The following is a 248336-nucleotide window of genomic DNA, read 5'->3' on the forward strand; positions in this document are numbered from 1 at the left end:
CTGCCCTTCTCTTTTCTTATCTTTGTTCCTCCTTTCTTTTATCCTCTAATTTATCCTTTCCCCATTTCCCCCTCCCTTCACTTACTCTAGGATTGCATTTTTTCTCTCTTTCTCTCTCCCCTTTCCCCAGAGCTCCTCCTCCTCCTCTATCTCCTCCTCCTCCTCTATCGATCAGTTTCCCCAGCTCTAGCCAACACGGAGGCCTTGGACGGTGCTCACAGTCTTGCTTTAAATTTATTGCCCAGTGAAGGAGGCAGCAGATGGAAGGCTCCACCACCCCACCCCCACCCTCTGTCTCCTCTTCCCAACAAAAGCCAATCTAGACACGAATGTCGTCCATCAAATGCACCAATATGGGGTTATTTATAGGCTACCCCCTTCCAAGAAAGCAGAGTGTTTTTCCTCTTTTCTTTTCTCCGTGAGCTTTTCGTGTCTCAGGAGCAAGGGGACAGTTGGATTCATTATTTGAAAAGCTGCACACTGAGCTTCCCATCCCTCAGATTCCAGGGTAGGGGGGCATAGAAGTGTCTTGATTGGAAATGAATTAATTAGAAGTGAGGCTCTTCAAGTCTCCGAGTTGGGTTATTTATAGTGTTCGGTTAATTTTGATAATTAACACTGGGGAGGAAAAGCGAGTTCCGGGCAAAGCAGTGCCCGCCAACAGAGACATGCTTCCCGCCCCGTCTGCTCCCCCTCCCCACGCTGCTCCATTTGGACTCTGTCTAAATAGGCTACTCCCTGCTGCAGAGTCTCTGGTTTTTCTAAAAGTAGAACGAAGGAGAGAAGGCCAAAGGCTGGGGGACTGCTTGGGTGAAAAGTTGTTTCGGGGGGGGGGGCTCAGGCCTTCGGGGATCCAGGTGTCAGGTCTCCCCATCCCTCTGGCTTCAGGCCAGTGCCCCTGCTCTCCTGGCCACATGGCCTTCCTGGAGGAGCAGGTGCCAGGCTGAGAGGCTGGGTGGCCTTCTGCAGGGTGACCCGTGGAACTAGGAGAGTCGGGAAGGCTGTACCCAAAGTCAGGGCATGGATGCCCATTCTACCAAAGTAGCCGGGGACAGAGAAGCCAGTGGACGAGGGAGATGGGACCAAAGATAGCCATTCTCCTGCCACCTGGTTTGGAAGGAGAGAAAGGATGGATCAGGAAGAGATTTTTGGAGAAGTGGGAGGTTTGGACTGGGATCCTGCTGGCTGCCATCCGGGGAGCAGGATGGGCACTTGAAGGAGAAAGTGATCTATCACCAACAATGAAAGGGGACTTCAGAGAGCCCCCAAAGATGTGCATGGCTGGCTCCATCTCGGTCCACTTGCTCCCCCCTCCATTGCACCACCCCCATAAGGATTGCTCCCTGTCATGCTCCTACACCTTCTGCTCAGCGTGTCCCCCCACCTTGGCCTGGGAAGATCCTTTCCTTGGGCCAGGCACAGCACACATGTGGCCTCCCCCTGGAGCCGTTGCTGAGTTGGTGGTTCTCTAACTTTGCCAGGTGCAGTTCTCAGTGGTGGCAGGGGGCTGGTGGGAAGGGAGGGGGAGGGGATTGTGAAGGGTCGGGCTGTGACCCCCTCGACCAGAGCTGGGCAGTGGGTTGGGTTCTGAGCTGCCCCCAGACACCAGGCTGATTCACCAGGAAGGGATCACTTTTCTTCCCGGGATAAGGACCGACGGCTGTCCCGGGGGGGGGGGGGGGGGGGGGGGGGGGGGGGCTGTCCCCAGGGCGAGTGGAAGGCAGGTGGGACCACCCAGCGCAGGTACAGGAAGGAAGCGGTGGGAGGCCCGGCTCTGTGGCCAGGCGGCTGCTTCTGCAGCCTGCTCTCTGGGGCGCAGAGGCGGTCTGGAACACGGAGACGAGCTTCAAACGCAACCGTCCTCTCTTACACTCTCCGAGGGAAGCTCGGCTGGCTCGGGGCTTGCCAAGGGCTGGGGCCAGACCGGAAATGGGATCGGTGACCGAGGGCCCTGGGCTCCTGGTGTTCCTGCCGCCTCGGCCAGCTCCCCTGCCCGCCGCCCGCCCTCCCTCCTCCCCTGCGGATGTTCTCAGGTGTCTCCTCCAAATCCCTTCCCCGGCCACTCCTCCCCTTTTCTCCAGCTCCTGATCCCTGATAGGAGGGAGGGAGAGAGAGAAGGGTAGAGTCCTTCTGCTGGCTTTTCCCTGTTCTCCATCTCCCCAGCTTCATAACAAAATGCACTGCGACCTGGTCTCCCTCCGCTTCCCATAGGCTTCCCGCCGCTAGCGCGCTGCCTCCCCTGACCTGTGCGCTTCTCCATCTGACGTCCTCCTGCAGGAAGCCTGCCGAGCCTGCCCCGCCGCCCTCCTGCCTGCACACCATTGCTCCTCTAGGTGTGCTGGGCCACTGCTGTGTTTGCTTCCAGGTTGTTTGGAAGTTACTTATCCGTTTCTCGTTTTCTATCGTGAGTTCTGTGTCAGACCCCACCCCTTCTTGAAAGCAGTGACCTGTTCCCACCCCAAACTGGGGGCTCCCCAACGATGAGGGTCTGTGGAAATGGAACCCCTTCTGCTTCCCAACCCATCCCCACCCTAAGTCTAGGGAGCAGACCCACTTGCTCAGCCACCTGCCACTGCCCATGTCCACCCTGCCCCATACCCACCCACCACCTGCCTCTGTCCCTACTCTGCCCTTGGGCCAAGGGGATTCCAAGTCCTGCAGCCTTCTGAGGGCAGGGCCTGTGAGCACATGGCAGCTGTGGGCCAGGCCCCTGACCCCAGGCCACCACAGGCCAACCTTCAGACACCTCTTAGGGGTTTTCCCTCACTTTTGCAGCCCAGGTGCTGTCAGGGAGCTGCGATGCTGTCTCCAGCTTCCTCTGAACCAAGAGTCCATTTTTAATTAAAGTGGAAAAAGAGCTGAAAATCTGTTCGCATTTAATCATCTTGACGACCTTTTTGCTTAAGAGATTCCAGCTGAGGGGAGATGGTGGGGGGTGGGCCAAGGCATTTCTGGAGACTGGGCCTGGGTCAGGAAGGGGGAGGGAGAGCCTTTTATGGGGATAAATAATGGAACAGCAGCGGAGGTGGCTGGGGCTCTGAGTGCCGACTCAGCACTTTCCTCCACCCTCTGGCTCCTCCTGGAGATGCCCCCTCCTGTACCTGCACCTGCCTCCCCCTGCCTCCCCTCCCCAGGGCAGCTTGTGGCTGGACCAGAACCTAGCCTCAGATTCCCCACTGAGGGGGAGCTGGGGCAGCCGGGGGAAGGACCACTTCCCTCTCAACACAGGTGGAGAAATAAGCCTGGAGGGGCCTTGGGAGTAATCCCAGGTCACACTGAGGAGTAGGGGCAAGCTGATGGGAGAACCCTGACCTCCTTCCTCCGGCTCACTGTGCGGAGACTGCCAAGAGACTGGCAGGTCTCTAATCCCCATCTTTGCAGTAGACCTACCGAGTGACTTAGAATATGCTGGGCACTTCTCTGGGCCTCAGTTTCTCCAATTTTAGATGGCCCCTGGGGGGTGGCTTCCCCTTCTGAGATCTGAGTCCTGGCCTCAAGTGTATAACTAGGAACACTCTTGTGCTCCTGCTCCAGTGTGAAACACTGGGGAACCTCTTAGACTGGGAGATACCTAAGGCCATGAGTTGCCTTCCCCACCCCACCCCCATCGGGTCCAGCGTAGGAGAGAGGAATGGAGCATTGAAGTTCCTCTCCATGTTCAGGACCCACCTCTCTGCTCCCATGTGAGAGCAGACCACAGCCTAGAGACCATGTCTCCCTCCTCAGAGTAGGGGGACTTCAGGGTGAGGGTTCTGTGTCCTGCCTCAGACTAGAGGTGCCCCCAGAGCAGGGCTGTTTCTTCTCTTTCCTCAGATGGGGCACTTATGGCCAGTGGAATTGATGGGATCAAGAGAGTCGGTATAGGGAGAGCTGGCAACCTGGGCCCTTCTAAAATGTTCAGCCCTGTGTCAGGGGTCCCCCAACCTTGGAAGTTTGGGACAGGGAAGGGATGCTCCTCTTTCAGCTCCTCCCCCTTCCTGGTCCCTCTTGGTGTGTGTGTGGGGGGGTCTTCCCTTGACTGAGAGACTTACCAGACTGTGTATCCATCCATTCCCTTTACCCTCCCCTGCTGGAAACCAACCCAGACAATTGCACTTGACCCCACTTCCCAGACGCGCCAGAGAGAAGATAAGCTTGGGCCTGGGATATCTCCTCCCCCAGTAATTCCCGTGGGAATTGTGCAGCGCCCAAGGCCTGTCATGGCTCTGGCTCTTATCTGCAGCAGGAAGGCCCCGGAGCCTGGGTCTCCAGTGCTGAAATGTCATCTCACCCCTCATCCGGTCTCCAGCCTGCAGGGCAGAAGCCACCAAGAGCAGCAGTGTCAAATAGAACAAGAATAATTGACATCTCTTAAGCTCCCTTGACTTTGAGAGCACACTCAATACTGCTTTGACTCCTTGCAGTAGCTCTGGGAGATTAGTATCTCACACCCATTTTACAGATGAGGAGACTGAGGCCAAGGGAAGGGGGCACAGGAGGGCATTGACTCCAGCTCACAAGACTGGTACTTGGGTCTTCCGATGCCCCCTCCTCTTACCTTCCCACCTTGCTGGCTTCACCCGCTCCAGCCATGGTGTAAGCCTCCTCAGTCTTTCTTTAAAATGTCTTGGCTGTCTTTGGATGCAGGATGAGAAATGAGAAATATGACTTAGTCCTTCAGAACTGCAGGGCAGCTCTGCGATCCTGAAGGGCTGTCTAGAAGCAAAGTTGAGAGTCAGGAGGAGCTTTCTGGAGATCGGCCACATGCAGGGGAGTGGGTGATGTGGAGAAGAAGACAGAAACTGGGACCAAAGGCCAGGGAGGTTGGGCCCTGGAGTTAGCAAAAAAGACTTCCTCCCTAAGGTATGGGGTTCCCAGAATCTCCCCCCCTGTGCCCTACCACAAGGCCAGGAACATTCCACACAAGCACTCAGGTATAGCATTGCCCTCTCTGGACACCTTTTCTACAAGACAGAAAGCCTGGGGAAATTAAGTCCCTACCACCTTTTTTTTTTTTTTAAAGTCCCTACCACCTTATGTCTGAATTGATCAGATCTTGTGATCCCTTGACAAGAGATATGGGTGCAGAACAGGGCAGATGGGAAGATAGAAGCCTTGACCAATTCAGAGGGAGAAATTACATCAATGGAAGAGAGAAGACAACTGTCAAGGAACCCATGCAAGGACTGAGGGGTGGGGGTGGGAGCAGCTGACCAACGTGGGTAAGGTGGGGGCCCTCGCAGTGTGGTATGAAGGCAGGAAGGGAGTGTAGGCCTCTGAGGCTGGGGCGGATGGTGAGGGAGGGCACCGTGGACCGGCCCACTTTGATGCTCCAGTTAATCTAACAGGGCTCCAAAATTGGCTAATTTCTCTTACCCCTTGCACCACTGATGCAGCTCCACGGTAAAACTGCACTGACCCAGACCAGTTCCAGGGCCCCACCCTGCCCCCTCATTGGTCAGGACCCCTTGCAGCTCAGGAGGCAGCTCAGAGGTAATCACTGCATCACGCTTCAAAGCCACCGAGCCAGCTCCTAATGGGGGGCAGCGGGTTTCACTTACCTTGCCTGGCCGCCTGCCCAGGGCAGATGGGATACAGCTGGGGGAGGCCCGGGAACCTCCTCCTTCCTCTCCTCCCCCTGAGAAATTGTTGTCTTCTTGCCCATCTCCCTTCACCCCTTCTCTGGTTGGGCTTTGGAACTGGGAGATAGGAGAGGTGATTTCCCCGAAGCAGGAACAGAGTGCTCACTGAGTGAGCTTGAAAATCATGCCTTGGATCAGAAGAAAAAGATCATCCCCTGGCTTGCCTCCACCCAACCTACCTGGAACCCAAGCCCAGATTCTATGAATGCATGTCCGGGGGTGCTTGAATGGGTTCTATCTCCCTAATTCCAGGTGAGAACTGGGATGGAGGGGCAGGGATGGAGGGAGGGAGTGACCCAGACATGAGAGTTAACAATGGGGCGTGGAGGGCCTTGTGCCTTACACTGGTCACTTATCGTACCCCTGCTTCCTTTTAGGAGGTCCTTGGGCCAGTGGCTTAACCTCCTCAAGCCTCAGTCTCTCTCTCTTTTTTTTTTTAAGCCTCAGTCTCTTATTTGTAAAATGGCAATCCCAGCATCTCCTTCATGGGAAGACAGTGAGGATTAAAGGAGATAATGTGTGGACTTCCCCACCCAGAGGACATCTCAATAGATGTAAGTTATTGTCTGGTTGGGGCGGCAGGCTGGCTCCCCAGTGACTGCTGGGGATGGGCACAGGGGGCTGTGAACAATGTTCTGTGGACTTGAGGTGAGGGGTCTCAATGGGATGGGAGGACAGGGGAGGGAGGACAGGGCGTGTGTGTTAGGAGCTTGCCTTCCCGAAGAGGCAAGGTGATGGAGGGGTGGCAGGGTGCAGGGCGGAGGGTCAGACCCCTCTCATTTTGACATCTGAGGATGCAATTTGACCACCACTGCCCCTCCCAGCTCCATGAAGAATTGCATTGCTCCACACTCTCACTTTTTTAGGGTCACTGTTAGGTCCAGGAAGCCTTGGTGTGTGTGTGGTCGGGGCAGGGCCCTCTTTACATGTAGCTATTATGTAACATGGTTCTGGGGGACCCTCCAGTGAAAACAGCTACCTCCTTGGCATTGCCGGTCTGATCTCACTTGCTGGTCAGCTCTTAAGAACCTGCCCCCTGTGCCCCAACCAATAGCTATGGCTGGAAGTGCCGAGGGTTGGAGACAGAGGGCCAGGTCAAGGGAGAAATTTTTGAAAGACATTTGTGTTTGGGGTCAGGAGTCACAACCATTAGGGAGTTAGGCTGAAGCAGACAGTGGTTATATAGAGCCTCTAGTATTGTTCCAAGGCAGAGGGACAGACCCAAGTATGCTGCACTCATTAGGAACGGGAATCCCTGCTGGGTGGTGGCTGCAGATGCAGGATGGCAGGGTGGTGGTGGTGGCTGTAGCCTGGCAGTTGTGGTGATGATGGCGATCGGTGGGGACAATCGTGTGGCGGTCACAGTAGCGATGGGAAGGATTGTGGGTGCGGTAGCGATGGCGGTGGTGGCTGTGGTGGTTCTGGTAGTGATGCCAGTGTCATGGTGATGATGGTCATAGTGGTGATGGCTTTGGTAGAGGTGACTGTGATGGTGACAGTCGTGGTGATGGTGATGGTCCCAGCAAAGGAACATCCTGATCACAGCCACGCTATCTATAGCATGGTCCTGCCAAGGTGTCACGTTACAGAAGAATACTTTGCATCAAATAACTAGCACTCTGGAACATCAGCTCAACGAGGGCCATTCACTGCTGTAGCTAGCACCTCCAACAGGGTATGGCACACAGGAGGTGCTCAATGAAAATGCGCCGAATGAGTACAAAGAGATCAAGTCTCTCCTCGGGATGAACACTATTTTACCCCATTTGTTCTTCACCGTGCTCATTCAAGATCTTTCTAAAGAGATTCCCACGTGAGAGATGAGGACACTTGAGTCTGAGAGCAATGACATAACCCACGTAAAACACGAGGGGGTGAGTGGTGCAGGCAGAGAGAGTGTTATGGGCACTTACAGCCAGGCCTCTTTGACTCTCCGTCCAGTGCTCTCTCCCCCAGCACTTTGCAGTCGCTCTCCCTGCCAGCTCTCAGCATTACATCGTGGTCTTGCGCTCGGGCTTAATCATAGAAATACTTCTAATAATAGTAACAATTGCTGTTTGTAATTGTTCGAGTAAGGCTTAAATGATCAAGACCATGGAAATTATTAATAACCCAGGCCCAGCCATGGTAGTGTGGGTCATATTAAATCGTGTTGAGATGGATAACCTTGGCAATAATAGTAACCGGGATCATAAATTAATAACAGGAGTATTTAAATTAATGTCACACTGTCGATACCCTTGGTAGTAAGCAGCTCAATGCTGCTGCTGCTGTTAGTAGTAACGTTGGTCCTTCTTGCCTTCCATGAATGCAGTGGAGAGGAGGGGCAGGGCTGTAAAAGCTGCTGGAGGAGACAGTTTAGAGATGGGCCCTGTCTGGCAGAGGTATTCCTCAGGGATTTCTGAAGAAGGGCTAGCTGCCTGGCCTTGGAGGTGTGGATCATCCACACTCATGCTCAAGGACAGGGTGATGTGCACCTGCTTTTTCTGAGGCTGTCCTGTGGACTTTGTTGGATACACAGGAAAGACATTCACAGGGCAGATTCCACACACACACACACACACACACACACACACACACAGCCCTCCCCGCTGCCATGAATGAATAAATTCGTTTCAGCTGATCCAGGGGAATCACCTACCAACTGCTTAGATGCCCAGTTCACAAGTGCACTTGATCTTCCCCCTCTTCCTGTAACGTGGGAGGGCAGTATTATTTTTTTCTAAGTCAGAACTGAGGTCCACACAAGGCCAAGATCAGGGTGTGGGAATGGGCTTTGTAGACTTGCCCTTTGTAGACTTGTAGGCTCTCTGTTCCTTGGCCTCCTTGCCGGGGGATCAGGAAAAGATAGGGACAGTCAGGGAGTAGGCATTGAGGTGGGGTGCTTCCCACCAAAAGACTGGTGGTACTCTCCCTGGGTGGCCAAGGGCCTGTGATTGGGACCTGCTATGGTTTCTAGAGCATGGTGCGTGTGGTCCTGGGGGATGCTTACATAGGACACGGTACATGGATGTGAGTCCATCCAACCACGTTTCCTTTTATCCCCTTCTACAGACCTTTATTGAACACCTACTGTGTGCCAGGCATTCAGAGAAGAAATCACAGTCCCTGCCTGCAGGGAGCTCCTAAACCAATGGAAATACTCACAGTCTAGTAAAGGCTATATTGTTGAGGATATACCTGTGTTTGGGTATGGACATGTGTGTTCATGAATGTGTGTGCACTTGTGTGAGAGACTGTACATGTGAGGTGACTGCACATGTGCATGTGAATGTGTGTGTTTGAATGTTATGACCACATGTGCAATGAGTGTGCATATGCGCATGAGTATGTAGGTGATGTGTAGAGCACACAGATTTACATGAGTGCACAAGGGTGGTGTGAACACAGGTAGCACATAAGCACAAATACATGTAAGCTTGAGAGTGTGTGTATTCCTGCTTCTTATGTGCACACCTGTTACCCCCATTCAAACCCATCTTTTGGGAATTCAAATAATATCAGGATGGACTCCACTTTAAAGTCGCTTCTGCAAATTCTCGGGGTCAGGCCACCTGCTACTTCTCCCCTCCTCTTCCCCTGGGCCTTTGCACTGGGAGAGCGAAGAGTCGGGGATGGACCAGGGATGAAGGGCGGGGCGGGCAGTGGACATTCCTGCTGATAACTGCGAAAAAGGTTGAAGCTGGAGGCGGAGGCAGATGGGTAAGTGAGTGAACCCTGCGGGGGGGCTGCAGCCGAGAGGAACGGGAGCCGCAGAGGGGATGCCCTGGTCCCCGAGCCCACAGCATCCGGGAGCGACGCGCACTAGCGCAGCCCGGGCACTGGGTACCGGGGCGGAGTCGGGAGAGGCTCCAAGGGCCGGGGCGCGGAGAAGCGGCGGCGGGGAGCGCGGGCTCGCAGCTCCCCGCAAGCCCTCCCTTCCCCTCCTCTCCCCTCCTGGAGGCTGCGGGGCGGGCGGGCGCGGTTCCGGGGGTGGGCGGACTGGGCGGGGAGGAGGCGGGGCCGCCGCACTGGCTTCTCCCAGCCCCTCCCGCCCTCGGCCAGAGCCAGCGGAGCCTCGGCGAGCTCTGGGGGGCGGGCGCTGGAGCGCAGCGCAGCGCAGCCCTACCCGTCCGCGGAGCGGACTCCACTGGAAGCGGAGCGCTGCCACCGGAGGCGGGCGGTGGGGGCAGGTGCCGCCGGCTGCGCCATGGACGGGCCGCGCCTGCTGCTGCTGCTGCTGCTGCTGCTCCTGGGGGTGAGTGCTGGCCGGAGGGCAGCCCGCGCCCTGTTCCTGGACTGGAACCCCAAAGGGTTCAGGTTTTCCCCGAGGGAAAACAGAGCAGAGCGTCGGGGTCCCAGATGCTGGGGGTGGATGGCGGGAGAGGAGCTCCGCTGCCAGGATCCACGGAGGAGCGTCTAGGGTTCTCGGAGCGCAGGGGCGACCCCGAGACCAAGGGCAGGGACGCGGGAGAGAGGGGTGCACGGATGCGGGTCCTCAGGCACCGCGGAGGGTGCGCATGGAGGAGCTGAGAGGGGGTCTCTCAGATGCCTGGGTCTTCTGAAGAAGGCGTTTGGATGCTGGGCTCTCGAGGCGACTTTTCCCCAAAACATCTTGATCTCTGGAGGGTCGTGGGACGGAACCCAGGCTGAAAGGAAGAGGAATGGGATGGGGATTACAGATAAGAGGGGCGAGTGAGGCTGGGGCGGGGTACCGGGGACCAGGAGATAGAACAATGGGGGAGGTCGGAGGGACCAGAGGCAGAGGGGACCGGGCATCGGACAATGAGGGCCAGCCAGACAATGGGGGGGAGGGGCGCGGGAGGGAGAGCTCCAGGGAGCGGGGGTCGCTGGAGAGAGAAGTGGGTTGGGGAGGGCAGAAAAAGGACGACAGCGAGGGAGAGAGAGAGATGCCAGCAAAATGAAAGAGGACGGAGGAGGGCGCGCGGACCCCGAAGTGCCCGGGGACCCGCCTGCCCGCCGAGGGACAGCGGGACGAGTGGACCGAGCGGAGGCACCGACGCTTCCCGCGCCTGTCGCGCGCCCTTTCTCGCGGCCTCGCCCAGTCTGGGAACTGCAGCTCGGGACCGAGGCCGGGAAGGGAGCGCCCACTTCGCCGGGGCGGACCCGCTGCCCGCTTCCCCCGCCGCCCGCGGGCTCCTCCGGCCGCTGCTGCTCGCTGTGGGAAGCAGCGCCAGGGACCGGAAGGGCTGGAGCGGGCGTCGTGCGACCGCGTCTGGCCGCAGCCGAGTCTCAGGGTGCAGAGCGCCGGGACTCGCGAGGCTGGGAAGGTCCCGGCGGCGCGCGGCCCGGGGTCGCGGCAGCCCAGGCGGCCCGCAGGGGGCGCTGAGAGGCGAGCGTTGTGCCCTCGGCTGCGGCGGGCGCGACCCGGGCTGCGCGTCGCGCGCCGGCCCCGACCCGGCGGTAAGTTCAGCGGCGGGAGCGCCGCGCCCGCAGTTCGCTGGGCTCCAGCGCCGGGGCTGGTGGGGACTGCGTCCGCGCCCCGCCCTGCTCTCGGGGGAGGCCGCTGGGCACCCGCCGGGACGGAGGCGCTCGGACGCCGCGGATTCCGACTGCGCGGAGGACTGCGGGTCCTCTCCAGCATCTAAGTCCGTGCAGTAGTCCCAAGACACTCAGGAGATGTGACCTGTGTGGGCCCAGGCACGGAACGCCCCACGGAGCTTGGCAACGGAAGAGGTGGCCTCACTCTCCCTGCCATCTTCATTTCTCATCTGAGCGTTGCACCCCAAGCCCCCATCTTACAGGAGGGAAGACTGAGGCTCTGAAAGTTTAAACGACTTGGCCAAGATCTCACAAGCAAGTCAAACCAGAGCGCTAGCCAGGCCGTCCCGCACCTGCTTCCCTGCGGGGTACTCCCCACACCTCGCAGGGGGGCGGGGGGCAGCCCGACGCCCCAGCGGGGTGCAAGGGCCGCGTTTCTCCGCGGTGGGGCTTGACACCATCCCCAGAGTCAGGCGGGCGGTGGAATGTGGGGGCTGGGGTGGGCGGAGACCGTCTCCCGGGCGCCGGTCCCGTCCTCGAAGCTTGACCCCCGGGGGGGCTGTCGGTACCTGTGGCTTCTCCGGAGATTTGGGAGAGACTTCAGGCGCGTTTGCTGACTAAGGCGGCGGGGTGGCGGTGCTTCTTAACCGGGCAGGTGGGACTCGTGCGGCGCGGGCGTGGGCTCGGGACCGGGCTGGGGAGAGTGTCCCCCCCCACACCGCGGTAGAGAAGAGGCGGGGAAAGAAGGCAGCCGGGCGCAGAGGTCCTGGGGTCTCGGGGGTGGCCTCGCGCAGGGCCGCGCGCAGCCCCTGCGGCTCTCGCCTCCGCCGCGCGCGGGGCTGCTGTCTGCGGGCTGGCGCTGCGCACCGCGGCGGTCCGAGCTGCTTCCTGCGCCGCGGCGATAGTGCTGAAACCAGAGCGCGTCCCGGCGGCTCCGCTGGCGGGCCGCGCCGGTAATGGAGGCACTTTGTCATTCAGACGTCTGTAACCGGAGCCGCCGGGCTGGCTAATGCGCCTAATAGGGATGCAACGAGGGCAGCAAATGGGAGGACAGGAGCTGTCGGGCGGGGGAGGCGGCTCCGGGATGGAAGGGGTCCCCACCTCCCTGTACCAGCCGGGGCCCATTCACGCGCCTAGATTCTTCCCCCGGGGAGGAGGTGGGGAAGGGGTGCGGAGTGGGGAGGTGGGAATAATAAAATTGGCCGAGTGCCTACTATGTGCCACGCGCTGCCCTGGGTCATTTCTCTTGTGTCATTTAATCCTTATAAGATCCCCGCAGAGTAAATCTAGTTATTCCTATTTTACAGTTGAGGGAGTCCAACCTCCCAGACTTTTCGGGCATGAGCCCCCCAGTCCGTACGTGGTGGGGCCCTTGTTGGAACGCAGAATGCTTGGCTTGGAGTTTACTCTGTCCGCGGTGTGCCAGGCTCAGCAGCACCCCCCCCCCCACTCCTGACCACCCCCAGCCTCCTAAACCGCGGAGGGACACGAGGCCCTTAACCATCACTAGCCCTGACTATTAGATCTGTGTCCTGTGTCACTGGAGCCACAAATTTGGAACTGAGCCCCTTCCCTCCACTTATAGTCCCCAGGCCCTTATCAAAATCTTCATGCAGCCGTCCTTGGGTAATTAACTCATCTCCTACCCCAAATTCAACTGCTATCTAAAGAAGTGGAGCGCATATGCCAGTGTCTCCCCGGATTGGCATTGACCTCAAAAGACCCTCCACAAATTTGAAAACTCTCCCGCCCCATGGTTGTGGCTACTGGCTCCATTCACCTAAGGACCCCCTTTGCTGAAACTGTTGTGAATGATTAGGGCTCATCACACTGAAGCATTCATATGGTTTCAAATTCTCTCAACTATTTTGGTGTGTTTTCCATTTTGTCCAATTTTGAAACAATTTTAAGGTTTTTAAAAGTTCACCTAAAGGTGATTTCATCTTAGTTTTTTGAAAGCCTCAAAGTGGCAAAAAGATTGCAAACATTCTCAAAAACGGGATGAAGTCATTCCATCGAATTGGAAATGAATAGGTTGTAACAAATGTTAATTTCAGGCACATTGGTTTATCACTTGGCAAGCTGATCATTTTGAGGCAATAAGCCTGAATCTGTGTCATCCCTCCTTGCTCCCAAGATTGCCCCCACCCTGGACCAACAGGATGTGACAGAGTCCAGGCTTCGAGCCACTTAGCAGAATTGCTTCTGTGAGCCTCAGTTTCCCAGTTGTCAGAGAGGAGGTGATGGCATCCCTCAGCATCTTGGCTTCTGGAGTAGCTGTGTGGAATGATGTCTCCTCTTCCTTATGGGACTTCCCACGGGGGTCATGGACCATGTCTCATGGAAAACTCTTAGTTCAATCTGGGTAAATAGTTGTTAACTAGTAACTAATTGTTAATTAATTAGTTAACTACAGGGAAAGCAATTTCCATTCTCCTTTGGCCCTCTTCAGAGTCTTTCTGGTGGATCTTTCTTCATGCCTATCCTGCTCCTTCCTCTTACGTGGTTTCCTCTTTGGGCATGACTGCAACTCTCCCCTCACACTGCCTCCCGCCTAGGCTCCGTAGCTCAGCCTGAGACCAAACACTTCTTCGATAACTAACATTTATTGAACTCCTACTATATGCTGGACAGACTTGCATCAATTATTTCATGCAATTTTCAGGGTAACCCTGAGCAGTAAATATTATCAACCCAATGCTTTAGGTGGGAAAAAATGCATGCTTAGAGAGCCTGAGAATTGCCCCAAAGTAGCAGACTGTTAGGTGGCAGATCTGGGGTGTTTAGAAATAGGACACATAAAACAAGCACAGGAAACACATGGTTACTAATTATGTGGCCTGGAGTCCAAATGCAAGACTTGGGAGAAGAGAGAGGACCACGGGGGAAGGGGGTGAGAGGGGGGAGCAGAGCAGGCTTTGAGGGAGAGGGACATGCACAGACCACTCAAGTGCCATGGACAGACCCCCTCAGCTTTCTGCTAACCTCCAGCAACTGGAACCTAGCCAAAAAGCCACAAAAGAGGCAAGAAAGACCTTGGGAAAGAAAAAAGAGGGATCCCGAAGTGTATAAACACCTTCTTTATTTGATGCCTACAGCAATCCCACAGGGCAGGTATTGTCACCATTGCCTAAAGATGAAGAGACTGAGGTGCAGAGAAATTCCAGCCTGTCCCAGATCACCCAGCCCTAAGCTATGAGCCAGGATTCAGAGTAATGGAGGAAGACAGTATAGCTCATGCTTTTTACTCAGAGAATTGCCTCCTCCTGGTTCAGATCCTACCTACAATCACATTTGACATCTTCCCACCCAGGCTAACGACATAGTTTCTGTAGATTAAATTTGATGTAATAATTTAGGATGGGAGGGGAGGGGCTGCTCAGATCACGCCTTGGTAGCAGTGAAAACTGACAACTCATATCTTGACAGGAAGGAGGGAGACAGAAACACTTAAAAAAAAAAAAGGCTGACAGAAGAACTCAGAGACAAAAGTGTGGTAATTTGGGATAAAGAACACAGGGCTTCACTGCACTGCAGCCCAGTATGATCACTGGTGTAAATACTGAGTCCCTGAGTCATGGGGAAACCATGAAGGTATGTTCTGGAATCAGAAGGGTGCAGCCACAGTTAGGTGATCAGAGCAGCAAATCCTCAACTCCTGGGAAATTCAGCTATTCAGAAAGTCTCCCCCTGTCCCCTGTGCCACTCCCCAGCCTGGAGTTCTAGTAAATTGAGGTCATATTGTATTTTCATGTTCTTAAATTTCATAAATATACATGTTGGGTATATATGGGCAGCAGATCTGGGGTGTTTTACATATATATAAATATGTTTATATATATAGCCTCCTGATCTGGGAGGCATGGGGGTCACAGGATCACTTCCTTGAAGAAATGACATTGAAGCATGAGCCCTCAAGGATGAAAAGAAATCGAAACAGACTCTTATGGAATCTCGCTCTCCCTCATAGCAGAAAGCCTGCATCTGGGACCATGCCCCTGCCCCGGCCCCCGTCTTGCCTTCTGGTCTGCAGATGTTCCCAGATCTGTGTTCCTACCACCTGGGAGGAGATGGTGGCAAATACCCAAGGACCCCACTGTTATGCTGCCTGCCCCCTCCCTGCTGGTCTCTTGAGGACCACAAGCTGCCTCCTAGACTGATCCAACCTGTCCATCTCCTTCTTTCCGCCAAACCCTGGTTAGACCTCAGGAGATTTTAAAGGACTAGAGGGAAAGGGAGTATTTTTGGTTATGATTTTACCAACATGGAAGCAGAGTGTCCAAAATGACCTTTAACACTCCCCTTTAGTCCCATGACCCCATACTTCCTCTTGCATCAAATAGGAGCTGCATGGTCTGAAGCCAGGGAAACAAGCTTTGGAGTTTTATTAGAAGATTTTTTTTTTTTTAAGGAATAGAAACATAAAACAAGCGGCCAGAACTCGCCCCCCCCACCTCCCCCCACCTCCACCCCCAGGGAATCTGGTGCTAAATCGTTCCATCCATGAGCAAAGAGCAAAGATGCCTCGGTGGCAGGAATCTGACTCCCCTTTCCCCTGGTTCCAGCATTGTTCCCACTGGCTGCATGGGGGCAGGGAGAGGGGAAGACTGGTGGCTGGAATTCAAGTCCTAGTGGAGCAGGGCTGCTGGGGGTGAGAGCAGCCGCTTTTTCATCATCACTAACAGGCATCCCTTTTCCCTGCTTGGTGCCAGATTCTTGCCAATCGGCTGGTTCTTTGCTCTGGCCCTGAGTGGTCTCTGTGTCCATGGATGAGGAGAGGTGAAGACTCAGAGAGGGAAAGCAGAGCAGGTCAGAGCTCCAGTTCAGAGTCAGGATTCGAACCCAAGACCCCACTCCTCTGCCTTCTGTTTTTGAGTACAGACACCTTCCGTTTTTTTTTTTTTTAAAGATTTTTATTTATTTTAGATAGAGCGAGCGAGAGAGAGCATGAGCAGGGGTGGGGGCAGAGGGAGAGGGAGAAGCAGGCTCCCTCCCAGGATCCTGCAGGGGTGATCCCAAGACCCCGGGACCCTGACCTGAGCTGAAGGCAGATACACAAGCGACCAAGCCACCCAGGCACCCCAAGACACTTCCCATTTAATATTTAATATGTGGAATGGTAGAATTAAGGACCCAGAGGAGGGCCTGCTAGCCTTTGTTAGAAAAAGCTTCCCTCTGTGTAGACAGAGCCCTGCTGGTGTTCAGCTTGGGAAGCAGCATTTGGGCTAGAGTTTAGCTTCCAGTTGCCTCCTTAGCTGGCAGCCCTGTGCGAGCTGGAACCTGTTCTGGCCAAAGGACCCAGCTGGGTCCCAGGCCGTCTTCCCCATGTGGTGTATCCTCAGGATTCCAGGAGTTGCCATAACCCCAAGATGAACTCTGTAGAAAGTCAGCATCCAGGGCTCTGACCTCACACCCAGGCAGCCTGCAGAGGCGCCCTGTTCCCCACTGCCTTTTTTTGCCGCCAACTTTGATGTGCCTAATGCCTCCGTGGTGAGCTCATCCCCACCCAGGTGGTTCCAATAGAAGGCTTTAGGAGGGGGTGTTTGATCTCTTGGAAGATATCCCCTCTCTCTTCTCTTGCCAGTCTGACCTTCTGATCTCCCCTCCGCCCAGGTGTCCCTTGGAGGTGCCAAGGAGGCATGTCCCACTGGCCTGTATACCCACAGCGGCGAGTGCTGCAAAGCCTGCAATCTGGGTGAGGGGGTGGCCCAGGCTTGCGGAGCCAACCAGACCGTGTGTGAGCCCTGCCTGGACAGTGAGTACTGGGTGGTGGTCTGGGGAGGGGTGGGGAGGTGCAAACCCGCTAGAAGCCTGACAAGGGCTCTGCCTCCTGGCAGGGTCTCCAGCTCGCCTCTCTGTGGGCACCCGAATGGGTCCGACCCAGTATAGGAGGTGAGAAGGAAAGCTGAGCATGGCTGAGGGAAGTATGCAGAGGAAGGAGGGGAACCTCACCATGAGGGATCCCCAGGGGGTACCCCTGCCCAGCCCCCAGGTGGAGAGGCCTGGTAGAAGAATGTGGCCTGGAGGGAGGAGGAGCTGATGCTAAGACCAGCTAAAAATATCATCTGCACTATAAAATCAATGACTGCTACTTACCCTCAGTGCGTCTGGGGGGAGGGGAGGAGATTCAAATCCTGGCTGCCCTGGAAACTGACCTTGGGGGATCCTGGGAAGGCGTGGTCAACTGTTCCCCAGCTCTGATCAAGGAAGCAGAGCTTTCCAGAGGTAGCAGGAGTGGGGCTGGAACACTCTGAGGCAGTCCTCACTGTGGGGTGGTGCCAGGTGGGAGGGGAGAGGGCTGCTGTGGCCTGTCTTGCCTGGGATATCTTCAGAAGGGGAGAGAACCCTATCTTCCGGGGCTGTTGCTAAGGGATTCAGAAGAACGGTGGGTCTGGGGTCTGAATTCTTGTGCTTTTAACCCAGCCTGGATGCCTCTAGCCTCAGTACTGGGCAGTGTACTGAGCCCAGTGCTCAGCACCCCCGGGGCTCAGTGCTCTTTTCCTGCCCAGAAACCTTTCCTTCCTGTCTAGAGTTGCATCCTGCCTTCTACCTGGCACTCGCCAGGCACCTGGAGGGCTGGTGGGAACCATACCAGATTCTTCTTTAATCATGACAGGAGCAAGGTATAGGAACTGGGAACTCTTTTGTTTGTTTTTAAGATATATTTATTTATTTGAGAAAGAGAGAGAGGGTGAGAATACAGGGGAGAAGAGTAGAGGGGTGAGGCAGAGAGAGAGAATCCTAAGCAGACTCCTGGCTGAGCACAGAGTCCAATGTGGGGCTCGATCCCATGACTCCAAGATCATTATCTGAGCCAAAACCAAGAATCAGATGCTTTAACTGACTGAGCCACCCAGGGGCCCCAGGAACTGGGATCTCTGAACCCATTTGCCTAGTCTGACCTGTGGATTCCTCTCTATCACCCCCCACACACAGCCTATCTACCAGGCAACCCCAACTCCTTGGTGTCCCCAAACACAGTTTTCCTCTCTCCATGCCTGTGGATCCTGTAACTCCATCCTGTAGCAGAGAAATGCCTGGGCCTAGATGGGAAAGCTAGACATCCTGTAATGCCTTTGCCACCTTGCCATCTGGCCGCCTGCCCTGGCCTAACTGGGTTTCCATCCTAGGGCAGGGTTGGCCAACCATTGGCTATGCTGGAACCTCCCAAGTTTGCCTCTCTTGTTTCCTAGACTCCTCCCCAGGTCCTCTTCGCCCTGGACCCTAAGTCTCCCAGGATGGGAACTTACTTCCTTCTGTCAAAGCAAGAGGTGGGGTAGAGGAGCCTAGGAGAGGCTGGCATCTCTAGCATCTCCAGAGAAAGGGAGACAGGAGCTGGAGACCAGCTAGGAGGTGGTGGCAGGAGTCCTCCCTCCCATTTGCTCCCTCTGTTCCCCTCCCCCTGCCTCCAGCTGCGTTAACAGGCTGCCTTTATAAGCTCACTTTATGGGATGGAGACCCCAGCGGACTTTCCCTCTATCCTCAAAACGTTTCCATAAGGAAACCCATTAAGCTCCTGCCTTCATTCTCTGCCAAAAAAGACCACATTTTTCCCACCTCCTAAAACTGTCTCTGAGGAGATTTCTTACTAATTTTCTATATTTTCCCAGGGGCAGCGCCCCCCTCCCCACTCTCTCCCCCTCTGGTGTGACTAAACCCACCCCCCTGCCACATGCTAACCAGATAGGATCCTCTTGTTTGTATATGCTGGATATCCTGCCTTGGCTGTTTAGGTTTGGAAGTCCTTTCTGCACACCGTATCCCTGCTACCGAAGCTCACCAGACTTGCCATCGTCCACCCCAGAGGCTCAACTTTTGTTAGGAACCCTGCAGGGTGTCTAGTGCTTTATGGGAGAATTTCATTTCTTCCTCGCCACAACCTGTGAATGGAGATATTATTCTCTATTTTACAGAGAAAGAAAAAATCTCAAAGAGGTTAAGTAAAACACTCAAAGTCACACAGTTAAGAAGTTCTAGAAGCGGGTTTTGGGTCCAGGTCAGCCCCATCCCTGGGAGGAGAGACAGAGGGGTTTGTTTTTCCACCAGAACTGACTCGAAACTGATCTCCTTCTAGGCCCTTCCCTGCCTTGTCTTCTCTTCTCTCTTGGTTGCTTCCCCTTTCATTTCTCTCTGCATTTCTTTCTTTACATCTGCTTCCCCCACACACCCCCCACCCCCCAAGATAACGACTTGGTGCTCCATCTGGCCTCTGGATTCCTTTTGAGAGGATCAGAACCCAGGGCAGGCCTCAATTTCCCTCCAGTGGGATCCTAGTCTTTACTTCTGCTCCCTCCTTCCCTGGTCCCTGGTTCCTAAATCCTGCTCTTTCTGCGGTTGGAGCAAGAATTCATCCTCTTGGCTTCAGACGGGCACAGAGTTCTGCACTGGGTGGCTAGGAATGAAGAAGATTTGGCTCTGTGCCTTCCCCCGCCTTGCACATGGAGGAGAGGACCCTGGCATCCCTTGGCTGTTCCTCCCCTTATTAGATTAGACCTCACATCCCTTAAGAGAGCATGAGTCAAGAGTGAGCTCGGAAATCTCCCCTTTGTGCCACTGGGAAGGGCAGAAGACTATACAGGCTCTCCTGCTGTTGCCTCGTGGGAAGTCCATCCCCACCCTCCAGAGCCAAGCCCTTAAGCGGCGTGGGGTAGCGCCATGGGTGGGACATTCTGCGGTCTAGCCTTGGTCAAGGCCACACCTGAGCCCCCACCCGCGGAGAGGATAAGAAGGACAGCAGAGGAGGGAGGAGGCTCCCTGGTGAAGGCCCGCCCTGCCTGGGTTGGGTTCACAGCCCAGCTCTGGCCCGCGGGGAGGGCCGGGTGGGAACCGCGCTCAGATTATTCCTTAATCATGCTGGGAACAAGGGGACAGGGCTGGGAACTCGCTAAGGGACTCTGCTGAGCAATGCACGCGGCTCCAGCTGGGTTAGCCCTGCGCGAAGCCTCACCGTCAGGGCTTCCAGGCCTGGGGCCCCCTTCGTCCTTCCCCCTGGGTTGGAGCCAGGGAGATCCTGGGGATCCCGAGAGAGGAGGCAAGTAGGGTGCCCGACGTCCCGGTACCCAGAGGGCGGGCGAACAGACACCACCCCTCTCCCCGACTGCCCCCGTCCCCCTTGTCCATCTGCCCTCAGGCGTGACCTTCTCGGACGTGGGTGAGCGCCACCGAGCCGTGCAAGCCGTGCACCGAGTGCGTGGGGCTGCAGAGCATGTCGGCGCCGTGCGTGGAGGCGGACGACGCCGTGTGCCGCTGCGCCTACGGCTACTACCAGGACGAGACGACGGGCCGCTGCGAGGCGTGCCGCGTGTGCGAGGCGGGCTCGGGGCTCGTGTTCTCGTGCCAGGACAGGCAAAACACCGTGTGCGAGGAGTGTCCCGACGGCACGTACTCCGACGAGGCCAACCACGTGGACCCGTGCCTGCCCTGCACCGTGTGCGAGGACACCGAGCGCCAGCTGCGCGAGTGCACGCGCTGGGCCGACGCCGAGTGCGAGGGTGAGCGCGCGGGGCGGGGCGGCGGGGGTGCCTCTGAGCCTGCACCCGCCACCCTCCCGGAAACCCCAGGCCCCAGGGACCCCTCTCAGGGTGCCCTCCCGTGGGTGTTTGGAGAGCCCCCATCCTCCTGCGGGGCCGCAGCTACCACGCTCCAACTCCGTTTCCAGACCTTTCTTCGTCTGTGGCTGCCAGCTGGATTGGCTGGGCCGCAGATCAGCACCTCACAGGTGGCCACCACGGACAGGCACAGTGCAGGACATGTCTGATCCTTGAGCGAGCTCCTTGGACTGGAGAAAGGGGCTTGAGGACTCTCAGGAGTTGGGGCCCTTTGGCTCTGAGGCCGTGTCTAGGTCCGCAGTGCCTTGGAGCTCTGGGACCTGGGATGGAACTTGCCCTGTCACTATCTGAGTGATACTGGGGGGGGGGGTCACTCTTGTCTCTGGACCCTCGTTTCCTCGTTGGTCATACAGTTTTCAGGGGTGTCGTGGGTTAGGCAAGGCAGCTGGCCCCCTTGTGATATCAACTTATGATATCTGGGGGAGGGGTCAACAGTTGTGCTTACCGGTTAGCCAAGATGAGGTTGGACTCAGGGAATTCTAAGGAGGTGGTGGGGACAGAGGAAGAAGGGCAGCAGCAGGCCCAGGGCTCAGGAGCCCAAGGATGAGACAGGTGCACATGGAGGGCTGTCAGCCCCAGGTGGGTAGGAACTGGGTGCACTCCCATTAGCCAGGCTTGGGGCCCCTAGGAGTGCACCCAGTTCCTGGGATGGGGGGAGGAAGCCCGATGACCAGCCAGAGCAGAACTGTTTTATTTTCTGGTTGGTGACATCCGTCTGCAGGGAGGCAAGTAGGCTTTTCTATTGCAGGGAGAGGTTGACAGTGCCTTTACTTGGGTCCATCACCTTGGGGCTGGGCACCTAGTTATAGCTACTTGCCTTCAGGACCCATCCCGCAGGGTGCCCTCACTCTGAGGCACCAATACTTCCTTCGGGAGCCCCCTCAGTTTGAAGGAAAGAGACAACCTTTGCCCCGGTCTGATGAAGTAGAAGTTGCCCCAGCATTTGGTTCCCAGGAGCTCCCCCATGCTGGTGGAGGCAGCACAGCCTAGGCCTTCAGTCATTCACCAATCAGATGGGGGAGACAGATCGCTTGCCATGGGGAGCATGCCTTCCTTCCACATCCCATGATCCCTGGCTCAGGGAGCTCAGGGTGGAGGGTGGGTAAACTGGGCTGAGGCCAGGATGTGTGTGTGTGTGTGAAGCTTCCTGGTTGGGGGTCAGGGGAGAGGAGTGGGGCCCAGAGCCTAGTGGTTCCAGTGGCGATTGCCCTAGGCCAGGAGACAGGCAAGTGGCGTCAGGCACAGGGCAGAGCAGGGAGGGAGTTTTAGCAGCTGGCAGGAGGCAGATGGGCAGCACAGTTCATGAGCAAGTCTGGACCAGCCAGTGGGGGGGACTTAGTCTGGGGCGCGGTTAGAGCAAAGAAAGGTGGTGGTGGGGGAGGGGTGGGCCCTGCCTTTTGAGGCGTTCACAGATTCCTCACAGATACCACCCTACTTTCCCAGCCATCCTGAAGGAAGAGGGTACCCCGAGAGCTGTGTTAATCTCCTCTTCTGTTCTCCGCTCTAGCCTCTGAAGGGTTAAATGGCAGCTCTGAATAGAGGGAACACTTCAGGAAATGGACTTGGATGGTGGTTTGGTTGCCCCCCCCTCCTCCTTCCAGGGTATTGTACTTTCTTGCATATACATTTCAGGTGTCAACATGGTGACTCACTCAGCCTTGGGGCAGAAGGATACCCCCCTCCTCCCCTCACCCCAGTGAAATTTGGGTTTAGGAGTAACCTGGTCCCTCTTTCCACACGCAAGTCTGACAGCTCCCATTCCGGAAATGGCTGTCAGGACTCACCAAGGGCTTAGGGGGTTGGAATGCTGGTGGACATGGCCACATCTGGATCTCATCCTGCTGTGCCCCTCCCCTCCTAACCTCACCCCAGGGGGGATTGGAGAGATGAGGAGAAAGTGCCCTAGACAGCCCTGTCTTCAGCCTGGTCTGTCCCTTAACGCCCATTGTCAACCTTTCCCCTTTGAGATTTCTGGAATCTCTGTGGTGGCCTAATTCACCAACTTCCCTAACATACCTTCAGCCTCTGGGGTGGGGGCCGCCCTAGCCAGCTCTATCTCAGCCTCCAGGTGCAGACTGCCCCACCAGCTTGCCCAGACCCCTCACAGGGCAGGAGAAGAAGACCCTTCAAGTCCAACACCCTGCCTGGGGCTGCTAAAAGACAGAGCTGTGTTTCCTCCACTCCTCACCCTACCCCTAGGACTGAGCTGGGGGAGGGGAAGATGGGACAACAGATGGCAGTCCCCTCCCTAGCACCAGCCAGATGGATTCCATATCCACATCTGGGGGCCTAACCCCTCAGAAGGTGCTGAAAATGGGGGCCTTTGAACCATCCTCATCTCAAGCTGAGAAGGCCCAAGAGACCAGTGGGCAGCTTCTACTCCACTTGGGTGGGCAAACTGGAGGTGGGGTGGGGCGGAGCTAGGGAGCAAAGTGCCTCCCCTTCACCCCATTGGCATGTCCTGTCTGCTTTCCTTCCCTGCCCCAGGCGTGGGAAGTGAGGACAGATGGGGTAGGCAACTTCGCCCAGACAGGTACCCCCAGGTCATCTGGAGCCCACAGCCCCTGGCACTGCCCCTGGCTGGGTGGCTGAATGGAAATTCCCACCCACTAGTGCCAGGAGGTGCCAGGTCCCCTGTTAGGGAGGCTGGCAGTGCCCACTGAGATGAAAGGGCCTAGGTGGGTGGCAAGGCACAGTCCCTCCTGCCTCTCCCCAGCCCAGGCAGCGGGCAGTACCTTCTTTGTAGGTCTTCTCCCCACCAGCAGTCTGCTTTCTGCCAGGGAGGGTTTGGGCTACCCAACACTGTCTTCTCTGGGTGGCAAAATCAGATGGTTTGGTTTGGGGGGCCACAGGGGGCAGGAAGCAGAAGCTAACAACTACCTACAGACTGGCTGAGGGAAGCCAGCCAGCTGGGCACCCCCTACTCTGTCCAGGCTGAGAGCTAGGACATCACAAACCAGAAGGGAGGCTGAATGCCACTTCTTGGGGAGATAGTTTGCAGGGAGGTAGCTCTCTGTCTAGACCGGGGTACCCTCATCCTTCCCTAGGACCAGGATGACTGGGGCCATTGGGACAAACTGGGATGAGGGAAGTTATAATATTTCCCCAGAGTGATTCCTGCTAGAGGTCCCCTGGTGCCCACTCTCTCTTCTTTGTGTGTTTACCTCCATGCCAGGCTTCTGGGTACCCAGGGAGGCAGAATAGTTTCCTAGGATCACAGCTGCACCCCAGATCCAAGGGAGCTTAGAGACCATCTCTCTAGCATCCCCATTCTGTAGATGGGGAATTGAGGTCTTGAGAGGCAAAGGGACTGGTCCAGGGTCACATAGTAAGCCAGTGACAGCGCCGAAGAGGACCCAGGCCCTTGTTCTTCTCCACCATCATGATACATACACCCAATCCCAGCCCTCACCCGTGTGTAACGGCTGGGCACTCTCACACCTGGAGCGGGGCAGGGACCGGAGAAGAAGGTGCTGGAGCAGGTCAGAAGTGAAAGGGCAGGGCTGGGGGCTGGAGAGCAGGCCCTCACTCCTATAGCTTCTTCCCACAGAGATCCCTGGCCGTTGGATTACGCGGTCCACACCCTCAGAGGACTCGGACAGCACCGCCCCCAGCACGGAGGAGCCAGAGCTACCTCCAGATCAAGAAATCATAGCCAGCACCATGGCAGATGTGGTGACCACAGTGATGGGCAGCTCTCAGCCTGTAGTGACCCGAGGCACCGCTGACAACCTCATCCCTGTCTACTGCTCCATCCTGGCCGCCGTGGTTGTGGGCTTAGTGGCCTACATTGCCTTCAAGAGGTGAGAGGTGGGGGTGGGGGGCAGGGGACAGAGAGCAGGGTCTTTGTTCCCAAGGAGGGCTTTACTGTGACGGTGACCTGAAAATTCACACTTTAAATTCTGCCCCAAACCACGCTCATCCTCACCACCAGCTGCCCCATGCCAGGGTGTGGCAGGTCAGCAGGAGGCAGGCAAGGGGATGGTCCCTGTCCTACTCTGGCACCAACACCACCCCGCTCCCATGCTGTGCCCCTCCCTAGCTCGCCACCCCCAACTGCACACCAAGCTTTCTTTACCAGCCACCTGTGCCCTCAACCCCTAAATCCCATTTATCCACAGTTACCTATGTATGCATCTGTCTCTTCCTTCCCGTGTTACATGTGGGATGTTGTGGCACTCACATCCAGAAATTCAGGATGTGCAAGAACTTCTAGAAAGTGTTTTATTTTATTTTATTTTTTTTAAAGATTGTACTTCTTTATTTGAAAGAGTTTGTGCAGGCGTGAGCATGAGCATGAGCTGGAGGAAGAGCAGAGGGGGAGGGAGAGAGAGAGAGAATCTCAGGCAGCCTCCCTGATGAGTGTGGAGCCCAATGCGGGGCTCAGTCTCACGACCCTGAGATCATGACCTGAGCCAAAATCAAGAGTCAGACGCTCCACCGACTGCACCACCCAGGCACCCCGGAAAGTGTTTTATTTTTTAAAAGAATTTTTTTTTTGTTTATTCACGAGAGACACACAGAGAGAGGCAGAGACATAGGCAGAGGTTGCCCTGTGGGGAACCTGATGCAGGACTCCATCCCAGGACCCCGGGATCACAACCTGATCTAAAGGCAGACGCTCAATCACTGAGCCACCCAGGCGCCCCCTGGAAAGTGTTTTAAATGTTTAAGTGCATTTTCCATTCTTTAAAAGAATATCATCAAAGTAATATATGCTTGTTTGGGTAAATGCAAACAAGACCAACGTTTTGTAAAGCAAAAAGTAAAAGCTCTCTTTTATCTCCCCAAATCCTACCTCCCTTCTCATCAGAATCTTTTTGGAATGAATCCTTTCCAGCCATTTTCTGTGCATTTCTAAACACATATACATAAAACTTTTTATAGTTATGTGTAAACACACAGGGTATTTTTTTTTAAAGCATCAATGGGATCACACTATCCATACTCTAGAACTTACTTTTTCACTTAATCTCCCTTGGGAGAGCTTTCCTCGGGACATATGGATTATCTGATAGTTTGTAACCGCTCACTCAGCATATGGATGGATGCTAATTTATTTGAACAGTCTTCTATTGAGGCACCTTTGATTTGTTTTCATTTTTTTCTTATTGCCAATAATAGAGGAAATCCTTGTGTATATCCCTGCACACATGTGGGAGTAGTTTAGCAGGGTAGATTGGGAAAAATGGAAATCATTTGACGCACCATTCATTCCGTGAACATACATTGAGCGTGTGCAGCGGTCACGGAGGCCTGAGAGCCCTTCTGCCCTCGAGGTGCTTTCAGTACAGGCCAGCGGCGGGGCCAATACGGAGAGAAAGAAGAACGGTGGGTACCTCGGTAGGGGGCTGTGATGGGGTACCTCCCGTCGCCCCAGCCCCCACACACCAGAGCACAGATCCCATGGGCACCTGGCCAGTAGGGCCCCTCGCGCCCTCTGAGACCCGGCCTGTCCTCTGGCTTCAGGTGGAACAGCTGCAAGCAGAACAAGCAAGGAGCCAACAGCCGGCCCGTGAACCAGACGCCTCCGCCGGAGGGAGAAAAGCTCCACAGTGACAGTGGCATCTCTGTGGACAGCCAGAGCCTGCATGACCAGCAGCCCCACACACAGACGGCCGCAGGCCAGGGTGAGCAGTGAGGCTGGGCCAGGGGACTGAGGTAGGGAGAAAAGGAATGATGAGGGTTAGACTGTAGGGGGGACTGCCAGAGGGGCTGGCTGACAGGGGAGAGGGCCTCTGTCGTGTAGGAGGGGAGAAGCAGGAGGAACGAATGGGTAGAAGAGGGCTTTCCAGCAGGGCATCCAGACTCATCAAGCTAATTGTCCCCCCTAGGGCTAATTACTCCCCAAAGTGGCTGCAATTAGCCTCCCGCCCTGGACTTCTGTGGAACAAGTAGTTAATTACGGACCCTAATTAGTAGCCCAGAGCCCAGCTCCAGGACACTTGCTGTGGTCTGGGCCTAAGTCCTGTGGCTGCTCTCTTGACTGATTGTGGAGAGGCAGGGCTGGGGTTAGGTGGTGGGGATGGGGTTGAAGTTGTGGGTGATAGGGGATGTGAGTCAGCACCCCCAGGCCCCTCCACAGCCCTGCCCCCCATCCAGGACCTCATCTGGGCAATCCCTCTGCCTCTAGGCCCTCAGGGGTTCCCCACACTGGGAGGAGAGATGCTTCAGCCCTCCCTGGGTCCTACCCAGGCCCCCAGGCCCACTGTAGGGCAAAGGGGGTCTGGAGGATCACCCCTGACTCCCCCTGGGTTCTTGGCAGCCCTCAAGGGGGACGGAGGTCTCTACAGCAGCCTGCCACCAGCCAAGCGGGAGGAGGTGGAGAAGCTGCTCAATGGCTCTGCGGGGGACACCTGGCGGCACCTGGCAGGTGAGCTGGGCTACCAGCCTGAGCACATAGACTCCTTCACCCACGAGGCCTGCCCAGCCCGAGCCCTGCTTGCCAGCTGGGCCGCCCAGGACAGCGCGACGCTCGACGCCCTCCTGGCTGCTCTGCGCCGCATCCAGCGAGCCGACATCGTGGAGAGCCTGTGTAGTGAGTCCACGGCCACGTCTCCGGTGTGAGCTGCCCCAGAGCCCCTGCCCTGCCCCCACATTCCGACGACGACTGATGCTCCAGCCAGCCCCCACGGGCCAGCGTCAGAGCTGAGCTTCTCTGGGCAGGGCCACGGAGCCCTGGGCCCCTACACCACAGCCCTGTCCCCGCTCCTGGGTGGCCCCATCGCTTCTGATCACTCTCTCCAGCACCAGAAGTGCCCCTGCCACCTCTCCCACCCTGCCCCCAACCATCACATCTCAAATCTTCTGCTCTCTTCTCCCCACACAGCTGGGTGGGCCAGCCCCTCCCACCTCCACGGGTGTCAGGTCTGGGGGGCTGACACCAAGGCTGGTGTTGGGGGCAAGGACAAAGCCCCAGAGACTCAAAGGGAGAGACGGAGGAAACCAGAGCCACAGGCTCTACACTGTGAACCTGGGGAATGAGGGACCATCACTGTGGCCTACATCCTCCTTCAGCCCCCTCTTCCTCCTCTCTGGCCCAAAATGAAGATGATCAGAGGCTTATCAGAGTTGGAAGGGGATTCTGATCCACCTCCCCCCCCCCTTGTTTTACATATAGACAGGCCCAGAGAGAGGGAGTGACTGGCCCAAAGCCACCCAGCAATGGGGAAGACATATGTGGGCTGGCCCCCCACTCTCTGAATTAGGGGGGGCAGGCCTCAGGTTTGCTTGAGGGCAGGGAGCAGGGGTTGGGGGGGCAGGCAACCCTCTGGGAAATGTCTCAAAGCCAAATCTAGCCTGTCCTCTAGCATCTCCAGGCCCCGTCCAACTCCTATGGAGATGGGGATGCTTCACCCAAGGCCTGGTCCATTGATCCATCATGGTCAGTGATGGATTTGATTGAGCGTGGTTTAGGGTTTGTGGAAAGGGGTCCCTTTGCCAGTTCTGCTCAGGCACATCAGTGTGGCATCCATGGTGTGGCCCAGCCTACAGGTGCCTTCCATCCCGGCACAGACCCAGAGCCAACACAAGACAGTATCTTCTCCTAGAGCCAGCCCGTGGGGTCAGGGAATAAGGACCCCTGATCTGCAACAAACAGACACACACACACACACACACACACACACACACACACGATGAGAAATCTGCTTTTCTACACGAGTTCTTTCTCTTGGGCTGGGACCGGATCCTGCCCAGGGCAGCTGCCAGAGAAGCACTGAAGGGATTTGAACTCAGCTTGCCCTCTTCCCTCGCCCCTGGTTTGGCGGGCCAAGGACGGCTGAGGCTTGAGCTGGCGTCTGGAGTCCAAGGGCCTGCACGTGGAGGAATGCTCCCCCCCCTTCCTTTTCCTGCAAGCGCGGGTTTGGCTGGACTCCGGAGGTTGCAGTGGAGAGAAGCGGACCAGTGTGGGAATGCGGCAAGAAGGACCTGAGGGAGTCTGCGGGCCCGCAGAGGCGCCCCTCCCAACTGTAGCGGACCCCGCGGAGGACTGTTGCTTCCCTAGCTTGGTGCCAGAAAGGGGCCGTGAAGTCTCACGAAGTCCCTCCTGGCCTGTTCTGTTTTGCTTGACGTTGGAATGAGTGTGGCGCCCCTCTATTTAGCATGAACGAACCCAGCCCCAAGCAGGGTGTGTGGTGACAGCCACTGCCTCCCCTTTGCCCAGGGTTCTCCCAACTCCGTGTAAGGAACTGGGAGCCTTGTAAGTAAATGGCATTTCCATGACCTCGATCTAATGGATCTGACAGCGAGGAGGAAACTCACCTGCTGGCCCCTCCCCTGCGCACCTGGAACCTGGAGAGTGGGACAGAATCTGAGTGTATTTATTGTCCTCCGCAGCAGGTGCGGAAGGGGCTGGGGTACCGCAAGTAGGTTTTAGCATGTGTTTGGTTCTGGGGCCCCTCCCGCCTCCCTCTGGGCCAAGATGAAACCCTTTGGCAACCCCCCAGCTGGGGGCTGTGAGCTCCAGACCCCCTGTCACCTCCCCCTTGCATCCTGTGTAATCATTTCTTGGGCCTTCCTAAAACCTACACATAAAACATAAATGATGAGCATTATAATAGCAAAGAAAGAAAAGCAGTGCAAAGAGATTTTTCTGGAAACGTACGTGATTGGAGCCAGTGTGGGGGCAGAGGAGGGTTGTGTGTGGAGGGGACCCAGGTATAATTTCTAACTTGGTGAATTCCTGTCCTATTGTCCCCGCCCCACAAAATGGGGGGTTTTTCACAGAAATCGAGCAAATCCACATGTGTAGCCATGGAGTTAATTGAAGTGGGATAGGGAAAGAGTGGGGGCCTTCTGCCCCCAGATTTTGGAGAGGAAAAGTGAAAATGACCACGCAGGAAGCTGGCCAGCTGTGAACTTGACCAGATGTCAGAAGTGAAACTGACCACAGGGGAGCCAGAGGCTTGCCTCCTTGCCAGGGGAGGGCCGGGTCACAACCCCGCAGCTCGCAGCCACCCACATGGCCTGGGAGACACACACTCACACCCACACACATGCACAGACCCAGGGTCTGGCTCCAGATGGCCTGGCAGGAGCCTGGCTGCTTGGCCTTCAGTGAGGCAGGCCCCTCCCTGGCGGCTCTCTGGGGCAGGTCCCAACCCCGGCTCCTGGCAGCCTGGCTCTGAGCCCTGCCTGGCCCAGGAGCAGCAGGGTTCCCGGCTCCAGGCCTAAGGCCCCCACTCAGCCTCTGCTGATCACTTGGCCAGGTCTTCTGGTGGGGCTGAATCGTAGATGCCGGGGAAGGCCATGGGAGGCTTGCTTTTCCCAGAAAGAACAGCAAACAAATCTTCCTAGTTTCAGAATCATGGCAGGGGCCAGCAGGGTCCCAGCCAAGGGTTAGGCATGGGGTGAAAGCAGAGGGCTGCCTTCTATCCGCAGCCCCCCAACCCCGCCATGTCTGGGAGGGCTATAAGGAGTGTAAGTGGAGGGTTATGATTCAGAGTAGGTAAGAGAAATGATCATGGATAACCCCCAGGGTGATGGGGGAGACAATCTCTGTCCTGAGTGTGCCTCCTGTCTGCTGGAGAAAACACAGCCCCAGACTTTGGGTACCTCTTATCTGATGAGAGAGGCACAATTCCTCCCCTAAGAGAGCCCCCATTCTGATAGGGAAGAGCCAGATGCTGCCTGTGGGAATAAGGGAGACCCACTCCAGCAATCCTGAGGGGGAAACAGCAGACGGGCCGTGTGTGGCATGCAGTGCCATGCTAGGGGTGAGAGGGGCACCCCAGCCCAGGCCCACCCTCACCAGGGGGTAGGGAAGACAGGTCAGAAAAGGGAATCTGAGCCCTTATTGATGAGTCAACAGGCTGAGGGAGGAGAGTATTCCTGGCAGAGGACATAGCTCAGCAAAGGCCCCAAAGAGAGAGACCAGAGTACCCAGGGGTCTGGAGAGGCTCTTGTGCCTGGAGCCCAGGGAGAGCAGAGGGTCAGCGGGGCCAGATGCAGACAGGCTCACAAAGAGACAGGCTAAGGGTCTGGACTATGTTCTGAGAACACTGGGGGGCCATGGAGGGGTTTTAAGCAGGGGAGGTGCATGGACAGACTTCCACTGAAGAAAGCACTTGCTCTGGCTGAAGTCTGGAGGGTGGAAGTCAATGGCAGCCTGAAGCAAAGGAAGCCACAGGGATGGCAAGAAGAGACCACTCTAAAAAGCTCCTCAGGGTGTGCAGAATTGGGAAGGGGGTACAGAAGTAGCTGATACCAACCTAGGGTCCCTGGGGTCCCTTACAGACATTGTACTGCAGATTTGCACCGCCTCCCCCAGCCCTGGTGGAGAAACCCTCTCTGTGTTCCTTCAGCCTGACCTCTCCATCCCTCCTTCTCTACCCACCAACCCCAAGGGCAAAAATGCTTATCAGCTTCCCATCTCTAATGTGGCCCTCAGGGTCTGCACAAGGCCCCTGCCACCTCCTCCAGACTCCCTGCCTTCCTCCAGCCATCCTCGTCCTCTTCTGTGGTCCCCCACACCTGCCCTCTTAAAATTCTTCAAGCTTCAATGTTCCCTTTAGCCACGGGGCCTTTGCACATGCTGTCCTCACTGTCTAGAACACGTTCTCCTTTCCCAAGTGCTTCCTTAAGGAAGCTTTCACATACTGTGGACACAAATCAGGTCTCTTGATTCCAAGTCCAGAGGACATCATATTCCACTCCTTTTCTTCAGAAATCTTTGCATTCTAATTCTTTGATTACTGTAAACTCCAGAAATCCAGAGATGGGGTCTGGTTTTGCTCACCTTCTAATCTTCAGCACCTTGCCAGGCATATAGCTGGCACCCAACAAAAATTTTTGGAATAAATGAATGCATGTGCACTAGAACAGCACAATTCAATGGAAATATTGGATATACAGGACTTGATCCCAGGACTCCAGGATCACACTCTAGGCCGAAGGCAGGTGCTAAAGCACTGAGCCACCCAGAGATCCCCTGATTTTTAGTTTTCTAGTAGCCACATTACAAGGGTAGAAAGGAGCAGGTGAGATGAACTTAATATTTTATTTAGCCCAATATAGCCAAAGTATTATTCGAACATATAATCAATGCTTTTAAATTATTAATGAAATTTGTTAAAATTTTTTTCCTATAAAAATTTCAAAATTCAGTGTGTATTTTATTCTTACAGCACATTTCAGTCTGGACTAGCCCCATTTCAAGTGCTTATAGCTGCATGTGGCTGGCGGTCATCACACCAGGCAGACAATTCTAGAGTCATAAGTCCCAGAGTAGGAACTTGTTTGGAGCCCCTGCCATGCTCTGAGGACTGAAGGATGCCGCCTTGTTTCTTTCCCTGTCATCAGAACCCTTAGGCCTGAGGCTTATAGCTCTCCCCTCCCACCCTCACCCCCCAGCCCCGTGGCTCTCTCTTCTCTGCTCAGGCTGGGAAACCTCCCTTTATCTCTTTCGTTCTCTGGGCTAGAGGATGAGACCCTTCATCTTTGCCTGCCCACCAGGGTCCCTTGTCTTCCCCTAGTGCCTCCTTCCCCTCTTTCATCCAGTTCAGTGAAGCTGAGATAAGATTGGAACCATGTGAAAGGCCTCTTCATCCTGTGAGGAGAGGTGTGGCGGGGCCACTGAACCCAGGGTGCTCCAGGGGGCTGGGCCAGAGCTGGGGTCAGGAGAAGACATTTCCCATGATGCTCCAGGCTGTGTGTGTGGGGGTCTGCTGACCATATGCCTGAGGGTGGCAACTCCTCTGATAATGCAAAGCAGATTCCTCCCCAGCTTTGTGGCAGCTGGTGGGCAGAAGGCCAGGGGACAGAACCGAGCCCCCAGGCTTCTGGGTGCAGAAGAGCAGAGGCGGGGTGGGGGGCACCTGCAGCCCTTTCCTGACTCTTCCAACATTCCTGCCCTCAGGCTGACCCTCCCAGCCACGCCAGGCTCCCTGCAGGGTTCTCCCCCTTTGGGCCCTCCCCCAGGCTCCAGAGCCCTCCCCCACCCCAGCAAAGACCCCCACTTCCCAGCACATGGCTTTGCTGGTCTTTGGGGGTGATGCCCCCATTCATATGGACACCTAGTATTCTCCCCAAAGGAGACACCAAGAGGCCCTCTTCATCCCCATGTGCAGGGGGATCCTTCTCAGGCCCAGCTGAAAGTTAGAGCTCTGCAGGGTGGTCCCCAACTCTACTCTCTCATTCCCCCAACCATGCCAGAGGATGCCAGGAACATTTCCCTAGGGCTCTGTCATGGAGGAATACTCAGGAACATTCCAACTCTCACCCTCCATCCCCTCAGGGCTCTGGGTCCAACCCTCTTCCCACAGCATCCGGGCACTTCCCAATCCCCTGTGCTTCCCTCCCGGCAATCCCTGCTCTGGCTGTTTCCAGCAACATTCCCAAAGGGCTCCTGGGAAAGGTAAGACCGGGTCTCCTCTCTGCTCAGATGCTCTCTCTGGAAAAGTCTGGGAATCCTCCCATCCTCTTCCCATATTTGAGTGACTCATAGAATCTGGTGGTCCTGTGCATCATCCGGTGGGAGCCCAACACCTCCCTGAGAAGCCCTCGATGCTCTCTGGCCTAGGCTCAGGGCTCAGCATCCACATTCCAGGGTCCCAGCCCTACCCTGGGGCCTACGGCTTCAATTAGCAGTCCAGATGGTTCTCATTCTACTCCTACGGACCTTGGGATGCCAGCAGTCGGCGCCGAATGTGCGGGCCAGGGGCACGAAGCAGCCCCGCTTCCATTGGCCAACCTCGGAGCCCAGGGAGGCCATGCCGTCATGACCCCCTGGAAGATGGTGCTGACAGCCGGGAAGCCAGCCACCTGGGAGCTCTCCTCTCCTCACCCTGTGCACCAGGTCAGATTCTTGGTGTTGCAAGAGGGAGAAAACCCAACCCAGGGTGGTTGAAGGGAATGTACTGTCCATCAGAGGGAAAGGTCCAGGGGTAGGGCCGGCTCGAGGCACAGCTTGATTCAGAGATTCCAACAGCATCCCAGGACCTAGCTTCTTGCCTCCATTGCTTTCATTTCCTTCCCTGGATGATTCCCTCATAGTGATAAGATGGCTACAGCTTTGGGTCCTAGCCTTTGGGAATGAGAAGACCTCAGTTCTAGAAGTCCGTGGAAAGTCTCCAGATGCCCTTGGTTCTGACTAGCCCATCCCTGTGGCTGTGGAATGGCAATCAGTAATTGGCTATGGTGGAGGTCACACACCACCCCTGAGGCAGGAGTGTCACCCCTCTTGAAGCATGGGGACCCAAAGTGGGGGGATGGAGGTACAGTTACCAAAACGGGGCTCCCAAATTACAAATGGAGCCCCCATCCTCGCTTAGCATTTGAGTTCCTTCCTCCTTGCCAGGCAACCCCAAAGAGGTGCCACCCCCAGACTCAATCCATCTTTCCAGTAAGAATCGCCATGAAACAACATGGTGGACATTAGGATCAAAGGCCACCAAGGGGCACTGGGGGGCCCGAAGATGGAGAACATCCTCATGGCTCCAGGGACCGGAGGAGGAACTTGAAAGGGAGGCTTTGACCTAAACCTTGGATGATGGTCGAGATTTGGATTGCAGGGGTGGAAAAAAACGTGGGGAGAATGTTTCAGGCAGAGCTGGGACAAAGACAAAGGAACGAGGAGCAGGGAGGCATTAACTTCGACCAGCATAAATAATAATGGGAACAAGGTGAAAATCAGGCCAGATCTGGGCACCAAGTCCCTCAATGCCAGCTTGAGGAATTTGGACTGAACGGGCAGCTACTGGGTTTTATCTAAGCTGGAGAATGTTCTGGAAGGAGAGGAAGGAAGCAGGCAGGAAGCCCAGCTGGGAGGCTCGTGCTTCAGTCACGAGAACTAGCCGCGGGGAGGAAAAGAGGGAAGGAACTCAGGAAATATTAAGAAGAGAGAATGACCTCGCACTGGCACCAAATTGGATGGGAAACAGAACGGGCCGCAGAGGAGTCTCCAGGACTTCTGGTCTCGGGCTTTGGCAGCTGAGGGCCTGCTGCTGCTGTTCAGCCAGTCGGCGGCCCTGGAGGAGCAGACTTTCGTGGAAGATCTCGCATTCCCTGTTAAGTGTCAGAAGCCTGCGGGCCATTCAGGGGAGAAAGGCAGGAGGTATTTGGTTATATGTGTCAGGAGTCGGGAAATTCCAGGCTACAGTGGAATGTTTTTAATCATCTGCCAGCTGCTGGGTGAGGTCCCCACTGGACAGAGGGAGAGAGAGCCCTAAGACAGGCCTGCTTAGGTGACCAAGCAGAAGGAGACAGAGATGATCCAGAAAGGCCAGTGAGTAGAGAGGCCAGGACCTGGCAGCATCGGAGCAGCCTAAGAAAGGAGCAAGTTACCAGGAGGAGGAATAGTGATCCCCAGTGCCAGCACGGTGGGGACACTGTGGGGAGGGGCTGGGATGGCCACCGGGTTGGAAGAGGGGGTGCAGGAGGCAGATGGCAGGTGAGACAGAGGAACCCCTATATAACTCTCCTAGAAGTTTTGCTGAGAGGGGAAGGAGATAGGGCTTGCCTGGAGGAGGGACTTCACTAGATGGAGGAGGAAAAAGGAGGTGACCTCTGTGGTCCAGGGGGGCTGACCTTGAGCCATCCCTCTGCTCTTAGATTCCGAAGCCTGGCTCCATCAGCCCAGCCCCTCTGTGTGATATTCCACAGCTTGAGGGACCAGGCCAGCAAAGGCGAGTGTGCTTTGGTCCTCAGGGCCCTACCCCTCTTTGTTGCCCCAACAGTTTCACCATCTATCCGCCACCCATTCCTTGCTCGCCCTCACATCCATCTCACTGCCTCTGGTGCAGGATTAATTGGCAAGAACCAGTGCCTTGTTCTCAAGGAGCTCAAAGTTCAGTTAAAAGGAAGAGGGAAATTGGCTCAAAATCTAAATCTAAATTCCATCTCTTTGGGGATTTTGCTAAGCAGCCATTAGGCTCCATGAGCCAGTGCCCTGCTCCAGCCCTTCCAGGGCGATGATTGGCTAAAAGCCAGGGCAGGAGTGAAAAAAGTGGCCAGCATCACATTTAGATTCCCACAGAAGCCACCTGGACAGCTCTGGGCACCAAGTCCCACCTCTTCCTGGGGTCACACATGGGCTGGGCACATGCCCAGAGAGTGCCACATGCCTGTCAGGCTGAGGCCTGCCTCTCGCCTCTCCAGGGAAGCTGCCAAAAGCCCCAGAGCAAGGCAAACCAGAACAGTGACTCAGGTGGGGGTGGGGGTTGGGAGGGAGGAGGCTGCCATCTAAGCCAGATCATGCCCGCCCCCCCCCCGCCCCCGCCCCACCACCACAGCACCAGGTGCAGGCTAGTCAAGGGATAGGAGAGGGAGCACGGGGGCCAGGGCTGGGGGCCTGGCTCCCCCATCTGGGAGCATGCTACCCTTAATAGGAAGGAAGTCAGCTTGGCAGACTATGGCATAGAGGCTGTCTCAGGGTGACCCACACTCAAGAGTTGGTGCCCTCTGTCGACAAAGCATCTCCATCAAGGAAAGGCTGGCACAAAGGGCTGGTCTGGGGAGCTAGGGGGCCTGGAGCACGGACTGGAATTCAAGCAGAACGATGGAGGGTGAAAATAAGCTGACCCCATTCGAATATTTCCAAAGGCTTGCTCCCCTTCTAGAATCCCCTGCCCCCTCCCACAGAGTGGCAGGGACAGCTGGAACCCACCCGGGGAAGAAGAAAGGGGATCCCTGGTGTTTTAACCTTGATATGGCCACCAACACCCCCTCCCTTCTGCTCCCAGCCCCCCACCAGGCTGCAGGAGGCTGGCGCCACTGGGAGCCTGGCACAGAGCCACATAGGCTAGTCCTGATGGAGAGGACATAAGACCAGCACAGCCACCCTGCAACCCTGTGCCCGGACCCCTCGTGCATCCCCAGCTGCCCACCACTCTGCCAGTCCATGGAGATTCCTCGGGGTCTGAGACCTCAATTTGGGATTTAGAGAAGTCTGCCCTTTCAAGACACCCCACTCCTCCCTACCCTGGGCCCTGCTGGGTCCCACCAGACAGCCCCACAGGAACCATCCCTGGGCCCCTAAAATGAAGAACACTCCTCCCACCCTTGCTGCTGGTCATTTGGGCTCTATCACTCAAAGGACACAGATGGAAACAATGTGAGTTTCGGAGTCACACAGTCCTGGGTTCAAACCCCAGCCTTGCCGCTTCCTAGCTCTGGGATCTTGGACCTGGTAGTCCGTATCCTGGCAGAGCCTTTGTTTCTCAGCTGTAAAATGGGAAGAGACAGTGTCTACCTGGGAGGTTAGCTGGGAAACTTAATGTACGGGAGGCTAGAGCTAGCACAACCCTGGGGCCCAGTGGGTAGCATCATCATCACCACCTCGGCATCAGAGACCCCATAGGAACCCTACCCTGCCCTTCCAGCCTGTCTCCCACCCTACAGTCAGACAGGTGACATGCATTCCCTGAGGACAGGCCAGATTCCCCTCGTGAGGCCTTTGTTGCTGCACCTGCTGCCTGTGGGGCCCTCACCCCAGCCCTGTCTGTAGCCTCAGCCCTTTCCAGCTCCTCCAGGAAGCCCTCCCAGACCTCCCTCTCACATTGCCTCCAGAATCTCCTCAGTGCTTTGCATAGGAGGGGCTCTACTCCACTTGGGGTTCTTGCTTCATATCTTTTATTAGATTTATATCTTTATAGCTTTAAAATATCTTCTATTAAATTCAAAGCTGATTCCTCTCTGCAACTCTTCCCAACTTACTTCACTGTTCCCCTGTTCCCGGCACCAGGAGCTCCAAAGCCCATGAATACCGATTGCCTTCCCCTTCCCTGGAGCGAGCCCAGCCCATCTCCCTTCCACCTGCCCGGACCCACTTCCACAAGGAGACTTCCCACCATTCAGTGAGGACACTGCCATTCAAGGGGAACCCGGATGGTACTTGGAGAGAAAGAGAAAGAACCGAGAAAGCAGCACATGAAGGCAGGCCAGCACTGTGATTTAATCCAGCTTGACATGGTTTGGCAAAAGTCATTCACGGTTGTCCCTCTGGCTCCAGCCAGGCCAGCAGCTCTCGCCTTCCCCCACTCTTGGCTGATGATGTGGAGATGATGTGGAGAAGGAGAAGCCACCCACAGACACCAGCCTGCAAGACAGAAGGAGCCTGGCCCTACGGGCTGGAGCTGGAGGAAGGCTCTGTGTGTGTGTGTGGTGGGGGCGTACAGTGGCTGAGTCTGGCTGCAGCTGATACAGCACTAGAGACTAATGCACCGGACGCTTGTCTGATTTCTGGGCTGCTCTCCCACATAGAACCCCCTACACAACCCCTTGTAGACTTTTAGTAAGGTCCTTCCTTCATTTCACCCGAACTGTCAGCTCTGTGGGAACAAGGGACTGGCTCTCACTCATCAATCCCTCACACCTTGTCCCTGATGAACAACTATTAGTACAACCACCCCACTGTACAGATGAGCAAATTGAGGCTCAGAGTTTAGTGACTCTCACAAGGTCACACCACAGATGTAGGGCAGAGATGGGAACCCATTTGAGACCTCGGCCTGGAAATACCCTGGACTCTGGTCACCATCCCCTAGGGGCAGGGGTCTGCAAACCAACAGCCAAAGCTCAACAAGTTCTGGAGGATTCCAGGGCAGAAAGCAGGCTCCTCTGGCCTGCCCCCAACCTCACCTGCATGCATCTCAGTTCTCCCAAACCAACCTCCTAGCTTAGAAGGCCTTGAGCAAGGTCACTTGCCACCAACCAGAGGAGCCTCTCTCCTGGTTTTGCAGCAAATCCCAAGCTGTCCAGCTTCCTTTGCTGCCCTGGTTCCGCGGGGGAGGACCCAGGACCCCTGCAGCCAGTGATGCCCATGGAAAGCTGGGCAGGGTTCCAGTCGCTCTCGAGCCATGCCTGGATAAGTGACAAAGCTCAGATCTCCCCCTTCTGCCTTAGACCTAACCTCAGCATCTCCTGCTCTTTAGAGCAGATTTTTTAAATGTCTAGAGCAACTGCTAGGAAGCCCCCGGACTGATGGGAAAGGCACGATTCTGGTCTCTGATCAGCTCCTGGTCTGATGGGAGAAACAGGTCACACGCACAGGACAGCACAAACAGTGGTGGGCACCCGTGCAGGGGGTGGGGGAGGCAGAGGGAAGGCCACACAGACAGACTGGTCAGCAGCAAAGAAAGCTCCGGCTGGGGGGGTAGTGTTTTTGGCTGGAGGAAAGGCCTGAGGGAGATGGGGAGGCTTGCGTGGGTGGGGGCCGGAGACCGCCTGCCAGGACGAGCAGAGAAAGCCGAGGTGGGGGTGTGTGCAGGACCCTGACCCTGGGGGCCCCCAGATCCTGGACTGGGCTCCCGCTGAGAAACCTAAGCTGCGGGCCCTCCCCCTTTCCCAAGGCTCCGGTGCTAAAAAGCCCACGACATTTACGACTTCAGGAGGGTAAAGAGCCTGAGAAACGAATAGCAGACCATATGGATTTGTTTCCTGGGTTTAAAAAAAATCCCTCTAATTAGGCCGGGAAAAGCCATTGGCCTCTGTCTGGAGGCCCCTGGATTCAATTACTGCCCTGCCTCCCCCACTCTCCAGCGACCCTCCCCGCCTCCTCCACGCGCAGGGTCAGGGCTGGGCACTCTGAGCAGGGTGGCCAGAGGGAGGGAGGGGCACAAGGTTTGGATTCATTTCTGATGAGTCCACATTAAATCCCAGCCAGCAACCCCCACACCCCATGCCCTCACCCCTCCCAACACCTAACCCCTCCCAGCCCCCTCTTCCCCCCACTCCCTAGACCCCTACATCTACTAGGCTCTGCAAAGGCCAAGGTCTTGGGACAGGACCTCCTTGGTTCTCTTCCCTTCTGCCAGGAAAAGCTTCTGGACATCAGAAGAAAAAGAAATCTTTGAGCAAGATGAGGGCTGTCATTATGGGTGTTTTCCAAAAAAAATGTTTTAAGAGTTGGTGTCATACCTTTTCCACAGTAAATCTAAATTAGCCATGAAAAAGTCCCTTACTCCTCCACCTGTGCTCTGGATTGTCTCAGAGTCTGTCCTCTTAGTCTATAAACACTCTCTCACTTCCCTTGTCCTATAAACACCTTTTCTGAGCACTGCCACCCTTGGACCTCTGTCCTCTCACCTTCCCTGGCAAACTCCAGATTCTGAGAGAAAGACATTCCCTCCGTCCTCCCTTCTGCCCTTGACCAAAGCACCTGCTCCCCTCCTCCCTAAGTTGGCGCCCCTCCTTGTAGGATCTGGTGGGGCCTCCCGGGACTCACCCCCAGCATCTAAGGGCCTCATCTTCCCTGAGCCACGGCCTTCCCTGTGCAGCCATGACACAGTTACCTGTCCACTGCCCCAAGGCCAGAGCTCCTGGGTTCCCTTCTGGGCCTTTACTCTCTGGGCCCTGCTGTCTTCCCAGCTCATGTGATCCACTGCCATGATGACCCCTATGTCTATAATCTCAGCACCCCCCTCTCTCCTTGGCCCAATTTTCAGGGTACCTATAAATGCAGACATCTCCAACTCCACATGCTCAAAATGCAAGAAGAATTCTGCACTGCCCCTCCAAAAACAAAACAACAGTAACAGAAGTTCCCTCCCTCAGTGCTCTGTTCTTTTTTGTTTAATTAATAAACTTTATCTTTGGGGCACCTGGGTGGCTCAGTGGTTAAGCATCTGCCTTCAGCCCAGGGTGTGATCCTGGAGACCCGGGACCGAGTCCCACATCAGGCTCCCTGCATGGAGCCTGCCTCTCTCTCTGACTGTGTCTCTGCCTCTCTCTCTCTCTCTGTGTCTCTCATGAATAAATAAATAAAATCATTTTTTAAAAATGTTAAAAAAATAAATAAACTTTATCTTCTTTAGAGCAGTTTTAGGTTCACAGCAAAATTGAGTGGAAATACCAGGAGTTCCCACATACTCTGTCCTCACAACACACATCCTTCCTCACTGTCTCCATCCCGTACCACACGTGCATTACAATGGATAAACCTACATTGACATACCATGTCACCTGAAGTCCATACCTACACTAGAGTTCACTTTCCCTGTACATTCTATGGGTTTGGATAAATGCATAATGACATGGATACACCACTGTATCAAGAAACTGCCAAATCATCTTCCAAAGTGGCTGTACCATTTTTGCATTTCCACCAGCCCTGTTGCTCCACGATCTCACCAGCTTTTGGTGCATCAAATCTGGGCCAATGTAATAGGTGTGGGGTGGTGTCTCACTATTGCTTTGATTTGCACTTTCCTAATGGCAGATGATGTGGAACATCATATCTCTTCGTATGCTTGCTTGTCATCTGTGTAGCTTCTCTGGTGAAGTGTCTGTTCAGGTCTTTTGCCTGTTTTGAATTGGGTTGTTCATTTTCTTATTGTGGACTTGTAAGAGTTCTTTGTATATTTGGGGTAACAGTTCTTTATCAGATGTATCTTTTGCAAGTATTTTCTCTCTGCAGCTCATCTTCTTGTTCTCTTTGACATCTCCTTTCCCAGAGCAGAAGTTTTAAATTTTAATCAAATCTAACTCATCGATTATTTCTTTCTCAGGTTGTAATTTTGGTGTTGTATCTCAAAAGCTGTCAGTGGGGTGCGTGGCTGGCTCAGTTGGTGGAACATATGACTCTTGATCTTGGGGTCATTGATATGAGCCCCACATTTGGCATAGAGATTACTTAAAAAGAAAATCTTTTAAAATTTATTTTGAAAAGGGACACTTGTATGGCTTAGCGGTTGAGTGTCTGCCTTCGGCTTGGGTCGTGAACCCACAGTCGTGGGATCAAGCCCCACATCGGGCTCCCTGCATGGAGTCTGCTTCTGTCTCTGTTTACTTATAAATAAGTAAAATCTTTTTTAAAAATTTATTAAAAAAATAAATAGAAGTCATCACCATACTCAAGGTCAACTAGATTTTCTCCTGTACTGTCGTCTAGGTGTTTTATAGTTCTACATTTAACATTTAGATCTACGATGCATTTTGACTTAATTTTTGTGAAGAACATGAAGTCTGTCTAGATTCATGTTTTTGCACATGGATGCCTACATTGTTCCAGCACCATTTGTTGAAAAGACTATCTTTCCTTCATTGTATTGCCTTTGCTCCTTTGTCAAAAGATCAGTTAACTGTATTTGTATGGCTCTGGTTCTGGGCTCTCTATTCTTTTCCTTGATTTATTTCTCTGTTCCTTTGCCAATACTACACTGTTATGATTACCATAACTTTATAGTGAAGTCTTGAAGTCAAGTATTATTAGTCTTCTGGCTTTTTCTCTTAATACTGAGTTGGTTCTTCTGGGTCTTTTGCTTTTCCACATTAAATTTCAGAATCATGTTGTTGATATCCATAAAATAACTTGCTGGTATTTTGATTAGGATTATACTGAATCTGTAGATCAAGTTGGGAAGAATTGAGCTCTTGACAAAATTGAGCTTTTAAATACACGAACATGAAATGTCTCTCCATTTATTTAGTTCTTCTTTGATATCTTTCATCAGTGTTTTGTAGCTTTCCTCCTACAGATCTTATCCATATGTTGTTAGATTTATATCTAAGTATTTCCTTTTGGGGGATGCTAATGTAAATGATGATGTGTTTTTAATTTCATCCATTGCTGGTTTATAGGAAAGTGATTGCCTTTTTATATAGACCTTGTATTCTGTAATTACTTATTAGTTTCAGGAGTTTTATTGCCAATTCTTTTAGATTTTCTATATAGATGATCATTTCATCTACAAACAAAGACAGTCTAGTTTGATTTCTTCCTTCTCAGACCTTTTATTTCTTTCTCTTGTCTTACTGCAGTAGTTAGGACTTCCAGGACAATGTTGAAACACAATGATGAGAAAAGCATCTTTGCCTTGTTTCTGATCTTAATGGGAAAGCTTCCAGTTTCTCACTATTAAGTATGATGTTAGCTATAGGTTTTTGCAGATGTTCTTTCTTCAGTGAAGGAAGTGCCTTTCTATTCCTAATTTACTGAGAGTTTCTGTCATGAATGGGTGTTGAATTTTGTCAAATGCTTTTTCTGTAATGATCAACATGATCATGTAACTTTTCTTTAACCTGTTGATGTGATGGATTATGTTAATCAAAATTTTAAAAGATTTTATTTATATATTCATGTGAGACACACACAGAGAGAGGCACAGACACAGGCAGAGGGAGAAGCAGGCTCCATGCAGGGAGCCCCATGTGGGACTCAATCCCGGTTCTCCAGGATCACACCCTGGGCTGAAGGCGGCGCTAATCCGCTGAGCCACCCAGGCTGCCCATATGAATTGATTTTCAAGTACTAAACCAGACTTGCATATCTCAGATAAATCCTACTTGGTCAAGGTGTGTAATTCTCTTTATACATTGCTATATTTGATTTGCTAATATTTTCTGAGGATTTTCACATCTATGTTCATAAAAGATATTGATCTGTGGTATTTTTTTTTTAAGATTCTGTTTGTTTATTCATGAGAGACACACAGAGAGAGGCAGAGACATAGGCAGAAGGGAGAAGCAGACTCCCTGCAGGGAGTCCAATATGGGACTTGATCCCGGACCCCAGGATCACCCCCTGAGCCAAAGGCAGATGCTCAACTGCTGAGCCACCCAGGTGTCCCTATAATATTCTTTTCTTGTAATTTCTTTTTCTGGTTTATGTATTTGGGTAATGGTGGTCTCAGAGTTTGTTAGAAAATATTCTCCCATCTTCTGTCTTCAGGAAAATTCTGTAGAGAAATGGTAAAATTTCTTCCTTAAAGGTTAAAATTTACCAGTGAACCCATCTGGACCTGGTGGTTTCTGTTTTGAAAGGTTACTGTTGAATCAATCTCTTTCATAGAGACAAGCTCATTCAAACCGTCTATTGGTGCTCTGTTAATTGATGACACTTCTACCCATGAAGGCTTAGGGTCTTGGTTTTCATTGACTCCATTTCACCCCAATTTCTAACTGCAAACTAAGTAGCAACTACCTTGGTTCAGGTTTCCCCCCACTCCAGAGTAACCAAGAGTTTGGAAGCCATGTTCTAGGAGACCAGAAGGGTTGTTCTGATGACACTGAACCTCTCTGATCTCAGTTTCTTCATCCATAAAATGATGAGAGCTGGTTGTCACAGTCATATTGGATCATAGCACACTACCTGGCTCTGCAGTAAGTGATATTTACATGGTCAGATACTGGTTTTGGTTGTTGTTTTTAAACAAAGATCAACTTTTAGACGAATCACAGAGGACTTATCTATGGCTACAGCCTAGGAGGTAAATATTAATGGCTTGATGTCAAAAGTACACCTCAGGGGCTCCTGGGTGGCTCAGTCCATTAAGCATCTGCCTTCGGTTCAGGTCATGATCCCAGTGTCCTGGGATCGTGGTCCACAATCAGTGAGTAGCCTGCATCTCCTCATATAACTCCCCCTGCTTGTGTACTTGTCTCTCTCTCTCTGTCAAATAAATAAACAAAATCTTAAAAAAAAAAGTATAGCTCATAGTGTCTGGGAGGTGGAATGGAGAGAAGATAGGTGGTGACCAATGTGGAGAATCAAGCGATACCATCTACGGTGGGCTGAAAAAGCAATAGAGGTCCTGATGTGTGATGTTTGATGTTGCACAGATGAGGCATGGAGGGTCTGAGAACAGTGAAGTGTGACCACATTTGGGAGGGAAAGAGGGGTAGGGAGGTTGAGAGCCAAATTTTCATCAGTCCAAAAAGGCAAGCAATCAGTAATGCCTAAAGTTGACAAGTCAAAGAAGAGAAAAAAAATGTTTTAAAATAACAGTATAAAAATTAGAGATAAGAAGACAATCACTGTAGAACCTAAAAATAAAAATGATTCAAAAGTTTCCCTGGGGAGCCCAGAGGGGACAGGGAGAAGTTGTTTTTCATTTTAGTCTCTTCAGCATTCTTTAATTTTTCAACCATATGCATATTTTACTTAGTTAAAATAAAGATGTTTAAATAAATTAATTAAAAATTTTGACTGAAGGATATTTTAGTTTTCCTTCAAGATTTTTGTTTGTTTATTGAGGTATAACTGACATATAAGAAGCTGCACAGATTTAAAGTGTATAATCTGATAGTTTTGACATATGTATACAACTGTGAGACTCTCCCCACAATCAAGATAGGGTATATGTCCATCACCCCTAAGAATTTTCTCATACCCCTTTTTTTTTTAAGATTTTATTTATTTATCCATGAGAGACACACACACACAGAGGCAGAGACATAGGCAGAGGGAGAAGCAGGCCCCATGTGGGGAGCCTGATGTGGGACTCGATCCCAGTACTCCAGGATCACGCCCTGAGCTGAAGGCAGGCGCTAACCACTGAGCAACCCAGGCATCCCTCCTCATGTCCTTTGTAATCCCTCCTTCTTCCATACCTTCCCTCAACCCAATGCAACTACCGATCTGCTTTCTGTCACTCAGGTTATTTTCTATTTTTTTAAAAAAGATTTTATTTATTTATTCATAAGAGACACACAGAAAGAGGCAGAGACATAGGCAGAGGGAGAAGCAGATTCCCTACAGGGAGCCTGATGCAGGACTTGGTCCCAAGGACCCTGGGATCATGACCCAAGCCAAAGGCAGATGCTCACCCCTGAGCCACCCAAGTGTCCTAGTTTCTATTTTCTATAGTTTTACATAAATGGAATCATCTTGCATCTAGCATGCAACTTTTTTGTGGGGGAGGCAGATCTGGCTTCTTTCACTCAGTATAATTACTTTGAGATTCATTCATCTTGTTGCCAGAATCAATAGTTTATTCCTTTTTTTTGGAGAATCATATTCCATTGCATGGATGTGCTACAGTTTGTTTATCCATTCCCTTGTTGATGAAGGGAACATTTGTGTTGTTTCTCAATTTTGGCTATTACAAGTAAAGATGCTATGAACCTTCGTGTGTGGATCTTGGTAGGGACATATATGTTACTTTTCTCTTAGAAAAACACTGAGGGGGTGGAATGGCTGCTGGATCGTATGGTAGGTATATATTTTACTTTTAAGAAACTGTTGAGGCACCTGTGTGGCTCAGTCAGTTGAACAACCGACTCTTGGTTTTAGCTCAGGTCATGATCTCATGGGTTGTGGGATGAAGCCTCCCCTCCCCTCCCAATTGGGCTTCACGCTCAGTAGGGAGTCTGCTTGAAGATTCTCTCCCTCTGTGTCCCCCAACTCACTCACATGCTCTCGCTCTCTAAATTAAATAAATAAATCTTGAAAAAAAAAAAAAAGAAACTGTCTGCTTTCCAAAGTAGTTGTACCATTTTGCATTCCCACTAACAGTGAATGAGAATCTCACTTCCTCTGTGACCACATTGATACTTAGCATGATCAGTTTCATTTTTTAAAAAATTTAGCTATTAATTGGTGTGTGTGTAGTAGTAGTATTTCATTGTAGTTTTAATTTGCATTTCCCTAATGACTAATAGCATTGAACACTTCTCATGTACTTATTTGCCATCCATATATCATCTATATTAAAATGTCTCTTTAACTCTTTTGCCTACTGTTTATGGGATTGTATGTTTTCTTATTGAGTTTTGAGAGCTTTTTATGTTTCTGAATATAAATCTTTTATGAGATATATGCCTTATAAATATTTTTCTTATCTTTAAAAAAATAAGCCTTTTATTTTAGAACACTGTTAGATTTACAAAAAAAAACAAACAAACTGTACACAGAGTTCCCATATATCACATACCCAGTTTTCCCTATTATTAAATCTTACACCAATATGGTACATTTGTTACAATTAATAAATCAGTATTGATACATTAATATTAATGAAGGTCCATGCTTTATTCAGATCTCCTTCGTTTTTGCCTAATGTCCTTTTTTTTGTCTTTTTAAAAATTTTTTATTTGGTCGGCAGCCGGGGTGGCTCAGCGGTTTAGCGCCGCCTTCAGCCCAGGGCGTGGTGATCGAGTCCCACATCGGGCTCTCTGCGTGGAGCCTGCTTCTCCCAACGTCTGTGTCTGTGTCTCTGCCTGTGTGTGTGTGTGTGTGTGTGTGTGTGTGTGTGTGATGAATAAATAAATAAAATCTTTTTTAAAAAAAGATTTTATGGGGATCCCTGGGTGGTGCAGTGGTTTGGCCCCTGCCTTTGACCCAGGGCGCGATCCTGGAGACCTGAGATCGAATCCCACGTCGGGCTCCCGGTGCATGGAGCCTGCTTCTCCTTCTGCCTATGTCTCTGCCTCTCTCTCTCTCTCTTTCTCTGTGTGTGACTATCATAAATAAATAAAAAAAATTTAAAAAAAGATTTTATTTATTTATTTGAGAGAGAGAGCATGTGAGTGGGGAGAGGGGGAGAGGGAGAGAGAATCTCAAGGAGACTCCACATTGAGTGTGAAACCTAACTTGGGGCTTGATTTCACAACCCTGAGATCATAACCTGAGCCTAAATCAAGAGTTGGATGCTTAACCAACTAAGCCACCCAGGCACCCTCCTAATGTCCTTTTTCTGTTCCAAGTGCCTATACAGGATACCTCATAGTAGTCATGTTCTCCTTAGGCTGTAGCAATGTCTCGGACTTTCCTTGTGTTGATGACCTTGACTTTTTTTAGGAGTACTGGTTAAGTATTTTGTGGACTGTCTCGCCATTGGGATTTCTCCATTGTTTTTATCATGATTACACTGGAGTTATGGGTTTGGGGAAAGAAGTGCCATTTTTATTGTATCATATCAAGGGTACATACTAATAACATTGCTTGTCACTGTTTCTGTTAACTTTGATCACCCAGGTGAGATAATGCTTGTCAGTTGTTTCTGCTGTAAAATTATTCCTTGTCCCAACCCCCACTTTCCATACTGAACTCTTAGGAAAGAGCTCCATTTCAAGAATGGGAAACTATGCTCCACCTAGAGTGGGGCATATATATAAATTTTTTGGACTTCTGCATGGGAGATTTGTCTCTTTTCCCCCATTTATTTACTTACTCAATAATTTATATCAATATGGACTTAAGGATATTTGTTTTATGCTTTGAGTTATAATTCAATACTACTTTACTTATTTTGTTGCTCAAATTATTTACTTATTTTGTTGCTCAATAGCCACCTTTGGCTATTTCAAGCTTTTTCAGTTAGGTCCTATTTTCCTTTGACATACTATGATTGAGGGGTTTTTTTGTTTGTCTATTTGTTTTGCTTTGTTTTGTTTGAGCACTTTCTTATCTTTGGCACTACAAGATTCTCCAGCCTCATCTGGTGTATTTCCTGCTCAGGTCTAAAATCAGCCATTTTTTTTCCCTCCAAGAACCCGTGGTTTCTTTTGTTGGAGAATGGTATTAGAAATTAAGAAATTAGAAATTTGTAAATGTCTTATCAGACCAAGGGCTAGTATCCAAAATCTATAAAGAACTTACCAAAATCAACACCCCAAAAAACAAAAAACTCCAGTCAAGAAATGGGCAGAAGACATGAACAGACATTTCTCTAAAGAAGACATGCAAATGGCCAACAGACACATGAAAAAATATTCAACATCACTTGGCACTGGGGAAATACAAATCAAAACCACAACGAGATACCACCTCACATCAGTCAGAATGGCTAAAATTAACAGCTCAAGAAACAATAGATGTTGGTGAGGTTGTGGAGAAAGGGGAACCCTCTAATACTGTTGGTGGGATTGCAAACTTGTGCATGGAGTTTCCTCAAAAAGTTAAAAATAGAGCTACCCAGCGAGCTAGCAACGGCACTACTAGGTATTTATCCAAAGGATACAAACATAGTGATTCAAAGGGGCACATGCACCCTACTATTTATCACAGCAATGTCCACAATAGCCAAACTATGGAAAGAAGCCAGATGTTCATTGACAGATGAGTGGATAAAGAAAATGTGGTATATATTACAATGGACTATTACTCAGCCATCAAAAGGAATGAAATCATGCCATCTGCAACAATGTGGATGGAACTAGAGGGTATTAAGTCAGTTAATAAGCAAAATAAGTCAGAGAAAGACAAATACCATATGATTTCACTCATATGTGGAATTTAAGAAACAAAACATGAACATAGGGGAGTGAAGGATAAATAAAATAAGACGAAAACAGAGAGGGAGACAAACTGTGAGAGACTCCTAATCACTGGAAAGAAATTGAGGGTCCTTGGAGGGGAGGGGGGTGAGGGGATGGGGTAACTGGATGATGGGCATTAAAGAGGGTGCGTGATGTAAAGAGCACTGGGTGTTGTATGCAACTGATGAATCACTAAATTCTACTTCTGAAACTAACAATACACTATATGTCAAGTTAAAAAAGGAAGTTAAGATCTGGGCACTAAGTATGCTTATTTCTAATTTGGTGTGGTTACTTCTACGGGCTCTCAGTTGACAGAGCACCAAAATATACGAATCCTAACCCATGTAGATCTTTTCTTTTCTTAAATAATTTATTTATTTAGGGAAGCCTGGGTGGCTTGGCGGTTTAGCGCCTGCCTTCAGCCCAGGGCTTGATCCTGGAGACCTGGGATTGAGTCCCATGTAGGGCTCCCTGCATGGAGCCTGCTTCTCCCTCTGCCTGTTTATTCATGAGAGACACAGAGAGAGAGGCAGAGACACAGGCAGAGGGAGAAGCAGGCTCCCCACAGGGAACCCAATGTGGGGCCTGATCCCAGGACTGCAGGATCATGCCCTGAGCTAAAGGCAGATGCTCAACTGTTGAGCCACCCAGGCGTCCCCCCTTGTAGATCTTGTAGATAGATATGACTACAAATATTTCTACCTATAACCATATAGTAATGCTTCCAACTCTAATCCATAAATCATTCTATCATTCTAATCCCCTTTCCTGCTTACCTACACCACTACCCCGTGAGAAACCTGGGTCTTGCAGCCTACCACTTATTTATCCTGCTCAATTCCAGGATACATCTAGACCAATAGCAGAATTGCTTACCGTACCTATGTGAGTGCAGTGCTAACGTACAGTTTCTGTTGACTTTAGTCTTACAGAGGCTACTCAGTTCCAAGGCGACTTAGAAGAGCACCCTTTCTTCCCCATCTCCTTTTGCAATGTTGTTTCATACATTTTTAGTAGATCGTTTTGTCACATTCTGCATTCTTTCCTGAGGTCTCCCAACCTCTTAAATGATTTTTTAAATTTGCATACATGATTCATCATTCTTTGTAAAGTTCTACGGGTTTGACAAATGCACACTGTCATGTGTCATACAGATTCGTTTTATCACCCTAAAACAGAATGCCCTGCATTTCAACCATTCAACCCTTCCTTCTTCCCCCACAAACTCCTTGCTAACATTGATATTTTTTTCACCATCACTATAATTTTGCCTTCTCCAGAATCCTATAATTGGAATCATATGTAGCCTAAAAGACTGGTCTCTTTGACTTAGAAATATACACTTAAAATTCATCCATATCTTTTCTTTTATCACTGAATAATATTCCTCTGGAGATATATATATATATATATATATATATATATATATATATATATACATATACACAGTTTGTTTATCCCTTCATCCTTTGAAAACATCTTGATCATTTCCAGTTTGGGGCAATTATAAAGCTACTAAAACATGTGTGTGGACATAAAGTTTTCAAGTCAGTTGGGTAAATGCTTCAGAGTGTGATTGCTGGATCATATATTTAGCTTTGTAGGAAACTGCCAAACTATCTTCCAAAGTGGATGTACCATTTTGCATTCCCACCAGCAGTGAATGAGAGCTCCTCTTGCTTCCCGTCCTTGCCAACAATTGGTGTTGTCTGTTTTTAAAACTGGAGCCATTCTAATAGGTGTCTTGTTTTTGCTTTAATTTGCAATTCCCTAATGACATATGATGTTGAGTGTCTTTTCACATGTTTATTTGCCATCTGTGTATTTTCTTTGGGGGAGGTGTCCATCCAGACTTTTTGCCCATTTTTTAATTGGTTTGTTTGTTTTCTTGTTGAGTTTTAAGACTTCTTTGTATATTTTGGATACAAGTCATTTTTCAGAAATATGTTTTGCAAATATTTTTCCCAGTCTGTGGCCTTGTCTTTTCATTCTCTTAACAGTGTCTTTGAAAAGAAGATTTTTATTTTGATGAAGTTCGAGTTAGCAACTTGCTTTTTTATGGATCCTGGTTTTGGGGTGATAGCTAAGAAACCTTTGCCTAACCCAAGATTATAAGATAAACAATATTTTATTAACATTAATCATTAATATTCTATTATTAAAATAAAAATACTTTTTTTATGTTTTCTCCTAAGAGTTATATAATTTTAAGTTTTACCTTTAAGTCTGTCACATTTTGAGTTTGTTTTTGTGTAGGATGTCATATGTGGATCAGTTTTTTTGTTTTTTTGCATAAGGGTATCCACTTGTTCTAGCACCATTTGTTGAAAAGACTGTCCTTTCTCCACTGAATTGCCTTGGTACTTTGTCAAGAATCAGTGGCCCATACATGAGTAGGTTATTTCTGGAATCCATTCTGTTTCATTGGTCTATTTGTCTATCTTTATACCAGTACCACATTGTTTTGATTATTATAGTTCTATAATAAGACTTGAAATCAGGTAGTGAGCTCTCTAACTTTATTCTTTTTTCTTTTTATAAAGTTTTTATTTACTTATTTAAGTAATCTCTACCCCTAACGTAGGGCTCAATCTCACGACCCCAAGATACAGAATAGCACCCTCCACCGACTGAGCCAGCCTGACGATCCCATTCTTCTTGTTCAAAAGCAGGTCCATGGGGCGCCTGGGTGGCTCAGTGGCTGAGCATCTGCCTTCATCTCAGGTCGTGATCCTGGGGTCCTGGGATCGAGTCCCACATCAGGCTCCCCAAGGGAGCCTGCTTCTCCTTCTGCCTATATATCTTTTATGAATAAATAAATAAAATCTTTAAAAAAAAAAAAGGAGGTCCAGAGCAGTACTTAGTCTAGGGCTAATTTCTCCCCGTTCCTGAGTAGTCTACCCAATACTACATGGGTTATGAGCTTTTCTAGTCCAGCTGGTGGGAACAGACACTATTCCCAGATGGACACTGTTCTCTCCTCCTTTCAGAGAAGAGATCATCTTTCCAAGCCTTGGATAGTTTCCTCATCCATGTGTACTGATCAGTACTCAGTCTGACACTTAAGGAGTCCCCTCTGAAGATCTGGTGGTGCTGTCTGTGCAGACCTCTCCTCCTGGGTACTCTCTCCAACCAACTGTAAACACTGTGTGCCTTGGTCTCCCCCTGGCACTCACTCCTACTCCTCCTCTCTGGGAGCCCCCTAGCCCCCTGCCTGGGCCCTGCCTCAGTGTCTCTCCCTGGGCCACAACCTGGAAACCTTCTCGGAGCAGGAAGCTGGGGGATCTGAGAGCCCAGCTTGCCGTTTCCTGGTTCCCTATCCCTCGGGGATTACTGTCCTTCATCGCCTGACCTTGTTTCACAGATCCTGTCTGGTTGTTCGGGTTGGTTTGAGGGGGAGGGCAAACACAATCCGTTCACTCCGTCCAGGGCAGAGCGAAGGGATTGCGAGGTCTCTTCCAGCTTGAAATCTCGCAGTTAATTAAGACTCCTGGCTGAGCCCCCTGTGCCACGCAGGTCTCCTTGCTGAGTCTAAGATGACCCTGCCAGGGCGCAGGAGGGGGAGATGGGTGCAGCATGGTGAAGTGTGCAAGGCGTGGGGGTGCTGGGGGCGGGGCCAGGGGCGGGGCTACGGGCCAGATTCAAATACGAAGCAGGGGAGGGAAAGGCAGGTACCTGGCGGGAGAAAAGAGCAGACGGAAGAGCAGTGGGACCCCAGGAGGCCCAGGGAGTCACCCTGGGGTACTAGCTGGGGCAGGCCCAACCTGCCTTTGTCTGACCCGGGAGCTCAAACTCTGAGCTGCTTGCAACCCTGTCTGCTCTGAGACCCTGGTGAGAAAGATCAAGGAGGAAGGGGCTTGCGTGGACCTGGCCTGAGGCTTGCAGCCCCCTGGAGGAGCAGAAAGGGAGGGCAGACCCAGGTTTTCCTGGGCCCGGGGGTGCTGCTTCCCTCCGGGAGGCTGAGGGGAGTCTGTGCTGTGCCAGAGGCTCTGGCCTGGAGATCTCACAGGAGTCCAGAGCTCCCATCCAGTGCCTCGCAGGGGTGCCGAGGACTAGGCTCAGGGGCAGCTCGTGGCGGATGCTTTATTGCGCCCCTGAAGATTGTGAGGGTGGGGAGTTGTATGGCCCTATCGTGTCAGCCTGGCAACTTGTTGAACATGTACCCCATGGGGATTTGGGTTCTGTGGGGCAGGGTCTCTGAGCTCCAGGTGATTCTGCTGCAGCATGTGGTCTGGGGTTCCATCTGGAGAAGCACCATTCCACACAGTGGGCATCTGTCACCGGCAAAGTTGCTAGGAAGGTGGCCTCAGTGCTCTAGGGATGTCCCAGCCAGAAGTCCCATGGAGATTGAGGTCTGGGGAGAGCAGTGGCCTAGATGGAGGGAAGGAGCCCAGGCAGGCAGAGGGAAGCCTCCAGGAGAGGCTGCTGACACCCTCTTAAAGTCTCCTGTGTCCTGGGCTCCCTCCCATCCCAGATCTTATCTCTGGGTGCCTGTCCCTGGAGGGAGCTTTCTTCGGGGCACCTCAGAATCCCTGGGGCAGGAGAAGGGAGCAGATCAAAGGGCAGGCGCCCTGACAAGGGAATCTGAGATGCCTTCTTTGTCTGCATCCTGGAGAGGCCCTGCCTGAGACAGAATGGATGGGAGCCCTGGGCCAGGGGCTGGGGAGGGGGTGTGAGTTGGAGAAACCCAATCCTGGGGTATTCACTGTGGACAAAAGGAGGGCCTTAGAGAGGGGGTGAGGCTCTTCTCACCAGCTGCTCTGGCTGGAGGCTTCCGGCAAGGTCTTGGGACATCCAGGTCAGGTTCTCTTTGGGGGCAGAGAAGACCCAAAAGGGGGTGGCATTTACACCCCTCTCCGTCAGGGACCTGGGTTACTCATACCCAGGAGGAGGCCTAGGAGCAGAGCTGGGGTGATGCAGTAGGAATAGACCCCTCCCAGAGTGTCCTATCCCAGACACCCCTGACCTCCCTGCCCCTCCTGGGAGGGCAGATCAGCCACTTGGGTGTAACACTATCCCTAGGCTCTGGGTTCCCCCACATCTGGAGCCCCAGCTGCCGACCCACCATGGAGGCTGTGAACTCTTCCCCTGAAGCCGGGCCTGGTCTCAACAACAGGAGAAGAGCCGAGGGGAGTAGCAGCTGTCTGTGCGGGGCTGTCTGGGCCGTGGGCAGGCGCCGAAGCCCAGGAGGGGGGTCGGAAGGGGGAGAATCCATGTTTCACCTGCCTCTATGGTAATTTGGGACCTTACAGTTGGTGTTAGGATTGGGGTGTGTGTTTGGGATACAGTTAATCTTATCGCAACTTTGGTCTGAATTCAAGGAAACTCGGAGATGAGGGCCCCCAAACAATGTACCCCTCAAATCCCCCACTGAGACCTATTGGACTTCATACAGGCTCGCTGGACCACACTCTGATACTGCCAGGCCATGTCTGGAGGTGGAGCTGAGTGGGAGCTGGGGCGGGTATGGGGTTTCCTCATACCCCATGACCCCCCACCCCTACCCCTACATCATTCCCTGGGGTCTGTTGTTCTCAAGCCCCCTGGATGAGTTCCTGAGTAACAAATTATCACAAATTTAGCAGCTTACAAAAACAACATACGTTTATGGTGTCCATGGATCCATGGATCAGAGTCTGGGTCCAGCTTCATTTCAGGGTCTCACAAGGCTGCAGTCAGGGTGCTGGCCAGGCTGCACTCCTTTCTAAGTTCCGGATCCTCTTCTGATCTCTCTCTTTTCTTGGAAGAATTCAATCCTGAGGCTAAGGATTGGCTTCCTCCCAGAGGCTGCCTTCAGCTCCTTGTCATGGGGTCCTCTCACTAAGGACAGGTGACCTCCTCAAGGCTGACAAGAGGATCTCTCTGACTCTTGTTTTAAGAGCTTTCACCTGATTAAGTCAGACCCACCCAGAACCAGCTCCCTTTTGATAACTCCAAACCAACTGATTCAGAACCTTACATCTGCAAAAGCCCTCACCTTTTTCATATTTCATCGACTAGACACGAGTCACAGTTCTGTCCACGCTCAAAGGGAAGGGATTATCTGAAGGCACGATTCACTGGGCATCACCTTCACCTTGCCTCTACCACACCCATCCATGGGGGGCCTCTGTAACATAACCATGTCCCCTTCCTCAGACCTCTGCCATCTCTGGGCTGTGTGACAGTGAGCATGCCCTTAGCCTGAGGAAGGGGGCCAGGTGTGGACCTTTCCTTTTTTTTTGACTTCCATTCAACAAAGGGCAGTTGAACATGCATAAGACATGCAGGTTGGTGAGGCCATGACCCTGGCCGCTGAGATCCCCATCCTTGAGGGCGAGGCCAACTCCACATAAAGAAGTCACTTTATACCTTTAGGGGAGTCCAGGAAAGCTTTAGGGGAGTCCAGGAAAGCTTCTGAAAGGAGGGATGCTCTGAGTTGGCTCCAGTGGGATTTTGAAGGTAGCCAAGGTTGGGGGTGGGCAGGGGAAGGGCTGTTCTGGCAAAGGGACAGCTTGAGGGAAGTGAATTTGGGGAACAATGTGGCTGACCACAGGGCTTCAGATTGAAAGATCAGACTAGAAAGCTGAGAGGGAGAGCTGAGAACTGACCAGCTGGGGAGGCGGCAGGGAGCCACGAACATGAACTTCTGTGAGCGGGGGAAGGACATGATGATATCTTGTCACGGACACCTCTTGAGAGTCCTGTCTCCCTCTCTCCGTGGAGCCCCCACTACGAGACAGACCCTGGGGTTGGCGCTGTAAACACGATATTGAATCAGCAGAGAGGGGACCTCAGGGATCTCAGACGAGTCGGGGCACACACAGTAACCAAATCATCGATCACATCTGGAGTATGCGCTGGGAGTGTGAGCGCGCTATCGGAAGAGCAAGGATCTGGACCCTGACCTAGTCTGCTGAGCCGCTGAGGCTGGGGGTGGGTGACGGTGGCCCATGTGTCACACCCCGGCAGAGAAAAGAACGTGGGGGTGTGCCTGGCCTGCTCGCCCACACGCGGGTTCCGTCTGAAAGCAGACTGTCCCTAACAATCATCCTCTCTCACCAAAGGCCGCCAGTGCTGCTGCGTGCTCAGCCCTGGGCCAGCGGCCCGCTCCCTCCGCCTTCGCAGCTGTGCAGGGAAAGCCCCTGTGCCGAGCCCCCTGCACGACATAGACCACGCCAGCCGGAGGAGCTCAGCGGTGTGTCCCCAGGCCCTGGGAGCCCCTCTGTGCCGCCGTGACACACCGGGGGCCTTGCCCCACTGCCTCCCAGCTCTGCACACCCAGCCCCAGATGTTCTCACGCCCCTCATCCCAGACACGGTCTCAGACAGCTGCACAGTTGGCCGGCTGGCCTGCGGGACAGAGGGCCTGCCAATAGCCCTGGGAAGGAGGGCAAAGAGGGGACACCTCAGGCAGACAGAGCCAAAGCACACACCGGTCAGAGGCCTGAGCAAGCAGGCTGATGGGTGAGGGGTGTTTAACCCTTTCTTTCTCAGCACGGCCCTAAGAAGTCCCCCACCAAGGCTTCTCTGCCATTCCCTACTTCCAGCTGGATGTCCCCACTCCTTAACCGTCCCAGCAGACTCCTTTGGCTGGACAAGGAGAGTCCTTCCTTGCTCTCTAATGAACAAGTTCACTCATTTTTACAAAAACAAAAACACAGGTCTTGTCCCCAAGGAGTCAGGGTCTGGAAGTTTTTTCTGTTGTCTGACCTCGCTCCCACTCTGACTTGGTCACAGCTGTGCCTCTGCCATGGTAGCTGCCGACCACCCCTCCTCTCATCTCTAATTCTCCTCACCCTCCAAGCAGAGAGCCAGGAAATGGGCCCAGGAGCAGTAGGAGCAGAAGCGGCGGTGGCAGGGTCTGGAGGAAGGTGTTGCCTTGCTCTGGAGGCAGCACAGCATAGTGGGTGAAGCCTGGGTTCCCACTGGAGCCCCTGGCCCACCGGCAGCATGTCCCTGGCCAAGCTGCCCAGGTCTCTGCTACCGTGTTTGTAAGGGGACATCCGTGCAGAGCCCCCAGCCCGATGTTGGCACATCGTAACCACTCAGCCAGTGTCCTCAACCATCATTCGGGCCACAGCAGTGCCCAGCTTTAGGCAGACATAAAATCAGAACCGTCTTGAATTCATGCTTTAGTGGCAGAGACAGACACTGACCATGTAAGCAACCAGCAAACAGGATCATCTCAGACTGTGGCAGGTGATAGGAAGGAACTCAGAAGGTGGTGAGCAGAGCTCTGGGTGGGTGGGTGGGTGGGAAGCAGTGTGGGGAGGGCTGGGTGTTTACCGGGGGGCCGTTGGCCTATCTCTCCAACTTCCTCATCCTGGTGTTCGGACAGAGGTTTGCAGGTGAGCAGGCCAAGACTTCTAGGTCCTGAGAGATGCTCAGAGAGACAGATTACAGGAGCACAGAGCCGGCAGGGGGAGGTGAGGCTTGGGGCTTTGAGGCTAGGATGCGGGAAGGAAGTCCTGTGAGGCTGGGTGTGAAAGGCTCTGGGTGCCAGGCAAGGAGTCGGGTTGCTCCTGGGGCAGTGGGGAGCCATGGAAGGTTGGAGGCCTGGAAGTGGCTGTTCAGGTGCGGGTTTTGGCTGCAGTGAGATTGGAAGGGCTGCCCCTACCCAGGGGGGTGGGTAGGGGGAGCCAGGGAGCCCAAGCTGGGACCATGTCTGTGTTTAGGAAGAGAACCAGTAGCTCCTGGAGAGCATCTGGACCTCCCCCCGCCCCCCACCCAACCCCACCGCCGAGGCCCGCTGCCCCAGAAGTCAGCAGACTGGGACTCCGCACACACTGTTCAATTCAACACCTCTCTTTGAGCATCTGCGGGGGGCCAGGTGTTGTGCGGTGCAAGACACAGCCGTGAACAAATCCAATGAGGATCTTGCTGAGATCCCAGCCGGTGGGGGGAGACAGACATTAAACAAACCACTGGGAAGGATGACTTGTGAATTATTAAAGGAAAGTGGGACGGGCTGTCTGCTCTAGACCTGGGCTCCCTGAGGGCAGGGGCTGTGTTTCCCCTTCATACCAGAGATGCCTGAGGTCAGGGCAGTGTTTGCTCCGGAAGAGAGGGTCTGCTTCCTGCCAGTGCTGGGGCTCCCCACTCCTCCCAAGGGGCCAAAAGCAGGGGGGAGCGGGTTGTATCATCCTGAAACACCCGCAGGCTGCCTGTCATTTCCCGAGCCGGTCCACTGCAGCTGGGGTTGCAGGGCCCCCACCGCCACCTACCTCAGGCACACCTCTGGGGTGTGGCCAGGCCTGGGGACAGTCACCTGCCCAGGGAGTCTCCCCTGGGGCTCAGCCCTGCTGCCTGCTGCCCTCCCCTCCACTGTAAGCTCACTCAGCTGCTGACCCCAGGGGTGGGTGCTAATGGGGGCACTGGGCTGAGACCGCAGGTCCCAGCTCACCATCAGAAGGGGCCTGAGGGCAGGACTGGAGTTGGAAGAAGACCCGGGAGAGGTTACTAGAACAAGGAGGTCCTGAGAACAAGCTCTGGGAGGCACGACTCCCAGCCTCTGCCCTCAATTCCTGCAGGCCTTGGGCAATCCCTTTTTACTGGTCCGTTTTCCCATGACACGATGGGTTTAGGCTGGTCACTGAAGTCCCTTCTGGCCTTCAGTTTTCCCCCTTTTTATTACAAAAGGGACAAGACATTGTGGAAAACTGCAAGGTCAGAGACCTCGTGCAAAAGCTCCATGAAGCCAAATGAGAGGAAGTGCTCCAGCATGAGAGATTTGAGGCTGATACTAAGAAGGACTTACTGGAAGGAAGGGGTACAGGTCTCTGGACAGGGCCTGTGTCACTGCTTCCCTGGGCCCCACCTGGCTGAATAGCAGGAGGGACCTGTGGCCAAGGTAGCATCGGGAGGTAGGTGAGGATACCTCTTGGCAGGATTTTGGCTGGGTCAGGCTGGATTTCCCTTCCTGGCACTCTGAGGCTTTACCTTTGACTCACCACCCCCAGGGAGCTCTCACCTGATGGGCCATATGCATCTTCTGCCTTCAGGACCCCCAGGGGAAGGGAAGAGTCATTGCCCCTGCCTCAGGGAAGAGAATTTTCCCAGGGAGAAATGACCTAAGAGCCCGACAAACACCAAAGCTCCCCTTCTGGAGGCAGCTGGACCCCCCAACTGTGTGTGAACCTGAAACTAGATCAGAGAGAGAGAGATGGCAACATGCCCAGCAGTGAGTGCAACACATTGGGGGGCTTATGGGGGCCAGGAAACCATGCACCCCTCTGCCCGCCACCCCCCCCCCGCCTGTCTGGAGACATGTGCAGGGGTGTAGGGGAAGAGGGGTGGGTGAAGGCCCTGCTGGACATCCATGGACCGATGTCTGGGTGCCTGTGCTCAGGCCTGGGGGATGGGAGTGCCCAGGTAAATGGTTCCAGGTGCGGTAACAGGCTCGACGCAGAGACTCTGCAGAGCGTTTGTGGTGCAGTTGTGTGCACTGCACAGGTAGTGCATGCGCATGTGTTTGACCCTTGGTGAAGTGGGGAGCCTGGGCCATTGGATCCCATGAAGTCACACTGGGTGGTCTCTGTGTGGTGTCCCTGGGTCCCGGGTCCCCTGCACACAGAAAGGGGGTCAGAGGGTCGCATGAGGCTTCCCCAGCCTCATCTATCTGTGCTCTGAGCTTCAGAGAAAGCCCCACCGGAAACCCCAGGGGCCCAGTTGCCCACCTCCAAGGCTTCTGTCTGCCCTTGATCCCTGTCCTGGCGCCCAGCAACTGTGTCTGACCATCGAATGCAGGCTGGGCCAGCTGTCACTGTGACATCCATTCTCCTCGGAGGTCTGGGAGCGCCCACCCAGCTCCCAGCCGCCCCCCTCCCACCTTTCTCCCTTCTCACTGCACTCCCACAGCTGGGAATCAGTCTGAGGGCACCTGGCGCCGGCTCCCATAGCCACAGAGCCTCATGGGGTTCAGAGCCTTCATCCGTGACCTGGGAGAGACCTAGGGGACAAAGAGCTCTGTTCCCATCACCCAGGGAGCCTCAATTTCCACTGTCCCTGCCCCTGAGGACTCTCCGTCTCAGCCCCGGCCAGGAAGGAAGAAATCTGCTTATTTGCACATAACTTGCATCTGATTTACATGTGCCTCCAGGTTAGTCATTTCTAAGGGACTCCAGAATTCTGATCTCTGGGGTGCTGAGCTTTCTCTAGAGGCTTGCTTCTCTCTACCGCCTCCCCCCATCAGATGCATACTAAGGGAGAGTCACACACATAAACACACACACACACACACACACACACAAAGAGACCAAGTGCACCCTACACGTGTGAATTGGTGCATGGTACACACGACTCAGCCTTCCCTAGGGCCTCAGGCCCAGTGCTGGGTCCCCCTGCCTTGGCCAGCTGCCAGTAAGTGCTTTAAACAGCGGACTCCCAAATGGGCAAGACTGGCAGGGGTCCTGCACAGGAGACTATTTTTAGTAGCTCTCCCCCCAGTGGGTCCCCAGGACACTGCAGTCAAAGCTACAGTCCTGCAGTTGGAACCTTGTTGCCCCTGCAAGACTCTCCAGCCACATTCTCTGTCTTAACTCTCCTGCTCCCCCTCCCAGACCTTGCCCTATGAATCCTCAACACGGTTCCCTTGGGGGGCTTTGCCTTCGGACTTCATTCACCCTGCTCCCCACCAAGAACACCTCCCTGACCCTCCTCCATGATAAATACACCTCTTTGCCTTTGCTCATGCTTTCCTTCTTCTTGGATGGGCTTCCCTCCGGAGGGCGCACTCCTATACATCCTTCAAATCCCACCTCCAACCTCACCTCCAGGGTAAATCCTCTACTATTACCACTCACTCCGCAAATCCAGAGGCGGAGCAGTGGGCTGAAAAGACAGGACTGGCTCCAGTTATCTGTCTAGGGGCTGGAGAGGGCTTTGAGGCCTGCAATCCTCCATTTGTAAGAAGGGGCTAGCCAATTACACGGAGCGCACTTTGGTCTGAATTATATTTTGTTTATTTTAGGAGGAGACCTTGTGTGCCAGAATCAGACAATGCTGTTTCCACCCTTTCTGCTGTGAACCTTTGGGCAAGTGTCACAGACTCACGGGGCCCTGGTTTGCTTGTCTGTAACGTGGGCTCACCGCAGAGGATTATGAGGACCAAACAAGAGTCTGAACATTTATGGTCTGAATTCTCATTTCATCAAACAGGATAGACTCATTTGGCTCTAAGGATTTCTTTATTTTAAGATTTTATTTATTTATTTGAGAGAGAGGATGGGAGTGTAAGCATGAGCAAGGGGGAGGGGTTAGAGAGACAAACAGACTCCCTGCTGATGCGGGGCTCAATGCCAGGACCCCATGACCTGAGCCAAAGGCAGACGCTTAACTGAGCCACCCAGGCACCCCTACTGTTCACTTTTTACAACAACCTTGTGTTGCTGAAGATATGTTTTTGTTTTCCCTACTATACAGGTGGGAAAGTGAGTCTGTGTTTAGGGCTTGTCCTTGCCCAGATTTGAACCTGGATTTGGCAGAGTCTTAAGCATGGTGCCCTCCTGCACACCACCCCACCCCATCATGGTGACAGTTCCCAGCAAACCGATCAAGTGCCCAGCCCACGCCTTCCTGATACAGCTTATTCACACGTGGTCACCTCCTTCACTGTGTCTCTAAAGTACATAGATGTGAGCTCCATCTGGACTCAGGAACCAATGACAGCATGGGACACTGCCCATTGGTCCGATTCCCAGAGCCAATCGAGGTTCATCAGCATCCTGAGAAGAGGACTCTACATGGGGAAGGGGGGACAGGGGATGGACTTGGGGTGTGGGGTCTTTGTCCACACTGGCCCAGGTTGCTGATTGTTCACTTCCTCCCCACACATTCATTCAGCCTCCCCGCCCTGAGAACCTGGTGGGAGAGACACTGTCCACTCTGCATGTCAAGTGGTGAGGGCCAGGGCTCCTCCTGCGAAGCTTGACCTGGAATGCATTGTCCTGAAGCCCCACCAACCCACTACTGACCCTGGATCAACAGCTTCATGGGGGCCCTTGGTCCTGCTGAGGGTCATCCCGGGGACCACAAATGGCCGGGGAGGCATGGCCAACATAGGTTTCCCCTTTGGCAGCTGGGCAACCACCAAGCCAGAGAGTGATTCCTCTACCTCCCACAGCAAGTCTGGGCCTGCCCAGCTCCTGGAATTGGTGGGAGCCCCCTTTCTCTGGCCCTGCTGGGGGCTTGGCCCACAGGCAACCGGAGTCCTCTGTGTTCTGCTGAGGACCTGGTCCATCTGCGGGCCCAGGCAGCTCCAGGGAGAGTAGCCCGGATAGCCAGAAACCCAGGAGGGTCAAATGAGGCATCGGAGAGGCAGCAGCGCTTCCTCTGATGCCAGGACAACCCACACCTAAGAGCCTGCTGGGTCTGGAATGGCAGAGCCAATGAGGCATGAAATCAGGAAGGAGAAACTTTCTTGGGATGAGATGAAGCAAGACTCCGGAGTGAGAGGCCTGCAGCTCAGGGCTGATCCTGCCCACAGATGTGGGGCCTGGGGGCCCAGCCAGCTCTGGATTTGGGCAGGCCTGGTGGGGTTGGGCGCGGGGGGTGGGTGGGGGGAGGTAACACACGGGGACACTCCAGGGAGGGAGGAGGAGAGGTGGGGGCATGGAAGGAATGACTCTCTGAGCCCTTCAGGCCCCAGATCCAGCCTGCTCCCCTCAGCCCAGGCCCAGAGAACCGGACCCCCGAGTCCTGCGGACACTGGCGCGACCAGGGGAGCAGAGAGAAGGATCCGTGGATGGGGAGGCAGTAGACTCAGGGGGCACCCCAGGCCCTCAGCCCGCAGGTGGCTCTGAACCGCGCGGAACCCGCCAGGCCCGGCGGCGCCGCAGCGCCCTCTGTTGGCCGGAGGCGGAGGCGGCCCGTTCAGGGCTCCGGGAGGGCGGGGCAGGGGGGATCCGGGCTGCGCAGGCTCCGGCCCCGACGCTGGTTCCCCGGGCCCCGGGAGTCAGCGCCCACTGATGCGGCCATCCAAGCTGGGAGAACCTATTGTTGGAAAAACTGAAGCCAGGAGAGGGGATATGAGTAGTCCCCACGGGGGCTTGAGCCAGGGACTGGACCCTGGGACTGGCTATGTCCCAGGGGTGACTCCAAGGGATGGCCAGGATTCCCAAGTTCCCCACCAACCGCCCCAAATCAATGCTAGACAGGCTTCCTATTCCACCTCTGCCTCCCACCCCTTCTACCCAGACCCTTCCTTTTTTTTTTTAAGATTTTATTTATTCATGAGAGACACAGAGAGAGAGAGAGAGAGAGAGAGAGAGGCAGAGATACAGGCAGAGGGAGGAGCAGGCATAGCCCCATGTGGGACTTGATCCGGGGTCTCCAGCCCTCTGAGCCACCCAGGCTGCCCTACCCAGACCCTTCCTATAACAATTCTAGAATCTCTCTGTCTCCCCCCAACCTCTCTTCTGCCACCATACCCTCCATCCTCTTCAGCTCACCCCAATCCCCAGCTTCAGGAGACTCTCTGTGCTCCCGGCCAATTTCCCACACGAAGCCTTCCACTTTTTTCTGATTTTTCTCCAGGAAATGAAAACTTTAATTTATTTCCTTTCTTTTTTTTATTAACTTTATTGGATTTTCTTTTTAATTATAAGCCATAGTACTACATGTTCCTTGTAACAGCTTAAACAAACCAGAGGGATCTAGAGAAAACTTTGATAATCTCCTCTCTCCCTTTCCAGCTCCACACCTTTGAGGTCACTGACATGGTTGAAAGAGTGGTGGCTTTCTTTGTGTCTCTGAAGCCGTTTGTTCGACAAATTGGAGGCAGTGAGACCTGCCACATGTCTGCTGCCTGCCCTGCATGAACCTGGACTTCCTGGGGAAAATCAGACAGCAGCCTTGATGCCCACTGCCCTAAGGGGGCTTACATTCCAATGGGGGAGGGGAGACAATAGGGAGGAAATGAGGACATTTCTTTTTTTAATTTAAGATTTTATTTATTCATGAGACACACAGAGAGAGGCAGAGACACAGGCAGAGGGAGAAGTAGGCGTCCTGTAGAGAGCCTGATGGGGGACTCGATCCCAGGACTCTGGGATCATGACCTGAGCTGAAGGCAGATGTTCAATCACTGACCCACCCAGGTGCCCTGAAATGAGGATATTTCAAATGGTGATGAACTTTCTGGTAGTGATGGTAGGTGATGGGCTGGGACTGATGGGTTCCCCAGGCAGGCATCCCCGCAGAAGGGCTCCAGGAGGAGGGAGATTATAAATTGAGCCCCGCTGGAGGGCGCTGGAGGCCACTGGGATGGGTTTGAATGTTCGAAGGGCTGGAGAAAGCCACTGTCAGGAGGACAGCGTTGTGCAAGGACCAGAAAATGTCGTCCCTGTCTTCTGGGGAGTGAAGGGGAAATAACAAAGTGCAACAGGTGCAACAGTGCAGTGTGGTGGGGACAGGTGACATGGGGGAACAGTGTTGGGAGACATGGCCACTGCATTTCAGGAAAGCTTCAAGAAGGAAATGCTAAAATAAATAAATAAATAAATAAATAAATAAATAAATAAATAAATAAATAAATAAGAAGGAAATGCTGTCTGAGCTGGGGAAGCCACCACAGGTGAGCAGGTGTTTGCCCGGCAGCCAAGGGCCGAAGGTCCGGCGGAGCGGGCAGGGTGCACAAAGGCACCAGGGCCAGACAAAGCCTCGTGTGTCTGGGGAGCCACAGCGGGTGCCAAGGCCCCAGCCAGGGGTGTGAGGGTGGGGAAGGAAAGGGAGAGGGCTGTGGGCCAGGTAAGCAGGGCCGGGGCACTCGCAAGCCTGCTGAACAGACTGCCCTCCTCTGCTCAGCGTGCTTCTGCGAGGACACCTGCACCTTTTCCACTTCCACATTCCACCTGTGCTAGCGGATACGTAGTACTTGTCTTTCAATTAGCTACTTTTTCCCTTCTAAAATTCATTTTCAAGGGACATTTTATATGCCTTCTGTAAATGGGGAAACAGTATCCCTTGCTATATGTAAAGGAAAATAGAAGAAAAGCCGTAAAAAGAAACATTTCTATGAAAATTAACATTGTTCATCTGTGCTATTAAAAAAAGGAACCTCCTCACCACCACTACAATACCTCACTTCAGGACGCCCTGGTGCGGTGGGTGAAAGTATGGGCGCTGGAAGCCAGACCACCTGGGTCCCAATCCCAGCTCTGGAGAGTATTCCCCGTGGATCCTTGGGATCACCTTGTCTGCTGAAGCTTGTTTTCTCTTCTGTAAAATGTGGCAGTGACAGAAACTACCTCATTGGGTTGTGCAAATAAATGAGAAAATTTGGGTAACATTTCAGCAGTGCTCTCAGCCTGGCTTGGCTAGTTTGGGGCTATAGCAAAACTTCCAAGGATCTGAAGCAGGAGAGGGACCTGGAGGGTGGGGCCCTTCGTGGAGTGGGGAGCACAGGAGGCCACACGTCTGTGGGTCAGCCTGTGCGGAGTATGATTTTTGCTTGCCCTGAGTTGACAGTTTGTGAAATCCTGGAGGTGGCTGACTTCAGGCAGGGCATTCAGGAGTGAGTAGGTCATGCCTTCGGGCTGAGGTCAGGCCCCATGAGCCTGCCTGCAAGGGCCAGGAGTAGGCTGGTGCTGAGCTGGCAGGAAGTGGGTGTGGGCAGCCACACTCCCCTGGTGGTCCAGGACAGAACAGGGCTCAGCAAAGCATTTCCAGGTGGCATCCTTCCCGCTGCCCCTCCAGGTCAGCTGCTGGTCTCTAGGCCTCTGTGCCTGCAGACTGAGGCCTCTTGCTGGCTGTGACCATTCTTAGGCTCACTCTCCACCCCACCCCCAGGCACTGCCCTGCACCACTCCCATTGAAATCTTGGGGGCACTGGAGCACCAGAATAATGATGACCCCAAATGGGGTGGAGGGAGAAAACTAGTGAAGTCTTCCTCTGAAGTCCGTGGCTACTACCCCACTCCCCCTCTCCCCTGCCCCATCTCTGATCTGGCTTGGATGGAAGGCCTCAGATTCCATCTCCCTAACAAGGAAGCTGCCCTGGGGAGCTCTTCTACCCCCTGGATCCCTCTGACAGTGCCTGCTCCCCATCCCCCCATCCCCCCACCTCCACCCCCACCCCCCAACTCCTACCTAGCCCTAACCTCGCCCAGCGCTGCCCCTGAGAAGAGCTTCTCAGCAGGGATTCCTTGCTGGGTGGAGGTCGCGGTTGTCCCTCCCTCTGCCGCCAGGCGTCACCACCGGCCTGGAAATGGAAGGCGCAGCCCAGGGCCTCCGGACGCCCCGCCGACTGTCGGCGGGTGAGGGGCAGAAGCGTCCGGCAGCCCTTTGCCCGGGGTGGGGTGGGGGGTGGGTGGTGGCGGGGGGCAGAGACGGCTCCCGACCTCCTCCGGAGGTGGCGGCCACTTGGCGCTCCGGCCCAGTGTCTAGGGCCGGGGGGGGGGGGGGTCCAGAGGGCCGCGCACCCGTATATTCCGGCCGGTGTGGCCCGAACTCAGGAGGCAAACCCGAGGACCAGGGGTGCGGGAGACCGTGCGGATCCTGGGGTGCCCTGCCTCTCCGCCCACCCGTGAAAAGGAGGCGGGAACTTCTCACTACAGATGTTATATTGACCCGTTGCAGAAATAAAAAACCTGAGGTGCTCATTTCTGGGCACCAAGTCATAGGAAGCCCCTGTCCCCGTGGCAGCTGAGGCTACTTCCACCATGGAGCTGCCCCCCCGTCCCCGCGCCGCACCCCAGCTCCTGGGACTTGAAAATCCGAAAATCCGTGGTTGAACAGTAACTGGATGGGAATGTAACAACAGCCAGCATTTACTGAGCACTTACTATGTGCCCGACGCTGTTCTCAACAACCTCGTACATGGATACTGTTATCGTCCCCACCAGGGAACTGGAGCACAGACAGGTGAAGTCGTTTGCCCAGCTATGGCGGTCCCCGGGCCATCTGGCTGCGGAACTGGGGCGCGCAACGACGCCTCTGGGGGGCACACGCTTGTTTTAAAGGGTCTTTCGGAAGCGCCTGCCCGCGGGGCGCGGGGCGAGAGGGGAGGGGGGAGGTCGGCGCTCCGGCGGGCGAGGGGGGCCCGGGGGCGCTGCGGGCGCAGGTCCTCGCTTTCCCGAGGCTCCCCAAGTGCCCACCAGGTGGCGCGCTGACCCCACTCGCCTCCGACACGACACGCCCGCGCAATCTCTCCATCGCCCCCTGCGGGGAGTCGGTGTTGACCACAGCGACCCGGGTCCAGCCGACAGGTGGCGGACTGGTGACCCGGTGCCAGGTGTCGGCTCCTTGCCAGGTGTCCTGCAGTTCAGCAGCGCAGCTCCGGCCTTGTTTTCTCCCCTTTGCTCCTCACCTTTGAAGATACAGAGATGCAGCAGCAGGGAGCATGGCCAGACTCCTTTTGTTCAGTGCTTCTGTTTACAAAGCATTCTCCACTAGCTCAATTCCCACGAAAGATGGGGGGGGGGGTACTCTGTTCCCAGGGGAGAGCCACATACTCTCACACTCATCAGTCCTCACCTCATGAAATGGGCACTAGGATTCCCCTAATCCGGGAGGCTGAGGCCTGAAGAGGAGGAGAGGTTCACCCGAGATCACCCAGACAGCAGATCTCAGAGATGCCCCCTGGTCCGGGCCTGCTGGACCGCATGTGCTCGCCTTCTCCACTCGAGGAGAGCGCATACGCGAACACTGACACCCAAGGTCCTTCTTGGCTGGTGCAATCCTGCCAGAGGCAGGGGCATAGACCACATGACCTCTCAAAACCTCAGCCTCGCAGGCTTGAGATGTGAGGGGGCAGCTTCCCTCGGGGCCCTCAGGGCCACGGGTCTCCCTCCTGCTTCCTCTGCTCCCTTGCCCCTCCCCTGTCCTGGTGCCCCCTCTCTTTCCTCACTCCTGCCTCCACGACTGGCCGTGGCAGCCCCATTTTGCACCCCTGCTATGCTCTGTTCTGTGCAAGCTCCTTACAACCTCATCTCTGAAGATCCTCCAAGCTCCCACAGCTCCCAGTCTCATCCCTCTAGGGGGCCCTGCACTCGGCCCCCAGCTGTTCACTGCACCTGAGCACCCTGTAGCACTTGATACTCCACCTGTCAAGGGCAGGCGCTGCATCTCCCTGAGCAAACCTGCTCTTAGCCTTGTTCTCTGGACCAGAAAGCCAGAGGTTATCTTTGACTCCTCAGCCTCATGTCGTGGAGTCGATCTCCTCTCTGTTGCATCCCTTAAACATCTTTCTTTCTTTCTTTCTTTTTAGATTTTATTTATTTATTCATGAAAGACACAGAGAGAGAGAGGCAGAGACACAGGCAGAGGGAGAAGCAGGCTCCATGCAGGGAGCCGGATGTGGGCCCAACCCCGGGACTCCAGGATCACGCCCTGGGACCAAGGCAGGCGCCAAACCACTGAACCATCCAGGGATTCCCCCTTAAACATCTTTCAAGGCCATTCCATCCTTCCCATCCCCTTGTCTGCCACAAATCAGCCCATCCTCACCTCCCAGCTTCATTTTACCCTCTCTCAAATCAACCCTCCACATGGCTGTCAGAGTGGTCTTTCTAGTGATTGTTCTGAGTGCAGATTTGACCCATGTTTAAAACTTGTAATAAACCCAAACCACCTGAATCCCAGGATGAAACCCGAAACCCTTAACTGGACCCACGAAGCACCAGGCCATCTGGCCCCGCCTGCTAGCCTGGCTCCCAGTCTCATTCCTCCCTCCTGGGCCACACTTCAAAGTGCTGGACTCTTCCGAGTCCCGGGGTCCTCACAGGTACTGTTCCCTCCGCGTGGAAGACCACCCCCCCAGGCTGTGCGGTGGCCCAGGCCTCCTGGCCATTAGGTCTCAACTGCAATGTCACATCTCACAGAGTTTTCCCTGGTCCTCTTTAGCTTCCCTCTCACTCAGAACTTGCTGTCCTGCCCTCACACCGCTTGCCACCATCTTCTAGAGCTCGTGTGTCTGTGGGCTTGGCTGGTTCATCTCTGTCACTGTCAGAGCCTGCGCATAAGGACTGCCAATCACAGCTGTACCCCTACACCCAGCCCAGGGCCCGACATAAAAGTCGAGGCCCAATGACTATTTGTGGAACAAATCATCCTTTCATCTAAGCTTCTCAGAACCCCAATCCCATTGCTCTCATCTCTGGCCTTTGCAGTTGCTTCCCCTTCCGGGAAGGTTCCTTCCTTCCCCTCCCACCTGGGCTGATCCTCTTATCACAGGACCGATTTCTTTGCTGAGTCCTCAGCCTCCTCATTTGAATTAGGATTTCTCTCTGGGCTCCCCTGTCCCCTGTACATAGCACTCCATCATGACATTTTAAACTTGCAAACTGCCAGGTAAACATGAGAGATTGTTAACAATCATGATCTGCTGCGATGTCCCCCGCCCCACCCCAGACTTCTTGGCTCCAGCTGGCTCAGGAGCATCCACTCTCTGCCTTTCAAAGCATCAGGAACCCCATTTCCCATCCATTCGATAAGCACTGGTCAGGCACCTCCTGTGCTGTTGGCTTTCCTGCAGCACTGGGTGGGGGGACGGAGGAGGAGAAGAAGGCAGACAGGCTCCTTCCCCAGGGGAGACAGAAGCAGGTGGAAGAGGAGGTGCTAAGCAAATGCCTACTGTGGCCAGCAGCCAGCGTGCACGGGGAGGCACGGAGGAGGCTGGGGGCTGAGGGGCAGGCCTCGTGCATTGGGTTCTGCCCCTGCACTGAGCAGCTGCCCTCTGCCGGGCATGGAGGGGGGGAGCCTTGGGGACGATGATGACGAGGAAAGGTTTGCCTGAATGGCAGATGTGCAGGAGTGGGGCCTATGTCCTGCAAGCTGTGCACAGAGTTCACAGTATTTGGGGTCTGTGGTCTCCCTTCCCATCCTGGGAGCAGTTAGAGGCACCAAGGTGGGGTACGGTTACCAGAGGAATCTCAGCCAAAACCAGCGGTCACTTTTCTGTCTCTCCCTTGCCAGGCCGCCCTGTTCCTTTGAGCCGCTGCTGCGCATCCCCTCTTTCCGGACCTCCCCACCCACCAGAGCTCATCAGAGTCCAGAGGTAACCTCCACTGGCATCACCTGGGAACTGGGTCGGGGCTTATAAAAATACATGGTATTGGGCTCCCAGCTTCTGAAAGGCTCCCTGGGGTAGGATCCTAGGATCTGCAGGTGTTGCAAGAACCCTCACTCTGCTTGGCACACTCAACTGTGAGAACCCCAGCGCTGCTGCCACTTCCGAGACCAGTCGGCCTGCCTTTCTTGCCTCTGGCCGTCAGGCCCTTGCTGGGGTCCTTTAGGGGCTGTTCTTCCCTCTGCCCATCCCTTAAATGACAGGGTGCCTGAGGCTCCCATCCAAGCCCCTTGTGCCTCTTGTATATCCGCCCCTCCTGCACCCCAGGTTAGACTTCATTTGGCCCTTGGGTGACCAGCAGCACCCAGACTTGAGATGACCAAAGCTGACCCCCTCACCCTTTCAGTTCACCTCAGCAAGCATCCTGCCTTCCTGCCCATGCCAGAAACTTGGGTATCATACTCGACTCCCTTTCTCCCTTCCTCTCTCGTCTCAGCAACAACCACATCCAGATTATTTTGCCTCCTAAAGATGTCCTCTGCAGTCCTCTCTGTCCTCAGACCTTTGCCTTAATCCCCTAACTGGTTCCCTCCCCTTCCTTCCCTTTCTCTCCCTCTAGTCTCTCCTCTCTCTGGTGAAGAGAGAGGAGCTTTCCAAAATGCAATCCTACTATAATCACCAGCCCCCTAAAAACCCTTCCAAAGTCCTAACCCATGACCCGACACACTGAGAGCCTCCCGCTCCAGCCTCTTCTCCTCCCCTCCACACCTCAGTAACAACGCACAGCTTCTGCTTCCAACCTCCTACCTCTGACCAGTCAGTGCCCTCTTGCTTGGCTGACTCTTCCTCACAACCTCGGCACCACCTCCTCCAGGAGGCCACCCCTGACCCTCCTGGACCCTGCCCGCACCAGACTTGGTGCATCCATAATGCCTGTTACAGGGATCCGTTATTCTGCTCACCACACTGAATTATAATCATCGATTTCCATCTCGGTTGCTCGCTAGCCAGTGAGATCCTGGAGGGCAGGGACGGCGTCCCATTCATCTCTGTATCCCAGACCCTGCCTGCCACCTGGCACTGAAGCCAGGCTCAGCTAGTGCTTGACAGGTGAATGCAGAGGGGGCGCTCGAAGGAAGTGAGCGCCAGAAATGGCCGAGAGGGCAGGGAGGGCAAGCCTGGCAGGAGGCGCAGCCAGAGCAAATGTGTGGGAAGTAGAAAAGCAAGAACTTCCCTTTATTGCACTCCCACGACTGCCCGCCAGCCACTGTACCTGAGCTTTGTTTGCACATTTTGTCTCTTTTAGTTCTTGCAACAACAGATCAGGATACTGGCATCAGAGAACCAAGGCAACCTGCCCAAGGTCACACAGCCAGGCCTGGAGTGGAATCCAGGATTGTCTGGCCTGAAAACCTGTGCTCGTCCTCCCGGGTATAGGACCTTCTGGGGATGGACAGGGAGTGGGCCCGGCTCCGCCTCTCCCTAGCTGAGCACCGGAACCAGCTGCCCACGCTCAGGCCGACAGCTTCTCCCTCCCAGCCTGACCAGAGGCTCAGAGGCCAGACAAGGATTCATCTGTTCCTTCTTCCCCTGACTTTGGGGGTCTTTGAGAGACATGCACAGACCACCCCCCACCCCACCAGGGAAGGGTGCTGCCTCCTGGCGCTGCCCAGGGCACCTGAAGAATGAAGGGGGCTCTGCGATGCTGTTTGGGTTCTGCAGAATCTGTCTCCCTCATCGCACTTGGCCCAGGCTGATATTAAGATTCATCTGCATTCCCCGCGCACCCGCCTGGCAGATGGTGGGGGAGGAGGCTGGGTGCGTGCTGGGGGCTGCAGCCAGAGACCAAGCCGGGCCTGGAGGGCCACAGAGCAGAGTGCCCACCCAGCGTGCTCCCTGGGCCTGGCCCAGGCTGGGGCCGCTCCAACTGCTGGGGTACCTCCTCACCCTCACAGCCTCCAGGGGTGCTAGGACTTGACCTTTGCTTTTTCTAAGGACTAAGAGGGTCCTGGAATTCCAGCAAGGAAACACAGATATGAGTGGGATGATGGAGGACAGGACCCCTCTACCCCTCCCCCTCTGCCCCCCCCCCCCCCCCCCCCGGCCTTTGGGGATTTCAGATCAGGGCCCTGCCCTTCCTCCTGGCCCTGGAGGTTTGCAGAGGTCAGAGATTACAAAGGACCCCTTGGGATAGGAGCACCGTGTCCCAGCCTGGTCAGTCCCTGGGTCCCAGGGAGGGTATGTAGTGAAAAGCACAGACACAGCTTTCAGGGAGACCTTACCTGCCTAGTCCTCAGCTTCTCACCCCAGCCCCAGAATTCAGCCTGGCCCCGAGTGACCTTTTCATCCAGGGCTCTGGCCAAAAGTTTCCCATCACAGTGATTGGACAGAGTGGTGGGGGCTGGTTATCGTAGCCCCTCTGAGTAAAGTAGAAGAGAAAGAAACTGACATTATATATAGCAAGGGAGCACAAGCTAGACATCTAGAAGAACTTCCCTCAGCACAAAAGCGAGTCTTGCAGAGACAGTGACTTTCAGCTGTGGGGATAGGCTACTCGTTATTGACGTGCTTTTTTGGCTGTTGGAATGGGTTTGGAAAAAATGACCTTTCCCAAGTCCAGGTCTCCTGGGGTGCAGGGTAGGGCAGCAGGTTCCCAATGCCCGCTGCGGAGGAACAGGCGCCTTGCCAGGGGGATGCAAAGGGTAGGGTCCCTATCCCAGGGCCACCGTCCATCCTCTCGCCTCCTCGCCGACACGTCCCCCGCCCCCGCGTCCTGCCCCCTTCGTCCTAGGTCCCCCGGCTGCAGGCCGGCAGGGGAGGAGTTAACTCCGGAGGTACCGGCTGGGCTCACCGTACCTGCCGCCGCCGCCGCCGCCGGTGGGAGGGACGAGGAAGCGGGAGCCGCCTGGGCGCCAGAGCGCTCCAGTCTGGCGGGGTGCTGCGCGGGGAGCGGGCGGCGGGGCTCGGCGCGGCCAGGGGCGTCCGCCAGGGGGCGCGCCGCGACGGGGCGGGAGGGGCCGTCTGGTCTGGGGAATTAGCGCCAGGGACGGGCGCGCGCGCGGGTCCCCAGCACATCTGGGCGAGAGCAGCGCCGCTGGACCGAGGGGGGCGCCGAGCGCAGATCTGGAGCGGCAGAGGCAGCGCGCGGCTGGGGCCCTTCGAGGCGCTCGGGGCGCACATCTGGGACCTCGAGAGGGGGCCGCGCCGCGCGCAGCTGGGCCCAGGGAGGGGGGCGGCGGCTGCACAGCTGGCCCGGAGGGGGCGGGGTCGGTCCCGGGCGACCGGCGGAGGGGAGGGCCGCGAGCAGCGGGGGACCGGAGCATGGGACGGCGCGCCTGAAGCAGCAGGGGCGAGGCAGGGGCCTGGGAGCCCGGCAGGAAAAGAGGAGAGAAAGGGGCCCGACAGCAAAGGAGGAAGATGCAACTGACTCGCTGCTGCTTCGTGTTCCTAGTGCAGGGCAGCCTCTATCTGGTGAGTGGCCCGCGGGGAGCTGCGCCGAGGGGCGGGGGCCCGGAGGACGGGGGAGAGCCCGGAAACTTTCTCCCTGCCCCCGACATCCCGGGGATGGAGGGGAAGCCCGGAGGCTGGGGGAGAGGGCGGGTCCGAGGAGCGAGACCGGACCGCAAGGGTTAATAGGGGCGGGGAGAGGGTGCTCGGCTGGCCCACCCACTCGGCCGCCGGCGGCGGGAGGTGCGACCAGCACGAGGGAAAAGGCCAGCCGCGGGGCGCCCAGGGTTACCCGACCGGGTCCCGGTGCCCCGGGACGCGCGGAAGGGGAGTGGGGTGGGTGGCGGGGCCGACCACCTGCCAGGTCTGCGGCCGCGGGCTCTTCCCCGACCGCGGGGACCCCGAGGGCCCGGGACCTGGGTCCCTCGGCGCGCGGAGCCTGTCCAGGCAGGGGGCGGCCCCGCGGCCCCCGCTCGCGCCTTCCCTCCCGCTCCCTCCCTCCCCGCCTGTTGTTTTCCTCTCCTCTCCCGGCTGCGCGCAGCCCGAGCCCCACAGGACCTGGGCAGGCGGCTCCCGCCCCGGGCGCCCGCGGCAGCTGAGCGGAGCGCCCAGAGCCCGCTCCCCGTGCGCTCGCTCGCCGCGTCCTGCCGCCCGGGACGCCCGGGACTCCCACCCCGGCCCCCCGCCGCGGGCTTCACTCCCCTCCGACCGCCCCCGCCCCCAGTCCTGCCGTAGAGAAGCCTCGGCCCCACATCTGGACCTGCCCGTTTCCTCAAAACAATAACCACCCGCTCTGTGCCACCTCCCCTTTGCCACAGTGGAAGCACCCTTCCCTTCTCGTATCCACACCTGCTGTCCCACTCCCCACCCTCCAGCCATTCAGCTGCGACCCCCGTGGCCAAGTAAACAAGGGTCTGCAGCCCCAGGTCCCAGTCCCCCTGGAACTCCCCCTCCTGGCTGCCCCTCTCTACCCTACCCCTGGGCCTAGCAGGCAGGGCCACCTAGCACATCTCTAAAGGCATAGCCAGGGCCGGGGTGGGGGGCATGAAGACCCCGGGGCCCCAGAGCCCTCCAGAGCCCAGCACTCAGGCATCCCCCTATCCTCATCCCAGGGGTCACCAGCAAACCTACAGGCTGCCCAGCTGTGAGCTGGTGCCCCTGGTGCTCTAACGCAGACACACAGGGGGGAGTACTCTCTTTAGAAGCTGAGTAAGCACACACCAGGCGGCTGCCCTCAGGAAACCTTGTCTACTCCCTGATGCCCTCCTGAGCTGTCCCGTGTCTGAGCTGGGTCACGCTGTCCTGCTGGCCCTCCCCACAGCTCCTCCAGGAGGCCTTCCCAGGTGTTGCCTGTTGCCATGGCTGATCCAGCAGATGCTGGCCAGGCCTTGGCAGTTTGGCAGAAGATTCCAGGTGGGGATGGAGCTTGGACAGAACCTCCATAAATGGACCTATGTGGTCCATGAGGCCAGAAGTGAGGGGTGAATCGGAGGGCTGACCCTCTGTGACTTAGCCTTCCTGGGATGTAACCTTTGAGTCCTGGTGGCCTCCTCTGTAGAACGGGCATAATAACAACTCCTGCCTCTTGGAGCAACGGTGTCGGGGCGTGTCATCATCGGTGATCCTCAGAGTTTTTGACCTTCCGTATCTTGGCCATCCTGGGTGTGGAATTCACTCCTGGGCTCCTCTTATTCCTTCTGCCAAACCCTAAACTGCATTTGCACATGGGAGAAAATGTCACTGGGTTCTATTAATTCTCTTAACCTCGGGGGATGAAATATCCTAGGATAAGGGGGGCGATGTCTCATCCCACAGACTAGGGAGTGCCAAAAAGCAGGGGCTGCCCTTCTCCTGTCAACCGGGGCTCTCCCAGCACAGGGATGGGGCTCTCCTATTCCACTCAGGGCTCCCTGAGGGCAGTAACTATGCCTCCGCATCGCCTTGTGAATTTCTCAGAGGCAGGGAATTTCCTCTGTGAAATCGTGACCTTATAACCTCTCCTGCGTCAGCACAGGGCTATGCTTCTGACATCAGCTGAGGACCATTCCCAAGATCCGAAGCTGGGCCTCCCCCATCAGACTGGAGACTCCCCAGGAGCAGGGGCTGTGTTTCTCTGGTGCCATGGCCCACGGGAGAGCATTCTCGACCATCTTTCCAGACTTGGAGTAGTGGCCAGAGGCAGGACAGTGGCGGGGAGGAGATGGAGGTGACCTGAATGTCACAAGGCGAGATGGGACCATGACACAAGCCAGAGTGTACACCCCCAGCCCCTAGCGTAAGTGGGTGATGTGCAGGGATCCGTCAGCCTCAGATCGGTAGAAGGGTCAGGCTGTTGGTGGGAAACAGCGACCAGAACTCCTGGGTCCTCAGGGACAGGGCTCTCACTCTCCTCCCAACTCCCCTCACAGGTCATCTATGGCCAGGATGATGGCCCTCCCGGCTCAGAGGACCCTGAGCGCGACGACCACGAGAGCCAGCCCCGGCCCCGGATGCCTCGGAAGCGGGGCCACATCTCACCTAAGTCCCGCCCCATGGCCAACTCCACCCTCCTAGGGCTGCTGGCTCCGCCTGGGGAGGCATGGGGGGTCCTTGGGCAGCCTCCCAATCGCCCAAACCTCAGCCCCCCACCTTCGGCCAAGGTGAAGAAAATCTTTGGCTGGGGTGACTTCTACTCCAACATCAAGACGGTGGCTCTGAACCTGCTCGTCACGGGGAAGATTGTGGACCACGGCAACGGGACCTTCAGCGTCCACTTCCGACACAACGCCACAGGCCAGGGCAATATCTCCATCAGCCTCGTGCCCCCCAGTAAAGCTGTAGAGTTCCACCAGGAGCAGCAGATCTTCATCGAAGCCAAGGCCTCCAAAATCTTCAACTGCCGGATGGAGTGGGAGAAGGTGGAAAGGGGCCGCCGGACCTCGCTCTGCACCCACGACCCAGCCAAGACCTGCTCCCGAGACCACGCTCAGAGCTCGGCCACCTGGAGCTGCTCCCAGCCCTTCAAAGTCGTCTGCGTCTACATCGCCTTCTACAGTACAGACTATAGGCTGGTCCAGAAGGTGTGCCCAGATTACAACTACCACAGCGATACTCCCTACTACCCCTCCGGGTGACCCTGGGCGGGCTGCAGAGGCCAGGCTGGGGCTGGAAGGACAGGCCTGCCCAATGGAGGAGGCCATCTGGCTGGACACTGGGCAGGGAAGGGACCGGGGGGATCTCAGGCAGCGAGGGTGGGTGGAGAGGAGGAGATGCCAAGTGGGGCCAGGGCCAAGTCGCAGGTGGTGGTGGGGAAGGGGTCCTGAGTGTTGGCCCCAGCCTGAGGTGGTGAAGCGACTGGGACACAAGAGCACTGGAGGAGGAGTGGGTTCTCTGGGCAGCCCCACGGGGCTTCCCCACCAAGCAACGGGAAGATGTTGGGTCCAGGAGGTCCCTGGGGAAGTCAGACCAGTGTGGCCCCAATAAAGTGATGGAGAGGAGCCTAAAGCCTTGGTTCCCTCTTTGCCATCCTGAGGAAGAACAGCAACAAAGAGAGGGGCGTTTCACCAGCGTGGACACCAAGTAGGCAACAAAGGATGGCAGAGATGGGGCTGCCTGGGCACCAGCTCTGGGTAGGGGGAGGGCCTCCCTGAGGCGGCCCCCCGTAAGCCCTTGACCTAGACTATGGACTGAGCTTGGCTTGAGGCTGAAGTGGTGACCCTTGAAGTCTTCTTGATGTCTTGACAAATAGACCATCTGTTCCCAGCCAGGCCATACCTTTCCAAGATTCTCTCTCCTGCCATTGCTGCCCACCCCCACACCCCGCTCACCCTTGTGCTGATGGGACACCCATCCTTAAGCTGAGACAGAGGGTGATTGTGGGTCTCCCAACACCAAGGCCACAGATGGAAGCCCACCCTTGCGCCGTGTCCCTCTGCTACGCCACCCCCTGCTGGCTCCTCTAGGAGTGTCCCTGTCCAGTGGGTGAGCCTTGCCTGTCTGCCTGGGGCTCACCTGGGTAGAACCAGCAGCTCCCCTCTTGGCCCATGGGGCTGGGGGCTGCCAGATGGTCAAGGGCGTGCTGGACCTGTTCCATGGTGTCTGTCTGTGGGTGGGGGAGGGGTGGGCGGGGTGTGACATCACCTGATTGTCGACTTCTGTGTGCAGAGTCTTGTTCTGGAACCGGGAATAAAGCTTTCCCAAGGCATTGGATTCCGAATTGTCTGGGGCAGGGAAGGGCCCTGGGTGCCCCACGTCCAGCCAGCCTTGCTCAGATGGCAGCAGGACATCTCCTGGAGACCAGAGCTGTGGGGCTCCCATAGCTGCTGGAGCTGCCACTCACTGACAGCTTTGGGGCTTCCCTCTCCAGCCCCTTTTCTGGAGCCTTCGGGAAGGCTGGGCAGACATTGCTTGGCATGCTCCTGGGTGTAGGGGGGCAGCGGCTGCAAAGCAGCGTGGGGAGGAAGAGCTAGTAGGTGGGATGGGCCATTGTATTCCTTGGCCTCCCTAGGCTATTATCTGGGTGGGCCCGGGGTGGGGGAACCTTGCTCTCGCCATCAGTATTTTGCTCCGTGGGCTCAGATTAAGTCCATTCTCTTCTCTGGGTCTCTTTCTGCTTCTTTGTAAACTGAGGAGCTTGCCACCCAGAGCTTCTCCAATGTGAGTGGGCATCTGAATCACTGGGAGCATCGTTTAACACATGCATTTCGGGGCCCCAGTTTCTAATTCAGTAGGGCTGGGGTGAGGTGCAAGGATTTGCCCTTCTGACAAGGACCCAGGGTGGATACTGATGCTCCTGGCCCAGGGACCACACTCTGAGGACCACTCACATGACCTCTGTGTTCCTCTCTGGCTCTGGCTCCCTAAGATGAAGAGACACCTCTGAGGCTCTCTCCCCACTGTGACTTCCAGCTGCTTCTCCTGGGGAAACCTCCTGGAAGGGTCCTTTCAGAGAATCGGAGTGTTGGTTTCTCAGTCTGGTGATGTGCTAGTACGGCAACAGGCCAGGTTGGGGGGAAGTGGGGACAGAAGGAGGCCTGGGAGCAGCCATTCTCCTGCCCCAGCCTATGGGAAGGCCTTGGGAAGGATGTCTGCCCGTGGCGCCTCGCCCAGGAGTCAGCTGGGCCCTTTGAGGCTCAGTGTGCGGAACACTGAGCCCCGGGTACCAAGATCACAATGCCCTCTCTAAGGTCATCTGAGGTCTGCTCACTTGGGGGGGGGGCAGCACTCAGGCCCCCTGGGTCCCTTTTGGCCACGCAGCCACAGCTAGGAGAGTCATAGCATGAAGGGAAGGTGGTCCTGCCACTCCTACCTTGTCTCCCCTGCCCACCAGCACTCAGCACAGTCCCCTTGCTCCTCTCGCTGCAGATTAGAGCTGGACGAGGCCTTAGAAGCCACCTTGCTTATGAAGTGACCCAGAAAGGGCACATGACTCAAGCTCACACTCCTGTTCCAGCTTTCCGCTGCATCGTGCCTCCTGGGGCCACCTCTCCTGAGCAGAGATTTGTGACACTCCTCCCACCCGGCCATGCCACTCTCTCCCTTCCCACCTTGGGACAGGTACTTGGAATTCAGGCAGGCCCAGGGGCTCAGGCCCCCCTGAGTGGGGGGCTCGGGGCTGCTGGAACCTGGGGAACTCTTACCTGTGGATGCGTCCCAAACACCACTGCCTCCCGCACCCTGTGGGCACCGGAGGAAGAGGAGGGCAGTGGTCCTGACCCTCCTCACCTGGTCTGGCTGAACTATTAGCAGGACCGGGGGATGCTCTGACCCACCCCCTCTGGCTCCTCTTTCGTGGAGAGCCAGATGCTGTGGACAGCTGGAGGGCTGGCCTGCCTGGCACACATTCCGTCTGAGCAGGGGATGGGTTCATTTTAATAACTTCATTTCACCCTCGCGCACACTCCACTGCCTCATCCCTCCTTTTCTGCCACACTAACCTGGCTGCTCTTCTCGGCTAGGATCTTGCTAATAGATTTTCTCCTGATTTGTAAGTCTTGTGGAATAGACCTTTGGGCCCTGATATTCTTGCCACCACCAGATATTTCCTATGCCCCGTGGTCCTCACAAAGGTGAGGGGTCTACACAACTGCCTCTCATCACTAGGGCACCAACCTCTGCCCCCTTGGTGAGCAATGTCTGTGACATCCTCCCCAGGGAGATGGATCCCCCCCCCCCCAGGCACTACATAAACTGCTGCTTGATCTTGCCAAACACTGGAGAGCAGAGTCCTCTGGAAGGAAAGCTCCAGAAAAGAAGCCCTAGGTCCTTCCCCTACCCAACCCTTTGGCCTCCCCCACCACTGCACTTCAGTGACAGGGCCTTTGGTCCTGTGGTCCAGCTGTGCCATCTATCTGCTCAACCTAGCTGGGGAGCTTCCCCAGGGCAGAGTCCTTGTCTCCTTCATCTGAGTGGAGCAAGCCTAGCAGATTGAATGCTCTTTGAGGTCATGGCCCAAATCACCCTATGAGACTGAGGAGCTGGGGTCTGTAACCCCACATCTGATTGAAGAGCCTGTGAGGCCAGCATCTGTGCCTCCCTCATCAGATTGGAGTTTCCTGAGGGCAAGAACTGCAATATGGACCTAGGGAGGAAAGCTTGTTCCCAGAACACGTGGAGGCTGCCTCTGACCTTTGGCTTTGGGCGCAGGTACTGTCTAGGTCTCACTGTCCCCATCTCTGATGGGGCGAATCTTCCCAGCCATCTGTGAAGCTGACAAGAGGGAATCCATGTTAGGTCAACTGACAGCAAAGCTGAGTCTTCCTCTGAATGAAGCTTAAGGCAAAAGCAATAGGTGTCTAGGTCCCTCTTCTCTCCTCCTTCCCCCTCATTTTTCCTCCCTAGGATGAGCAAGCGGGAACTGAGTCACCCCCTTCCCCGTCCTTGGCAGGGATGCTGGTGACCTTGCATGTGGCAGTCTCCTGAGGCGAGGCCCATTGCTCAGAGATGCACGAGGTGGTGGGTGGGTAGGGAAGTGGGGGAAGGGTATGCATGGGGGTGGAGGCAGCTGAAGGTCAGGGGGTGACCAGGGACCTAGATTATCAAGTTGGGTAGCTATAGGGGGTTGTGGGAGACACAGTGAACCAGTTGCTACTGTGTTGGGAAGTGATCCAATGCCATGACTGGGAGTGGGAGAGAGAAATGTTACTTATAGAGAGACTCTGAGTTCCGTGGTACAGCAAGGAGAATGGGGGTGGGGGGTGGGGGGAGTGGGGTGACAGGCAAAGAGAGGCCCAACCAGCCCCACCAGGGAGGAGGCAAGATTGGGCGGGGGTGGCACCTGTCAATTATGCCAAGGTCCTGGAGTGGCAGCTGCCGTCATCCTTAAGGCGTAAATGCCAGAGGAGACCTGGCAGTCAGTAGTCGGGGGCTGGGCTCTGGTTCCTTGGGGGCCCATTTCCTGTCGGCCTGCCAAGCTCAAAAGCTGACCGGATGATCCAAGTGACGGATGCCTACTTCAAAGCTTTCCAGTCCATCATCTCAGGGCCACCTGGCTAGATGGTCCCAAAGGACCAGCTGGCACCTCGCAAACCACAGAGGCTACCCCTGAACCGGCAACATATGTGCTGCAGGAATTTATATCTGTGTCCTGATCCTGGGTCTGTAGTTCATTAGCTGGGTGGCTTTGGGCAAAGGACATCATCTGCCACACCTCCTTAGGTGAAAACCTAGGGATCTACCTACATTGGAGCATTGGGGGGAAAACTAAATGACTTACTCGACAAATATGATTTCTTCTTCCTTTGTTTTTGGATGTGGGCTTGTCAGCTTCAGCCTTGCTCCTGGCGTAGCTGGGTGGAAGGGCCCTGGGCTGGAGGGAGGAGACTCGGCTTCGTGGCCTGGTTCTGCGCCATAATGCATGAGGCAGAGGCCACTAATTGTCCCATAATATGCATTTCCCCTTTTTCCATAGGAATAGAATCCTCAGTGTTCAGCTGGGCATATGGCTACCTGAGATAAATACTACATCCCTCTGCCACTCTTGTACCTAGATGGGGTCCTGTGACTGAGATCTGGCCAGTGAGCCAAAGGGTTATTTGGCAACTTCTAGAAAGACAGTTGATAAGACAGTTGAAAGACAGTTCTCGCTGCCATCTTAGACCATGGGCATAAGAGTCACATCCTGGAAGTGACAGAGCAATGAGTGGGGGGAAGGCTTGGTTGCTGAACGCCTTGTGAAACAGAAAATGTTGTGGACTAGAAACACCATGTTAGCCCTAGGCTGCCTCCCTTCAGACTTTTATGTGAGAGAAAAATCCAATTTCTACCTCATTTAAGCCACTGCGCTTTGGGTCTCCATTTCTTACAGTTACATCTATCACCACCCAACCCAGTGGATGTGTTTCAGTGCTTCCCTTCTGTGGACTCGTTTCCTCATCGGAGAAATGAGCTAATGATCATGTATCTTGCCGCACATCAGAGAGGTCTTATAGGCTTGCGGGCAGGAATGAACTGGGGAGAGCTCTGGTCCTCCCCTCCCCTGCCACCCCCAACCACTCCCTGGCATGGAGGCCCACAATCTCCATTTTTGGAGGTGGAAAGAGTGGCTGCACCATGGCAGGGAGCCCCTGACGGACGGATTCTCCACCCCTTCTGAAAGGCCTCCAGTCCCCAAATTCAACCCCTGCACGTCTGAGTCCCCATCCACATTCTGATGTTGGTGACACACAATCCTCGTTAAGGGCCTGACTGATCCCAGCCAGATGGGATCCTAATTTAATTAAAACCCTTTAATTACCTGCAACAACACAGCTTTGGAAGTCCAATGCAGGAGGGGCCCTGTGATGGGAGGGGAGAGGGCAGGGCAGCACAGTGGTACCTCCACCCGGTGGATACAAACTGCACGTAACAGTCAGCGTGGCCCCTGCCTCTGGCTTGGTCTGCAGCCAGGCGGGGAGCCAGGCCAACCAGGCCCTTGGCTGCAGAGTAGCAGGATCTAGAAACTGACACTGTCAGCATTGGTTTGGTGCTTGCACTGGGACCACCAGAGGCCACAGAAGCTCGGGTCTGAGCTGTCTGAGACCCTGGCCCTGCCCAGGACACTCTGGGTAAGAGCAGGCCTGCTATGGATTCCTCCCGAATTGGTCGGGCTTAAGAAACGGGATTGCCTTCGCATCCACCGAAGGAAAGCCATGTCCCTGAGAATGGGGTCTTTCCTGGAGGACAGGCAACCGCCTGGGGAGGGGAACAAAAGCCAGTGGCCTAGGTGGGTTGTAGAGGGCTGCGTTGTTTCTTGGGCACCAGTAAGGAGCACCCCCACCATGGTGCTGGGCGTCAGGTGGCTCCGACTTAGGAAGGCAGAAGGAAGGGACCCGGGCCAGGCCAGAGCCCACCAAGCCTTGGCAGGGGCAGATTCTGAAACCCAGGCTCTGTGAGCCGGGCTCTTCTTAAGCCTTGTGGACACCACACACTAATACCCATCTGTTCTCCCTTAGTGCTCATTCATTCAACAAATATTGTTTAATAAAGCCTCTGAAAGTTCCAGCAAGTCTCCATGGCACCAGGAGATCCAGAAAAGGTTTCGGTTCACACTTGAGCCATGGCCTTCAAGGAAATGTTCTATTGGAGTCAGCATGATGTCAGTGGTTGGAATTGGAGCAAGAAACTCCAAGGTGAAGGAGAAATGCAAGGGGAAATATTGGGAGCCACTGGGCCCTGCCACACCACTCCAAGGGTTCTCCTTCCAAAGCTGAGCTGGGGAGACTCCATCCTTGGCTCTGATGGACATGCTCCCCGGGAACCTAGGCCTTTCTGCTCCCACCCTTCCCACCCTTCCCCCTCTCCCTGCCAAGCCTCACTTGGCACTCTGTCTCATGTCCTCTGCTGTCCCCTGACACCCACAGCTTTCTCTGAAGATCCTGCTCCTATCTCTGACTCAGGTTGAGTCTGGAGTGCTGTGTCCCTGCCAACTTGGGGACTATAACAATAGGAAATGTGGATTTCCCCCCTAGACTAATTGAGAGACTGGACACAGGAGCTGTTGGTCCTTCAGAATGGAGATTCTGTGAAGGCGTGGGGTATGTGCCGCTGGCCAGCTGGCCTGGAGTCTCCCCAGAGGCAGAGACCCTACCTCCGAGGCCTAACTGATGAACGACTTGCACCCCCATGTCCTGCACACCAAGCGCTTCATGCTGAGGCATGCCCACAGCTGAAAGGAAGCGATGACAGGAGGAAAAGCCACTGTCCCCACCTGGCATGCCTGACCTCCTGGATAGGAGAAAGGCCCACCTCTCCACCCACCTGTCCCCAGTATTATATGTTGTTTTCTCTAGAAGGGTCTTTGGAGACCCAGGTTAGCTCAGAGGGCACAGTGAGAGGGGCAAGTTCTCGAGCTGAATCACTGAGAGTCATGGGAAAAGCCAGGGCCTTGTGGATCCTAACCCAATACCTGCTCTTTCCATTAGAGCAGGCTTCCTTGCCCCAGATCCCCTTCATGGCTTATGAGGTAAACCCACCTGGGGAAGAATGGCCTGCTCAGTCCCAGGGAGCCAGGGCACCCCTACCTTGGGGTCAAAATGAGGCCATCCCTCAGCTGTAATGTGTTTGAAGAGAGTTGGGTTTACACCGTAGTTGCCATGTGATCTTGGCCTGGTCTCAGGCTTCTCTGGGCCTTGGATGGCAGTTCTTTTCCTGCCTGCTCACATGGTTCCTGTAAGGAACAAACTGACTCTGTGAATGGTGGCACCACGTCAGGGCAGGGCGACTGTCATCTAGCACCGCCTGGTCCTCCTACCCACCTGCCAGGCCCCACGGGCATCCCAGAGCCTCACAGCAAGGGGGAGAAAGCTGGTTCCTCTTTCTTTTTTGGGGTAGGCCGTGTAGGGCAGTGGTTGAGAGCCTGGAATCTGAAGCCAGATTCCTAATTGTAGGCCTTGGGCAGGTTACTGAACATCCGTGTGTCTCAATTTCCCCATCTGTAAAATGGGGATAATCCTTACCTGTGAGGGGCTGTTGTGAATTAGAACATGTGTAGCAGTTGGAACTGTGTTTGGCACCGAGGCAGCGACCAGGTGAGCTGCTCTGAGTAGTCCCACACTACGGCCCTCCCAAATCTTGGCCAAGCCTGTGGGGAGGGAGTGAGGGGAAGAATGGCCATGGGCGCATTCATTTCTTGCTGCAGGAAGAATGTGCGGGAGAAGCCCACGCAGGGGAGGTCAGAAGTCTGTCCTGTCTATAAAAGATGATGCATACAAGGAATCTATTTTTGTTTTCCTTGATTCTGGTGAAGAAATTGGGCCCTTGGTTGCCTTACTACTTAGCTCCTTGGGCCCAGAAGCCCCCTTCTGCACTCCAGAAGCCCCGGTGGTGCACTAAGGAGGTTCGTCTGTGTCCTCCCCTCCCGGGACCTCTGCTTGTAAACATACCACAAGGCTCAGAGAATGCAGGTGGCCACAGGGTCTTTATTTAGAAGCACAGGATTATAGAGCAGTCAGCCAAGCGTACTGAGGCAGCCTGCCCAGGGCCCCTCCTGCCTTACCTCGCCCTACCCCCTACCTTGTCTTTGTCACCTCCACTCGTCACCTCCATCTGTCACCTCCACCCCACGGATCAGTTTCTCATTACCCTGGATGGCCCATGGTCCCTTGCTGGCCCCCCTGAGAGCAGGGTATGCAAAATGTACCCACCTCAGACTTTACCCCTGAGGATGAGTCCCCCTGGGGACTGGGACTTGAGTGACCCATTTCTTCCACACTTTGAGAAGGGCCAAGGGCCTGGGGTACATGCACAACCTCGCTACTACATCTTGACTCACAGATGACGTCTGAACTTCATTGCTCTCATGGGAGTCTTCGACAGGGAGGGAGGAGACCCGGGTCAGGAGGTGGCTAGCCCCCGCCGGGCAGCATCTACACAAGACAAGAAGGATGCTGGTTTGGGGAAACAGGGGCTAGGTGGAGGATACAGGAGCATGGAAGGGTATACAAATGCCCCATTTCCCAGTCTTGGCAGCGCCAGGCCTGGGATAGGAGGGGGCTGCTTACTCAAGCTCTGCCATCTGCCTCATCTCAGCAGAGATCAGCACTGGAGGGCTCGTTGTAGGCAGGCTTTTTTATTTTTTTAATGCGGCAGGATCAGGCTCAAGATGTCACTCCAGTGAGCCGGACGGGAGACAGGGGAGGGAAATGTCTAGGAAAACAGGGGAGAAATAAATGGAAGCTTCCATGCTCCAGGAGGAGGGAAGGATGGGGAGTAGAGAAGGAGGGAAAAAGAAGAGGAGCCCAAGAACAAAAATGGTGTGGAGGAGATGGGCTTGGATTAGCAGCTATGCATCACCCATCTTTCCCTGGTCCCTCAGAAGCCAGCCGAAGCCCGAGGCGCAGGGCTCCTGGGTCCCAAAGTTCCGGCTGGCCCCTCCCCAGGCCCTCTTCTCACATCTGCAAGTCCAAGGCCTTCTGCCCCGCCTCCTACCTTCCTCCCTGGAATGCCTCATGTCAAGCTCTCGCTACTCGCTTCCTTCCCGAGACTGTGACAGTGGCGATGGGGGTGATCATACATGCGCCATCCCAGGTGACTGAAAGATGTGGTGCGGGCTGACTCCTTCCTGATACTTCTGGGGACTCCCCCTCCTCCACACACCACAGCAGGCCAAGGGCGGGGAGCTCACAGACGCCAGGCTGGCCGCTGGACGCAGGTCCTTTCTCCGCAGGGAATTCTCCCAAACCTGCCCATTTCAGTGTCTCATTGCAGATTTACATTCCATTCCAAGAAATCAAAAAAGGGAATGGGCCCCAAAGGCTGTATATGGCTTAGGCTAGAACCAACTGGAATTATGTGGTGATGACATTAACAGTAGCAGCAGTTTATCTTTCCGAAGCCCTGTTGAATGACAGTCACCGTATTAAGGACTTGACATGTACTTTCTCATTAATTTCCCAAGAGAACTCTATGCCGTATGCCCATTTTACAGATGAGAAAATTAAGGCTGATGCAGACAAGTGCTTTGGCCAGGACCATGAGTGGCGGCGGGAGAGCAGAGCCAGGCTCCCAGACTCCAGATGCTGTGCCGCCAAACACAAGCCTGGGCTGGCCCCTCAGCGCTGCACTCTTACCAACTGCACACACCCCCCCCCCACACCACCACCTGGCCAGACCACTCCTCCACCCCACCCCATCCCAGTCAATGGCAATTCTCAGCCATTGACCTTATTCTCTACTTAACACCGGAAAACTCACAAGTCCCAGGGGCACACTTGCTCTGCCCACCTTGACACAAACTGCCTGTGTCTGCAGGACTCTCCTCACACCCAGAGAAGGTGTCCCTCCTCGGCCTTCTTAAGCTCCCCAGCCCTCTGTGTGCTCAGCACCTCAGGGCATGGACCATCCCTCTCTACTGGAGACTTGCCACCAGCTTCAAACAGGTTTTGTCCTATGGGAAAGCCCACCACCTTCTACTCATTTCCCCCTCCAGGCACCGCCGGAACTTCTTCCCTTCATAGCCATACCTGAAGCCGGAGCCTGTCCTCCCTCTCCCGGCTCATGCGTCACCTCCCACCCCCTCCTCACCTCACCCCACCCGGACCCTTCCCTGAGTGGCCCTGGCTAAGGTCACCAAGGACTTCCATGTTACTAGCTCCAATGGACATTTTTAAATCCTTGCTCTCATTCGACAGCATTTAACACGTTTAACTCTTTCATATTGGTCCTCTTCACTTCGATTTCTATTTCTGGCCACTTCTCCTTTGTGACTTCTCTTCCTCTACCGGCCTTCAAGGCTAAGGATTCCTTAAGGTTTAATCCCAGGGCCCCTTCTCTCCTCACTCTGTACTCTTCTTTGGATCCAACACACCCAGGGCTTCAGTTCCACCTATAGACCAGTATCTCCAGAACCTTCCGACTAGTCCCCGTCTTCCCTCTGAGTGCTAGGCTCATACATTGAACAGCCCACATGATGCCTCTCATGGCATCTCATGATCAACAAATAAGATGAAATCAGTGATCTAATTTCCCTCAAGCCTGTTATCTTCCCATCCGTCTCAATTTGGGTGATTCCATCCTGGTCGCCTCCTCGTCTCTACTCATCCAATCCATCATCAAGTTCTGCCAAATCTGCCCCCTAAATCTCTCTCAAAAAGATCTGCTTCTTGGCTCTGCTACCTCCCGAGTGCATGTTCTGTTAGCTCTGGCCTTCCCTCTCCCACTGCCAACATTAACTTTTCTAAACTCTAGCTAGAGGTCTTATTAAAATGAAATCTTGTCACCCTCTTCCACCTAACACTCTTTAATGATTTCCCACCATTCTCAATTAAGTACCTAAATCCTACCTGTGATCTAGGGAGGTCCTCCCAGCTCTGGTGTCTAACTCGCTGCCACACTCGTCCACAGTCCAGCCACCCAGACTTCCGGGCTCTAGGGTGCTCTGAGCTCCCTCCCGACACTCAGGACTTGACATGTGCCGTTTCTTTTGTGCAGAGTGTGCCTACCCCACCTTCCCAGGCTGATGGCTCTTTGGCCTTCAGCTCTCACCTCAAAAGCTGCTTTCTTGGGGAAGTCTTCTGGCTCCCCCCAGATCAATTCCCTGCTCACAGGCTCTCAACAGTGCCCCATACATTTCTTTCAGAACGCTCAGCATGGTTTGACATCACGTGTCTGTCAAATTATTAAGGACACTCTCTCATAAGATTCTAGGCTCCATGGAAGTCAGGGAGCAGTTAGTGGGATTCGCTGTTTACCCCTAGAAACCAGCACAGTCTCTGGCACATCATATATTGAATGTGGAAATGAATAATTAGTAAAGAAAACAGAAGAAAATACATTCTTAAAAGCTAAACCAAGGCCAGGTTCTTAAATTTAGGTTGGTGTGGAAGACCCTGGGGATCACCCAGTGGTATGTTGACCACTCCCCTTTTTCTCTTCTGATTTTGTTCAGAGGTAGTGGGGGCAGGAAGGATACTCAGTGGAGATCACAACCCTGGAATGACTCGAAATTATACTGGATCATGTTGTCAGGGGATATGCCCATTTTTCATTAGTGGTTCAATGAAATACTTCTAATACTTATAAGAGATAGAAGTAAAATGTTTATTTACCCAAAAAATATATATAGTAATAATAGGACTATTGGTTCATGTATGTCACACTACCTATAGATTGCTTAATATGGGTTTGAACTGCGTGGGTCCACTCGTATACAGATCTTTTTTGATACAGTGCAGTACTGCAAATGCATTTTTCTCTTATGATTTTCCTGTTATTTTCTCAAGCTTACTTTTATTTAAGCATACAGCATATAATACACATACAAAATACGTTTATCAATATGTTTATGTTACTGGTAAGGCTTCTAGTCAACAGGATATTAAGTTTTGCAGGGTGGGGGTCAAAAGTTATATGCAAATTTTTGGCTGCACAATGGGGGCAGGGGTGCCTCTAACTGCAATGTTGTTCAAGGGTCAATCGTACTTCATTTTACCATTAAACCACAGAGTTTAAAGCATTTTCAAGTGCTGTGGCATAACAGGAAATAATGAGGGGCACAGATGTTGAGAGGACAGATTTGAAACCATACCAATGATGTGTGCTGGAGCTGGTTCACGCTGGCTCTCTAGAGCCAACTGTTAAATTTTTAGGAAGGTTGAGAGTTGGTTAAATAGCCAATTAAAAATTAAATTATATTAACATATGATTAACAGCAAAGGTAATAAATGTTCCAAATTCATCCCTAATTTTTTCACATTTTGCCATTACCTACACTCTTGAGGTTCTACATGTCTACTGTAACTGCATGGCAGAAATACTAAAAGCAGCAGTGAGCGGCATGCTTCCTAACGCTGCGCTTCATAAAGTTTGAACTGGGCCCCGGTGAGAGTATCTACACCATGGAAACTGGCAAAGCTACCCATTACGGGATACGTTTTGGGGTACTGAATGTTATACATTTTGGTAGCTCACCACCTAACCAAACCACTGGCTCCTTAAAATATTTTAAAGGTCACTAGTAAACGTGAATCTAACTTTTACTTGGAAGATGGACAGATTGAAAAAGTATAGAAAACATAGGTCCATCTAAATTTAGGAAATCATTCTCAAAATTGTGTAAGGCTGAAGGTGGTGACTGTTTTCTTCAACTTAAACCTGTAATTATTCTATATACATTTTATTACAAATATCAGTTACTGGAGTGTAATTTTACGGAACCCGTACACCATGACTTCTAGACAAAAATAAATGTGTTGACTAAATTGAGGCATAAGTCCTTAAGAGTGGGCGGGAGAGATTCCTTTTTTCTCTCCCTGCCAAACTTCTGGAAAGCGTAGCTTCTACTCATTCTATATTTGCTTATCTTCTCGTCAGTCTTGGCTTCTGCCTCCTGCCTCCACCATTTGACAAACTGCTCTAAGGTAACCAGTGACCTCCTTACTGCTAAAATTCTCTTCTCTTCAGTCCTCAATGTCATGACCTCTCTGTTTCTGAGAGCCACTCCCCTGCCTCCTCCATTAGACCGAAGTAGTAGATGAGAAATCCCATTCTTTCCCCCAATCCTGGCTTGGCATGATGTTTGACACCTTCTGGGTGCTCAGGCCATTGTTTGCTGGATCACTGGCCTTTTATTTTATATTTTTTAAAAAAGATTTTATTCATTTATTCATGAGAGACACAGAGAAAGAGACACAGGCAGAGGGAGAAGGCGGCTCCATGCAGGGAGCCCCTTGTGGGACTTGATCCCGGGACTCCAGGATCACACCTTGGGCCAAAGGCAGGTGCTCAACCGCTGAGCCATCCAAGGATCCCATGGACTCAGTTTTAATCCCTGTGACCTTGAACATGTCATCTCACATCACTGGATGTCTGTTTGTGATGTCAGAAGATGATGAACCATGGGCAGGGCGGGCGGGGGGGGGGCGGTGTCTTCTTTCCCTTTGGCTTGTCAAGAGCTCACCTTAAGGGGTCTTGAGAAAGCAAGCTACAACTTCCCCCATTTCAACTCAGCCTCACGAGCAGGCATGTGTCCACTTCACTGCCAAGCAAACTCTCGAGAGTTTTATTTTTTCTTTGGGCCTTGAGCCTAAGCCCTAAAGCTACTCCTTTGCCTTCTGTTGCTTCTTAGCTCAGAGTCAGGTTGAGTGACCTTGAGGAAGTTATGCTATCACCTTCCCAAGTTATACGATTGGGATGAATGGGGACCATGTAAGACAAGCTGGCAAGTGTTCAGAACTCCTGCGAGATCTGTAAACTGCGGGTCCTGATGCTACATTCCTGTACTTGAGTAACGAGTATTTTATCTTCATAATGTTTTCCCTGTAGAGTTGATCCCCTTCAACTCCTTAATCATTTTTGTTGCTTGTGCTGAATTCCCTCAAGTCTAAAATTCTTTTTTCCTGGAGCTGCAGGAATCAGAACCAAACAGTATTCCAGATGCCACTTTCTATTCCAGCATTACGGGATTTACAGAGGGGGAGCGCTCATCTTTCTAATGGCTTAGCAGCATAAAGATCTCATCAGTCAACAACATTCAAGTTTCTGCTCTCATCTGGAGGTCAAAGCTTCTGGTTCTCCCAGCTCATTATCCCAAATACTGATCATCCTACATTTGCTTTCTTGCTCACTGCCTCCGTGAGGTATCCACCTATTGGGTCAAAGGCCCCAATGTGGTGCGGTCACCTCTGAAATTAAAAGGGGGAAAACACATTCACCCTGTGCATACACGTACATAAAGAGCAGTCCAACGATCCTCACCTGAATGTTAGATTAGTCAGCCAGCCATTAGAAATGAATCTAAATGATGTAGGGCAGAGTTCAGTAAAAAGTCATGAGATAAAGGAAACACATGGGGCCCAGGCTGATTAAAAAGATAATTGGTTGTGGAAAATAAGGTTGGGTGCCAGCCAAGAGTTTGTCTTTGACGAAGATAAACCAAAGGATCCAATACAGTCCTATTGGGGGATTCAGATACTGTTCTCTAGGAGTTGAGGAGCCAGAACAAAGCAACAGTCAAAGTACAGCTTGACTCCCCCTGTTTGTTGTTCTGCTCATAAACATACAAGCTGTTTCCTTTCATCTGCACAGGCTCACACAATACGGAGAACCCACAATAGGTTTAAACCAGATTTATAAAGGGATGTGCAGAATGGGGAAGCCAGAGATCTTTCGGCCTAAGAAAGGATCTTGATGTTCTTGGTTAAAATTAAAAAAGAAAAAAGACTCTCTCTAAAGATCCACAAGCCCAGTAGACTTACCAGTGATAAGAGAAAGGCCTCTCTTACCTGAATTGTTAAACCCCATAAAGGCGTTTGAGATGCCTCACAGCAACACAGAGAGGTTTCATCTCCACACAGGGAATGGGAAAAATTTCCACGGATGGCCAGATATAGGAGGGCTGACAACAGGGAGGAGGGGAGGTGGGGAACAATGCCAGATACTCTGTTTGGACCTCAAACTGCAACTCCAAAGGTTCTGTGAAACTACTTGCCTGAAATATTGTTTTGATAAATAAGCTATATCCTTGTGGAATTGAAATCTCCAACTGTTCCACTGGCACGGACATCTCTGCAGTGACAGCACATGCCCCAGATTGTGGAGTTAACTTGAATTAAATTTCAGATGTGGGGGAGCTGAGGGAGGGGGTGGTGGCAGTGGGAGGTTTATGAACAGTATGCTGGGGCTCTGATGTTGTCATAACCAGATGGCTTCAACTGTATCATTTAAACAAAAACAAACATGTCCAGAAATAATATAATAATGACAGGAGAAGCATCGGGCAGGTTCACCTGTACCTGAAATCCTAACAGCTTTGTACCCACAGTAAAGCCCACAATGGAAATCCCAAAAATATTAGGAAATCCCCAGAGACTTTCATCCTTATGGAAGCCCAGTGCCAGGACTTCGAACCTACTGAGGACTTTTCCCTGAACCCACTGGCCCCCAACAGCTTTCTACGAATGAGGAGGAAAGCAAATCTGAAGCCAGGCTGGAACCCTGGCCCCTCTGAAGAACAGGACAGGAGACCTATCTTTCTATAGCTTTGCTCTTGCTATTCCCATAGGAAGGAAGCTTTACCTCAGATTTTGTACCGAAACTTTTCAGAAATGGAACTTCCTCCCAATACTTACATCATCTTTTCAGGGTACCACATCAGAAGAACTGTCACTCGACAATTGTGTGATCTGTTGCATGTCACTTGACTTCTCTGGGTTTCCACTTCTATTTGCTCTAGAATGGGATGCTGTCTGTCACATGGTGGTTGGGAAGTGTAAATGAATTACTGTATGTGAAGGTTCAGTGAAAACTGAGAAGAGCTGAGCAAATGAGCGAATGGCCCCAGAGTGTCCTGAGAGTGTCCTGAGGAGACTCTGTACATGTTGGATCCTGGGTCCAGTGTGCTGACCTGGAAAGTGGAAATGAGGTGGCCCCAGCCAGCAGCCACAATGCAGGGCACTGGAGGTTTCCTCATGTATGGGACACGTGGGGGAAAACCAAGAAGTACGATGGAGTGGTTTCCAACAAGCACATCCTGTGACTGTATCAATGCTACACCATAGCTAGTCCATTCTAGGACCGCCAAGATAAATGAAAACTGGAAAATCTGCAAAGGCCAAAGTCACTGAAGGGAAATTGGAAGGTAGAATATGTTGAGGCTCCATCTAAGGTCAAATAGTACATGTGTTGGCCAGGTGGCCAATGCATTTTCCAGCATGTCCCACTGTCCTGTCCTGTCCAACACTGCTATGAGAAAGTCAGAGGAGCCCGGGAGAGTCCTTGTGAGCCCATTGGGAATTCAGACATTAACTTTTCTGGAAACACATCAAGTCAGTGACAGAACCAGTTAGAGATAATAATTTCCCTTTATTTAATCTCCACATTCACGTCCCCTTGATCTTTTTCTAGTTAGCTAGGAGAAGGGAGATTGGGAGTTAGGTGTTAGAACCCTGTAGGGCATAGAAAAAGCCCACTCCCATTACTTGCATTGGCAAAGGCAGGAGCCTGATCCCTCATTAGGATGTGGCCTGTGAGATACTCAAGAAGGACAAGACAGTAATAGATGATGGGAGCTCACAGAGGAAGCTTGAGATGAGGGAGATGTGATAAATTCCCAGACAGACATTTCACATATATAATCTCTGGAACTGAAGAACCAAACTAGGCCTTCGAAATCCCTTAAGGAACTCAGACCCCAAAAACCAGCCAGGTAAGTGAAACAAAAGACCAGAGATACCACACAGTACAAAATAGTAATTATTTATATTTTCAAAAAGAAAAAAATTAACATTTGGAAGTTCTCCCCTGTAGGAAAGGGGTGAATTGGAAGGAACAGGACTGGCTCCTATGCAGGTGGCAAGTCAGGTACAAACAGCTGAGCAATCTGGGCTGGGATTTTTGTCACACAGCATTAATAATAAAATTTCCTTTTCTTTTCTCTTCTTTTTGTTCTGTTTTTGTGTTTTGGTTTTTTTTAGAAAAGGGGGGGGGAGGGAAGAGAAATAAAATCAGAGAAAAATGCCAAAAAACATTTTCCACAATATCTAAAAACAGAGAACCATAGTTCTTGTCAAGACAGTATGAATTCTGGATGAATTATTTTTTCCAGTTTTCAACACCAATAAAGATTTTTTGCAAAAGCCACCACATCAGAACACGCATCTTCCAGCTCAAATAACCTCCTTCCCCTCTCGCCTTCACTTGTCATTTTTCATAAAAGGATAAAAGGATGTATTCTGTTCTTGCAAACAATAAGTGCTAACAACAAGAAAGCTCTTCTGATACTTGTATGGTGGTGAGTTGTCACAAATATCCAAGTTTTAGCACAGCTGGATGGACTAAAATTTCTCTCAACATAAATACTACTGGAATCCACAAACTGATTTTTGAGAAATTCTGCAAAAATCCTTTCTTCTTTTCTTTTCCCTTCTCTTAAAACTAAATGTCCTTTTTTTTTTTTTCCTTTTTGCTCCAGGCACCTGACGATTTGCTCTGCTCCGTCAGATGCAGACAGGTTTCTCCGAAGTACCACCGCTGGGATGTCCTCAGGGCCGGCGCCTAAACTGAATCCCCACAGTATCAAACTTGGCCAGGCCAAAGGGAACACAGTGACGCAGCAACAGGGTTTTCATTAGGTTGAGCAGCCCCAGGTCCCGGGCCCTTCCCTCCCCCCACTTCCCCCAAGTTTATTTAGTGCTGTTTTAAAAGTCTGGGGGCCACGATGCAGTCTTTTGCCCCCACAACAGAGTAAAAGCTCCACAGATTGCGCTGTCTACCTGGTGGTCAGTGGCAGCAACAGTGGCTGCTGCTTCAGGAAAATAAACGGAGTCTTACGACAGGCAGGATCTTAGGATTGCTTCAGGCGCTTGCGTGGGGGTCCCAGAAAAGGGCACTGTGCTGAAGCCAGAGAGCGGTATGCCTCAGCCACCAAGTGGGGATGTGACACCACCATTGACTTCCACCCGGAGGTCTCCAAGACATCCGAAGCATGACTAGGAGAAATGTGGAGAGATGGATTACCAACGGCGAGAGAAAGGGATGGAGTAAACAGTCCCTGGGCAGTCTAACTTCCCAGAGTTCACTATAAAGGGTGCCACTGCAAGAACCTCAGGCCAAACCCTTACTCTACATGGAGTCTATCAGACAACGTGTGGACAGGTGATTAGGCTGGGGCTGCAGCAGCTCTGAAAACCTAGATTTTGAGCCCCTATACTCTCAAAAACGAAGGGTGGAATGTTGCTCAAGCTCTTCTCTACACTGTCAATGCTCTTTATATCCACCGGTGAGGCTAATACAGAGAAAGAGGAAGGGCTCTCTTGGTTGAGCAGCTCTGAGCTTGCACTTGGCTCTGCCATTATTGTAGTCCCGGACCACAGAGCAGATCACAGCCTGGGGCCTATTCGATCAAAAAGGAGGGGATCATAACCACACTCTACTGAATGGTTAACATCTAAATAAGCAGCAGTCAAGTATCCAGCACAGAGCAAACAGTCACTAGAATGAACATTTAGGGGCCCCTTCCACCTGCCTTTGCCGCAATTGGTAAACTCCTTTGAAACAACCTTACCAACAGCCTTACACAAGAGGAAGTTGATTCCTGTTTGGGGGAGTTTTCTGTGTTGAAGAATGTTCATCCATTCACCTGGCAACCTTTAAGTCCCGCCTCAGCTGGGAACTGCTGCTATGATGGCTTTTTAAGTTCTGCTTCTCCCCTTTGGGTTTTTCCCAACTTTTGTTCTCCAAGAGGCAAGGGAGTAGAACATGCCCCACTGAGAATTACTGCAGAGTAATATGGCCAGGTCATTTGTCATTTTAGGATGAAGGAACTAGTCTACTGAGATGAATGCTTCTTTCTCCATATAGTATTTAACAACTTTGACTACTGGTTATCCCTTCTCTTTTCCCCATTCCACAGTCAGTTGTGAGATACGTTTTACTAACATACAAAACACACTTCTGTTCTTCCAGAGATCTACATCCTCTAAGCCAGGGAATGGGAAGCAAAGGCACTACCATTCGGGGCACACCACTTTTCCAGGCCAGCCGCTTTTATCATTTCATCATTTCCCATCACCGTGAGGAAGGAAAACACCTCTCTCACCAATCGGATTAGCCCCATGAGACAGAGCAAAATCATCTTCCATCCTGTCAAGCGGAAGGGAAAGATGAAAACCCTCTACTTACTATTACAAGGGGTTAATGAAACCACTTGCCTGTTTTACTTGCTAATTCAAAGTCTTTCTCCTTTCTCTAGCTAGCCCAAACTCTCCTGAAAGAACAGCTTTGAAGATGCCAACTCACTAGTTGATGAAATCCACCGCCTGAGTTTTCAACTGATCGGCGCTGTGGAGGTCAGCCAGGATGAGAATCTCTGCAGCATTCTCCACGGAGAGGTTACTGCAGAGGGCGTCCTCACACATGACCTTCAAGCGCTCCAGGGCATACTGTAAAACACAAGCACTGCTGTGGTCAGGGCAGGAGTGCCTCTGGGCTGCCTCCGCTGAAGCTGTTGCTCCTCAGCGGGACCGCCACAGAACTGGATTCCCAAGCAAAACTGCACAGAGCATGACAAGGCTACTACTGCAATGATAAAGCACAAGCATGCCCCAAGGCTGAAAATAATGCGCATGGCTGCCATTCAAGTTCTAAAGTCTACCTATTAAGAAAAATGGCAATGAGGGCATATACCCACAACCTCAAGTTCACCCTGCCTCAAGTATGACTGAAGTTGTTTCTTGGACCACCACCATCTACCCTCCCTTACAATGAGAGGCATAACCCTGCTTCAAGCCAACAGGGCATTACATTTTACATTGCTGCTATCCTTTTAGTCAGAGGCAAACTAGGGTGATGCACAGTCCTTTCTACTTAAGCAATGTCACCAGCCCGGCAGGGTATCCCAACTGGCCCATCGGGCTATGAAAAGAAGCCCTGTGGTGACATTCACCAGCATCTCTGCCACTAGCTGGTCCTGAATGAGGGTCAACCAAAGGCTCTCTTTTAAAGAGAAAGGGATAAGTGGAGTCTTCTTTACTGGGATTGAGGTCAAGATCCTCAGGGTAGAGGAACAAAGCAGCAGAGACCCTGGATCCGGTTTTGGTTTAAAAACTTCTATTTTCCAAGTAGAGTATAAATGTTCTGGAAATGAAGGTCTAGGTTAATACTGAGCACATCTGATCTAGCTGATTTGTTTTGATGTCACTATACTAAGTGCTTTCAAATACGAGATTATGAATTTACTAAGGAACTTCAGTAGTGAGGAGGAGGAAGGGATAAAAGGAGGCACAAAATAAAATGCCATTAATTGGCTTACAGGAGAACAGTTTGCTTTAAGGGTATCCAGTTTCCATATCAGTCCCACTTTAAGGACCTCAGAACTCAATGACACAATAACCCCTTCTGGCTGAATCATGGCAATCAAACCAAGACAATTTTATTTTTATGAATTCTGGGTGAGGAGGCATATCTGCTGGCACTGTAATCTCTTGCAGCAAAAAGAGTTTTATTGGTTTTGGTACAGCTTTAATTTTTTTACATTTGAGTAACTGGAAAACAGTTTCCATGGAAAACAGGAATGACACCAGACAAGCAAGAAATTAGGTTGCTGTTTTTGTTTTAGAAGGCTGGAAAAGGTTGAGTAAATGTTCAGTCTTTATACAGTGCTGCACAGAACATTCCTCTTATCCTTTCTCGATACATTCTTTTAAAAGGACTTTTACTGTGAATAGTTCTGATCCCTACTGCATAATTAGACAAAAGTAGCCATTCTTATCCCTTAGGGGACAAAGTTTTTTTTTCTTAATTATGCTTCTGAAAAACCTGCCTAATGGCTGTACTTACCCAAGAGATTGAAACTGTGTCTCCCAGGCCTGGCCGACGTGTTTTGTTTTGTTTTTGGTCTAATTACACGTGTCCCCAGGAGACTGGAAAAGCTCAGAAGAAGCTGTTTCAGCCTCTGGGGTAAATTCTAGATGTTTAGATCCTTCCATGAAAGATTTCTTACTCTATTTTCCTGACGCTTACAACAAGGTGTAAAGGCAAAATGTTTTCAAATAAGCTTGGAGCAAAGACTGTCTGATGGGAAATTCTGAATGGAATTTGAAAATGCACCCTTCACTTCTCATTCATAAATTTAAAGCACTGCTGTGATTCAACTACTTTATCTCTTAACACACTGTACTGAAAATACCATCCATAGAATGTCAGTTCAGGCTGATCCCTATACTCTGTGTACTTACAGGGGGTTCCCCAGTGGGTTCTCTGGCTGAGGAGCAGGAACGAAAACCGAGGAATGACACAGATGTCAAACCCTGGTCCTGAGAATATACACTGCTGAGCCTCAGTATTTCTGTCTGAAAAGTGAGCCTTTTGATACAATTTATCCTTATGGGGGCTAGAAGATGAGGGGGTAAATACCTGCTGTGTCTAAACTTCACTAAAAATCAGAGGGTTGGTAAGACAGGATCACTATAAACGCATGTTTACAAAAAGCTGTGTCTTCTACTTTCCCAGAGCTCACAGTATATATTTTCTTACTGCCTCCACTGAAAGCAAGATTCCTGTGGTCAGAACGGAACTAGACTGGGAGAGTGGAGTATGCTCGCACTGCCTAACTGGATTCACAAAATCTTGAAACGATACAGCTACCATCCAAACCTTTTCATCAGCAGGGCTGACAGTTTATGTGCCTCATCCTCTGCCAACACTACAAAAAGCTGATCAATAAAGACAAAGCTTCCACTGTCAAAACATGCACTTTCTCTGTTCTTGAGGTGCAAAGAAAGGTGGAAGAGACTCTTCCTATGGGTAAATCCTTGGAGGGCTCTAGTGCCCTCAGGTCAGAGCCAGCTCTGCCCCCCAATGGGTGCCACAGCATGATGGCAGGAAGAGAAGCTGGCAAGTCCAGTAGGGAACGGTCTTTCTCACAGGGTCTACTGCTGGCCAGGTATAAGTACTTTTAAGACAAATTTCAGAAGGAAAAAGAGCTACCCACTCCCACCTCCTCAGCTTGTGCTTCCTCAGACCACAGGGGCCTTGGAGGACAGGTTATTGAGCTCTTTCTGACGTGTCTACATAATGAAAATCAGTTTCCTAAGATGTGTTTGGGGGACATTAATTCCTAGCAGTGGTTCTTGAGGAAAAGGATTTCAGGGCTAACTAAAGAAATGCTATCATTCTTTTAGAAAACTCACAGTGTACATTAACATACTAATAAGATTCTGAGAAATCTTGCAGTAAGATAGAAACACATGAGAACCCCAATTTGACTTGTTTAAACTCAAGTGTTTCACTCACATTTTCCCCCAAACTTCTTTTAGGAATCAATCACTGGCTTACTGTTTTTGGTCTTTCCTTGGTTCTAAGATCCATACTTTAGTTTTCACACACTAACATTTCTCAAATCTTATGAAAGATGTACGCATGTACTGCAGTAGTATTTCTTTTTTCCAAAAGAGCTACTGATCATCTTGTAATTCTGAATGTGATATATTTCAATAGATACTTAGGTAAAAGTTGAAAATGCTAACCATGACCCTGGGTAAAAGATTATTCTCTTCCTGACAAAGTTTAAATCAAAACTCAAGGGGAGGTGGGTGAGGGAAAAGGTGAAAACAGGGGATGGAGATTAATGAGTGCACTTGTCCTGTGATGAGCACAGGATGTACAGGATTGTTCAATACATTGAACTATGTTGTACACATGAAACTAATATAACACTTGTATGTCAGTGTCAACTAACTGGAGTTAAAAGAAAAACTGTAAAAAAAATAAACAAGGGATCCCTGGGTGGCGCAGTGGTTTAGCGCCTGCCTTTGGCCCAGGGCGCGATCCTGGAGACCCGGGATCGAATCCCAAGTCGGGCTCCCGGTGCATGGAGCCTGCTTCTCCCTCTGCCTGTGTCTCTGCCTCTCTCTCTCTCTCTCTCTCTCTCTGTGACTATCATAAATAAATTAAAAAAAAAAAAAAGCTTTTAAAAAAAATAAAAATAAACAAAACCCCTATTTAGAAAGATAAAGTTTATGAACTCAAGAACTTTGTAAATTATAAAGCCAAACGTTAGTGTTATCTTAATCTTTCATATCGCTATACTTATATGGGAGATAGGGAAGAGAAGAGAGGTAGACATCAAACTTACCCTTCTTTTCTATAATTAGGGTGACCATATAAATTACTTCATTTAAAGCAGGGCACTTCAGAAAATAAAAAGGGTACTACATGAATAACTGTGTTGGCACCAAGATGTAACCCAGGACTCTCCTGGCCACACTCAGATACATCCTCAGCTTACCCACTATGTAACACAGAGGCCCAGTCATCAAACCCAAGAGGTCACAAACACTCCTCCCCTTGTGGTGCTCTGTCTAGTCTTATCTCACCTTGTCAGCAGCTGCCAACAAGTCATCAGCCATTTTGTCGAGGTTCGGAGCCTTCCCCGTGTAAATGAAGCACATCATTTCCTTAAAAACTTCAGGCTCCACATCATTGATCTCAACCCGATTCTATGCCAGAAAAACTGAAAATGAGAAACATTCCAACAGAACAAAATCCCTAAACAATTTTCATGATTTTAAGCTCTGCTGAGAGAAAAGGCTTGCACCATCTAAAACCTAACATGGATGGGAATGGAACTCTCTTTGAACAGTCTTCTCTCCCATCATATGCACCACCTTTATCTTCTCAAATACAAGAGCAAGATAACTATCTTTGATTTTTTTGGTCTTTCTTTGCTTGAGTAGAAACACATGTCTAAAACCCTCCCCCAAAACTGGATGATCTACCTGGGATAGAGTGAGTCTGCTTTACCTAGAATGCTTCCGGACCACCTATCCCTGCTCTCAGAAAGTGTCTGTTCAGAGAATGGTACTCCATTTTAATAACACGACTGGAAAAATAAATCTGGTGTCAAATTGGGAAATCATCTGGATCCAGTCACCTAGCTAAAAAGACGTATCTTCATTCTGTTACATACCTTTTTGCTCTCCTCCATTTCATGTTCAAACATGGCACTAAAAACTGGAGAACGAGCTACAAAGTGAAAGGGAAACAGAGATAGATAAGGTTATCACACTGAAACTCCTTGGTTCTTCTGTTATGAAGAGGAGATCGCTTTCCTTCCTATCCCATTGCTACAGGGAAGGGCTTGGCCTCAAATTATACCAGAATAATAAAATTCCTCTCTTCCTACATTATATCAAGAAGTGAATAACAATACGGAGGGGGAAAAGGAAGTCAGTACTTTCAAAATAATTTCTCATTAGCTCCATTCCAACCAGATTCATATTTGAAGGAAATTACTCAAGTGACCTATGTTAGATGACAATGATCTCCTCAGGGCAGATCTGGGGGTTCAAACGAAGACCCTTCATGGCCTAAGCAGGGTATCCTAATACCCAGATTTTTGCCTAGAACAATGACACCAACTTTCTCCACTTCTAGGGGACCACATGGCAAGGAGACCAAGAACAGGGCAGGGCTCGACAGCATCCATTAACTAGATAAAGTGCATGCTTGTTTATGGCAGGTCGTCTGTTCCCCCAAGCCACGTGTTCACAATAGAGATGATTAATATCACAAAGAGGCAAAAAAAAAAAAAATCCTAGGTATGATAACCATTTGTGGTCCTTCAAAGTTCAATCCTTCTTGATGAAAGCTTAATCCTTAGTATTTAATGTCTTCCACTAGGAATAATTTGATTTTTTTCCTTGGGGAGGTGGGGATAATGGAGAAAGTTGAGAAATGGAGTTCTAAGCCATGCCCACTGTGGTCTAATAAACACAGAAAAATAAGTCAACTTAATTTCAACCATGAAAGTTATAAAAGGCCTAAAACCCTCAAATTTTATCATGTTGCCCTAAGTCAGAGATTTTGGTGAAAATGGAGACTAGCAATCTTCACCCGAGAGAGGAGGACCAGATGGAATATATAGTAGGACTCTGAACTAAAAGGTAACCTGAATTTTGGCCTATAGTTTATGTCAGAAAAGACTAATTTTGGATCTGTCATTTTCTAAACACATTATCTTGGGCAAATCACTTAACCCTTTGAGACTCAGTTTTTTAATCTATTCCAAAGGGACATTAATCCTCACTGCTCTTATTTCAGAAGCCTTATCAACTATAAGGTACTAAGTAAATACATCACAGAAGCTAAAGATTAAAAGGACTAGTGACTTTTAATAAAAAATAAAAAAGGAAGGGTCCAAAGCAGCAGTATGCTTAGAGGGTCTTCAGTGGCTAGATATGAACTGCTGCTATGAGAATAAACAAAGTCACCTGGGGGAGGGGGCAATAAGCAGAGGGAGAGAGGGAATAAGCGAGGCAGAACCTTAAGGACACCAATGTTGAAGAGGGAGGCCATACATCAGAAGGAGCCAGAGCACCAGGGAAAACCAGGAGAAAGAAGTCAAATAAACTAAGAGCTAAGGAATCCCTCAAATTTAGGAATTAGCAGGTCATAGAACTTTGGAAAACTGCTTTCGTAGCATGGAGGTGAACTGAGGATAAGTGGGAGGAAAGAAGTAGAGACAGTAAATGTGCTAACTCAAGAAACTTAGCTCTATTTAAAGAGAGAAGGAGAAAGAGGGAGAGAGACAGAGAAAATGAATATGAATGAATGAATAACTAGAGAGAGAAGGCTGAGCCTGTTTCCAGGCTGAGGGTAAAGAGGCAATTGGAGAAAGAGAAATGGTGGAGATACCAGACAACAAAGGGATAGCTGGCAGAGTAAGGCTTCTGAGAAGGCGGCGTGTGATATGAAACAGAAGTAGAAGAGACAGCCTGCTTTGGACACGAGGAAGAACACCTCCTCCATGGAGAAAGCAGGGAAAATGCACGTGAGGTGAGAGGCAAGAGTCAAGGGAGAAGGGCCTCAGTTTTCTCTCAGAAAAAGTAGCAAGCAACTCTTTCAGGAGTTGGGAGATTAAAGGAGACTAGTAAACAGTATGAAGTATCTATTGTTAAGGAAAAAGAAAGAGAGCTAACTGTCTATCTGTGGAAGAGTTCGTGGCAGGGCCAAGAGCTTAGCTGAGCGTGCAGACACTACCCTAAGAGCTGGTGACTTCCTTTGGCAATAGACAGTAACCACCTAGTTGAGAGCATGAACAGGAAGACGGTGAGACTGAGCCAGACTGAGGTTCTGCCAGGTGTATTTTTTAGAATGATAGAGTTCAGAGTCTTGGTAAGAAATCTGGTGCCTGAAAGTTCACACAATTTCCTCTTACGTCTTAGGGTCTGAAAAGGAGTCTATGGCTGACTGCTATGCCTTCCTTCATGGGGGGTAAAGTTAGTCCTGCCCCATCAGCTCCTGCTCTTTGTCAGCCCTTCTGGTCTTCAGGACAAATGCCTATTATTAAAGCAAGACCTGATCCTCCACATCACTAGCAAATTCTCATTCTGCTAGTATGTCTATACTGAAGGAAGGGCTAACACTCCAGGGCTGGGGGCACTCAGCTAGATGGTGGTTAAGTATCAAGCAGGATCTTCTCCACTACAACCCAAGTTCCTGTCTTGGGGCCACTACCTGCTCTTAACCAGTGTTTTGACATCCGCCCTCTAGGTGCAAAGGCATTCAATACACATCACCATCCAGTGCTTGATAATGGTGGCCTAAGTCCCCTATAGAGAAGAAAAACCAAAATACCACTTTTATGGAGAGCAGGCTACTGGGTTATGATGACTAATGTCCCCACCCTAAAAAAATATATATTTGATTGCGGTTTTTTTTGCACCAGTTCAAAAAGCTAATGTTATTCAAAAGGTGATTATGCAGCCACTGTTTTCCCTTGTTTCACCAAAACTAAAGCTCCTGTGAATAATGACCGACCTGCCAAGATAGCTTTGTGAGCCTGGAACTCCTGGCCAGCAACGCACAGACAGCAGTCCGTGAACCGAGAGTTCTCCCACAGCCCTCCCAGCTCATCAGCCAGCCGGCACTCAGGGACCTTCACCATGTTCATGGTGTTCTGGCCAGAAATGTTGACGGAATCTTGCACCACGCTCACCTGTGAAAGACAAGGAAACACAATCCGAAGGTTTTGTTACCAGGAATTTTCTTCCCAGCAGGAGGAGAAATGACTTTTACCTCAATGCTGTAGTACATTCAGATACAAATGTTAGTCATGTTCTCTTGAAACCACCTCCACAAATCAAAGCTTTATCCTGTGGATCAAGTAATTTCCAATCTGCCAAAATCACAATCATACTTATTTTACACCATCTTAGGCTGAGAGGCAAAAGCCCCACAAATCTCCTTCTCCTCCAAATGCTAATAAACTCTTCCTCCTCTGCCCTGAAAACCTGGGTAAAACCAGGGACACTGATCTAAACACATATTAAATATTTACTTACCTTATTCTGCCTTAAGCAAAAGGTTAAATACAAAGAACTCTATGGAAACTACCACTTAACACCCTATAGAAGAAAAAAAAATCTTTGATAAGCCTTAAAAGCAATTCCCTTATTTTAGTTAGGTCTGGAACATGAAAATAAAATACAGCTTCTATGGGGCCTGGTAAATAATTAGCACTTCCTCACAGATGTTAGTCTAATGAAAGAATTGGGCTTGGAATGATACCCTTCCTCAGTCCTTAGTGACAATGACCTACAAGATAGCTTGCCCCAGCTAGACATGCACTTATAGCTCTGGAACAGAATGACAAAAGATTTACAGAGGGATCCAATTTGCCACTATGACTTCAACAGCAGCATGCTTTAACTGGTTGAACTAACTGTTCAGCCTAGATAAAAACCAAGGTAACTTCTAGACGGGTCAGTGAAACTCAGATAAATTTGTTACGATACCAAGTACAAGGATTTATAAATCATGTAGCATTCTGAAATATATGGAAGCTACCAAACTGAAGATAAGATCTGCAGTCTCTGCAAATCAGTCTTCTAACAACCACTGCTATGCTTCACCTCCTCCATCATATGGGGTTAGAAATGGTAATATCAAAGCAGATCTCACAAACCTTGAGAATCAACTCCTCATTCTTGTTATTGCTACCAGTTAGATGAGAAAGACAGCTTAGGAACATCCTACATGATCCAAATTTCTCTCAACCTTCGAGATGCAAGTCATCTTTTAAATGTAGTCATAAACCCAGAGGCAAAGTGAATGCCCTGGCATCCAAATGACCTGTAATCTCTTTTGTGAAGGAGTGAGATATTTACCATCAGGTCAAGAAATGTATTCATTTGTTTCAAACTAACTGTTATGATCTCAAGCAATGAAGAAGCCAAGTTAATCAATTATGAATGTACTTAACATCAGTAGCACATTAATCAGAGCCAGATTATAACATTATTTTAATAGCTCAGGACCTAGTACAAACTTCCCCACAGAGATTTACTCTTGCCCTGTGTAAGATCTCTAATTTGGTTCAGCCACTTTCTCATACTAACACCAAAAGTAGAAGTCTCCGATTTCCAGTTACAGCCTCAAAATACTGATTTAAAAAAAAAAAAAAAAAAGGAAAAGGAAAAAGACCAATTAAATCCAACTTCCTCATAGGGAAAGGCAGGAATCTCTTGGGATGCCCAATGGAGGGAATGGAGAATGCTTTTGGCACTGGGTTCCTAAGCTTAAATTAAATCTGGCTGACAGGAGCTCAGAGTCATTAACACTTGATGACAATTTACTAGATGGGGTAAAATGAACTGGCAAGAACTAACCTGAATGTCAAGCTATGGTTACCAGTGGACCCTCTGCTGGTTGGATGCATGCTTGGTAATGAGTGGGGCCCAAAGACTGTGACTTGTCTCACTAGGGCAATTCCTCTCTCCAGACACAGACAGGAACACAGCAGGAAGGAGAATGTACCTTTACTGTCTGAGCCAGACTTGTTCTGTAGATATATGGATGCCTGGAGTCTCCAGAGCGCTGAATGTCTGGCACCTCTTACCAACATTAAATACGTTTAATTAAAAATAAATTTTAAATGGCATTCACAAATGAGTCTTCAGAGCCCAAACTTTTAACTTAGGAAGGGATTGTTTTCCTCTGCAAATGATGATGCTAAAATGAGACCATTTTGAGAAAAACGAAAGATTTTTTTTAATGCCTATAAAGTTGACTATGGAGACTCATTCAGAATTGCAGCTGTGAAGATGACGTGACTGTGACATTTATGTCGTCTTATAAATGACTACATGAAAATGTCTCAGGAAGGCTGTATAACCCTCTACATTTCAAGTCATAAATGGGCCTCACTTTTAAAGTCAATTCCTTTTCTTAAAAAAGAAAATTTTGTAAAAGATTACAGACTGTGCCAATTCTTGTACATTTTATCTAAACATAAAAAAGTCAAAGTAAGACCAATGGAAATATATTTTTTAACTTCTATATAATCAAAACGATCAAGGAAAAAATAGACTGCATATAGAAGGTTTATAGCAGCAGCATGACTTCTAATCAAAAGACTGGTCACAATCTAAATGTCCATCAAAGAGAATGAGTAGACAAACTGTTGTATATTCACACAACACACTATCACATAGCACTAAAAATGAAAGAACTATAGTTACACCCACCATATAAATACATTTTAGATGTAAAATGTGAAAAAAAGCAACATTACCTACATGACCTACATACATTCTGATACCTTTTATAAAGCACAAAAACAAGCAAACCTAAAAAAGTACATTGTTCAGGCATACAAATAATAAACAAGGGAATGATATCCTACAATCTCCAACAGCTATTTATTATTATCCTCTGAGTGTGGGGACAATACGTCTAAGGGATAGCAAAGAAGCATATACAGGTTAGTTCCAAGTTACTGGTGATGCTGTTGGGTCAGGTGCTAGGTTTACTACCATATGTTTATAACCTAAATAATGTTATATATTAAAATCACCTTTTTTGTAAGTCAAGAACAATCAAATATTGGCGTTATCATACAGTTCAACTAATATATCCAAATAATCCATTAACAAAATGATAAAAAGAAAAAAGAAAAGACCCACATATTTAAAATCTGACAAACATACATATTCCCAAGCTAGGAAAGGATAGTTTAGGAAGGAAAGGGATATTTAAAGAGACAACTAGTGTCTACATGAAATATTTCATATTTCAACTTTAACTACATTACAAAGAGACCCTGGAATCTTCTACCTGTCAAAGGCATGTACAGTGAAGGTGGAATATCTGCATCTTTAATGTTAGTAGCTATTTGTTTTTAATATAAACAGAGGGAAGGATCAATAGAAGCAAAAATGTTTCATGCATATTTTCTGTGAACCAAACTATTAAAGAGAAAATTTAAAGTGTAAAGCATTCCTGATTCTTTCATTACCAAAGTAAATATTCTTGCTAGGAAAATCTGGTAGCGTTGGTGTTTCCTTAGGTGAATGGCTTTAGCTCCACTTAGTGCCACACAGCAGACCAGAGTGGAAAATGCGGAGTTGACGTGGAATGACACTAATTTGCTGTACAACGGTAGGAAAAATTACCTGACCTCCCTAGGCATCGCCTCTCTCCCCTGTAACATGAAATGAAGATAACAGGACTAATCCAGCTCAAAGGACTGTGATAAGAGACAATTCAGGGAATGCTTTGAAAATGTTTCCAAATAAATTAAGTACGACACATCAACTTGGAAGAATCGTCATGTTTCCTAACAGACAAAAACATCACTGAAAACTGGAGGTGAATCCAGTATGGCACCATTATAAACAAGACCACCCATTCAGCATTTGGAGAGTATGCAGTCTAATTTCATTTAAATGTTCATTAACAGTAATACCACTGAAATAAAGCCCAAACACAAACATGTGATTCTCAGCCTTTCACCTTAGGGTTCCTTCCTGTGGCCTTTAGGAACAGCCAAAAGAATCCACAGAACAGGGACACCTGGGTGGCTCAGTGGTTGAGCGTCTGCCTTGGCTCAGGTCATGATCCCGGGGTCCTGGGATCAAGTTCTGCATCAGGCTCCCAGAGGGAGCCTGCTTCTCCCTCTGCCTTTGTCTCTGCCTCTCTCTGTGTCTCTCATGAATAAATAAATCTTAAAAAAAAAATCCACAGAACTGTACTTTTGTATCAAGATGCAATACATTTGTTTTTAAATAATCCATCAGCAGATAGGATGAAAGTGCCAGGGCCAAAGCCTGAATGAAGAATGGAGCAGTGGAGAACTCAAGACCTAAATTTGTATGTGGCTGTCGACTTCATAAAAGCCTCTGAATAATAATAATAATAATAATAATAATAATAATAGCAGCTAAATCAATAACATATAAAATATAAACACGAACTAAAATACTTGTTTATAAATAATCCACTGACCGAAGGGAGCAACAGGTCAAAAGGACAGAGTATATAGCAAAGAATGATCCAGCTTTGAAAAGCACGAAGAACTCAGATGAGCTGCAGACATTTTTAAAACCCACACATCCAACACACACCCCCACGCAACCGTCTTGCAATGCTGAATGCTACTAAGTCCACAGAGAGCCTTGGAACAGAAACGAGTCTCACTAGGCACGAGCCCAAGTATGAGAAGCAACACTCAGCACCTGTGGCCAACGGAGAAGTGTGAGTGGAACAGATGGCACACCTGGTTCGCTGGTAAGAAACCGATGGCATCAGCAGAACTCAGCAGACGCTTCCCTGTTCAACAGCTCCTCATTTCCAAAGTGTCATCTCACTTCCTTCTAAGTCAGTAAGACAAAACTAAACTTAACCACAGGATTTCTCCTCAGAGAATTTCAAATGGGGAAGTGAAGCCTTGGACTTAGCCGCAGGATGAGAGACTGCCAAGTGAGGGTAGTCCAAGAGGTTCCCAAATCGAGACTGTCAGTACAGGGGTTGGAGCGGCTGGAAACGATCTGGGGGGATGGGGTGGCAGGGGGAGCAAGAGAGAAAAGGCTGGACTATGGACTGGAAAATGCAGCAATAAAGGTTAATGCTTTGCCTAAAACACCACAGGCAATATTTAGAGGAGATTTCTCTTTCTTCAGAGAACAGTTCAAAGACTCGCTTTCATTTCCAACAGGAATTAGAATTTTCCATTAGTTTTAAATCTTCCTGAAATATAGATCTCTAAGGTAGGTGAAGGTTGAATGGATGGTCTTAAGTTTTCATATTGTCGAACCTCACACAAAACCACCTATTGTTCTCATTTCTTCACTTGTGCAACTGAGTATAATCTGTAACTAGTAGGACTTCTTTGGAACTCCAAATTCAAATTCACAGACAAAACCAACCACAACATTTTAACATATTTATAGAGATGCCATCACTCTAGCATATACTTCTTTTACTTCGCAACAAAAAAGGAGAGGAGGTAACTATTATGCAACTACTAGTATTCAGTGTAGTACTTCAATAAACTCTGCATCCAAAGTTGTTTAACCCGCAGCAAATATTCTGCAGAAATACTCAATGAGCTGTGACTGGGGAGTGAAGTTGGTTACTGCTGGCCAGGCCTCTGCCGTGAAAGGGCAAGATCCTTAAGGGACACCATTCCCTGCTGCACAGGTGGCAGTAAGCCTTTGGAACTGTCATTAACTCACAGTGTGAGCCTATTATTTGGCAGAACATGCTGGTAGTTGGGGAACTTGTTCGCACCCTCGCCTTGAAAACACAGTGGTCACTCTCAGGTGGTGCTGCTCAAGAAGTGGTTCTTGACCATACAGAGTACAGGGAATACAAAGATCCCATCAGACTGGAGGTTTTATTCACTTACTATGCTATGAGCTTATGAGTATTTGTAAATGTACTGAGAACAGCAGGAAGTAACTGGTTAGTATATACTCATTAAAGAAACCACTTTCCAACTCACTTTCACTTTGGGAATATTACTTCAAGGTTTCTCCCATAAACCCAGACAGGCTCTTAGGTCACTGGTGAGAGAAAGACTCTCCTGGCCGACAACAGATAAGTCTCCTAGATGACCATGACTTAGAGAGCTTTATCTACCCTTCACTCTAGAAAAAATGGTTCTTGCCATCCTGTTTCACAACTATTCCAGCAACACAAACTGGATATACTCAACTCCTGATAAGAGTCATCTAGTAGTGCAGAAAAGGAAAGTGATCTGTGGTCAAACACAAGTGGACTTCATATTTCAGAAGTCAGAAAGTTTAAGGGACAAATACACATATCAAGCTGCTGGTCATTCTCCCCACTTAGAGCACCAATTCCTTCCACATACTACCTAAAAACACCCCCAGTGAAAAAGCCAGAACCCTAATCTAAGCAGTCAAAAATCACTCATGCCAAGATAGTGCACAATCTTTGTTTTTAAAAACAGTAACAAGAGGAAAGCTGAAGTGCCCAACAAGCCTGAAATCGTGACACAGTTTCAATCACAGAAATAACATTTATGCAGCACCACTCCACTCTGAGATTTTTCTCACTCTCCATCCCTGACACAGTGTAATTAAGTCTACCCATTACCCATCAGGTCTGGGAATTGCTACTCTCACCTTGGAGTAAAAGGACTCACCTCACAGAAGAGGGTAAGCTTGTCATCAGGGAGAAGCCCGTTAGCCTCATCCAAGAGAAAATCTCTACGGATGAATTTTTTGAATCCCCAGTCTTTGCCTTGCACAAACCTATATGCCCGTTGACTCTCTGAAGTGGAAAAAAAAAGCCATATTTAGATTTAGTAAAAAATAAAAGACAGATCAAATCCATAACTTGTCTGCTTACAAAGTTGCTTGATGTGAAAATAAAGAGTCAAATGAAGATAAGAACATTTACCCATAGCTTTGGTTTCTTCTCCCTTAGCATTCAGAATGGAGAATTTGAATTTTGCCCGAACTTCACTCTTTGGACAGCTGACCAGTAACAGGTAAAGTGACAGGTAATCTTTGCTTTCTTCATCTAGCCCTTTTGGATTTACTCGCAAACACCTGCCCAAAACAGATAGGAAAAAAAATATATGTCGGAAGCATACATGTTTATAGGCTTTGTTAAGTGACAGGAGAAACACAACATCTATTTCTCAAGAGAGGAAGATGTTAAGGAAACCAACTCAGGGGTGCCTGGGTGGCTCAGCTAGTTGGGACTCCAATTCTTGGTTTCAGCTCAGATCCTGCACTCATCGGTCATGGGACTCAGCCCCACGTCAAGCTCTTCGCTCAGCACAAGTTGGCTTGGATATTCCCTCCCTCTGCCCCTTCCCCCACTTGTGCTCCCTCTCTCTCAAATAAATAACTTAAAAACAACAATAAGAAAACAAACAAACAAATCCAGGCCCCTTAGTAGGAGATTCTGATTCAGCAGAATGGCTACTTGGGAACCACTTTTTGAGAGCAACCTGAGTCACCTGTTAAAGAGTGAACAACAAAAGGGGCATCCTACAAACTGACAGTACATCTTTTACATCTCTGCCTCTTCCCTAACCTCCCAAATCACCCTTTTCTCCCCCTAAAATATTTTAAAATTGAGCCTATTTCCACTCTGTTCTAATCCTCAATCTCAGGAAAGGCAGCCTCTTCTTTTCTCAGGACTACAGTGAAATCATGAAAACAAAATGTTGGGGGCATCTGAGTGGCTCAGTTAAGTATCTGCCTCTTGGTTTCAGCTCAGGTCATGATCTCAGGGTTGTGAGATCCAGTTCTGCATCGGGCTTTGCACTGGGTGTAGAACCTGCTTAAAATTCTCTCTCTCTCTCCCTCTGTCCCTACCCGCTCTCCCTAAAAAATGTTGTTGATCTCTTTACTATCACCTTATGAGAGAAAAAATATTCCACAGAAATATGTGAATAGTACCTAATCTTTTTTACAGATATTTTATCAATCTGGTAATAATATCCTAAGATTAAAATAAAGAAGACAGTATGTAAGAAGCAGAGACAAAAGTAAACTCTCATTACACAGGGTAGAGTTCCAAGCTAGGCTTCCAAATAGAGTTAGAGATGACAATCTGTTGCCAATGAATCAAAACAAATTTCAGGCAGATTTAATAGGTTCAATTGAGTTAAGTTCTAAATGTCATTAGCTGAACTGCATGTGGTTCACACTGCTTCTACCACATATAATACTTAGGCCATATGTAACCTTAGGCCTTGCCAGTGTTATGGCACCTCTCTCAAACAGGTGGCCCAATCTAGTGCCTCTCTGGGGAATGCAAATGCCGTATACATTGTGGTCAGCATATGAATTTATTTTTTTTTAATTTTTATTTATTTTATGATAGTCACACACACAGAGAGAGAGAAAGAGGCAGAGACATAGGCAGAGGGAGAAGCAGGCTCCATGACCGGCAGCCCGACGTGGGATTCGATCCGGGGTCTCCAGAATCACGCCCTGGGCCAAAGGCAGGCGCCAAACCGCTGCACCACCCAGGGATCCCAGCATATGAATTTAAATACAATGCCTAAGCGGGGTGCCTGGTGGCTCAGTCAGTTAAGAGTCTGCCTGCTATCAGCTTAGGTCATGATTTCAGGATCATGAGATCACTCATGACCCCTTCCCCCTTGTGCTCACTATCTCCTCACTCTCTCTCTCATTTATTAAATAAATACAATGCCTCAGAATAAAGCATTCTCTCAACACCTAGCAATACACTGCTTAGTACACATAGCCAGCAAATATTAAATGGAAGGAGAGTGGTTTAACTCTTCATGGTTTATCAGAGATCAAAACTGGGTGGCTGACACACACGTTCTGGTCTTGGCAGTGAACATATGGTTGTATCCATAACTGCCAGCTCCTCTTCAAGGGGACACATGCTTTGGATGGGATTGACCCAACCACTCTCAGATTATATTCCCCTTGCCACAGAGATTGAGGGAACTCAAACCTAAACCAGGTAGTGCATGTATTCTTGGCCACAGAGTTAATTCAGAGAAATTTGTTGGATAGTAATGGGTTATACCCACTGCTACTGCCAGTCAGCCTTTAACCACAAGGGATGCTAGATTTGAGATGGCTAACAATGTGGAGAATAGAGAGAGATGGGATCCTTAATCTAACCACTGGGATGCTGGATCATACTACCTTCAAAACCATCCTACACCCTGGGCATTCCAGTTACATAAGCAAATAGATCTCCTTTATTGTTTTAGAGCAGACAATTTAAAAGTTGAGATTTTTATGCCAAATTCTAAGTTTCTTGCTCTTCTTAAAACATCAGCAAAAACAGTAATAGTCAGCCCTTATTCACACATAGCTAAAGACAGTTGGAGCTGAGCAGCTACCATCCCTTTTAGAAGGGTGCTCACTCAACACTCATATCATATATGAATATCATTTACAACACTGGCCCTCTTTATTCATTTATATTACTCTACAGCCATTTGAGTTTGCTGATCCCTGACGTACTCACTGAACTAATTCAACAAATATACGGTGAGGGATGTATGGGTGGCTCAGGGTGTTAAAAGTGGCCAACTCTTGATTTCAGCTCAGGTCATGATCTCGGGTCCTGGGATCGAGTCCCGAGTCAGGCTCTGTGCTCAGTGGGGAGTCTGCTTGAGGATTCTCCCTTTTCCCAGCTCGTGCTCTCTTTTGCTCTCTCAAATAAATAAATAATCTATCCTTAAAAAAAAGATATGTGGGGCAGCCCGGGTAGCTCGGGGGTTTAGCGCTGCCTTCAGCCCAGGGCGTGATCCTGGGGTCCCAGGATCGAGTCCCACATCAGGCTCCCTGCATGGAGCCTGCTCCTCCCTCTGCCTGTGTCTCCGCCTCTCTGTCTCTCTCATGAATAAATAAATAAAATCTTTATACACACACACACACACACACACACACACACACACACACACACACACACAGTAAACACCCATCATGTGCCAGGCACTGTTCTAGGCACTGGGGAATATATGAAGAACAAAACAAAATCTCTGCCTTCAAGGATCTTATGTTCTAGTGAGACTCTGTTGTAAAACCATGCAAGGGATACCTGCGTGGCTCAGTGGTTGGGCATCTGCTCAGGGTGTGATCCTGGAGTGCCAGGATCGAGTCCCACATCGGGCTCCCTGCATGGAGCCTGTTTCTCCCTCTGCCTGTGTCTGCCTCTCTCTCTCTCTCTCTCTCTCTCTCTCTCTCTCTCTCTCTGTGTGTGTGTCTCTCATGAATAAATAAAATTAAAAACAAAAACAAAATTAAAAAAAACACGCAAAACAGGTGACTTTTAGAAAAAATTTTACAGCTAGATATAGTCTTCCTCACCATTTCAGTTTATCATTGGCTCCTGAAGAAAAGGTTGAACTTTTAATGACTTCACCCATTTCCTCCCGGCAAAAGCTAAAGTTATTGATGGTCCACATGTAGGAGAATTTCACTACCTTGATCTGTTGACAGAAAACCAAGAAGTGATTAAATAGGAAGTGGGCAACCTGAAAAACAGGCTGATCAAATAATCATTTCCCATCCTCCCTCCATCTGCATGATTCCCACAGGAAGATAGCCCTGTCTGGCCGGCATGGAGGCTCAGCTTTTTCTGTCCCTCACTCACATTTTAAGAAATCTCACAGTGACCAACTGCTTTCCTAACATTTCTCCACTTCTGAGAAACACTGGGTAGAAAGTGAGAAAAACACAGACAGGGGTGGGCAAGTAGATAATAAAGCTGTACCTAAAACAAGCTTCTGCTCAAAGCAGTGTTTGACAATTGAGATGCTGATGCCACTGACTGGGGTTGCAAATGTCAAACCTGGTTTCCTGTGAGTGCCCAAAGAGGAACACATTTCCATCAAGGTGGATATAAGTGGATCTAGTTTCAAAGATGCCCCCGCTTTCAATCTCCAGTGAAAAACACTGGCCTAGGACATACAGATGCCATGTGGAAAACCGACAAGTACTTTATCTATCTGCCCTTTGACAGTTATGTCCTGAGACATTTCCGGAGAAAGCAGGAAACCGAGCAAAGAAAAGAAATCTTACTCTTTTCATTCACCAAAATCCTCCCAAGACATACAATTTACAAGGAAAAAAAGCATTAACTTACCTGTGTGTAGCACCAGCTCTCAGCTACTGGGCCACTCGACATTTCTGCCGGAGGTGGAGGACTTGGAACCCTTGACATCGCCAGTTTGAAGGTTAAACAAGATCTCCAAAGTCAGGGGGACAAAGATTTCTGTTCTCTCTTCACCCTGATTGACCCAAGAAGCATGAGGATTTTATTAGATTAATGGTATACTATCCTATTTCCGTTTGACCTTGTAGACTGGAAACTGCGTCTCCTGCCTGGAATGCTCTACCTTATCATTTAAATGGCTCCTTAGCATTCAATGTTAACCTCAGAGAAGACCACCTGTCTAAGGCAGCCTCCTGGTCACAATTCTATCGCCCTATTTTAATCCTCTACCCAACTCCTAATATTATCTTATCAAATGAATTTACCCAAAGGGCATATAAAGTACACCCATGAAAAGGCTGCCAAAGAGGAGACAGCATAATGAACACCACATACAACTGCCATTGGCTTCTTTCTCTGGGGGCACAAATACTCCACTCCCAAAAGAAACTGACCTTGTTACCTAACTACTGTCTCATCTTCTCCTACACTTCAGTGCAAACTTATTAAGAGCAGTCTTCTATCCAACTCATTGTTGGCTGCTCTCTTGAAAGGCAACATTAACCCCTTTCTTGGATGTGTTCCTTTCTCTGTAGCATTAGAGATCTTCTCACTGACATACTCCATCACTATCCAATTTTTCAGATTCTTTTCCTTGCTCTCTCTGCTTTCTGATAATTCCTCAACCTTTCCTATTGGATTCTCTTTCTCCAGTGTTGTTTGTTCCTGTGGTTTAATTTTCAATCATTTCTCAATCTACATTCTCTTTCATTTTATCCATCCCCAGTGTCAAAGTTTTTTTTTTAATATTTTTATTATTTATTTATGATAGTCACACAGAGAGAGAGAGGCAGAGACATAGGCAGAGGGAGAAGCAGGCTCCATGTACCAGGAGCCCGATGTGGGATTCGATCCTGGGTCCCCAGGATCGCGCCCTGGGCCAAAGGCAGGCGCCAAACCGCTGCACCACCCAGGGATCCCTCAAAGTTTTGCCTTTATACAAATGACTCCGAAATCTGTGACCTGTCTCATAACCCTCAGACCAACTTCAAATAACTGCACAGCTCAACAGGTGTTCCAGCAGCAAATCAAATCCAAATCCAAATTCTCCCCTCTAAGGCCTTTCTAAACACAAAGCCATTCAAAACACTGGTGAATTTGGTTACAATTTTTAAGTACCATAAACAAAGCCAAAAAACAAACTGGGGGAAAAAAAAGGACTTTGCAATGCATAATGAAGGGATAATTTATAAATTGATATGTAAGTTTTTTATAAAATCCATAAGAAAAAGGCCAACTACCCTATAAAAAATATTGTTTATAAAAAGGGAAATAAAATAGCTCTTTAAGTTTTACACCCTCCAGACAGCAAGAAAAAAATCAACCATACCCTGTATGGGGATATGGGTACTCTCCCACACTGCCGGTGAGACTGTAAACCAGGATGTATACTTTGGACAGGAATTTCCTGTATGCGGTATATTGAATATACATGCATCCTAAGACTTAGTAATTCTACTTTAACTGTATATGCCCTAGTTTAGGGGTTTCTCAAACTTCAGCGTGCAACTCAATCACCATGCTGGGCTCCATCCCCAGAATTTCTGATTCAGAGGTTGGAGGGAGGACCACAGATTTGCATTTCTAACGAGTTCCCCAGTGATCTTGATTTGCAGGTCCTGGAACCACATTTCTAAGAACCACTGCCCTAGAGAAACTCTGCACGTGGGCAGAAGATGACACAGAGAAGGCTATTCAGGGTAGCACTGCTTATAACAGTGAAAAACTAGAAACAAACTGAAAATCCATTAAGAGGGAAATAGAAAACTAAATTGGGTTATTTTCATATAGTGGAAGGCTATATTTCAGGATTTAAAATTAATGAACTAGATCTGCAGCACCATGGAGAGGAGATCAAACACAATGCTAATGAAAAAAAGCAAGTTTTGGAATGTCATATGCAGTACCTTATTTATGCAAATTTAGGATTTATACATTATTTACAGATATGATATATGCATTCAGTAGAAGTAAAAAAAAAAAAAAACCAAAACACTGACAAGCTATGCATCAGATTCACAATGGGAGAGCAGGGGAGAATGAAGCTGGGAGAAGAACGAGGCTGGGACAAGGATATAAGACATCTCAAGGGGATCTCTGGGTGGCTCAGTGGTTTGGCCCCTGCCTTCCACCTGGGATGTGATCCTGGAGACCTGGGATTGAGTCCCATGTCGGGCTCCCTGCATGGAGCCTGCTTCTCCCTCTGCCTGTGTCTCTTTCTCTCTCTCTGTCTCTCATGAATCTTTATTTATTTATTCATGAGAGAGAGGCAGAGACACCAGAGACACAAGGCAGAAGGAGAAGCAGGCTCCATGCAGGGAGCGTGACATGGGACTAGATCCTGGGTCTCCAGGATCACGCCCTGGGCTGTAGGCGGTGCTAAACCGCTGAGCCACCCAGGACGCCCCTCCTGTTGCTTTTCAAATGAGGATGATCTGAAGCAAATATGAAAATATATATGCCTGTTAGTTTGGCATGACAGCCACTTTATACCATTTTTCCTACTGTTCTGCTTTATTTAAAAAAATGTGTTGCAGAAATAGTGTTAGGGTGTATTCCATTATATCAAATACTGGTTTATAATATCTAAGGCAGAAATTTCTTTCCTGATTATCTGGTTTGTTTTCAGCTGTTCATAGACAATATGAATATAACTGATCATATCACCCTCTTTGCTTGGCTACTAGGAAGCCATGAGACAAATTTGTAAGCCATCTCTTGAAACTGTAGGATCACATGCTCATTCTATAATAGCTTTATTATTTTCTTTTTTCCATTTCTATTTATTCATTTATTTTAGAGAGAGAGATCAGGGGGAGGAGCAGGAGAGGGATAAATAGGCTCCCTGAGGGCTGAGCTCAACCCAGGGCTTGATTTCATGACCCTGAGATCATGACCTGAACTGAAATCAAGAGTTGGATGCTTAACCGACTGAACTACCCAGGTGCCCTAGCTTTATTTTCTTAATACTGTTACTCATTTTGCTATAATTCTCTCAACTATTTACTCTTTTATGTTAACACTTCTGGAAACTGACTCAAATCCTTTGTTGAGAAAGGTATAAATGAACAATAACAACAAAATCACTCAACTCCTACACATTCACTGGCTACTTAAGTAATAAGCATGGAAAGGGATTAATAGGGTACAGTTGTATCCCCGCAGAGTAATACCAGTGGTATTACCAGAGTCCCCACTGGTTTTAAACACTATCCTACAGATATTTACAACTAAAGCATCCCATGCAATCGCAGATGGAGTTAACAGTTATATATACATGACATGCTATTTTGCTTAAGCTAGTAAAACTAAGCAATACAGGGGCAACTAGGGCTCTCTGGTTTGTGCAATTCATGATTCCATGATATACTCAAGAAACCAAATGCTACACTTGATAACTTGTGATCAAGCTAGGCTTCCATTTGATGGAAAACACATTCTCAAGAATTGCTTGTCTAGTGACAAGTAAATGCACCTTAGTTTTACAAATCCCAGTTACCAGTACTCCCTGTAAGAGCCAGAATGAAATTTCCAAATTCCCACTTAAAACTATCTTTTGGGCAGACTGGCAATGAAGATGTGAATTTTACACATTACTTAAGAGCATAAAATTTGGCTCTGGAGGTGTGTAGTGCAGCTCTATACTGAGGGATCATAAAATACTAACAAGTTTATTTTGAAGTTTAAAAAAATACTACATATTTATCTAACAATTGATTTAAGAATTCTCTAAGCCTAAGAAAAAGACAAGTTTAAAAACCAGTAGTTTATTTTAATGGCTTAACTGTTGTTACTAAACCATGGTCCATTATTACAATCAGAAAAAAAAAATACTACTTTTGTCTTGGCTATTTTTTCCTCTCTTTTTTGCTTCTCATTTATTTTGTGGCCAAGTCTTTTTGGTCTTTCTTTTCTTTTTTTAATACTATCACCTTTATTCCAATTTTAAAGAAATGTCCAACCCAGCAGCTAGTAGAACTGGAAGATGAGCTTAGACTCTGAGGAGCTCTAACCAAACAACCTGCTGAGAGGGAAATTGACTAGGATAGCACAAGTCTAATTAATTTCACTCATAGCAGGCACCATGAGCAAAGCGTTCATCAGCAAAGTAGCCTGGGGTTACATGAACTCTCTAGCACTTCATGCCAAATGCTGCAGGTGCCCAGAAGAAAAACAATTTCAGAAAAGAGGAGGTCTATTTGAGGGTCATGGTTTGAGTACCTTTGTAGGAGACAACTAGCACCAAAATATAGTGTCCCTGGTTTCCAACAAGTTAGGACAAGTCCATCCAAGTTCTCTAGTGAGAAATTTCTTTTCCAAAGCTTAGCAAATTGCCCAGTATGCTGACAACTCTGAGGCTGAACATATCTATTATATGCCACCATTTATTTTCCTGTTTACTCTATTAAATCCTGACCCATGAGGTGACATGTCTTCTGAGTCACACTAAAAAATATACTTTAAAATATCTGTCAACTGTAATCCTGCTCAACTTCCAACGAAGGTAGTTAACAAGTTAGCAACCAATAGCAATCACTAACAGAACGCATCTCAGCAGGTATTAGGAGACCATAAAGTTGTTAATTATTTTTGCCAAGAGACTCCAGTCAATCAATATAGTAGTAGTAATATTCTAATGAAAACATTAAATTCTGGAGAGCAGGGCACAGTGGCTGAGTGTCCGCCTTTGGCTCAGGTCATGATCCCAGGGTCCTGGGATGGAGTTCTGTTGGCAATGGGCTCCCCATAGGGAGCCCACTTCTCCCTCTACCCATGTCTCTGCCTCTCTCTGTCTCTCATGAATAAATAAAATCTTTATAAGAAAGATAAAACTCTGGGGAGTAGACAAAAAAAAGAAAATATATTAATGCCGTCATGATGCACATGCATGGGGCTTTCAATGGAGCCTATAGGATGCACTTCTTTTTTGCCATCTTTTACACTTATGAACACTTCTGCTGCCTTCAGCAGACTTGAAGCTCTTTAAAAGGAACTTGCCACTCTTCTTCATGTCTTCTTGTCACCTAGCACAGTCTGCCTAAAACAAGGCATTCAGCAAAAATACTCTGATGACTGAGAAACATTTATCCAGTTGCATTCTATCTAGTTCATTAACTTTTCTGTTTGTTTCTCTCACATATCTCCAAAAGAGCCCTTTGAACAGTGCTGAGTATATTAGAATTGCAACGTAATAAGAATCATTAATTTGTTCTTTTCCGTGAGTTACACATAAAGCCAAAAACTCCTTGGCACTCTGAAGTATTAGCCCCGGTAAAACTAAGGTTCTCATCCAGGACCAAGTGTATCTGCATTCTACAAGGGGAAAGAGTCCGGATAGAATTTCCTTCATTTTGAAAACATGAATCAGGAATTTGAATTAAACTCTTATGTAATCAGGATTCTTTGAGAACAGAAGATGAATACCCTGTACAATGGAGGAAAACGTCCCAATAGTTTAACCTGCAGCATACGCAGAGCTGGGTTAGGACTCTCTGATAAGGGGATCCCTGGGTGGCTCAGCGGTTTAGCGCCTGCCTTTGGCCCAGGGCGCGATCCTGGAGTCCCAGGATCGAGTCCTGCGTCGGGCTCCTGGCATGGAGCCTGCTTCTCCCTCCTCCTGTGTCTCTGCCTCTCTCTCTCTCTCTCTGTCTATCATAAATAGATAAATAAATCTTAAAAAAAAGGGACTCTTTGATAAGTGTTACAAAGAGCTTCTACAGTTCTTTTTTATCTTTCTTTTATTCCCTGTAAGCATTCCTCCATCTTCAATCCCATCCAGTCATCCAGAGAATTAAAAAAAGTATAAACAACCAACACAGGCATATCACATACATGATTATCTGTAAGTAAGCCATATAGATCCAGGAATTTAAAAAATTACAGTAATTAAAAAAATAAAAATAATACAAGAATAAGACTGAGGAGATATGAGACTGAACCATGAAATTGTTTTGTAAGTCCAAACTAGCCAAACATTGGCAATTTCATGTGGTTCAACATAACACACAAACATGCACAAGCTAATGGCTGGGAACATAGCTTCTTAAAAGAATGGTTTATTAGGGACTTTTTAAATACCTATTACTTTTTCTTCTTTTAATTTAAGGCCTTGTACAGTTTCCAAGTAAGGAAAAAAATCCCAATGTCATAACTATTTTAAACCTGAGAGACAGGGGATCCCTGGGTGACTCAGTGATTTAGTGCCTGCCTTCGGCCCAGGGCGTGTCATTGGGCTCCGTGCATGGAGCCTTCTTCCTCTGCCTGTCTCTCTCTCTCTCTCTCTCTGTGTGTCTCTCATGAATAAATAAAATCTATAAACCTGAGAGACATTGCATTTTCCCAAAAATAAGATGCAAAAAACAACAACAAACTCCAAAAACAAAAACAAAAAACCCAACCACAAAACTCTGGGAAGACTTGGATATATTCATTTTCAAGAAACTGATGTGACCTCAAAGCAATGTCTATTTCTTCTGTTACAGTGTCCTCCATAATATACAGCCTATGAGGTAATAACCTCTTTCTCATTACCCTAAGGATAGATTATTACAGGTCATACGGACTTCCTCTGTTGCAAGGTTTGAATGACTTTTGAAAAATTTGTCATAGGTAAACTTATTGCAATTCAGTCTAACAAAATACTAAGTACTTTTTTTTTAATTTATCGACATTTCTTAAACTAAAAGCAATCAAGAGACTTCAATAAACAAAGGAAAGATAGGAGTTTCTCTTATATCCTTTATTAGATTCACACTACATAAAATTTACAAGTTAAAGATAACTGCTTTTATCTTTATAGAGACATACACATGGTGTTTGTTTTAATTCTTTTTTTTAAATTTTTATTTATTTATGATAGTCACAGAGAGAGAGAGAGAGAGAGAGAGAGAGGCAGAGACAGAGGCAGAGGGAGAAGCAGGCTCCATGCACCGGGAGCCGGACGTGGGATTCAATCCCGGGTCTCCAGGATCGGCCCTGGGCCAAAGGCAGGCGCTAAACCGCTGCGCCACCCAGGGATCCCTGTTTTAATTAACAAAAGAATTTCATGTTATGTGAATCTAAAGATCAAGAAGAAAAGTCAACAGCCTAATGGAAAAATGGGTGAAGAATAGTCCATGGTTTGCAGAAATGTAAATACCAGTGGCTCTGGAATATATGAAAACATGTTCAATTCTCATTCATAATAAGATAAATGCAAATTAAACCACACAGTGATTCACCCAGTGAATTGGCAAAGATCAAAATGTTTGATAACACTTGCTCAGGGTAAAGAGAACATTTCTGATTAGAGTATAAATTGTTACACTCTCCATGAAGGAAAAAGTATATCAGAATGAATAAGAAATGCACATATCCTTTGATCCAGCAATTTCACTTCTAGAAATTTATCCTACTGATATATTTAATATGACAAATATAAAACATTTTTTCACTGTGGCATTATTTGTAATCACAAAAGAATGGAAACCAACCTAAAAGTCCATCAACAAGGGTTTGATTAGATGAATTATGATACAGATAGACAATGTAACAAAAATCTGTGGAAAAAAATGAGAAGGTCCTACTTAAAGAGGCAAAAATATTTATTTATTTTAACATATACATAATATTCTCTATAAAGCTATGTAAGACTCTAGGAATACTGGTTACTTCCAAAAGTGGGAAACTGGGGTACTTGAGTGGGAATGAGACCTTCCATTGTATTTCCTTTTTGTACTATTTGAATTTTGAGCCATGTGAATATATTACCTTTCCAAATAAAATTTAAAAAATTTTAAAGCTATTAGTAGCCTTTACAGTTAATTTTTCTAAATGATGAGATGGCTTACAAATCAGACCCTTATGAGAGACAAGCTAGGAATTCTCCAGTGGTTTCCACGGCTATCTGAGTAAAATCTACCTCTGTCATGACTGCCAAGACCTCAGTGTATGTCCCTGACCTCATCTAACACTTACCCTTCAAGTCACCGTGCTTTAGTCACTCAGGTCTTTAATTCTACTTAGCACATCAGGCTTTTTCCTCAGCCTGGAAAGCTCTTTCTTTCCTCAGATCTTTTCATAGCTAGCTCCTTATCATTTAAGTGTCCTATCAATATAATATCTTCAGAGAGGCCTTCCTTGACCCCACACTTCCAGCCTGCCCCTCTCATTACCTTACCTTTTTTTATTTTCTTCATTATCACTACCTGAAATGATCTTGTTTTCAATTTCTCACTTGTCTATTGTCTTTCCCACCAGAAGTTAAGCTCAATCAGGGAAGAGTATTCCCCATGCTTAAAATGGTATTATAACAGGCACCCAGTAAATATTTGTTCAGTAAAATTGTTGAATAACTAGATTACTGTCTTTGAGAATCATATTTTTCCTTAATGAGCTCCAGTTAAAAGATTAAAGTTTGGGAGTTGCTGAGTGAATATCAGCTACAGGAATCCAGGCACATTTTTAAAACAATAAAACATTTTCAAAAAGAAAAGTATCAGATGATCTCATTCCAATTTCAAAGAACTCATTCAGTATGTTCCAAAACTATACTCTCCTTCAATTAAAAAAAAAAGTCCAAGAAAACTTGGGAGAAAAAAGTAATTAAGCCTCTAAAGCTAAATGGGGAGTTCCCAAATCCTAAGACAACAGTAACATAAGCCTATTTTCCAGAATAGGCCAGTCCTGATTATAAAAAGTATCACTACAATAGCTACCAGGAATTCAAGACAGACCTTGAGGGTTCTTTCAAGTTGTAGTCTATATTATAAAATTCCAACATATCAATAAAACTGAGGCAGATCCTTAGCATCTTTACTTAGATTTGACATTAAATTTTCATATCTGATGTGAGGTTTGATTTTCTTAAAAATGAAGTACAGAGAAAAGATATTTAACATTGAATATATACACATGAAACATGTCCCTGTATAAATATATAGAGACAGACATACCTTTGAAACATGCCTAGACATATAACTAAGTTTTCGATACCAGGCTAATTTATAGAACATATTTTCTGCCACTTTCTGCCACTGCCAAATATTTATCTAATTAAGAGTTGAATTATTCTTGCAACTATTCAAGGAAAACTCAGAAACAAGTATACTAATATGTATGCAGGTCACTACCTTTAAGATTCTTCAGTTTACAGATACCTTAGGTGAGCATAGTTACTGAAATGATTGTACGGGTTAGATATACTTTCATAACATAAAAGGCTATTTTACCTTCTTCTCAATCTAAGTGTTAATGAGATTTACAGAAATAGCCTGGCTAGTAAGGCTCATCCAGACAAAGCCAAGATGAAGACGAACAAGAAGGTACATGAAAGAATCTCAAGTCATGGAAAGGAGTAGGATAACCAACAGACAGCTCCCACTGGCTCCCAAACCTTAGTGTGTGCTGGCTGTTTACAGCCTACTGCCCTTCTCTACAGGTTATAAATAACTGCAAAGTGTCCTTGTCCCCAAGGAGACCTTAGCAGCCAGCTCAAAGGTTAAAATATGGAATAATTCTCACTTTGGATGAAACTCTTCCAGTTACCAGAAAAATGAAAGAGTAAAAAAATTTATTGCCAATTTAAGTTAAGGGCTGGGGAATCATTCCCTCTCCCTAAAAACTATCAATTATATAAGGGTTGTTGATACAGACATACTACCATAGTTCACTACCTCAAAAATATATCCAAGGAGAATGCAATGCATGCTGTTCCAAATGCAAAGGTCTGTCCTGGAAAGGGGCAGATGCCATTCAGCAGTCTTGTAGGATAGCATCTCTTGAGACCTTAAAAAAAAGACTTTTTGAATTGTTTTGCTTTTTAATTTAGGTAAAAATGACTAACTGAGCTAAATGCATCTATAGAACACGATCTTATCTCCTCTTAGATAGGGGATCCAGCACAACCAATCATGGCTGCAATAAGCATAGTTCTCACAAGGTCTGGGCTAATACCATCAGGTGATGTGCTGCTGTTGTTAATTACTGAACCCCTGCTAGGAAAACAAAAACAAAAACAAATCTTTCAACTACTTAAAAAAAAAAAGGTAGATACGGTTCATCAGATTAAGCTTCTCCACAAACCACTTTCAAAATCCATCATTTGGGAGATGTCTGAAATGGTATGACATGAATTCAAATCAGTAAACAAATCTGCTTATAAAGGGGCTATTTCACTTCAAAGCGGATCTCAGTTCCAAAGGAAAACACCTTCAGAAATGAAGTTAGATAGGCAGAACCAAATAATCAGCAATTTCTTTCTGCAAATTATAATACTGTGTTGATTACACTGATGACTTGGACAAAAATCTCTAGGGCCACAAAGAGCAAACTTAGGAAAGATGAATATTTTAACACATCCCACGTGTTATCAAAGATTTCTCCTCTAGGTTGAGAAAATTCATTCTAAAACAAGAGCTAGAACAGAATTTAAAAAAAGAAGGAAGAGGAGGAGGAAGAGGGAAAAAACCTTATGGCTAAGAAGATATGTTTATTATATAATTATATTCTCAAAGCTGTTTCGAGATTTGGGAGATTATAGTTTTTCACCCTCAACTACAGAGAACCTCATAAAATTCAAATAGTAAACAAATGAAAGGCTTGGCCCTAATACAATTAAGTGTGTCCAATCTGCAAGGAATTCAAAAACAGAAGACTCATTTTATGAAGCAATCAGGCAGAGATTGCATAACCCTACAGGGTCCTCTGGCTTTTCTAGAAGCCAAATCTAACATACAGTTCTCTTCAGCCATCTATACTTTAGTCATGCCATTTAAAAATATTTCTTGCCAACACAAGTTGGCTACAGAAAGACCTCAAGGAATACATATCAAAGAAGATCGTCCAAACTGGTCTTAGGGGTACTGTGTGGACTAAGTTCATTAAATTTGAAGCTGAAAAGGCCCATCTACTCCAGAAAATTTGGTATACTACAAGGGCAACCAATTCTCTCTAGCATTTTTTTTTTAAAGACTTTATTTATTCAATCATGAGAGACAGAGAGAGAGAGGCAGAGATATAGGCAGAGGGAGAAGCAGATTCCCTGCGGGGAGCCGGAAGCGGGGCTCCATCCCAGGACCTGGGGATCAGGACCTGAGCCAAAGGCAGACGCTCTACCACTGAGCCATCCAGGTACCCTTATTCTCTTAAGTATTAACTACTACTATCTAGCAGCATAAAATGTGGTATTCTCTGAAGATGTTGTTCTTTATAAGAGACGCTTAGAACTCCCTTCAACTATGAAAGAGAGATCGAAGTATATTTTTGCTTTAATCTCCTTTAACTGTGGTCTTGCTAGAAAAAACCTGATGACTTTCACATAGATCCATGTCCATGCTCTTTACTTAGAAACCATCTGCAGAAAATAAATTCCCTCTTATTCTAAAGTTATTAAGAATAAGCCAATTTCTGTGTTAATATTAAGGTTCTAACTAAGCTAAATGGAACAAAGGACAAGCAGGAAGTTCTCAGTTTTAAATGTTCATTCCAAAATTCATGACACAAGGAAAAAGTAAAACCACACAGGCAGACAAAACAGGGGAAAGTTAGACAGAATGTCTGTCTTAACAGAATTTCCTGGCTCCTAACAATTTGTCAGATTTTAAAAGACCAAAATGCAATAATACCTATTTTACCCAATAAAACTCTGTAAAAACATACATAAACATTTGAAGCATTAAAAAAGTAAAAATTTTAAGATGCTGGCCCGAATGGTAGAAACAATTTTTAAGTTACCCATACAGAGATGACCTCGACATTCATACACAAAGGCAATCTGCTCAGAATCAAATGCCTTGAACATTGTAAAATGAAGCCCCTGAGTTGCTTTATTTCTGTTTATAAATTGTAATTCTCATTTCCCTCAAGATCTTTTCTAGGGAGAAAAATCATCATACTCTAAGGTCTCTATATTACTGATTACAAATGTAAATCCAAACTTTTCTCCTTTCCACCATTAGTGTAAAGCCTTCTATTACAAGCTGTAGTCACCAGAGAAGATCTGAACAAATACCTATGTTTACATCAAGAAAGAATATTTAGAATAAGACTTCTTTTGAAGTCACTTATGAAAAACGTTTAACACCATTTGTAATGCTCATTATTCAAATAAAACAAAAACTTTACATGTTTACTTTATATGACTTCCAACTTTACATACCATTTGCATTGAAATGAAACAGTAGATTGTACTCCAGATGTGCATTTTTTAAAGTCATGGTAAATATCTTCGTGTATTTCATTTGCTTTTTTCCTCATAATCTTAAACTATGTTTAAAATAAAACTATGTAAAAACTCACCAAGTTAAGTCAGTAGGAAGAACTCTAATTTGTCTTGTCTAACAGGAAATCTCTGTTGGAAATAGAGATGATGAATCAGACTTAACTAGACTCTGAATCTCATACAAGTCTTTACTTATTTTGGCTATTCTGAAAGGGAAAATTTTACAAAAGCAGGTAATACATTTGCTAGGATTTACTAGTCAAAATTACCATTCTTCTGTTTTATCAATAGTTCTGAATATTCTATTTTCTAGTCATCTCTCAAAAAGACCATATACTTAGATATATGAAAGTCCGAAAAATCCAAGCTAATTCTTCTAATCAACTGGCCTATGAGTGCAGCAAAAACGAAGTAAGTGGTTTGCTTCATGTCAACACGTACAAGCATGGGGGTGTTAGCATCACATGTGTCGGCTACCTCACAAACTGTTGAAAGAATGATTTTCTCTTTATGTAAAATGCCCTTTATAAAAAGTGCTCTGTGGGTCAATTACCCTAAGAAAGATACATTTAAACAAAGCCACTTATCCTACAGTTTTAACAACTGCTACCACAGTGAGGTTCCTGGTGAAGACTGGGGAGATGTCTTGGCTAAAACACCACCACCACCCTAATTATCTCCCAAAGTCTACAAAGTAACTCAAAACAGAAACAGAGATAAGAGTGGTTGCCAGGCTTCTAGAAGCCTAACATAGGCAGAAAATTCTAGCACCCTCTTCCCTTTTGTGGAAAAATGAAGTACTGCATACAAACTTGAGTGATTCCTTAAAAATAGAATCTTTTCTTGAAAATGTAAACACTAACTTTAACTGGTACATATACAAATAAGCTTCTCTTATTTTCATAAATCAGTCAATACCAACATCATCATTAATAATGGAAGGAGCCCTTACTAAAAACTGTCCTCAACTACTGATGCTAAAACAGGTCAACCTTGATCAGAAGATTTAAGAGTATCAAGAGTCAGGCTGAATTCATTTAACAAATATTTACTCAACACCAACTGTGCAAGGCATTCTTTCAGACACAGTGGTAAAAACAATAACAACAACAAAAAACCAGACAAGGTTCCTAACCCTCTGAGAGTAGACAAATACCTCTTAAAACTCTGTTAAGTACTGCTAGGTGGAAGATGCCAACCAACTCTTAAGAAATAAAAATGCTCTGAATGTTGGTAATTCTTAAAACAGAAACCAATACCATTAGTTCCTTACTCTAATTTTTTTAAGCTTAAGGCTTTGGTCTCTCAATTAATTTGCTACAATGAACACTTTCAGTCCCAATGGATTGGCAAAATTTAAGGAGTCTGACAATACTGGTGAGGACTGGGAGGAACAGGGACACGTCTCACACTGTAGGTAGGAACGCAAATTAATATTAATACAATCACTTTTGAAAAAGTTTATTATCTAATAAACTAAAAATCCAGCAATTCCACTCCCAAATATGGCCCAGAGAAATTCCATCAGGACATCCATCAGCACACATAAACACATAAACAAGAATGTTCATAGCAGCATTGTTCTAACAGCCTAAAGCATCAACAGTAGAATGTATACATAAATTATGGTACATCCATGTACTAGGAAGCTTATATGGTAATGAAATTGAACTACTGTTCTATATAACAACATGGATGAAAGTTACAAACATATTGTTAGGTTCTGAAAGAAGACACAGAACAACACAGATGTATTATTCTATTTATATAAAGCTCAAAAACAGACAAAACTAAATTATAATGGTTTCCAAGAAATCCTAGGTGGTAAAATCATAGAGAAAATGATTATCAGAAATGTCAGCCTCTGCACAAGAGTATGGGTTATGATTTAGAAGGAATGCACAATACAGCAAACTTCTGGGTGCTGGCAATGATATATTTTCTAGGTCTAAGTGGTGGTTATATAGGTACTTGCTTTTTATAATTCATCTTTATACAGTCATGTTTTATGCATTTTTCTGTTTTATATTTCATAATAAAAATGTTCAAGACATATTAAAATAGAGTAGCTACATATGTATACGCATACATACACACATATATGTATATATCCTCCTGTATCAGTGAATACAATGTCTTACACGCAATACACCCCTGATTTTTTTCCAAGACAATTCATAATAAGAAGTCAGTAATAAAAAAGGGTTATCTAGGAATGAATACTTATAGACTGTTTTTCCTATCGTACTTTCTTTGAATTTAAATGAAACACCTAAGACCTATATTTTCAGGGAAATTTATAGTATGGACACAAAAGTTTAAATCTACATATGGCTACCAGGAGCCATTAGTTAAAACCCATATTAGTATAAGAAATAATTCAAAGCTTCTGAAAGCAAAGCCAAGATACAGTATTTTTTGTTATTACCTTTATAGTTTAATCGTGGCTCTGATGGAACCTCCAATGACTTCCCATCTCACTTGGAATAAAAGCCAAAATCCTTGTAAGGGTTGAAAAAGGCCTGGCCTGTCAATCGGACCTCATCACCTCTCTGGCCTCACCTCCAATTATGTTTTCCTAAGCTCACTATGTTCCAGTCAAACTGCCTTCTTTGCTGTTGTTCCTGAGACAGAACAGGCCCATTCCTGCCTCAGGGCTTTGTACTTGCCTTTTTCTCCACCTGAGTAACTCTTCCCCTAGATATTCTCCTGGCACACTCCCTCACCATTGTTGGGTTTTTCTGTAATAGTCACTATCTCTGTGAGGCCTTCCTTGACACCCTTAAATATACCATCCCCGCCCCCAAGGCTACCATCCTGTTCTCCTTCACTACTTCATTTTTTTTGTCTAGCACATAAAATCATCTATCCTACTGTATCTGGAATGTACAAAAGAAAAATTCCTGTTTGCACCCAAACTGTGTCTAGCACAAGGGAATCCAGAAATAAACACTTATTTAATAAATGGCTGAATTAATCTTTTTCTTTTGGATTTCCATTCATGAAAGACTAGACAATACCTCCATATATTAAAGAAAAATGTTTCCCCTCTATGTCAATTTTTTTTAGAAGATTTTATTTATTTATTCATGAGAGACACACAGAGAGAGGCAGAGACATAGGCAGAGGGAGAAGCAAGCTCCCAGGGCCCCAGGATCATGACCTGAGCTGAAGCAGATGCTCAACCACTGAGTCACCCAGGTGCTCCTCTATGTCAAATTTATTAAAGTTTGTTTCACTAACAAGTTGCAGGTTTCTTAGTATTTATGAGTAACAGGTAAGGTAAGACTTACAAATAGTTGATACAAACTAGTTGCATTTTCCCCTAACAAATGTGCAGTACCTCTTCTAATAATAACAATGCTGGGAAACCTCAGAAAGACAAGAGCTCCCTTATATTGTGCTGGTGAGCTGTATACCGGTGGACCTGCTACAGGAACTTCTTGACAAGCAGCAGCACGAAGACAAACTGCCTCCTTTACTCTTTTTAAGTTGTTTTGTTTTAAATGAGCATGTTTTAATAGAAGGGAAAAAAGATGTTTTTAAAAAATCATGTAAACAAAATATAATTTTGAGAAGAAAGTTCTTTATATTTCTTACTCCTACAGAAACAGAAGGCTTCCGTTATATATCCTGATGAAATATCCCAAGAAGGTGACTACAATCTATTGTAGTTTAAAAAAGTTAACTTTAATTTTTTTAAAATTATTTTTGAGTTAGGTATCAAAGATTGTTATAGCAGTTTCCAGTGAAAGGGAAAACAAAACTCCATACTATTAGTGAATCATATAAGAACATAATGTTATTCTAAAGAAAGATTAAAAATAGGAATATTTCTCCCCAGCATATATAAATTGTGGGATTGACGTGAAAAAGAGCAGGTAAGGAACTCTTCAACCCTTCAAGGGCAGCCCGGGTGGCTCAGCAGTTTAGCGCCTCCTTCAACTCAGGGCATGATCCTGGAGACCCGGGATTTAGTCCCACGTCCCGCTCCCTGCATGGAGCCTGCTTCTCCCTCTGCCGGTGCCTCTGCCTCTCTCTCTCTGTCTGTGTCTCTCATGAATAAATAAATAAAATCTTTAAAAAAAAAGAACTTAGTAATTACATTGCCTGCAGGAAATAATTCACTAAACAAAACTGCCTATTGAGTAACACAACAGATACATCTGAGCATATAGACAGAGCTTATACTTTTGATGGAATACTTTGTTCAAGTTAAAACTGGAGCTAAGTCTAGATCCAAAAGTTACTTTCCAACCACAATACTTGTGACCTGAACCATATCCTAAGATATGAATAAATTTGCAAGAAAATATACAGGCATCTGCTATTTCATAGTTATACTTATTACCAAGGCTTCTACATTAAGGTTTTATCAATTGTCTAAAAAATACTTCACAAAGAAATTCTTATCAAATCTTTAAGATAGTACACATATTCATGAGGTTAAAATGTCATGAATATATATTCATACATGAGGTGGTGGCCCAAATTAGTTAAGAAAGGAAGTCCTACTCAAACACTCCCAGCAGGGAGAGTGTATTATTAGAGAAGAGTAACAGTTTTCATGTGTAACACTTCAGCATTCCAAAAACGCTCAAAGCTCTGAATAGCATCCACATTTAAAGGGGAAAAGACAAGGAGCATAAAAACTAAAAATATACTCAACCTTGCAATAATAAATATAGCAGATTAAAGAGTCCAAAGAAATTATAAATGAAAGTCACTGAAACATATGGTCCCTGAACAAAAGTTATCAATAATAATTCTAATATAAGGTGAAGGCTTATATTTTTTAATGCTTACTTTGGCTAAGAATGCTCTAAGAAATTCTTTCATAAATATTAGCTCTGTCTAGATCACGCTGAATTTAGAAGGTAACACAAGAATTGCCTGAACTGGCCTGGAGATCAGTGAACAGGCCTACACTTAGTGGGTGGGAAGTATTCTAGGAGTTAAAAGGAATAAAGAAGAAGGGGGGAAAAAGGAAGAGGTGAGGAGTTATTGATGTTTATGAAAAACAGCTACTGGATATAATAAAAACAAAATACTGAAATGCAAAAGTTGCCAAAGTTATCAGATTCTAAAGAGAATCCGTAGGAAAAGAAAATTTCAGAACCTCTCACCCTAATAAAAGAAATTGGTATTCTGAATTATGAAAGGGTATCCTCATCCCTCCTTCTCCCCCAAATGATGATGTGAATACCAAAGTGGTGGGACAAGTGGAGAATTTCAGTAAGATACTTAGGAAAAAATCAAGCCACGGAAGCAGCAAAAACTATAACAAGGACGACGAAACCAACAACTAACAACAAGGAAAGCATAAGGGATACACATGTGGCTGCTGTTCACTGGAGTTCTGTCTGTAAATAAAAACAACTTAAAGATCCATCAAAGGGTTTGGAAAACTAAAATATTATAGTGAAATAAAAATTAAATAGCTAAAACGAGGGACTGAGATTTATATGCATTCAGATAGGCCCCAGAAAAACAGTAAGAAACAAACAAAAATCACCAAATGACTGTCACAGAATTTACATATTCTCTTTCTCTCTCTCTCTCTCTCTCTCTCTCTCTCTCTCTCTCTCACACACACACACACACACACACACACACTGCACTGCAAAGATGCACACTAAATTCAAAATAATAGGGCAGCCCGGGTGGCTCAGTGGTTTAGCGCCGCCTTCAGCCCAGGGTGTGATCCTGGAGACCTGGGATGGAGTCCCACGGGCTCCCTCCAGGGAGCCTGCTTCTCCCTTTGCCTGTGTCTCTACCTCTCTCTGTGTCTCTCATGAATAAATAAAATTTTTAAATCTATAAAAATAAATAAAGAAATAAATTCATGATAATAGGCTGTCTCTAGGGAGTGAGGGTGGGGAAAAAGAACAGAAAAAGTAGGGATCCCTGGGTGGCGCAGAGGTTTAGCGCCTGCCTTTGGCCCAGGGTGCGATCCTGGAGACCCGGGATCGAATCCCACATCGGGCTCCCGGTGCATGAGCCTGCTTCTCCCTCTGCCTGCGTCTCTGCCTCACTCTCTCTCTCTCTCTGTGACTATCATAAATAAATAAAAAAAAAAAAATTAAAAAAAAAAGAACAGAAAAAGTAAATAGAGGACTTCAGCTAGAGAAGTTTGTCAAAATCTCTTCACTTTTTGTTTGCCTTTTTAAAAAAAAAGTTCAAAAACCATGAATTCAGAAGGAAAAGTAAATTAGAAAAGATTTTTAAAAAACGACATCAGAGAAATCTCTTAGACAATAATGTAGTCTGAATCAAACCAAAAAACCAAAAAAAAAAAAAAAAAGCCAGTGAATTTAGTCCAGATATTCTCAATAATGAAAAAACTAGCTCTTGTTGGTAAAAATACTTTTTCCAGTTGACCAGAATTACATAGCACTGGGCTTACTTAAGCAGAGGGAGGAAGAGGCTGACTTCATATATCTCAGCAAGAAAGCACATTTTGTTTTATTTTTATTTATTTTGGAGAGAGAAAAAGCATATGTGAGAGCAAGCATGAGGCCGGGGGAGTAGGGGGTTAAGAGACAGAGAAGCTTAAGTGTTGGGCATGGAGCCCGACATGGGGCTCAATCTCATGACCCTGAGATCATGACCTGGGCTGAAATCAACAGACACCTAAACAACTGAGCCACCCAGGCACCTCAAGAAAGCACATTTTACACACAACTAATACAGCAATCCAGCCTATCTTCAGAGAATGCATATCCTTATAAATCAGCCACGTTTCCACAAAGGACCTTCTCTTTCCTCTACACCAACTTATGGTCTAACCTCCTGAAGCTCTGTCTTCCAGTCTTCCCTAATTTTATTCATTCCCCTCAAAGGATTAATCCCTCCTTTTGTAATCACCTCAAATTTTTGTGCCTGAACTCAAAGACAGATTTTTTTTTAAAGGAAACTTGAGACTTTTTGAAATGATTGAAGCTTTTTCTCTGCTTTTAATTACTTTTTTCCTCCCTCTTCCTTTGCTTTTTGCCATCCCCAATCCTTTTTTTTCCCCTTCCATTCTCTTGCTGACCAACAGCTGCTTTCATATACTAGCAAGCCTCTGGCATATTTATACTTTTCACTTCTTAAGGAAAAGATACTCCCAAATAAACCAAACGAAATCCCATGCCAGAGCCTAAAGGTCAGCTAAAGGGGAGAAAACTTAAAGTAAAAAATACTAACCATATTTTGCTGCCTTTCATTTTGGCATGAAAGCCAGGAATACAGCAATACAGCTTCAACTACCAAATAAGACAGCAAAACCAAAATTTCTTTTATGTTTTATTATCTTTATAGTATTGAAATGTATCTGGGGCTGACTGTTTCATAAGACATTTTGGTTAAGAATTTGTAAGACCACTGAGAATAAATAGGTCCATACAGTTAGGTATGACAACCTAGTGGAAACCACAGCCTTAAGATTCACAACAGAGGGTGACCCACGGCACTACTTCCCCATCCTCTTGGTCTTTGTTAAAAGGCCTTCTGAGGTTATCCTGTGTTAAATGTTTTAAGCTATATAACCATTTCCTCACAAACATCAGTCACTGCTTCAGTCTCTAAAGTATTTAAGATCTTATGTGGGACTTTTAACAGCTCCATGAGGCATGTGGGGCAAATATTTTAAAATAAGGAAACAGAAGCTCAAAGGTCATGGTCACATGGCTATGAAGAGGTCTGAGTTCAGAACTCAACTCTTGGAGTTCTCCTAATCCAAAACTTTATCATTCCTATGACTAAGTGATTCTTCGGTCAGGTATAGGTCTTTTATTCAACATGTAGGAAATGGAAAAATATCTGATAGAAGATACATTTTTATACCCTAGTTTTCAATTCCCACTTCATTTTCAAGTGGCAACACTGTTGAAAAGTATGCTCTTTTTTCTAAAGAATTCCGAGCACCATTATTAAGGGAGACCAGGGCTAATCATTGATAGGCTCATGTCTGCTTTCAAGGTTGGACCCTGGGAACAAATCATATGTCCTAATACTTTAAGAATGACTTTTTATACTTTAGCATCTAACTGTCATTAATTTTTTTAAATAAAATGTCTAGTGTTCTAACATACCAGAGTAATTTTCTAGCCTGAGTTTCCAAAAAACCAGCATCTCTCCCCGAGAGCTCTCTCCATTGCCATAAGCTAACAGAATTAAAAAGCACAATTTCTACCATTCCTTAATATTTATTTGAGATGTCTACCATGACTAAAATACTAAACAGCACCCTGTTCTACCTAATTGCTCAAGCCAAAAACCCTCTTTTCCTAGGGTTCCCATTTATCAGCAAGTCCTGTCAGCATGCTTGCTTCCTAACACATTCCACATTTATCCATTTCTATGTAGTTTTTTTTTTTTAAGATTTTATTTATTTATTCATGACAGACACAGAGAGAGAGAGAGAGAGAGAGGCAGAGACACAGGCAGAGGGAGAAGCAGGCTCCATGCAGGGAGCCCAACGTGGGACTCGATCCCGGGTCCCCAGGATCCCGCCCTGGGTGAAGGCGGCACTAAACCACTGAGCCACCTGGGCTGCCCTCCATGTTTTTCTCTCGCCTGAACTGGTGTTAACTGGTTTCTAATTGATCTTCATTAATAGAAAGGATACTAGAAACGGAGCAGCAAACACATCTACCATTGACATCCTCCAGTCTAGCAATCCAGTCTTACCTCATGTGGTTGTTCGAATTCAGTCAACTGTCAGACTATCCACTTCCATTGCTCAGTCTACATTAACAACAACAGAGCTAATAACATGGCTATACAGATTGGATTCCTCCCTAAGGGTGTGGGATTACATAAAATTGCCACTCTATTTGTTCTTGGCCCTCTAATGAGCCTCTTTTCCCTTTCAATTCAACCAAACCTTTACTGATTAAAACTGCACAGACATGATTTGACTCTGATCCTCAAGATATTTTCTTTTTTTTTTAAGGTTTTAGTTGAGAAAGAGAGAGAGCACACACAAGCACAAGCAGGAAGGAGGAGCAGAGGGAGAGGGAGAAGGAGAAGCAGACTGGAGCCTGACATGGGGCTCGATCTCAGCACCCTGAGATCAGGATCTGAGCCAAAGGCAGACACTTAACTTACTGAGTCACCCAGGAATCCCCTAACAACTAATCTTAACATTAGTAAATATGTTTCTATAGCTGGAGCCCTAGAGTCAATCAACTATAAAAAATATTCATTGAATATTTCCAGTCCCATGTTGAACTACTAGCCTTAACATTACCAATTTCTTTGTGTTTTTTTTTTTTTTTAAGATTTATTTTAGAAAGAGAGAGAGTGCAAGTGCAAGTGGGGAATGGTGCAGAAGGAGAAGCAGAGGGAAAGAGGGAATCTCCAGGAGATTCTCTGCTGAGTGCAGACCAACCCCCGCCCCCCCATCCCGCCCCAGGGCTTGAGATCATGACCCTGAGATATGACCTGAGCTGAAAGCTAGAATCAAGAGTCAGATGCTTAACCAACTGAGCCATCCAGGCACCTCTGCTTAGTTTGAATAAAGTAGAAAATCTTTCTGGCCTTGAAAAGCCAGGAAAAAGACTCAGAGGTTTTGTTTTGTTTTGTTTTTAAGATTTATTTATTCATGAGAGACACAGAGAGAGGCAGAGACACAGGCAGAGGGAGAAGCAGGCTCCACGCAGGAAGCCCAACGCAGGACTCGATCCCAGGTCTCCAGGATCACGCCCTGGGCTGAAGGCAGGGGCCAAACCTTTTAGCCACTCAGGGATCCCAAGATTCACTTAGAGTTAAAAGAAGAACTGCTCAGACTTTCAGGAACTGAGAGCTTCTCCTTAATATATAAGTTTTCTTCCTTTAAACAATTTTCCTACCATCTTTTACAGTACACTTTGCCTTTAAATAGCAAGCCCTTTTGAATCACAAAAATGATTTCTTCATCTATTCACCCCTGGATACCAGACAGAATGAAAATTCAGTAAAATCAATTTTAAAAATCTAGAAGAGGGATGCCTGGGTGGCTCAGCGGTTGAGCATCTGCCTTCTGCCCAGGGCGTGATCCTGAGGTCCTGGGATCGAGTCCTACATCGGGTTCCCTGCATAGAACCTGCTTCTCTCTCTGCCTATGCCTCTGCCTCTCTCTCTGTGTCTCTCATGAATAAATAAATAAAATCTTTAAAAAATAAATAAAAATGAAAACTCTAGAAGAGTCAGTGAGGTATTCAAATTAAACAGGGAAGCTCTGGACAAATTAACATTCAAATATTAAAAGCTTACAGAACTCATATATAATTTCACTTTTAAGGGACTGGGCCTCTAAAGTTACAAAATGTGGGTAAAAGTTACCACTATCACTTTATCTTTACTGCCAGAGCTAGTTACCTTAAGAATTATCTTACAAAAAAAAAAAAAAAAAGAATTATCTTACAAAAGGTCAACATTTTATTGGGTCTTCCAAAATCAATTCTTCATAATGAGAAATGGTCATCAGTTAGATAAATAGAATAAGAATAGAACAAGTCAATATATTCATAAGCTTCTGCTGTCCTTGGGACCCAAATTCTAGTGCAGGCTTTCTAGATGCTTTCCTAAATCTGAATTTTCTCAGCCTTAAATTGAGGATGACTGTCCAAGGTCTCTCTCAGAGCACAAGTCTATGCCCCTCTAGAAATAATGTTAAAATTACATCTGCCTTGGGACACCAGCATAGTCAGTTGAGTGACTCTTGATTTTGGCTCAGGTCATGATCTCATGAGTCAAGGGACAGATACCTGTGTCAGGCTCTGTCCTCAGCAGGGGGTTCCTTGAGGATTCTCTTTCTCTGCCCCTCCCTCCACTTGCACTCTCTCCCAAATAAATCTTTAAAAAAATCATATCTGCCAATCTTCATATATAGTTTCTGAAAACTAAAATCAATACAAATACGGTACAAATAATTCAAAAGCTATAGAAAGCTATGAATGAAAAGTAAAAGCTTCTTTCCAGATACCCAAATCCCTCTTTCTAAAGCCTAAAGACAACCACTGTTTTGTAGCTTCAGAAACAAATCCAAAAAACGTACAAAATCAAAAGGGGGCATGTACCAACAAACACACACACACGCGAGCGCGCACACACATATTCATGTTTCCTGGAGGCACACATAGACCTATTCTTTCTAAAGGTTGCAAAGAATTCCAGTGTACCCTGATATGTGGTTTCCAAGTGTATGCTACAGCAAACAACCTAGCAAACAAGTGTATCTGAACATATATGCAAGCAAGCCCAAGAGCCTATACACTGTTTATTTTGATAGATAATGCCAAATTGCCCTACAAATGTTGTACACACTCCCCCAATGATTGCCAGATTCCTTGCATCTTTGAGCATCTATCCACTGGACAGATACTCATCATGGCCAAAGACAGAAAAACAAACAAAAAGAACCAGTGAGACTTAGACAAAAAAAAAAAAAAAGAGGTCAGAAATATCTCTTATGAATTAAGTAGACAACTTCAAATAAAAATGTAGCAAACATGATATGTAGTACTTTTTTGTTTGTAAGATTTAAGTGCTGGGACACCTGGGTGACTCAGTGGTTGAGCGCCTGCCCCTGGCTCAGGGCGTGATCCGCGGTCTCAGGATCGAGTACCGCATCGGGCTCCCTGCCTAGAGCCTGCTTCTCCCTCTGCTTATGCCTCTGCCTTTCTTTCTCTGTGTCTTTCATGAATAAATAAATAAAATATTTTTTTCTTCTATTTTTTTTATTGGAGTTCAATTTGCCAAGATTTAGCATAACACCCAGTGCTCATCCTGCCAAGTGCCCCCCTCAGTGCCCATCATCCAGTCATCCCAACCCCTTGCCCAATAAATAAAATCTTAAGGGGATCCCTGGGTGGCACAGCGGTTTGGCGCCTGCCTTTGGCCCAGGGCGCGATCCTGGAGACCCGGGATCGAATCCCACGTCGGGCTCCCGGTGCATGGAGCCTGCTTCTCCCTCTGCCTGTGTCTCTGCCTCTCTCTCTCACTGTGTGCCTATCATAAATAAATAAAAATTAAAAAAATAAAATAAAATCTTAAAAAAAAAAGATTTAAGTGTTGCTGTTTCCTTGAGGTGTAAGAAGATATTGATATAAAAGTAAATTTCAGGTGGGAAGCAAAAGGAGCATAGGTGAGCAACTTGTATGTATTGCAGAGTCTATGAATTCCAAGAACATGTAGCTTTCAGATCGGGTTGTGGATTTAATGACATGTACAGCTCAATTCCTTCACATATAATCTGGCTATTTTCACCTAGAGAGGTTTATCAACACAGTGAGGTCAATTTAGTTCTTTATCTTTGTCACTGGCAAAGGATCCCTATGAATTTAACTATTTATTCCCAAATTAAATGGGATAGTATATGATTCCAAAGGTGATAAAACTGCTAATAAAGCATATAGGAAGCAACTCTTGATGTATTTTTAAAGTATTCATCCACTTTGAAAATTACCATTTTAGTTTAGTAGGAAGTATTTACAAAGGACCACCTAAATATCAAGTGACTTTTAAAGTGTGTGTATATGCACATGTATGGGGGGAGCACATGTGTTTCTAAAACATAATAAATATATACAAAAGTTCATTTTACTTTCCTATAATTATCAATATTACATCTTCAATTGTAGTATGCTGTCACATTCTGGAGAAAAAACAAAAAATACTTTTGTATTACATTGAAATGTGGAAAAAAAAACTTTTTATTTTAGAGTCAGGAAAATGCAGTATATCTAATGCAGTATACTTTGTTTTTGGCAGGAGCTCCTCCTAATTTTATAAGAACACTGGGAAAATACAATTTAGGAACACCTACTATGAGATTATTCCCAACACATTCTTTCCTCTCCTCACTCAAGTAAACCAACCATACCCAACACTAAATCTCTTAAGAAATTGCCAGTTTTTTATACTATCAGAGGATCACTAAAAAACAAAACACAAAAGAAAACCTCACAATCTTAAGCACCAATCTGAAGCACTCAGAATCAAGGCCTACATACAAAACTAACCAAGCACAGCACATCCTACACTGAGAGCCAGAAGCATTTCTTTCAAAATGAGAGTTTAAAAAAAGAGAGTGGTTTTCTCAGCCCTTGCTCTGAATACACCACAAATGATCAATGGGGCCGAACTACAGACACTGGACTTAGAGCAGATAGTTCAGTATCCAATGAGGCATCAACTGGGAAAGGGAGGGGGAGTTGAACTAAATGGGATGCAGAGTCAAACACAAGGGTTACCTGGCAAAGGTCCTGCTCATGACACGAAAAAAAATCATGTGAGAGGTCCGCAAATTCTACTACTAATAAAGAAGCCCTTACCTGTAAGGCCTATGATTGGTCAGCCCTTTAAGACTGCAGCTGAAGAAAAATTAAAATCTTCTAAGTGCTGGCAAATTCTACCTAATGGAGTTCATGTCCCATCTACCAGACTGAAGTTCACAGCTTAGTAGATAAAAATTTTAGGTTAAGAGTTTCCAAATAAAAATTATAAACCAAACAAAAACAAATATTCTAATTACATAATTGAAGAGGCAGACCTCAGACTGAGACGAAATAATTACGTCCTTCACTGCAATCTACTGTTTCCAAGACACACAAGAATCTGTTTCTTGGATTTGAGATTGGTATTAAGTGGCAATGAATCAAGGACAGAAAAACAAATGACTACTTGAAACTAATCCAAAAATCAAATCCAAAGACATTCAATTTAATACTGAGCTTGCACATACTGTCAAAAACAAACTAAAGCAGCATTTGGTTGAGTTGCTATGTTGAATGGCAGACTACTATGACCTAAAAGAAAGCAATGGCTTATGATTGGCTACAGACAGTCTGGGAATACAAGTACGTATTCATTGGTTACTGCCCATCCTTGCCACAAAAGTTTATCCAATCAGATCATGTAATACAAATAACTTCCAAAGTAAGTAGTTTGGTTTTTTTTCCCCATTGTAATCAGTTTTTAACGCACATGCACTCTAAACAAGGCACAATAGTCGAGGCAGCCTAGTGGAGAAAGGGAGGGGTCTTATTTTTCTACTGTTGCATGATAAATGGTCAAAATCTGATGTCCAATGACCTTGAGACTTCCACTTAGAATTAACCCAATCACTGCAATAAATATCTCATGTCTATGAACTCTGACTTTTCATAACTGATGTTAATTTAGCTAATTCAGAATATCTTTAGAGTTGACAATAAAAATGATACTGTTATCCTAATTCTTTATTCTGGAATGAAATTATGACCTCTATTCCAATCCTTACAATACTTGAAGGAGATGGGAACTTATTCAAAAAGAAAAAATTATGGGCAGCCCCAGTGGCTCAGCGGTTTAGTGCCGCCTTCGGCCCAGGGTGTGATCCTGGAGACCCAGGATCGAGTCTCACTTTGGGTTCCCTGAATGGAGACTGCTTCTCACTCTGCCTGTGTCCCTGCCTCTCTGCCTTTCTCTCTCTCTCTCTCTGTCATGAATAAATAAAATCTTAAAAAAAAAAAAGAAAAAATTGTTTATTTTAAAAAGCACTATAGACATTTACAGTGAAATCATTCACAGTTTATAGGCGGGGGTGGGGGCAGTGGGTAGTTCGGAGACTGGAGTCAGAACGGTGCTCACTATCCAGTTTGTAGATTCTTCAGCTCTTTTCTTGCCTCTCTGCTTTCCAGTAGTGATAATCAAGTAAGAGAAGAATGGATACATTTAAATCCATCCATTTTAGTATTTGTGAGCTTGGTTAAGGAACTGGAGACAAAGTTTAGAGAAATTTGTTAAAATGAGGTTTTGGCATTATAAAAAGCTCTAACCAGATCCTTTTAAAAGGATCCAAACTCCCCCCACACACACAAAAAAAAAAGGATCCAAACTTTTTTTTTTTTTACAGTTTTTATACGCAGTAAAATTAAACTTTTTGTGTACATTCTGTGAATTTTGACAAAAATCACATGTAAGCACCACTGCAATCAAAATACAACACAGTTTTTGTATAAATTTAAGATAACCACCATAGGTAAAAGAATTATTTAAGACACTTCAAAAAACAAGATTTCTACCAAGTCAAAAGCAGACAACACAGGACCTAAAAATTTAAACAAGGATTTACTGAAAAACAGTAATATTGCCCCCCTCCACTTTTGCTCCTGCCTTCTAGCTAATCTACATCCCTACAAGTGCCCTCATTTCATGACTTCCCATGGCTTTAGTCACCATGTACATACATGCCTATCTCTTCTCCACTGCAAACCAGCTTCCTGCTGGTCAACATCACATGGCTATCTCATAGGCATCTTAAACTCAGCAGGTCCAAAATGAAAGCCCATCCTCCCCTCAAAGCCTGATCATCTTGAATGATCCTACCATCCACCCAGTGCTCAAACCAGACGTAGTGGAGTTAGCCTTAACTACCCAGTCTCTCTCACTACCTGTACCTCCACTTCCCACCCCCCAATTTAGTCAATCACCACATCTTGTCAATTTTACCTCAGAAATTTTTTTCAAACCCATTTTTTTCTCTTAATCCCCACAACCAACAGCTTAATTAGTTCAGGACATTATTATACTGCAGCATTAGCATAATTAATGCAACACTTTCTTGTTTCATTCCTGCAGAGTAAGCTAGTGTTTGGCACAACATCTTTGCATAAAGTGTTTCCTCTACCCAGAAGGCCTTTCCTCCACCTCTGTAAACATCTACTCCAATCTCTCCAAGTAGAATTTAAATGCTTTTCCTCCTTGCTTTCGACGTGCAAATCTCTTGCTGCTCTAAGTCCCAGGAGGGCAGCACTCAACTGTAGTACTGACCTCAGTAGGCCTGGTGTCTAGGCAATATCCAGCAAACAGTAGGTGCTTAATAAATGCTTTAAAAAGGAATGAGTGACTATATCAAGATCCAGATAAAACCGCCTTGAGGATTTTTACTTCCCTTTGCTAAGATTCTAGGCTTACCAAGTGACCTTTTGCTTAATACCACACAGTAGTTACTAGTTACATGATCTCAGGCAAGTTATTAAAAAAAACCTCTGTGGCTCAGACTCCTCACCAGTTAAATACTGGTAAGAATACTTCCTTTGTAAGGTTATTATGAAGATCAAATGACTGATATACATGTAAAATGCTTGAAGCAGTGTCTGCGACACAGTAAGTCCTCAGTAAACATTAGCTATTAGTTTTTGCTAATAATACCTTGACACTACAGGAAGTAGACACTACAGGACTAAACAGACAGTTTTCTAGGTCATGGAAAAGACCACCCTTCAAGGAAAATTAATAAAATGGCATTCTTGGGTGCCTGGGTGGATTATTAAGTATCCCAACTCTTGATTTCAGCTCAGGTCATGATCTCAGGGTTGGGAGATCAAGCTCCACCCTGGGGATGGAGCCTGCTTAAGATTCTCTCTCTCCCAAATGAGTGGGAAAGATCAGGGAGGGTGACAGAACATGAGAGACCTCTAACTCTGGGAAACGAACAAGGGGTGGTAGAAAGGGAGGTGGGCAGGGGGTTGGGGTGACTGGGTGACGGGCACTGAGGGGGGCACTTGATGGGATGAGCACTGGGTGTTATGCTGTATGTTGGCAAATTGAACTCCAATAAAAAGAAATTAAAAAAAAAAAAAAAAGATTCTCTCTCTCCCTCTGCCTCCCCTCCCCAAAAGGGAATGAATGAATGAATCAAATGGCATGCTGGTTTATTTGTCAACCCCTTGTGAGTTTGTTTAGCCACTTTTCCCTGAGACCAGTCAACTCTGGTGACACTAAAGAAACAGTTTACTTGTAAAACTTCAGAATGTATCCTGAATCTTGAAGACCCCATCACATTAAACGAATCCTGAGAGGGCTTATTAGAAGAGCTAGTTGGTCACTTTACAACATCTTACCTTGGTTCTCTCTGAAATACAACATTTTAGTCAAACGCAGTACAGTTTAGTGAAAAGAATGGGATGCTAGGTGGAAGGCATTTATAGTATGTCACTAATAGCTGGGAACCTGATTGTGCATTTTAAGTTTTATTTTTTTTCAAGATTTTATTTATTTATTCATGAGAGTACACAGAGAGAAAGAGAGAGGCAGAGACACAGGCAGAGAGAGAAGCAGGCTCCATGCAGGGAGCCTGATGTGGGACTCGATCCCGGGACTCCAGGATCACACCCTGGGCCAAAGGCAGGCGCTAAACCGCTGAGCCACCCAGGGATCCCTTAAGTTTTATTTTAATTCCAGTTAGCATACAGTGTTATATTAGTTTCAGATGTACAATATAGTGATTCAACACTTCTATACAATACCCTGTGATGACTGTGCAGTTTAATAGGAAGTCTCTGAGTTTAAAAAAGTACTAGTCAGTTCTCAATTATCCATATAAAAAGAGGTAAAAAGTGCTGTTATGCAATTCAAAACAAAGAGTAAAAAATAAATCCTTACCATTTTATTACTAATAAAATGTATTTACATAGCATGGCCATACATTAAAGTCATCATGGGAGTGATTTCAAAATAAAAGGAGGCCAGCATAAAATAAATTCCTATGGATAATAACAGGAAGATCATTTAAAACTATTATTATATAATAATCCCTCTCAACCTCCCAGCATCCTCTTGAGGCTCAATCTTGGCCACAAAATTCTTTTGAACAAAAATCTCTAAATATCACTCAGAAATAAAAGGTGAGAACTACTGAATTTCCAAAGGTGAATCATTCTAGACCTGAGGAGCCAGGAGACAATCATCCAGCCGAAGATTTTTGCTCTCAAAGATGTGGGGGTACATTATTATGCCTAAGGAGCTAGGAGTGGGTATCAGCCTAACTGCAGACCAATTTATGTCATAAAATCAAGGTATTCTTTTTTTTTAAAAAAACATTTATTTATTCATGAGAGACACAGAGAGAGAGAGAGAGGCAGAGACACAGGCAGAGGGAGAAGCAGGCTCCATGCAGGGAGCCCGACATGGGACTCAATCCCTGGACTCCAGGATCCCACCCTGGGCTGAATGCAGCGCCGAGCCATCCGAGCTGCCAAAATCAAGGTATTCTTGAAAGGTTACGTAGCAATCTCAGCACCAGAAAGTACTTCAGCAACCACCTTGTCTAAACTCTTTGGTTTTATAGAAGAAACGGAGATCTACAAAGTTGCAACATATCTGTGAAACTACGTAATATTTAAATACTGGAAAGTTCACGTATTTAAAAAAAAAAAGTTCACGTATTTATTTATGATATAACTGACATGTAAGAGTGTATTAGCTTTAGGTGCACAACATAATGATTGCTATGTGTAATCTACAAAATGATCAATGTTAATGTCCATCATCACATAGTTACAAAATTTTTTCTTGTGATGCGAACTTTTAAGATCTATAGAAAGTTCATTATTTAAATAATACACTTATGTAAGTAAATGTCTTCTAAACCTCTTGTTAAAAAAAAAGAGAGAGTTTAATGCATTCAGTTTAAATTGGGCCACATCTATGTATCTGCTCTATCTTCTAGTTCCATACTGAACAACTTCAGATGTGCTCAGAATAAAATCAGTCCTCTGGAATATAACTCCCACAGAAGCCTCTCCACTACACCACCACATGAACCCTGCTCTCTAGTTTGTTGGTTAGACTATAGCCTATGTGTCAGCTCACACACAATCATGTGGCTTCCTTAAATCTGGTCACACCATTCTGAAAGCCAGGAATATTCTCCTACCTCTTATTTGAATATTATCCTTCTGGATCCAGGTCAAGTTCCATACTGCCTTGAAGTCTTTCCTGATCACCCTAATTCCCTCTGAATTCCTATCATACTTACTGACACTTTCTTGGCAGTTAACAAAGATTACTTAGAACCCTTACCTGATAATTAACATAGTATGCAGAGTACTATAATTCTTCCGTGTATGTCTTTCCCTACTCCCAAATTCTCTTTAGGTAGGTCTAGTAAGACCTAAAACTGGGTATTTAAGAAACAAAACTTATCAGATGGAAAGAGGAAAATGGCTAACAAAATAATAGATTCTTTCCTTTATTAAAATGTTCTTTAATGCTGTTTAAATATCCAACTATAAAAGTATCAGAAGAATAATTAGGACAAAATGGAACACTGCATACCCCTTAACACACAATTCTACTTCCAGAATCCATCCTAACAAATTGATCTGATCAGTGTATAAATATTTATGTATAAGGATGCTCATCAGAGCATAATTTATAAGCAAAAATTAGAGAAAAAGGAAGTTCATTTGTAGGGAATTGACCAAATATGATGTATTCATACAAAAAAAAACTCTATGTAGAATTCTATGTAGTTATTTTAAAAGATTATTTTTAGTGACATGCTATGTTTTTAAGTTTGGGTTTTTTTTTCTATTTCCTATTATTTTAAAATCAGAAAAAGTATCAGAAAAATATTTATTATTTAAAATCAGCAAATCTTTTCATTCTGAATAAAAATACAGTATAGATTTTGCAATTACATACATCTCTTTTCAAAGGCTTGTGTGTATGGTGCATTACTCACATTTACTACTGTCACTACCACTTAAGGAGTGATGCACCAGCTCGTGAGAAGCAGTACAGTCCCTAACAATGCATCAAAATCAACATGTAACTCATTTCCCTGCTGTTTTCATGTGTTTCTTCAAGCCAGAAGTTTCTGAAATAATTTACCAGCACTTTTCACTGAAGGAAGTCTTTCACCTACACAGAGGACATTTCTGTAAGTGGTGACAGGAGGGCAATCAGTCAGGTTATCATCAAGTCAAGTTATATTTCAAAGGACAGGGCAGCCGGGGTGGCACAGCGGTTTGGCGCCGCCTGCAGCCTGGGGTGTGATCCTGGAGACCCAGGATCAAGTCTCATGTCGGGGTCCCTGCATGGAGCCTGCTTCTCCCTCTGCCTGTGTCTCTGTCTCTCAGTCTCTCTCTCTCTCTGAATAAAATAAATAAATCTTAAAAATAAAAATTAATTTATAAAAAAAATAAAAAAATAAAAAATAATAAAAAAAAATAAAACAAAGGACAACCATCCCTCTCAGATCACCAACGTGGAAGGGAACTACCAGTGACTGAGCCTTTCTGGTCAACAGATTGGAGTCCTGCAGTACATAAGACCAGCATGGTGCTCGGTGTCTTGGTGTCAACAGAACCCCAATGGTCTATGGCTCCCACCACCATTCTACTTCAGATGCTCACCCACACTCTCTACCCAAGCCAGGATCTCTTGGAATATTCTCTACTCCCCAGATACCAACTTCCGAAGTTTTTTCCCTGAACACCTATTCCCTTTACCAAGTGGAAAAGAAGAATCAAGATGAAGAGGTACAAAAGCCCTGAAGGAGGACTTAGCTGGATATATTGGAAAAATAAAAAGAAAGCCAGAGTGACTTGATCACAACAAACAAAGGAAAACACCGTACATGAGATAGGCAGGAACCACACCACAGAGGACCTAACAAGTTATGATACTTTGGATGTTTATTTTCATAAAGTTTGCCGCTCCCACGGTGAATCAATTTTATATAAATGAGACCTAGATCTATCTTTCAAGCCTCATCTGCTCTTCGAAAACCCAGGGCAATAGATTCAACTGCGTGCCTGCTAGGCAGCCTCTCCTAAATGTCAATACATGCAAAGCCAAACACTATCTTTTTTTCCAAAGCAGCTCCTCCTGACTATTTTATATCTGCTAACAGACCGATCATTCATCCAGGCTTGGGATCTCAAAGCTGTCTTATATTCCTGGCCTACTATCCACCTCCACCCCTTCAAGGCTCCCCAGGGCCTGAAATCTCCAACTCACTTTCTTTCTCCCAATTCACACTAGCACCAATCCCTGTGCAAGTTGCTGGAACAGGCTAACCAGTTTCCACACCTCTAGTTCTTTCCATCAAATCTATCCTATGTGATGTCATTTAGATACTTCTAAGACCATCGTAAGCACATGATATACAAATTTATTACCTCAAGTTCTGACTTCACTTCAAGCCCCACTCATGTATCTGCCTACTTAACATATTTATACTTAGCCATGTTCGCATCTCAAATTTAACATGTCTAAAATTGAACTCCTGATTTCTAATCTTCCCTCCAAAACCCACACTTGCCCCTCCCATTCTTATCTCCCACTCCCATCTCAGTAAGCGGCACCTCTACACATCCAACTGCTTGAGCCAGAAAGCTGGGAGTCAGTCTTGACACTCTTCTTCCTCAACCCCCACAACCAATCTATAATTAAATGGATTCTTTCTTTAACATACTTTTCAAATCCATCTACTCTTCTCCATTGCCTCTGCCACTGAGTCCCACCTGCAAAGGTTCTTATTTAAGTGGTATAAAGGTTCTTATTTAAGGCAGCCCAGGCACCCAGATATTTAAGAGCTCTTCAGGTAACTCTAAGAGGCAGTTATGGGAGAGAACCACTGTTCTGCAGGTTCTGGACTCCCACTAACCTCTCTGCCCTCACTTCTACTTTTTCTCTTGCTCACTTAACTCCAGCCACACTGGCCTCCATGCTTGCTCCTTGAACACACCAGGTGCATCATTCCTCATGGCTTTTGCCTTTGCTATTCCCTCTGCCTAGAGCTCTGGCAGCTTCTACAGATAATTTACTCAAATATCACCTCTGTAGTGCTTTAGTGAGACACTTCATGGCCATTCCACTTAATACTGCAACCTCCACATCCACCCCAACATACCCTCTTTCTTAGGCTTTATTTTCCTCCTTGGGACATACTGCCTTTTAACATACCACATAATTTATTTACCTTATATACTGCCTGAATATGCACTTCATGAGAGCTGGGACTTTTGTCTGTTCTATTCCTTATATATCCCCAGTACTTGAAAGAGTATCCAGCACAAGGGAGCTACTCAGTTAATGTTTAGCTCCCTCAGCAGGCCTTCCCAGATTCCCTCAACTAGACCGAAGTATCCCATTATTCCCCAACAGTAATTTATTCCTTTCCTTCATTAATAATTTGTAATTACATTTGTGTTTATTTGCTGAAGTTTCTTTCCTAGATGGGAAATTCCATGAGAATAGATTTTCTATTTGGTTCACCATTGTATACGCTGTTTTTCATGACTAACTGGCACAGAGTAACTATTTTATTTTATTTTATTTTATTTTATTTTATTTTATTTTATTTTATTTTTCAGAGTAACTATTTTAAAAAAACAGTCAATGAATGAATGAATAAATGAATGAAACTGAATACATTTTCTGAAAGCACACTCTGAGCGTGTTATTTTTCAATCAAAATCTATCAAAGTCTCTCCATCACTTACCACATTAAAGCCTAAATGCCTGGCCTTGATAGAAGACCTTCCATGTTCTGGGCCAATTTCTCTCCTATTTTACCTCCTATTATCTCAGGCATCTTTTGCTTCAGTTCCACCGCACTGTTCATTATTTCCAGTACACACCCTATACTAACACACACTGCCTTTCCCCACCTCCACATTTTTGCTTATGATGTTCCTTCTGCCTGAATTCCCTTCCCATCCCTGCCAATCAAAATTCCAGCCTTTAAAATACCTACCCTTCAAAACCCAACTCAAAGGTAACCTTCACGAAGACAGTCCAGACTCCCACCCCAGCTTTCCCAACTGAATGATCCCTTCCTCTTATAAATACCCAAATGTGTAATACTGGTTTACTTCCCCACTCATTTCACAACATATTCCTTCCCTACCTTTTACAAAACCTTTCATTTATAGTCACTCAATAGATACTTGTTGAAATAAAGTCAATTTAACACCACTACTCCTGTTTCCATCATAAAACATGTTTAAATGGGGGTGGGAGGTGGGGGAAGGGATATTCTCTTTAGCAAGACCTTTAATAATCAAAAAGACATAAGGCTGGAATGGCAGATTCTCACCCTTAATCCCCCCTTCTATGCCTTTTCTGCTAAGGCAAGATCTTCCCAAATTTTTGGATCTCGTATTTTTTAATGTAGTCAACTTTTGGAAAAAAAAAAAAAACATTAAGCTGCATGTGCTACTACAAGGATATAAATCCCATAAGCTATATTAAAATGGGTTACCTTAAGATGATCACATACCTGAAAGAATATCTGGTTGAAAATCTGGATACCTTAAACCCTGCTGTTTGAAAATGATCACGACTAGGAAAACATTTCTGTTCAACAAGAAATCTGAAACTTTTAAAGTATTCTATTCATTTCTGTATCATGTTAAATGATGGTAAATAGCAGCAACAATGCAGTAAAATTCTACCACGAACACTTATTGTATCTCAAGTAATAGGCCTTTGTTTCCCTACTCACACCCTCTCATAAGGCTGTGGTTCCTAAAATGTAGTCCACTGATCCCTGGAGGTCCCTTTCAAGGAGTTCATAAAGTTGAAACTATTTTCATACTACTAAGAAATCATTTGCCTTTTTCCACTGCGTTGACATTTGCACTAGTGATACAAAACCAACCATGGTAAAACTACTGGTGCTTTAGCATAAATCAAGGTAATGACATCAAACTGTACCAGAGTCCGGTGTCTTTCACCATCTTGTACTGGTGATTCTCCTTTTAAGTCAATATCACTTAAGAATGGTTTTGATAAAGCAATAAATTTTCTTGATAAAATTTGAACTTTTAATCAAAAATTAGAATTTTGGAAATCTTGTAGCTCCTGACAGATTCCCAATACTTACTGATGAGATCGGTTTTCTGATGAGATCGGTTATGATATTAACTAATGTGGGCTTTTTATTTGTTTTTTTAAAGCTGGTTCCATGCCCTGCATGGAGCCCAATGCAGGGCTTGCACTCACCACCCTGAGATTAAGACTTGAGCTGAGATCAAGAGTCAGTTGCTTAACTGACTAAGCCACCCAAGAGTCCCTAACATTTTTTTTTTACATTGCATTATGAAATGTGTCATATGGAAAATTTGCCTAACTCAATGAACCAATGTTTCCCAGACAACCAATGCGTGTTATCAAATCATGAACAGGTGAAAAACCCATTCAAACTGCAAGACAGACCAATGGATTTCAACTTAACAGTAACATCAATGATTTTATTTATTTTTTAAAAGATTTATTTATTTATTTATTCAGAGAGAGAGAGAAAGAGAGAGAGAGAGAGACAGGCAGAGACACAGGCAGAGAGAGAAGCAGGCTCCCTTGCAGGAAGCCCGACGTGGGACTCGATCCTGGGTCTCCAGGATCACACCCCGGGCTGCAGGCTGCACTAAACCGCTGCGCCATCGGGGCTGCCCAACATCAAAGATTTTAGATTCCATACTGAAACTTAACTTTTAAGAAACTACAACTGTCAAGTTTTGGTGTAGTATCAGAGAAGAATATGCACAACTGTTTGCAAATACTTCTTCCTTTTCCAACTACATATCCCTTGTGGTTGTATTTTCTTCAAATACTTCAATCAAAACCATCAGTCATATCAGATTGAATCCACAAGTAGATATGAAAATCTATCTTCTATAAGTAAGATATTTAAGAGATTTGCAAAAGTGTAAAAAAAAGCCACATTCTTCTAATTTTTTGAAAAGTTATTTTTCAAAAAAAAAAAAAAGAAAAGTTATTTTTCATGAAGATATTTATGTTAACATGAGATAGGTCTTTACAAGGTCATTAATTCTTTGAGAAAGGGGTTCCCTGGGTGGCTCAGCGGTTTAGTGCCTGCCTTTGGCCCAGGGCACGATCCTGGAGTCCCGGGATCGAGTCCCACATCGGGCTCCCTGCATGGAGCCTGCTTCTCCTTCTGCCTGTGTCTCTGCCTCTCTCTCTCTCTATGCCTATCATGAATAAATAGACAAAAAAAATCTTAGAAAAAAAAAAAAGGGAATCTGAATTAAGCCTCGTGCATACTGAAAGTTTATTTACAGCAGAACACCAGAGCCCATTAAGTCTTACGGCTGAAGTCCTTGGAACTGTTTTGGTTCCAGGAATTTCTAAGGTCTTGTTCAGTTTTTCCTTGGATTCTACTACAACTGTTTCCTTTTGATAAATCTTTTATATGTTATATTAAATAGGTTTCTTTTCCTTATGATCAAGAAAGCCTTGATGCCACAGAACTTCAATACTGTTAACAAGAGTGCTTTACTGGTGTCCTTATCAAGGTTCTCCTCCATTTGAAGATCATATCCCCATATAAAAATGAAAATCACTCCAACAAAACTAAAATTTGAATGGAAATTACAGGCTTATTCAGAACAAGAGACAAACTTAATGGTCAGCTGCTAGGTTAAGTAAGCTTGGTTTGTTTGTTTTTCTTTTTGAGAAGGTCATTATATATTACGTCAATATATTTTAGACAGCAAATGGCTTCATTAAAATATACCAACCTGACAGGGTTTTTCAGGGATGCTGATGAACAGAAAAAGAATAAGGTAGGGAGACCTGCCATACTAGATATGAACAATTATAAAGCTAATTAAGGCAGTGTAGTACCAGTATGAGACAGGCAAACAGACCAACATTACAGAAGAGGCAATGCAGAAACATTTAAGTGGCATTATAAAGTAGTAAGAGGCAGACATGACTATTCAGTACATAATCGTGGGGTACTGGGTTATCTTTACAGAAAAAAAAAATTAAATTCCTACTTCAGGGTTATCCTTATGGAAAAACGTTAGATTCCTACTTCACACCAAACATCAAAATAAATTCTATGTGGATTAGAGACCTAAATGTGAAAAGCAAAACTTTAAAACCTTTAGAAGAGGGATGCCTGGGTGGCTCAGTGGTTGGGTGTCTGCATTCGGCTCAGGGCATAATACTGGGTGCAAAGATCAAATCCCGTATTGGGCTCCCTGCAGGTAGCCTGTTTCTCCCTTTGCCTATGTCTCTGCTTCTGTGTCTCTCATGAATAAATAAAATCTTAAAAAAAAAAAAAAACAGTTACAGGCTATAACTGTCAGTATAGGGGAGGATTCCTTCATTAAGACACAAAAACCACAGATGAAAATGGAAAAACATAATAAATCTGACTCTATTAAAATTTAAAACTTAATTTCAATAAAAGATAAAATAAAATTAAAAAAATTAAACACACCCTTAGGATGGCTACTATCAAAAAACCCTCAGAAAATAATAAGAGTTGGGAGCATGCAGAGCAACTGGAACCCTTGCATACTGTTGGTAGAAATGTAAAATGGTGTAGCCTCTATATTAAACAGTATGGCAGTTCCTTAAAGAAATTAAAAATAGAAATACCATACGATTCAGCAATTCCACTTCTGGGTATATACCCAGAAGAACTGAAAACAGGATCTCAAAGAGAGAGCTGAACACCCATGTTTGCAGCATGACACACGGAAGTCAAAAGGTATAAGTAACAACACAAGTGAACACCGATGGATAAATGAATAAACAAATCGTGGTATATGCACACAATGGAATATTATTCAACCTTAAAAAGGAAGGAAATTCTAACATGTGGTACAACAGAGATGAACCTCAAGCACATTATGCTAAGGAAATAAGCCAGATACAAAAGGACAAATACCATATGACTCCACTCATATGAAGTATCTTAAGTAGTCAAAATGACAGAAACAGAAAGAAGCACCTATTTCTAAATACCTAAATCTCAAATTAAGGAGATGAATGATGACATACACATTTTTTTCTTACAAATAGTTATGCTAGAGAGGAGGAATTAGAGGCTTTAAGAGAACTACTGTAAGCCCTTTGTAATGTAGCTAGTGCCACAGGAGGAAGATTTGTGCCAAGAGCTTCTTAGAAAGACACAGTCAAGAATAAAGGTCTTCACAGTCAAGTAAGGGTTAGTGTCTGAATGTTTAATTTCCATTCTGAGGCCTGCATCCAGCTCTCCCCAAGCAGCATGACCAGCTTTGCCACACAGAGTGGCCAGGCAACTCCTGCCAATTCTATTAAAACGTGACTGTGGTTGTAAGAATGAAGGCCCAAGTCATTTCTCAAAGAAATTATAGTTCCAGAATCTTTTTCCTATAATGAGTTTGTCAAAAACAAAAGTAAAAGAAGCTATTGGAACTTAGCGGCAAATGTGTTAGCCTTGCTTTTCATAGTGATTCACCACGCCTGAAAACAAACACAAGAAACAGGTGCACTTTCCTGAATACACAACCAGAATTTAGTATGGGGCCAGTATTGTTATGAAACCAGGTTAAGAATTACTTTACTAAGTCTGGAAGTAAATACGACAAGAGTTTTAAAAAAAAGAATTTCAGATAAATATTACAATACTGTTATTATCAGGCCTTGAGTAGCTCGAAATCAGTAAGATTACTCAAAATACCACTACATGGTAAGAGTCTAATAAAACATTTTCTGCTAAGACAGGAATTAGTCCAGCCCCTAAAACCCCCTTTAGAATGCAGTTCCACTATTTCTTTTGTTTGTATTAACCTTCATTAATGTGATGGATTTTAAGAAAACACTTTGGATGTGACATTTCTCCTGAGTCTCAGGTCATGACAAAAATCCACAGGATTCAGCACTGTTCCAGACCCTGAGTTAAGACAGCTAGATATCAGAGTTCATGGCCTATCTGAAAATTTTCCCTAATTAAGAACAATTTGTCTCATTCCTTTTTTTTTTACGATGAAAATCTAGTGATAATGAAAAAAATTATGCTATCACAGCGTAATATTACATAACATTCCAACCGTGTGGAGAAATGAGGAAAAGGGAGGGAAAACAAACATATACTTGTGCACATACACGCTAAGATGCTTTTTCAGAACACTCAAACCCCACATCTCCAAGAAAGCTCATAAACACAATTTCTGTCTCTAAATTCCATTTTGTGTACCTTTCATCTCAGAAAGAGAGAAGAAATTCCCAGACTCTTCTACAGCTAACTTTATTCTAGGGAGGTGGAGGGAGGCAGTGCTGTCTTCAAAGGTACTAGTACTACCCATCTTTCACAAAGAGTACTCAAGACAAGGAATCTGTGAGGTGCAGAATCCAGCAATGCCAGTGGCACAGAAGAAATGAGTCCAACACTAGGTGCATTATGGTAGAATAAAGGCACCTTCAGGTTTGAGATGTTGGCTCTGTAAGCTCCATGATGAACATAATAAAAGGGAAGATGTGGTATACGTACATATCCTACATATGGGTGTGTATACACACATGTATATGCATATATCTCTCACACACACACACACACACACACACACACAGAGAGAGATGAGGGTTCCACACCTAGGACAGGAAAGACACAAAAGTGAGGCAGGAACTTCCTGTACCAGAGGGCAAGGAAGCACTCATACACCAAGCTTAAAAGGCTTCCACAAGCCAAATATGGAACATTTTGAGCTTCAAAAAAATGTCTACAATTGTTGGTAACATGAAGAATAAATTAAAGTCCATGCATTTACAATGGTACTAAAGCAAAAAAAGTGAGAAAAAGAAACAATTAATTTACCACCATTAGTGAGGTATTATATCATCTCCTTACTCAGGAAATTGTTGAAAGGAAAATTAAGAATTTTCCTAACTTTTTGATAGAAATTATTATTCTGAACTGATGAGGGAAATCTTCATAGAAGACTGAAGGCTAATCAATGTAAAAGGAATAGAATTAGAAAATTAGCATTTGGCAACAACCAAAGAAATAACTGGTTCAGACAAGGATCACTATCATTAGGTGAAAGACTGCTAGAGAAGTGCAACAGTATAGTTCCAAAGTGTTACCACTCTACAGATTACTTACTACAAAAGGAAAAAAATGTCTCCACTGGAAATCTGGTATTTATCATTTTGAACAAATGATCAATCAAATTCAACATCATTAATAATGGCATAATATGAGATTATATTTCTCTTATTGTGACCCAATATGAAGTACAGAGCAACACCTATGAAGAATTCTTACCAAAAGTATTTAATCTGAATCTAATCAGGCCTTAGACTTAAATGCTAATTTGTGGGAAATACAGAGATAAAGGAACAAATTAAATGAAAATGTGAGGAAACAATCAGAAAATTCCAGAAGCAATATATTCTATAAGAAAAATGGCCTAATCTCTTCATAAAGGCAATTTCTTGGGGTGCCTGGGTGGCTCAGTGTTTGAGTGTCTGCCTTTGGCTCAGGTCATGATCCCAGGGTCCTGGGATCCAGTTCTGCATCAGGCCCCCCTCAGGGAGCCTGCATCTCCCTCTGCCTCTCTGTGTCTCTCATGAATAAATAAAATCTTTAAAATAAATAAATAAAGGCAATTTCTTGTGGCTTCTAAATAAAATATTTAAAAAGACTAAAGATATATGTTTGGAGAAAAATCTGAACATTAACTGGATATTAGATGGTTTTAGGAAATTACTGTTAATTGCCTTAACTGTGACAATATACCATAAGAACCTGAAGCAAAACAATCTCTTTAAGAAGGTACATCTGAGGTTTTTAAAGTATGAAAGTGTTAAGATGTCATGATGTCTGCAACATAAAAATTTACATATTATACATATAAACATATGCACATATGTACATAAAGCAAATATAACAAAATGTGAATTATGAAATCTAGGGGATAATTTGTATAAAGGTGATTATTGTACTATTCTTTGAATTTTTCTGTATGGTTAAAATTACAAACAGTTGTAAAAGGGAGGGTGAGGGTGGGCTCAAAATGCACTTCCCCCAGGAAGGCCTCCCAAAGGAACTCTCCTCTAAACCTTATCACTCTCTTACAAAGTCCTCTCAACATGGAACACAGTGTATTATGGTTCCCATTTGAACCGCTCTCTTACTATTTCACATATTCAGGAGATTTGGTTTTCTAACAAGACTGTGAGCTCCTTCAGGCACAGGCATTTTAAAAGTATTTTCAAATTCCTCACAGCTTTACAATCAGCAGATTTTTAAAAAGTACTAGTACCAAGATTTTGTGAAAGTACTCATTAAAGTACCTTTAACTAGGTTAGCTTTTCAATTCCTCAACAGAATGGCAGTTCGCTTGTACAAACAATTTTGAGTCAAAGCTATCAAAAGGAGATCATAAAACATCACTTATGGGCTTAGAGAAACTAGCATCTAAGAGTTAAAGGAAGCATGAGTTTTACATGTCTTCTGAGCAGTGTCATGAATTTGCTGTTATCCAGGCATATGACTTTATTCTCATGACATTACTCTTCAGTCAAACAGTATCTTCCATCACCAGTCCCATCTGCAAAACTGTGACGGCATTTATCCACAACTCCTGGGGGTAATGAAACTTAACAAGCCACATAAAGAACTTAAAATCTTAGATGAAAGGCTGCACAAAGACAAAAAACATGTTGATAATACAGTGTTGGTGAGGAAGGAGGCAGCGTCCTACACTGCTGGCAGGAATATAAATTCGTACAACTTCTACAGCAAGCAGTTCGGCAATATCTAACAAGATTAAAAATGCATATATCCTCTGGTCTACCACTTCTGCTAGGAATTTACCCAAAAGATACCCATGTACCTAAAAAACACATACAAGGAATTAATTGTAGCACTGGAAACAACCTAAGTCCCCAATAATCATAGCTGGCTGAATGATGGTACATCTGTACAAGGGAGTATCTGTCATCTTTCAAAAAGCAAAAGGTATTCTATTACTGTATGGAATGATGGCCAAGATATACTAAGTGAAAAAAGCAAAGTGCAGAATAATGGCTATAGTATCTTCCCATCTGTGTAAAACAATAAATAAAGACAAAAACTTAAAAGGGTATATAAGTAGTATATACTTGTAGAAGCGCTATCTCTGGAAGGGTAAACAAGATACGAGTAACAACAGTTTCCTTTGCAGAGGTTTTAACTAGAGGGATGAAAAGAGGACAAAGAAGGAAAATTTTTATCTCTGTGTACCTTTTGAATTTTGTTTTATGTGTATGTGTTACCCATCTTGTTTTTTTAAAGATTTATTTTAGAGAAAGAGTGAGCGAGTGCATGGTGGGGGAGGGAGGGAGAGGGAGAGAGTCTTAAGCAGACTGTGAGTTCAGTGTGGGGCCCTACTTGGGGCTCGATCTCAGGGTCCTGAGACCACGATCTGAGCCAAAACCAAAATGGGATGCTTAACTGCATACGCCACCCAGGCGCCCCATGAGTTACTCATTTTAAAGAGCCTCTGAAAACATGGCTCTGCACCAATACAAATCAATGATACTCATCTTAATCCTAAAAGCAATCATGCCTTCACAGCATAAAATTTTTTTAATATGCCATTAGACCAGGTGAAATGTTTCCAGATAAAAACAAAGCATCAAAAAAAAAAAAAACCCCAAAGCATCAGAGATGACAGAAACCTTCTGAGAAATGGATATTTATTACCTCGATAGTTTTATTTCAAGATTTTTACCAGAACCGGATGCAAGTCTGGACACAGGCATCAGTGAACATCTTTCAGTTCACTAACCACTATGAAGGGCTCAAACAGAAGTCACCAAAGTGCCATTGTACACCAACCATTCCCACCCTAAGTGTGGAGCTATCACAGTAACTTATACTTCTCACTCTTCACACAAGGAAAACAAGATGAGTCTCCAGCTCTTTCTAGGAAACAAGATGATATATGCCCCCTAAATTCCTGTCCTGCTTCCATGTCATCTCTTGGTTCCCACTGAAACCATGGCAACAGGAAACAGCACAAAAGACAGCTGAACCATGCAAAGGCCAGGGTTAAAAAGGGAAGTGAAAGTATGTGTGTGTGTGTATACACACACACACACACACACATATATATGTTTTAATACACACACACACACACACACATACGTTAAGGCCCCAAAACATAAGGTTCTACAGTTAAGAATGGCAGCCAAGAAACCTTTGCTAGAATACCAAAGAAAGGACACAAAGGGAAGAAAATAGAAAATAAGGCTTACTAATACTGCCCATTCCCAGTTATCCAGATAGGAAACAGGTTTGGCAAAGATAATTGAAAAACACACAAAAGGCTGCCCCCCACCCCAACAATTCAACTATATTCATTTCAATGCTATTCAGCAAATCTTCTGCTTGTAAGAGTTTATCATTTCCTCACCCTGTTTTGATGGCAGAGGGAAGAAGCACTGAAGTATCTGAGAGTGGCAATAAAGCAGCAAATTAAGGACTATGAATAATCTGCCAACTGAAAACCTAGGTCCTAGATCACTGAAATATCACTGTACTTTAGAATTCCTTATTTTATATTGCTCTTCGTTATCTGTAAATGTGCAAGAAACATCGCTCCCACTGCTTCAAGTTAAAACCTCCACAGGGGGATCCCTGGGTGGCGCAGCGGTTTGGCGCCTGCCTTTGGCCCAGGGCGCGATCCCGGGTTTCCAGAATCCCACATCAAGCTCCCGGTGCATGGAGCCTGCTTCTGTCTCTGCCTCTCTCTCTCTCTCTCTCTCTGTGACTATCATAAATAAATAAAAATTTAAAAAATAAATAAATAAATAAAACCTCCACAGGGTAAGTTATTTTCCACTAGTAGTTTCAGATTGCTTTTGTTTTCATGTGATGTTCACAGAACATCAATAATGTACAGCTAAAACTGAAAGTGCTAAGGAAGATCCTTTTTTTTTTTTAAAGGAAGATCTTTTACAAAAAAAAAAAAAGAGGCAAATAGGTCACACGAGGGCTAGAGAGAACCCTGATGTCTTGATTTACAGGTACTGCTCTAAGCCTTACACCGTGTTCTTTATCGCTACCTTATCTACTTCTATGACAATTAAGAATTTTACTAAAAGGTAGTCCCCCTTATTTTTGTGACCCTCAGTAACTCCTTAGAAAGGCCACCAAAATCCCCTGCCAGAATTACTGAATGGGTTGGGGCACCTACTACTAAGTTTAGGGGATGTTTATATTAAAAGTACAGCATGACTATGAGAGGAAAGAAAAGTAATGCTGGAACTAGAAGTTGCAGTGACAGTTTCAAAAGATGGGTCAGCGTGGGGCACGTTGGCTCTGGAAGGCGTTAGTAGCTTGGGAGTCTCTAGGGCAACACCAGATGCAAACAGTGCTTTGTCAGTAAGTCTGTCAAATAATTTAAACTCTCCGTTTTGGATACGAGCAACAGGCGCACTATCTAGCAGCCCACTGTCTGGGAAGAAGGCGGGCGCGTGGTCAAGGGGCTCTTTATCCCGCAGGTCCCTGCAACACAGCGATGCGCATGCGCCCCGGGGGCAGCGAACAAGCACCCCTAGCTCGTTCACACTCGCGCATGCGCAGTCACCCATCTCGCCGCAGGCGACAGCTCACTATTTGGCAAGGGGGATGGGGCTGGGAAAACGATGGGGGGGCTGAAGGCAGGGGGCGCATTTGTGTCTCCTGAATGCTTGGGATTGGGAGAAGGAACGGTTGATTAGGCTCTGGCATTCCCAGGCCACGTAACCCAGGATGTGGGATATGGGACAGGGAAGAGTATATGTGTGGCGGGGGGGGGGTTCGGGGGGGGGAGTTGGGGTCAGTCACCTCTTAAGGGAGGCGCCCCCCCCACTCCGACAGGACAGCCCTCTCCCTTGACTCTCCTCCCCCCACTCACCTGAGAACGGCGGCGACAGCTGCTGGTCCCCGTCCCCCTGCGCTCGCTTCATACTGTCCGCAACATCCGGGACCTGCGGGACCGCCGATACACAAATACACACACACTCGGAGCGCGCACACTCACACACACACACACCGACACACACCGGCCGGGGCGTCATGGCGTCAGCACGTCGACGCAGCGAGCGCGTACCCGCCGGGCCCCACCCCGCGCGGCCTCCGCCCCTCTTCTCCCCTCCCTGGGTTCTCCTGCCCCTCCTCCCACTTCCTCAAGACTCCGCCTACCTCCCTTAGTGCGCGTGCGTCCGGGCGGCTTCCCGGGGCCGGGGGGATTTGAGGGGGAGGAGGGGCCTGACTAGAAAGAGGCGGGAACGCGGAGGGGGTTGCACGCGGGGCGCGGCGGACTACACGGAGGTGCGAGGCCCGAGTAGAGGCCTGGCAGGGCGGGGGGGGGGGGGGGCGGCGTAGCAGTAAAGGCATTGAACAATAGCAACCTATATTTGCCAGAAATTCATGGATTACCAACAACTTTAACTTGCATTCCCTCGCTTTTTCTAAACAGCCCCGTGTCAGTAAAATATTTTCTGGACTTTACAATAATGCTAAAGACTTTAGAGTAACTGAATGTTGGCATTTGGAAACAAAACCTCTCGGTTTTCTTGTGGGGGGGCATGGACGGGCATGTGGGTGGCTTACCTGAAAGGGAGCTGATTCAATGACAGTTTGTCGTCTTGGACACCTGGGTCTCCAGTGGGCCTCACATCCTGGCTCCCAAGGGCCATCAGGGACTCCTCAGTGGAGTAAAAGGAAAAAAAAGTCACCCCCATGTTAGAGTGATGTCAGTGATAGGCTATTCATGATTGCTAGCATCTTTTCCTCTAGCTTAAACTTTTAAACGTTGCTCCTACTGAATCAAGCCAAATCACTGGGAGCAGGTAGTGTGTCTTCTGCACACTGAGGTAGTGTCATCACACAGACACATCCACTCAAGTGCCAGAGGCATTAGACCCAAAAGAGCAACCAGAAGTACCTGCAGGTCACGAGGTGATAAAGTGTGGGCCCTCCCTTGGGAACAGCTTCCGGAAGCTTTGCTGCCATGGGACTGTCTCCAGGAGACTGTGCTCACTTGTCTCCTGCCACACGCATCCTGGCGCCAGGTGGCGGGTGAGTGTGTTCATTAGGGAAGGCCAGGAGCTCGTGAGCAAAGCCACAGGGTTTTGGAAAGAAACCCCTGATGGTGCCGGGCTGCCCTCTGCTTTCAAGGACACGAGCGCGCCCTACAATCGCACAGCTGAAAATGTCCTAGGAGTCCTAGACAAAGCATTCCAAGCTCCTAGAGTTGCTCCAACTGTATTTCAGAGAGCGTGATGGAGAAATGGAGGTCCTGACTTTCACAGTGATGTAAATACTGGGCCTACCTTGCTTAAAACAAAAAGAGCTTTCGTCACCTGGTAGGCTGATGCTTGCAACTTTCCAATTAGGTTCCACTCATCATCATCATCATCCTCAACAGTCATTCCTTTAGCAGAAGCCAGCAAGGTTTTTGGTCCTTGTGAAAACTCGGAGCGCCCCACAGATAACCCAGTAACCCGGTTCAAGTAGCTGACTCCTGGTGGCACTGAGCATGTTCAGTTCCTGTACTCTTTACTTGAGAGTCCACAGATCGGCAAGGAAAGAAAGAAAAAGTGTACTCCTTGGAGGGAGGAGCACAGAGTGGGGAAGGGGTTCAGGATAAGGAAACGAGGCATGGACAACATACTTTAGCTACCTCACACTTGGGGCTAATCAATTGGTATAGTCAGCTTCTGCCTGGAAACTGGGAGGAAACTCCTCAGGGCTAGTGAGTCTGTGCTAGCAGCGTGTCCAGGCTGGCCCTGAATCTCCAGAGATCTAGAAGGACATGAGTCCCATCTGTAGCCTGGTGCAATGAGGCTCCCGTTCTGCTGTGGGGACCATCCCGCCCACCTGAGATGTGATCCACCAGCCTCTGTACAAAGGGCTTTGATTTGGTGTAGATCTGATTAAACGACTGTAGATGTCCTTGGAAACACCGTGTGGAAGAATTTTAAACAGCTTCTCCTTTTTAATATGCACTTCCTCTTCGGTTTTAATTATTTTGTTCCTACATTTTCCCTTTCAATTTACTAAAATCTAGAAATGTAATTAGAGCAGAGGCTGGGCTCAGAGAAAGCTGCCAGGATTTCTACAGCATGATTAAATATACGAGGCATCCCTTTAGTGTGGGACTGAAAAATAGGATTCTCATTATTATCTTTCCCTTATCCAGGAAAGAATCAGCGCCACGTACAGATACAGATTTATTGAAAACGAAGCACTAATTAAAAACTCATCCAGCCTCTTGACGAGGTTTGGGGAGGGAAAGTGCGGTTATTTCATTATTTCCTCCATTTACTGTTTTGTTGTTGTAACCGCAGACAAGCAAGAAACCCCCCCCTCTTCAAAAGAAAATTCTTTTCTCCTCTTGTGGGACTTAATGAGGGTTTTATCTATGCAACAACAATCAAGCTTACAATGGCACCAATTCAATTCACTGCTCCTTGTGGTGGTCGGAAACGTGCTGAACTCAGTTTTCTTAATTCCAAAACACAGATGACAAAGTATTCCTTGGCTGTCATGAGCCAGGTCTCGGCAAGGGCTCTGTCTCAAAAGACCATAAGACATCTGGTCTTTATCCTGCCAACAAGGATCTTCAGCTCCATTTTACAGTCCAGTAAGCAAAGGCATGATTTCCCTTGAAGCTATAGAGGAGGTGGAGGCAGGCAGGACTGAACAGATGAGTACAGACTCCCATCCAGTTGCAACCACTGTAGCAAGATGCAGTCATCTCCCATCCAGTTGCAACCACTGTAGCAAGATGCAGAATCTCCTCTCTATACAATAATTCAGTTGGCCAATCAGTGAACCCCAGCCCATAGCCTTCCATGGTGGAGCACCGCATGGACATCAGAAACGTGTCCATATGTCCATGTGTCCATACCACATCTCATGTGTATGCAGGAAGGAATATCCTTAGTGCAGAGGCCTGGTCCTGTGCTCCAGAGGTTCCCAGTCTAAAGGAACAGAGAGAGATGACACCCTCTGGGACACGAGTGTACAACCATATGCAAGGAAGCATGCCAACAAGAACACATTGTTGAGGTGGTGCTGAGGCCACAATAGGATTAATGGAAAATTGGCAATGGAGAAATATTGATTGATTAAATTTCACAGTGAGGTAGTTATGGCTTAATGAGTTCCAGCCTCCTTGTCTGGAGACTCAAGTTCAAACCCAACACTAACACTTATTATAATATAAACTTGGACAAACCTCTGTGAGCCTCAGTTTTTCCACCCAAACAATGGAGAAAATAATGTCCACTGGATCATATTGTTGTGAGGATTAACTGAAATAATATTTGAGCATAGCAGAGTCCCTGGCCTAGAGCAGACCCCATTTATTTATGGGTGTGTTACTGAATGTGGGTTTGGGGGTAAGTGTTTACACAGCTGCAGGTCCTCAAGCTCTGCTTTACTCTGTATACCATTCACCACCACCACTACCCCCACCCCCGTTCTCAAATTTTTTCAAGTTCTTTGGGAAGCTGGGAATCAAGGAAATACCACAGGTGTCTCAGCCAGAACATTACCACTTGCTAGCTGGGGTCCCTGAACAAGACTTGGAGTCTGTTTCCTCACAGATGGGTCAGGGTTTCTGGTTGCAAGAACTACACCAGCTCCGGCTCTATCAACCTAAACTGGAATTTCCTGAAGAGCTACCTCTAGTTTCCAGAACTGACAGGAACTGAAGAATCAGATTTGGAAATCTGGCTCATGGAAGAAGAACAAGCTTCTTCAGCAGGACACTGTGGCCAGGAGGTCCCATCTCTGGGCACTGCTACAAAGTGCCACCACCAGACATATGACTTCCACTGCTGCTGTGGCAAAAGATGTCTAAACCCCTTTCATCTTTGTGCGTCATGCTGCAAACCCAAAGCCCAGGCAGTAGCACCCAGGTGGCCAATCCTGGTCAACGTCCTGGGCCCTGATGCCATGGGGAGCCCGCTAGTCAAAATTACTAGTAGTTCATTTATTGACCTCTCTGTGCCATCAAATATCTCAGCTTGACCTGGGCCCTGACCACCATACTGCCATGGTGTTCATGGTGTAATGTTTAGCCCTCCTTCTCACTGATGTTATCTATAGCAGAGGACTCATCTCACACAGGAAGCAGATCAGATGCTAGATGGCCAGTTATCCCGTCTCATCTGTGAAGTGGGCACCCATCACAGGGTTATACGTGGCATCGAATGATGTAATATTTGTTCAAAATGGCTTGGCATACGAAAGCCATTATGTTACTTTACTTCCCCCTTTAATAAAATGAAAGGCTTAGAATGGCATCATTATCTGAAGATTTGACCGATATGCTTGTAGATCAATTGGAGTTCTGAGTTTTTAACCCAGAAAAATGGCTGGCAAACATGATGGCTGAGGAGTGGGAAGCCAGGCAAAGAAGCAGCAGTGGGAAAGAGAAGAGAGGAAGTGGCAACTTTGAGTCGTAGCTTTTCTCTGATTTCTGCCTTGGACTGGCAACACAGTCATCTCATGCGTCTTTAACTTGCTCTAAAAATAACCTGAAGTCATTGCTTCAAAATAAGTTTTAGAGGGTTGATATTTGTTCTCAACAAAGAATATATTAGCAAATATAGATTATTCACTGTTATAAATTCTTTTCAGTGGGTTTTTTTGGGTCCTATTCTAAATGGGATTGACCCACCACCTGTTGGCATTTGTGCTAAAATAACATATACTTAAATGTAGATCATTAGTTTAGCAAAAGCACATTTTTTCCTCTGCTTCAAGTCAAGCAGAAATTACTTTGGATTTTACAATTTTAGATCATCCTTGCCATGATTCTACTTTATCAAGGTGAATTGATTTCAATTGAAAGTTTACTCTATGATAGAATCTTTTATTTTTTAAAAAAAGGATTTAATCTAAAATTCAATTATTGGAAGGTCTGTGCCAAAGTGAACAGTCAACTAGCACTTACTGAATGCTCCCTGGGTACAGAGCTCTACCAATGTAACTACAAGAGAAGTCAGAATAAATAGGAATATTTTCCTTATTCAGATAGAATTTTCAGTTTAGAATTTAAGGAAATCCCAAACTGGAAGCAACCGTAAAGATTCTCCAAACCGGTGGTTTTGGAATGACACTTGCTTCTCAAGCTCTGGGCTTCTGAAGATGTGCGTCAGGGGCTCCAAGGAAGGGGATGGAGGGACAAATGAGGCTGGGGCAGGTCAAGTCAAGCCAGTCTGGTTCTCTTTCCATTCATTAAAGCCAGGAATCAGGAATCATCTTTCAACTCCTTTTATCCCCCAATACATCAGCAATTCCCAGAACCTCCAGTTTCAAAGTATCCCTTGAATCCATCCACTTCTCTTCATTTTCCCAGTCCCATTCAAGTCCTTAGCCACCACCCACTTTGGCCTGAACCACAGTGAGGGGATCCTAATTAGTCTTCCTAGTATTTGGCTTGTCTCTCCGTCCATTCTTCACCCAGCCACCAGGGCAATCTAATTAAAACCTAAGTCAGATTGCACTGCACCCTTGCTCAAAACCTTTGAATGCTTCTCGTTGCACCATGAATAAAACCCAAACTTTGTACCCCTGCCTACAAGAGTCTCATACTCAACCAGGTCACATGTCCCTTTTTCCCTGTCTTTGCATCAGCTGTCCTGGCCATGTGTCAATTCCTGGAACTGGTAAAGCCCATCAAGACCTTTCTCTCCATAGACATTTTCAGTTACTGTTCCCCCTGCATGGAACACTTCCACCCTAACTTCTCACATGGCTGGTTCTTTCAGGTCTCAGTTTAATTTCACATCCACAGAGAGCCTTCTCTGACCACCCACCCTGTCCCAAATGAGGACCTTTCGTTATCCTCTATCATGGTACCACATTTACTTCCTTCACAATACTAACAACAATTTTTAATTTTTTGAGTATTTACTTGTTTACTGTGGGTCTCCTCTAATCAGCTGTCAGCTCCATAGCAGCCTGTTCTGCTCTCCATAATGTCCCAGCATTCGGCCCATTGCGGATGTGTGGACAGAAGGTGCTTAAGTACATGCTGAATGAACAAAGAATGAATGAATGAATGAATGAATGAATGGTAGAAAACTCTGGTCTTGTCTGGAATATCAAAGAAGGCTTGAGCAGAAGTTGGAAGCCTACATGAAAGGTCAGTAGGCTAGGGATGTGGAAAAGGAAAATGAGGAAGGAAAGTGACCCAGAGACAAGGAGCTCCTAGGGCCAAGAAGAGGAGGGAGACTTTGTGAAGCTCAAGAGAAATGAGTAGCTGGAGAGAGAGAACAAGTGGGAGGGGCTGCAGGAGGTGGGTCACGAGGGTTAAGCAGAGCCAGCCAGCCGCCCTCCCTAGGACCCAAACCTCAGGCCCCAGATCAGGGAGGAGTGAATTCCTAAAGAGAGTTCAGAGCACTCGTGGCAGGTGAACGAGGCCGACAACAGAAGACCATTTTTCTGGTTTCCCTTCTGCTCCTTTGGCTGCTCCTTCTCAGTCTCCTTTGGGGGCTCTGCCTTTGGCCATCCTTTTTATATCCATTTTCTTTAGCTTCTGTTCAGTTCCTCTCCTCTTCACACTGTCCTCACTTGCCTCCAAATCGCTCATTCACTTTCATGGCTCCACTGCCACCCATCTGCTAAAGAATATTCCAAATCCATCTCGAGCCAGGTCTTTCTCTTGATTTCCCATCTTAACACACCCATCTAGCAGATTGGTATCCTCAGGTGGATGTCCCCTAGGCACCTCATAGCCTATCTAAAAGGTGCTTCTCTTCTGGGGTTCTCTATCTCACCAAGTACCTGCGTCTGGGAACTGGGTCCCTGATTCCTCCAGCACACTTCAGATGCAACACCATGTTCTGACAATTCCATACTTCAGTTATAGCTCAGCTCTGCCTACTGCCTTCCATCCTCACTGACACTTCCCTAATTCTCCCCTGAATGATGGTGACCTCCTCACTGGCCTCCCAGCCCCTGGTCTCCCCCTTCCAGTTCATTTTCTGCTCTGCAGCTAGAGTGAGATCTGTAAAATGCCAGTCCAATCGACTCACTTCTTTGCAGGCAACCCTTCCATGGCTTCCTGTTACCTTCAAAATAAAGTCCATACTCCTTAATAGGGCAAAAGACTCAGGGGCGCCTGGGTGGCTCAGTGGTTGAGTCTCTGCCTTTGGCCCAGGTCATGATCCTGGAGTCCTAGGATCGAGTTCACCATCAGGCTCCCTGCAAGGGAGCCTGCTCCTCCTTCTACCTATGTCTCTGCCTCTCTCCGTGTCTCTCATGAATAAGTAAATAAAATCTTTAATTAAAAAAAAAAAAGGGTGAGAGACTCTTGACCAGGGACAGTGCCTTGTCTCCAGGGCCTCTCTTACCCTCCCCATCCCACTTAGCAATACAGTTTTCTATCACACACAGGACTACTATTAATTCCCACCAGTAAACCAAGTTCTCTCTTTCTGCTCATGCTGTTACTTCTTACCAGAACAGTCTTCCCTACACCTTTCCCTGGCCCCACCCCCGACCTTCCCCTGGCCAATTCTCTGCTGGTTATCCAGGCTTTGATTTTACCCATCTGGTCCTCCAGGAAGCTGTGCGAGTCCCCCACCCCAGAACTGAGTTCCCACTCCCATCTCACACACCCCCCTCACTCGGGCTTGCATGGCCCCTGTCTCTATTCCTCACTTGGTGTAAACTACATGGGGACAGGATTTCCTTTTTCTTTTCCTCTGTCACGTTTTTAACACCAAACAGCCTTCCTAGCACATAGTAGGTATTCGGATAAATGCTGATGTGTGATGAATGAACAGATGAATGAGTGATATAAACATTCCTCTTGAGACCTTGGTTCCTGTGGTTTCAGGCACAGAAGCCTCCAGCAGCTTCCTCTTCCTGCCTCCACTGTTGGGCCACAGGCCGGTCAGCTGGCTGGTCTTCGGTATTCTCAACACTGGCTCAGAGGCTCTTTGACTCATACCCTCTGCTTGGGAGCCCAGTCTTCCCTTAAAAGGCCACCTTATCGGAAAGTGCCTGTGATGGCATTTATGAGCTCTATTTTTATCTATGTTGGAAAAGTCTCAAAGTTAATTCCCAAGCCAAAGACATTAAACTCAGGAACGTGGATGAGCAAGGAAAGCATCTACGTGACGCCTTTGAGTCACAGCTTTGTTTTCTGTGGCAAAGGTCTCCAGTCCTCCCTATCACTGGGCTCTTGTTTCTAAGGACTGGCTGACTCTAAAAAGCTTTTGATCCTACATTCATTAAAACTAGATCCTGCAGCACTTATTGCTCTGTAAAATGGTGTCCTCTTCCAGAAGATTCTCTTCCGGGGCCCTTGGACTGGAACGTAGAGCAGATCGCCAAATATCTCCCAGTTCATTCCAGACAGTTTTCCACCCCCATCCCCAAATGGAAATGAATTGTGGGTGATAGCATTGCCAGCAGCAGGAAGGCAGGAGTCGGGGTGGCCAGAGGAGAGGGCTCCCAACCAGCCTGGCCAGAGAGATCATTGGATAGAAGCTACAGAATGAGGAGAGTAATCCAGCAGGGCTGGCGAGCAAATGGAGGGCCTGTGCCAGGGAAAGGATTTGCCATCAGAACCGCAGGGAGAGAGAGAGAGAGAGAGAAGGTAGGAATATGGAGAGAGGAAAATGATAGCAAAGGACCAAGGGAGTGAGAGCAGAGAGGAGGGGAGAGGGAAGCAGAGGTGGAAGGAATCAGATAGTTCGTGGCTAAGTTCAGGAGGAGAGAGGCAGCATGAATCACCCTTTAATCCAAGTAGGATAATCTGGAGAAGAGGATGTTGGAGAGTCAGAGAGATGGTCAACCACCACCTCCACCCCCATGGCAGATTAGAAATGAGAGCCAGGGAACATATCAAAGGATGTTCTCATTCCCAAATGCAAAGTACTGAGTTAGCCCCATCCCTGCCTCCGGGAACATGGAAAAGATAGATTTCATCAAAAGGTGCTGGAACCCAGGGGGTCAGGCCACTCCTGAGTCCCTTTCTGCGTTTCCCTTAACAAAAGCTGAAACAGTTCAGGGTCCGTGCCCCCCTTGCCCCCCTTTTCCAGCGGCTGGAGCACAGCCCAGGAGCACAGCCCCCTATGCGCCTCTCTGCCTTTGCTGGCTAGTCCGAGACAAGGACCAGACTTAAAGCATGGAGTCTGGGCTGAGTCAGCACCGCCTGCAGGAGACATTGCTTCCTGGAAGTCTTGCTTCAAAGCTTCTGGCTGACCAAGCACCGGTAGGGAACAAGAGGCACCCTGCCTGGAATCTGGAGGTGGCTTTGGTTTTCAAGATACCTCTCCCCAGAAAGGAAATCATGGGGCAAAATGTTCACAGTCCAGCTGGAAGAGTGACTCCTATGTGCTCCAGGCTGCCCCCATCCCCTCCACGCTCTCTGATTCAGAATGTTGCATTTTCAGACCTTACAAGAGATTTCAGGGCCAAGATGGAGGCTCTGATTCCTGAATGATCTAGTTAATTCTCCTGAAAATTAGACAAAAATATACATTCTAAGCCTCTGATGTCTATTTTCTGAAGATATGTTTTTAAGCAGAGGGGTAGGAAGAATGTATATGAGATGCCCTGTGTGGGCACGAGGAAGCATCCTCTCCTGATAAAAGAGGACAGCATACCATTAGCAGAAACCCGCAGACTGCTCCAGTGGTCAAGCTCCTGCTCTGTCTCTGAGGGGCTGCAGTGGGAGGTCCTTCTCAGCCACCCCTGTTTTTCTCTTTAACTCATATATGTTTGACTCCCCGGTGCAGGGTGAAGGGTCATTTTGATGATCTCACTCTGATCAAGCGAGCCCCCCGCAAACTGCTTGCTATGCAGTGGGCACTCGAGTGGGTAGGCGGTGGGTGGCAGCAGCTGCCAGACACCTTCCCCTGAGGATGTATCAGTTGGTGCCAAACGCCTATATAAGCTCTTTCTGATCTCTGTGCCAGCGACTACAGGTCCTGGAAGGAGGCCAGGAGGCTACCATGAACCCTGCATTCTTCTCCTCCCTCCCATCCGCCAAGAATGGGGAGGGATGGCTTGGGAGCCCACCAAGAGAGGAGCTGATGGTTCTTAGACACATTTTCCAGCTGTCACACCTGCTAACATGGGAACTCACTCACGCACACAGGCACGCTCAGCAACAAACTGTTTCAGGTTTCCTTGTTCCATCTGCCCCACACACCCAGAGCAGTAGTAATAAGAACTTCCATCCACCGACTATTGTTCCCAGTCGTGTCCCTCTTCCCTCCCTATTTTCGGCCCTCCCACAGACACTGATTGATGTTTGGCCCCCAGCATTCACCAGTCACTGGGTTAGGGGTGAAAGACACAAGGATGGGGTCTTGGGGAAGCAAGTATCCATAAATATTAATCAGATACAAGGCAGTAATATAGTGTTGCTATATGGTAGGTGGCAAACTAGTGGCCAGAAGGCCCAATCCACCCTACAGGTGTGTTTAGTTTACCTAGTAAGAATTTTAAAAATTGAAAGTGTTCATATAAAAATCAGTATTTCCATATCTTTTTGAAATGATGGATTGATTTAGTAACAATCGGGAAGAGATGATAAGCCCTTTGGATGGGACACGAACTCTCAGTTTGTCACAGGGCACGCACCCCCCACCTCTCCACCCTACCCCTTCCCTGTTAACGTCAACTGGCTATCTTTGTTCGTTTGTGCTTCTGCAACAATTGTACAGGTGTTAGAATTCGGGACCCTTAAAACAAAAAGCCCTCAACTCTGCTGGAAGAAGTCAGACTGGTGAACTCCGGAACTAATTTTATGTATCTTGTTGATTTGATTACTTGTGTATTGTTTCTCCTCTCCTGTGGTGAGATGCACAAGGGAGGGGCTGTAGGTTGGCTGCCTTTCTGCACCTGCACTGTCTCTTCTGGCGCAAGGCTGAGTGCCTGGTACCCAGTTAGCCTCAGTACCTGTTTGTGCAATGTGTTGAATGAATGGAAATGCTAGAAGCACCAGGTGGAAAAAGGGATTCCAAGCAGAGGAAACCGTAGTCACAGAGGAGAGTGTACAGGGAAACTGCAAATAGTTCCTGGTGAATGGAGATGCTGGAAGTGTGAGGTGGGTGGGATCACGTAGGGTAGAAGCAGCAGGAGTTGAAGCAGGGAAAAGAGACTCCAGTGGGATCCTGAAGCACTTTTTATGCCACGTTCTGATGGTAACCATGGACCCTAGAAGTGATTTAAGGAGTGAAGTAACAGGATCAGAGTCTTGCTTCAGAGAGGAGTCTGGCAAGGTGTGAGGTAGGGAGAAGCTCCAGGAGGGGAAACAGGAGCAGCAAATAGAATTCAATTCAATGCCCCATGGCCTCTTTCTGAGGCCCTTGAAACACCACTGGGGATCTATTTTAAGAAAATGGTGCCCCCTGCTGACGAGGTCTAAGCTTGCAGCTCCCCTGGGCCCAAAGGGGGAATTCGACAATGTTTGGCCCTGAACAAAAGTACCTGGAATCCCTAAGCGTGGGATTGCAAGGGGTGATGTATCAGAGAGGAAAAGAAAGACCGGTGAGAACATGTGTAATAATGACTAATGCCACAGTCTTGTAAGTAAATACGCAACACTGGCTAAACTTGAATTTCAGATAAACAACACATATGTCTCAAATATTGCATAAATAATTTTTTTTAAATTTTTTATTTATTTATGATAGGCACACAGTGAGAGAGAGAGAGAGAGGTGCAGAGACACAGGCAGAGGGAGAAGCAGGCTGCATGCACCGGAAGCCCGACGTGGGACTCGATCCCGGGTCTCCAGGATCGCGCCCTGGGCCAAAGGCAGGCGCCAAACCGCTGTGCCACCCAGGGATCCCGCATAAATAATTTTTTAAGTATGTCCCAAGTATGACATTAGATGACACATACTTATGCTAAAAAAAAAATTATGTGTTGTTTATCTGCGATTCAAATGTAGCCAGGCATCCTGTGTTTTTATTTGCTAAATTAGACAGTTCCAGCTTATAAAGCGTGTGGAGGGGCCAGGAGAAAACCAGAAATGAACTTGGTTGTGTTACACTCCTGGCATATCTCTGCAACCTCAACCCCACTCCCTCCTCTAAGCAGAGCTGGGGATGGTGCTTTCTCATATTTTGCAGTGGTGCCCAGGTACACTACTGTATTTGGGAAATTGCTTTTCATTAAATGAGCCTCAGGATTATGGCAGGTATCATGTATGAACCCCTTTGAGAATCTGAAGAGAGCTGTGGACTCATTATAGAAAAATGAACCTACCAGCTGACATATGTGTGAGCATTTGTGCCATTATGCCTGCACGCGTGCGCGCACACACACGGAGACACTTTTATTTTTTCATGCACAGACACTTTTACTTAAAGTTTGAGGGAGTTCCAAGTCTTCACACAAGAGTGACACATTCCTTCTAGGGCTGTGGTCTCTAATGTGGCCATTCTAGACACTGAGTAGGAGGAAATGGTGACCAGTCAGAACCTAAACTGAAACATGGTGCTTCTGCTAGCTCTGGCCACCCACACACCATGACAAAATGCAGAAGTGGGCGGGAAGAAACATTCGGTCCCTCCCCTCCATAAATGCTTTGAAGCTCCTTCCTCTTCCACTTTTCCCAGAAATAACAGGGAATCAGGCATATTTGGACAGAAAGCCCACCAGCCCTGTGGACCTCTACCTCAGTGGAGTGGAAGGCACTCTCTATTCCAAGACCCTCTCTGTTGCCATTCCCACCCTTCACGCCATGGCAGGCAGGGCCTACTGAGTCTGAGAACTAATCTGTCAGAACTTGGCTTTAATTGGTAGGTGAAAACCTTCCAGAGCAAAATCTGGCTGCTCTGAGCTAGGTGATCAAAGCCACGGCTGGAACATTTTGGGAGTAGATCTTGGAGCAGGGCGCTCCAGATCTCTAAGTCTCCCTCCTACAGCCCTTACTGGAAAGCTCTCTGACCCCCATGGCCTGCTCTCCTTCTAACCCTATAGAGCGAACACAGAAGTAGCCCAGGTGAGGGGGGATGTTGTTTACACACTCCCTCAGAATGTTCTAACTGATGTGAGACCTCATTGCAGGGTGCTTCCATCTTTGTCAGCGTGTTTATGTGACATTCCAGCATCGGTGGACCAAGTTGTATTGAGCGAGCAATCATAAGGATACAGCCTACAATGCATTATCATGGAATAACATTTTATGTTGAACATTTTCTGTAATTAAAAAATTACCTCATCTACATTGTGGTGTGATTTAAACTATGATTTCTTTGGAAGAAGGGTGCTTTATTTTGAGGTGGAGAGCTCTTCCTAAAATTTTTTGGAGTTAAAATGTTTTGTTGTAAGCCATATTGGTAATAGGTTGGTTTTTTTTTAATGTCCTTACTTAAAAAAAGTAATAAAAAGCCAGCCCCCCCCCCCCCGCCACCAATTATTTGGAAATTCTACTGGACCAGGAAATCTTAATTGCTGGGAACCAGTGGCTTAGCTCGCTGACTTTCTGACATGGGGTAAGTGAAGATTCACTTCTGGGCCCTGTCTTCCCACAGCCATGGGACTTCAGCTGATCCACTTTGGTGGGTTTCAGTCTCCCTATCCCAAATGTGGGGATACTTGTCCTGGCCTAGGCTCTCCCGCCAGGAGTGTTGTAAGGACAAATTTTCAGGAACTAAAGAGCTTTGGGAAGGGAGTTCAACAGATATGAGACAGTGGCTCCTGAAGACAGCTGGTGTGTTTTCAGTAGGAAGGGTTGAATGATCCCACAGAGACCCAGGATAATTTCTCTGCCACGGCATCTGGAGAAAGTGACCAGCACCACCACTCATAAAATGTGCAAACTGTTCCACTGACAAGAGGGAGCAGACAGCACAGGCAGTGGGCCTCCTGAGGAGCTTTGCTTCTCCCCGCCTGAGGGCACAGTCCAAGGTGTAACTAGGACTCCAGGAACCCTGCGTTCTAGTGAATCTCTTCTGCACATACCCAAGGACCTACCGCAGGTCACTTAACCTTCCCTAACTTGTTTTTCCATTTCTGCAAGGGACAGGTGCTTGCTCCGCCCTCCTTGCGAGGGTGTTAAAGGGCATTGATTCCTCAATGTGTCACCTGAAAGATTGACACAGGAAATGTTTTGAAAGGGATAGGAATTACAAGTAGACTCTTTCTTTCTTTTAATATTTAATTCCAGAATAGTTTTCGCCACGTTTTTACTCCAAATCACACTGGTGGGCCACTCCCCTTACACGAGGCTGCTAGGGGTCCAGGATATGGACAAACTGCTTTACCACAAGCCTGAGACCAACAGCTCAGGAGGTTGACCTGATGGTGTGACCAAAATAGGCATTAAGTACAGTACACCCCTAACTAAAAACATAGTGTTTGGGGAAACTTGTGTGCCGGCTCCTTCCCTTGTACACATAGCTGAGAATTAACTACAGATGAAAAGTCCTTTGATCTTAAGAAACCGGAGGCATTGGGCCGCCCAGGGTTAGCGATCAACACTACTTCTGTTGGGACTTGCCTGGTATTTCACATTTATCAGCCCTTATGCCATGACAGAGCACCGTGGACTTGGGTCTAACTTGGCACACTTGGTTCCTGAGATCCTGTAGGTAAGTGTGCCACCTGAGCACACCGGCAGCTCATGCCACATCTTCACCTGTCCCCCATTTGAGCTGAACAACTGTCTCAGTGCAGAGCCACTGCTCTCATCTGACCTGACTGAGGGCAGGAGCATGGTGTGTGTGTGGGGGGGGGGGGGGGGGCGGGGAGCCGGGCAGTTGAAAAACCCATTTCCCACTTGGCTCCACTTCCTCCTCCTTTCATCTTCCCACACGCTCCAGCTCAAGCCTCACCTTGCCCAGACACTTGGTTGTTAGCTCTGCGCATCTGAGATGCAATGATTTGTTTACCTGTCTCCCTCTTAGACTATGAACCCCCCCAGAGGGGAAGTACTGGTCCTAGTTAGCTTTGAACTCCCAGCAAGTTCACAGTACATGGCACACAGGAGGGATGGGTTAGGTGGGCAGACAGGGGGTGGACAGATACTCCAGTGCCAGGCTCTCAGCACACAGTAGGTAGGATATACTAGCTCTGCTATCAGGTGACAGCCATGCTGGGCTGTTGAAGATTTTGTCTTGCTCTTGGTGCCTACAATTAGGCACCTCTGAGACAGCTCGTTGGGAAGGGTGAGGTGGATGAGATCGTCCAATGGCCTGTCCCCAGCACTGGTCACACCCTCTAACCTCCTATCCAATCCGCAGAAGACAGTTTGGAAGAACTATCAGTCCAGAAGAGAAGGAGCTAATTGCTGCAAACTTTGGGATATAAAAAACAGAAAGGGGAAAGGGTTGGAGAAGGAAGGAAGTTCAGTCAGATGTACTTAAAGCCTCTTCTCTCAAGGAGGAGTTCGAAAAGAGTGGGGGCCTTGGGGGCAGAGCTGCAGCAACACCAGAGGCCCTAGAGAGCAAAACGAGTGCAAGTGAGGCTGGCTTGAAAGCCTGGGGAGGGATGGCGAGGCAGCCGCTCAGGAAGGAGGCTGGGCTCCCAGCTGGAGAGCCAAGGGGCTGGGGCTGCTGAACAGATGGAGTGCAAGTTGCAGCTGGTGGAAATGCACTTTCATGTGTAAAGTTTGGTCCATGGAGGATTGTGATTTCCAGCTCTGAAGGCGGCTGTGGGCAGGTGGCTCTGCTCCATGCTCCGCCTTTTCCCCCCGATGCCACCCAGGAAACTTGACAGAGGCTCTGTGCCAGCACCCAGCCACCATGCCTTCCCCCAGCATCCCTTTCAACAGGCAGAAGCTGGCCTGGGGACACCTTGGCACAGCCACGACAGCAGAGGACTGCAATGCTTTAGCAGCTGAAGGGGACAAGGGAATAGGATTAATACAGCCTCCCCAGGAGGGTACTGCATGGACTGAGAACAGATGCAGGGATGGAGGGAGGGAACTGACCTTCCCAAGCTGTTCATGATATATACAACTGGGTCTCCACTCTGCGCTTGCTGGAGCTCTGGCTGAAGAGGAGGCCGTTGGGAAATGTGAAAGCACAGCAGACTTGGAGGCTCTGGGCTCATTTCCCCCCAACCTCAAGGGAGGTTTCTTGAGGAAAGACTGTATCTGGAGTTTTTAAAGAAATATTTGCCCACCAGAGCTTGAAGAGATACAGTGATTTTTACATTCTCTGGCTCAGCAGCCAGCCACCTGTCCTGGCAGATTTGGATCTCCACCTGTGGGAACTGAGGCCACAAGCCCAACTGCAAATCTATTAAAGCTTCTCCCTACAATGCCTGGGCTCGTGGCAGGGGAGGTGGGGAGGGATTAGCCACCCAGCCAGGTTCCCCACATCCGAGAGGGAGCTTGGGCAAAGAGTATCAAGCTCTGCCTCTTTCCTCTCTCTTCTCTGTTTGCATTAGGCTGGGCTCCAGGTCATCTAGTACAGAAACTGGCAACTCTGTCTTGTTAAAATCCAAGCACTTTTTTAAGAATATGTGATTTTTGTTTCCTTTTCTTAAAAAACAACAACAAAAAAAAACAGACTGGAACCCAGTCCTTTATCCCTATTGTGTCCATTTGCCCAAGAGATGTCCATATTTGAGACAATAACTTAAATATTCTCGAAGTGGAGGTAGTCTCTCTCTTCCTAGTGGGATGTCTTCTTGGCTCCTTTCCCAAACTTGGCATCGAGACCGAGACCTATGGAAAGGGAGAAGATGGGCTTAGGTTTATGAGGAGAAATGAAACCCACCAATGATTGGGGGGGGTGAGGGTGGGGCGGTGGGTGGGGGAAGTCAGCTTTGATTCTCCAAAATTGGAGCTTTAAATAAAACTAACTCCAAATACTGGTTTTACAGAACTCCCTCAGAGAAAAAGTATTGCATCAAATGAAAAAAATCACCAAGATATAGGCAATTACATATAAATAATAAAGTACAGTGAAACTAGAAGAAAAAAATGTCAAAACTTTTTAGCTAGTTCTCTTAGCTCATCCACAGCAGCACAAATCTAACTATAATAGTTTTATCCTGTTCAGTGTCTGAGGAACCCAAGTCACTGAAGGAAAATCACTAAAGTGAAATGCTCATTAGGAAGGGTGCATTAGAGGCAATATTTCCTTTCCTTTTATTTATTTTTGAAGATTTTATTTATTTATTCATGAGAGATACAGAAAGTGAAAACAGAGACCCAGGCAGAGGGAGAAGCATGATCCCTGTAGGGAGCCCAATGTGGGACTTGATCCTGGAACTCCGAGATCACGCCCTAAGCCAAAGGCAGACACTCAACTGCTGAACCCCCTAGGTGTCCCTTCCTTTTCTCTTTTAAAAACACTTTCTCTAAAATAACTAAATCAGGCAGCCCAGGTGGCTCAGCGGTTTAAGCGATGCCTTTAGCCCAGGGCCTGATCCTGGAGACCCAGGATCGAATCCCACGTAAGGCTCCCTGCATGGAGCCTGCTTCTCCCTCTGCCTGTGTCTCTGCCCAGCCTCCCCCTCCTCTCTGTGTCTCTCACGAATAAATAAATAAAAATCTTAAAAATAAAATAACTAAATCAATTTCATAAATATAATCTCAGGAAAAAAGTATCATTTTAAATCAATCACAGGTTGCCTGGGGGGCTCAGTCAGTTAAGTGTCGGACTCTTGATTTTGGCTCAGGTCATGAGATCAAGCTCAGCGTCGGGCTATGCGTGGAGTCGGGAGGCTGCATGGGATTCTCTTTCTCCTTCTCCTGCTCCCCACTCCCCCTCTCTCTCAAAAAAATAAATTAATTAGAATAAAAAGAAATAAAGCTCTGTGACTATTGCTTCACGTGCCTGGAGATGCTCTGCAGGAAACTTACCCAAGAACACAAGCACGGTGCCCACCCACTGCAAGGGGCTGATGGGATTGGCGAAGAGGATCACAGAGGCCAAAATAGTGAAGAACTTTCGAGTTGTGGTGATGATGGAGCAAGTCAGGGGGCCAAAATACACAACTGTCATGAAGATGAAGCTCTAGAGAGACCGAGAAAACAAGATCAGGCTGGCCCTGGGGATCCACCCCAAAATCTAAAGTCTGCGCTAGGACATCAGGGCTAGCCTTGCCACCCCTTCTCCCAGCCAGGTCAGTGTCTCTTGAGGAGCCAAGCCACCCCAGCTCGAGGTACTCACCTGACCCAGGGCACTGGTCAGACCAAAGAGCAGAATGTTATAGATGATGTTGGGGTACCTTTCGGCAAAGCTCAAGAACTCCCAGAGCTCCCCAGTGAACAGGATTCCTGGGGAGAAATGCCAAAGATGAATGGCACACCTTGTGTGCCTGTGCCAGCACATGTGTTTGTACATAGCCCAGCAAAGTACTCTGCAGGAGAGCCAGGTGTGGGAAGTGCAGGAACTGAATTCACACTGCCCCACCAGGCATCCTATTCCTAGTTTCCTGATTAGAGAAAACTAACTAAAGACTCTTCTAAGAGAGGTTTGAGAGTCAATTAGTTACTTCTGCCAAAGTCACTGGAAGCAGAGAATGTCAGATGTTGGGGAGATACACACATCCCCAACCTAAGGCAACTCCAAGCACTGGTCACCTCCAGCCATCAGCAGTCTCCTCCGTTAACCCCACTGTGCTATTCAAAAGATACTTCCCACATGTGTCCAGATTTGAAAAAAGGTTAGGAAACACTGATTTAAAAGCAAATGCACTCATATTCAAACTACATTTGAAATACCAATATCTCATCTCTCTTAGAAGGGAAGTTTTCCCCAAGTCCTGCTGTGACCCACTACCATGTGTCCTCCCATGGTAGCTGGCACAGGTCTAACCATGATTGTGCCAGTCATGAGAAGCAAGCAGAGCCCGCCAAGAAAGGTTTCTCCAGGAAGGTTTGGCAGGGGTTTGGACAGAGGGGCATCTTAGAGCTGAAACAGGCCTTTGGCCTGGTAAAATTAGCAACCACCATCTGAGCTAGGGATCAACTGGAGGGGGGCAGTCTGCCCTCTGGTGATACACAGAAAGAATAGCAGAACCACTCCTTACCAGCTCCCAGCAATAATGTCGACCAAAGGTTGATATTCAACATCATGTGGTTGGAGCCTGTTTGGTAATGAGCCCGCATGTGGTCCTGGGAAACACCTGTCAGTCCATCCAGGGTCAGAGATAATAACTGAAAAAGAGAGAATGCACCCAGCAGTGAAGAGGCCACCAGGGCCCCTCCCTAACCCAGGACATAGGACTCACTTCTCTGAGACTCCTCACAAAGCTGCTGTCTTAAGACAGGGTCCTCAGAACAAAATGCTACCATTTGGTCATGGGCGAAGGGTCAAGAGAGATCATGATCACTGCCTCCTGCCCCGCCCAGGCACTAGAACAGCAAGCTATCTGACCCACAGAGTCGTAACGTAATCAGAGTGGGATGGGAAGCCTAGCACTTCCTAACGTAGTGCCACGAAGCCTCACGTGCAGGGGCCTGAAACTCATTGTGGTGAGCCATATATTTTCCCATTATGGTAGAGAAAGGAAATGTAGTCCTGGCCTGTTAGGCTCCTGGCTTGGAGTAGTAATCCAGACTGGATTCTGTGGTCACACTACCAGGATTAGAAGCCTGGGCAAAGTTAGCCACTACCTCTGCCATTAATAGCCATGTGACCATGACAAGTGACTTAATCTCTCTGTATCTCAGTGTCTTCACAATGAAAATGGAAATAGTACTTTAGTATCTCACTGTCTTTACAAGGAAAATGGAGATAGTATTTTATATGTTATAAGGTTTCTGTTGTAAAAATTAACCAACGAATAGGTGAACCACTGGGAACAATACCTAATCCAAAGTAAGCAAGAGCTACTATAGTATTATTTTAAACACCTGGCTTCCAGGTTTCTCAGAAAGCGACAATGAGAGACACGCTATTCCTTCCCTATTTGTTCTCAGGTCTCTCTGGCCTCACACTAGCATTTAACTGCAGGCCTCAGAGTCATCACTTCCCCAGGAGAGCTGAGCTGTTGTTAAATATTTCAGGCTTCCCACTATGGCCTTAGCAGAGCCAGGGGCCACGCAGCAAGAGACAAAGACCAGAAATGGGGGCAAGGAGCATCACAATCTCTCTTGACATATAACCGGCCTTTTACATGCCCAGGTGGGATGCTCCTTGGTTGTGATTACTGGAAAAGGCTGCCTTTCCCACCAGGATCACATACCAGAAGCAGCTCTCCGTAGCCAACTGTGTGTTCTTCCATCCCAACTACTTTCTTGGGTTTGTACATGAAAAGGGCCACTCCAGCCACAATTAGCAACACACACAGGTACTTGGCCATTGGGTACTTCTTCTTCAAGAGGGTAACTCCAAGGAGCATGACTACAGGGAAGAAACAGTGGAAAATTCGGGTACCCACAGGCATTGATGAGCCCAACACTGTCCTCTTAGGAGCCAAGAAGAGACTCCCGGGAGAAAACAATGTCTGAGAAGGAAGGCCTGCAGAGGCTAAGAGGAAGGCACAAGGCTGGCACCTAGATACAGACGATTGAGCAACAGGGTGAACAAAGGATATAAGGCAGGGAAAAGGCAGAGAACAAAGGTGAAAGATCCAAGAAGGAACGGGGGCAAGGGTGGGGACAGTGAACGTGTAAGAGATTGAGAGAAAGAAACTGATGATCAAAATGCGACTTAGGATGTCTAATGACAATGTAAGCACACAAGACACCAAAATGACTGGCATGTGAAACACTAGGTAAGCCTCTAGCTTCCAGCCCATGCATACCCAACACCATCGGAAGTGATATAGAAATGACAGGATGACAGGAGAAAAGGACAAAGGGACGGCACTGGAGATAGCTGGGCTGGCATAACCACTCCAAAGGGATACACAGCTCTGGGAGAGGAACAGAGAGCCTACTCCAGGAAGGGTGACGATGGTAGAGGGAGAGATCATCTTCTGCTTACCTGGGATTGGCTTGCAGGATTTACCAAGGACCTGAAATGAAATTCAGCAAATAATATCTGAGCCTCTGTGATGTGCCAGGCACCGTGGTAGGTGCTATGCTGAGTAATTGTGGGGCCTGCACCAGAAACCACAGCCTATTGTGGGCAACCCACCACCACTATGCTTCAGATCTGCAGTTCTTTGGTCTCTGAATTTCTCCACCACATTCTCTTTTAAGTCACAGACCTGAGCGAGGAATTCTTAGTTCTTATCAAACAACTTCTGAGCCAACCCATGTCACACCCTGAGGTTTCACCTGAGTTGGATAGTTGACAAACTGTAGTGCTGAGTTGCTAGAGACCATGGCACCCAGATAGGAGACAGAACAGGCAGCATAGAGCCAGCTCCGAGTACGATCCACCCTGGCAGTGTCAAAAAACTGGATCACTGGAAAAAGATAAAAAAAACATATAAGTGAAACCTGGTGGGCCCAGGATGGGCCACTGAGCGAAAGTTGAAGCCACATGAAAGGAATATGTCAAGTAAGACGAGAAGCATAAGATATTTCTGTCCTCTTAGACTGGAAAAACCTCTGAAGATTATTCAACTCTCCAGTCTCATCTACACCAAGCACAAGACCACATGCAGAGCAGAAATGGGGGCTCATTCAGTTCAAGGGACGAGTTAGCTCTGCTGTAGCTCCCAGGGAACAAAGAGAGAAGCTCAAAACATGTTTGAAGCGCGCACATAAAGGAAACTCAAAGGGAAGAAGAAAAAAAATTAAGTATTCCCAGTGGGGATCTGGAACACATAAGACCCATTCTCTGCACATTTCTGACTCAGAAGTTGGTCTAATTTAAGGAAATAGGGTTTTACCCCATTCCAAACCCACTGGTTTTGTCAACTGAACAGAGAACGTCCTAAGGACGGTGGAAATGTTGAGAGTAAGACCTCATAGGTGGACAGGGAGGGGGGCACACAACAGATTTACTACATAGGTACTCACAGATCTTGGCAAACACAGCATTGATCACACACTGGATGAAGACCAAAGTTAAGGCAAAAGTGAATGTTTCCTGCTTGGCTCCCTCCCCATACTTTCCTCTTGTTCTAAGAATGAAATGATAAGAAAAAAGGGGAGAAGAATTAGTATATTTTCGTTCGGGGCCATCTAGTATGTCTAGTCACTGACAGCCTTAAAATGATCTTGCTTCTTCGGAAGACGGGACAGTTTGGTAAGGTTCACTGGCCTCGTTCGCAAAAGGGGGGCTGATTTTTATTGGATCTAGAAAGCAGACATCCCAGTCTGCTGATCTCGGAGCCTTGGGAAAGAAAATCCGTAAAGGATGGGGCTAGAGGAAATGTGGAAAAACAGACGGTGGAAGGAGGTACCCCCAAATAGCAGATGAAAGAATTTGGGCTACAGCAGTAAGGCCAAAGGCAAAAGAACCAAACATCGGAAGTCCCAAAGAGGTGGCACAGGCACGGAAACTCGGTGGGGGTGGGGAGACTGCTCAGCCTGTAAAACCCAAGCCCTTGGAACCAACACGGAGAAAAACAAGGGAAGAAAAATGACCAGGTCCCGAGAATCCGGAGACCAACTTTCGCATTTTGGAAATGTGAGCAGGCTCAGCCGCGGCGGCAAAGGTGTGCGGGTGCTGAGAGGGCGCGGGCAAGAGGGAACGCCCGGGCCGGGGGCGGGGGCGGGGGGACAGGTCTGCGCTCCGGCCCCAGGAATCCGCTCACATCTTTTCCTGCAGGATCCCATAGTAGAAATAGCAGACAAAGACGCCGAGGAAGCAGAGCGGCAGGCGCAGCCGGTCGGGCACCAGAGAGCTGCTAGCGGCCATGAGACGCCCGGACGACCCGACCGGAGACCCGCTCACAGCCGGCAGCGGCAGCGGCAGCGGCAGCGGCGGCGGCGGCGACAGCTCCAGCCGGACATCGCCGACCGGCGACAGGGGCCTCATAGGAGCTGCATGAGACCGCCGCGCAGTAGGCCCCAGCAGCCACCGCCAGAGCTGCCAGCTCAGGGCCTCCGCGGGGGGAGACGCCTTGGGACCCAGAAGCCGTCCCCAAGAAAAGGAGATCCGCCCTGGGACCTTAGTTTCGTCCCTGCTGACCAAGGGAGTCAGCCGCTCGGGCACCAGTTCCGTACCCTCGGGTTCTTCCGATCAGGCAATTCCGAGGACAGCTGCGACCCGGAACTCGGCGGGGCGGCCTAGGAGCTACGCAGGCGAGGAATGATGACGTATGAGGATGTGGAGCTCACCCATTGGCTGCGCTTTGCGGAGACGGACAGGTGAGCGGGGAGGAGGTGCGGCCGGCTGGGCTAATCCCACGATCTCTTCCCCAGTTGGCGGTCAGGCTTCCGCTCGGTCCTAACGCCGGGAAGTCTCAGTGGAACCTCAGCGCCCCCTAGCTGCTGCCCCGCGTCAGCGTCTCACCTTCTGCCAGAGTGTTCAAGGCCTCCTTCCAAGGGCGCATCACTAGGCTTCCAAGGGGGTCACCTACGCGTGTCGCCTACCTTCCGAGCCACAGTTTTCCCAGCCTGGAAACTAGGGATAGATAATTAGCAAAAGCCACCTTGTCGCCTCTTCACTGTTCCGAGGAACACATGAGCTGAGATTTGTGAAAGTGTTTCATAAACTGTCAAGTGTGCTGTGAGCAAGCTTAAGGTATCATTAGTCATTACACTTTCCCCAACTCTGATCTTATTTTCTCACATCCTGTAAGTGGAAATGGAAGCTTACCGAAGTGGATCTTCTCCTGGGGCCTTACACCTCACCAATGATGGAACACAACCCTCCAGTGGCCCTCCAGGTTCGAAATTTCCCATTCATCACCTCTTTTTACCCCTCCCTCATTCGAGGCTGGGCCTCCTCACCTGCTACCTGCTAGCACCAAGGGCTAGGGCAAGAGCCCAGGACATTGCACTACAACCCCCAAGCCCCACTTAGCCAATGGACTCTGGGCTGCTATCTGGGTAGAGGCTCCTTCTCTGCTTCTGAGAGCCCCGTCCTTTGGCACAGCCTCCGCCAAAGGAAGGAAACTCGGGGCAGCACCACACCCATCACTCCAGGCCTGACTCACTGAGGCTTTGGGGGTAGGCCAAACATCTTTCAGGGGGAGGGGTAAGAAATAGCAGATAGGGTCTGTCCTCAAACCCGTGTCTCCTTTCTATCAGTGGAGGTGGGGGGCCTCTCACATTTGCTGTCTTGCCCAGTGGCTTATTCACAAGCCAGCCTGTGATTCCAGGGCCCGAACAATAGCTGGGGTGAGAGACCTGGGTTCCAGTCCCAGCTCACCGGCTTCACCCACTGGGACTTCAAACAATTCTCTTGACCTCTGAGTCAAGTCTCCTCATCTGAAATCGATGGGAAAATAACAAGCAGGAGAGCGCTGTAGTTAGAAGCATGGGCACCGGATTCAAAAGATCTGCTTCATCTTAGCTCCCCAACTTAGCATCTGTCTTTGGAGTAAAGTTATACAATCTTTTCTGTCCTCTCATTTAGTACAGTGGGATTGATCACATTTCTCTCATTGGGTTGTGGTGGTATTTCGGTAACATTTTATGCCAAGTGCTATGACACGATCTGATGCTTACCACGCCAAAGAATGATAGTTGGCATAGCCGCCTTTGGGAGTTTGTCTTGAGGTCTTAGGACATAGATACAATTGTAGTTATTATGACTTCCCTTGGGGTAGTCAACTTTTCACCCATACACTGGGGATAATATGTCCAGTGAAAATGTTTGTAAATCATAAAGCACCATCAGAATGTTGGGATGGTCATTCACATCCCCCCCCCCCCCAAAGCCTCTGAGCTTTATCAGGTGCAGTTCTATAAAACTGAGAGGCCAGGATCCCTGGGTGGCCCAGCGGTTTAGCGCCACCTTCAGCCCAGGGTGTGATCCTGGAGACCCAGGATCGAGTCCCGCATCAGGCTCCCTGCATGGAGCCTGCTTCTCCCTCTGCCTGTGTCTGTGTCTCTGCCTTTCGCTCTCTGTGTGTCTCTCATGAATAAATAAAATCTTAAAAAAAAAAAAAAAAAGCTGAGAGGCTGCAAACCCCTCTGTGCTATGGGTACTCATGAGATAGAATACTCCAGAAGAGCTAAAGCTTCCCTAAACCTGTGCCAAGAGATGCAACCCAACCACCATTCCCTGGTTTGTTCCCCTTGCCAGTGCAAGGAGCACCCACAATGTCAGACTTGGTCACCCTCACTTCCTCTCTCAAACCCATTCTCCCTAGGGAGCTTTGCCAGACTCACCCAGAATAAGTGACTTGCCCACTCACTCCTTCACCCCACCTCCACCATGCTATTCATTCTGGACAGCCTCTCCATGGACCTACTGCTTAGATGTCCATCTAAATAATCCAAGCCTCGTGACCTGAGGACAGAAACTCCGGGCATCCATACAACACCCACATCCACATCATTATGTGTTAAGACAAGGATGAAGCGATCAATATAATAACCCTCAATCTCCATCCCATTCTCCGCGCCCCCCCCCAAAAAAAAACATTTAACAGAACCTCAAGCTGCTGGGAATACTTATTTATTTGGTCTATTAACACCAAGATCTGCAAAAAACAACTAAACACAGGATAAGAAAACTTGAACATTAACATTCTTCTTCAATTTTGTGTAAGCTCTGCAGTACGGAAAATATACAAACTTCAAACAGCTGCAAAAATAGTGTCTTTGGGAGAAAATAGAGTTTCTACATCGATACAAGAAAAATAGGCATTTTTCTAATCCAACCCAGTCCTGGGGCAGGTGGAGGGTGTAGAGTCGCCGCTTGCCACCTAGAGGAATGCCAGCTCTCCTTCTCCCCCACCACCCACCAGGGGCTGGGCAAGCTGGGCTGCTGCTTAAGACAATCTTAGGGTGAAAGCGAGATGAAAATGCCACTTGGGAAAACGCTTGGTTCCCCCCTCTGCCAGCAGCTGGATTGGTCAAGTGTTATGGCCCTTTAGGGCTGCTTTGGTCAGCTCCTCCAATCAGAGGGAGGCATGGGGCTGGGGGCTGGGAGGACGGGGGTATCTATCTTCGGGTCTCCTCTTCCATGTCTGTGGAGGAGAGGGAAGGAAATCTGTGGTGTCCCCTCTCCTTTGATCATGGCCAGCTTGTTCCATGACAAGGTCAAGGGGCCCAGATATAGTCCTTTGGACTCACAACCAGAGGTGGGGGACCCAAGACCTTCTGGGTGAATTTTCCACCAAGTGAGAGAGGCGGCAAGAACACAGGTGTGACTTGTGAGTTGCCCAGCTGCTAGTGGAGAAGGCAGGTCCCCTCACATCCGGAGGGGCCGGTGTCCATCAGAAAGAGGACCCGGGGCTTTGACACAATAAATGAAAGTGCTCGAAGGCCGAGAGGGAAGGGCTCCTTTGTCCCCAACCTCAGGGGAGCTGGGGAGGGGCCTGCCACCAAGGCACTGGTCTCCATGGTGAAGTGGTAGGGTTGGGGCCCTCAGACCACCAGGGAACTCTGGAAGAGCACGGGCTCTTCTGATGGCGGAGTGCGCTGCCATGGCTCAAACGGCAGCGAGGAGGCTTTGGAGGCCTCTGGATCCTTCCGAGGCGGTGGCCTGGGGCTGGGGGGCGGCAGGGGGGACCCCGGGCTTGAGGGGCAGTTACGGAAAATGAAGCCCATGCTGGGGAAGAGAGGCTTCATCAAGCTGACGGGGCAGAAGGCCGAGCCGGTCGGGTTGAAATGGACTTTGTTCTTGTCAGGACAGGAAGTCAGGAAGGCCAGGTCAGGGCCTGGGGACCTGGAGAATGGTGAGAGAAAAACATAGACACACACACACACATAGAGAAAGAGCCAGTGAGAAGGGATGGGAGACATCACGGCATCAGGGGACAAAGGAGCTGGGTCTCTGTTCGAACAGGATGGTGACTCTACCAAAAAAATGACAGGTGACTGAGCCTTGACCAGCCTTTAGGCCTCCAGCAACCCATTTATTCGGAATATGGCTGAACAACAGGAAATCTACTTCAGCTAGAAACAGGAGGACCTGAAGGTAGGCAGGAAGGAAGATTCCTGACAATGTGACTTTTAAAAGAGGAGACAAGGGATCTTTTAATTGGAGGTATGTCATCAGTAAACAGTGTTTGGGGGGCAGACAGCTTGCCTAGAAACAGAGACCAGGCAACATTATTTTCTAAGATTTTGTGTAGCCTAAAGCAGGGTTTCTCAATATCAACCCTATTGACATCTTGAGCTGGATGATTCTTGGTTGTGGGGAGCTGTCCTGTGCATTGTAGGATGCTTAAGAGCATCCCCGGTCCCCTACACACTAGAAGCCAGGAGCACCTGTGCACCCCGGATGTTGTAACAACCAAAAAAGTTTCCTAATATTGCCAAATGCCCCCTGGGGGGGGGGTTTCCCCCATTAAAATCTACCAACTTCAGGAGTCTCATTCTTGAACACATTTGAAAGGTGTGATTTTTCAAAGGCCTTGCTGAGACTCAAGGGTGACAACCATTGGGAGAAGGCAGGCAGACCTTATTAGGAGGTCTGGGCTCTAACTCACCCTGTGGCCTCATCCCACCTGCCTTACCTTTCATGTGGAAAGAACCATCCCCACCCACCCTTCTTATCATGTGGAAGAAATGGAAGGATAAAAGGAGTGATGTCAGGTAGAGTAAGGGATCCTTATGATAAAGAAGATTCGGCCATGCTTTGAGGGGGAAGCAGCTGAGAAGCTGCTGGTTGTGAGGGTTGCGGGAAGAAGGCAAATGTGTGGTACGATGGTGAAGCTCTGTTGCCAGCAGATCCCTTGACTGCCTTCCTCTTTACTATATAGACAGAAAGATGAACTTAGCATATAGTATGGTAAATTGATGACCACTTTAATTATAGAATTCTAAAAAAATTTCAAACCCAGGAAGATGAGCGAGACACAAGGAGGGCAGGGGTGAGCAGAGAGCGATAGGTGAAGAAGAGGTGAAGATCCATGTGCTGGGTGTATTTGGGAAGGCCTGGGCAGCAGGATCTCACCTGACCAAGAAGGCTTTACGAGAATCCCACCTTATGGACAGTGGAAAATGGGCAGGAGAGGGGACTGCTCTCAGTGTGTGCATGCATACATGGGGAAGGTTACCCAGGAAACCAAGCACCACTCTAAGGACATGGGGGCAAACGGCATGACCCTGAATGGCTTGATTCCCTGCCCTGGGAAATCCAGGCCATCTTATAAGATCAGCAGCTAGGAAAAGGAAACGTGACAGAGGAATCACTAAACATAAGAACTTCTCAATGGGAAAGTTGATCCAGTGACGAGGCCCCAATGAGCTGAGAATTTCTCTCCCAGGGCATCTTAGAAAGCAATTGGTGAGTCAGCCCCCCCCCCCCACCTTTTTAAGGTTTATTCATTTGAGACACAGTCAGAGCATGCATACACAAGCAGGGAGAGGGGCAGAGGGAGAGGGGGAAGAGAGAAACTCAAGCAGACTCCCTGCTGAGTTCAAAGCCCGACACAGACCTGGATCCCACAACACTGAGATCATGACCTGAGTTGAAATCAAGAGTGGATGCTTCACCAACTGAGCCATCCAGGTGCCCCAAGAGTCACCACCTCTCTTAAAGGGTTAACACAGGGACAGGGAGCTAGAAGAGATGGCTTTAAGACCTCTGCTGGCACCATGAGTCTGTGGAAGAATCAGGACAGGCAATAGCCTAATTTCCACAAGCAATCCCAGGTTGCAGTTACTTGAATATAACATGGGCTGGGGAAAGACACAAGAGCCCAGTCTGCTGAAGCTGCAGGAGCTGGTGTTTTGCCTCCATACCACCCCTGAGGAGCCAGGTTTCTTGGAGAGCTATACCAGGCAAGAGCAAAGCTGGGAGCAAAAACCCCGGGGACCATGGTTCTCTCCATAACTCCCACTCTGGCTTCTAGCTGAACCCTCTGCCAGTACCACGGACTGTCCCCTCCCTTATCTGCAACACGAACAGAGCTCTCAAGGCTCAAACCCTGTCTTAGCTGCAGCTCAGCTCACACACTATGACCAAATCTGAGATTTGGCCTGAATCTGCCTGAGAATCTGCCTGAGATTCTGCCTGAGAATCTGCCTCGCTGACTACCAAGCTGGTGGGGGGAAGGAAGTGAGCTCTTTGGGCACCTGTTACAGGGGGCCAGGTGGGCATTTGGGAAGGTTCAACCCTCGATTCTCTCTGCTCGTGGGAGGGGGCTGTGGTAAAGAGATCAATCATCATCAGAATGGCTTCTGAATTGTCCCACCTGCTTTGGGGATATTCCATAGTCCTTTCTTGTAAGGACTAGAAATTTGGTCTGGGAGTTGATGACACTTGAACCACTGCAGGCACGGGGTAAAGACTTGACTCAGAAGCAATAAGGAAGCTGTGTTTGGTGCCCCCACCACTCCAGTGGGGACACTTCCCATCTCTGCTAGTATATTCTCATTCATTCTCTCTCTCTCTCTCTCTCTCTCTCTCTCTCTCTCTCTCTCTCTCTCTCTCTCTCTCTCTCTCCCCGACTACTGTCTAGCACACTCACACCTTACCCAGGGATAGAAAAAAACTGAAGAAACAAAGGGTTCGAGTTTCAGATCTCTTTTCCTTTCCAGCTCCTGCAGCACTTGTGGCTGGCATGTGGGCAGAGAGCAGGTTTCCATAGAGATCATGATAAGCAAAGATTGAAGGGCTCAGAGTAGGTAATGTCAACAAGTTTGATCATGGAAAAAGTGCAATCCGGATCTCTGAAGTTGACAACGGCCCCAGGCCGAGAGAGTCCAGGACCGAAGAAGGGCAGTTCAGAGGGGACAGCCCAGGGCTCATCCTGATCCCTGCCCCTGCCCCCACCCTCCGCCCTGTCCCATCCGCAGGAAGTACTCACGTGGCCTCTTCGAACACGCGCACTCTCTCGCAGCCTTCCGGGGGCTCCCGCTTGAACACGTAGCTGTGATTGGGCCGAGGAGAGGCGGCAAAGGCAAGGACTGGAGACGGGCTGCTGTCCTCCAGGCAGGTTGGGCGGCCTGGAGAGGAGGCTGCAAACAGAGCAAGGCAGAGGCCAGTGGAGCTGACCCGCTTTCCTGGGCTCAGGCTTCAGTGTGAAGGGGCGAGACCAGGACATGCAGTGAGAGGGCTGGTGGCGCTTATGCTAAGCCAGGTTGTTTGTCCACGCTCTACCTTAAAATATCTTTGAGGCAGCTTACAAAAATCCGTATCTTGTGCAGGATAACAAAATATAGTTGAGGGGCACCTGGCTGGCTCAGTCGGTTGGGCATCTGACTCTTGGTTTCGGCTCAGGTCATGGTCTCAGGGTCGTGAGATTGAGCCCTGCATCAGGCTCCGTGCTAAGTGGGGAGTCTGCTTAAGACTCTGTCTCCTTCTGCCCCTCTCCCCCTATGCCCACTCTCTATCTCTCAAATAAATAAGTAAATGTTTTTTTAAAATACAGTTAAATTGGTGGGAAAAATCAGGTCTAACAGCAATGCTATATTCCTAGGAGGAAGACTGCAATCGGGATTCTAAGTCTGACTTACAGAAATCCTAACTTCTGTCTCCCTGCTTTCTTCCAAATCCTTCCTGCACCACCCTGCTCTGCCAGCATACCACAGCCTCATTCTCTCCACAGTCTTAAAAAGCTATCCCTTCTTCCAGGAAGAGCTCTTGTACTGACTCAGAGAATCAGTCTTTACTCAATCCCACTTGTGGGAGAAAATCGCTCTCCCTTTCCACACAGCGAATGTACTTTGCCTAGGCTGCAAATATTGACTTTATCTGTATTTATCTCACATTTATTCCTTATTACTCTATGCTCTGTTTGCCTCTGTGTATTGTGAGATCATGCCCTTGACCAGCCTACCTCACAGGGCTCTATGAGAATCCAATTCAGTGAGGCAGGCCACAGTGCTTTAGGACAGGAGGATCATTATTGTGGGGAGGAAGGGCTTGGGTCTCGTCCTCCTGTAAAGGAGCCAGGCACAGGACTAGGTAGAAATTTTGGAGTTGGAAAGCTTGGGTTTCAATCCGAGTCAAACAGTGTGACCCTGGGGCAAGAGGCCACATTCGCTTATTTTGTATCTTTCACAACCACCTTGAGACTGTTGCTGGTAATGTGTGCAGTGGACACCTGGACAGACCCATGGGCTTTCTACTCAGCATGCTGAACCTTAGCCAAAGCAGGAGGGTGAGAGGCACTGCTTGGGTCACAGTGAGAACAGAAGTGTAGGCACAGAGACTTTATGTAAGTTATAAATCAGAATCTATGCAAAAGATCATTGCTACTACTGGCATCACATATAGAATAAAGATGACCCATGAAGATATTTCAGTTGGTTAGGCAAGGAGGGCTCCCAAGCTTGAAATTGATTACAGGTGGAAAGGGTGGGAGGGCCCCCTGCTGCCCCAGCCCCCTCAGCTTACCTTTGTCATTGGGGATGAATGCCAACTCCTCGACTGCACCCCGGTGTTCCTCACGGCTGGCCTGGCCTGAAGGCTGGGGGGATGCCAGGGGCATGGAGGGAGAGCTGGCAAGGTTGCCAAGCTCCAGGAGGAGGAGGGGGTGGTCACAGCTGCCACTCTGAGGGGGAGCTGGGGCACGGTGGCCATCAGGAACATCAAGGATCTGCCAGGAAAGAGGGTGGGGAAGGACTCTCAGGCCCCTCTCTTCAGGCCAGCAGAGCACCAGTGACCCTTAAGCTCCTCCCCTCGCTGTTCTTCTGGCCTCTATCCCTAACACACAGCAGTAACTGGACCTGGCTTTCTCAAGTCACTGATTTAAGGGAAAGCCCTCCCTATTTCTCTCCTAGCATTTGCAACCCAATCTGAAATTGCATGTTTATTTGTCTTGCTTCATCAAGGTGATGCCAACAGCAGGCTGCGGGCCAAGAGAACAGGGACCTTCTCCAGGAACCTGTGGGAAGCACAATAGGGGTCAAACCCCCAGGACACTAACCACGTAAGCCCCTGTAGGACAGGTGTGCCCATCATCATCACGTGTGAAATACCCCCTCCCTGCTTCTTAACCATCAATGCTACTTGTACCTGCAGCTCACCACATTGTGTGTGGGTATCTGGGTGGGTATAAAATCCTACATATACGTAAATTAAAAATCAACTAGCAAGTAACTCATAAACTAAGGAGTGTGCCCATTAGAATTATATAAATACTGTCCAACTGGCATTCTCCGATTATACTGTGTCAGTATAAAAATGTGCCTGAGACTGCAGAAAACATAGCAAATAATTGTGCCTGGTAGGGGGTGGCTGGGGGTTGGGGGAGGATGCACAGGGGCAACTGGGCATGAAGAATAAATGCAGGTCACTAGGTGGACATGGGGGAAGAAGTGTGACACTGACAACTGAGGCCAGTGAGGGCAATGGGGATGAGGACACAGGGAGCAGGGAGCCATTGCCTTGGCAGAAGAGTGATGCGAAGCCCCTTCCTTCTAGCTGGGGAGCCTTCCCTCCACCCAGCATGGCTCCCTCTCTTTCCACTCAGCACCACAAAAGCATGTCCCTGGCCCTACTGCTGGCTCTGCTGGCTGAGTCCATGTGAATCTAACAAACTCGATCTGTGTTCCTCATGCAGGCTGGGGTCTGCCCTGCACCAAGGACATGGCTGCAGCGTGGAGCCCCCAGAAAGCAAGAGTCCCACTGGCCCGCACCCCGACTCTGCTGTTACACAGTGAAAGCATGCCCCCACTCACCCGCAACAGCTCCTCGTCACCCTGCTCCTTCACAAACACCTCCTCCAGCTCTTGGTTAAGCCCTTCCAAGCTCCGGTGCAGGCAGGGGCTGAGCCGCAGGACAGGTGACCCTGAGGGAAAGCTGGGAGGGGACGCCTGAGGAGGAGGTAGATGGAGCGATCACAGACCCCCCCCACCTCCCCAAAGCCCCATCCAGTGACTAGTTCTGAACAGGGAGTCATGTCCTGTCTACACAGCAGAACCAAGCGAGTAAAGGGGGATCTGGGGACAGAGACAGACTGCAATGGGAAAGCTCAGTGGGCTTTTCTCTGGAAGTCAGCACTTTGAGAGGTCCTGAGGGGCTTTTAGAGTCTGCAGGCTCACTGCCACTCAATCGGAGAGGGGTGCAGGGGTTGAGGGGAGAGCCATTTGCGAGGACAAGGAGCCCTTCCAGCCTCACCCAGCAAGCCTGAGGTTGCGCCCAAGCCACCTGGGCAGCCATGGGGCCACAGGGTGTGCAGCGTGGCCAGCTCAGTCAGCAGCAGGAAGCCCCGAGAGAACCTGCCCACATGAGGACCACCACCAGTGACAACAAGGGGAGCGGCCTGGGGAGGGGGCAGAAACATACCCTCAGTGCTCCGCGTACTGCATGGTCCCCTTGGAGTGGGGAGCCCCGCTCCTTCTCTTTCCCACTGCGGCTCAGCTTTGTCCTCTGCAGTTGTTGCTTCAACTTGGTAATCTAGCAGCCCAGAGATCGGGGGCGGGGGGGGGGGGGTAGGGAGAAAGAGGAAGAAGCAGGTGAAGCAAAGCTAAAGGGCACAGGATCCCTCCTTCCAGGCGTGGCTCCTGCCCAAGGCCCATGAAAATGCATAAAAGGAAGATGGAAAATTTCTCAAGAAACCTTGGTAAATTCAGAACTGATGATACGTTCATCGGGCAAGCTGGAGACCTTACTAACTAGATATGTGGTGTCTCTGAATGATCATGTAGTTCATAGATCAGTTGGAAAAATGAATCAGATGGATCAGTTTCCAAAAACTTCAAAATATGCAATGCCGAACCCATTTTTGTCTTTCACGGATTCCAAAGTCGTGGACTACTACTCTATTAATAGAAATAGGAAATGATGTTTTTGAATTCACTCTTCAAAGTACATTCACAGCTATCTCAAAGGCCCTGGAACCAGGAAGGATGGAAGGATCCCCCCGCCCCACCACCATTTTAAAGTAGACTGAGCTGAGCAAGGAGCAGACTCTCAAGGAGGAATATCAGATTTTGTCCTGACTTCCAGATCTTGTAACAATTATATATTATAATCAATAGGCTGTGCTATTATCCCTGTCACATCTATAATTCTGCACCTACTTGTCCTCAGCTGGCAAATGCTCAGGAGATGCAGATCTATTTAAATATGGGCCCAGGGGATCCCTGGGTGGCGCAGTGGTTTAGCGCCTGCCTTTGGCCCAGGGCGCGATCCTGGCGACCGGGGATCGAATCCCACGTCGGGCTCCCGATGCATGGAGCCTGCTTCTCCCTCTGCCTGTGTCTCTGCCTCTCTCTCTCTCTCTCTGTGACTATCATAAATAAATAAAAATAATAAAAATAAATAAATAAATAAATATGGGCCCAGGGGCGCCTGGGTGGCTCAACTGGGCAAGCGACTGCCTTTGGCTCAGGTCATGATCTCAGGTCCTGGGATGGAGTCCCATGTTGGGCTCCCTGCTTGGCAGGAAGTCTGCTTTTCCCTCTGCCTCTGCTCCTTGCTTGTGCACTCTCCCTCCCTCCCTCTCTCTCTCTCTCTAATAAATAAAATCCTTAAAAAAATAAACATGGACCCAAATTAAATAGGACTTCAGAGAATAGATTTGCTGCCCATAGCCATACAAGTTATGACCATTGCCAAGAAGAAAGTGTTTCTAGATTTGCTCTCAGGCACCATTCACACCAGGATTCCACATTTAGTATAAATAATCTGCTTACTCTGATAATTACCAACGTTACATACTTCATATTTTCCACTAGTTTTTAATTTGTAGAGCATTCCTTTCTCATTTTCACTCTGTTCTTGCAACCAAGAGGGGCCTGAGATGACTTCCAGCGAGTCGGCCCTCAGGGGCTGCCACCTGGCCCGGGAATCCCAGTCTGTGCTTCTCTTTACTCTACCTTAGTGACTAGAGTCCTCCTGAGAGAGGGGAAGGGCCAGGGAAAAGCATTTGGGAACCCACAACTATTTTTCCCTTCTTTTAAAAACAAGGCTGTTTGCGTAGTTAAGTAGGATGTGAGGTTGGGGGCTTTCGGTTCCTAGAAACTCACGATCTTTCTCCACCCTCGGGATGGCTTATCTGGATAGAACCTCAAAGTAAAGCGAGAACAGTGGTGGCTCCCATTCTGCACTTGGCTGCGGAGGGCACCAGCAGTCACTGGCAAAGCCCCTGCCTGCTGGCAGAAGGGCCAGGACTCCTAAGTCCAGCCACCAGGATGCTGATAGGCAGCTTCAAAGGAGCTATCTCACTAGGAAAAGGCTAGATCCAGGCAAGTGAGATCGGAGATGTGAGGCCACTCTGGAGCAGACGCATCCATGGTGCTGCGTGTGGACAGGAGGCAGCTACCATGGCCAGGGAGTCAGAGGGAGCAGTTACCTCTTTTCGGTGGTCTGTGCTGCCCCAGGATGCTGATCGCTTGTGTGTACAGGAGCTGGCCCGGTCACCTTCAAGCTCTTGCCAGGACAGGGGGGTCTGCAGGGAGAGAAACCCCGTGAGACAGAGTGGCTTCCCAGTCGGGCTCTGGGGAAGCAGCCACTTCCAGACAGAAGTGATGGCTCTTTGAAGCCTTCTCTGTCGTCTTGTCATCTGCCTCCTAAACACTGCCCACCTCTTTTATCCTTTGAGGCTTCTCCACCTGCAGGATCCACGTCCTCCAGGAAGCATTCCCTGATGAGCCAACAAGGCTAACTTGCTCTTTACTGTCTTACGACTTTTGCATATGGATTAGGGCCCCAGCTATTCCAGGTGCCCCACCATTGGGCAAGTTCTACCCCCCACTCCCCGTCTTTCCCAACCAGCTCCAAAAGAACACAGGCTCAGGGAACCACTGGCATCCTCGATTCTTGGACCCTTTATGGGTCCAGCACAGGTTCAGGTTCCTGGGAGTGTAATGAAAAACAAGTTACTAGACAGGACTCCATTTAGCAATCATTACTTGGTAAAACAGGAAAAATGTCAGTAGAGGTCCCCCGTCCTCCATCTTCAACCGAATCAGGAGACTTCCATGTAGTGCCGGGTCTCGAGCTCCTTTTCACAATTTTTCCCTGCACACAGAGTGAATGTTGGGCGCCCCAAAGTCCTCCTGAATATGCACAGGAGGGTACATTCTCAGCAAGGAGGAAGCCAGAATCCTGAACTCAGCCCTGACCCTTACCCTGACCCCTCTCAGGTTTATCACAGCTCCTTCTCCTGAGCCCTGTGCTGCCCTTCGTGAGAACAGACCTCTCAGATTGGCCACGTCCCACCCCACCACCCACCCACCAGCTGTATCAAAGGCCAAGGACCCAAGAATGAGGCAGGGGGAGGTGTAACCCACTTCCTGTGCCCCAACCTGAGGGAGGAAACTGTTGGCTTAAAAAGCATGAGGCAGAGGACAACTAGATCACTTCCCACCACCAACACCCCTACTTCTATTCCAAGGGAGGGGCCCAAGGGGGAATGCTCCAGAGAAACCAGCTCTAACTTCTTTGCATGAGCTGCCAAACCATGAGGGCCTGGGAACCGTCTCCTCCAACAGATCTGCTGACCTCCCCCGAGAGGTTGTTGCAAACAGAAAAGGGGGAGGATAGAGGGGGGAAAAAAAAACCAACCACTCACCACCCAACAGCTGTGAAGAGCCTCGGGGTGGGAGGCAGACTGCCCTGTGTGACAGCTGTACGGAGGGGCCACAGGGGGCTGAGTCTCCCTGGCTCTCCCTTCTCCCAGCTGCTGAACCAGGACCTTTCCCGGACCATGCGACACAACCAGGGTGAGACAGCTGCCCCACCTTCCTTCCCCTATGCTAGCCCCGCAGGGAAGACCAGCCAGGGCTCTGGCCTCCACACCCCTCCTCCTTCAGGAAGAGGGCTGCAGCCCAAGCCCTCAAGGTAAAGCTGCCTGTGACAGTAGATGGCAGCCAAGCAGCTAGTCTACTTCCAAATGCCCGCGTCTCCCCCAAACTGGGGTTTTGGCAGACAGAGCCTCAGGGGAGACGCTGCACATACTACAGAGTGAGGAGGAGGTCCCCCCTCCCAGAGCCTCCTCAGCCCAGCAGACCCACAAACGTGCCTCCCCTCCCAAGGCTCCACAGCCAACCCTACAGATCACTAGCTCTGCTCAGCAAACCTGGGCACCACGCAAGCCTGCTGTCCCTGGAAGGTGGCAGAGGCCACAGAGGAGAGATGGCACAGGCCTAGGTGGCGATGCCCATTTCCCTTCCACCGGGAAGGTACTGCACTCACAACAGCCCCATCCAGGCTGCCAACAGTTCTACTAACATCTCTTATAGAATCTTCAACTACCTCCTTCCTTTCGAAATGTGTGAGGGGGTGGAAGGAGAAATGGGGGCTGGCACTGGAGTTTAGAAAAGATGTGAAAATTCCTGCCAAACTGGGATCATTTCTCTTGGTCCGTTTTACTCCACTGCTCTCTGCTCACCCACATCTTCCAGCAACTACTGCTGCCTCGGTGTAAACTATGTTGCTAAGGCCATCACTTTGCCTCAACACCCAGCCACTCCCTGGTCAGGGATATTGCCATCTTACCTTCCATTCCATGGGCCCTTTGTACTGGGCACTCATCCCACCCAGGCAAACCTAGCTCTGCCTCCTTTCTCCCCTTACCCTGGACCTCCAAGCCTGGCCTCTCCAACTGAGAGGGCCTGCCCTACCAACTCTTCCCAGCCTTCCCCTCAGCGAGCCCTCCTAACTTGTCTACCCCGTACTGACTGCTCCTTTGCTCCACGTCTCCTCCGTACAGATGGGCTCAGAGTATATATCATCCACACACTCAATATATAGTTACTGAATGCATACTGTGTGTCAGGTACCGTTCCAGGTGCGGGGGACACAGCAATTCACAAAACAACAAAAATCCTTGTACCCTTTGAGTTTATGTTCTAGTTGGGGACAGAGTTTAAACAGTTATAAGTACTAAGAGAAAAACACAGCAATGAGAGAAGATAGGAACATGGAGAGGGAGAACATGATTTTAAATGTCAAGGATATCCTCAATGAAAAAGTAACATCTGAAGGAAAATGTGAAGAGGATGTGGGTGTGAGCCACGCGGATATCTGAGGTGAGAGTGATCTAGATGGAGGGAACAGCAAGTGCAAAGGCCCTGAGGCAGGAGCAAGCTTGGTTTGTTTCAGAATGATACGGAGGCCAGTGTGGCTGGAGCAGAGCAACCGAGAGGCAAAGCAGTAGAAGATGAGGTCAAGTAGGTGTGACAGCCTGAAAAATGGCCCTCAGAGATACCAGGTCCCAATTCCTGAAACCAATTACTTCCTATGGTAAAGTTTTTACAGATGTGTTTAAGTTACAGATCTTGAGATGGGAATATTATCCTGGGTTATTCAAATAAAATGGGCCATTACAAGTGTCCTTATAAGAGAGACAAAGGGCAATTAAACACACATGGAGAAAGATAAGGTGATGTGACCACAAAGGCAGACACTGGAGTGATGTGGCCGCAAGCCAAGGGACACTGGCAGCTACAGAAGCTGGAAGATGCAAGGAATGGATCTCCCAGAGAGCCTCCAGAGCATGCAGGCCTGCCAACACCTTGATCCTGGCTCAGTGAAATAGAATTCGACTTCTGGCCTCCAGAACTGTGAGAGAATAAAGTTTTGTTGTTTTAAGCCACTAAGTTTGAGGTAATCTGTTATAGCAGCCCTAGGAACCGAATACAGTAGGTCATCCTGTGTTTGAAGCCGTTTAAAGACTGGTTTTGAGTATCTGGAAAGCAAGCCCATGCACAAGTGTGGGCATTGGCCCCTCCCACTGACTTGGAGGTGTCAAGAGTGGGGACCAGGCCCTGCTGCTTAGTTTCAGCACATCTGGGTAGACAGGCCACTTCTCTGGGTCTCATCACAGAGGTCTGGGCCAAGGTCACCCTGGGGCACACCTTGGCACCTTGGGGGCCAAGATCACAGCTAAGGAAGGTCACCCTTCAAAGAGTGCCCCTTTCTGGCACAAGGGTCAAACCATGCTACAGGCCAACAATGGAAGGAATCATTCCAGATGAAGCAGAGTGGAGCTTGAGCTCAGAGGACCAAAACATCATTGTTTGTCAAAGGGATTCATGCACTGGAACAGATTTATTTTAACACTCTGGCCCAAGGGGAGCAGCTGAGGGAGAAGCAGGGCCACTTTCTAGCCATAAGTGACATCAGCCAACTGTGTAGATGATGCTCGGATTATGTAAAACTGCGTGTGGGTCCAACTAAGGAAGCCTTGCCTGGGCTTCTGAGCAACCAGAGCAACATGTGGAAGGATAACTGGGGATGGGGGTGGAGGGCAGCTTTCCAAAGAACAGCCTGACAGGACAAGGCAAGGATGGGATGGAGCTGAAAACCCTCTGAATTGGAACCTGTTTCTCTGACGCCACCTCAACTCAGTTTCTACCTGGATTCCAAGGCAGGAGTCCCAGCTGTGCCATCTCCAGGTACCTTGGCAGAGCCAGCTGGGCCCTGGGAGGACAAGCCCATATATCTAAGAAGGGACAGAGAACAGTGTGGTGCCTGGCCTGGTAGAGATGCTCAGTAACTATGCATTGAAGTGAAATTCGGCAGGGAATCAGCCCCCTGGGGACTCTGGTGAAACACAGGCAGGAAAAGGCTCTTTGAGGGTGGTCTGCTGGCCCATGCCAAGAACTCTGGCTGCAGGTGGCCAAGGCCACACCATCCCTGGCCCTACAGTGACTACATAACCCTCAGATTTTCCATCACGGACCCATTCTCAAATATTCTGTGCTGCTGTCAAACCATATGCTGAACAACTGGTCCCGCTCGCCAGTTTGGAAAATAGGCACCATGCCCAGGCCCCCACACCCACAAAGAAAGCCCGTGATGGGCAGACTGAATTGTGTGTCATTACCAAATGCCGAGGCGCTGGCTTGGGAAAAAGAGTAATGAAAGGAAAGAAAACACAGTAGGGAAAAGTCATAGAAAGGGAAGTCTTCCCAAAGTATGCTGCCTCTGCCTCTGGCCTACAAGACACTCCCTGAGATTTGTTAAGGACTTAAGCTATTTTTCTCCTCCCACAGACTAAATCAAGCCTAGAAGGAAAAAAAAAAAAAGGTCTATCATAGAGGCTTCCACTGCTCACCTGGAGCATGTAGAGGAAGCAGGGCTGGGATGAGCAGAACAGGGGGCCAGGCAGAGCAGGTGCCCCAGGACCCATCTGTCTAAAGGATGAGACCAACGGGGGAACTTTGCTCAAACAGTCATTCCAGCTGCGGTGAGACCACTTCTTCCCTCCAGGAGAGCGCACAGAGATCCTAGTGCCTCACACAGCAAGAAGGGAGGCAGTGACCACAACCATGGGCATGTGCCGCCATTGCCCGCCCTGGCCCAGCCACTGGGAGTGCCAGCCTAGAGCACTTGGTGGCCAGCTCTGGTTTACCAGCTGACCTGGGAAGACAGTAGTCCAGAAAGGGAAAAACATACTCAGATTAGTTTGGAGAATCCTGACAAAATCCTCTAAGACACAATGAACCTCCTCCATATGATGGTGATTGCATACAGGAGCCTTGCCAGTCCTCCCTGGGTGGCCACTCTGTGCCCCACTCCCATTGTACCCAAGCTCTTCCTTGGGCTCACAAAGCTTATCTCTAGAAAACCTGGTCTGCAATCCCCCATTGCTCTTCCTGGCTCAGAACATGCATGACTTCACAGAACAACCATTCCCCCCAAAAACCCATCTACCTCTCTTTCTCCCGTCCCCCCCATACTTGGGTAACCACCCTGCAAAGAAGATTCAAGAATGCAGTATGCTTGGCTATCTAAATAGGCAGGTACTCTGTGCTTGCTGCCCAGGTTCTTGTTTCCTCTAGGAGGTTCAGAGAGGTGAGCTGCTCAGCCGAACAGGGCTGCTGCCCTCACTACAAGGCATGTCCCTGGGAATGCCAAGACTGATGTGGTCTCCAGGCACACACACTCTAGCTGCTGGCTCTGGGGTGGGGGGCAAATCAGAGGGCAGAAGTGAGGGTCTGCCTGCCAGACACAGTAGAAGTGCTGGTGTTTCAGGAAGAGAAGGGGCAGAGGGCAGCCGCAGGGCTCAGAGAAATAACGAAAAGGTGCTGGCAGCAATCTATTTTCTAACGACATTAAAGCTTTCAAGGGCTTTGGTAAATCCTGCCTCCCCACCTTCCCTCTACCCTGTCCAAGCTCCCTTGTATCTCCCCAGGAAAAGCCCTCCCTCATTTCTAGTCCTTTCTGGGGATATGCCCATGCTCTGTAGAGAAGGAACACCAATTACTTCGGGAGATGTCAGGGGAGCCTCAGGTCTTTCTGGTGTAATGCCAGAGTTGAAGGACATAGCTTGTGCCAGGCCAGGGGGGCTCGAGCAGGAATTTGAATGGAAACCCAAAATCTAGAAGCAGAGAGTTCCCAGCAGGCCAGGAATGAAAGATGGGCAAAGTGCATATTTTGGTTTGGATGCCTACGTTGATCAGAATTCTCTCACCTCTTGACTGCAGCCACAATATTGACAGGTTGCTAAGAGTTCCTCGAGGGCTGGAGCCCATCCCGGGAAAAGAGGAAAGCTGCACAGCATGGCCTTGCCAGACCCACGGAGGCGCATCGCTGACCTCTGCCTTGCTGTGGCAAGAAGCCCAGACTTGTTATATAAAAGATCTGGCCTGCAGCTGGAGCCCAAGCAAAAACACATAGCCTAGAGCCTATGCCTCTAAATCTAGCCAGGGAACATCTGAGGCCAACCCCCCCTCGAGCTGACAAAGAGAACACTCTCCAAGGAGTGGGGTAGAGGCTTCCTAGAAGGTTAGTGGCCGGAAGTGACAGAAACAGGGAGAGGTGGGAAGCCTGCACCTGGTAAAAGGGGTTGCACCCATGAGGTTGTATCCCGGAAGTAGCCTCGAGTCCTGTCCTCCTGGAAGTCCTCTTCGATTTGGTACATTATTGGAATTAAACACTCCTTTCCAAAGAGAAGGCGGTGTGCACTCCAGGCCTGGGAGGGCAAAGCATAAGTCATCTTACTCAGCCTTTGCAAAGGATGCAGGGAACAGAAGCGCCTAGAGCTCCAAGGAGGCGGCCCCCGCTGTTCACCACTGGAGTGTGTCCTCCCTTCAAATTCTGTTTGTAGATCTAAAGAGGGCCACTGATCTTAGCTGCAGCAAATTCTTGTTGGTTCAAGGTGGGGCATTCCCGTGAGAATTCCTCTCCTCTAAACTGTGCCAAACATTTGGCCCCATCTCATCCCTTGGCTGTCTGTTCACTGGCCTTCATGGAACTGGCATCCAGACCTGTAGAGGCCAAATCTTGTTCTCATTTCCTTATTCTTCATTCCAACATGCCGAGAACAGTACTGGGCATTCAGACATTCACTAGCAACATTTGAAAATAGATCTTGTTAAAGAAAATAAATCAAAGAAAGGGACCAACTTGATGTGCACAGAAGAGGAGGTAGGGGGACAGAAGTGCACAAAACACTTTCACACTTGGCCATCACCCCACCTGTGAGCAAGCAGAGTGGCCACCTGCCCCTGGCTGGCAAAGGAAGAGCCAACGTGCCCAGGACCCCCCAGGATGGGGCCTGCTTCTGAGCTGGTGTTCTTGCTACCTTGTTTCCTCTTTCCTGAGAACAACTCATTTGTTCTGAAGGTGAACAGGAATGGGTTTAAATCTATCAAAATGGAAAATATTTGACTCTTAACAACTGCTAAGAACGTTGAAGTTCTGAGTGAGACTAAGAAATATATTTGGATAGTAGCGCCTGGGTAGCTCAGTCATTGAGCGCCAGACTCTTCATTTTGGCTCAAGTCATGATCTCTGGGTTGTGAGGTTGAGCCCCATGTCAGGCTCTGTGTTCAGCTCAGCTCTTTCCCCCACTACCCACCCCCCACCCTGTGCACACACTCTCACACTTTCTCTCTCTTCCAAATAAATAAATAAATCTTAAAAAAAAAAAAAGGAACAAATATCTTTGTATAATTTCACACGGAAGATGACTGCTTGCTCAGGTGAACACTATCTTATTCAAAAACCAACCAGTGGGCCAGGTGATCTGCGGAGATTCCGTCCAAGTTTAGGATTCTTACTGAGAAGACTGCCAGGAAAGAAAATACTGACAGACAAGTCCTGGGCTCCAAAGGACTCAAATGAGCCCACCAGACTCCCATGGGCTGCTGGCTAGGGCTCAAGTCTTCATTATCTGAGAGCTTTCCACTCCTACTGCTCCAGTGGGATCTCTCCTGGCTCGACACACTTTCTGGCCCCTTCTTCCAGTTGTCTGGGGAATGCAAACTTGGTTCAATGTTGGCCTGCTTAATTTTAGAAAGGTAAATCTCATTTTTGAAAACCTAGAATAGATTCCAAAGTCAACTCTTGCTTACCCACACACAAATACTCAAAGCCAGACTGGAAAGCCCAGATTGAGTTCTCTCTTCCACTAGCCAGGTGGAATGCAAACTCATTTTCACGTAAGTTTACAGAGAAAACCAAGCCAGTAAATATCAGATGCTGAAAAGCCACATGGCGAAGATGTACAGCCAAAACTCAGGACAGATCATTTCAGTGACTAAGAGTTGGTAAATAGACCAAAGGCCTCCTCAGCCAGCCCCCTTCCCCCCATCCTTAACCCATTAGGAGAGCGCGTCATTACCTGGGTGGCCTTGTCATTGGTACAGCAGGTGAAGGCCCCATCGGCATCTCGTGGCCACTGGCCCAGAAGGTAGGAGCTGAGGATGGTGTCCAGGGAGAATGTACGTCGGACTTGGGGTGGCTGAGGCCTACACACTGACTTTTCTGGGGCCACGGAGCATGGGACGCTGGCTGGAAGAGAGCACAGCCCGCAAACCTTGACATCAGCATGGAGGAAGGAGACGTGGTAACAACCTTCTCTCTCCTAAGAAAGCCTCACCTGACAGCCACGTCTTCACTTGTATCCACCTCCCTCCTAAAAGATTAAAGTGGCCCATAAAGCAGATATAGTCTGACCAGAGCTGTCCTGATTTAACCAGCTGGTCTTTATCACTGGAAACAATTTACATCATTTTACTTTGGACAAGGGATTATTTTATATATGCCTTCTTTTTCCTGTTCCTAATGGACTATGAGCCCTGAATTCCTAAGTCTCAGACTAGTTCCTGAGAACAGGACCGTTTCCCATCATTAATGAGGAAACTCTAAGTGGCAATCTTTTATCCCCTGGCCTGCCTCTCTCCGGCACCCACTGCAGGGCTCCTAAGCACTGCACAAATTCAACTCAATTAACTGAAGAACTCTTCATATTTCCTTCAAGACTGGTTAGCTCAGGGAACCTAGGTGACTGAGACAAAGAGAACAATAGAACTCCTTTCAACCATCCGGGATAGAGGAATCCAGCTTAGGAAAATCAGTCTTTGGGTTCCCTCCTCTGTCTCTGACTCCTGGCTATACAGGACAAAAATAAAGCAATTATAAATCCATCCATTTAATTTTTACCTTGGTTAAAGCTTTTTTGGAAGAAGGTAAAAATCGAAACTGTTGATAAAATGTAAAGGTTCTGGAATCATCTGTAAGTTTCAATCATCTGGGTTGACCCAGTTTTCCACGGCCACATTCAAAACATTCTATCTTAAGATCTATAAAGGCTCTTTCCTTTAAACAGAGCAGAAACATTTTCACATCTGTAGTAATCCCTTGATAATTCATGTGTGCATTAAGCACAGTGAAAGGAGCTGGGGATCGTAGGTATAAATAAACTTGAAGAGTTTTATATTAAAAAGACACCAACAGGTTGGCAGTTTCTCAAAAAAGTTAAACATAAGATTACCATGCAAGCCAGCAGTTGCCCTGGTAGATAAATATACAAAAGAATTGAAAGCAGGGTCTTGAAGAGATATTTGCACACTCAGGTTCATAGCAGTGCTATTCACAACTGAAAAGTGGAAGCAACCAAATGTCTGTCAACAAATGAATGGATAAACCAAATGTGGTATATACATTGAGCAATGGCTCATTAGTCTCAAAAGGGGATGGAATTCTGATACATTCTACACAACTTCAAAACATTATGCTAAGTGAAATAAAGCAGACACAGAAGGACAAATAGTATATGATTCTACTTCTATGAAGCAAACTCATATGGACAGGAAGTAGAATAGAGGTTACCAGGGACTTAGGGGGTGAAGGGAATGGGGAGGTATTATTTATGGGCAGAGTTTCTGCTTGGCATAATGTTAATATTCTGGAAATGGATGGTGGTGATGGTTGCACAGTATTGTGAATGTATTTAATGCCACTGAATATATGAACTTAAAATGGTTAAATGGTAAATCTTATGGTAAGCATCTACCATAATAGAAAAAGAGATGCTGGGCAGCCTGGGTGGCTCAGTGGTTTAGCACCGCCTTTGGCCCAGGGCCTAATCCCAGAGACCCGGGATGGAGTCCCACATCGGGCTCCCTGCATGGAGCCTGCTTCTCCCTCTGCCTGTGTCTCTGTCTGTCTGTCTGTCTGTCTGTCTCTCTCTCTCTGTGTCTCATGAATAAATAAATCTTTTAAAAAAAAGAAAAAGAGATGCTAACCACACTATGTATATCCTCCAAGTCCATTTACATATTTACACACATTTTGACATAGTTATAATCAATGTGAAATGTATATTATGTTCTGCTTTGTTCTATCCATTTCATAGACCCATTTCCAAGTCTCAACAATCTACACATTTGTTATTTCCAATAACTACATAACGTTCCACTTGGTTGATATAGTCGTTTACTTAGCTGCTCCCATATATTGGGCATTTGAGGGGTCTTCCTGCCCACAATCTAGGTATCACAAATGTTACTGCATGGATAACTTTCAGTCTGTTTTTATCTAATTCAGCATCTTTCCGAGTCCTCTCCCTCAGCTATCATATGTGCTCATTTGAAACAAAAGAAAAATGATATATTACAAAAGTAGTAAGTGTGAATTGCAGAAAAGTCAGGAAATATATAAACAAAGATAAACCTCAAATCTTGACATCCAGAGATAATCACTGATTAGGAGATATATCTTTGTCAGCCAGACTGCTGCTGTGTATGCGCTTTAAAATAAAAAATGATATCATACTATACAAATTGTTTTCCAATATGTTTTCACCTTATACCATAAACACTTTTCCAAACAGTATATATTGATCTGCAAGACATCCTTTTAAAAGATCTTAACATTTCTGTTAAAACTCTTCAAAGGCTCATTTTTAAAGACAATAGTCAAAGGCCTACGGTTCTGGTCCCACTTACCTTTCCTGTACATTTCATTCCTCTTCAAGGTCTCTATGCCCTGAACAAGCTGTACTATGCATCATTTCCTACCTATGTCCTGTGACTTCCTTCCTCTAAGGTTTTGCACAGGTGCCCAGGGTCGAAATCTGCCCTGTGGGTCAGGGACAGCCTAACTGCCTCCACCTCCACAAAGCCTTCTGGATTTTCTGGAAGGAATATCTCAGAATTTTCTGATTTTCCTCAGCATTCTGTACTCTTCTAGTACTTAGCACCCTCTTGGATTATGGGTATTTTAACTCCTAGGTAATAAACAACCTGCAGCCAAAGATTGTCTCTAACTTATCTTTATACCTCCATACAGTGATGAAACATTGGGCTGGCGATTGGCAGACACCTGAGTTTTCGTGTAAAATCAAAAACTGTTACTTAAGGGAACAACTGCTCTAATTATATCATGGATTCAGTTTGTCTGCCTTGTACATCCATGCTCAACCCACTCCCCATGAGTAAAGCCCCCAGGGCTGCCTGTCTCTTCCTTTCTCTGACTCAGGAAGGTCTGACCTCTCTCTTCTCCTCCGTATCTTGTCACCCAGTAAGTCAGTGATAGGCATGCTGGGCTCAAGCCCCAACTTCATCTCCCACACTAGCATGTCAACCAACCACTCTTTTTCCTATCCTGGGTTTGAGACCAAAAGGTGACAATCCAGGTATTTTGGGGAGGTTTTGATGCATGCTGGCAGGCAGGTCAGACACAACACTGCTGCCCTATGGTCCTCCAAAACCATACATGAGAACCCAGGGATGAGGCAGGTGGTAGCCCCAGAAAACAAGTTTACAGGATTATATAACAGAACAGCAGAGAGGCAGGTGGGAAGCAGATGAGCAAGAGGTTGGCTTAAAGGCCAGAACAAGGTGATCCTGATAGCTGCTTCATCACTGTGTGAAAGAGGGCCAAGACTCCTGGGCAGGGAAAGCAGCAAGGAAAGGGGATCTCTGAGAACAGCCTCCTGAGCCCCTCAGCAGAAGCTGCTGCAAAAGCCTCCTTGAGATTTTTCTTTCACTGAGACCACAAGGGCTCTCCGGTATTTATATAGAGCTTTCAAGTTTTGCCCCATCTCCACAGTCTTTTCATGTGAGTCTTTACTCTCTGGTCAGCCCTGAAAGGGGCTTGGGGGGACTATTAGGGAACCAAGGCCCAGGGAGAGACTACCTCAGACTGGACTCAGTTGCCCATGAGGTACGATGTGGTCCTATGCCTAAACCCAAGCCTCCTTCCTCCTCAATCACCCCACGTGGGCTTCCAGGCCCTTGGCATCAGGAACACCCTCTGAGGTTGCAGGGACAACTGCCTAGACACCTGCAGAAAGGACTTTTAGTTTCTTTTCAGGGAAGGGAGTCTTCTGATGGCAGGCATTGCCCAGATGTCTATACTGACTTTCTGTTTCTCGGGTTGGTTGGTTTGGGTTTTTTTGAAGTCTTTGAAACCTTGGGATTCTACTATCTCCCAGGGACAATTTAAACCACACCCATTCGATAAGTTCACATTACCCCTCATATCCTACCCCACTCACAAGCTACAGTAGAAATCCAATCTCAAAGGCAGTAATCAGAGATGGGATCGTACTCCCAGTACTCCCGGGCAAAGGGAGGACCTAGAATCCTGGAATTTGTTGCGAGAATCCACCCACCCACCCTGGTCAACTCTACGTGCTTTCTGGCTACCTTTGACCAAAGTGATTCACAAAGACTCTGAGGGCATCATGGGTCCTGACTTGCTCTCCATATACAAAAAAAAAAAAAAAAATCACGAAAGGAAGGAAGGAAGGAAGGAAGGAAGGAAGGAAGGAAGGAAGGAAGGAAGGAAAAGAAAGAAGAAAGAAAGAAAAAGAAAGAAAGAAGAAAAGAGAAAAGAAAAGAAAAGATAGATAAGATAGATAGAGGGAACAGATAGGAATGGAGAGACACTGAGCAACCCAATCCAGAACCAGTGGCCACGCATGCCCTCCTCTCTGCCAGATCTGTGAGGATCTCACTGCCTTGAGGTCAAATTGGAGGCCTTGACTCCGTTTCTTTTCCTTTTAGGAGACAGCTCGGCCTCAGCCTTATTTCTAGGGTGACCACATCCTATCACTGGCACAGTTCCTACCAGTTACATGGTGACAGAACCACCTTCTGTCTCAGAGACTCAGCAAGTCCCCACTTCCCCTCCCCAACCCCCAATTCTTGGCATGTCCTGACACCACTGAAGAGAGTAAAATGCTGTGTTTTCCTTCTCATCCAGAAAATAGGAAGGGGAGCACTTTTTGAAAAATTAGATTTTGATAAGTAAAGAAAACTTACCACTTATTTAAAAAACCTGGCCCTAAATGGTTTGGTGAGCTCCTGCTAATTTGGGTGCTGAAACTGATGAAGGGCTAAACCAGTGTGTCAAGTTCCCCCCAAATACAACACAAACCAAAGCTAGAATCAGACAGTGATGGGTGTTATACCATCCTCAAAGGGGCAACAGGCTGGAGCGGCGTGGCTCCCCAATATCCAGAAGAGGCTCAGATGTGAGGGACCCAGTTCTGACCAAGGCTCTACCTTTCTCCTGATGCTATAGCAGTCAATAACACCCAACCTCCCTGGGCCTACTCTCTCATCTGGCAGGCTCAATCCCAGCCTACATTACTTCCTAGGAGTGCTCTTAAGAACAGAAGGTGAGATGCAAAACTGCTTTAAAGTCTTCATTAGACTGATTAGGTTGAACCAGTTAATGTCACTTAATCCCTCCCTCCTCCACAATTCTTAAGGATAGAATGTGGGGGTAAAAGAGCCTAGAAAAAGAAGATAGCCCAGAAAAGACACACAGAATGAGTCCCGACCACACTATCCCTTCCTTATCCCACATTTCTTTATAGAGTGTCAAAGCCTTGCCTAGTGACTAAGCCAGCATGGACACCACCTTGAGGAAATGGAGAGGCTGCTTGTATGTGCTATGCTGCCCATGGAGCCCTTGCTCAGTTGGGAACGTCCCGAAGAAATCTCACAAGCCAATATAGTCAAAATAGGAGCCTCATGGGCTCATCCCTCATGGATACACTGGAAAGATCTGGGGATTGGGTTGTGCCCTGCCATTGTGTGATTATGGTCAAAGAAGAAGCATTGAGAAGTTACAACGGTTGCTTGTGGTTGGAAGCTGAACTGTTTCATTTCTGGAAAGTACCCTCTCAGATTTGGGAAACAGGGGGAGGGCAAGAGGACAATCGGCTCCCCTATCTGAGAAGGGACGCCCATATCATGACGGGTCATGACAAAGCAGCAGGCTGCCGGGGCACCGGCTGGGTGCCTGCAGGAGGGTGGAGTGTCCTGTTTACAGTGCAGTGGGGTATTATCGGCCCATCGCATGCAGCAGCCTCCACAGCCCAACCACCTGGCGAAGCATCCTGGCACAGGGCCAGGCCATTTCACCATGCAGCTGAGCAGTGGCGGATGCTTGGGTTCTTGGGCAACAGCAAATGGAAAAAACAAAACAAAACAGCACACACCGGAGATAAGAAGCCTTAGGTGCTATCTTCCAGAGACACTTGGTTCTGTTTCCCAACTGCTGCATTTGTATGGCTTCGAGGACAGGGGCTCTGAGTGGAGAGCGCCAGTAGTCAGGTGTCTGAGCACTGAAGGGTTAGACCAGAGGGCAGAAAGCAGAGAGCAGACAAGACATTGGACTGAGAACAGCCAAGAGGGGCCTGGTGCACCACCATATACTGACTAATTCCTTCAGTGGGCAGATTTTGAGCGCCTATGATGAGCCAGTCTACGAGCACCGGTGATATGGGAGGAGTGCACGCAGCTACCGACAAGGGTGAAGTGCACAAGGCTGCTATAATCCCTAAGGGCCAGGCTACTAGGCACAGCCCCTGGGGGTCCCCCCAGCCAATGCCTCTTCAGAAGGACCACCAAACTGTCTCCGCAGCTCCCTCCTCTCCTTGGCTAGAAATCAGCTCAGGCCTGACCACACCAGCAACCCCCCACCCTGGGAACCCAAAGGAGAAGGATGACAGCACTTAGAAGAAGAGCAAGAGGGGGTCAGGGGAAGGCAGTAGATGATGCAGGAAGTGAGGCTTTTGTGGCTGCCTTTCTCAATTTGGCCAGATAGTGTGGGGTGGAGGTTTGGCAGCTCACAAGGAGAAACCAGTGGCTGGCCAAAGGGTCCCAGCTGGGCATCTAGGGGGAGCTGCTTCACTCACATTACTACCTTTGAAGCAATGTAGGAGAAGCCTGGGGAGTGAGACAAGGCTATTCTCCCCACCCTCCATTAACACAAGGCCCAGTGATCCCAAAATACCCAAGAAGGACTGCAGAAGGCAGAAGGACAGCCGATGAGATCATACATGTGGCCCAAACTCAACAACTAGCTGGTCTAACAAATGAGCTATGAGACACTTTCTCACGTTGTTGGGCTTTGAAGCATTATTAGCCCTAGTCTTCTCACTGCTCCTCTTAAAGACAGATAGCTTAATATAGCAGAAGCTGTACCTTTTTAGAGGAAACATGAAAATGCAGATGAGCAAAAACTGAAAAATAAAAACTGTGCTGGTCCCCGGCTCAGAGATTGCCACCTATCCACATCCTTCCTGATCTCTCCGCGTGCATGCATGTATGTGTCTTTTTAATAAAATGAGATATTAGACACATTTTTCTACAATCTGCTTATTTCCATCACTGATCCTCCTTCAGAAAGAGGAGTAGGCAGGGGTGAGGCAGGCTAGGAAGGTGAGGCAGGGCACACAGACTGGCTGGCCATCAGGGGAGCAGGTCCTGCCCTGTCCCCCACCCCCCACCAGCTGTGATACAGCGCTTTTGCTGGGGGTGGGGAAGGAGAGGAGTATGCTAATCTGGAGAGGAGCAAAGTAAACCAGGGAACCAGAATTTCTAAACAGTTCCCCAATAACAGACTGGCAGTTAAGTCGGGGAAGTTCCCCTCCAGCAGCTTTATAGGGATTCTTTTTCCATTTCGGTATGCGAGTTGGGATTAAACACTGCAGGCAGTCTTCTGAGCAACCTGTGGCCTAGTGCCGCTAAACTGCTTAACTCAGGGATGTGTGTGGGTTTTGGAGGGAAATTGTGGTCAAACTGAAATTCCCAATATGACTGTACAAGAGTTAGAAGCCCTCCTTGGAAAGCCCAAGGAGAACCCATCCATCCTGGCAGGAAGAATAAAGCTGGGGCTTAAAACCCAATACCAAGCAAGCAGCTCATTTCAGCCACAATGGGGAGAAGAAGCTACAGAAACTAGATTGAAAAAGAAAGAAGGAAAGAAGAGTAGCATCACATTTCCCTTACCAAGGAGGCATATCTAAAGGGAGAAGTGATGATATTTGTATATGCATGAAAAAACTACTTGGCCAGGCCCTCTGTTAATTACTAATTCCACGGTTAAGTGTGCAGCTCACATGAAAATATTTCTTTCTGGCTATGTGTCTGACTTCCCAGCACGCAGATCACATCTATGGGAAGCTGGAAAGAAGTGCCAGGAGAAACCCATCTAGAGAGGTCACTGCAGGGGAAAAAAATAAGGAATACCGTCTTTGTATCAGCGAGGAAAAAGGGTGATCCCAAGTGTGAGTGTGTGCGTGCGTGTGTGTATGTGTATTTAAATAGCGTAGACACCAGTTATTTAGACGGTTGTTCGATTCTCAAGAAGCTGCAGTTAGAAGAAAAGGAAGTGGTGTGAACTTTTCACCTTTTATCTGAATTCTCTGAAGACTTCTGTAGGATTTCAACATTCTTAAAGCAAAACAAAATACTAGCAGTTAGTGATTGGAGCATGCTTTTTCCTTTGGGATCCACTTGGCCTCTGCAAGAATAGCATAAATAGCACATAGCCTTGCCCTCTTCTTCTTTAAAAAAAAAAAAAAAAAAAAATCCCCATCCATGGTTATTTGGGAGTGACAAATCTCTGGGTGGCCCATAAACTCAGAGGACAGGCATAAACCCTTCTATATCTTCACTTCTTACAACAATTTGATTCCTATCAAGTCAAGAAGAAATCATGACATCCAAGTCATCTCTCAGGTAGTCTTGTAAGATAAGTGAGGGAGAGGAAGAACCAGAGATAGAGGAGGTTCATCTATAATGAACCCTGTGAGAGCGCATCTGTGATTGAAACTTGCCGATTTCTGCTCTGAAGGTGTGCACCCTATACTCTCGTGAACTCATCTATGGAAAAGGATGCAGAGCTTCTGGGCGGGGGAGCGTGGGGGCGGGTCACAGGTGAGGTGAACTGATTTCTCCAGTGTCACAGAGGAAACTGAGATGCAGATCTTTTCTCCCCAGAAGACCTGGATCCCTGTGTTCCATCATCAGATTCAACTGTCTTGACTGCCTGGCTGCTTTGGTTCAGGAACTAGTCCACAGGTTGGAAGGGTTCTACTTTTTTCCCTTGCTAGGAACCAGGGTGATCATACCTGGATCTCAGGAACACTGTTTTACTCACTGGGTATCTTGGGTGGGTCAAGGGTGAGAAGACAAATGAAAAATGAGAGATTACTTTTCTAGTAAGGAGAGCAGAAACTGTCTGAAAGAAAGAAAAGGAAATAGGAACAGAATTATGAAGAACTTCCAATCAAAATAATTTCTGCTTTGTGAACCAATTAGGACTTATTTTTAGCTCCAGCCAACCTGCCTTCCCCTGACCTGAAGCAAACTGCCAGGGTAAGCAACTACTACTCAATTTAATATCAATACCAACTCATACAAAATACCTAGTCTTTGACAGAATTTGACCCCATTTTGTTGCTTTCCCCCCACACCGATGATTTCAAAAACCAAAAGAAAAATATTTTTATATCTCCTTTGAGCTTCTCATGTCCATACTCACATCCATAAGTGTTCATTCAGAATTAGCTTTATGAAACTCCCAAAGTAATGACTCTTAGAAGAGTCATTAGTGGGTGCCAAACCGATGGAAGAAATATTGTGGGGAACAGAATATTTAACTAATGCCAAAGTACTACCCCATAAACCACTTATTAAAAGAATAATGTATTTTTACAGTGGGGAGTCTGGTGGCCACCACCTCAAGTGATCATTTAGCCATTACTAGTAATGGATGCTCTGACCTTATATGCCTCCTAAAGTGATATAAAGTATACAACTTCACCCATGAAATGTTTTTGCTAAAAGTGTTTTACCTGAATCAAATCAGGCTCTAGGGCCTAACTTTCCATTTGCAGGAAATAGAGAGGATAGAGGAACAAGTTCATTGCCACCATGAAAAAAACAGAAAAAATCCAGAATGTGAGATAACTAGAAGGCAGAACTGGTCCACATTTTTCAAAGTCACTCAAAACCAAAAACCAAAAACATGAGTGGGAGAGGAATTCTAGATAAACTCTTTAAAAAAACAAGTAAGAATTTTTTTCTTTTTTCTTTTTTTTTTTTTTTTTTTTACCAAATAAGAATCTTGACTGGATTCTGGCCCAAAGACAAAACAAGGGGCACCTGGCTGACTCAATTGGTAGAGCATGGGACTCTTGATTTCAAGGTTGTAAGTTCCAGCCCCATGTTGGGTGTAGAGATTACTTAAAGAATTAAAAAAAAAAAAAAAAAAAAAGAAAGAAAGAAAAAGAAGAAGAGCAATCAGAGGTGAAATTTGAAAATGGACTGGATACTAAATATACAGGATTATAGATAATCTCTTTAAGGGTAATAATGATATCGTGATTACATAGAAGAATCACCTTATTCTCAGGAGATACCACTGAAGTTAAGGGCAAAATGTGTCATATTTACAACTTATTTTCAGACAGTTCAAAACAAACACATACAGATGTACATATAAATCTAGACACACAGATGTAATACACAGGAGAGAAGAGAGATTTGACAATTGTAGCAAAAAATTTTCAGTGAGTCTAGGTGAAAGATAAGTGGGTGAACATTGTGCTTATAACTTTTCTGTAGGTTTGAAATTCTTCCAAAATAAAGTCGGGGAGGAGGGGAAGAACTGGCTTAATTTGGGAAAACGGAAATTCAATTCACTCCTCAGCAAGGATCTAAACCCTTCAGCATTTCCATCTTGGCAGGCTGTAGTCAAATTCAATTGGGTCACTGCTCTGGACTTCTAATTTGGGGAACGGGAAGGTGGGCAAGAAGAAACGAAACACTGAATGAGGCTTAATCTGTAGCAAGGAATTGAAAGATGTAAATCATACAAAGTAGAATAAAGATACTGAGTGAAGGAGGCAATGTTAAATTAAGAAAGGTCACATCATCCCAGGAGCAAGGCCAAGACTGTGGGCAGAATGAAGGGGCTCCTACTGGTCCAGAAACACAGCTGGAATTGGACAGAACCTCGGCTATGCCCAGCAATGTTAGTGCTGGGCATCGATCTGCCATTATTGCTCCTCCATGGGAACATTGAAACCAGGGAGATCTTATGGGAGGATAAAAATGGCTGACAGGAAGGTAGGTAGGTCCCAGGGAATGGCAAAAAGATTTAGAATTTATCAGTCTTCTTCTATGTGGATGCAAAAATGAAGGGAAGTCAACAGACTTGAGTAAGAATAGGAAAGAGTCCAGCTTGGTGAAAGGAAGACCTTGCTCATCACAGTTGGAGGAGGAAGACTATGGAGTCTGCCCCTGAACAGCTCTGAGAAGAGAGAATTACATGTCCCCAGACATCTCAGTAGTTCCCCCCAGCGCCCCCCTCTCTCTGGAAGGCAGGGAAGTACAGCAGAGGAGTCTGAGCCTGACTAGTTCTAGAATTCCCCAACTATTAAAGGGTAAATAAGAGATGGCACTGACCAATTCAGCTAAATGGAAAGCTCAGAGCCCATGCTATTATCTGGGGCGAGATAAGTTAAGGGGGAAGCGGGGGAGGTGCACATTCAAAGGGAGATTTGCCTTACCTAGCCTGATCAGACAGCTGTGCTCCGGGCTCCCAGACCAAGCAAGAGGGTATAAACAGCACTCAATTTACCTGTGGCTAGCCACAGGCAGAAAGTCTGATCACATGATGAGGCAAGCCAACATCAGAGCTCAGAGGGCAGGTTTGCTCACTGGCTACACCTCACTAGGTTGGAACCTGTCAGGCTCATTTTGCTTGGGGCTGAAGAGTGGGGAGGGGGGCTCCTAAGAAGCAATTGCTCAATTATTCAGGAAGTTCCGGTCACAGGATTTGCTTTGCCTTCAGGGTCTGAAATCCTACTAGGGTCACTCTGCCCGTCCCTGGCAGCCTCACAAAACTGCATGGACCACACTGTCCCACTTGCAGAAAGTCTTCTCTGGTTACCTCCATCTCCTTCTGCAAGTTCTACTGTGTCTCCCCAGCTGCAAAGGGGAGATACCCAAGAGTCTACTATATCCCACCCAGTGGTTCCCCCCCTGGACTCTGACATCTTAGACCTAATCCAGCCTGACCCCAAGTCCCAGGCAAATTCCCAGGTTGTTGCCCTACCGGTGGAAAAACCCCAAAGTGTGCTGGGCAACATTCCAAGGCAACCCCTGTGCTGCAGCTTTTGTCTTGCCAGTTGTTCGGATCTCCTAGGGAGGCTCAAAGGTTAGGCAGTGCCTCCAGGGTAAACCTAGTCTGAAAAGCAAGATCAGATGGCCCCTCCAGAAACAGCCTTGAAAGGTATAATATTGGGAAGATTTTCTCTACCATCAGTGTATGCCCGAGACCACTGATGACTTCAGAGCAGAAGGACACTTGTCAGGTCACCTCGCTACATGTGCTTCCAGAGGCAGAGATGGACAGGGCAACACACAGCACTGGTGATCAACCACCACCCCCACCCCACCCCCGAAGAGCTTTGTGTCTGCTCTTAGAATCAAGGTCTAGGGATCCCTGGGTGGCGCAGCGGTTTGGCGCCTGCCTTTGGCCCAGGGCGCGATCCTGGAGACCCGGGATCGAATCCCACGTCGGGCTCCCAGTGCATGGGGCCTGCTTCTCCCTCTGCCTGTGTCTCTGCCTCTCTCTCTCTCTCTCTGTGTGACTATAAATAAATAAAATAAAAAAATAAAAAAAAAAAGAATCAAGGTCTAGTATCTTCTTTTATAAGTCAGGCAAAGAAAAGGCTTAGCTTCCTGAAATAAAGGAGAATTTGATCCAGGAAAATAGTTTGGGATGTTAATTACCAAGATATCCTATCTATACATCTAAGAATTGAAACACAAAGGCCCAATTACTGCTGTCTTAAGGAGACCCTTTGGCCATTTGCACACCTCCATGCTGCACACAACCCAACAGGAATCGGGGCGGGCGGCAGCCTTTCCTCATCCTCCTACATCTTGTTCTGACCAGGGATGTCATTCACCCAGCACTTATTTTGGGGTAGGACAGAGCCAAGAAGAATCAGAGAATAGTGGGGATAACTATAACTGCCTAAAGACCAGCAATCTAAGTATATATAAGCTGGGGTAGTAATATAGTAAATGTTCACAGGTCTATTTCACCATAACTGGCTGGAATCCATGAAAAAAAAATCTTTTGATGCCAACTTAACCTCAATCTCATGGCTCTAGGGTGGCTGCCAGGAGGCACTGCGGATAAAGGACACATGCTAAAACTAAAGATTTTCAAAACTGTTCAATGTTATGAAGTGGAGTATATCTCATTCACTTATCCTAATTCTGGAAGCTGCTGGGGGTGGAAGGAGAATACAGGAAATAATCAGTAAGCAAAACAGTCAGGAATGATTCTAGTGCCTTCAAGGAGCACAGAGGGATGTAGAGTATGTGGTTTGGTGTTAGAGGAGCCAGGAAGCAAACAGCAGCGTCTGAACCTCTCCCTCCACCTGGCTCCCTAAGATGATCAGATGTACCTCTCCTGTGGGCCCTGTGGTCAGTAGGTTCTCACTGATGGACAGTGAGCCCCCAATTTGTGTACAGAGTTGTAATTCCTGTCCACTTGGTCAGACATGCTGCACCAAACCACACAAATGTCCTCCCTTGGGCTCCTATGCCTTCACAAACCGACTAGGGTGCACAGCTGAGAAAGCTGTCTGCCCCACGCCCATGCTCTGGCATTGCTCTCCATGCTGAAGCTGACTGCTTTTACCCTTAGATCTCTGACATAAAAACTCGAAGTAGAATTACTCCATGGCTCCGGCACAAGAATTACTCCATGGCTTCTGATCTCGGGCTCTTTAAGAAACAAACAGTTAAGAGCAGAGAAAGAGTGTTTCTTAGAAAAAGTAAGCAGTTGTCCCAAGAAGGTACCTGGACATCCTGAGTGTGCTCAGTGTACTTGAGCAGACTGCAGCAACCCCGCGGAGCCCCTGCTAGGGGCATGGACAGGGCGTGGGCACACCGCAGCAGGCACCTGATCATTCCTGGAATCTGATGCCCACCTTGTCCAGCTCAGGTAGTAAGGACAAGCCGCAGTCTAGTCTCCTGAGTGGCCTACTACAGTGGTCAATACTTAGGCCCACATCCTGCCCCGGGCCCAGTATGCTATGTGAATTCAGGTCACTTGACTTCTCTGGGCTTCAGTTTTGCTGTCTGTTAAATGGGGAGAATAAGAGATGTTGTAAGATGAAGAAAACTTCCACTCTCAAGAACTCCTGGTACCGTCAAATTAGTCTAGCATGTACTCATTTTTTTAACTTTTTATTTGGAAGTAATTTCAAACTTACAGATACAAGTAGAACAAGAGCAGTACATACAACATCCGTATAACCTTCACCCATGTTCTCCTTCAGGGAAACATTTGCCCCACCTGCTTTGTCATTTGCTTTCTTTCACATGTACTTTTTCACACATCTGCACACACACACATGCTTACACTCAGCACCTACATGCTCAAGACTCACACACACTCAGATAAAACACTGTTGGGTTTTTGTACGCTTGTTCTGCTCGAAAACAGGTATGTATAGGAGGGTGAGAGGTTCGAGATGAAATGAAAACAAGAGGGCCTTGCTACTTGGTGATGGCTCCATTGCTCTTCTCTCTCCTCCCTGCAGCCAAGGCGGACAGCTAGTACTCAGGGGCCCCGGCTTAGGGACGAACCATTACATGGACAGGGACCAGAAAAAGTACCTGATACAGATGAAGAGGCTGTGTACTCTTTTCTTTAAACAACAAAAACCACAAAAAAAAACAACAAAGCATTTATATGAACCATGGATATAGCTTTATTATACAGAAGTATTTTTTAGAATGTTCATTATAAGGAGATTTTATCTTATGAAGTTGAGAAGTAACAGGCAAAGAAAGGTTGCACATAAGTATATGGTTATCAGGACATTCAAGAATTCCATACAAAATCTGGTTTCGTAAGAGGTAAGGGGATAAGACCTGGGCAGGCTGGGCAATTCATGATACCAAGTCCCTAGATGGAGCTTTCTCCTGAAGTCAAGTCCCTGCTATTCTCCTTTACTGGGCGCACACTTGTCTCATAAAGGCACTATCATGTATTGCAATGACACCACTCCCACTTAACCTAAAGCCAGAAGAAGGGAACATACTCAAATAGAGCACAGGGATGGTTTGCACCAGGAGTTCCCTACATGGAAGACTAAGTTGTCATTGTGACGTAATGCCACCTGAACCTACGCCCCATCAGAAGAATGCACCACCCACATCTATTCCCAAGTGCTCCTCGGGGTTTCATGTAGTCACACATAAGAAAGACACCCTCTTTCCTGTAAGCTCCATCTTAGAGGTGTCTCCCTGACACAGCCCCAAGCTCAGTTACTATGACCATGACCCCACAAGAACAAGAAAAGCCTGCCTGCCTCCTAGGCCTAACTGTCCCTGGTTAGCTTCTCATGCTACATGGAAATCGCTTATCTCAAACCAGTCGGAGACACCCAAAAGCCACACAAGTATCACATATTTAATGTAATAGCCATCACCTTCCAAATAGCCACACCAAGTGAATAGTCCCTTATGGGGTGCTGAAGGAACAAGCGACTTCTTTCCAGCCCACTTTCCTTTCCAATTCTCTTTGGGCCAACTGAACATATGAATGTTTGCTCCTGGAATACAGGCATACAAGCAGAAGGGAAACGCAGGCTGGGCGTGTGCTAGGCAGGCAGCAGAGAGGATGCCAACTTGCAAGGAAATTCACAATGGACTCACCACACACATGTGGGAAGAACCCTGGGATCAGGAGCAAAAGGGCTTTATAGTCACATGGTCTTGGGCAAGTCACTTCCTTTCCAGGCCTCATTTAACTTATCTGCGAAAACAAGTTAATGCCATCTGCACCTGCAGGACTATCATGAGGATGAATGGGAAACATTCTAGAGTACTGACCAGGAGCAACAAAGAGCTAAATGAACGGAACACATGGTTAAAACTAGAGCCATCTAGACACTCAACTTCCATGAAAAATACAAAAATTGATTGGAGATTCCCAGACTCTTCCACAGACGCAGCTGTTTTTGCCTTCTCGTGTGAAAACAGAACTACCCAGGACTGCAGTTCCAGTGAGACAGTCCAGGGACTGCTCTGGGCAGTAGGAAGTGCACACACCACATGGGTGTGACTTGCCCCACCTTCTTCCCAATCTTAGCATCAGGCTATGTCATGCTGCAAAAGCTCTCTGGCTGCATCCCCTCAGTCTCGCCAAATGCCATCCAGCTCCACCCTCAACCCCAGTTTGTCTGTCATATCTGATGGGTATGAGTTACAAAGACAATCTCCAAATGGAGGCCGTGCAGCAGGTTTTCAGCCAGCTCGCAGGTGTGGGGCAGGGAGCGCACGTGTTATCAGCGGTGGTTCTCTCAAAGCCATGTGGGCGATCAAACACGCACCTAGCACAGAAAACTCGTACAGGGACAGCAGTGTGGGGTAGGGAAAAGGAGAAGGGAGGGCGAGGTAAAAGATGCTGTCTTTGTTTCCTCTCAATTGCAATTTTACTCTGTTCAAAGTTACCCACAGCTGGGCAGGTTTATAAAATCATTTGCCTAAGCCACCAGGTCCATGGTTGACAACTTGAACAGCTGGGGAACATGGGCTCCATGGATGACAATGTATGTGGCCAGGGTGTGGGGAATGAGACAGAGCATTTCTTGGTAGCATTTCCCAACTCGTGGCAGGGTTGAGGGGAAAAGGAGAACAAGATGGTGCCTGGGTTGGGAGGGGGGGCTTCCAGCCTGATCACACCTCTAGGTGAAGCCTGAAGCACCCCCAGTCTAGAAAAGTCACTGATTCAGATTTGATTTTTCTGCCATTATAGCACTATGAGGAATTTGGTGTAAATCTACCTGGAGTGAAAGGATACCCACTACTCCTCTGTTTCCTTGGCCTGTCACCCATATCTGCTTCTAAGCCTAAAAGCCAGGTAGTCTGACTTTTTTGTTTATTTGTTTAACAAAAGCCTAACAAAATCCTAAATGTTGGCTGTTTCCATGGATCAACCTGGTAACTAACTGCCCAAGCTCACCCTCTGGCTTTAAGCGAGAGGAAGGGAACCTACAGGCCTAGCAATGACATCCATGGAAATGCCACGTCTTTGCCACCAGCTGGGCTTCAAGCCCAATGACCAGGATGAATAGGAGACCAGTGATTTAAAGAGAGAGAGAACACTAACACTTCAGCGGGGAGGGGGGTAGGTTGCCTTGGAAGTAGCTGCAGAGAGGTATTATAAAGGGGGCACAGTGTGTGGGGACCAGAAGTGGGAAAAACCATTTCAAGTGAGCCTGGGGGAAGTGTGGCTCACTCTCCCCACCCTGGCTGCCTTTCCAGCAACTCAATCCAACAAGTATTTATTGAGCACGACACTCCCCATCTGCCCTGGCCCTCCCTCTGCAAAAACACTCAAATCTGTTCAAGCTGCAGGGTGAGTTCCATTGCACTTGAACTTGAAACATGAGGTGCCTACCTTTTAAAAAGGCAGGCACACAATTTGCAGCATGGAGCTGAAGGGGCTAAACACATCTGAGAAAGTGAAGATACACAGCTGACCAGACAGGGCCATGCCAATGCCACTTTTGAAAGGGAAGGGAAAAGAGAAGAGCAAAACCTTAATTTAAGCTTAGGAAGAATGATACATTGGCCAATTAAAAAAAAAAAAAAAGCTTACTGCAAACATCCCTGTTAATTCTCCAATGTTCCTTTATTCTATGCCTCCTCCCATTTGATTTTATATTTTATTCTCTTGTGGACGAGTTAGACATTTGCTTTTAAGAGTCCTATGTTTAATCCTACCTTTCCCTCTTAAGGAGGTGAGACCTCAGTGCTCCCCTACATGGTTTCATTGAGGATCAGATGACAGGGGATTCAGGTGACAGGGCTGGGGACAGACTAGACCTATGCTTATTAGCATAGTTCTCTCCACCTTGAAAAGCCACCCTCCATTCACGAGATAGGGAGCTCAGGGTCTGAGAAGAGGCATCCCAGACTTACAGTTCTGCCCTGCCAAATAACTATCCACCCTCTAAGGAGCCACGTTCAGGCACCCTCAGAGAAAACTTCATCATCCCTGATCACAGGCCTGCTGCTTCAGATCAACCAAAGCCCTCAGAGGAATCTTCCCAGGCCTCCCCCAACCTCCACCCCTTTTTATTAGGGAGTTGGAAACAGAAACTGCTCATGTGCAGGCAGTGCTGAGCCCAAGGCACTCCATCCACCCCCAGTGTCAGCTGGCTGGGGCTCATGAGCAGGGCAGGGTAGGTGTCCAGAGCCCCAACTTCAGTTCCAGGTTCCCCAAGGGCTGGAGCTAAGAGATTCCCCGTTATGAAATACTTTGATAGCATTCTCTTAAGTTCATTAAAGTCACCCTTGATTGGTGGTGGTTTTCTGACACAGTAAAAGTCAACTGAGGCTTATTCGGGCCTGAGGATAAACATTTAAATGACTCCAAGCTGAGCATGCAGCTTTGTAGTGACCCTGAGAAAAAAATCATGCGGGAGAAGAGCAAAGTGCCAGGAAGAGTTTTCAAAACCAGGAGGTTTGGTGGGGACCCAGAGCTGAAGGCCTGAGTGTGGGCAGCCAGCTGTAGAGAAACTCCCTCCATCCAGCTGTTCCCAAGAACAACGGCCCCTTCACAAGCTCTACACCGCTGGAGAGGAACTGGAGCACAGATAATTTATAACTTCGAATATAATCCAAAACTCTTTTCTCTCGGAGATCAGGATTTGGTTTTGACCTAACAATGTGAATAGATTCGGCTTGTGTTTGGTTAATTCATAACCCTGCAAACCAAATAATGGAGCCCTCTATGAAGACTCAACTCAGCCCTCAGCCAGAGGGGGGGAGGAGGAGGCAGGGAGACGACACACACGCAGGTTTGGCCAGATTTCTTACTCATCTTTTGTCTGCTTCCACTCTCCCTGGCTCCTCTTCTATCCACTTCCAAGTGGGGCAAAACGTATTAACCCACGAAGAGATTGCCCACTCGCACTCAATTAAATGCTAGTGGGCACCCACCTTCACTCTGAACTGGGAAGGAGATGCAAGGTTTCCCTCCCAATCCCTTGAAAGGGCTCCAAATTGCCTGTAGAATAAGGGTAAGCCCAGGCAAGACTAGGAAAGCACTGGAGCTAGTGTCAAATAGTTTGATTAAATGTGATAGTGTAAGATTTCAAAACCAGACCTGCCTCCAGAACATGTCACATCCTAAAGTGTGAAATCTTATGGCACAAAGGCTCTATGGGAGAGGTATAAAAATCCAGAGGATGATGCTTGATTTCTTTTTTTTTAAGTAATCTCCACACCCAACATGGGGCTTGAACTCACAACCTAGAGATCAAGAGTCGCGTGCTCTCCCAACTGAGCCAGCCAGGCGCCCCAAGGACGTTTGATTTCTTACAGTTTCAACAAGATCGAGGAATACACAGTAATGTACAGAACTGTTGAATCATTATGTGGTACAACTGAAACTAATATAACACTGTATGTTAATTACACTTTAATTAAAAAGAGAACAAGATCAAGAATAGTGTGGCCTTGCTGCCCATCACACCATTCAGTTCTAAACTAGCCAAAAATATAAATAAAGCATTCTCTGCCACTAAAGCCCACCAACCACTTTGGCAAAACTCACATGGCCACCATAACTGGAAGTTTTGCGATCCTGCCCCCAATTTTTTGGAGATATAACTATATTTGGAACCAGAGAGAATGATGTTCTCTTACCACCACACCCACTTTTGTTCTCACCCCTCCTCCGCTGACCTCAAATGGTTTAAAATATCCTAGCTCTAGGTTACATGAGTGGAGAACTTCCCATATATATATATATAATCCTTTGCTATCCAAAACATGAAAGAACATGTGGACCCACACTCCTTTGGCCTGGAAATTTCAAGGATGTGGTCACTGGTGGTAACATTTAAGATGGACTTCAGCAGTGCACTTTGGGGACCATGTGCCTGGCACAAGCAAAGCTGTCAAAAGCAAATTGGCAACATCAGGTTAAGCAGTGTGTAATGCTTCCCAAACAGAAGCTGCCTCAATCACAGAGTTTTCAAAAATGATTGTAGCTCTTAAAAGGATTTTAACTGCCCTACCCTGGCTTCATTACAGCAAGATGGCTCCTTGGCGTTGAGAAGTTGGACTGCTCCTGGCACCAGGGTCCAGGGGGACCATGATTTAATGAGGACTTTTTTTCAAGGTCTCTAAAGTAAGGGACCCCCTTTATGTGGTTCCAGACCTATCTAAACACCCATCCCCCAAGAACTAAGTTTTCAAACCATTGCAAGGAAAGAAGTTTAATAATTACCAATAGCATTGTTAATAACAATGCTGCCTTATATTCACTAAAACAGCTATCCTGGAGAACCGAATTTATGTATGAAATAAACCTATCCTATGTCCCTGTGGGGAAGCTAGTATTTTAAGGCAGCCACAACTACTGCCAGCTGTCAGTGATCTGTTTGAAAAAATAAAAGGTAGCGAGAAAAATCCCAAACAGGGGATAAACCTAAAGCCATTTCCAACTGATCTGAGATGTGTTCGCTGCAGTTGTGGGTGGTTTGGGAGGGGGCTTAAGGAGAGGGGATGCACATTTGCCTAACAGTCAAGCTTTTATGTAAATCCAAATTAGTTTGTCTACTGAACACATGCCACCTGACAATGGCCAGCCGGGGTGGGGGCGGCGGGGGGGCACCTCCATTCACATGTGCTGATCTTCCACAAATACTGAGAACTGCCTGGAAGCTGATGACCCCCCTCTTTTTTTTTCACCTAAAACATGAGTGGGGATACAGGTTTGTTACTTTTCTTTACCCTCTTAGAATGTTCTGAGATGTACACCACATGCATTAAAACTGATCTTTATACAGGAATAATGAATGGTAAGGAACGTTGTTTAAGACAAGGAAGGGTAGGCTAACTTTTCCTGTAAAGTGCCATGTTAGTAGATATTTTAAGCTTTGTGGGCCTCACAGTCTCTATTACAACTACTCAACTCTGTTACTGTAGTGCAAAAGCAGCCACAGATAATACTAAATGAAGGAGCATGGCTGTGTTCCAATAAAACTTTATTTACAAAAGCAGGGAGAGGCCTAGATTTGGCCTGCAGGCCATAATTGCCAACCCTTGGTTTAAGAAGGTTCTAGTGGACAGAGGAGGTACAGAAGCAACATGTGGTTCCCACCAGCACCCAGCTGACCCCAGTGGGGCTGGTCCACTAGAGGGGAATCTGTAAAGTTGTATTAAACATTATCTTCATTCTAGAGATGTGGAGACAGAGACACTAAACAGGATAGGTAAGACTGGAACCCAGAACAATTCACCTCCTAGTCCCATTTTGTCCATCAGTAGTCCTGGAAGAACATAAAAATTAGCAGCCTCCAATTGACATACTGACATAAGACACAAATGAGAATTTAATTAAAGAGGGACCTGCCATAAGAAATTTATCTTGGGTTGCTATTCCCCACGGGTGGATCTCAGCTTTCTTAGACTTGACCTTTATTTTTCTCATTGCTTTCCACACCCCTAGCCCCGGCTCAGAAAAATGAAGCCATTCCTCACTTTATGAAGACACCCCTCATGGATGAATGGCCACAGAAGGTAAATGCTGTTCTTTACACCATCACCCTGTTTTTACAAGGTCTAATATATCTTGTCAGGAACACAAAAGGGTGTGGAGTAGAGAAATAACTGCATAGCCCTGAGCATCATGTCACTTCGGGATGGGAAAGAAACAGTGATGACACCTAATTGTCCCTGAAACCCAGTCCCAGCTCACATGCCTTTTTAAACAGCTGGGTTCTGGAGCCCTGTTTAGAAAAGCTCATTTTAAAAGATGAGGGAATAAAACTGCAAGAGGAGGCCTTGAGATTCTGAAACCTGCAGTACTGGTTTCAGACCAATATAGGTTTGCTCTTTGAAGCCTGAAAGGCAATGGGTTTTGGCCAACAGTGCTCTCATCTTGGCTAGGTGGAGGAAAAGTAATGATATAAGCAGTGGCAAACACTGATGGCACCTAGTAGGTGCCTCGACACTTTCTATCTGCTCACTCATGATATAGTTATGATTCACATTTTAACAGATAGGAAACTGAGGCACAGAAGTTAAGAAACCTCCTCCACACCACACTGCTAGTAAATGACAGGGCCTGGATTCAAAATTCAGGAATCCTGGCACCCAAAGCCAGGAGGATTCTCTTAAGGGTTTATGAACCCAAGGTGTTTCCTCCTACTGCACATACCCCACTGGTTTAGAGGAAACCACTTTTGCCACTTCTCAAGTGCAAAGAATGGAAACAATCTGAACACACGTAGACGGCAAAGTTAACACACAGAAGAGCCAACATGCTCCCAAACCAAAGGCCAGGTACATTCCCTTAATGTCTGCTCACAAGGAAGTCCACAGGCTCAGACCACTCTTTCCTTCTGTCTTTCCTCTCTCCTGCCTCACTGAAAAGCTATAGATAATCCCACTATACACCAGAGAAGGACCTCACTAATGCCTCTAGGATACTAAAATGTGGAGGGATGACCCATCAGACCAATCCTTGCAAAAGGGACCACTCCACTTGCCCTAAATCATCCAACAAGGTATGCAGACCTCTAGCATCCTATGGTTTTTACCAGTTATCCTCGGGCCCCTGATCCTATAAAAAAGGAAGAGGCCATGTAGAGAACCCAGTTATCAAAACCTACAGGTTTCTCCATTCCACAGCACCCATCAGTGTTTGTGCCTTTCACTTAGTTCTATAGTAGACCTAAAATAACTGCTCTTAAAAGATGACTAGTAATCGATTTCCAGCTACTGCATAGGCAGGCTTTCTGCTGATTTCTACTAAAAGTGACTAAGGTCCTGGTGCTTGCTGTTCTACTAACTTCCCTGGACTCCAAGGAAGTCCAAACAAAACCAACAGGTTTATAATCTTGTGGTTTGCTTTATAGCTCATGATAGGCACGAGCCTGGGTACTGCTCTGCTCTATACCACCAGATTCTAGGCATACTTTTACTAGTTGGTCTCCATCTTGCTACCAGATTTGGCCATTTCTGTGTTCCAAGATGCAATGTTAACATTTACAATGAGGTCCATCCAGATAGACTTGGACCTTCTGCTTCAGAAACTCTCCTACCTAGAAAGGCACTGTAGCTGCTCTAACTTCAGGAGGGGAGTATGCAGCAACCAAGCCTGGTAATTGCAAAAAGCTCAAGCAACTCTGATGCAGAGAATGTCGTTAACCATTAGACGGCGGGGACCATGACTTTTGTACATTTGGTAGACTCTGAGGCTTTGGAAGTGTGCAATGATCTTTTTCACATCTGGTGTGAATCAAATGCAAGCCTCACTTTCAACTTATTGCCAACCTCCTCATGCAAGTAGGTTCTTTTTCCCATTCTGAACTGCCTGCCTTTGTGGGGGATCTATCAGAGCTTTGAGTGTGAAAGCAAGGTTAATCTTGCTCCTCCCTAGTTTCCCCACATCCACTACATCAAGCTGCTATTAAGACACGGTTTCAGTACTGTTCAGAAAGTGGGGGTATTTGCCACAGTGTACTTGATTGTGGCCCTCACCCCACTGCCACGTTGGCTGGCAAGGCCATGGACAAAAAGCCTTGGTGGGGGTAGAAGGGAAAGGCAGGGGGCAAACTGCCCGGGCACTATACACACACGGACACGATGGCTGGAATGAGACAGCCATATTAAGCAGGTCAATGATCTGGTAACATACAACTTCTGCGCTGCACCAAGAGGAATGTAGGGAATCGGAGCGGAGAGTTTGTACCGTAGTAAAAGCCGTTAAACTAACTTATTCCAACGGCTCGGTTCGGATGAAATCAGCTCCGGGATGTGGCATAAAGGGAAGTGCACGTGAAGGGGGGTGGGAGGTGGGGGGAGGAACTCCAGAGCGGGCGAGCGGGATGCTGGGGCCAAACTCAAGTTGGAGAAGTAACACATGGCTCTACGGGGCTCTCCTCCATGCCCCTCCCCCTCCCCGTGCAGGCGTCCAGCGCCCACCGGCTCCCCACTCCAGCGCCAGCCTGCACAGGGCGCCCCCATCATGCGACACTCACTCCTTCCTCACACCTCGCTGCCACCCCTGCATCTTCCACTCACCCCCATACGACACCTCTGCCCACTTTTCGGTTACGCCCCCAAAGCCAGCCTCCATCTGCCATGTCCCTCCCCTCACCTCCCGGCCCCGACTCCCTGCACACTGTCCCAGCGGCGCACGCAGCGCTCACCGCTCCTCGTTCTCTCCCCCTCCGCCCTCGCAGACTCTGCGCGACCCCCTTTCTCTCCCTTCGCCCCCATCCACTTCCCCCTCACGCTTCTCCCTCAACCCCTCCCCCCGTCACGCGCCCCCCTCCCCCAACGGCTCCTCTCCCCCCTCCCCCCGGTACCCGCTCCAGGCCCGGCTCACCTGCGCGGCCACCCCCGTCCCGGCGCTGGTGCGGCTGCTGCAGCTGGAAGGGGACCGTGGCCCTGAGCGGCTGCAGCCCAGCCCGGGGGGAGCCGGCGGGGGCTGGGGGAGAGCAGCCCCGCCGGAGCCCTCCGGCCCCTCCGCGCCCCGGCCCCCAGTGACCTCCACCTCTGCCGCCCGCTGCGGCCCCCGCCATCGCCCGCCCGACCGCCTGCCCGCCTCGGCCCCACAGCGAGCCCCACACAGCCCCCCAACCCCCGCTGCGGCTGCTTATCTGCTCTGCGGGGCGGAGACCGGCCCCCTCAGCCCAGAACTCTCATTGGCCTACAGAGCCCCAGACCCCTCCCCCCAACCAATCCGTGGCTTGTTCTTCCCATTCCAGAGGATGATTGGTCGAGATGCCTAGCGATCCAATCCAAGACTCCGCCCTCATCCCGCCCCCTCCCGCTTTCCTCCGTCCGAGGGGCCGCTGATTGGTCTGCCCGGAAGGGGGCTGGTTCTTCGGTGCCGCCAATGAGAAGACACAGAAAAGGGGAGCGTCACACCCAGTCCCAGGTAGTATGCAAATACACTGTCACGTGACGTCAGGCTAAGCGGGGGTGGGGCCGGGAGTAAGATGGAATCAAGCACTAGTGAAATCATTGTGGGGGGTAGGGAGGAGTATCAAACTTTCAATAGTTGAACCCGGCGAGCACCGAGAAAGCGATAACTTCATAAAGCATTACTTTTGGTTTAACCTAAAAATATTAGTTGTGAATCTTCATAGGATCTCAGTGCTGTTTGCAAGCTCCAAAGTTAAGATTCTATAAATTAATGCAAAGTTTGCATATATTTGCATGCGATTTGCATTATATTCGTGCACTTAATGGCTACCGTGCCTCATGTGACACCCACATTTGTCTTTCTCCACGTTTCCAAATCCCTAGCTGGTGTGGGTCCAACCCCCCCCCCCAAAAAAAAAAAAACCACCCAGCTGCTAGCCTGTAAATTATATTGAGACTGAAAAGGAGCAGGGAATTTCCCTTCAGAGCCGTCCATTCCAAGTCTAGCTCAGCAGAGTGGAAGAAACAAAGTGACTGAGAAACTTGCCCAAATTTGTACAGTAATTCCATTAGCAAATCCGGGTCTTCCCAATTCAATGGTCTCTGACCTACAAGTCAAAATGAGATGAGATGGTCCCCAAAGAAAATACATGTAGTTGTAAAAATCACATGCTAACATTAGGGAAGGAAAACAGCATTTAAGTTACTATTAAAAACTATTACTCAATAATAAAAATTAATTTATAAAATTAAAAAAACAAACAAACAAACAAAAAAAAAAAAAACTATTACTCTTCAAAAGAAAAAAATTATTACTTGGTATTTATTAACCATTTTGTTCTATATAAGGAAAAAGCAGAAGGCAATCAACCCTGGATTGTCTGCGATAAGGGACCATACAAATAATTGGATAATTCCCTCCAGATTTATATTTAGCTATGAATTCTATTTTTGATCTTGCTTCAGATTTATCTTTCTATTTCTGTTTTTGCCCACTTTAATGTTAAAATGAAGGTATTCCCTGAAGCCATACTAGCTAATCAGAGAAAAGGAGGCAATCTGGGAGCATCCTCCAAGCCTAAGAGAGGTCATTCTGTGATTACGTATTGAAAGCAGATAATACCCAAAGTGGAAATTCAAGAGTTGGTTGAATATTAAAATCACCCTACATACACAGAACAAATTGAGGCAATGGAACATCCTAAAGAATGGTTTTCTTTGCAAAGAGTGTGTGTACTCTAGCATATTTGAGGGATTTAGGTCAAGATCTAACATTTGAGGGGGGCCTGGGTGGCTCAGTTGGTTAAGTGTCTGCCTTCCACTCAGGTCATGATGCCAGGGTCCTAGGATCCTGCTCAGTGGGAAGACTGCTTCTCCCTCTCCCTCTGCCACTCCTCCTGCTTGTGCGTTCGTGCTCTCTCTGTCAGATAAATAAATAAAATCTTCTAAAAAGAAAAAAGATCTGACATTTGAAATATTTTTTATTGGCTGGGAAATGCTATATTCCTTTTTCATGAAGAGGACAACTTTACCACAGGCAGACAGGGATGAACAAAAAATGATGAACTGATAAGAAGTCAGAGTCTTGGGGCAGCTGGGTGGCTCATTTGGTTGAGGGTCTGCCTTAGGCTCAGGGCATGATCCTGGGGTCCTGGGATCAAGCCCTGAGTCAGGCTTCCTGCTCAGCAGAGAGCCCGCTTCTCCCTCTCCCTCTGCCTCTCTCTTTGCTCATGCTCTCTCTCAAATAAATAAAGAGCATCTTAAAAAAAAAAAGTCAAGAGTCTTTACAAACTTAGTTTCTTAAAACAAAAAATCTTGCAATTTATAATGTTCCTCAAGTCCAATTAGTTCAAAGTCTTCATATACTTTTTTTTTTAATTCTCATGACAATCTGGAAGAAGAAAACCATAGATTTTTGTTATAGAGCAAGTAGAAAAACTGAGACCCAAAAAGGTGAGTCCTTTCGATTTCTAACTCAGATCTCTATTGGATCTTACTGGACCGCCCTGCCCCACCTCTGCATTAATAAAATCGGTAATGGTAGCAGCTAACATTCATTGAGTTTCTTTCTCTATGCCAACTACATGTTAAGTACTGTGTATACATTCATTCATTTAATGCTCATGACCACATCTATGAGATGGGTATTATTCCACTTTAATGAGGTATCAGAAAGAAATAGCATGCCCAAGTTTATTCAGGCAGCCTGACACCAGACCGGAACTCCTATTTTTATAAAACTTTGTTATGAACACAGATATTACTATTTATATTTTACATAAACAGTCTCCAAAGATGCAAATTCAGCTGACATTAAAATTAACACTTGCCTAGAACTTTATAGCTTCACATACGTCATCTCACTTAATTTTCACAATAGGCATGTAAAGTAAAAACAAAAAAACAAAAAAGCCCACAGACTTATTGTCCCTCTTTTATAGAAGGCTAAGTGTTAGGTGACTTGCTCCAAATCATCCATTCAGTAAATGGCAGACCCAGGACTTACATCTGAGGTCTTTTTTTTTTTAATTTTTATTTATTTATGATAGTCACATACAGAGAGAGAGAGAGAAAGGCAGAGATACAGGCAGAGGGAGAAGCAGGCTCCATGCACCGGGAGTCCGACGTGGGATTCGATCCCGGGTCTCCAGGATCAGGCCCTGGGCCAAAGGCAGGCACCAAACCACTGTGCCACCCAGGGATCCCACATCTGAGGTCTTTTGACTCCAAATTCAAGCACTTTCCTAACCAACACTCAGCTTCTAGACCATTGGCCTACCTGAAAGCCAAAAAATGGCTAGTTGATCTCTTGAAATCTGTTCTTTCCTGACAACATATTCCATTTTAGGACCCCTCACCATGTAAATTCTCAGGAATTCTTAGGAGGTGATGGGTAATTTTTATTTGTTAAGCTATACAGTGTGTGTTAGAGGTAAAAGCCCTGGAATAAGGAATCTTAAAATACTTTGGGCAGGTGGCTTCCTTTCTCTATTCAAGGATCACTTCCACTAACCTCACAGTTATTCTAAAGATAAAATGGCATAGTATTAGACAGATGCAGTCCTCCTTGGAGAGAAAGGTAATGTGGGTAGTCTCAAGGACATGGTGTTTAAATTTTGTTCTAAAGTCAAGGTGCCAGGAATTGAGGACCTGGACAGTGGAAGAAGAGCCAGTGGAGGTGGCACAGCTGAAGAATTGGATCTTCTGAGTCCAGAGAGTCATGGTCCTTCCTGATAAGTTGTTGGCAGAAGACACGCGAGTTGACCTAGCTGGAAGAGTGAGAAGGCAAGCATGCATAGGAGATCCCTGTCTTCTCCTTACACAGGTATCATGCCCACGCAGCTGTCTCTTATTCCCTTCTCTATCACTGATAACTTCTCTTAGTGTGGGCTTGATGGCAGGGATAAAGACCTCATCTGAAGATAAACCCTTGTCTTTTTCCTCCACTGAAAGAAACCATGGCTTTGGGGGGAGGCTGTGTGCTGCTAAGGGAGATGCCTTGCTTACAAAGCATCGTGTAGCTTGCAAAAACAAAAAAACAAACAAACAAACAAGAACCCTTTTGTTACTGCCTCCCCCATCATCTTTAGCAACATGATTGTCATTAATTAATTTACTCAGGGGATGCCTGGGTGGCTCAGTTGGTTAAGCGTCTGCCTTCAGCTCAGGTCCTAGGATGGAGTCCCGCATTGGGTTCCTTGCTCAGTGGGGAGCCTGCTTCTCCCTCTGCCTGCTGCTCCCCCCTGCTTGTGTTCTCTCTCTCTCTGACAAATAAATAAAATCTTAAAAAAAAATTCACTCAACACAAATCTATTCAGATGATGACTGTGTACCAGGCACAGAGCTAGACACTAAGGAATGACAATAATGTTCAGAGACATGCTCCCTATCCTGGAATTCACAACCCAGCAGGCCTGGAAACCTGAATGCAGAAATGGTACTGGGCTAAATGCAATTCTGACTGAGACATGACATGGTTCCCGCTTTCAAAGAGTTTGGATCAGAAGCAAAAGTGGAGGATTACATACACAACGTATGTCAAGAAATTGTTTCTCAGCTATAGGAGAATCAGTTGCCTCAGAGGGTTCAAACAGCAGGTGCTCAGTTCCTTGATCCCAGCCTTCTTCGGGAACATCCACAGTTGTCACAAACAAATGAGGATGCAAAGAATTGGAGTAATTTTTCCTACAGGAGTGAGTCAGAGGTATAGCCACTCCCCACGCAGTCCCTCTAAGGTCTAGGGTCTTAAAAGTTGCAAGAGTCTGAGGGAGTACTGCCAACGAAAGGCTACAGGGCAATCTGGCAGGTCAGAGGATCAACAGGGAAGTCTAACCCTGCTGGCTACTGAATTAGGAGAAGGCTGGGGTCCTCATAGCCAAGAGAAGCATTCTAGCTCTGAAGGTGCTGTCTGGTCCTACTTTCAGAGCACCTTGACCCTCACCCTATGCACTTCTGCCACAATTACCAACAAGCATGGGAATTCCAGATCACCATTTTTACCCTCCAAACCCTGATACTCAGTCACAATTATTAAGAGCATGGAGAGCTCTTGATATTCCTTGGTACCTGGCAGACTACCTCTGAACTTCCAGGTGAATTTCCAAGTGCTCATGTCTTTGGCCCTCTGGTTCAAAGTAATAAAAGAGAAAATAAGATGATGCAGACACACAGTGTCTCTTTTCGACCTACCTCCTTTCCTCAGCCTCTGTCTGAAATGTCAGGCCTGGCTCCTCAGGGAATGAGATCCTGAGGAAATGGGGTCAGAACTGAAGGGAGCAGAGCAGCCGGAGAGGGATTGGGAAGGAGGGTTGAAGGAATGAATGAGGTTATGGGAACAGAGTAGGGAGGGGTCCCCACCCTCAACACTTCTCCCATTCTGGTGGCCTCTCTCTCTCTCCATCCTTTCCCTCTGGTAACTAGATGGCCTGGATTTTGACCTTCGGTGCTGCATCTGACACATTTCATCCCTTGCTGCAGCCCACCGCTTCCTGTCTTCTGGCTTACTTGTGTCACGGGCTCCTTTTCCTTCTTTCAGACCGGATGATGTTCACTCCTTCACTCTTCGTTTCCTCTCAGTGGGAATCAAACTTTGCTGTGAAATTGCAGCCCTTTAAAAAAAAAAAAACAACTTTTTATTTATTTATGATAGTCACACACACAGAGAGAGAGAGAGAGAGGCAGAGACAGGCAGAGGGAGAAGCAGGCTCCAAGCACTGGTAGCCCGACATGGGATTCGATCCCAGGTCTCCAGGATCGCACCCTGGGCCAAAGGCAGGTGCCAAACCGCTGCGCCACCCAGGGATCCCTTGCAGCCCTTTTAAAATAACGATTCCTTGTCCTTAACAATAGAGGATATGCAGAAATTTTAAAACAGGTGAAGGGTAAATGTAGAATCAGATGCATCAAAATTTCGGAATACCAGTTCTGGTGGCACTCTGAAAAAAAAAAAAGCAGGGTTGTTTTTTGTTTTTTGTTTTTTTAAGAACTGAGAAGGTATGTGGGTGGCTCAGTCAGTTAAGTGTCTGGCTTTGGCTGGGGTTGTGATCTCGGGGTCCTGGGATCAAGCCCCAAGTCCAGCTCCTTGCTCAACAAGGAGTCTGCTTCTCCATCTCCCTCTGCCCTTCCCCTCCCTCCTTATGTGTGCGCGCTCTCTCTCTTTCTCTCAAATAAATAAAATCTTTAAAAAAATTTGAGAGAGATGTTAGAGAATCCACCTGATCAGCCCTCTGATTTTAGAGATGGGGAAATAGATGCCCAAACAAGGGAAAGGCTGATCAGAGGCCACTCAGAAAATCAGAGATAGGGTAGGAGTCCAGGGCTCCTGCATTCTGTTCAGTGTTGCCTCAAAACATAAATAACTTCCAAAATAATGTAGATGGATACTATTCAGCGATGAAAAAGGAACTATTGCTATGTGCTATAGCATGCGTGGACCTCAAATACATGATGCTGTGAAAGGAGCCAGATGCAAAAGACCACATATTACAGGATTCCGTTTATATGAAATGTCCAGTAAAGGCAAATTCATAGAGACAGCAGATCAGTGGTTGCCTAGGGCTGGGAAGGACAGCAAGGATTATCTGAAAATAGGCACAGTAAAACTGTGTGGGGTGACAGAAATGACCTACAACTGGAATGTGGTGATGGTTGCACAACTCTAGAAATTTATGAAAAATCACACAACTATACATGCGTTATAATTGAATTTCGTGGTAATTTATACTTCAATCAAGCTGTTTCCCCTAAAAAGGAATTAGGTATGTTTATGAACAAGGGATCTCGGATGTGGGGCAAGCCCTTCTAATCTTTTAAGGGAATGTCTCTGGAAACAAATAGAGCTACCCCTATCTCCCTAAAAGGTCACTGTGAGAGACAAAAGATTTGGCTCTTTGGCCTCTGGAATACCCAGGCTGGCATTTTTCATTTGTTATAGAAGTCCTCCTTTCTAAAAGAGAGAAGTTGCCTAAGGAGAACAGGTGTGTCTTGGTCATCACTCTCATTACTACACGGAGCGCTGTGACCAGCACCCAGGTGGTGCCTCACAAAAATGAACTCTACTTCTGCCATGTGGTCACGGGTGCCTTGGGGTACCATTAGGTTTCTAGAGCAGTGCTTTGGTGGGAACAGTTTGCATCTCCCCACACCCAGGCCTTCTCAAAGATCAGAGTCTTCGGAGAACACAGGTTAGGTTATGCACACTCCCAGACTACAGAGTCTCAGCTCCCTTTATTTTTTTAAATATTTGTATTTGAGGGGGGCTGCCTGGGCGGCTCAATCAGTTGAGCATCTGACTCTTGGATTTGGCTCCAGTCATGGTCTCAGGGTCAGGAGATCTGGCCTCACGTCAGGCTCCATGCTCAGTGTAGAGTATGCTGGAGATTCTCCCTTTCATGCCCTCTTTGCTCCTTACTCCCGCTTGAGCTCTCTCTCCCTCTCTCTAAAATAAATATTTATGTATTTAAAGATCTGTATTTTTAAAATTTGCCTCTATATCCAGTGCAAGGCTCAAAATCACAGCTCTGAGATTAAGAATCACATCTTCCACCTACTGAGCCAGCTGGGCACCCCTCAGCCCTCTTGACTTCCCACTTCCCTTTCTGTTTACCTTCTTTAAATTGGCCTCAAAAATACAATTACCTGGGAGCAAATAAGCTACAACATCCTAAATATTCTCCCTCTAATTCTACATCCAATCCCTCTCCCTTCCCCTCACACCAGGCACCTAGTCAGGCATCACGTATCATGAGATCCAATGCAAAGAGATTCTAAATGTAACAGAAGGAAGGGGTGATTGGAAAGTTAGTCTGTAGTCTGATTTCCTTTAGACCCAGGGCATGGGCTCCAGAGCTTATTTTCAGAGCTCAAACTACTATCTCAAAAGAGCTTTTGTAATAGATAACTACAAAATATCACCACAGATTCTTCCTCACTTTTGTTCTCTGGGCCTTGGTATATGAGATCTGTGCCCTGCCTCCACTCTCCCCTCGTTGACTCCCTCTTCTTCACCATCTGCTTCAACTTCCAGTGAGACCTCACTTCCTCCAAACATTCCTCAACTGTCCTGGTCAGGCACTACTGATTCCTTCAGGACTTAGGTGTTTGGCTTGCAGCTCATTACTTTGTTTTTTTTTTTAAAGGTTTTTTTTTTTTAATTTATTTATTCATAGAGACACAGCTAGAGAGAGAGGCAGAGACAGGCAGAGGGAGAAGCAGGCACCATGCAGGGAGCCCGATGTGGGACTCGATCTCGGGGCCCCAGGATCACACCCTGGGCTGCAGGCAGTGCTAAACCGCTGCGCCACTGGGGCTGCCCTGCAGCTCATTACTTTGTGCTAGCTTATGGATAGCTTTCTCACTTCTAAGTCATTTTAAAAAAGATTTTATTTATTCATGAGAGACACAGAGAGAGGTGGAGACATAGGCAGAGGGAGAAGCAGGCTACCAGCAGGGACTTGATCCCAGGACCCCGGGATTATGCCCTGAGCCAAAGGCAGATGTCATGAGCCACCCAGGTACTCTTCCTAAGTCATTTTATGTATGTTTGTCCCTTCTCCTCTGAGCAAAGGGAACCATTTGCTCTCCCTTTGTGTGTGTGTGTGTGTGTGTGTGTGTGTGTGTTTTAAATTCATTCATTTGAGAAAGAGAAAGAGTAGGGGGGGCAGGAGAGAAAACCTGAAGCAGACTCCATGCTGAGCGCAAAGCCCAATGTGGGGCTTGATCCACAACCATGAGATCATGACCTGAGCCAGAACCAAGAGTCGGTCACTTAACCGACTGAGCCACCCAGGAGCCTCTTGCTCTCTATTTCTTGCCTGCACTAATGTGAGCCACTGCCTCAGGCAGGGGTGAGTCGGTGCTGGTTATTTAAGTTATTGACTGGTTCCCCAGCTGACCACTCTTGAATGTTTCTGATCACTCTTGGAAGTTGAGGCTAAAAGTCCTGCAGACTGAAAAGAGGGGAGGTTCCAGATTTTGTGAAGCCTAATGCTTATCACTTAGGGGTTCCTCTTTAAAGTTAAAGAGTAGAGAAATTATAGAATTAGGTACAAGGCCCTGAAGGGTTCTGTACAAGTGAAGGGCTCAGACTCTTAAAGTTTCATTTGCTTCACAGTAAACCTGTTTCTGACTGAAACAACGAAGTCCAGTTATATCCTGTCCAACTCTTCAGCCCTGACTGAATTAGGTGTCTATTCCTGGTTTTTCCTGTGGATATCCTGTACCCAACACATCTATTCCACAAGATGGCTCTGGCTCAACAAAATGGCTTTGGCAACTAAGTCTATCTAATCAGAAATTCCCATAGGGCTGGAATGACATTCCTCCCATTTAGTAACTTCATGGCACTGACAACCATTCTCCTTTTGGAGCAGGTGGTTGCTCCTTCTGTGCATCATGGAGGGTGAGGAGCTTGTGCTCAATTCTGAAAGCCCCCGATGGCTCAAAGACTTGAGGAGTTGTGTGGTTGTACGGCGGAAAGGCCTGGAATGTTCCAGTACATTCCACCAGTGGCCTTTGTGACCCCTGCTTCCAATCAACTTGGGCAAAGGCCTGGTAGTCTACAAAGTAGTAGCCTGTATTCTGCTGAGGTAGGAAGCAGTTTGGCCTTGCTTCTTCCATGCCATTCTGATAATATCACACAAGTTGGCACCTTCCTTAGAAGTCCCACCCGGAAGCTCTATCCAATTCTTTGACCTCCTGGGTGTTTGCCCAGAACGTCAACCGAGGGTTTAGACAAAAGCCCTGTCAATTTCTCTGGCCTATCCACTCATCTCTGAGTTCTTCCCAAGACAGATCAGAAATTCTGGGACCCTTGAACCAGTAGTGGGCCTGCATTCCTCAAAATGCCCAAGAAGTCTGCACTACCTAGGAAGGCAGTAACATGTGGACCTCAGGAAGGAAGTAATATAATCAGGATGCTAAAGGCCATGTGCTCCTGCTACACAGCATTAGGAGAAAACATCCAGGGATCCCTGGGTGGCGCAGCGGTTTGGCGCCTGCCTTTGGCCCAGGGCGCGATCCTGGAGACCCCGGATCGAATCCCACGTCGGGCTCCCGGTGCATGGAGCCTGCTTCTCCCTCTGCCTGTGTCTCTGCCTCTCTCTCTGTGTGTGACTATCATAAATAAATAAAAATTAAAAAAAAAGGAGAAAACATCCATTTACTGATGCTTACTATAGGCTGTGCAGTGTTTGCACACATAATCTCTTTTAATCCTCATAGTTATTATATCCTATATAGTACATATATAATTATTCCCATTTCACAGGTGAGAAAACTGAGGATCAGAGAAGTCAGGAAATGAGTTGAAGATTATAGAGCTAGAAGTGAGAGGTCCACCTATACAACATGTGTATAACCACCATTGGGGGGCGGTTACTACCCCTTATCCAGAGGTCTAAGGTTAGAGTTAGAAATACAGACCAGATCACTCATGCCACTCATCAGACTACCCACTCCGCTGCCTCCCTGCCACCTCCCCAGCCCTAAACTCTCTAGAATTCTGACTTTGTTTATATTGCAGGAAGCAGTGCTCAGAAATTATGGAGGTGAGTCTGGCAGGTTCCAGCTGTTCCTGGTGTGGGAGTTGAACATTTTCTGGAACTTCTCCTCAGCAAAGGCATATCTTTCCTTCAATGGACTAGCCTAGGATCAAATCCATTTGCTCCCTCCAAGCTTTCCAGCTTGGGGGAGGAGAGTAAAATTGGGAAGCTGGGGGATTTCCACTGGGAGAAATGAGAAAAAATGAAAGGAGGTAGAACGGTGGGTGCTGTTCTCTAAGCAAGGCCGCCAGAGCTCTGGAGCCAAGACTCAAGAAGAAATTTCTGTATTGTGGCAGGTAAAGTGAGAAAGCTCTTCGTGGAGTCAAAAGAAAGGTGACAAGAGGAGTCCCTAGAGAAGACTTGGCAGAGGAGGAGGTAAGAATTGATCCAGGACTGAAAGTGTATTTTAATTCTGAAACCACTGTAATCACAAAAGGACTAACCCCTTGACTCTATCTCCCCACTTCTGGGGCAGGGCAGCCAAATTAGGTACACTCTTGCTGGACTGTGCTCTCCATGGCCAGAAAACACTGGCTGCGCCTCTTGCCCAGCCTGTCCCAGCACACGGCAGGGAAGAGTGCCCAACCACTGTGTTTGGCTGATAAATGATGAGCACCCCTGTTGACCATTCTCTTTTCTCTCTCTGAGTGTGCTGCAAAAATCTGCCTCGCAGGGAGCCCCGGAGAGGGGTGGGGTAAAAAAGGGTCCTCCAGACAGTATTTAATACTCCCGTGATTTATAGCCTGCTGGAAGCAGAGGGGGGAAGCCAGAGAGGGGAAGCCCCTGGGACTAGTTTCCATGACGCATCAGAACACCACTGACAAGAGTCAAAGTATTTTCTTGATGCCTGTGCCTTCAGTTTCAAGATACAGCCCTCACCCCTCCTGGGGCCCAAGATTCGGGTACCATCTAAGACGAGACCCATGGAACTGGCTGGAATGAGACTAATGGACATACATCCAAATCTGCAGCCTTTTCTGTAAGCCTTATACTGTCTGGCCAGGGAAGAAATCAGTGAGGTCGAGCAGCTCAATAGCTGTTTTGGGAGGATTTATTTTTTTAATGTACAAGAATTCTTTTGAACCCTCCATGGCTCCAAGAAAAACTATTTGAAATGTCCCTGCTTAAGGGGCCAGGGGGTTAAGTGCCAGGGATGGAAGGCTAAAAGCCAGAGATGCTGGTTGCAGGGATTCTTGGGATAGGGGCTAATGGCCTCCCCGCTGTGGGCTCAGGAATACCAGGCCTAGGCTTTGGTTGCCCTGAGAGATGCAGCCATTTTTACTTCTGATTGGAGGGCACCACCTTCTGGGATTTTCCCTTCTCTGGTGAAAAACCAGAGTAGAATATGCCCCTGGGATCAATAGGACATGTGCCCAACAGTCTGGGGGGCATTGTCGGAGGTAACAACGTGAGGTAGGGTGAGACCGGGGCTTTATATAGTTTACAGTTTGGTCCTGGCTGGTGGGAAGAAGATGCATTTCATGAGAACGCCGGGTAATTGCCCTTCATAAGTGTGATCTCAAAAGGTCAAGGGATGAGCCTTGAATAGCCCTAATGTCCCTGAAACAGTCTATTGTATGGCTATTGTCTATACATGTAAAAGAACCCTGCTTGACCCTCTTCGTATTTTTCTCTTTTTTCTGGCCTCTGTGGTTTCCCAAGTGAGTAACTAAACACAACCTTATCCCCAGACCCAAGTCGATACCTTTAAGCTTTAACAACAAACGAGTTCCCCATGCATTTCTTGAGCTCCTACCACGTGCCAGGCATTACACTAGGTGCTAGGGATATAGAGCCGAATAACACATGCAGGTCACTTCTCTGCAGAGCCCATGGTCTGGTTTTCAAAAGATTTTCCTTTGTGCTTTGGGATTTGGTCATCAAATGGTCATCAAATGGGCATGTAACCCCTTTACATTGTCATATGCGGGGCTCAGATCCTCAGCTACCATCTTTCCACAGTCTTTTCAAGTGGTAAGCCCCACTTTTCCTTTGGTTAATAATTTACGTGACTTTCTCTGGACTCTGATAGGTTTTCCCTGGGGAGCTGAGTGACTGGAATTAGGCACTGTATTTTGTATATGAATGTTATATGCGTGTGTATACTACAGGACGCCTGGGTGGCTTAGCAGTTGACTGTCTGCCTTTGGCTCAGGGTGTGATCCTGGGGACTGTGGATAGAGTCCTGCATCGGGCTCCCTGCGGGAGCCTGCATCTTCCTTTGTCTGTGTCACTGCCTCTGTCTCTGTGTCCCTCATGAATAAATAAAATCTTTAAAAAAATAAAAATAAAAAAGGGTAACACTATATTTTCTTCATTATCTGTTGGCCAGCTTTCAAATGTCCAATAGTCACTGAGTGCCTCCTGGGCACCATGCACTATGCTAGGTACTGGGGATGCAATAGCAAAGTGAAATGGAACCTGCCCTCATGGAACCTGTGGTCTGGGGTATGTGTTAGAGGATGGAAGATAAAGAATCTAAATGTCACACAAATAAATATATAACTACAAACCGAGACAAGAGCTATGAAGAAACATACAGGATGCCTAAGGATATAGAAATGGAGGCCTGGATCTAGTCTGGAAGCTTTAGGAGAGAGTTCCATGGGGAAGTGACATTTGACCTGAGATCTAAGGGATTCATGGAAAGAGGTGAAGAAGGGTATGAGGAAGAACCCTGTAGGCAGAGTAAAGTGCAAAGGTCCTGAGGCAGAAGGAACCAGTGCACTCCAGAAGAATTGTAGGGAGGCCAATGAGGTTACAACACAGAGAATGAGGTTGTGTGGGATGGGCTGGAATATTAAACAGAAGACAGGCCATGCAGGATACTAGAGGTCAGGTAAGGATTCCAGTCTTTATTTTCCTGAAGCACATGAAACAAAAATCTACAGGAGAGTTAACAATGGCTCTTTTTCTCAGATTACTAATGCCACTTATACTTGTCTTGAAGGAGAACAGTAATGATGGCCTGAACTGCTAGCAACTTTCCCAGTGTCCTGGCATGGTGTGGCCATATTTGCCTAGCACTGGGGAGTCCCAGGACTGATAAGCCAGTCCCAGCCTGGCAGCCATCAGGCAGGGGATGGCCTCTGCTAATGTGGACAGAGGAGCAGGGGTGGAGGTTGGGTGGAGTGTTTTGCCTGAGGTATCAGCTCCACAGTGACATTTGGAACACCCCCAAGACTATGGCTCTTGTTTCTAGATAACTCTATCATGTATGCCCCCCATTTAAATGGCCTGCTCACCCTGCCACCCTTCCTGTATACAGCTGTTCTCCCCACCCAATCTGGGGAAGGCTTCTGGGTAAGAACCCTTGATTGCCTAGAACCTGGGGTTTTGACCTGCTTGTTTACGCCTCATTACTGTCTGGAATCACATATATTTACATATCCTTGATAGTTTTCCACTCTCATTACTGGAAGTCATGGGAGAAGACACAATGGTTGGATTTAGCCTTTCTCAAGGCCTCTCCTTTCTTGTCCTATATTTGGAGAATGTGGTTTGGTGTAGTGACATCTACTGGCAAAGCGAGGCAGGTAAGCAAATGACCAGATGCCCACTTATCCTCAAGTAATTTCTAGACTAGTAAAAAAATCATCCTAAGCCCCTGATATTGGTTACAGCAAGACTAAGAAGCCCATGGTTGTGGGTTTGGACCACGTCGGTGCTGGTTAGCCTTAAATAGAGAAATGTTTTCTCTGGTTGCAGCTTGCATCCCTAACTTTGGCCAGTTGATTCACATTTGGGTACAGTTAGTCACTAGGGAGGCTGGGTAAGCATGTGTAAATGACTCACAGGGACCCATTTCTAGCCCCCATTCCTGGGAAAGCATCTCCCAACAAAATAAAATGACCCACAGTTTACAAATGGCAAAATTCAGGGTCATTTTTTCATCGTCCTAAAGTTTAACTGGTTTGGGAAATTTTTTTTCCCTGGGACTTGGTTTCTCCTAGGTCACTGGGAAAGTACTGTCTACAGAGAGAACCATCTTCAAGGTTTCTGTAGTAGGCAAGAGTGACCACAGTTTTTAAAGTGGCCCCTCTCCTCTTGTTGAGGTAAAACAGAGCCTACCTCATCACTGCTTTCATGCCTGTCACCTCTACGGTCTGCTCATGGGGTATTCTCTCTCAATAGTGTGCATGCTTGACTAGGAGTTTACCCCCTAGAGGTCACTGGGAAGCCAGAGCAAAACAGTGAGGAGAAAATAGTAGGGCAAGAATTATGAAGCAAATGTTCTCTTTTCTTAATAACAATGACTCCATAACTGAATATGGCTCGCTCTATCTATCTATCTATCTATCTATCATCATCTATCTATCCCTCATTCAGACTTAAAAAGAAAATCATCAGGACCCCAGTAGAGAAATGAATAACAAGTAGGATTTTATGGAAGAGGAAACAGAACTAGTAAAGAAACACATGGCAGACTGAAGTAAGTCCTAACCAGAAATCAAATCCAAAGCACACTGGAGGCACAGGTTTAATTTTGACTAAAATTGCAAGATCCTTTTTAAGATTTTTATTTTTGGGGGGATCCCTGGGTGGCGCAGCGGTTTGGCGCCTGCCTTTGGCCCAGGGCGCGATCCTGGAGACCCCGGATCGAATCCCACGTCGGGCTCCCGGTGCATGGAGCCTGCTTCTCCCTCTGCCTATGTCTCTGCCTCTCTCTCTCTTTGTGTGACTATCATAAATAAATAAATTAAAAAAAAGATTTTTATTTTTTTTAATGTTTTATTTATTTACTCATGAGAGACACACAGAGAGAAGCAGAGACATAGGAAGGAGGTGGAGAAGCAGGCTCCCTGCGGGGAGCCTGATGCAGGACTCATCCAGGGACCCAGGGATCATGACCTGAGCTGAAGGTGGATGCTCAACCACTGAGCCACCCAGCGTCCCAAGATTTTTTTTTTTTTTAAGATTTTATTTATTTATTCATAATAGTCACACAGAGAGAGACAGAGAGTCAGAGACACAGGCAGAGGGAGAAGCAGGCTCCATGCTGGGAGCCCAATGTGGGATTCGATCCTGGGTCTCCAGGATCATGCCCTGGGCCAAAGGCAGGTGCCAAACCGCTGCGCCACCCAGGGATCCCCGTCCCAAGATTTTTAAGTAATCTCTACACCCAAGGTGGGGCTCTACCTCACAACTGCAAGATCAGAGTTGCATGCTCTAGGGACAGCCAGCCAGGCACCCCAAACTGCAAGATCTTATTAAGCTGTAACACTCACTTCTGGGAACAGTGTCTTAAAATTGGCACCCTCACATGGTGATGGTAATGCTTTACATTTGGGCAAGTCTTTGGGGACAGAAAAAGAGCGATACAGAAGGGGGATACATAAAAACAGAAGAGACCTATAGAGGCATGCAGAAGCTCTCTGCAGTGTTACCTCACATAAAAGACCCTCAATAAGGGCAGCCTGGGTGGCTCAGTGGTTTAGTGTCGCCTTCAGCCCAGGGCCTGATCCTGGAGACCAGGGATTGAGTCCCACGTCAGGTTTCCTGGATGGAGCCTGCTTCTCCCTCTGCCTGTATCTCTGCCTGTATCTCTGCCCTCTCTCTCTCTCTCTCTCTCTCTCTCTCTTTCTCTCTCTCTGTCTCTTATGAATAGATAAATAAAATATTAAAAAAAAGACCCTCAACAATCCCACATAGAGAATGAGCACATTATGTCATGGTACCACAAGGCAATGTCACATAATGATTGTAATTACAATTGTGAAGACCATAGAGAAACACGGCACATGTTGAGAATATGTAAAAAGTATGGAATTTTATGTAAACAATAGGTGCATCTATACAAAAACACGCACAATAATAAAAGTGTTCATGTGGTAAAAAATTGGAAGGTATTTGGCCAAAAAAAAAAAAAAAGTAGCTTTGTGGCAGCAGTGAGATTAAGGATGCCTTATTTTCTCAAAACTTATTTAGCATTGGGGTGCCTGGGTTGCCTGGGTGTCTGCCTTCAGCTCAGGGTCCTAGGATCTAGCCCCTCATCTGTTGGGCTCCCTGCTCAGTGGCAAGTCTGCTTTTTCCTCTCCCTCTTCCCCTCCCTCCTCTCATGCTCTCTCCCCACACTCAAAAATAAATAAATAAAATCTTTAAAAAAAAAAACCACCTTATTTAGTGTAATTCTGCTGGGTGAATAATGTTTGAAAAGGTAGAAGGGATTGGGACAGGTAAAAGTCATACTCTTCCAGCTCCCTCTATATACTTGTCCTACATCCTCTGCTCTAGGAGGGGAAGGACCAGGTCTGCTTATCCACTGTGTACACTCAGCTCCCAGCCCCATCCTAGCACTTATCAGATGCTCAGTAAATATTTGTTGAACAAATACATGAAAATGCCTGTCATCCAAAAGTCTCAACCCGGGATCACTGGGCACGTTCCATCTTGGGGAATGAAGAAGAATTTGGTTTTGCTCACATAAAAGAAGGAAGGCAGGGCGCCTGCTTGGCTCAGTCAGCAGACTAAGCACCTCTTGATCTCGGAGTCATGGGTTCAAGCCCCTTGCTGGGTGTAAAGCTTACTTAAAATTAAAAAAAAAAAAAGTAGTCCCATCCATAATGACAATTCCCTGGTCTTCTTGATAAGTGAATTTGGTCTTGGAGAACCCAGGGAGAGACAGTCTGTTAAAGCAAACCCAATTACCACCCAGGAACATATGTTGCCCTGAGGCCTCTGCTGCCATAACAACACTGTGTAACTATAACTACAGCCCTGGAGGGCTTTGGCCCTGTCAAATATGGAAAAGGATGTCTTCATCACAGGCAGCCTTTGTGCGCAGATTGACTTCCCTGGGGAGCTTAGATGAGGGAAGGGAGGTAGATAAGTGGAGGAAGGAGGGAGAAAAGTGCAAGAGTGGGAGAACTGCTATTGAATTAGGATTAGGGTGTTTTTTTTGGGGGGGGTATTTTTTAAGCAATTTTTAAAATGTGGTTATTTGACTGTTTAGTTTTGGTGGTTATTTATAACCCCAGCTGCAGAGGCGGGGAGCTGTGCCTGAGCCTGCTGGGATCTGTCCAAAATGTTCCCCCGTGGTGGGGATGGGGGTGGGTGGTAGATAAGGGTGATAGAAGAACCAAATTCACAAGTGGCCAAGAAGGTAAGAGAAGTTCCGGGCCACCTCTAACCCTAGAATTTGAAAGAAGTGGCCCTTAGTGATTCCATGTTTGAGACACCTGTGAATGAAAAGATTTTTAATATGAATTATGGTCACACTGGCAACCTCTGAGGTTCTCCCAAAGAGACAGAGATGAGGCCAACACTTCTACTATCAAGTCATGAGATTGGCCTGGCTACACTAGCCACTCAAAGGGTTAAGGCATGCTTCTCCATCTTATAGGATAGTTGTCTGCACACAGAGGAAGCTACTGTCTCTAATCCCTCCTAGGCACATCCCTAGTCAGAAACAGGCTTAGTGGAGAGAGGGTGGCTGGTTCTGAGCAAGTCTTTCCTAACTGAGCCAATACTTGGCAGTAGCCACTGCATTTACTGAGCCCTTTGAGGTGTCAGGCAGTAAGGAAGAAGCTGGAGGCAGTGTAGCCAGCCAGGCAGGGCTCCCAACCTCCAGGAGCTCCCAGACTTTTGAGGCAAACAGCGAACAACCACACTTTGCATTTGAAATATGGCACCTATCATTTCACTGGCAATGGGAGCATTTGAAAGGAAATTGAGGAATCTTTTAGGGAGCTTACAAGCAAGACTGAGCAGACAAGATACAGATCCAAGAAAGAAAATGATAGGCCCCACAACCCCTGCCCTGTTCAGTTCCTCTTTGACTCTGGGTGTTTATTTGTTATAGCGGGATTCTCACTGGTCTTCCTGCCACTCTGATTAGTCTCTGTTCTGGCTTCCAGAAAGAGATCTCTAAGGAGCAAGTGTGATCATGGGACTCCTCTGCTTAAAGTCCTTCAGAAATTCCCCATCACCTCCAGTCCAGGATCCTCATCAGGGTGTTGCCAAAACTACTCTTGCCTCTTCACCATGCAGTTCAAAACCTCCATGGATGACGCTGTTCCATACTTCTGTGCCTTTGTACATGCTGCTCCCTTTGCCCCTCTTCTCCTTGTCTGCTGGCAAATGTATCTGTCCTATAAAATTCCACTCTTATTTCACCTATTCTAGAAATCCTTTCCTTTACCCTCCAGACAAAACACTCTACTTCCTCCTCTGTACCACTTCTGACCCTTGCTCATCCTTCTATTTTTCCATTAATACTCTACAGTGTTTGGGGACCTGGAGATTACTGGCTTGGGGAAACATGGTGTTTTGCCCATATTGGTGTGACTCAAAACCTGGGACAGAATTCCTGGGTAATTACTCTGTGTTTCTTGACCTGACTTGAGGGTTAAAGGGATAAAAGCAAACAATCATTAGACCTTGTAAAGATATATTCACAAACATTAGCATGTTAGCCATGACTAGGATGACGGGAATTATAAATATCATTAACAGCAGCCAATTACTGAGCACTTACTGCGGCAGGAACTGTGCTAGCGCTTTACGACAATTGTCTCCTTTGATCCTGACAACAACTTTGTGGGGGGGGGCTAGTAGTGTGTTTCCATTTCACAGATAGGAAAACTGAGGCACAAATTCAAAAACCTGTCTAAGAGCAATGCAGACAGGAAGAAGTAGTAGAGCTGTTCCAAATCTGACATTGGGGCCCTGTACTTGGGTACTGGTAAAGCTATGAATAAAATAAACAGGAGTTCCTATTACCTGTTTGGAAAGGAAAAAGGGGAACAGAACATCGACCAAATTCTTTCTTTCTTTCTTTCTTTCTTTCTTTCTTTCTTTCTTTCTTTCTTTCTTTCTTTCTTTTCTTTTTTCTTTTCTTTTCTTTTCTTTCTTTCTTTTCAGATTTACCTATTACCTATCTATTTCAGATAGGGGTGGTGGTGGAGAGGGGCAGAGGGGGAGAATCTTCCAACTTCCTGATGAGCTTGGAGATTGAGGTGGTAGGCTCTATCCCATGACCCATGAGATCACGACCTGACCTGAAACAAAGAGTTGGATGCTTAACTGTCTGAGCCACCCAGGTGCCCAAATCTCCAAGCAGGAGACTTCACAAAAGCCTTTGTGAAAGTGTAAAGGCAGAAGAAATAGCGGAGCTGCCTGTGTTAAGTCTGGTGGATGAGGATGGGCTAGGGGCAACTAGTCAAGAAACTCTGAAGCCAACAACAGTTCTTGCTTCAAGAGCTAATTGTACCATGATGTTTTAAAATGACCCTCAAAGTAAAGATTATATATTTGATTCAGAAAAAGAAAAGAAGGGAAAAAAAAGCTTTTAGGGTTGCCTCTTACTCATTCTAAATACACCTAGCTGTTCCACTTTCATCTTAAGTACACATTTCCCTTATGATCATCTTTCTATCCTATTGATGTTAGTTTTTTTTTTTTCATCTTTCTTCCAGAGTGCAGTTTCCAAGGACAAGAACCACGTCTAAATGAAACTATAAATTATTTAGTGTCAGCTGCAGTGTTGTGAATCCAGTGTAAGCTATTAACGTTGAACATTTGTAATGTTGGTATTCATATGATGAACGGTTAAGTCAGGATAAGATCTTATTCTAAAATACTAATTTCCAGGGAGGGATATTTCGCCGTCTTTGAGTGCTATCCATTAAGAGACTTGTGAGGGCAGTAAACGTTCTGATTGACTAGCAAGCATTTACTGTGGGTAGAGTGCGGTCTGGGCACACTATTAAGGACGATACCCCCAAACCGAGATATGCTCTTAGCATCAGAGCATCCAAGACGGACCTCAAGAGCACACGAGGAAGTGCAAAGTAACAGTAAGTGGGAAATTGAATGCAGAA

General features: G+C 47.6%; 5 protein-coding genes across 7 annotated transcripts; 2 read left to right on the top strand and 3 right to left on the bottom strand.

The window, feature by feature from the left end:
* The first annotated feature begins 6949 nt into the window (after positions 1–6949).
* On the top strand, positions 6950–29298 carry NGFR (nerve growth factor receptor). The gene is given in 8 exon segments (XM_055330330.1): positions 6950–7065; positions 9564–9858; positions 16716–16857; positions 20233–20252; positions 20254–20593; positions 24261–24513; positions 26180–26340; positions 26976–29298. Coding segments are annotated over 8 exon segments (1629 nt in total). The 3' UTR covers positions 27278–29298.
* A 43641-nt stretch (positions 29299–72939) lies between these two features.
* Positions 72940–77134, top strand: NXPH3 (neurexophilin 3). Its single transcript, XM_055327764.1, has 2 exons — positions 72940–73084; positions 75469–77134. Exons 1-2 carry the CDS (start codon positions 73031–73033, stop codon positions 76171–76173), a joined length of 759 nt encoding a protein of 252 aa, XP_055183739.1. The 5' UTR covers positions 72940–73030; the 3' UTR covers positions 76174–77134.
* A 16058-nt stretch (positions 77135–93192) lies between these two features.
* On the bottom strand, positions 93193–160271 carry SPOP (speckle type BTB/POZ protein). Of its 2 annotated transcripts, XM_055331171.1 has the most exons (11): positions 160106–160271; positions 126758–126809; positions 114353–114497; positions 113575–113696; positions 110159–110310; positions 109902–110029; positions 103271–103448; positions 100419–100474; positions 99826–99948; positions 95750–95892; positions 93193–94440 (listed from the first exon to the last, which is right to left on the bottom strand). In XM_055331171.1, the coding sequence occupies exons 3-11, from the start codon at positions 114428–114430 to the stop codon at positions 94296–94298; spliced, it is 1125 nt and encodes a 374-aa protein (XP_055187146.1). In that variant the 5' UTR covers positions 114431–114497; positions 126758–126809; positions 160106–160271; the 3' UTR covers positions 93193–94295. The 2 variants fall into 2 exon arrangements, with proteins under 2 accessions (XP_055187146.1, XP_055187155.1); XM_055331180.1 differs by lacking the exon at positions 126758–126809.
* Positions 160272–176615: 16344 nt separating this feature from the next.
* On the bottom strand, positions 176616–183183 carry SLC35B1 (solute carrier family 35 member B1). The gene is made up of 9 exons (XM_055335360.1): positions 182797–183183; positions 182057–182160; positions 181367–181497; positions 181071–181101; positions 180328–180485; positions 179170–179296; positions 178308–178414; positions 177998–178151; positions 176616–176854 (listed from the first exon to the last, which is right to left on the bottom strand). Exons 1-9 carry the CDS (start codon positions 183018–183020, stop codon positions 176802–176804), a joined length of 1089 nt encoding a protein of 362 aa, XP_055191335.1. The 5' UTR covers positions 183021–183183; the 3' UTR covers positions 176616–176801.
* Positions 183184–185596: 2413 nt separating this feature from the next.
* FAM117A (family with sequence similarity 117 member A) lies at positions 185597–228152 on the bottom strand. 2 transcript variants are annotated; one of them, XM_055321545.1, is made up of 8 exons: positions 227934–228152; positions 203578–203747; positions 195355–195450; positions 193344–193454; positions 192737–192871; positions 191451–191652; positions 189919–190069; positions 185597–186827 (listed from the first exon to the last, which is right to left on the bottom strand). In XM_055321545.1, the coding sequence occupies exons 1-8, from the start codon at positions 228127–228129 to the stop codon at positions 186527–186529; spliced, it is 1362 nt and encodes a 453-aa protein (XP_055177520.1). In that variant the 5' UTR covers positions 228130–228152; the 3' UTR covers positions 185597–186526. The 2 variants fall into 2 exon arrangements, with proteins under 2 accessions (XP_055177520.1, XP_055177524.1); XM_055321549.1 differs by lacking the exon at positions 203578–203747 and having other exon boundaries at positions 227934–228139.
* Between the last annotated feature and the right edge of the window lie 20184 nt (positions 228153–248336).

The sequence above is a fragment of the Nyctereutes procyonoides genome, unplaced genomic scaffold (assembly GCF_905146905.1).
Source record: "Nyctereutes procyonoides isolate TBG_1078 unplaced genomic scaffold, NYPRO_anot_genome, whole genome shotgun sequence".
In the NCBI taxonomy this organism is placed as follows: Eukaryota; Metazoa; Chordata; class Mammalia; order Carnivora; family Canidae; genus Nyctereutes; species Nyctereutes procyonoides.

Excerpts from the sequence above, each read along its gene's own strand:
- SPOP (XM_055331180.1), bottom strand. The coding sequence starts at position 114,430 with ATGTCAAGGGTTCCAAGTCCTCCACCTCCGGCAGAAATGTCGAGTGGC. Across the intron at positions 113,697-114,352 it reads AGAGCTGGTGCTACACACAG|ATCAAGGTAGTGAAATTCTC; the intron begins GTAAGTTAATGC and ends TTCTGTCAACAG. Across the intron at positions 110,311-113,574 it reads GCCAATGATAAACTGAAATG|GTGTTTGCGAGTAAATCCAA; the intron begins GTGAGGAAGACT and ends TGTTTTGGGCAG.
- SLC35B1 (XM_055335360.1), bottom strand. The coding sequence starts at position 183,020 with ATGAGGCCCCTGTCGCCGGTCGGCGATGTCCGGCTGGAGCTGTCGCCG. Across the intron at positions 181,498-182,056 it reads TGCTGTGTTTGCCAAGATCT|TGATCCAGTTTTTTGACACT; the intron begins GTGAGTACCTAT and ends ATCTTTTTCCAG. Across the intron at positions 180,486-181,070 it reads ATCCTGCAAGCCAATCCCAG|TCATGCTCCTTGGAGTTACC; the intron begins GTAAGCAGAAGA and ends TCTTCCCTGTAG.
- FAM117A (XM_055321545.1), bottom strand. The coding sequence starts at position 228,129 with ATGGCGGGGGCCGCAGCGGGCGGCAGAGGTGGAGGTCACTGGGGGCCG. Across the intron at positions 191,653-192,736 it reads GTGACGAGGAGCTGTTGCGG|ATCCTTGATGTTCCTGATGG; the intron begins GTGAGTGGGGGC and ends CTTTCCTGGCAG. Across the intron at positions 186,828-189,918 it reads CGCGTGTTCGAAGAGGCCAC|GTCCCCAGGCCCTGACCTGG; the intron begins GTGAGTACTTCC and ends ACCATTCTCCAG.
- NXPH3 (XM_055327764.1), top strand. The coding sequence starts at position 73,031 with ATGCAACTGACTCGCTGCTGCTTCGTGTTCCTAGTGCAGGGCAGCCTC. Across the intron at positions 73,085-75,468 it reads TGCAGGGCAGCCTCTATCTG|GTCATCTATGGCCAGGATGA; the intron begins GTGAGTGGCCCG and ends CTCCCCTCACAG.